This window comes from Hippopotamus amphibius, chromosome 9 (genome assembly GCF_030028045.1).
Source record: "Hippopotamus amphibius kiboko isolate mHipAmp2 chromosome 9, mHipAmp2.hap2, whole genome shotgun sequence".
Classification (NCBI taxonomy): Eukaryota; Metazoa; Chordata; class Mammalia; order Artiodactyla; family Hippopotamidae; genus Hippopotamus; species Hippopotamus amphibius.
This window is the reverse complement of record NC_080194.1, coordinates 32,308,600-32,576,744: the sequence shown is the minus strand read 5'-3', so window position 1 is coordinate 32,576,744 and position 268,145 is coordinate 32,308,600. Positions and strand designations below refer to the sequence as shown.

Below are 268,145 nucleotides of genomic sequence, written 5' to 3'. Positions count from 1 at the left end.
GCATTTATGAAGTTCAGTGGGAAAATATAGTCTGCAAAGTCTTCAGTAGAGAATGTAACAAATACATGAGAACTAGAAACTGAGAATTCTGCCTAGGGAAAAGGCTGGATTCGAAGTGTAACTAAATGTTAACTATGGATTGTCTGAGTAGTAAGACTATAAGACATTGTCATGGGCTGAATGTTTGTGTGTCCCTCCCCCCTCCCCCCTGCAAATTCATATTGAGATCGTCATGTGATGCTAGTAGGAGGTGGAGCCTTTGGGAGGTGATTAGGTCATGAGAGTGGAGCCTTTAGGCATGGGATTAGTGCCCTTATTAATGAGACCCCAGAGAGTTTTCTCACCCCTTCCTTCATGTGAGAACACAGCAAGAAGACAGACATCTATGAACCAGAAAGCCGGCTCTTACCAGACACCAAATCAGTGGATGCCTTGACCTTGGACTTTCCTGCCTCCAGAACTGCGAGAAATAAATGTTTGTTGTTTGAGTCACTCGGTTTATGATGTTTCTGTTATAGCAGCCCAGTCATATTTTTTCTGTGCTTTCTGTTTGTCTAGTTTTCAGCTTTTTATAATGAATATAAATTTTATAACAGAAAAAAGTAAACCTTATTTTTTTTAAATTGTCTTTTCAAATGGTGCCAAAATTTTAGAGACCATAGAGTATAGCGATTAAGACTCGGGCTCAGAAAGACTTGCTGACTCCCAGGGTTAACTGTTTGTTGTTTATCCCTCTGTGCCTCCATTTTCCCTTTCGGACAGTTTGGATAAAAATAATGCCTGCCTCACATTGTCATCATGAGGATTAAATGAGATACAGTATATAAAGCACCATCTCCAACACCTGGCACATAATAGGTGCGTCATAACTGTTAGCGACTTTTACCACTATCATTGATGCTACTGTTGCTAAACCCAGCACACGAGCTGGTGATCAAGAGCTGGTGACAAAGGGTCAAGAACAGCCTGGGTGGACTAGACCCCAAGGTTACTAAGTGAAGATGGCAGTGCTAGAGCAAACTTCGAGCCTTTCAGTTCCTAAAGAGCTACCGGTTGGTCTGCAGTGACAGGAAATTCCTGCATAAAGGACATTGGACAGTTAGCAGAGTCACCATTCTGCCTCACTGTGAGCTTCCTGACTCTACACCTTCTCAGGACAGAATTACACTTTCTGGTGGGTTCAACTGTAGATAAATTTTCCCAAACTAGAGGACCCCCAAGTTGTTCCCCAGACAAATGTGTTCTTTTGATTGGAACATAAATTCTTACATTATAAAGACTGTTCTTGCGGCCAAAAGCATTCACCAAAAAATGATGAGAGACTGAACAAGATAACAATAGAATTCCAAATAACAATTGAGTTTCTCTGAAAAACATCACTATTTTGTGTCCAAGAAGTTCCATTAGCTTCTTGGCATTGAGGATACGTGACTGGGAAAATAGTCATTTTTTCCAAAGTGACAGACTTCCTTAAAATAAATGAATGGATTCCCTTTATGCAGGTCCTGAAAACCCTATCTGAGCAGATTCTAGACCACCATCTCTCTGGACTGATGACTGTTCTGTTCATTTACAGACGGTCTTAGATTATTAGATGCATAGAAGGTCCTCCATGGGGGCAGACCCTCCTTGCTACTCACAGACCTTAAGTATAAAACCAGTATCCAGAATGAAGATAAAAATCAGAGGATTTATACCAATAAAGCACCTGAGCAATGCCTGTGGAGACCAATGGGACTGCAAGTTACTGTTTGCAAGATATGTTGATGACATGCTGTTGGTTTAAAATAACTATGAGTCCACAGAGCCCAGTGTTTTCTGCCATTTTTTAAGCTTAATGGTGAGAGGAGCCTCCAAACGAGCATGCCTTCCTTCAGAGGTATCCAGGACACTTTGTGCATGTGTCAATCAGTGGCGCGCCAACCCATCATTAGGCTGATCCGTCCCCGTGGGGAAACTGAGGGAGCAAAGAGAGCAAGGACCGCACATGTCACCTCCTCATCTTGTTTCCAGGTGGCGGCATCTCTGGATACATACCCTCCACTCTCTCCCCCGTTTCCAGTGCTGATGGAATAAATGTTTATGAAGAGTAGATTTCATTTTATGGAGAGCAGGTTTTAATGAATACAGCTGTGTGTTTACCCCCAATTTATCCTCTGTTTTTGGCAATAAAATTTGACTGCATCTGAAGGAGATTTTCATAGTTCTGTCAAGAAAGGCAGCTTATAACATAAAAAGCTTATAGCTTTTCAGAGAAAAAAAAGAATTCTGAAGCTTGGAGTGGTTTAAAATTTTTTTCCTACATCCCCTACAAGAAATGAACTATCGTATCCATGCCCAGGGTCTTTGAGGTCTGTAGCAGGAAATCCTCCTATTATTTGATGATACAATTTCCACCGTGACTGGCATGTTTCAGAAGCAAAGTGATTGCTTTTCTTCTAAATTTCTTTCCAGCATTATCGTTATTATTGCCATCACTGCTAGATTAGGCACTAGTTTTGCCTAAAGCAACAAATCATCAAAAATGCATAACCTTCAAGGCTCTCCCTAAGTTATCAGTATACCTATAATGGATCTTATATTATCATTGTTGCATTTTTATTTCTATCACACTAGGACTCTCCAGGGATCTGAAAAACTCCCTCCACCTTCGTGAGCAGAAAAGCATTCCAAAGCTCCATAGATTTCCGCCAGACAAATGAAAATAGTATTAGCTGGAGAATTCAGACCCCAGTGTTGGTTTTGCCTGAACTAACAAGAAGATTTCATTCTACATTGCCTTCAATCTTCCCCTCGGCGATAAGAAATTCTACCACACCGGAATGGAGACCCTAGGTGCGATGTACAATGGGCCCTCAGCAATGTGGGCCAGCCAGCAGAGGGACAAGTCATTTTGTGGGCAGTACTGTGAGCTCATGGAGGTAGGGACCCAGACTCACTTGTTTTCCATCCTCCAGAACCTACTAGAGGATCCTGTAATGCTGTTGAATCTCAGCAAGCTCAGTTAAAAGAGGCTGGTTCTGGCAATAGCAACTAGATGGTCCAAGACTCAGGGTCTGACAGGCATAGTTTGTTCTGCATTGACTTGGGCATGGCAGTGTGTGGCATGGGGGAGAGAGGACGGGGCATGATGAGTACTGAAATGGAAGAGCTTGGTATTGGGGGGATGCATACAGACAGGTGATGGCAATTCTAATGCTCCCTCCCCTCCCAGCAGGACTTCAGCCAGGAATTTGGAAGGAAGGAGATTTCAGTACCTCTCTACCATCATCCCCAGCTGAGAGGGGAGAAATGAACTGGGTGTAAGCCCCAGCTACAGAGAGTTTAAGTCAGACCCCACTCATGGAGAGAGATTATAATACAGGGCATGACAGCCAGGAGACTACATCTGATACTGAATCAGGAAGTGCAGGGACTGGTGGCCCCTCAAACAAGCAGAGCTCATCCTTGGCCCTCAAATGTCAAGTCTGGGAGTGTGACTTAACTCCAGGCCCCCCAGGGATGGATGTCAGGCTACTAATGTAAGCTGTGTCCTGGTCAGGAATGGCTAGGGATTTATGAGGTCCTGGACCTGCAAGTAGGAGGAGCTGAATGAGGCCAAGACGCAAGCAGTGAACAACTTGCTGTCCCTCCCTGACCAGTTTCTACTGAGGGTTCAAAAGCATGGTAGTTCAATTTGGCTCAAATTGAACCAAAATAAAACATTCTGGCAGAGTGATTATTAAAAGATGATCTCGGCCTGATTTATTTGCTTTGTTATTTGAAGGAAAACAGCAGGTTGTACTATCTTTTTCTAGGCAGCACGTCTAAGATCTTGATTCCTTAAGGGTCTGACACAAGGTTTAGGGAGGCTGGTGAGTAGGCTGGATGTGTCTTGCTTTGGGGAATCTTGCCCAGTGTCGGCTATGCTCCCTCAGTGTAACCGGGCAACCGGATGATTTTATCAAGACGGCAAAGACAGGAAAGCTGGTCAAGTTCCGTACACCAGTGCTCTAGGGAAAGGTATGTTGGTGGCTTCTGGGAGTAGAAGAAGAGAGGAAGGAGGAAAGAAACGACTCACAATTGACCATGGCAAGGAGAGTAGAGGAAAGAGACGACAGAGGTCATGATGGGAAGAGGAAAGGAGATTTTCTCATTGAAGATCCCAGGTGTCCAGGGATTGATGATGTACATGCCACTTGCAGCCAAGTGAAGTCAAAAAAAGGACACAGAATCTTTACCTCTCCTCCCACCATCATCCAACTCTGAGTTTTTAAAGATGATATCCTACACCCATTGTACCAGTTAGGGTTCAATCAGAAAAAGAGAGTCCTCCTGGTTTTCCAAATAGGGAAGTTTTTAACATAGGAAATTAGACACATACACAAACAGGAGCAAAGATCAGGGTAGCAGCTGCCAGAGTTCATCAAATCAAGATGCGATTGAAGCAGGGAAGTAGCTTCAGACGATCTCCGCTGTCCACAGCTCAAAGCAAGTGACACAGGAGATTGCCCAGGTGTGCTGCTAACTTCAGGAATTGCAGAGACGCCTCAATCTCAGCTACCTGCAGCAGGGAGGTCACAAGAACTCACTTGGAAGATTCTATAAATCTCTTTTTTGCCTCCTTCCCATCTGCCCATGACTGTGCCAGAGAATAATGGCTTCTCCTGCTCTGCTGCCCTCCAACTGTCACATGAATTCACAGAATCTAACCCAGAACCATTCCAGAAAGGAATTCTAGGAAATGTATTTGCAGACTTCTCTGTAATGATGATGTAATGATGAAGATAATGTAGAAGCAGACAGAGAAGAAGCAGAGTTAACAGCAGACAATCTGGCATACCCATTGAGGATGGGGGTTTTGCCAGTTTCTTTATCCTTGGCTCATAATTTGAAAATTACAAAATCTGAAATTTATTGATTCCGTTTTGAGTCTATCTCCTTCCACACTGGGTGCTTGAGAAAGTGTTAGCAGTGACTAGCTTATTTATTCACTCATTCCCTGAACATCTGCTGGACTCTTACTCTGTGCCAGGTGCTGGCCCTTCCCTCGGAGGCTTATACTCTAATTAAAGAGTATGTGACCATAATAAACACACTGAACAAGGTAATTTCTTTTCTCACAGCTCTATTGAGGTATATTTTAAATATCATAAAATCCACCCATTTTAAGTATGCAATTCAATGACTTTTAGTAGATCTACTGAGTGGTACAATAATCACCATAAATCAGTTTTAGATCATATTCATCCCCATAATAAGATCCCTCATGCCCATGTACAGTTCATCCCAGGTCCCACGCCCAGCCCCAGGCCACCGAGAATCTATCTTCTGTCTGTATAAATTTGCCTTTTCTTAACATTTCATATAAATGGAATCATACCAACCATTTCAATTTGAGATAAATATGTGATTTAAATGATCCAGAGAGGTGTGTAGAGTAGCTGGGCAGTAGAGAGGTGCAACTTCATTTTGGATGATGGAGGAAGGCCTCCTTGAGAAAATCTGAGTTGAGATATACCTTTTCAGATATACCAGGCATACACTGTCAAGAGCATGAGATAGAGACTATATTAATTGGTATAAAACACACCAAATACATTAAAATACACCAAAACACTAAAATCATAGTTCAGAGATGATGTGAGGATTACATGGTGACAATCATGCCCAAGGAGGGTGTGAAGGGCACATACTGGTAGAGAGAACTCAGGAAGAGGTTGGGCGACTCAGAAGAAAAGGGACAGAGGGCTCTATTTTCTTTATAAATGACAAAGTCCTCGGATTTCATTGACAAATGTGGCCCAGCACCTACTAGAATATTCAGACATAAAAAGAGATGGAACAGGACTCCCTGGTGGCACCGTGGTTAAGAATCCGCCCACCAATGCAGCGGACACAGGTTCGAGCCCTGTCCCAGGAAGATACCACATACCGCGGAGCAACTAAGCCTGTGTGCCACAACAATTGAGCCTGCGCTCTAGAGCCCGTGAGCCACAACTACTGAGCCCATGTGCTGCAACTACTGAAGCCCACGTGCCTAGAGCCCATGCTCCATAACAAGAGAAGCCACAGCAATGAGGAGCCCACACACCACAACGAAGAGTAGCCCCCGCTTGTGGCAATTAGAGAAAGCCCGTGTGCAGCAGCAAAGACCCAACACAGCCAATAAATTAATTAATTAATTAATTATTTTAAAAAAGAGAGATGGAATGGAACTTCCCTGGTGGCGCAGTGGTTAGGAATCCGCCTGCCAATGCAGGGGACACAGGTTTGATCCCTGGTCTAGGAAGATCCCACATGCCACAGAGCCTGTGCTCCATGAGCCACAACTACTGAGCCCATGTGCTGCAGCTACTGAGGCCTGCGCACCTAGAGCCCATGTTCCACAACAAGAGAAGCCACCGTAATGAGAAGCCCATGCACTGCAACGAAGAATAGCCCCTGCTTGATGCAACTAGAAAAAGCCCACGTAGCAACGAAGACCCAATGCAGCCAATAAATTAATTAATTAATTTTAAAAAAAGAGAGAGAGAGAGGTGGAACCAAACAACAGCATCTGCCGCAACCCCTCCCTTACCCCAAGAGCTAAGCCAGGTACAGCAAGCTTTCAGCCGTCAGAGCGGCATGGGGGAGGCAGGGATTAAGACTTTGGAACCAGAAGTTCTTCCAACCCCAGTTCCTCCACTTCCCTGCAAAGTGATCTGAGTTGTTGTCTCCTCGTCTGCAATATGGGAAATAAAAACACTTACCGTGTTGGACCTTTGTGTGATACTATCAGTAAGTGATCAGCCCAATGTCTAACACATCATAAGGCCTTAATAAATGATATGATTTATTATTTTGAAGGGAGGGGCAGTAGGCTCAAGATCCAGGTAGGTAAAAGGCAATGTGAAGTTATACACTACTTGGTAGATCAATTTTGATGCAACTACTTTAGCTATCACATGTACGTAAAAAGACAGATACTAGTGCTGCTAGCAGGCAGAACTAAGTGAAATGACTTGTCTCTCAGAAGCAGCCAGCGACAGGTGAGACTGAACACAATTCTACAAACATAGGAGCTTAGAATACAAGGTGACCATGAGACTGAGAACCCCCAGCCCACCCAGGGAATGCACTAAAATCGTGAGGAGTCTTACTGGATATCTACTGAGATGGCATGGGGGCTGGAACCAATCGTATCTTAAGGGTAAGAGACTCAACAGATGTCAGGGTGAAAGCAGTTATTATCATTATTACTATTATTATTATTATTACTTGTTATTTTCATTTCCCTCCCCCAGCTCAATTTGGCAGATGAGAAAACTAACCGACAAGAGCTAGGCAGACAAGGAGATTGAAAGTCCAGGAAGCTTCAGACTATGAAAAGCTAAGAAATGAGGCAGGGGAGGTGGTCAAAAACCAAGAGGTCCCAGAAACGGGGAAGTCTGGGGCATAGTCATCACCACATTCATCACCATCTCCCCAAATTCCCTTCTAGGACTTTTTCCAAAAACAAATATAAAAACCCTAAAAGGATTGTCCTCAGCTAGCAAAACCCAGTAACAGGATGAAAATAGTACCTACAGCTTCTGCGGTGGGTCATTGCTTGCACAGAGTCTTATCTCAGAATTCTGCTCAGCAAACAATTCAAATGAAATAAATACAAGGAAATATCCATCACTTAGCCCCAAGGCTTTCCAAAGCTGATATTAATTAGTACTGACAAAGAAAACCCAGCCACCAATTATCTTTCTCCTCCATCTTCCAAGGGGACTGTTTTCATTTCTTTTCCAAGTCTAGAGAAAAGACTTTTGAGGAGGCCTGCCATGTAAGACTGTACCAAACTGAGCCTAGCCCTAAAGGAAGACAGCACTAGCCTCCTCTAAGAGGGGAGATAATTGGAAGGTGCTCCATGAATATTAGACACAGAAGAGTGTGTTATCCACTTTCAAGAGCAAAGCCTCCACAGGCATCAGTACCAGGTGTAAATCCTGGCTCTGCCACTTAATCAAGTGACTTAATTTCTCTGTGCCTCATTTTCCTTCTCTGTAAAGTGGGACAAACAATACTTCCTAATTGGACAGCTACATGTAAAAGAATGAAACTAGAACACTTCCCAACACCATACACAAAAATAAACTCAAAATGCATTAAAGAGATAAAAGTAAGGCCAGATACTATAAAACTCATAGAGGAAAACATAGGCAGAACACTCTATGACATAAATCAAAGCAAGATCCTTTGTGACTCCTAGAATAATGGAAATAAAATAAAAAATAAACAAATGGGACCTAATGAAACTTGAAAGCTTTTGCACAGCAAAAGAAACCATAAACAAGACAATAAAACCCTCAGAATGGGAGAAAATATTTGCCAACGAAGCAACTAAGGATTAATCTCCAAAATATACAAGCAGCTCATACCAAAAAAGCTTAATACCAAAAAAGCAAATAACCCAATCCAAAAGAGGGTGGAAGACCTAAATAGACATTTCTCCAAAGAAGACATGCAGATGCTACCAAACACATGAAGAGATGCTCAATACCACTAATAATTAGAGAAATGCAAGTCAAAGCCACAATGAGGGATCACCTCACACCGGTCAGAATGGCCACCATCAAAAAATCTAGAAACAATAAATGCTGGAGAGGGTGTGGAGAAAAGGGAACCCTCCTGCACTGTTGGTAGGAATTTAAATTGGTACAGCCGCTATGGAAAACAGTATGGAGGTTCCTTAAAAAAACTAAAAATAGAACTACCGTATGACCCAGCAATCCCACTACTGGACATATACCCTGAGAAAACCATAATCCAAAAAGAAACATGTACCACAATGTTCACTGCAGCACTATTTACAATAGCCAGGACATGGAAGCAACCTAAATGTCCATCAATGGATGAATGGATAAAGAACATGTGGCACATATATACCATGGCACATATATACTCAACTATAAAAAGGAATGAAACTGAGTTATTTGTAGTGAGGTTGATGGACCTAGAGTCTGTCATACAGAGCAAAGTGAGCCAGAAAGAGAAAAACAAATACCGTATGCTAAGTCATATATATGGAATCTGAAAAAATGGTATTAATGAAACCAGTGACAGGGCAAGAATAAAGATGCAGATGTAGAGAAGGGACTTGAGGACATGGATCAGGAGGCGGGGGCGGGGGGGCGAAGGGGAAGCTGGGACGAAGTGAGAGAGTAGCATTGACACATATACACTACCAAATGTAAAATAGATAGCTAGTGGGAAGCTGCTGCATAACACAGGGAGATCAACTCAATGATGGGTGACTTAGAGGGCTGGGATAGAGAGGATGGAAGGGAGTCACGGGAGGGAGGGGATATGGGGATATATGTATACATATAGCTGATTCACTTTGTTGTACAACAAAAACTGGCACAACAATGTAAAGCAATTATATTCCAATAAAGAGTTTTAAAAAAGAGAGAGAGAGATATAATCAACAAGGCCTTACTCTACAGCAAGGGAAGTGTACCAAATCCTCCAGAATAACTTAGATGTGAAAAGTCACTGACATGGAATACACATAGGTATATGTATAACTAAACAAGATTTTGTACACCTAACAAAGATGACATTGTAAATCAAGTTTATTCCAATAAAAATTAGCATTAAATTAAAAAAATACACCAAAAAATAATAGTTCCTGCCTTATACGGTTGAAATGAGAATTAAAAGAAATAATTTACGGAGAGTTGTGGCCAAGATGGCAGAGAAGGAAGAACCTGAGCTCACCTCCTCACATGGGCACACCAAAATCACAACTATTTACAGAGCAACATATGGCTCTGGCAACCAGAGGTGAGTGTTCTGCTGGGCCCCACAGGACATCTCTTGCATAAGGCCACTTTTCCAAGATCAGGAAATGTAACAATCCTACCTAATACATAGAAATAAGCACAGAGAATTAGGCAAAATGGGGAAACAGAGGAGCATGCTCCAAATGAAGGAATAGGACAAAACCCCAGAAGAAGAGCTAAGCAAAGTGGAGATAAACAACCTACTCAATAAAGAGTTCAAGATAATGATCTAAAGATGCTCAACAAACTCAGGAGAAATATGGATGAATACAGGGACAGATGAATGTTTAACAAACACTTAGAAAATATAAAAAAGAACCAAACAGAGATAAAGAATACAATAACTGAAATAAAAATATACTTGCAGAAATCAACAGTAGATTAGATGATTCAGAGTAATGGATCAGCAAACTGGAAGGCAGAGTAGGAGAAATCACTCAAAGTGAATGGAAAAAAAGAAAAAGAAATTTTTTAGGGATACTAGAAGGAAAAGAGAGAAAGGGACAGAGAACTTATCTGAAAAAATAATAGCTGAAAACTTCTCTAACATGGGAAATGAAACTAGACATCCAGGAAGCACACAAAGTCCCAAACAAGATGAATCCAAAGAGGTTAACAACAAGACACATTATAATTAAAATGGCAAAAATTAAAAATAAGAGACTATCTTAAAAGCAACAAGAGAAAAGAAACTAGTTACGTAAAAGGAACACTCACAAGGCTATCAGCTGAATTTTCAGTGGAAACGCTGCAGGCCAGTGCGAGTGACACATTATATTTAAAGGGATAAAAGGAGAAAGCCTACAACCAAGGTTACTGTACCTGGCAAGGCTAAAGATAAGAAATTTTACAGACAAGAAAAAACTAAGAATTCAGCAGCACTAAATGAGCTTTACAAGAAATGTTAATGGGACTTCTCTAAGCAGAAAAGACCACAACTAGAAATATGAAAATTATGAAAGGAAAAATCTCATTGGTAAAGGCAAACATACAGTAAAGGTAGTAGATTGATCGCTTATAAAACTAGTAGGAAGCTTAAAAGACAAAAGTAGTAAAATCATCTACATCCACAATAAGTAGTTAAAGGACACAGAAAACAAAAAGGTGTAAAATATGATGTCAAAAATATTAAACATGAGGGAGGGGAGTAAAAATGCAATGTTGTTAGAATGCATTGGAACTTAAGAGATTATCAATTTAAAATAATTTTATATATGTAAATAATTCTATATATATAAAATAACAAATATACATATATATATATCCAAAACTATCTTGAGACAGAAGAACAAAGCTGGAGATATCATGCTCCTTAATTTCAAACTATTCTACAAAGCTACAGTAATCAAAAGTTGTATGGTACTGGCACAAAAACAGAAACATAAATCAATAGAATAGAATAGAGAGCCCCAAAATAAGTCCACACTTACAAGGTCAATTACTCTACAACAAAGAAGGCAAGAATATACAATGGGGAAAAGACAGCTTCTTCAATAAATGGTGTTGGGAAAACTAGACAGCTACATGCAAAAGAATCAAACTGGACTACTTTCTCACACCATATACAAAAGTAAACTCCAAATGGATTGAATACTTAAATGTAAGACCTGAAACCACAAAACTCCTAAAAGAAATCATAGGCGTACACTCTTTGACACTGACCTCAGCAAAACTTTTTTTGGATATGTCTCTTCAGGCAATGAAAACAAAAGCAAAAATAGACAAATGGCGCTACATAAAACTAAAAAGCTTTTGCACAGTGAAGAAAACCATCAACAAAATTAAAAGGCAGCCTACTGAATGGAAAAAGTTATTTGCAAATGAGATATTCGATAAGGGTTAACTATCCAAAATATACAAAGAGCTCATACAACTCAACATCAAAAAACAAAAAACCCAATTAAAAATGGGCAGAAAACCTGAATAGACATTTTTTCCAAAGATGTACAGATGGTCAACAAGCACATGAAAAGATGCTTAACATCACTAATCATCAGGGAAATGCAAATCAAAACCACAATGAGATATCACCTCACATCTGTCAGGAGATTATTAAAAAGACAACAAATAGCAAGCGTTGGCAAGATTGTGGAGAAAAGGAAACCCTCATGCACTACTGGTGGGAATGTAAATTTGTGCAGCCACTAGGAAAACAGTGTAGAGATTCCTCAAAAAATTAAAAGTAGAACTACCATGCAATCCAACAATCTCACTTCCGTATATCTTTCTGAAGAAAACAAAAATACTAATTCAAAAAGATATATGCATCTCTATGTTCAATGCAGCATTATTTACAATAGCCAAGATATGGAAGCAACCTAAGTGTCCATCAATAGATGAATGGATAAAGAAGATGCGATATAGATAACACTGGAATATTACTTGGCCACAAAAAAGAATGAAATCTTGCCATGTGTAACAACATGAATAAACCTAGCGGGTCCTGTGCTAAGTGAGATAAGTCAGACAGAGAAAGATAAATACCACATGATTCACTTACATGTGGAATCTAAAAATCAAAGCGAACAAACAAACATAACAAAACGGAAACAGACTCACAGATACAGAGAACAAACTGGCAGTTGCCATAGGGGAGGAGGATGGAGGGATGAGAGAAATAGGTGAGGGAGACTGAGAGACAAACTTTCAATTATAAAATAAGTAATTCATGGGAATATAACGTGCGGCATAGGGAACAGAGTCAATAACACTGTACGGTGACAGATGGTAACTAGACTTGCCATCATTCTCTAATACAGAAAATATCGAATCACCGTGTTGTACACCTGAAACTAATATAATCTTGCAAGTCAATTATACTTCCATTTTTTTTTTAAAAAGGTAATGTATGCAAAGCACTTCATAGAATGCCTGTCATATTGTAAGTGCAATAAAAATGGGTTATTCTTATTATCGTTCATGTATTCAAACATAATTGGTTGCCATGCGCTGAGCTATGAGCTAGGCTATGGGCACACCTGGTGCAGGGGAACAAAAGTGGGTTTGCGAGAATCAACACCAAATTTTAATTCTAGCTCTGCCCTTTAGTAGCTGTTCTGACTTAGTCAAACCACTTAATCTTCCCAAGCCTCAGTGTCTCATCAGAAAATGAGTCATAGTATATATCCCCAGTATTGTTACCAGAAGTAAATAGAATAATGTCTTTGGAAAGAACATTCAAGGTGCAAAAAGAGATATTGTTAGCCTTTTGTGGATTACTCAGGCATTTGGCTTCCTTTCCTGCCCTTATTTGGTCCACACATTTTGGGTCCTTTTTTTCTTTTCTTTTTTTTTTTTTTCTATTTTGGTACCAACTAGAAGGGAAGGAGGGCAAATTGACACAACCTCAGTCCATTTTATCAGGCTTCATTAATCCTATAATATTTCTGATGAGCGGAAGTTAAGGATGTGATTGATTAATACACAGATCCTGGAGAGGTAATATATTTCCACTTTCCAGGGTAAATATAAGTTTGCACACAGAGATCAGCTTTTAGCATCAGATCTGTGTTCCAAATCTTAGAAAATCCTTATTCCACTCCCTTTATACCCGTGCAACCATGGGTGAATTATTTCTCTCTCTGAGCCTCAATTTCTTCATCTATAAAATGGGGTAAACATACATAACATATAGAGTTGCTAGGTTTAAATATATAATAAGTAAAACACAGTGTCTGGACAGTGTTCAGTAAGTGGTAGTTCTTCTAAACTGAAACGTTTATTTCAAGTCTTTCAAGTTCTAACTATGGTAATGATTTTTAGCACTACTGAGATCTTTTCATGAAATACAGTAAAGTCCTAACAAGCTGACATATTCAAATGCAACTTCTTATCCCCTCCTTCCCTTCAGACCCATGCTTCTCGCCTCCTCAGACATCACTCTCCAGGACCAACGTTCTGTCAATAAAGGCGTGCTGAGTGCTACCATGTGCAAGCAAGCACTCTGCAAGAACCCTGGGATAGGTCACCATGGAATGCACAGTCCCTGGCCCCCAGAGGAGACAGACTGTCCACAACAGCAGTGCCAGAGGCCAGGGCTCTGATGGCACAGGGCCCAAAGCTCTGTGAGAACCAACACTGGACAGCCAGAGAAGATGACCTCTAGGCTCGGCCCTGGAGGGTGGGGAAGCGTTTGCGGGTGGTCAAGGGAAGGAAAGCTGTGGAGACGGGAATGGCAAGAAGTTGGGGTTGGCTGACACATGGTAAGGTAGGAAAGTGGGAGGAGAAGAGACTGGAGAAGCAGAACAGGAAAAGATCTGAACTAGAGTAGTGGTGCTGAAGGTAAGGAGGAATAAACGAAGGGAGGAGATGTTTCTGAGGTTGCATCATCAGTTCTGAGCAACCAAAACACATTGGTTAGCAATCCAAAAAAGGGATGAGGAGGAGCACCAAAGAGGGCTCTCTGTAATCAACCTGGAGGACTGAGTAGGTGGTAGTTCCATTGATGAGATGGAGTCCTAGGAGGAAGAGCAGGTGGGGGCATGAGTTTTCAGATTAATTTGGCATATGTTGAATTTGAGATACACGTGGGGACCTTCCAGGCCATAGGAGGATCCCAGACAAAGATGTGTCTAATATGTAACTCTGTTGGAGCTCTGGGGACCACGCTGGCTGAGATGTACATCCTTCTTTCTGATAAGTGACCATGTCCAGTAGCCAACAGACCTGCAGACATGTCTGGGCTAGACAGAGGGTTTGAGCAATCATCTTCAAAATGCAGTCGCTGAAGTCATAGGGTGGAAAAGGCACTCCTTGTACCCCATAGCTCCCAGCCAAGGGAAGAGCTTTGGTGAATCACAGCTACTGGGTTGACTGTCTTGGCACAGCTCTCCTCCCTACCCTCCTCATCTTTTCTATCATGTTCACATCTTTCTTCCTTTCATCTCCTCCTGCTTCTACTTTGCAGCTCCCAGTGAATATTTGATGAATCCTGGCTTAGTGAATAAGCTAAACCCTCCACTTAGAAAACAAGCCTTAGCTTTTATCTTCCTCCGTGGGTTTGGGTTTGCTAGAATCAAAGTAACATTAGCACGATTTGTTTGGATTAGCATGAAGACTTCTAATCCGCTCCTTTGCAATATTCCATATTTTAATAACTTTAATAATTACTCCTTCCTTTTTTTAATTAAGAGCTTAGAGACAGAGACTTTGGAGAGGGACCAAAACAGTGGCATTTAGTATTGTGGAGAATAGGAAGAAACGTTTGCATAGCAGAATCAATATTCAGAGCCAACTAAGAAGCATTTGGATATTATTTAATTCTGTGAGCATTACTATGGACAAAGTCCCAAATGCTAGAGATACAGATGTAGCAGGAGATTCTTTTTATCTTGTTTGGGGTCCAACTAGGATGTTCCAGGTTGTACTCTGACAACAATAGAATAAATTCCATGACCATATCCTCCTGGTAATGTTCCTAGCAGTCCTTAGAGCTTAAGAGAAGCCCTTACCACCCTGGCTAACCTCACTGTTCCTACTTCAGGGAGGGGCACTGAGCAGAAATTCCTGTTGGGGAGTTGCCTCCCACCCACAAAAGTGGCTTCAAGTCCTCAGCTCCAGTAGCAACCGTGTGTCTTAAGGTTATGTCCTTTCCACCGGAAGCTAACCTAAAAGGCCCAGCTGAACCCTCAGGATCCTCAGGCTAACCTTTTTCAGTTTCCCATTTCCCAGCTGTGCATAGGTGTGGAAGCCATAATGAAGGATAGTTTTAGCTTCTGGGCCCCCCGGAGGGTGGGGGGAGAACTTGGCAGAGGAGAACCTTCAGGGAGGTAAAGTGCTATGCCTGCTGGCATAGGGCTCTCTCTTGAATCCAGATTAGAGCTCAGAAGTGGAGGTGGGCCTTCTGCTTCTGCTCCTGCTTCAGCCTAGCACAGACACAGTCCTTATACAGCATGTCTTTCTGTTTGCAGCCCTGATCAGGAATAAGCTGCTCTGGGATTGATTCTGGGGTTGCCCACCAGAATCACTTTCCTCGCCCCTCCTGGGACCCATTTTCAAGAACAGAGCAAAAAAAAAAAAAAAAGAAGAAGAAGAAGAAGAGAGAGAGAACTGAGCAGCTTTTATTTTGAACTTTCACAAATTGTTTTGTTAGGCCATTTTCCCTCAATCATACTATACCTACTCTTTAAACAAAATCTATCTTGAGTGATTCCGGGGGGGTTGCCATTCTCAGGGAGACCCGCCATAGGATTCCACTGCCACCCTGCTAAGGAATGGTAGCCTCAGAGAGACAGAGGTGGCCTTCAGCATCCCTCCCACCGAAGGAAAAAAAAATGCACAAATTCAATCTCTAGTGAGCTATGCCCCTGGCAGGGATTCCGAACCCCAGAGATAAATTTGATGTACCTCTGCCTCAAAAAACCATGGTCTTTTGAGGAATCTGACATGGGCAATAACACATTTATAGGGTAGGATAGACTAAGTACTAAATATAGGTTCAAAAAGTCCTCATTAATTCTGACTTGTTGAATTGGGGAGAGTTTCACAGAGGAAGTATTTGACCTGGTTCTTTGAGGATAAGAAGGATTTACTAGATCTATAATAAGGGAAGTGGCATTCCAAGATGGAGTTGCAGAATGAGCCAGCCAGGGAAGCTTGAAAATACAAGCTTTACTTATGGAACAATGAAAGGTTCGGTGTTGATAAAGAGCAGGGTTCATAGCAGGTGGGACAGGACAAGAAGCTGAAGTGTATGAAGACCTACAAGGCCTTCAGTGCTGCAGGAAGAAGTTGGATCTTTATTCTGGAGGGGTTAGGAAAGCTCCATGGCAGCTTTCTCCAGAGAGGAGTGATCCAATCCTTCCTCAGATGAAGGAACTTTAGGAGGATCAAAGATCATCCATGGGAAGGATGGAGAAATTAACAACAGGCCACCACCTTGGAAGAAATTGCTACTAGCTCTGAAATGAGAGACAAAACCAGGATAAGAGCAGACACACAAAATACTGCATATCATTTGGGAAGAATTTAAAGGCTCCCTTGAAGCCCAACTAAGGTCACCAAGTTAAGACTTCTGCTATAACAAGAGCCACCTGTGTTCAACATTAAGGCCACAAAGATGAATAAGACACTTGTCCTGCCCTCAAGGGGTTTGCAATCTGGTGAGGGGGATCAGACATATATTCAGACAGTGATACCTCAGCTAGTCAGTTACAGGACCTACTGTACCATCGCTCCTACATCACATCCTCAAAAGGGCCTATGGGGCTTCCCTGGTGGCTCAGTGGTTAAGAATCTGCCTGCCAATGCATGGGACACGGGTTCGATCCCTGCTCCAGGAAGATCCCACATGCCGCAGAGCAATTAAGCCCATGAGCCACAATTATTGAGCCTGTGTGCCACAACTACTGAAGCCCACGTGCCTAGAGCTCATGCTCCGCAACAAGAGAAGCCACCGCAATAAGAAGCATGTGCACTGCAACAAACAATAGCCCCCGCTCTCTGCAACTATAGAAAGCCCACGTGCAGCAACGAAGACCCAACACAGCCAATAAATAAATAAATAATAATAATAATTAAAAAAGAACCTGCCTGCCAATGCAGGGTACATGGGTTCAATCCCTGGTCCGGGAAGATCCCACATGCCGCGGAGCAACTAAGCCAGTGTGCCACAACTACTGAGCCTGCGTTCTAGAGCCCGAGAGCCCCAACTACTGAGCATGCATGCTACAACTACTGAAGCCCGCACACCTAGAGCCTGTGCTCTGCAACAAGAGAAGCCACTGCAACGAAAAGCCCATGTACCGCACTTGCCACAACTAGAGAAAGCCTGCACAGAGCAAGAAAGACCCAAAGCAGCCAAAAATAAATAAAAATAAATAATCTTTTTTTTTAAAAAAGGCCCTGTGACACCCCCCAAAAATGATTAAAAACAACTGCTCTAGAAATGTGTCACCTATTCATCAATGTTTCTGACTCTTGGTTTCTGTTTTTATTCCTTTTCTAAGTACCAACTTTCTATTAAAAAAAAAAAAAAAAAACATGGTCAATGACATTAAATGGGTGCTGTGAACGTTATTACATTTTATTTGTAGTAAAAACCCAACATATAAATTCATCTCTGGGTCTAAGCTATGCTGAAACTCTGAAAGACATTTTCCCTGCCTATACCTGACCTCATTCTCTGGTAACACACACCATTTCAGAACTTACTCTCTAATAGCTGGTGCTTCTATGAGGATGTGAATCAATTTTAATTTGGACCTTAGCTTCTGCAGCAAGTGCCTTTGAAGAAGCACCTTCCTGAGAATGCCAGCTTGCACCTTTCAATTATGGCCAGATAATTAGGATGGAGGCTCATCTGCCGCCCATTCCATTTCTAGGTGGGTGGTCGGGGAGAGATGTGGTGTTTCTGAGCAACTGACCCTTTCACCAAACATTGAAAGGGATCACCACCTGAAACTAGTATCATGTTATATATCAATTATATCTCAATTTTTTAATAAGGGTTTATATTGTCCAAACTGTGGCTGAAGAAGATTATGCCACTTCTCCATGGAAGATATGACTTGGAGGCCAAACTGGATTTTCTATGATATCCCAGTGTTTATGGAGTCTACAAAACAGAGTATTTATAAGGTGGGATTAGCCTGGAAAATCTAGAACATGTATTTGCTAGAAGAAGAAAATAATCTCTGACCTCAAGAAAGTATGCAGTCTGGTTGGGGGGATAAAATACATACATACAAAAAAAGAACCTACTTGACGAAGGGACAAGGAAGTGTGTGCTCAAAGCAAAGTAAATTATTTAGATTAAGGGAAGGGAGGTTGTAGGAATTCTGAGAAAAGAGCTGCTGCGATGCAGGGAGGAGCATGGAAGAGGAAAGAAATAGCGTGCTACGCACCACCTACACTCACGTTTCATGTAATTTCTTTTCCTCTAACAATTAGGGTGTGTACCAGATACAAGACCAGGTCAGTTCATATATATTTTCTGTTAATCCTCACAACTGTAATTCAGCTAGGGATTATTATTCTCATTTCATGAATGAGGGGGACTGAAGCTCAGGAAAAGTAAATAACCTTCCCAGGACACACAGCTATAAAGTGGCTGAGCCAGAACTAAAGCCCAGGTCTTTCTGGCTCCAAATACAATTCTTTTCACATCACACAGTGTCCCTACAAAGCTATTAGGACAATGTAGATGAACCCCAAAATTAATTTGCTAAGTAAAAGAAGCTAGACACAAAATGTCACATATTGTATGACGCCATTGATATGAAATATCCAGAACAAGAAAATCTATTGACACAGAAACCTGGTAGTTGCCGGGTGCTGAAAAAGAAGGGAATGGGGGGTAATTGCCTAATGAGTACAAGGCTTCCTTTGGGGGTGATGAAAATGTCTTGGAACTAGATAGACATGGTGGTTGCACAGCTAGTGAATGTAGTAAGTGCCACTGAATTTTCACTTTAAATTAGGGAATCATTAATTTTATGTTATGTGAATTTTACCTCCACTTTAAAAAGCGACTGGAAAAGAGAATTCAAGGAGACAAAACTAAGGAAATGAAAATCCACTCAGCGTATTTGGGGAACAGTGAGCTGCCTGAGCCAAGTGGAACAGCATGACGGACCAACATTTTCTTCTCAATTAAAGATAAGGATTTGAATAAAGGTGTGAGTCTCTCTCCTTAGCTGAGAGTTAAGAGTTCCCAAGCACAGACATCTGTGTTTCTCAATCACAGTAGACAGAGGTGCCCAAGATGGTCCAAAATGACCCCAATAGCATTTTGGTGTTTTGAGGGGTAAAGGTCATCCCTACTGTGGGTGCCCTAAATTCAAAAGACACAATATTCTGTCGGATCATTCTCAAGTGACCGCGCAGGTCCATGAAATATGGTCATTTCTAGGTTGCTTAGGAGAAGCTGAGTCTCTATGAATCTGAAATATATGGAATAATCTCTTAGCTAACGACCTAGCCAACCACCCAACCTCCCACCTCAGCTGGGCTTCTTCCTGGCATTGAGTGTATAGAAACTCTCATGAAGAGCCTAAGGGGTCATTTTAGGTATTGGATTTGGATTTACTGCCTTTCATGTGGGAAGTGATGGGCACTAAGGCAACCCATGAAAATGGGGGCTCCAGACACATCGCTGGGCAAGGGTGGCCATCTAAGCAGCAATGAGCCTGGACACAGGACCTGTCTCACAGCTCCATTGTCCTTTCAGGCGCTTTGGGAAATGTTTGCCTTCACTTCATGTGACCCTAGGAAGTCTTTGTGCCATTGACGGTGGCTTCTGTTGATGTGGAGTTTCACACAGCAGACTGACCCTTTCAAACCCTTGCAAGCTTCCCAGGAGGGAGAAGGCAGTGGTGACTGGGAGCAGGTGCTGCAGTTCCCCTGCCCTTCCTTCCTCACCGCTATAGTCAGCTTAGGGAGCATTGGGGGAGGAGACATGTTTACCCCAGTGGGCTTGCAGCTGAGTTTCCTCCATAGGACAGGTTCTCTTCCTCAAAGGGCCACTGAGGAGGGCTGGATGCAAGAATTAAGCTCTTCAGCTGCCCACTCCTACCCACTATTAGGGTCATGAACGTGCTCAGAACGGTGCTCTTCCAAAGGATCAGCTCAGAGTTGTGCATGGTGCCAACTTGGACACTGAAGATCCCATTCTGTGTCATTCAATAGGAGTGCTATGGAGTATGCTATGTGATGGCAAACAAAGGAGTCCATCTAGAGGCTCGTGCGTCACCTAGTCAAGCACCCCACGCAGTAACTGCCCAGAGCCCAACGAGATATAATGTGCTATAGCCTGGGGAATGCCTGAGAGGACCTCAGGCATCCCAAACATAATACCTGCTCAAGGGTTCTATCCCATGCTCAGCAAAACTCCCCCTGAAATGCTCTCAGCAGTGCCCAGTGAGAGGTTCAACACAGTGCTAAGTATAACGCCTAGTGATCAGCGAGTACCCATTTCATGGCCTGCATGGTGCCCAATAAACGGCCTTCAAACCCCAGAGGAAGCCTCTCCTGCCCACAACACCCCAGGCAGCCCCCCAGGACCAACCCGCTGGCCTCCTGATAACTCCACCCCTACTGCAGCCTCTCCATAGGATCCCGGGGTCCTTAAAAAACCACAGAATATCATTTGATCAAAATAAGCAACTTGTTCCAAACCTAAAGACAGCCAAGAATATATAAAACCCCAGATACTAATGTAACAGACTTTTGTTTTCTTTTTGAGATTCTTTTTTACATAGTTTTAAAAATAGCATGCAATAAATACTCATTGTAAAACAAAACAATACAAGCACAGGGTACAGAAATCAAGTATAAAGTGAAATTCCCTGTTTCCTTTTCTCTCCCTCCCATCTCCCATCAAGCCTTTCTAGAACTAGCCACTGCTCATTTTGTTTGTGTCCTTTCAGATATGTTCCACGCATTGTTCAAACATATATACTATATGCATATAATTCTCTCTTTTTTTAACACATACTGGATAACACTGACTCATTCTTCTGAAACATGTCTTTTTTTTAATTTAATATAAAGCAGTCACCTTTCCACATCCATGCATAAGTGTTTACTTCATCATCTTTGATTAATGCCTATTATGCCACACTACAGAGGTACTGTTATTTATTAACCAGTCCTCTGTTGATGGCATTTAGAGCATCTCCACTTTTTCACTGCTACAAACAACACTGCAATGAACATCCTTTAAATGTTGACAATACCCTCCAAGAGGATTATAACAATTTACATTTGACACAATTGACAAATGCAATGCAAATCTTTCCATTGGGTCTAGAAAACCATCAGTCAACTCCCCACTTTAAAAGTTCCAGGAGGCAGGAGGGTCACGATCCAAGTTTTTCAGCTTGAGAGTTGGGGTGTCTGTTCTCATTGGGATTGGCTGTAGTTTCCATGTCTTAACATGTAAGCTGGAGTCCAGTTCTTGGCACTTTCCCTCAGCCTGGGTGCCTGACCCCTGCTAGCTGCCAGCAATGAAGACCCACCCTCAGCTCCCAGGAGGCAGGCTTGACTCACAGAGCCATCAGGGTCTGCTTCTGCTGCCCCCAGGCCTGTCTCTGGAGATCCTGTGAGTGATGGGGCCTCCTTAAGTGAACACAGAGCCAGAAGCATCTCCAGTTCCCACAAACCAGTCTCTCTGCCTAACAGGTTTCTGTCCTGGTCCCTGGCTTTCTCTTCAGTTCCCACTTGGAAAGGAACTCAACCGGCATGGATCCTCCTCTTCTCCTTGCTCCTCCCAGCCCTGCTTCCTGTCAGCCCAGCCTTAGCCCCAGCATCTTCACCACCAACCATCACACTGAGATCCTTGAGATGCCCACTCCTGTACCTGCTGTCTTGGATGGAGCAGAATTCACCTCATCTTCTAGAACTGAGGATTTGGACAACTGACTACTCTGACTTTCATCATTGCTGCCCAGGCATCCCTCTGTCCAGACATCCCTCTGTGCTCCCCTCCCTCCTGCAATGCCAGGGCCTCAACTCACATTTCATTCATTCATTAAACAAATATTTATTATGGGCCATGCACATTTTCTACCAAATTGCAAAATTCCTAAAACAACTTACATACACATCAAGCTCTATATTTCTATTGCAATATGGATAGCAGGTCATTGAAATTTTATAAATTTATTACTATAGCATGGATTTAATCAGCCTTTTGCTGGAAGAGATACACTTCTAGGCAGTACCATTATAGGACCCCATCCCATTCCATTGACATTGTATAATGATACCCAAGGTGTATTAAGTGCTCAGTGTGTGTTGGCCTAAGAGGCATGCATGTGTTAATAATCCTTACCACAACAACCCTGCCAGATAAGTACTACTGTCATCCCCATTTTATAGGTGAAGATCTGAGGCTAAATAATTTACTTCAGTTTACCCAGGTTGTAATCAACAGAGCCAGTGTCCAAACCGAGGCATTTAATACCAGAGCCTGAACTCTTAACCACTATGGCATTCTGCCCCTCTGTAGCAGTTTCCTACGTCAGATCCTTGGGCAAAAGTCCAAAAAGTTCATCAATGGCAGCTTTGGGGAAGCCTGAAAGATGAAGGGTCCAGGGCCTAAAATGAGAGCAATGGCCCTGGGCTCTGGCCAATGGAACCCCTCAGCAGTTTGGTGATCTACAGGCAGTGGGCACCAGTGTGTCTAGCATGTTCCAATGATGTGATGAGAGAGATACTCAGAGGCCGATGCTGAGGACACAGAGCTCTCTGTTCTGTCCTGCTTCCAGGGGTCCTGCTGATGAAAGGTGGCCATTCAGGTTTACTTCAAGTCTTATTATCTCCAACGTTCACTTCATGGTGGTTAAGGGCACACATAAGTTTTGAGGACAAGGACTCTGGGGTCAGAGTGTCCTGGTCCATCCAAATTCTGGCTCTATAGCTTCATAGATGTGTGATCTTTGGATAAGTTACTAAACATATCTACGCCTCAATTTCCGGTGTACAAAATGGTGGAAATAATATGCTTCTCAGACAGTTGCTGTGAGGGTTTATGTGATGGAATTTATATAAAGTACTTAAAAAGTACCAATAAATGTGAACTATTTCAATACCATCGTAAAGACTGGCTGACCACTTTGGAGCAGCTGAAGCAGTGAACGTAAAGCCACAACAGATTTGTTCTTGTATAGGTGTGATGCAAAGTGCATTCAGACTGGGGGCAGATGGCAGTAGAATGGCAATTAGAGTGAAAATAACTGCATTTGTCTGCTAGAGCTGCTTAACAAAGCACCACAGACTGGGTGGCTTAAGAGTAGAAATTTATCGGCTCTTATTTCTGGAGGCTGGAAGTCCAAGTTCAAGGCGTCAGCAGGGTTGGTTTCTCCTGAGGGCTGTGAGGGAAGGGTCAGTTCCAGGCCTCTCTCCTAGGCATAGATGTGTCTATTTCCATTATCTCTCTTCTATGTCTGTCTCTGTGTCCAAATTCTTCCTCTTCATAAGGATACCAATCATACTGGATTAGGGTCCACTTTATGGACCTCAATTTTAACTTGATTACTTCTGAAAAGACCATATCTCCAAATAAGGTCACATTCTGAAGTCCTGAGAGCTAGGATTTCAACACATGAATTTTCAGGTGATATAGTTTAACCTACAACAATGACTAGTGAAAACAGTTATCATTCATTGGGTGACTGCCATGTCACATTATAAGCTCTGACTCATTTATAACCGAAAGCAATACAAACAGTGCATGCAGCTGAATATCAAAAGAACAAATAACCCAATCGAAAAATGGGTGGAAGCTCTAAATAGACATTTCTCCAAAGAAGACCTTCAGATGGCCAAAAGGCACATGAAAATATGCTCAACATTACTAATTATTAGATAAATGTAAATCAAAATTGTAAATCAAAACTCACACCGGCCAGAATGGCCATCATCAAAAAGTCTACAAACAACAAATGCTGGAGAGGGTGTGAAGAAAAGGGAACCCTCCCACACTGTTGGTGGGAATGTAAATTGGTACAACCATTATGGAGAACAGTATGGAGGTTCCTTAAAAAACTAAATATAGATCTAACATATGATCCAGCAATCCCACTGCTGGGCATGTATCTGGAGAAAACCATAATTTGAAAAGATACATTCACCCCAATATTCATTGCAGCACTATTTACAATAGCCAAGACATGGAAGCAACCTAAATGTCCATCAACAGAGCAGTGAGTAAAGAAGACATGTTATATATGGAATGTTACTCAGCTGTTAAAAAGAATAAAATAATGCCATTTGCAGCAACATGGATGGACCTAGAAATTGTCACACTGAGTGAAGTAAGTCAGACAGAGAAAGACAAATATCATATGATATTGCTTATATGTGGAATCTAAAAAAAATGGTACAAGTGAACTTATTTACAAAATAGAAATAGAGTCACAAATGTAGAAAATAAACTTATGGCTATTGGGGGGGAAGGTGGGGGAGGGAAAAATTGGGAGATTGGGATTGACATATACACACTACTGAATATAAAATAGATAACTAATAAGGACCTTCTGTATAGCACAGGGAACTCTACTCAATACTCTGTAATGACTTATATGGGAAAAGACTCTAAAAGAGTGAATATATTTATACGTATAACTGATTCACTTTGCTGTATACATGAAACTTAACACAATATTGTAAATCAACTACACTCCAATAAAAATTATAACTAAATAAATAAAAAAATCCCACAGCAAATCTTCAGCTATCAATTAAGAAAATCAGGATTCAGATTTTGCCCATCATTAAACAACTAATCACCAGCGGAGCCAGGATTTGGATCAGAACTGTCTGACTTAAAGCCCATGCTTTCTAAATGCCACATAACAGTGTTCTTTTTTGTTGGTTCCTAACTAGCCAGTGACCTGGGATCATTCCTGTGAAGGTGTAAGGGCTTATCTAATCCCTGTGCCCACCTCTGGAGCTCCTTTGCATGGAACGGGGCTTAGTTCTGTTCCCATACAGATCCATGGGGACTCCAGAAAGTGATAGACTAGCAGAGCAGGATGTAGCCTGTGAAGTCATTCAACCCATCCCCTGCTTTATCAATGAAGAATGAGTACTTGCGCAAAGTCACACACGAAGAGGGGAACAGTATCAAATCTCTTCTCTACCCAATACTGCCTTAGCCAGAAAAAAATTCTGAACTTTGCTAGTTGATCTAATTTATTTAGCAAATTGTTTAACAGACTTAAGCCATTTATACAAAATCAGGACATTAATCTTTTTTAATCAAACACAGTCTGACACCTTACAAAATAACCAAGGGTAGGTCTGTCATGCAAACATCTTCCAGCTTTAATTACCAAATGGCTGGAATGATGGCTAGTGCCTCGCATTTATCATAAGAAATATTAAAATTCTTTGATAATGTATTTTCTATGTCAATGCTTTGAACAATAAGAAGAAAGGGAAGAGGATCAGGATGGCGGAGTAGGAGGACGTGCGCTCACTCCCTCTTGCAGGAGCACAGGAATTACAACTGACTGCTGAACAATCATTGACAGAGGGACACTGGAACTCACCAAAAAACACACCCCACATCCAGAGACAAGGGAGAAGCCGCAATGAGATGGTAGGAGGGGCACAATTGCATTAAAATCAAATGCCATAAATGCTGGGTGGGTGACTCACAAACTGGAGAACAGTTATACCACAGAAGTCCACCCACTAAAGTGAGGGTTCTGAGCCCCACATCAGGATTCCCAAGCTGGGAGTCCAGCAATGGGAGGAGGAATCCCCAGAGAATCAGACTTTGAAAGCCAGGGGGATTTGATTGCAGGACCTACACAGGACTGGGGGAACCAGAGACTCCACTCCTGGAGGGCACACAAAAAAGTGTGCTCACCAGGACCCAGGGGGAAGGAGCAGTGACCCCATAGGAGACTGAACGAGACATACCTGCTGGTGTTGGAGGGTTGCCTGCAGAGTTTCCTAAGAACATCAATTAGGCAAAATGTCAAGAGAATTGAAACAGCAATACGACTTCAAGGCTGGTAGTGGCAGATGTGATTCTAAGAAAAAAGTCAAAGATCTAGTAGTTCCAGACCCCACTCTGCCTCTTACAAACAGTACAAACTTGGGCAGATTCCTTTAGCCTTCTAAAACTCAATTTCCCCATCTTCAAAGCGGGAAAAATATTTGCCTACATGATAGGTTGTGAGGCTTAAACAAGATGACTGTTGAGAAAATGTGCAACACAGAGGCTGGCACACAGTAGGGGCTTAACTTTTTTTTTAATTGAAAGTTTATGGCATATAATTTCCTTCCCTCTAAAACTGATCTGGGGTAATCTATTCCTTCCCTTATGCATATACAAACAGGGAAGGAATTGAGACTATCATGAGCTCTAACATGGCCAATCTTTGTTCTAATGCTGCCACCTGCTGCTGGACAGCCAACATCCCATGTTACTGTTTCAAGGGCATGCCCTGAAATACATATGGGTGTCTATGGGTTGCAACTAGATAAATCCCTCCCCAGCACACTTTCCTTCATCCCCATGCTTCAGATCTGGACCAAGGGCACGCCTGACTTATCTGTCCCTGGGGTTACAGCCGAATTTCCTTGGCAGTTGGGACTTTTCAGACAGAGGATGACATTTTCCAAATAGGTCACATTTTCCAACATTGGGAACACGAGGACAGCCCTGGGCTGAGCCGCACTGAAGTCAGAAAGTAGTGTGCAGACGTGTATCACTGAAATTACATAATGTTGGCCCACACTGTGTTTCTTAAAATTCAAATTATCCACCAATGCTTAAATATCAGATTTCACCTGAAAATACGGACTTTCAAATTGTTAAAAAAATCTAAGGATATGGCAACACGTGACCCACAATTAGCTGGAGCTGAGTAGCAAATGCCCCTTTAGCCTGGAGCATTACCTCCAGATCCCTTTGGAGGGATGGCTTGGCCTGCCTCACTTAGTACAGTTACCTTGTTGACCTCTGGCCCTGGCTCTACACAAACTGTTGTCTCCCTAATCTCAACCACGAAGGCTTGTAGAGAGTAGAGTGGCTAAACAGAGCACGATTGATGTGCACTTTCAAGTAATAACAGTAATCAGTAATTACCAAGCATTTAGTCTACATCATGCACAAAGAACAGCATTTTGACCCTAACTTTTGACCTCAAAGATATTTTTATCGCATTGTGCATTTAGATCTGACTTCCTTGCTCTATGTACTTGCTTTGTTCTCTGGGCCAAGAAATATAAAATCACTGACACATCCAATTCTTAATAAATATTACTTGCAGAAATAATCTGTCCAAAACCAAAATTGCAATGGCAAAAGCTTCAATCAAGAAAATTTATCATTGATTTTTAAATGACTAAAAGAATTCCATCTTCTAGGTATTATTGAAAACAGTAAAATTTGAACTCAAAATTGTATGTGAAAAACTAGAATTTTCTTCACAAAATTTTGATCTGATAATTTGATCCAGGGAAATTGTATTTGTGAAAAGTAATGGCCTTGGAAATTCCCTGGCGGTCCAGTGTTTAGGACTCAGTGCTTTTACTGCTGGGGGCTGGGGTTCGATCCCTGGTCAGGGAACTAAGATCCCACAAGCCGCACAGCGCAGCCAAAAAAAACAAAAACAAACAAACAAACAAAGAGTAATGGCCAAAAAGAAAACTCACAGTAGCAAAAGTTATAACCAGTCACATTAGGTAGGAAAACAATGCTAATTAGTTGAGTCTTTGTTGAAAATATATATGAAAAAAATTGACCTTCATACAAATAATTTCAGTAAAATAAAAATTTTAATTGGAAAAAGAAGCAAATATATTCCATAGAAAATTGTTGATGAAATTATATTTGGTTTACTAACTGCACCCTCTACCCAATACCAGAGAAAATTCATGTCAATAACCTAGCATGAATCTGTCCATATATTTCTCCATATTTACATAATCTCATATATTCACATTCACAGTGGGGGAAGCTTTTCATTGTCTCTCTTATAAAAATTGAACCATATTATCTACACTTCCTGACATCTTGCTTTTCTCACTTAACAATAACTTACAGTCTTGCAGTATGCTTGGCGGTCCCCCGGATCTGTCTCTCGTTTCAACAGTGTTTGGCCAGAACAGACCCAGCGACACCCCTTCCTCCAGCCTCCAGCCACCCTCCAACCTTTTCTCTAGTTGCAACCTTGGGAACCAGCCACTCAGCTATCCTTGGCCTCCAGGACCAGCCAACACCATTTTTTGAGCTTACATCCTTATTACCCATTAACCATGAGCTCCCAGATTCGTCAGAATTATTCCACCGAGGTGGAGGCCGCCGTCCATGCATAGGCAGGCCTTCTACACCTACCACTCTCTGGGCTTCTATTTTGACTGCAACAATGTGGTTCTGGATGGTGTGGGCCACTTCTTCCGTGCATTGGTGAAGGAGAAGTGTGAGGATGCCGAGTGTCTCTTGAAAATGCAAAACCAGTGTGGCTGCCACACCCTTTTCCAGGATGTTCAGAAGCCATGGCAAGATGAGTGGGGTAAAACCCAGGACACTGTGGAGGTCGCCATTCTTATGGAGAAGAACCTGGACCAGGCTCTTTTGGATCTGCAGGCCTTGGGTTCTGCCCATGCAGACCCCCACCTCTGTGACTTCCTGGAGAGCGACCGCCTTAGATGAGCAGGTGAAACTCATCAAGAAGATGGGCGACCACCTGACCAACCTCCCCAGGCTGGGCTGGGCGAGTGTTTCTTCAAAAGGCTCACCCTCAAGCACGACTAGGAGCTTCCAGAGCCCAGTGGCCTTTGGGGGGCCCCTCTGGTGTCAGGGCTTCTACCTGAAGCCTCTCTTTGCAGCTTCTTGCAGCTTTTTAACCACCCCAGAACTCTCTCCCAAGCCTTGGAACAAATGGGAACAATAAAGCTTTTTGTAGAAAAAAAGAGAAAATAAAAAAAACACAGCATCTTACAGAAATCCTTTCAAATCAGAATGAGTTCATTTGTATAAGATAAAGTCTTTAAGAGGGATTGCTAGGTTGAAGAAAAGATATATTTTTATTTTTAAAAGAAGTTGCCAGATCTCCTTCCAAACAGACTGAAATCATTCATATTTCCTTTCACAAAGGACAAAATTACCTTTTTCTCTACCTCCCACCACCAGCAGTTGGCACTACTATTTCCTTCTAATAATCAGGTAGAGGTAATGAATGACTTCATTATTATTGATAACACAATCTGCATTTCTCTAACTTCTAATGAATTTGAGCACCTTTTTTGTATGTTTACTGGCAACTGAATTTGCTCTTCCACAAAATGCCTATTTATATGACGGGGCCCTTTTTAAATGTATAGTTCATCTTTTGTTTGCCATTTGTAATCAGATTTTGGTGTGTTTTCATTATAAATCTTCTACCTGACACCTGCTTTATAATTATTTTTTCCACATTCGTCATTTGTCTATTGACTTTAACCCATGATATCTTCCCCATTCAAGAGTGTGAATTTTTATATAGTTAAATATGATTAAGCTTCTGCTTAAAAGGGTCTTTCTTTCCTCATTCCCAATTCTCATAAAATCCAAGAATGTGTTTCCCAGAATATCTTGCAAGATATTATAGTTTAATTTTTTATATTTAGTTTTTACAAATATCTTTAATTTATTTTTGAATATTATTTTGAATATTACAAAATGCATCCTTTTCCCAAAGAACTAAACTTTCTCATACAGAAGATGCTTATACATTCCAGGATCTGTTTCCAGATTATTTATTCTGTTCTACTGATCTAGTTACCTATTCCTATGCCAATACAACATTTAATTTATAGTATGTTCTGATGTCTTGTAAATCCTCTCTCACTAGTCTGTCATATTTTTCTGGGACATCTTTGGGCATTTACTTTTCTATATAAATGTTAATATCACTTTATTGAATCCTCATCTATCCAAAGCCGCAGGAACCCTAATTGCATTTAAAAAGTTGCATTAAATTCATACATTAATTTTGGAAGAATTAGCCATTTTAATATCATCTTCCCATCCAAAAACATGGTATTTCTATTTGTTTACATCTTGTTTTATGTCTCTCTGTAAGACACACAACTTCTAATGAATTATTTGCTTCATATAAGTCCTATACCTTTCTTGTTAAACTTCTTTTTTATTTTATACCTTTGTTGTTATTGATTACCTTTTAACATTTCCATTTGTAGCTGTTTATTTTTAGAATAGATAAAAATTGCTGATTTTTATGTATTTATCTTGCAGCTGGACATCTAGCCAAATTATTAATTCTAGGAAGTTTTTTACTACAGCTTCCTGAATTTCCCATGTGTATAATCATATGGTCAGAAAAAGAGAGTATTCATCTCCTCTTTCCCAGTATTTTTACCGAATACTTTATTTATGTATTATATTTGTAAGAACCTCCAAGACAATGTTAAATAATAACTGGATGGGTAGGCATTCCTGTCTGGTTCTTGGTTTGAGCTGAAATGGTTTTACTATTTTACCATTTAGGATAATATTTGTTCATCTCTGGTAAACAATTTTTATTTTAGTGAGAGTTTTTGTTTGTTTTAGGAATAGTTGCTAAATTTTCAAATGTCCTTTCAATTGATAAGTTGATTTTTTTTCTTTAGTTTGTTGATTAATGGATTATGTTGATAGATTTCAAGTACTGAACTGTGCATTCTTGGAATACACTGTACTTGTTTTACTATTCAGATATGTTAATAGAATCTATTTGCTAATATTTTAGAAATTTTCATCTACATTCATATGTGATCATTGTCTATGACCTAGACTAGTTTATAAAACATTTGAACTATGTGTTCTTTACAAATGAGAAAAAAAAACTCAATTGTGAATCTGTCTGGTTCTGTTGTGTTCTGCATCATAGCTTTTTAATCACTTTTCCAACATCTCATGTTTTTCACTTCAGTTTATTCCTTTGGAGGATTTATATGTACAATTATCTTAATCTCCATCATTTGCAATTTTACATACTTTTTGCTTGCTTTTTTCTTTACTCTTAGAACCAGGGTTTGAACTCAAGTCTTTCTGTTTCCAGCCTGAATCCTCGTGCCGCAACTCCATACTATGCCCTGAGAGGTGAATTAAGGCTGAATCCATAAATGTAAATTATTTTGACTTATTTGATTAAAACAATTGTAAAAGTAAGATTTCCACAAAGTTTAAATTACTCTAATTTTTACTTAAAATAGCTATCTTGGCATAAGTTGAATTATCAATAGCATAGTCATGCTTGGCAAGATCTCAGCGAATCTGAATTGTCTTCATCTAACAAGCAGACTCATTGTCTCCTTCATCCTAAAACTAGCCTTTGACCAGCACCAATAATTTCCATAGAAGAAAGCGAAACCCAGTTTATCTGAGACTATGATTACTATTTAATTCTTGAAAATGGTGTTCAAACTAACATGAAATTGCATTCACTTTAATAAAATACTACCTAATTAGAAAGAAGCTTTACTGTTATCTCTAGGGATATATTAATATCATTAAAAAGAACATACAGTTGAGAAAGTTGCATGTACATTTATAATTTTGTTCCCTTCTGAATACGAAAGACTATTTAATTAAGATTATTACTATCTTTAAAGCTTTTTCTCAAAGGAAATGTTCTTCATTCTAAGCTACATATCTTCTTTGGGGGGAAGAAAACGGAATTTTAAAAGAAATCCTGAAATTCTCTGAGTGCATATGCTCTGGTTATATCCAAAGAAGAACCTCCTTTCTCCTTCCCTCATTATATTTTTAAAGTATAATATAAATCAGGGTCTCTTGCATGTGCTTGCTTCCTTTCTCTCTCAGTGACAATTTTTTTCATAAGCTAACTGGAGAGATAAATCAATTCTCTGTATAATACAGGCAAAAACAAAAGAAAATAGTGCAGAGCCGGGCAGGAGTATGCAGAACAGTCCACCCTCTGGACTTGGACGTGGACACATGTTATTGCTCAGACATCCGTTTTGCTTTGTCATCAGTATAAACATTTTCTCTGCCCTCATGGTCAGCCTACCTCAAATTGCCCCATGGTCTTCTGTTTCTCTTCCACCTCACAGTTCCACCTTCTGACTTTTCTCCTGCATATAACCCAGTTTCTGCTGAAGCTGTTCTTCTGAAGGCCACCTTCCCTATTGCAAGTGGAATTGTGTCCCCACAAAATTCATATGTTGCAGTTCTAACCCCCAGTACCTCAGTATGTGACCTTATTTGGAAACAGGGTTGTTGCAGATATAATTAGTTAAAATGAAGTCATACTGAAATAGGGTGGGGCCCCTAATTTAATATGACCGGTGTCCTGATGAAAAGGGGAAATTTGGACATAGACGAGCACACAGGGAGAACGCCATCTGATGGCAAAAGCAGGGATTGGGGTGTTGTATCTATAAGCCAAAGAATGGCATGATTATCAGCAAATCACCAGAAGTTAAGAGAGAGGCATGTAACAGGTTCTTTCTCACACCCTCAGGAGGAACCAACCCTGACAACACCTTGATCCTGGACTTCTAGCCTCCAGAATTGTGATTGAATACATTTCTGTTATTTAAGCCACCTAGTTTGTGGTACTGTTATAGAAGCCCTCACAAACTAATACTTTCTCCTTCCAAATTTAATGGTGTTTTCTCTATACTCATCTACATTAACTTCTCATTTCAGTGGATAACAGTGGCCACCAAGTCCTTGTGAAACTCTCTCCTTATGTCACAGAATTATAGTCCCTTGATCTTCTTCCATTGTTTCTTCCTCTCATATCTTCTCTCATTTCTCTTCCCCTACCCCCTAAAAGTGTCAGTGCCCACAAGTGTCTGTCCACAATCATTTCCATTATTAGTGGTAATAAATTTTTTGAAATAATTAGCTTTTATTAAGCATATTCCAGGCATCATTCTAAATATTTTACACATATCATCTTATTTAATCCTCACCTCTCCTCCAAGAAAAATGCTATTTTCTATCCCATTTTACAGATGCATAGACTGAGGCTTAGAGAGGGTAAGTAGCTTGCCCAAGGTCACACAAAAAGTATGTGGCAGACCTAGGGCTCAAACTCAGGTCTCTCTGACCCCAGAGTACAGAGTTACTTTCATACTGGTTCTCATTCTTTCTCCATTTCTCCTTCCTCTGAAATCTTATGGAATTCTACTGCTTTGTTTTCTTTTCAATACAGATGATCCTGTACTCTATATCTACAGAGTCATTTCCCTCCCATACTCTAAGTCTGAATTTCCACCCCAGACTCCTCTTGTCCAAAACTGAATTCCTCCCATTTCCTTCCAAATATGCTTTGCCTTCTATACCCCCTATTGGTTCCACAATCTCCTCAGCCACTCATGTTTGGAAACTTCATAGTATTTTTTTAAATATTTATTTATTTATTTGGCTGCACCAGGTCTTAGTTGCAGCATGTGGGATCTTTTAGTTGCAGGGCGCAGGCTCTTAGTTGCGGCATGCAGGATCTAATTCCCTGACCAGGGATTGAACCTGGACCCCCTGCATTGGGAGCACGGAGTCTTAACTGCTGGACCAGCAGAGAAGACCAGAGAAGTACTTTTGATTCATGTCTGTCCCTTGTTTCTTTTTATCATCAGTTGCAAAGTCGTGCTAATTCTACTCAAGACACCTGTCTAGGTTGCCCAATCCTCTCCACTCCACCAGCCTGAACTAACCTAATAATTGTGTAATGTCCTCCACATCCCATCCTTTCCATCCTCTTGTCCTACATTCTACCTCCAGCTCCTCCTAAAACACTCATCAGGTTGCACTGCTGCTGCAAAGCTCACTGCCTAAGGAGCAAGGTCCAAACTTCTTACACAGACCATAAGGACCCCTACGATCTAGTTCCCACCTATCTTTCCAATCTCTTTTGTGGACCAAAAAAACTTGTGGCAGTTCTATACACATCCAGGCTTTTCTGCCACCATTCCACCTGGCATGCCCTCCTTATCTCTAATCCTTTAAGTTTAGTGCAAATGTTTCTTGCTCTAAAATTCAGCTTCAGATCTTTCACTGGCTGTTGAATAGTTCTCCCTCCTCTGAACTCGCTTTACAGTTTATTTATATTTATCTTGAATCGCTATCACTTTCCACCCTCTATGTCAGTTATTGAGCTATAGGTCTTCTATCCCCCACGGGACTATGAGTTCCTAGAGGGCAGGGACCATCTCAGGATTCATCTTAGAATTTTCTATAGTACTTAACACAGTATTTAGCATGTGGTGGGTATCCAGTATGTAATCACCGGCTTAGTTTTTAAAGTCTCTAAGTAAATGAATGTATTAACCAAACTGACTATGAGACTGTTTGAAATTCACAGAGGTCAGAGCAGCTAAACCCTGAGAGTAGATTTCAGTCGCCGGGAGAACTGGCTCACCTGGGTCCCATTCCGACCCAGTCAAAGGCTGTCATTATGCACAACAATCCTGCTTTGTGTCCCTGTGGAACACTCCAGGCTAAACCATCTCACTGGCCCCAAAGCCCTTGTCTCACCATTCCCACCACACCCTGGAAGTTTATAACATGTCATTATCCTTCTTCATGTCTGGAATCTACAAGATACCAAGTAGATGCCTAAACCCCTTTGCAGTGATAACAAGACAGACACCTGGTGCCAAAGTGTTTTGAACTCAGCAGGACCCATTTACCCTGTTGTTAAGAGTATTCCTCTGCCAAGAGGCCACCCTGGGGAGGCTTTTGCAAGTCCCTGAAGCCTGGTTGTTTAGCATGTCCATAGGAAAGATGGGAGAAAAACTTCAAAGTCTTGATTTCCAATCCCAAGTCACGAGAAAGCTGGGCAATCTCGACTGGCCATTCACCTGGGTGTATAGCCAGGAAGAGTCCCAGGGTCTGATGAGAAGCAAGAGCTTATCTTGTCTCTGCAGATTTGAGAATCATGGGGTGGGAGTTATGTGAATGGCAAGGTTTCCAGGCAGGACAGGAAAAGCGCTAAATCAGAGATCAGAGAATCAGAGCTGGTAGTTTGAATTTTTAACCGGATCTGGTTACTTTCCCCAAGGCAAGCAGTCAAACTATCAGAAATCCCAGACTAGCTCCACAACATTATTATATAGTATTGTTGTTAATGTTAACATGGCTTATAAAAATACATACAATTTGCTGAGCACATGTTATATACCTGGCATGTACTTTATTATCTATATTTTATACCAACTGGCCCTCATGCTGCCCCTGTGAAGAATCATGATTATTAGGAAACTAAGGTTCAGAAGGATTAGGTAATGTCCCAAGGTCACACAGCTTCTAAGGGACCGACATTCCAAGGCAGAGTGGAAAGCAAGAGCAAAGACACAGAGATAAGGAAAGGCAAGCTATTCGCAGGGACCCGCAAGCAGTTGGGTGTTGCTGGAGAGTAAAGCATGAGAAGACCATGGAGAGAGGAGCTGCCCTTGTATTCTGTGTTACACAAATGACTATCTTGCAGGTAATTGGGAGACTTTGAGGCATTTCAAGCAAGAAAGTAACACATGAGACTTGTGTTTTGAAAACTGAGGTGGAGAATGGATTGGAGGGGACAGATGGAATGCAGAGAGATCAGCTGGAAAACTGTACAAGTAATCCTGCAAAGAGATGAAGACCCCTTTGTGCTTTCTCCATCTCTTTGATGATGGAGGGAAAATGGTGGAATAGAGAAATACCTGGAAGATAAGTCATTAGTCTTGGGGAAGTACTGATGAGGAAGAATTTGGAGTTCATAGCTGTATGCCTGCTCTGCTTCTGTAAAACCTGCTTGCTGCACTAGAGTGAGGACAAAATACTTTAACAATCAACTGGAACCTTAAAGATGATCAGATAAGTATGGAACGTTCTTGCCTTTGTTTGAAAACCTTTTGCATGTAACCCCTAGCAACGCCCAGCTCTGTAATCACCTGAAATCTATGGGAACTGAGCAGCCAATCAATTCATGCCAACTGTAGCTATGTGTCTTAACCTATATAAGGAGAGAACTCACCTAGAACGGGGCCCAGAATTTTGGACCATTAGCTCGTCTGGGTCCCCTGGCTCAATAAACCTGAGGTCTCCAACCCTCCAAGTGTGGTGCTTGGTTTCTCGTGGGATCAATTTCTGCAACAGTATTATATAAGATTTCAGCTGATAACATCTTCAACCTCTTCAACTGTGCCTCAGACTCACATATCCAATGTCCTGTGGGTGACTTGTGAGTATTAGGCCAAATTATGCAGGCGACACAAGAAGGAACAAAACAACGTTTCTTATCACCTTGTAATTGGGATGGATAATGCCAAAATAACAATAAAAATATCTGGTGGATAAAAGTGTTATGTAAACAATTAAAATAAGGTAATATGATTGGGTTTGGGCATCTTTAGAATGAGTGGTCAGGGAAACCTCTGTGAAGAGATGCCATTTAGGCTTGCTAAGGCCACGTGAAGATCAAGGGAAAGAACTGGCTTATTGGGTTGGAAGAATCCAAAGCAGGCCAGTGCAGCTGGAACAGAATGGGCAAAGGAGAAAAGGGAACAAAACTATATCAGAGAGGTAGACAGTGTTCAGATCACATAGGACTTTGAAAGTAAGACTAAGGAGCTAAGGAATTTAGATTTTATTTGACGTATCATGGGAAGCTGGTGGAAGGTGGACTATTCTTACCTAATTTAAGTTGTTAAGTGATTACTCTGGCTTCTTATGGAAAATATAGGCAGGGCAAATGTGAAAGCAGGGAAATTTTGTAGTTGTTCACTGAGAAATGGTGGTGGTTTGGAGAAGAGAATGGATCAAGGATCTGTTTTGATAGATTAAATGTGGAACGTAAGAAAGAAAGAATCAAAAGTGACTCAAGGATGCAGAAGACTGTGAAGGAGCAGTTTGGCAAGAAGAAATCAAGAGCTGGGTTTCTGACATGTTGAGTTTGAGATTTCTTTTAGAGATCCAAATGCTAAGTAGGCAGTTGCAAATACAAGTCTGGAATTCAGGAAAGAATCTGAGGATAGAAATGTACATTTCAGAATGATCAGCCTACAGATGGTATTTAAAGCCATAGGACTGAATGAGATGTTGTAGTGAATAAGAAAGAGCAAGGAGGCCGAAAATGAGCTTGGAGACGTTCAAACATTTAGAAGTCACACACACAAAAAAAGAGGAGGAGCAGAGGAGGGAGACTGAGATGGAGCAGCAAATAAGTGGCAAGAAGCCAAAAAAGAGTGTGGTGTTGAAACTGAGCAGGACCTGTGGGGTCCTCCCAAGTACAGATCCTTTCAGTGTCTCTATTTCTTGTTTGTAGGAAATAGGCTTCATTCAGCCTCCTTGACCTTCCAGAGTTCCAAAGGGCAGACTCAAACATGCTTATCAGGGAAGGGAGGGAACGCAGAAAGGAAAGAGAAGCAGTCAGGAAACTAGAATGCAGCCCTAGGGCAGGGGCCTGATTGCTCCTCAAGGAATATACATAACAATATGATTGAGTTCTTCTGCAGGAACTGAGGCCCCCACCCAGGTGGAGGACTGGCAACTTCAGGTGGAGCTCAAGATTCCTGGAGCATAGCACTACTATCTCACCATCAACCAATCAGAAGTCAGAAGACAGTCACACACTCTGCAGCCCTCACTCCAATTTTTGCCTATAAAAACCTCTCTGAAAACCATCTGGGAGTTCAGGTTTTTGAGCACTAGCCATCCGTTTTCCTTGTTTAGCCCTGCAGTAAACCTTTCTCAGCCAAAAAAAAAAAAAAAAAAGTGAGAGGAAGAATTACTTTCCCTGCATATCTGTTTATATGATTTGAATTTTTATCATGTGCATGCATGACTTACATTAAGTGAGATCCAAAGAAATACTCTGCTTAAAAGGCCATACAAATGGAGACCCCTGTGGCACTGCCACCTCCCCAGCACAGAGGAGCGCCCTCTCACACGGAAGGGGTCCTCTGGGCAGCCATAGTGTTACTGTGTAGCGCTAAATCAGACTCCATGTTAGATCTGTTTCTTTGACTTTAACCTTTGCTTTTTGTTGCTTTCTTTATTATAATCATACATGATGGCCTGCCTCTGGGAACACTGCCCCTCTGCCTGAATGTTGAACTAAAGTGCCTCTGTTCGGCTCACAGGCAGACAATCTGCCCTGCCCACCTGTGTGAATGGCTGAAATTAACATATCCCCTCACCCGTGCTGGCTACTCCCGGAGATCTTTCATAAGACCGATGGCCCCTTCACTTCACTTCCCCACAGCCTCTCCCTCTCGGATTCTATAAAACAAACTGGTATCCAGATCTCAATAAGATGGTTTTTTGAAGACATTAGTCTGCCATCTTCTCGGTTTGCTGGCTTTCTGAATAAAATCGTATTCCTTGCCTCAACACCTCGTCTCCGATGCACTGGCCTGTCATGCAGTGAGCAGAGCGAGCTTGGACTCGGTAACAGTAGAAGTGGGTGGTTCTCTCGTGACTTCCACATCCTTTCCCCACACCTCCCTCAACACTGCTCCTTCCCCAAACAGTCTTAGACCATCGAGGGCTGCAGCTTGTGACCTTCCCAAACCGACTGTGACATGGAGCTCAGGAGCTGCAGGATGTTCTGCCCTGAAACTTTCCTTTGACCAAACTGAATTAAAAGTAAGACCACTTCCTAGGAATCAACTTCTCTTCTCAAAGGAAAAGAAAAAGAGCAATCCCCAGGAGAAGACCTTTTTTATTCAGATACATGGTACATGCTTACACCTTTTTGGCCCCATGCTTCTCTGTGTGTTTCTGCTGTGGTTCTGTGACTATGCCGATTCAGCGGGTAATTTGTAAGGGGTGATACAGCTTTGTCAGAAGCAAAGATATCCTCCTCACCAAATGGTATTTAGCAAGCCTTTGCCGGCAAAATAAACCGGAGGGTTAGGACCTGTCGAACCCAGGGTAGGGGGCCCTTTGAGGGTGTAGCATTGCTCTTGCTTTTGATTGACGCATTGGCCAATCAACCATTCAGCACAGAAAGAGCGAGTGGGCGCCACTGTTCAGTGTTCACGGCACACGCACACATACCCGCGTACTCCCACCTAAAGTATTCTTTGCTGATTGCAGCTTTTCACTTTTCACATACACCACAGGACTCAAAGGCTATGTGGACAAGTGGAAATCCAGGCATACAGTAAGCATTTCTATCTTGGAATGACTGTAGAGGAAAAGAACAGGAATAGGAAAGACCCACAACTTTCTCTCTTTCATAAGCTTCACTTCAAATGAGGTGTAACAACTAAATCATTATCAAGTTTTTGGCAATTAGTGTTTAGCATAATCAGAGAGTTGCTTCTAAACTGTATGAAGAGTTAAAAACATCTGACAAGTAATACGTTCTACAAACTGAAAGTGCTTTAGTCGTTTTGCAGTGAGCTCACAAAAGGAACATTTGCGCACGTCTAAACTGTCTTAGTGTTTATGAATGAGAACAGAAAAATATTGTATATTATGGAAAACATAAAAACAATATTTTAAAAAATAACTTTCCGAAAACAGTTAAGACTATATGCAATGATATACCTACTCTCGCATTTGTCAACGGTAGCTGTAAAATATTGTTCATTATAACGCATGAATAATGTATATATAATATTTAAGATCCCACCTTCCCAAACAGTGAGCTTTGAATCTTTAAAGAAATATTTGGAGTAACATAAATTTTACTGCTTAAATAACAGCAAATGGACTTCCCTGGTGGCACAGTGGTTATGAATCTGCCTGACGATACAGGGGACACGGGTTTGATCCCTGGGTCAGGAAGATCCAAATGCCTTGGAGCAACTAAGCCTGTGCACCACAACTGCTGAGCCCACATGCCACAACTACTGAGCCCATTTTCCATAACAAGAGAAGCCACTACACTGAGAAGCCACTACACTGAGAAGCCTACGCACCTCAACGAAGAGTAACCCCTGCTTGCCGCAACTAGAGAAAGCCCACGCGCAACAACAAAGACCCAACTCAGCCAAATAAATAAATAAACAAATTTATTTTTTAAAAAAAGGCAAAAAAAAGTCTAGGCAATGTAATCGGCAACTTAAGCAACTGTCTATTTGTCCAAAAGTGCTCTTTTTTCTAAACTGCATAATGCTTTAGAATAAGCACAGTATTTTTTTTTTATTATTTTATTTTATTTTTTGGGGGGTACACCAGGTTCAATCAACTGTTTTTATACACATATCCCCATATTCCCTCCCTTCCTTGACGCCCCCCCCCCTCGAGTCCCCCCCACCCTCCCTGCCCCAGTCCTCTAAGGCATCTTCCATCCTCGAGTTGGACTCCCTTTGTTATACAACAACTTCCCACTGACTATTTTACAGTTGGTAGTATATATATGTCTGTGCTACTCTCTCGCTTCTTCTCAGTTTCCCCTTCACCCCCCGCCCCCTCCCATACCTCGAGTTCTCCAGTCCATTCTCTGTATCTGCTTCCTTGTTCTTGTCACTGAGTTCATCAGTACCATTTTTAGATTCCATATATGTGAGTTAGCATACAATATTTGTCCTTCTCTTTCTGACTTACTTCACTATGTATGACAGATTGTAGTTCTATCCACCTCATTACATATAGCTCCATCTCATCCCTTTTTATAGCTGAGTAATATTCCATTGTATATATATGCCACATCTTCTGTATCCATTCATTTGTTGATGGGCATTTAGGTTGCTTCCATGTCCTGGCTATTGTAAATAGTGCTGCAATAAACATTATGGTACAAGTTTCTTTTGGGATTATGGTTTTCTTTGGGTATATGCCCAGGAGTGGGATTACTGGATCATATGGTAGTTCTATTTGTAGTTTTTTAAGGAACCTCCCAATTGTTTTCCATAGTGGCTGTACCAACTTACAGTCCCACCAACAGTGCAGGAGAGTTCCCTTTTCTCCACACCCTCTCCAGCATTTGTTGTTTCCAGACTTTGTGATGATGGCCATTCTGATTGGTGTGAGGTGATACCTCATTGTGGCTTTGACTTGCATTTCTCTGATGATGAGTGATGTTGAGCATCTTTTCATGTGTTTGTTGGCCATCTGTATGTCTTCTTTGGAGAAATGTCTATTTAGGTCTTCTGCCCATTTGTGGATTGGGTTATTTGCTTTTTTGGTACGAAGCTGCATGAGCTGCTTGTATATTTTGGAGGTTAATCCTTTGTCCGTTGTTTCATAGGCAATTATTTTTTCCCATTCTGAGGGTTGCCTTTTAGTCTTGTTTATGGTTTCTTTTGCTGTGCAAAAGCTTTTAAGTTTCATGAGGTCCCATTCGTTTATTCTTGATTTTATTTCCATGATTCTAGGAGGTGGGTCAAAAAGGATGTTGCTTTGATGTATGTCAAAGAGTGTTCTGCCTATGTTTTTCTCTAGGAGTTTTATAGTGTCTGGCCTTATATGTAGGTCTTTCATCCATTTGGAGTTGGTTTTTGTGTATGGTGTTAGGAAGTGTTCTAATTTCATTCTTTTACATGTTGCTGTCCAATTTTCCCAGCACCACTTATTGAAGAGGCTGTCTTTTTTCCATTGTATACTCGTGCCTCCTTTGTCAAAGATAAGGTGCCCATATGTGTTTGGGCTTACTTCTGAGTTCTCTATTCAATTCCATTGATCTTCCTTTCTATTTTTGAAGCACAGTATTTAATTTGCTACCGAAGGATCAAACTCTAAGTTTTGTTTAAAAAACTATTTCTCATATGATAAAGAAACCTAAACCCAGGCTATCTACAAGACACCAAAACTTTTGGAAAACTTAAAATAAAATATGGTGATTTTTACAAAAACCCCTCTTTGTAAATCATCAGTGAACAATTTTTTGACTGTTCACTTAATTGTTTCCTAGAAATTGTCAGCTACAAATTGGCACTTGCCATGGGCACTTGCCATCTACCTCTACTACAAGGATTAAATCACACATGCTGCTGCAGCTGCTGACCTTCCACATCCCCTGAAGGGAATTCAGGGTGGAGACCAGGAATGAGGCACTCTGTGCTTTGGAGGATGGGCGGAACAGGTCTTCAGATAGATGTTTTCAGGAGCTGATATTATAAGCCCAACCCTTGCATCTCCTCGTATCCAGAAAAGCACTGAATCCCTTCATGGTGGCATCTGCTCCTCGTGACTAGCAGAAACCCCCTACAAAAAAATGTGTTTGATTGCATGTACTCCTCCTTTACCAAGACTACATATACACTAATCTTCCCCCGTGCCTCTTTGGAGCAGTTTCTCAGAGCTATCTGGGATGTTGTCTCCTGGGCTGCAGTCCTCATTTTGCCCCAAATAAACTCAACTCGCAACTCTCACGTTGTGCATTTTTTTTAAGTAGACAAAATAAAGTCACACCAAGGATTATTACATAAAAAAAAAAAAACAACTTTTTTTCTGGAACAGTAGACAACTAACATTACTATTTTCTATTCTTACTCAAAATGGAGTTCAGTTGACATCTCCTTATCTAGATTTCCTGAAAACAATGTTAACATCTGAGGAAATCACTGTTTCCCTATTTCGCCAATCCATTTCCTTCAAATTAAAACAACGACAAAAACCATGCTAAAATTCAAAATTATGTAAGTATGTATGTGCATGTGCTTATATCATGCTAAGAATTTTTTGTTTTTATAACACAAAATACCACAAACATAAAGCTGAAAAACTCTGCATTTTGGATTAGCTCATATTCCTGGGTAATTTCTGGATTTAAACATTTCTCTTTGTCTCTGTTTTTATTCTCACTAACGGTTCTTCAGGAATAAAAATGCTCACTTTTTAAGAAAAAAGAATGAATTTAGTTTTGTCTGAATATAGTTTATCCCATCTGTTTCTTGCAACTTGTTGCAAATGCATTTTCCCATCTGGTTATAATCACTGAGGACTTCAGTCATTATACCTGAGTCTTCATTACTGTCTTCTTTAAGGCTCGGAGTCTCCAGAACATTTTTAGGAGTCATAGGAACTCCATCGCTAGCATCTAGGATGTTACAAAATATATTCCCAGCCCCTTTTAGCCAAAACTGGCTTCTTCTAGTCAAACTCAAATCCAGAGGCTATTCATCTAAACCTACTTTCTTTCTTTCTCGAGAGCAAGGAGACAACTATGGCTGCAGAACTAAAGAAATCTTCGGTCTGACTGGCCTTCTCTTGGATGCCCACAAGGCTTTTACTTGCCTTCGAGGATCTTAGGTTCCTCTGGGTGAGGTAGCTGTAGTCTTGAACTGTTTCTCCATGTAAGAATCTCTGCCCAACTTCTGTAGGATCACAGAATGCTGACTCCCTTCCCCACTTCTGTCTCTGACATGCTCAGGAGTTGTCAAGGACAAATAGCTACATTAACTACTGGGGACAAGTCCAAAAATTTTTTTTAAGTCTTTTGAGTTGGAAAAATCTCTTGACTGTGATCAAAACTGCTGCCTATTTTTCCAGCGTTTGAGAAGCCCTCTTATCTTTCAGGATCTCCACCCAAAATTCATCTTCTGAGTTACATGTTTTCAATTCTAGCACAGATGGACTGGATGACAAAGGAAGCTCTATGGTAGGAGGACAGCTGTTTATTTCAGGGATGACAACGCCTAATACAAGGCCAACAATGATTTCCTTGTGTGCCTTTTCTGCTTTTTTGGAATCCGCTAGGATCCCATCATCAAAACAGTATGAAGCAGTTTTAAGATCTTCACTGCAATTATCTCTAGAAATACTGGCTACCAGGTGATTATTGTCTTCCCCTGGACAGGCAAACATATAAACATTTACGTAGCTCTTTTGGCCTTATCTTGATTTCACTTTTGGGGGGAGAGAGAAGGTTTCTATGGAAGCTTTTACAAGTTATGTCTGACATTGAGTCTTGGCTAAGACTTTTTTTTTTTTTTTTAGCTGTGTTGGGTTGGATCTTTGTTGCTGCACACAGGCTTTCTCTAGTTGCATCAAGCAGGAGGGCTATTGCAGTGGCTTCTCTTGTTGCGGAGCACGGGCCCTAGGCACGCAGTCTTCAGTAGTTGCAGCATGTGGGCTCAGTAGTTGTGGAGCACAGCTTAGTTGCTCCTCAGCATGTGGGATCTTCCCTGAACAGGGATCGAACCCATGTCCCCTACATTGGCAGGCAAATTCTTAACCACTGTGCCACCAGGGAAGTCCCCTTGGCTAAGACTTTTAAAATGTGTTTTCCTCTTCTTTCTTTTCCTGTCAACAATAGGTAAGAATGAAGAGGAAAGATAAAATGTTAGATTCTGGTGAATATAATCTTTGGTTGCTTTGATACTGCCTAGACCCTTTTTGGCATATTTAAAATGTTTGTTTTTAGGAGTTTTACTCTTTTTACAAGACAAGGCATTGGAAATATCAGAGATGTTTTTCAAAAAAATTCAGATTTCCTGAATAGAGCATCGTATCTTCATTTTGCTTACACAGCTGAAGCACATTTTGATGATTCATGGGAGTCTTCCATGTCTTATTTGATTTTCTAGCTGTATCTTTTCTTTAATGATGACTTGTTCTGAATTTTCCCTTATAGTCACCAGTTTTCACACTGGTGCTCATCTGCTTGCAATTGATGAGACTTAAAATAAGACAGACAGCAGTAAGCTCCATTTATCCATGTAATAGACATTTAAGTGGTCACTGTATGCACACAGACCTACACTAGGTATTATCTGTGGTCATACCTCAAGGAGGTTTGTTAGAGAAGTCCTTGAAAAGAAAAAAGGCAGCACTAAATGAACAAAACATAAGTGGTAAGACCAAAGATAGTTATACCTGAAATTATTAGTATTCTCTTAGTGATATTACACATAGTACACATTATAATAATTCCACTGCATTATAAGTAGTATTGGATATGCCTAGCAACACTGTAAGATGACTCAGCTGTAAGGGGTAGTGACTTGATGGTACTTTAGGTAGAAATGGTTACTTTCTTAAGCATGTGCTCTCCAAAGTGCAAGGAAAAGGTTTCTGTTGTCAACCTGCCAGTTTAGTGAAGTTTAAAGAAAGGAATGTTTCTGTTTGATAAAATGTATCAAAGTGGTACCTGATGTTTTGATTAAGAAAGCAAAGAATCAATGATGAAACTTCATCTGCATCTAGGAGAAAGGTCATTTTAAAACCACAGGCATATCAAGTCCCCAGAACTTAAAGGTGCCAATTTATAGTAACAGGCGGTATCCATCTGACACTACCACAAAATCAACAAAGCCATGTTCTGCTGCTAAGGTACTAGTAAGTATCTACATAAACTTCCCCTAAGAACAGCATATTATCCACAATAGTAATTTACGCTTGTATAGTGTGTTTCTGCTTTCAAAATGCTTTCACATCCCATAGCAATAAATGAGAAAGGATGTTATGCGATGTGCCAGATGCAGCTGTAGTGTAAATTGAGGGGGGAAATATCTGGACCATTAGGCAGCGGTTGCAGGCAGAATAGCTTTGTCTTTACCACATCGTATTCTGTGAAGATAAACCCCAGACTATGAAGCCAGGCTCCAATCAAAACAAAATCAAATAAGGCTGACAAAACCAACTAAAAGGCAAGGCAAGAGGAGCGTGCTGGGTATGTGAGTCAAACCTTTCCCCACTGACCTACACAATAACAGGGAAGGAATACAAACAGAACGCGAGTCTAGATTCCACCGGTTAATTTAAACTGTTCGTCATCTCATCTTTAAACCTGCCCCTCCAACTCTTGGGGTTGGCAACATGTAAATAGAGTGTGGTTTACAAAAGGACCTGATAGGAAGGAGAGAGAGAACAGACTAAGAACCAACATGCTCTCTAAGCCACCGAGGCACATCTCCATAAACAGAACTGATTCCAGAACAACATAAGCAAACAACACCCCGTGAAGTGGGCTAAGACAACCTCTTTCTTGGCCTCTTTCTCACCCTGTCTATTTCCCTCCTCTTTATAGTTCCTTAGTCTCCCCATCTGAACCCCAACTGTTCATACTCCCCAACCCCCCACCCCTATGCCTTGGAAACAGGAAAAGAGCTTCAGTGAATCAACTGAGATCAGATATTCTTAACCAGAACTTAACACATTAAGATCAGATGTCTGGAAGTCACCTTAGAAGCCTTTTTCCTCTAATTTTTCACACTCTGCATCAATTCTCCTAAATAATCCCCACACATGGACTCTGGCCTCTGAATAAACACCTCCCCTGATTGTAAATCAAGGCCTCCTGGGGCAGCTCATTCCATTTCTGGACTGTTCTAATCATTAAAAGATTCTCAGTCATGTTAGCCCAAATTGGCCCCCTACAGTTTCTTCCCACTTGGGCAATAGAAAACAAGTCCTTCTCCTCTGGGCAGCCTTTCAGTTCGTTTGAAGGCAGCTGTCACCTCCCCACTGAGTGCTATGTCCCTGCAGTTCGCATATGCCCAAGTGCTCCTCATAGGACATGATTTACAGGCTTCTAATCATTTTGCTTATCCTCTCTTGGACATGGTGCAGCTCTCAGTAAAGTCCCTCTTCAAAAGTGTTGCCCAGAATGGAACTCAATATTGCAGGAATGGCCTAAATATGGAATGAGAGCCTTTGTTATGTTAAAAGAACTACAGGCACCATATGGTTCATATGAACAGGAGAAGGGTTTCTGTTGTTATTTTCAGAGTTTGGTTTGTTTTTTTGTTTGGGGTGTTTGTTTGTTTGGAGAGAGGTGGTTGTGAGGCAGGTGAGGAAGAGTTCACCATGCTTTTTTATTCTGTGACTCTGGAATTAAATTTACAAATACAAATGAGAATCAGCTACGTGCAGGGGTCTCTGCTAGGGACTTTGGAAGAAACAATTGGGCAAGATCCAGCCCTGAAAGAGTCCACATATTATTGCCTGCCCCTCGTCCCCTTCCCTTCAGGCAAATCACAATTACACAGGGCTTTTTGATGAGGTGGGCTTGTATTAGTCATCCATGTTAGAACACCTGATTGGAGATAGGGGACCCTCAGGAAGACGTGCTTGGCCTGGCCTCAAAACAGCTGTTGCTGTCTGTTCCCTAGAACCGCAGAAGTATGTCATATGCTTGCATCCGAGTGACATCCTCACTACACCAGCCTGGCTCTTGCACACTCTGTCCCCTCTTCGTAGTCTGTGAGCCACCCCCCACTCCCCCATCCCCCCCAGGCTCCACCCCCCCACCCCCACCCCACACCCCACCCCCACCCCACCCCCCGCTTCTCAAAACACAGCCTCCTCCTTCTCCCTCTGCTCAAATCCTGGGATGCCACACATCTAGTACCCATTCCCCCTGACTCTGAGGTCAGGAGGGAAAGTGGGCTTCTCCAGTCTCTGCTGATGGGAACTCCTGAGCACAGGTTGAGTCTTGCCACAGCACCCTAAGCATCTCCAACACTCTTTGCCATAGTAACTATTTGCTGTTAAAGGAATGGAGGTTTGCAGCCATCGTGTGTGATTAAGGGTCAACAAACTGAGGCTGTTCAGCTCTACCAGACTGCCATTCATAGAACCACAGAACTGAAAAGTCTTGGAGATCGTCCATTGTACAGTTGACACAATGAGGGAAGCCCAGAAAGTTAACTGACTCATTTGAGTTAACAGAGGGACCCTAGTTATGAGTGCGTGGACACCTTGCTTCCCAGCTCAGTGCCTCTTCCAATGAAAGATGTTTTTGAAATCTAAATACTTTCTGTGTGTTTGAAGAAGTGGCCTAGGAGTGGATGTGACCCTATCTTTTCCTCTTAATATTTTAATGAAGATGTGTCCTAAAAACTAAACACCCACTGTACTTAGTACACAAGTACTGTTCTTTGCTTTGTATCAAAAAGCTGTGACAGTACGCTGGTCTCCCACATCTTCCTCAGGCAGGGGGCGAGGAATTGCGAGACTTGGTTGTCCTCGATATTCTGCTCGTCGGGGCCATCCAACGGTGAAAGGGGCAGAGGGGCAAAGTTGGGTCTGACCACCTGCGGCCACTCCCCTCTCTTGCTTACCTGGCACCTATCCAGGAAGAAAGGCGCCCACTAGCTCAGGTGGCTGAGCCAAAGCACCTGGGGCCAGAGGCCCCCTGCCACGCCCACCCCAGGCCCCGCCCCTGATCCTGAGTGCCCTGCCCTCCCCGTTCCCCTTCTCACCCTCCTGTCTTGCTCTTTCACCCATTCCTGCCCCATACTTCCTGCCCCCAACCTGCAGTACTCCCCTCTCCCAGAGCTGCCCCACATACTCCCCGGCCTCCCTTTCTGCCTCCAGACCCAACAGAAAGGTGTAGAGAGCCCCACCATTGGTACTGTACTGACAAACAGGAGGTCAAACTCTGTCCTGAAAGTTCTTGGTTTGAGACATACCACCCATGAGTAGATAACTAAATATAATAATACGAGCTAACAGAGAACTTAATAGGTACCACACTCTGTTCTAAGTTACCAGGTTGTGCCCACTTTACAAATTGGGAGACTGAGGACCAGCATGGGTTAAAAGTTTAAGATCTATGGATATAACAAAAAGTCGTAAATCCTTACAACGGAATACTACTGAGCAGTAAAAAGGGACAAACTACTGATACACTCAGTAACTGGATGAATCTCAAAAACATCATGCTAAGTGAAAGAAGCCAGACCCAAAAGAAATATATTCAATAATTCCATTTACATGAAACTCTAGAAAAGGCAAACAATAGCAACAAGGGGCAGATGAGTGGTTTTGGAGCAGGAGATGGGGCAGGAAGGAGCTTCCGGGGGTGATGGAACTGTCCTGAAACTCTATGGTGATGGTGGCTGCACAACTGTATACATTTACCCAAACTCATCAAACTGTATACTTAAAATGGGTGATTTTTGTGGTATGTTAAGTATACCTCAAAACACTGCCAAAAAAAAGAAACAAGAAAAACCAAGAGGGAAGAAGGACAGACAAAAACCCTGGACACCAAGGATGAAAAGACAGAGAGGAAACAAGGAAGAAGAGGAGTAGTCAAAAAGATGTGAAAACTAAGAAAGAAAGATGGCCCAGAAGCCAAATGGAAAGACGAGTGCCTGGTGTCTAGTAGGTGCCGCATGAATTCTTATTGAATGAAAGAACAGCAGTGTCCAGAGGGAAGAAGTGGCCAACAGGCCGCAGAGAGGTCATGAAGGATGAACTCTTTAAAGAGGCCCATGAGAGTTGAGCTGGCATTAGAGGGAGAAGCCTCAAGATGAAAAGTCCCCTGGTTTTCTCAGCTTTAGTGTTCTGAGACCTTCCAGAAAGAGCAATATAGGAGCTCGGTGTGCTATCAACAGGTAACCCGCCCTAGAGTTCAGCTCATTATAAAAGGGTTGTAAGAAAAACAATGGAATATTTGGCTCATTTGTGATTTTCCTGTTTATAAAATCAAATCGTTTTTTAAAATTTATTTATTTAATATTTATTTATTTAGGCTGCACTGGGTCTTAGTTGCGGCATGTGGGATCTTTAGTTGTGGCATGTAGTCTTCTTAGTTGCTGCATGCATGCAGGATCTAGTTCCCCAACCAGGGATTGAACCTGGGCCCCATGCATTGGGAGCACAGAGTCTTACCCACTGGACCACGAGGGAAGTCCCTATAGTTTTTAAATTATTTAAAACATTTATTTAATAGGATTCAATTATATGAAAACAGCTTGAAATGTTTTTAATACCGTTTGACAATGGCTTGAAAAGGAAGTTAACGATGATTGGTCCCATATTCTGATCTTTTGTAACACAGGCTCAAGGCCTTTGAAGAGTGACAATCGTAGAGGATGTGGCCTCTGCGGTGTGAAGTTCCTGACACTGGTTTATGTGGACAGGAGAGCAGTGTGCTGTGATATTTTCAGCAAAGCCAGCCCACAGTGTAGGCTTTCCAAACCCCATGTTCTGGCTTGTAGGACATTAGTCACAATGACTGATGGGAGAGAGTGTTGCCCGAAAGTTAAGGGCTGGTGGGCTGATTAATGGTCTCAGCATGAAGCTGTGGGCCTCTAACCCTGACAGATCATTAGCTCCCAGAAAATGTCCAGCCTCTGGAGGTCATGGTTATTATTACAAACTAATAAATACATGAAAACATAAAACAGAGCAAATGGCCTTTTTATGTGCTGGGGATATTTAAAACCTAAGCTGCATATTTCCATGCATATAGATTCCTGTTGGTAGCATAAAGCCTGTTGGTAGCTTTCACAAAGTGGGAGCAGCGACCATCAGAAAAGCCATACTTCACCGTTAATGTTGCATTAAATTTTAACCACCGTGGTCACGGTTAAGGAGATATTTTCATTATAATCTGGTATTTTCAGGACCTTACAACTTAACTTCAACATTCTCTGTTGGCAAATTGATTACATTCATATTGGTTTTTTACTCAAAGGATATGAATGTCAACTCTGATAAAATAATGTCCTTAAGGTTATTTAAATGATAAAAAAGAGATAAAATCCTCAGACACAGAGTAATATTTATAATATGGGGAAAATATTAAGCCCCTGTAGGAAGGAAACATTGTTCAGTCACTGTTTCCTTGTTATTAAGTACAATATGTTCCAGTGAAAAAATACAAACAGTACCACTATAAACTGATGGTATGTAAAAAAGGAAGCCAGTGACAGGAATCATTGTCCATTTCTTTGATTTCTTCTTTATATCTTCCTGGAAAAGAAAGATGAACTGGCTTACAAAAAGAGACAAACACAGTAATGGGGGAAATGATCAAGGAGGAAAAGGGCAGCCCGCAAGTATTCCAATAACAGGGCCACTTCTGGTATTGAGATGGGGCCAGGGATCTAGACTCCCTGGTACTAAGGCCCAGAGGGAAACTAGATAACCTGAGGAACTGTCATCAGAAACGAGAAAAGGTGGGTGGAGTCCTCCAGGAAAAAAAGCGATTACATTTGAGAAACCTGTGAAACATGAATCATATTCCCTTCTCTTTGGCCATCAAACGGTGTCTCCTTAGTGACACTTTGCTATGAACTGAACTGTGTACTCTCCCCCCACCCCCAAATTAATATTCTGAAGCCCTAAACCCCAAGGCAACTGTATCTGGGTAGAGTCTTGAAAAGGTAGTTAAGGTTAAATGATGTAATAAGGGTCTAATCCCAAAGGACTATGGCCTTATAAGAAAAGAAAGAGAGCAGTTTCCCCCCCTCTCTCTCTTCACCATGTAGGACACAGCAAGAAGGCGGCTGTCTGCACGGGAGAAGAAGAGTTCTGACCAGAACCTGACCATGCTGTTACCCTGATCTCACACTTCCAGCCTCCAGAACTATGAAAAAATACATTTCTGTTGTTTGAGCCACCCAGTGTATGATATTTTTGTTATGGCAGCCCAAGCTGACTAATACACATTTTGGCATAGCCCACGCTATCAGCCTTAAGACATGAGAACACAGTATGCAATCAGGTGTCAGGAAAACTGGGTCTGATCCTGGCTCTGTATCTCCTTCCATGACTTGTCAATGTAGAAGAGAGCAGGATCGAATTAGGTATTTTTGTCTCTCCTATAAACTACAAACTAACAATAATTGATAAATAAATTTGACTCTACCTCAATGTCATGTGGAGACTGGAGGACTTCCCTGGTGGTGCAGTGGTTAAGAATCCGCCTGCCAATGCAGGGGACACAGGTTTGATCCCAGGGCTGGGAAGATCCCACATGCCAAGGAGCAACAAAGCCCATGCGCCACAACTACTGAGACTGTACTCTAGAGCCCTCGAGCCACAACTTCTGAAGCCCTCATGCCACAACTGCTGAAGCCCAGGTGCCTAGAGCCCGTGCTCCACAACAAGAGAAGCCACTGCACTGAGAAGCCCGAGCACCGCAACGAAGAGTAGATCCCACTCTCCAAAACTAGAGAAAGCCTGCATGCAGCAGTGAAGACCCAACTCCCCCAATAAATAAATAAATAAATAAATTTGCTAAAAATATATAGGAGACTGGTGAATTAAATTATGGTGCTTTGACTGTACAACTGTGAACTCTTGTTTTAGGAAATTTTGAAAAATATTTATGATGTAATATTAATTAAAAAATTAAAATAAAAAAGACAGATTACATTTAAAAACTATAAAGATAATGTAAAAAATGAAAATAGTAATAGGTGATTGAAATATGAATCACTTTTGCCCTATTAATTTTATTTTCTGAAATGTTGCTAGATGTTCTTTTTTATCATTTACAATTTAAAATATAATTTGAAAGCACCTACGGGTACCTTCTCCGGACAACTGTCTTTTATTACCAAATTGACTGTGCCTTTTGTTAGTTATTGAAGATTCCAATTGTGATTAAAGTTTCATTTGATTGATAGGAGTACAGTTATTTTAAATACACAGTCAAAACGACTGAATATAAACAACCAAATGTTTCAGTTTTAATGAGCTCTGAAAGCTCTAATTGAGCTAAATACTTTCAAAAGACAAGGTCAAGATGAATGTTGTGGTGATTAGATTTATTCATCTCACTATAAATATCAAGACTGTCCAGTGTTTCAAGATGAAAATGAAATGGTATTCTTAGAAATAAGAAAGCATTCAACCCCCACCAAAGCTGGATTCTGTTCACTAAGCATGAGTGAATAACAAAGGCCTCTTATGATTTATTCATTCATTTAGTCAATTAACATTTACAAGGTAGTGATTTAAGGCATGGACTTCAGAGCCAGACTGCCTGGGTCTAAATCTCCATTCCATCACCTGCTAGAGTTCTGATCCTGTGTATTAGTTAAGATAAGTTAACTTTGTTATGATGTTTAAGTCTGTCTGGGCTGCTATAACAAAAATTCTGGGTGGCTTATAAACAAAAACATATCTCTCCCAGTTCTGGAGGCTGGGATGTCCAAGCTCAAGGCACTGGCAGATTCAGTGTCAGGGGGGAGCCCACCTCCCAGTTCATAGACAGCTATCTTCTTGCTGTGTCCTCTCATGGCAGAAGGGATGAGAGAGTTCCCTGGGGTCCCTTTTATAAGTGCACTAATCCTATTGATGAGGGCTTTGCCCTCATAACCTAATCACCTCCAAAAGGCCCTACCTTCAAATACCATCACATGGGGATTAAGTTTTAATACATGAATTGGGGAAGCAGAGGGGCTACCACTATCAGTCTATAGCAAATGGTAACAGATCAAAAACAAAAGCTTAGTGACTTGAATCATCAGGGTTTATTTCTCACTCATACTACATTTCCATTGTGAGGAAGAGGCAGCTGTACTCACATAACCACTCAGAGATCCGGAGTGATGGGGACTCTAGTGTCTTGTAGCTGTGTGTGCACTTCAGCTTTTTGAGCACTGGAGGGTCTCATACCAGCAAGTAAATGCTTTAGCAGAGAAGTGACCCACAGCACAGAAGTGACACATATCAATTCTATTCTTAGCTTATTGACCCTTCCTAGTCACAAGGCCATTGAACTGCAAGGGGGTGGGAAAATGATTCTCCCACGTGCTTAGAAAGACAAGAGACCAGGAAAAGTGAGCACTAAAAGCCTCTATGACATATTGGGCAAGTTACTTCAAATCTTTGTGGCTCCATCTCTTTATCCACAGAATGAAGATAATAATAGTGTCTTGCTTATAAAGTTATGAGGATTCAGATAATACACATGAAGCACATTTAACACCTAATATTCCATAACACTGTTATTATTATGTACCAGTCACTGTGCTGAGCAATAGGGACAAAAAGATGATTAGACAGCTCTCTCCATCCTGGAAGTTCACACATTAGCAGAGAATAGAGACATATACATAATAATTCTGCAGGAAATCCAATTAATATAACTCGGGAAAATTATCTTGGTTCTGATTACTCAGGAATGAAGAAAGGCAGAGCAGCATGGGAAAGTAGAACATAGGCTGTGGAATCGGGCTCTTCTTGGTTTGACTCTTGGCTTGGCCCCTTACTGGAGCTGAACTCTGAGGGGGAAGCAGAAAATAACTGGGCAAAGGACGTGTGTGGGGTGGGGGAAAGTGCAGTAGCAGAGAGCATCCCAGGGAGTTGAAACAGCATGTGCAAAGGCCCTGGGGAAGAGAAAAGCTGACTCCTCTCAGAAACCGAAAGAATGTGGCTGAAATCCAGAGATCTAGGAGCACAGTGCCCAAAAAAGGAGCTGGTGAGCAGGCAGGGGCCCGATCATGAGGAGCTTGTTGGCCACACTAAGGAGGCCGATCTTTCCTTTATGGGCTGTGGGAAGTACTGAAAGATTATAAGCAAAGAAATGAAGTGATTCTTTTTTGAGAAGATTATTCTCTCAGTTGGGTGGGAAAGGTATTGCAGGGAGGGAGCAGAATTATAAAGCTATTTCACTAGTCCTCATAGAGATGATAGCTTATGGCCATGGAAATAGAGAAAAGTGGGCTGTTTTGAGATGTATTTAGGAGGTAGAACAGACAAACAACCAAGGCCCGAAAATTCAAAGTAGTAGATATTGAAACCGAAATTGAAGTGTAAAGTTTAAAAAGGGAAAAAACAATAAATTTCAGGGAAGTCCTTATTTAGAAAGGGTGGCATGGATGACTTCAAGACAGCAACATTCATGCAGAGACTAAAGGGTGCAGTGCTAAGGTCAGATTCTATACATAGAAATTTTATTTTATATAAAATGAATTGTAGATTACACATTTATCTTATATATTTTCATAGAGATATGAATATATATTCACATTATATTTATGAAAATATGTCTATTCAAATGTGCCCTGAAGAGCAATGAGGAACTCTGAGATGTTCCGGTCATATTCCTGAAGAGCACTTGGCTACACAGAAAGGACTACTCAGCCCAGTTGGTTTGCTTGAGAAATAATGGATGAAGTTAGAGAATGCACTTATATTACATGATTAAGTTCTACCTACAGACTCAATGCTACTCTCCTTCTTCTTCATTCCTGAGAGAAGAAGGACTTACAGCCACTGGTTTCCTGGGAAGCCGGGCACAGTCACAGCAGCTGGAGAGAAAAATCTCGAGCTGTCTTCATTTCCTTCAGCCTTCTGGAATCAGAATCTTTCCTGGCTCTTGAGAAGGTATGAATAATGAAAGAGGAGTTGTGGCCATCTGGTACTTCTTGGGAAAGTGCCATCAGATCGTGAAGAAAACACTGTGCTAGGAGTTAGGAAATAAGAGTTCTAATTCCAGTTCTAGACTTGGTCCTGGAGTGCCTTGAGTAAAATTACTTGGCCACTCTGGGCCTTGATTTTTCAGCCTCGGGATTTGGACTAGTTTATGTCTGGGGTCCCCATAATACTCATTCTGTGATCTGAAGAGAGAACATGAAGCCTCTTACCTAATATTTCACAGACACAGTTTCTCTAATCATTCATTAATTCATTTAACAAATGAGAATCCACTATGTGTCAGCATTAACGCAAGCATCAGTGAACAAAAACGAACATTCTCATGGAATTTAGAGTGTAGTGCCTGTAGGGGCCTTGCACAAACCCTGGGTCATTAGCAACAGCATCTTTAATAAACAGCTCAAATAAGTTTCCTGTTTGTTTTTTAACATTAATGAAGGAAAGTCTGTTCTTTCAATACTTATCTCAGACTCCACCTCCTTCTTCCAGGAGGCCTTTTCTCTGAAGACTGAAGTGGGGCTTAATTTCTTCATCTGTAAGTCACAGCATTTGTGCTATGCGATTTATAGGTAACTCGTACATGTATTCACATATTAATAGACAAATCGTTCCTATTGAAATTCTACCTCAGTGCTGGCATCTCAATCAGGCTATAAACCTCTTGCAGCAGTGACCACTTACCTTCAGGCCCGCAGCACAGTGCTGGGCTTCTGCCGGTGCTCAGCACGCACTTGCTGGTCGGCTCTGAGCTGCGGGAATACGTAGGGGCTGATACTCGGCGGCCTCCCTGACTAGCTGAGGTAGAGTTTTCAGAGCTGGATGATGCCTCCAGCTCAGATCTGACTAGCAGGCTTTTGCCAGGTTTCCTTGCTCTGCCTGACCTTTCCCGCCACCTCAAGGCTCAGCCTTGCTCGGGTCCTGCTTGCACAGGTCAGCTCTCCACAGCACCCGGTGCATCTATTTCTGGCGGCACATGCCCCAAGCACAAGGGCCGCCAATGTGGGTGGATACATTCCTGGGAATACCCAAGAAAACGCCCTGAGGTGTGAGAAGAAAATATTAGAACACACACACACACACCTCTGCATATTTACTTTTTATCCAAAAAATAAGAAAAATTAAGATTTGCTGACTTGTTAACGTGTGGGTGACATCCGCACTGCTGCTTGGCGGGCACGTCTGATGGCCCCTCTGCGCGTACTGTACCCGGGTCACTTGCAGGGGAGGATAAGGGGAGCTTCCACAGCGAAGAGGGGATCCCTGAGGGGTCAACGAGGTATATTTACAGATTTCGTGATGTGGCTTTAACTAACCTGTCCTCACAAAAGAGAAAAGTGGCTTCAAAAGATTCCTACAAAAAACGACAGTTGGAATAGAATGCCAACCATATCACGTATTTACGTGGCATTTATTGATATTACAGACGTGGCGTTTACTACACACCCAAGTGCTTTATTAATTCATTTACTCTTCACAAAAACCCTGGGAGGAAGGGATGTTTCTTATTCCCATTTTAAGTTTGAAAAACAACAACAACAACAACACTGGGTCATAGAGAGTTTAAGTAAGTTGCTAGTCAAGTGGCAGAGCCTCAAGTCACCCCAGGCAATCTATCTTTACTCCCTGCTTTAATGTGATGCTCCTTGACAGCACGAGGAGACAAGAGGATGGCAGAGGGAACACTTTTCCTCTTCTTGGTACAACACCTCAGACATCTTAGGAAGCTAAAAGTCTGACCAGTGTGACAGTTAAAGGCACTTGAAATACAGATTTGCCCTCACTATCCTTCATGATTAACTTTGCCTTAAGTTGTTTATTAGGTGTTGGGATATTAGCCAATAATAGGATGTAAGTATATAAACAAACAAACAAATATCAACACATATTAGTACTTTATTAAATAAGCACCAGGTCAAAAAATTTGAAGATCATTGCCCTAGAGACTAACAAATAGCTAAACAACTTTCTGTGAGGGTCCAGAAGCTTACACTCCAAATTGTTTATGGTGGTTACTTTCTAGGAAATGAGATTGTATACATGAAATAGTTTTAAGATAAAATTTCTACTTATTACCTCTAGACGTAAAATAATGTTGAAATTTCCCAAACTACCATCAAACATTTTATAAGGAAAAGTTAAAGACCAAAATTTATTTCTATGTCTCTACCAACAACCCCAAAGTGCCTAACTTCTTAGCATTGCACTTGATCTTCCATGATGTTTATAACCCTTTCCTCCAGCTTAAAGTACCCCCTGTTGGTTTTGCATCCCTTCCAGGAATCTCTTTTCCCTGGTGTCTCTACTGGGCTCTCAGCACTCAGTTCCCGCTTTGGCCACTGCATTAGGCATGTGACCCAGTATGGGCCAATCATAGATAAAAGGGCTCCTTTTTCTCACTGTCACACATCCTACTAATCATCTGAGGATCAAATGCCATGGCCTGCCAGAATCTACTTCCCTACATACTCAGGACTTTACACATAATCTACTATATCTTTTTAACATACCTCTTTTAATTACGAACAGGGCTGCCACATGCAATTGTGCGGGCTGTGCAATGCACACAGAAGCCCAATTAAGGGTGAGTGGAAGCTGAAGTCTGGTCCAAGCACTGCTCACCAAGCTGCGAGCCCCAGAGAAAGCCCCCAAAAAGTAGAGAACATTCTTGTTCATCTCTCTGGCACGGCTCCTGGTCACATGCCTTGGCAGAAGACTCTCAATATCTGTTGAATTGAATTTCAGAGTGCATTTTTCAGACATCAAACTCTTACATGCCCCATCATTTTTAATCTTCCTTATTCAATTATGCAGGAAATCAGTCACTACACTGACTATACGCTCTCCTAAGCATCTACCATAATGTCAAACACCTTAGGGGTATTTAGTGGGATTAATTTATTATGGTAAATGACCCTTGCTCATTTTCCACTCTTTTCATTGTTTTTTATCTATTTTATGACCTACTTTCTAAGTTTTATTTATTATATTTTACCTACCAAAGAGCCTTGTATGATTGTAGTATTCACACACATGATAAATTTTGAAGTTTTTGTAGTTAAATCAAATGAGACATTGAGTCTGGTTAAGAATTTTTGATTCCTGATGAACAGCAGTGCCGTATGTACAGCAGAAACCCAATAAATGTTGATTATTGACAAAAACTGTGATGATTGATGTTAAAAATTTACACTCTTCCTGCAGATAAGTAAATGAGATAATTGTTGAAGTTTCTGGATTTTTTTTAAGTTAAAAAAATGGCCTAATCTGTGCATGTAGAAAATTCTATGAACAACTAACATTCCAGTATCAATTTCAATTTTTTCTACTAAGGGACTCATAAACCAATGAGAAAATATACCTTTACCCACTTGTACTGGTCTGTGAAAGTTCTCAATAGACAAATTTTGATGAAAAATCGGCTGCTCTATAAAAAGAGAGAAGAAGAGGAAAAGTAGGAAAGGAATAACAACTGCTATTTATCTTCTTTTTCCTTTTTTTTTTTTTTTGGTGAAAGCACAGGGTTCTAACCACTGGACTGCCAGGGAATTCCCTACTAATTATCTTTTTAAAGAAAAAGTTCACTTTTAGGATTTGTAGAAAGAGATTGATAATCTAACAGAAAAGAGCGACTATAAGAATTAAATAACTAAATCTTTAAAAAATGATTAGAAAGTAGAATCAGTCTAGTTAAAAATCAAATAATTGAAAGACCAGTTTGAATATTTAAAATGTGAAAGATCAAGCAGCAAAGATCATTTGCTGAAAGTTTAAAAGAAAGGCTCAGAGACTATGAATCACTCAGTTAAAAATTGAAAGTTGGTGATTCCTTGTTTTGTTCCACTAAAGGTAAATTATACTTATCACTTAACCATCAACAAAGTTAGAATATATTCCACTGAAATATTTCTATACATTAAAATATATTATATAATATCTGTAGAGGCACACAAGGCTTTACCTATGATGAAAGACTTTAGAGTCAGACTTCTGGGGTTGGAACCCTAGCTCCACCATTTATCAACCTAGTGACCTTGGCAAATTACTTAACTTCTCGAGTCATGTTTCCTTGTCTGTAAAATGGGGGTGATAATTGTACTCAGCTCAGAATGTTGTTGTGAGGAGTAATGAGATACTATGTGTAAAATAGTTCACACAAGGCCTGGACCATGGTAAATACTCAATAACATTTTGTGATTGCTATTAGAGATACAATAAAGGACCCAAAGCAGACAATAAAAGCCCAGAAAAGTTTTCAAGTATTGAGCATTTACAATATTTCAGTCACCATGTTTTTAGTCAATTTCCATACCTTATTTTTAAATTAGTTGTTTTAAAATTATATGACAAACATGCATTCCCTGGTAAAAGAATTAAAAGAACACAGTGTGATTTACTGTGAAGGTGAAAAGTAAAAGATCCCAGCTAAACTTGACATTGCCATTGACAACCTCTATTCTAGGAACTCAGAGATAACCAGCATAAACTTTCTTTTTGGTAGGGTCGGATCATATGCCACTAGAGATTTCTATGCCTATGATAGTATGTACGTATATAACCCCCATCTTATAGTACATAAATGTTGTATGTATTATCCTGCAACTTGCTTTTTTTTCCCATTTATTATATCTTTGTTTTCTTTCTATACCACTTTTTAAAAAATAAACTTTTCACTTTGGAATAATTTTGGACTTATAGGAAGTTATAATATGAGCTTACATGACGTAGGTAATATAAATCATGAAGTATGAGAATATTATATAAACCAGTTAATTTGTCAAAAATAAGAAATTAGTATTGGTACTAGACTTTATTCAGATTTCACTAGTTTTTTTGCTAATGTCCTTTTTCTATTTAGGATCCAAGCCAGCACACCATGCTGCACTTAGTCCATATTAGTTTTTAAGTTTTCCATCAATTCTCAGCCTTTTGGCTAAGATCAAGTGTGGTTTTAAGTTTTCCACCTAATTCTATTTTAACAACTATGTAGTATTGTATAGTGTGGGTGTACCATAATTTACATAATCCTACTGGCAAATTTTCATATTGTTTCTAGTTTTGAGTTATTAAAAACAATACCATAATGAACATCATTATGTGTATAACTTTGTTCATTTGTGCTGTAGGATAATCTTAGAAATAGAATTTCTGGGTCAAAAGATGTATACTTCTTATTGGGACTTCCCTGGTGGCTCACTGGTTAAGAATCCACCTGCCAATGAAAGGGACATGGGTTCGAGCCCTGGGCTGGGAAGATCCCACATGCTGCAGAGCAACTAAGCCCATGTACCACAACTACTGAGCCTGTGCTCCTAGAGCCCTCAAGCCACAACTACTGAGCCTGCATGCCACAACTACTGAAGCCCATGCACCTAGAGCCTGTGCTCCACAATAAGAGAAGCCACCACACTGAGAAGCCTGCGCACCACAATAAAGAGTAGCCCCTGCTCTCCACAACTAGAGAAAGCCTGAGTGCAGCAATGGAGACCCAACACAGCCAAAAATAAATTTTTTTTAAAGTATGCATTTTGTGTATAATTTTGATGTATGTATTGCCACATTGCCTTCAAGGAAGTTTAATTCATATTCTACAAAATTTAAATTTCTTATTTCGCTGTAAGTCTTGCTAACCTGAGAATAAAGATGGCAGTTTTTCACATTTGCAGTTCTTTAGTGATGGGTAAAGTGGGACATCTTTTCAGATGTTTCTTGGCAATTTGTAATTCTTTTTTTATAAAGTGCCAATTTATCTCCTTTAAGCATTCTTCTGTTGGGTTGCTCATCTTTCCTTTATTGATTTGTAAGAGCTCTATTCAAAAATTTTTATTTATTTATTTTATTTTTTTATTTATTGGCTGCATTGGGTTTTTGTTGCTACGCGTGGGCTTTCTGTAGTTGTGGAGAGCGGGGGCTGCTCTTCATTGCAGCGCACAGGCTTCTTATTGTGGTGACTTCTCTTGTTGCGGAGCATGGACCCTAGGCGCGCGGGCTTCAGTAGTTTGCCGGGATCAACTCGGCGACTCGAGGTGAGTGACGGGTGCCGCAAGCTTGAAGAAGACACAGACACAGACTGAAGAGAAAGATGGGACCGGGGGACTCAAGACCTCTAGGATCAAGAGCCTCGCTGATTGATCCCAAGTTGCTTTTATTGGGTTCTCGGCATAGCCTAAGGGTCTAACACTCCCAGGTTAATCCCATAAACAATCAAAGGCCTCACATGACTGGGGGCAATGATCTTTGTTTGCCTCCTGGGTCCTGATTTGAGCTGGGCGTGGAGAGCAAAGCAGCCCTGGGGGCAGGAGACCTCTCTCAAAAGGATTAAGGGTCTGTGCCCCACCCGTGTTGGCCCCTCTGCGACTGTGCCTGTCTTAGGTTGTTCCTCCCTTGAGGAATCTTACCCGTCTCTGGCTAACCAGTCATCCTCCAGGGCCAAACACGGTGATATAAGGAAGGTTCTATGCACCACCCCTGTTGGCCCCTCTGCGGCTGTGCCTGTCTTAGGTTGTTCCTCCTCTGAGGAATCTTACCCGTCTTTGGCTAACCAGCCATCCCTCAGGACCAAACAGGGTGATATTAGTCTCCACGCCCCGCACCCTCAGCTCCTCCACTGCTCAAGCAGGACATTCTGAATCCCATCGCTCGGCCCACATACTTCAACATTTTCAATGTTTCAAAAAGGTTCCAGAATGTCTTCCCACAGTAGTTGAGCTCAGTACTGTGAGCTCAGTAGTTGGGGCTCACGGGCTCTAGAGCACAGGCTCAGTAGTTGTGGTAGTTGTGGTGCACCCGCTTAGTTGCTCCACGGCATGTGGGACCTTCCCAAACCAGGGCTCGAACCTGTGTCCCCTGCACCGGTAGGCGGATTCTTAACCACTGCGCCACCAGGGAAGCCCAAGAGCTCTTTTATATTAAAGAAATTAGCTATTTGTTATATTTGCTGCAAATATTCTTCCAGATGATGTTTCATCTTTTGACTTTGTATTAATATTTTGCTATGCACAAGTTAAAAATGTTCAATGACCATCTTTTCTTTTGCACCTCTGAGTTTTGTTTTTGTTTCATGACAATGCAATGACAAAATATTCACCACAAGAAGCCCCTGAAATTCTCAAGGAATATTGAGATCTGTTTAAACACCAAATTTATAAATACTACTCTATTGCAAAGATCTTATGGAATCACTTCCAAGGATTAATGCCATGGTTTCCAGCTTTATTTTATTAGACTCCTCCTTATTCTTCAATGTTGAAATTTGAGCATTTGTAAAACTCTAGAGAAAGCTTGAATGTATCATGGTCAATTTGTCTTTGGTTGCTGTAAGCTCTCATGTTTGTGTCTCCACCTTTGATATGTTTGCCAAGGTGTTTTCTGTTGATGTGAGCCTCTTTTTATGCCATTGAACACACTGACCTCTAAACCTTTTCTTTTATGAACTTCTTCAGCTTGGAATGAGGCAAGTACTTCTGGGGCAATGATTCTTTTTTAGTTTATGTCCATGGAAAAGGCTAATTCAGGCCCTTGAACCAATCTTTCTTTAAGGTCAAAGTAGGTTGAGAGCTCCACTAACGTATTCACTCCGTTGCTTCATAAAAATATTTGTACATCTTCCTAGGTTTTTCCTGGGTTACAGTTTCTCAAATATCATGCTTCCTGCTCATGTTATCTTTACATCAAAAGTTAGTTATCTTTTCAATATTTACTACATTTCCTACTCGATGACATTTTTTTTGTTGTTGTGGCTGCATTGGGTCTTCATTGCTGCGCGCAGGCTTTCTCTAGTTGTGGTGAGCAGGGACTACTCTTCGTTTTGGTGCAGGGGTTTCTCAGTGCGGTGGCTTCTCTTGCTGCGGAGCACAGGCTCTAGATGCGTGGGCTTTGGTAGATGTAGCACCCAGGCTCAGCAGTTGTGGTGCATGGGCTTAGTTGCTCTGCGGCATGTGGGATCTTCCCAGACCAGGGCTTGAACCTATGTTCCCTGCATTGGCAGGTGGATTCTTAACCACTGCGCCACCAGGGAAGTCCATTCATGACCTTTTTCCCCCGGTTGTAGAAACAGCCACTGAAATAGTTTCCAAAATAGTTTTTTTCTTGTTTCTTTATTGATATTGTCATTTCCATCACAAATATAAGCCATTGACTAATTTTACATTCCACTCTGTAACTTAGCCAGAGAGCCTATCTTGTGGCTAAGATCCACCACTTTACTAGTTTCTTCAATCTTATTGCTAACAGCCAAATTTCTTTTCAGAGCCATTTTCAAAAAAGAAAATTTGAAAGCACTTTCGTGGAGATTCTATGTAGGTGGAGAAGAGTAGGCAACAATAAAACTACATCAAAGTATAGTTGCTGGGTGATTGACAAGATGTATTCTCTAGCTAAATGACTAGTTTATTAATTCATTTATTCAACAAATATTTAAAAGCACCTACTGTATGCCAAACATTGTTAGGGCTGCATAATCCCTCATGGAGCTCAGACTAGTGCTGGGATAATTATAGCTGGCATATACTGATTTAGTATATGCAAGGCAGTGTGTTGAGTGCTTCAAAGACTTGATACTGAAAGCAGCTCTTTTGCCCCTTTCCTGTTTACCCATCTCTGTCCCCTTCTAACCTTAAAAACCTAATTATAGAGATGAGATCACTAAGCAATTGAAACAGACTCCTAACTTATGTTTTCCTGAATGCAGTTGCTTTCCATGCTTTGCCTAACCTGTTGATTCTTTTCCTAGATAAAAAGAAGAAAGAATGAAGAATTAATTGGCTAGAGAATGATTAGCTTTCTACCCCCAACAACCCCCCTAAGCAATCCTACAGGCAGATCACTTTGCAAGATAACATCTGACGAGAAATTCAGCCAGTCTGCAGGCAATGAAGAATGATGCAGAACCCAACCTCCTGTGTCCATGATTCACTGAGATTCCCTGCCCACCACCCCCCCTCCTATTTTTCCCTTTAAAAACCGTCATGGCTGAGCAGAATCTTCAGACATGGTCTCTGGACATGAGTTCACCTTCTCCCCAGGTTGCTGGCTTTTCTGATTAAAGCACTTTTCCTTTCTGCTGACATTTGCCTCTCAAATTACTGGCTTTTGAGCGGTGAGCAACCGAACCTGAGTTTGGTAACCATATCAATTTCCTCACTTATAAGATGGGAATAATAGTAATAGTTATGCATAAAGCTGTTGAGAGAATTAAATGAAATAATGTGTGTAAAGCACCTAGAACAGGGCTGGAGGTATATATGATATATATTCAACCAATCTCAACTGTTATAATTTTGTGATTATTTTCTTTACTATTTAATACAATCTTTATAAGGATGAGCTATTATCCTCATTTTACAAATAAGAAAACTGAAGCTTGCAAATTTAAGAGATCTAGGCCGTACAGTTAATAGTAACACAGATAAGATTCAAATTCAGGCAACCGATTTTCAGCTTATTCTTTCAATTACTCAGCAATACAGTCCCCTATACTCTGGCCAGTGTATAAAATTCAAATTTCCTCTTTAGCTCAATTATAGAGTGCTATGTATCATGAGATTTTCTGGTCAAAACTGAAAATATTAAGTTGGTAAATGCCAAGAGTCTGTTACTCTCAGTTTCTAGTTGAGAACAAAGAGGTTCAGAAAGGTCTTATATGGAGAAAGCAACAGAGCTTGGATCTCAAGCCAATTTAGTCTGGCTCCAAAGTCACATTACACTGACTAAAAATCTTCTTTGTAACCCCATTAAAACATAGCCATGGTGAAATCCTCCATTCACACTTACAAAATACATTTAGCATTATTACTAATAGTTCCAGTTATAGTGGTGAACATTATCACTAGCTCTTAAATTGTGACATATGACTTTGACTGTAGGGCTTTTAAAAAATTTGTTTATTTGGCATATAATTGCTTTACAATGTGTTAATTTCTGCTGTAGAACAAACTGAATCAGCTATATGTATACATTTATCCCCTCCCTCTTGAGCTTCCCTCCCACCCCTCCCGCATCCCACCCCTCTCGGTCATCACAGAGCACCGAGATGAGCTCCCTGTGCTATACAGCAGCTTCCCACTAGCTATCTATTTTACACATGGTAGTATGTATATGTCAATGCTACTCTCTCAATTGATTATACGGCTTTTTAAAAGACGTAAAACATAGAAATGTTTCACAGGTTTCTTGAAATGTAAAGGAGGAAAGAAATACCTTAAGTGTTACCATGAACATTTCAAAATACACTTTTTATCTTGGAATAATTTTAGATTTGCAGAAAGGTTGCTAACACCAAACAGAGAGTACACATATACCCCTTTCAGCTTCCCCCATGGTTAATATCTTACATTATCATTGTACATTTGTCAAAACTAAGAAACTGACATTGGAACATTAGTAACCAAACTACAGATTTTATTTGGATTTCACCAGGTTTCCCATTAATGTTCTCTTTCTGTTCCAAGATTCCATACAGGGGACCACATTGCCTTTAGTTGTGATGTCTCCCTAGTCTCCTCTGGTCTATGGCAAGAGTCTTTCATTGTTTTTCTCGACCTTAACTGTCTTGAGGAATACTAGCCAGATATCCTGTAGAGTGTTCTCCAATCTGGTTTTTCTGACATTTTTGTCATGTTTTGACTGGGGTTATATTATGAACATTTTAAGTTAAAGGAAGAAGAAAATCCAAAAAACGTTATAAAGAAAACAGTCCTAGCACTTTCTTTTTTCCCATGAATCTCATGTAAAAAATGTCATTAGTTCAACAAAAATTTATGAAGCACCTACTATGTGCCAGGCACTGTTCCATGCACAGAAGATGCATTAAGGAAACTAGTCTAGAGTGAGTGGTCATGAAAGGCCTCTTTGAGAAACTGACATTTGGGAGGCCCAAATAACAAGATGGAACTAGATAAGAGCAAAGACTCGGGAGAAGAACATTTTAGCGAAAGGGAATTACAAGCCAAGGGCTTTGTAGCAGTAGTAAACTTGATGTATTTTAAAAGTTTCAATAAAGGCAGAGTGGCTGGGTCATTGGTGTAAGAGGAAGAGTGGCAGAAGAGATGAACAAGGCAGATAGGGCTAGATTATACTGGGTTTTACAGGCTATGGCAAAGAATATGGATTTTATGCTGAGCCAGATGGGAACTCTTTGAAAGGTTTTAACTAAGAGAAAGACATAATATGATATATTTTCAAAAGATCACTCTGGATGCTATGTGGAGTATGAATTGTTGGGGGACAGAGTAGAAACCAGGAGCCCGGAGTTAGGAGACAGACGCACTAGTCCAGGCAAGAAAAGATGGTGATTGGAGTGAGATGGGCAGCAGTAGTTATAAAGAGAAGTGGTTGGATTGGGATATATTTCAGAGGAGGAAGCAACAGCACATAGTAATGAATTAAATGTAAGACGAAGATTCTCGAGTTTTTGGCTTGATAGACTGAACTGAGGATGGTGTAATCTATTGAGGTGGGGAGAAATGACAGAGCAAATGTTGCAGGAGGTAGGTGAGGGAGACTGGGAAATCAAATGTTTTATTTAGGTAAAGTTAAATTTGAGATCTTTTGAGTTATCAAAAAGATAGATGGATGCATGAGTTTGGAGCCCATGGGAGAAGTCAGGACTGGAGACATAAACTGTATATATAAAATAAACAAACACATATACATGTAGTATCAGTAACTTTACTTACTAGAAAGAGTAGCTATACATCTCTGTTCATTTATTAATCAATTCATATAATATTCCATAAATGTTTACTGTATACCTACCAACATATCAGGTTCTAGTATACTCATGCCAATGGCATCTAAAGAGAAGAGTGTGCAACCAGAGAAGCTGGATCATGGGAAGAAAATACTAAAACTTTTGAAAATATTTATTTTTACCTAAAAACACAAAAGTTAAGTCTTTTCAAATATTTAATATATAGATCAACACTGGCATCTCACTATTAATGAGTGAAAAGTGTGAGTTAGGCAACGTGGAGAATAATTCAGAGATTTCTTCATTTTCTTCTGTTTTAATATATTGTGATTTCTTCCAGTTTATGTGTGCTGGGTTAAGTAGATTTACCAATTACATTATTATTTCATTAAATTAGCCCCCACAAAAATGAAAGTAGCTGAAAAAGATTTCTGGGAAGAAAACATGACTTGGAGATAGTAAAGCAGGCATAAGCAAAAAGATGATGACAGAAATGACATCTGCTTCTAGCCTGAGCTCTACAGAAGCCATCTTATTAAGTAGTGGGCATGACATTTTAAAATCAGAGATTTGGAAATATTTCCATTATGTGATTTTGATGTAAAATGATGTATGTGTGCTATCCAAGGCTGGGACTACAGTGCAGCAAGTGAGGCAGTCACCTCAGGCACAAAATTTAAGGGGATGCCCCAAACTCAGCAATCAAGATAAATATCTAAATGCAATATTTTAAAAAGTCAAAATTAATGCAAAAATCTATGGTAAACAAAATATCAAAATTTTAATAAAGACAAGATCAGTACTCTTAAAAAACCTTATACATGAATATACTAAAACTTGAAGACAGAATTTTCCAACCCGTTGAGAGAAATCTTCCGGGCAATGCATTTCAAAGAGTTTTGAAAATATATAAAAATGCAACATCTTCTGGCTGACATCAGGGAAGACAGAAAGTTACTAGTTGAATTTCAACAAAAACTTTTCATGGTTGGTGGATGGAAGTGATAAAAATGGATACTTTCATTAGTAAGAGCAGCCAAAGATGTACTTCTTCTATTAGGATCTACGTATTTTTGTGAGTTATCTTTTTGATCTTATGACAGCCGTTAAAACAAAGTACAGAAATAACCTGAACGTTGAATCACACATTTTAATAACTGTTTCATAAAGTATTACAGATTTTTAAAACCACTGAAACCTAGTCAATCATATTGCTTTCACTAAATATTTTTAGTGAGAATAACAAGGACATTTAAAAAGACAATATAGAAAATAACTTAGTTACTTTAAATGTGTATTTCATTTCTATCCTTTTTACGCTTTGAAAATGCTTTATGTCGTCCACAATAGGACATGTATATAACTTACATAAGTATACAGGCTTTTTTTTTTGTAATAGGGAAGTGCAATCAAAAAAAGTTTGGAGAGCACAGGTACAGGCAGTTAATGCTGTGGGCGTTAGGAAGATGGCAAGGACTATATTATCTCAGCGTGCTGTAAAATAGCTGTACCACAGAAGTCTTCATGAACACCCCACCGGGTTTCATACAGGGAGGTTTGAGGAACGAGCAGGATTTGGAAAAATAATCATTGCAAAATTTGTTGCCTATAAAACAGAGCACAATGCTTACTGCCAGAGGAGATTAAAGTGCTCTAAAAACATTTTTAAAGAGGATCGTAGGTCCAAACTGCAGCCCTGCTCTGTGAAGCTCTCAGCCCCAGACTTGAACCTGTCGGAGAAGGAAGTTCCCCGAAATGGCCCAGAGAATGCTGGTCTGATGGAGGGGGCTAGAGGGAGAGTGATACCACTTCTCCGAGCCATGGGCTGTCCCCTTCCCTGGCAGGAGACCAGCCTTGAGGTCCCTCGAGCCGGACCCTCGGGAGGGTGGGGAGGGGGGGAAAAGAAAACGCAGTCCTTTCCTTTCTGGCTGGGACCGTGTCTGAGGGCAGAGGCCGGGAGGCAGCCCGTGATGCTTTCTCTTCTAGGCAGAGGCCGGGGGTCTGTGAAGAGGGGAGTTCAGACGCTTTCTTAACGGGGAGGGAGAATAGTGTTGGTAGTAGGGCCAGAGGATCCGCGTTAGGCTCGAGTCCCTCCCTGGCCGGCAGGGAGTACGAACAGCCCAGGAAGGCACGGAGGACCATGAGGCCTGGTCCTTTCCCTGCCGGCAGAGGGAGTCCCGAGATGGACAGTCCAGAATCCCTCTCCAAAAAGCGTTTGCTTGGCCGCTCAACTAATTTTATACATCCCGAGGCTGAGTGAGAGCTGAGGTAATTAGATGCGAGCGACAGCTGTCTCGGCACCTGGGGCGCCAGGCGCCAGGCTCGGAGCCCGACAGCTCGAATTCTCGCGAGAGCGGCCGCCGCCATTTTTCCATTGATTGCAGCGGGCTGGGGGAGGGGCCGACTACGAAGGCGACGGCGGCGGTGGCGGCGGCGGCGGCGGCGGCGGAGGAGCAGCAGCAACCTTGGGTCGGTGTCTGCGCGCTGGTGTCTAAGGCCCAGGCTGAGGCCTCTACGGTAGCCGGAGCGCAGGCGGTGGAGAGGATGACTGCGGCTGCTGTTTTCTCCTGAGCTAGAGAGCCGCCGTCACCCTCCCCCTCCCCCGGCAGGGCGGAGAGGAGCGGCCGGAGTCTGAGCGATGGTGCCCGGCGAGGAGAACCAACTGGTCCCGAAGGAGGTGAGGGGCCGGCGGAGGAGGCTAGGCCCGAGGCCTGCGGCCGCTCGGGGCAGCGCAGGCGGGGGCGAGGGGCCGGCTGCGGGCCCAGCTCGTGGGCCGGCCCGCCTGTGGGGGAAGGAGGAGGTGTGTGGCGCTGGAGTGGGGGGTGGGGGTGCACGGTGGGTGCGGCGAGCAGTTGGGAGACCCGACCGGGTCTAGGGGGCCGGGGGAGCGGAGACCTCTCCCCTTGGGTTTGTGGGGCTGGGCAAATAAAGGAGCGGATGGAAGGAATCGGGTCCAGCTCTGGGGGAGAAGGTAGCTTCTGAAGTAGTTATTTAACATGTTGAGCCGAGGTAGAGAGGTAATTTCAAAGAAAAAATTCTGCAACAGTGGCTGATGGGCGCGACAGGGTGACGGTGCTGCTTCTGGTTTTGACAGTGGCAGTGTGTAGCTTTCAGGGCTTGTGAAATCTACACCCGACTCGAGCTTTGTGGGAGGGCGGTTAACTGTTAGGACTTTTTTGAACTCCTGTTTCTTACTTGGTAGTACTATGGGCCTGCCTAAATGGGGCCTACCGAAGATTGTTGAAAAGTAGTAAATGTGACTGGGACGAAAAGGTAAGAGATAGCGAAGTCTTACCATATGGAGAGCTGAACTACTTTTTGTAGTTGGGTTGTGTATGCTGGTTTGGGTGACTTCTTAAATTCTTAAAAGCAAGTGATATGAGAAGGCTTGACTTCTTGGCTTCTCTTGAATAGTAGGAGAAGATTAATGGTAGAATCCAGCACTGGCCAGTGAATTTCAATATATTAATAGTATCTCTGTTGGCTTTATAAATATCTACAGGGTATCCAAACGTGTATTTTTAACTGGTTGATCATCAGGCGAATGCTTTGGATTTTTATTTCTCATATACCTTAAATAGAGGCAAGCGTCGGTTGAAATTAGCTGTGTTGGATCTTGATATTTTTGAGTGATGTTCTTTAAAATTCTTCTCTTTTTTGGGGGGGGGGGCTACAAAGCAATTTGTTGAGCTACTTGAGCAAGCTCTGACACTGCAAGTGTTATTGGAGTTGTGTATTACGATATGAATATTTTCCCAGCTTTATCAGATGATTGTTTTGCAAGGACAGTTTTTTAAAAACTCAGTTATGTGTCAGTATTTATTCATCAAGTACCACCAACTCTGCAAAGCAGATAAACAGATGAATTAATCAGAATTCTTGCCTTGGGAGCTTTTAAGGATAACACCAGTATTCATTGAGCTCCAAGTAGGGGGTACGTACTTTTCTACAAAAGTAACACTCATGAAGGGGTGGCAGTGATAGGTGCTATGAGAGATATAAAAACAAATTTTCTTTTAGAGTTACATAGTGCTAGTTTTCATTCCTGTGAAAAGCAAAGTTAGTTTTCTTAAATTTTTGACCATTAGAAAATATAATATAGGTGGAACTTCGCTTTAAGGAAGCCCAGTATTAGGTTTATTTTCCTAATAATTTGATTTAAAAAAAACATAATATAAATATACACTTTCACAGGAACATACCTGCAATGCTACTTTTACCTTTTGGATTTTGAAGATTAAACACCTCTCCTTTAAGACTAACTCCCTTACCTGAGGCTTCAATCTCATCCTGACTTCTGATATTTTCCTCCCCTACTCTTTCTGGACCACATGCCTTTTTTTGTTTTGGACCACATGCCTTTATTTTCTGTTCCCTAGACTCATCTTCAGTCTTCTCTTTTTCCCTGACTTCTTTTATGATTCCTGGAAGCATGCACAATACTCTCCAATCTCAAGTCTGTCACTTTTTTAGCTAGCTAATTCATTCTTTTTTAATGGGCATACTCCTCTTCTTGAATTTTTCTTGCTGGCTTCTCTTCCTTGAATTTTCTTTTGCATTTGATACTTAAAAAATTTCCTTGATTTTAGCAATACTGTACTTTGGGGCCTTTTTTCCCTACCTGTTTGTCCTATCTTCCCAGTAGTTTAGTCAATGTCTTTCTCTTTTTTTGTGTCTTTAATTATCACTTTTGTCTGATCTTTGTCATCCCCTGTCTGGCCTTTTAAAGTAGGAGTAGAATTATATAGTGCTGAAGCTGAGAGAGCACTTAGTGATCATCTAGTAACTTGTACCCCTTCACTTTTACAGATGAAGACATTAGGGCCAGAAGATTGACAGTGACTTGTTCAGGATCATATAATGAGTAAATAAATGACAGAGCTAGGACTAGAACTCAAATCCCCTTGATTGTACTCTATTTTACACATCCCTCCATGTAACCTAGAGGCTCTGTAAAAATAGTTTGTAACTCTCTAAGTCCATTTACTGTGTGAAAATAAATTACAGAATTTTAAAATGTCTTGCTTCTGTCCTAATGTCTCATTATCAACAATTTGGAGGGGTTTTTTTGGGGTTTGTTTTTTGTTTTTGTTTTAGAGAACCTCTGACACTTACTAGATTTAGACATTGGTTAAGTGTGTGCATTCATGTGTGTGCAGTTGTTGAACGAATATGTTATTCTGGTCCCTGAAGCTCAAGGACAAATGTACCTTAGAGGACTGCTGAAGAAGGCAGCTTAGTGTCATGCGGGGCTTGGCAAACTACAGTCCCTGGGCCAAATTCAGCCCACAGTCTGTTTTGTTCAGCCCATGAATTAAGAATGATTTTTACGTTTTCAAATTGTTGGAAAAAAAATAAAAAAAATAAAAATAATCTGTGACACTTGGAAGTATATGAAATTTAGATTTCAGTATTCATAAATAAAGTTTTATTAGAACACAGCTATTTCCGTTTATTTACTATTGCCTGTGGCTTTAGCAGAGTTGAGTAGTTGATACAGATGCTGCATGCAGGATAAATTTGAAACTGTTTAGCTTGGTGTTCACTGCCTAGCACAGTTTGATTCTGGCTACAATCTGCCCTTTCAGCTTATCTCTTCTCTCTCAAAACAAGTTTTTAATGCAGCCAAACAGGTTTTTCTCTAACTTGCCTTTCACTTCTATTTGAGCTGCCCACCGATTCAGAACATTCATACATATCTTTCCTTCAGTACCTCATATCTCATTTATTCTAAAAAACCTTTTCTGATTGTTTAACCTTAAGGATTTCTCCTCCTTAGAAGACTTTTATATATGAATACAATTCATTTGGCAATTAATAAATAGTGCTTTGTGACATCTATTATGGTCTCAAACTGTATTTTATTATTATTCATTATGGATTTCTTGACAGCAGAGATCTTTGTGTGTGTGTGTCTCTCTCTCTTTTTTTTGTATGTATTATAGGTCTAGGACAGTGTCCTTTCTGAAGCAGATCTTCAGTAATATTCATTGATACGGTTACAGGGTTGCAAGGAAACTTCAGAGTTCTAACCAATTTCCCCTGCTTGGATATTTTCCACAACATCCTTGGCAAGCTGTTTTTCAGCCTTTGCTTGAGTACCTTCATGACATCTCTGATAATATCTTTGTCTTAGAAGAGATCTGTTGTTTTAAGTTTTTGAGTTTAGAGAAGTCTAGATCTCTGTAGCTGCCATCTTTTGATAGTTGCCTCTGGACAACAGAGAAATCTTAAATCATTTTACATAGGATGGCTTTTTCTCATTGTTGAAGATGGAGGACGGGGGCAGGAGGGCCAACCTTCTCTATTTTACAGTCTGAGCACCCTCAGTTCTTAAAGTGTTTCTCAGTTGCTCTCTTTCAGACATAATTCAGTGTTTTTAGTATTTTTCCTAATCGTTGTATCCAGAGGAGAGCAAAGTGAGTGTGTTCTGTTCCTTGTGGTTGACAGCAAAGCTTTTCACCTCACTTTTTCACTCTACTGTATGTCTTTGAATTGTTGTACATTGATGTTGGCTTTGAGATCTCTTGCTTTTAATATCATTCCAATTTTTATGTATTTGCTTTGTTATTTGGATTATCCTGTTTCCTTATAAGGATTTGTGACAATATTTGTTGAGTACTCAGTGTACATTACTATACATGTCCATATAGGGAATATTTAGAAAAAGTAGAAAAAATTATTTTTTCCTCAAGTATTTTATAGTATAATTAAGGATAAAAGGTACATATTACTAATGGTTTTAAAATAATACTTTAACTGCAATACTTAAAGGAGTATATAACTGTAGAAAAGATGGAAAAATGAAAGGAAAAGAATATGTAGTTCCATATCTCAGTGGATTTTTTTTCTGCCTCTCTTTTCCATGTAATAAACACTGCTTCTATCTGGAACTAATGCTGATAGTAATAACCAAAATTTATTGAGCGTTTATTATATGTCACATACTGTGGCATGTGCTTTGTGTGTATTAACTCATTTGTACTTCACAATGACCTCGTAGCTATATCAGGGTTGTTGATATTGAGAGTCCTCAAAACATTAAAACAACTTGTTTTTCGTTTCCATTGTCTGTTTTATAAAAAACAAATTCCTTTAATATCTATTATGGAGCATGTCAAATGAATATTCTTTTAATTTGTATGGTTTCAACCTTTGATTGTAGGTTACACATTTATATCTCCAGCCCTGACCTCTCTTCTAGTTTCAGATTTCCACCTGCATACTGGATATCTCTACTTGGTTGTACTCTAAGACCTACATATTAAATATGTGTAATATCAACCTCATTTATCTTTCCTCTCTTCTCATGTCCTCCTCCCAGCATAATTCTTTCTTTGTATTCTCTTGTTCAGCTAGTGTCATCATCATCTATTTATTGCTTAATTTAGAACATTTTTTTGACTCCCCTTTTTTTCTTTTTTTCATATATAGTCAGATCATCACTTGGGAAATATCCCTTGCATCCTTACCTTTCTCTTCGTGGCTCTGCCTCTATTTTCTCATCCAAATGTTGTCCTTTTAAATAGTCTCTGTGCTTCTAGGCTCTTTTCTTTTGTAACTGTCCTCCCCACAATAGCCATTACTTTGTAAAATACATGAGATTATGACTTACCTGTTTTAAAGTTTATAATTATTACCCTCTGATTGCAAATTGAATACTAGGTACTATTTATAAACACTGTGCCAGACACTGTGCTAAACAGTTTACACACTTATTTAATATCTATAAAGCCCTTTAAGGCAGCTCTTATCTTTCATTATGTATTTTGTAGCTAGACAGAAAGTAAGACTTAAAGAGTAAGTACCTTATTCAAAGTTGTATAGCTGTTTGTTTCTAAGTCGATGTGGCCTTAACCAGTAGGAAAGTCTTTCATAATATAGCCTCAGTTGATCTGTTTTTTAAAATTAATTTTTATCAAAGTTATACATGCACATATTTTGAAAGAGTTGAATAGCTCCACTCTGCAGATTCTCCCTCCCCTTCATTTCGAACTCTAGAGGCAACCGCTTGCAGCTCATTCTTTTGATGTTTATCTCCATTTTTCAAAATAGTATGCCTATAGTTTTCCCTAGTGATTTTTCAGTTGAACGGGTTGTCTGCTGACTTCTCACAATGGAAGATTCAGTTTACCACTATCCCCAAACACAGACACACTTCTCAATTCTGCCCAGTCCTCCCAATATTGTCATATTGCAAGTTGTTTGGATACATCACTTTTCACAGTTTATATCAATGTGACTATATTCACAGTTGAGCCACGTAGTTTATTGTGATTATTTTCCCTTCCTGTACAGCATCTTGTTTTCCATGAGTTGGTATTTTCTAAAAATCTGCTTTTGCTTTGTTTTCTGTGTACTTATCATTAATTTAACCAGGTGGTTCTCAGCTGGGGGCAACCCAGAGGGTATTGGCGATATTGGGTAGGTGAGGGAGGGCAGAAGTGTGCTACTGATATCTAGTGAGCAGAAGCCAGCTATGCTGCCAAGCATCATCCTATACTGCACTGGACAGCCTCCCACAGCAAAGAATTATGTGGTCCAGAATGTCAGTAGAGCCGCTGTTGAGAAACCCTGATTTAGTGCAGACTGTCAAGTGTATAAATCTTCTCTTTATTATATTCACACCTACCAATTTTTTGATGAATTTCCTCAAATTGCAACTGTTGTCTTAGGTTTACCTTTACAGTCATCTTAGTAGTTTCCCCCAGGTCTCTCTTGTATTAGAGCTCCTGGTTCTATATCTGATGTCTTCATCTTTGTGTTCTCATTTTGGAAGACCACTTTCAGTAATTTTCTGGATGGGCTATAACTTTTTCGAGACTTCACATGTCTGAAAATGTTTCTACCCTCTTGCTTTATACATAGTTTGGCTGGGCAGAGAATTATTGGTCAGAAATAATTTTCTCTCAGAATTTTGAAAACATTACTCCACTGCCATCTTTTTTTTCAGTGAGACGTCAGATGCCTAGAGAATTTTGAATCTCCTCTCTGGAAGCTTGGAGGCTCTTTTCCCCTAGAGTTCTGAAATTCCTGTATTATGTGTACAGGTCTGTTTTTGTCCATTTCTGCTGGGTTCAGGGTAGTCTTATTCAATTTGAAATTTGTCTCATTCTGGGACATTTCCTTAAGTAATTTCTTTGGTTTCTTCCCCTTCATTTTCTCTGTTCTCTCTCTTGAATTCCTATTGTGTAGGTAATGGGGCTACTGATTGGTTTCTCTAATTTTCTTCTATATTTACATCTATTTTCCATTTCTTTTTCCTCTGCTTTCTGGGAGATTTTTCTCAACTTTATCTTCGAAGTCTTCTACTAAGGTTTTATTTCTACTATCATGTTTACAGTATTTTCCAAGTATTTTTTTTTTTCTGAAAAGTTTAAATGATATCCTGTTGTTATTCTATGGATGCAATGTCTTCTCTCTGTTAGGAAATTATCGATACTTTTCTTCTTTGCATATTATCTCTTTTCTCCAAAGTTCCTTTTTCTGTTTGTTTGCTTTGGGCTTTGTCTTTCATATTAGATACCTATTTTAGATGCCTGGTATTCCTTGGAAGTCAATGCTTATTTAGAACAGGGGCCTTAAAAGCTGAATGGAAGCTCTGCCAGTGCGTGATTATGGTTTTCCTTGTACATTGGATATGTCTGGATAATTTCCTTGCAGGCTACCAGTGATACGTTTTTCTCTTGTGCTGAATTGATTCTCCAGAAAAGATTTCTGATCTTTTGCTTGGAGAGAACAAGCTTGGGAGCTGGGTAGGAAAGGGGGATGTGGGTTTCATCATAAAGTACATGAATACCCTCTCATTTAATTCTCCAGTTTTCAGTGTGGCAGCCCTCAAATTGTATTGCACCTGGCGTCATCTAGTTCATAGATACCTTGTTTTATGCTCTCCTGAGGTTGTTTAGTCTTTTACCAGGAAGGGTCAAAGAGTAGAAGAGAGAGGATCTGGGAGTTCTATCTGCTTCTTAAGCAGACTTTAATCTCTAATTCTAGCTTGGACTTCACTCTTGCTCCCAGAGTATCTGAAACTACTAGTTCCTGAGCCTTTTAGGTTTTTTTGCCCTTTTTTCTTTTTAATTTTTTTTGTAAAAGGCTTGAAAAAAGAATACAGAGAGTTCCCATATACCTGTCACCAAGCTTCTCCTTATGGTAATGTCTTACATAACCATAGAACATTTATCAAAAGTAAGAAATTAACCTTTGTACAATACTATTAACTATACTACAGAATTTATTCAGATTTGACTAGTTTTCCACTAATGTTTCTTTTTATTCCAAGGTCCAAGTTCAGAATCCCACATTGAACTTTGTTGTCATGTCTCCTTAGTTTCCTTTTATTTGTGACACTTTCTCAGACTTTTCTTCTCTTTCATGACCTTAACATTTTGAACAGCACTAGTCATTTTTGCAGAATGGCCCTCAGTTTGGCTTTGTCTGATATTTTCTCATGGTTAGACTGAGGTTATTAAAGAGAAGTATATCAAAGAAGTGATATGTCCTTCTCTGTGCATCATTTGGAGGGGGCGGGGGGACATGATGCTGATGTGTCCTACTGGTGATGTTAACCTTTGATCACTTGGTTCAGGTGATTCTGCTAGGTTTCTCCGCTGTAAAGTTACTGTTTTCCTCTTTAATAATTACTGACTACTTTGAGACCATGCAGATATCCTGTTTCTGCTTAAACTTCCCTCAGCTAGTTTTAGCATCCATGTACAGATCTTGTTACTGTTGCAGATCAATAGTGATTTTCTGTTTCCCTCATTATTTCTACATTTATTAAATTGGAATTCTTCTATGAAGAAGAGTTGTCCCTTCTCCCCACTTATTTACTTAATTATTTATGGCAGTATAGATGTATGGATATTTATTTTATTCTTTGGATTATAACCCCAAACTATTATTGTTTATTTTGTTTCTCAGATTTTTCCAGTCTTGGCCAGGGGGAGCTCTTTCTGGTTGGCATCTGTGCTCATCCTTGCTTTTGAGCACTTCTGTACTTTGTGGCACCCGGTAACGCTTCAGCCCATCTTATAATTCCCTGCAGTCAACCACTTCTCCAAAGAGTTTAGCGGTCTTTTGGTGTAAATGTAAATGTGGTATGTGCTATAAACCAGATGTCTTTGTTTTTCATCTAGGCCAGTGTAGGTTTCAACCTTCTCAGGTGTAATAGTCATTACCACTTGTTCTGCTTTCCAGCTTCTAAAATTGTGTTTCTGGTTTCCTATGGATTTATGCTCTCTAAAATTTTTCTTTATTCTTATTTCAGAGGTATTTTGGGAAGCTTTTGAGCTAAATGCTTGTATTCAGTCTGTCCTCTTTAACCAGAAATTCTTTGTTTTTGTTGTCTCCTGCCCCAAGCCAGTTTTGTTTTAGCCACATTCAGCTACATTAGCTGCTGTTCCTTGCTGCGCTATATGCTTTTCTGTGTCACTTACCCCGAGTGAATAATATGAAGTTTTTTTAACATCTGCTTTTTAGGGAGTTTTAAATGGGTGAACTTTGATTTTACATGAAAACTACTATTTAAGTACTTTCTTAAGTACATTTTTAGGATTTTTGCCTCTTATTTTCCATTTTTTTGGATTAGTCACATAAATGTTTTGTGTCTTAGTGCTAAATATTGTAATTTTTTTTTGCCATAATGGAAGGGAGAGCCTTAGTGCATTTCCAGAGTACTAATGTACCATCACCATTGTAGCCCAAGTTGAAAGAAAAGATTCTATTGAAAATAAGGGGTTGTATAGCACAGGGAGCTCAGCCCTATATTATGTAACAACCTAAATGGGAAAAGAATTTGAAAAAGAATAGATACATGTATATGTATAACTGAATCACTTTGCTGTACACCTGGAACTATCACAACATTGTTAATCAGCTAACTCCCATGTAAAATAAAAAGTTAAAAAATAAAATAAAAAAGTAACAAGTCATTGCCAAAAAAAGAAAAAGAAAATAGAGGTGTCAAAAACATAGCATTAAATATATATTCAAATACTTATTGCAAATTTAGGTTCCAGAAGACATCTACTTTAAAAACTGATTCACAGGTGTTAAGGACCTTATTCAGTTCAGACAACATGATAGGTGTCATAATATGCAGAGGCATATTTTATGAGGCTTTTTATACAGACTTTAAAGTATTCCGTCCAGGTATTGCTGCTTAGAATCTAAGTTTGTACAAACATTCTCTATTGTAAAAAAGTCTTTGGCAAAATAATTGTGACTAGCAGTGATGGCAAATGATAGGCAAATATGATGTGATCTTTCACATCAAGATTCTTAAAGAATGTGCATTTTTCCTGAGTCTGGTTTTCTGTTAGTATAATGGAAGAAGGGCTGGATATAGGTATAGTGTAAGTAAACAGATGTCTCCTCTCTGCTTTACCATGTACTATTTATTTATTTATTTATTTATGGCTTCGTTGGGTCTTTGTTGCTGTGTGCAGGCTTTCTCTTTGTGGAGAGCAGGGGCTACTCTTCGTTGTGGTGCATCGCTTCTCATTGCGGTGGCTTCTCTTGTTGCTGAGCATGAGCTCTAGGTGCGCGAGCTTCAGTAGTTGTGGCGTGTGGACTCAGTAGTTACGGTGCACGGGCTTAGTTGCTCTGCTGCATGTGGGATCTTCCCGGCCCAGGGCTCAAACCCGTGTCCCCTGCATTGGCAGGTGGATTCTTAACCACTGCGCCACCAAGGAAGTCCTCTACTGTGTACTTCTGTTTACTTTGTCTCAAGATGTGGGAGCAATAGTAATTGCCCTATTCTTGTGTTTAATGGAACTGAACTGAAGCAAGCATACCTAAAGTAGCTGTGGATACGAACATTTTCATTGACATAAAACTGTTGCTGCAACCCACTGTTGAGAGTGTTGAGAGATTACTGTTTTTATGAAACTTACTGAGATATATGTCTTGAATTTGTTTTTTGTTTGTTTGTTTTTGGCCACGCTGCATGGGTTGTAGGATCTTAGTTCCCCCACGAGGGATGGAAACTGGGCCCTGGCATTGAGAGCACTAAGTCCTAACCACTGGACTGCCAGGGAGTTCCCAATATGTTAACTTTCTTTCTTTCTTCCTTCCTTCCTCCCTCCCTCCCTCCCTCCCTCCCTCCCTCCCTCTCTCTCTCTCTCTCTCTCTCTCTTTCCTTCCTTCCTTCCTTCCTTCCTTCCTTCCTTCCTTCCTTCCTTCCTTCCCTCCCTCCTCCTTTCTTCCTTCCTTCCTTCCTTCCTTCCTTCCTTCCTTCCTTCCTGTTTTTTTGGCCGTGCCACGCAGCTGTCTTGAATTTTTTATGTTTTTCAAAAACAAGCTGTTAAAATCCTATCCAATCAGCAAAATCTAGCCCTTACTACTATAAGAATCCTTCCCTGATTCTCTTTTTTCAACCTGATAGCATTTTTCTAACCCTGAAATCTCATAACACTGTAGCTTTTGACATTTGAAAAGTTATGTTAATACCTTTATTATTTGTGTTAATGCCTTTATTAGAAGCTCTTCAAAGTCAGGACACAAGTCAGCGTGCCTGGATTCAAGTAGCAGTTTTGTGACCTTGGGCAAATTATTTAACCTCCCATTACCTAAGTTAAATGAGGATAATAGTAACTACCTCCTAGGGTTGTTGAGAACATTGAATGAGTTAATACATATAAAGTGTCTTCCATTTAATAAGCACTCTTATAAATGTTATCTGTCATAATAAGTGTTACCACCTTCATTACTGTTATTATCTTCATCCTTTATTCTCCCTAGGGGCCAGCATAATGTGCTGTACATTGTTGTTGTCTAATAAATATGTATTGATTAAGTAAAAATAAAGTCATATTTTAGTTATTAAATATGCTTAGTTGTTTGAAGTCATGGATCTGATATGACCTGTCAGCATAAATTCTGAATGATTCTTAGATTTGACAGGTTCTTATATAGTGTCAAGTAAGACCTGTTTTTACTACTTTTTGATAATTGAAACTTGTAACAAAGTACAAATATTAAATGAAACCTTTTAGTCTAATGAGATCCTAAGAAAAATTGGTTTAGTATATACAGATATTTGTTGAAATAACTTACTTAGATTAACAAGTTACTTGTTTATGAGATTCAGTGTGAAATGTTGTTTTAAAGCAGGATCCATGTTAAGAATAGTTTGTTTCTGGGAGAACTTTATGTGTTTGATAATTCTGATTTTTTGAAAATTCTGAAGTATAACCAGTTGACATGGTTAGAAGAACCAATTGACCTATTTTTGTCAGTTGTATTACAGATTGTGCTTTAGATTTGATGCTGTGTAATTGATTGCTATAAGACTTAGAGTCATTAAAATATTAGCAGAAATATAGTGACTTTCCAGGAGAGAAAAATTAAGGGCTAAGTGACATAATTAAGGAAAAAGCCCTGGAATTTAAATCTTTCTATATACAGTGAGTCCAGTACCTTTGATTTAGCTTTAGGAAGACATGAACCTCATTATCACCTAAGTGAAATTTTCTAATATAACCAGAGCATTGTGGTTTGACTATAAATACCTTTCTTGTTTCAAATGATATTACCTATTTTTATTTCATCATATGTATGCTTTAATTTTTCTTAATGTAGATTTCCGTAGCTCTGGATGCTGTTGAATTCATTCAGCTAAGCATTGAGTTAGTAGCTGCCAAGAACCAGAGAATCAAAGATGAATAAGGAATCTGAGCTAGTTCTAGATGCTAGTCTAGTCTGGGAGACAAAAATTCGTAAGGAGACAAATGCATAATATGGAAATAAAGTGGGACCATAAAGGAGGGCGCCGCCAACTTTATCTAGGGGAACCTGTGAGCACGTAACACTTAAATTAGGTCGCAAAGGATGACCTGCTGCCAAGTAAAGAAGGAGGTAAGAGCTCTTAGTTAGGAGAAATAGTATTTAAAACAAAAAGTCTGTAATGCATTTTGAAAGTGGCAGAAAAGTTTTGGGTAAATGCATGGAGTGCCTGGTGTTGAATGAGAGAAGATAGTTCTGGTAGATTGTGTCTTAAAATTCTGAAGGCTTTGTATACCTAAAAGAAATTTAGGTTTTTATTGTGTAGACATTAGTTGGCAGGAAGTGTTTTTTTGGGCAGAAATACTTAACAGATTTGTTTATAATTGTTGTAAACAAATTCAGTGAAACTTGTTCGCTGAAACATTGTTTACTTGCATGAATGTTTTATGTTCCTGTGTTAATATTAAACATTTATACACAAATGAAAATGGAGCAGGGCAGAATTTGCTGTAATACCTATTCTCTCATCTGCTTTTTTTTTTCTTCATTTGCAGTCTTATAATTAGGTAGTTTTTTTTTATTTTAAAAGAATAAAATGTTTCCCTTAAGTGCATCCTCCACATGAGTCATGCTGGCAGGATATCCTTTGGCATAATTGTTACATATTTGATATGGATAACACACAGGTAGGTATCTTCAAATAGTCTAACTAGATAGGCCTTATTTGCCTCCAGAAATGTGTCAGTAGCTGCACTTTGGTAGGGTAGATCTGGTTTGAAGTCCTGAACACTTGCATGTGAGAAGTTCAGTGTACTTCAGGGACAGTATGAGGCTTGTAAAAATGTGGTTTCTTCACCTTTTCAATGTAAGACATATTCTTGTGAGTGACTCTTGTAGCTGGTTGCCTTTTCAAGTGCTTTACCACTGGCTGTTTACAGGCATTGGTAGGAGCCATAGTATAGAGAACTCCCTGTTTACCTCTCTTCTTTTTGGCAGCTCAGCAGGCTAGAAGTGGCACTGGTGCTAGAGTGATGACTGGTGGCGGCTGCAGCAGCGGCAATTGAGAACACCACAAGGAATGTTTTTAATTAGAGGATTAATGAAATCTTCCCAAGGATTTTCCCAATGCCCCAAATAAAATTGACTTTAATATTTTACTGAGAGGAGCTCTTGATTACAACCCCAGTTCCAGGCTGCATTAGAAAGTAGAATTTTTTTTTGTTTGATTTATCTGGTAAGAGATAGGTATTGCTTTAGTAAATATATCAATACATAAACTATCTATGAGTTCATATACATTTATTCCATTTTATAGATATAAAACATCTACCCTTTTATGTGTTTAGGTATTTTAATTTCGTTGCCTTTAATTTTAAGTTTACACCAAGTTGTATAATTTATTACTTTATTTATAGCACTTTGTGGTAAAGAAAGGGAATTGGTGAAAAATTAGATACCTAACAATGAAGTCTCTTATTAAAAGATATCTAAGGGACTTCCCTGGCAGTCCAGTGGTTAAGACTTTGCCTTCCAATGCAGGGGGTGCAGGTTTGATCCCTGGTCAGGGAGCTAAGATCCCACATGCCTCGTGGCCAAAAAACCAAAACATAAAAAACAGAAGAAAAAAACAAATTCAATTAAGACTTTTAAAATGGTCCACATTAAAAAAAAAAGACATTTAAGAAATATTATTGCTTTAATTTTGACATCTTAAATTCATGTCTTGAAATATTTATTTACTATTACATTATTTACCATTAACATAACACAAATATGATTTTTAAACTTCTAAGAAAAACAGACAACGTTGCATAAAATATTTCTACAGTTCAGTAATATGATTTAACACTGGAAGGGAGGTAGTAGTTAGGTATTACAACTCCTTCATTTTTGAGGAAAACATGAAGGCCGTAAAAGCTCCATAACTTACTTAATGTCTCAGGTAGTGGAAGAGCTAGAATGAGACTTTTTTGAAAAAGTCAGGTTTACTAAGGTATAATTTGTATACAGTAAAATTTGCCCCTTTAAGACATACGGTTTTATAAATTTTGACAAACTTATACAGTTGTATAACCACCACCGCAATCAAGATACAGAACACCTCCATCACCTTAACAAAGTTTTCTCATGCCTCTTATAATCAACCCCATCCCCTACCTCTAGGCCCTGCAACCACTGATCTGTGTTCTGCCCTCGTGTTTTGCCTTTTCCTCATACAACTGGTAGTCAAATAGTATGTAGCATTTTGAGTCTCACTTCTTTCATCTAGCCTAAAACTAGGAGGTTTATCTATGTTATCGCTTGTATCAGTAGGCTTCCTTTTTACTGTCCAGTGCCACAATTTGTTTACCCATTTATTAACTGATGAACATTTGAGTTATTTCCAGTTTTTGGTGATTCTGAACAAGGTGCTACAAATATTTGTGTACAGCTCTTTCTTTTGGTAGTCATATGTCTTCATGTGGTGAGTGTTTAACTTCGTAAGAAACTGCCAAACTCTCTTCTGAAATGGCTGTATCATTTTGCATTCCATTCAGCAATGTATGCACTTTCTCATTGCTCTGCCTCTGTGTTGGTACTTGGCACTGTCAGTATTTGTCAGTTTAGTTTTTAACCATTCTAGTTAGTATGTAGAGATATCTCTGTGGTTTGAATTTGCGTTTCTTAATGACTAATGATGTGGAGTGTCTATTCATGTACTTGAGGTTTTTTATTAAGCCTGATTTTTTAAAAAACTCATATTTTACTTGAGTATTACGTATTTAAAATTTTGCTAGTACTGATAGGAGAGAGAAGTAAAAAGAGTACCTATTCTCAAGGAGTTGATGATTTACATAGAGAAAACTGGTAATTGTGTTAAAGAGTATGGCTATAATTTTGATATTCTCCTTGAGAAAGGGATTCATATATTAGCTGTCTGGTGGGGAGGATAATGGTTTGGGAATCAGAAAACTCATTGGTTTGACTTTGCCTTTTTAGTTGCGTATCCTTTCTGGGCCTTTCTTTTTTTCTTCTTTCTTCATCTCTGAAATGAGGGAGTTGGACCAGTTAAGGTATAAGCTTTGTCTCTAAATTATAAATCTACATAAACTTTTTGGTAGTAGATTTTTAAACTTTGTAAGAAGGCTATGTAATCAGAAAACAAAAGATCTTTGCAGATTTTTCCTGTCTGATGAAATTTGTTACCCAAAAAAGATCATCTTTTGAAATTTTAAATAATATAAATTATAAATATTATTATAGCTGATAATTATATGTTTAAGTCTATTATAAGGATGGGAACTGATAGTTCTATGATAATACATTTTGTATGATATTATTTTATTATTATAATTTATAGAGCATTTTCAAGATATTCTCTTTTGATTTTCAGAAAAACTCTTTGTGGACCATGAGAGTCAGAGATAAGTGACTTATATAGGATTACACAGCTAAAAGAAAAGTAGCCACCTTGACCTAAGGATTCTAGCCTAGATCTTTGGCTCTGTACTACATTGCTCTTTGCACTGTAGACCATTTCAGTAGGAAATAAAGTCTTTAAATTGTTTTAAATAACCTTAACATTTTTTTCAGTTGTATAATTTCATGTTCAGGATATTTATTAATAAAATTTATTATCCATACTTCTAAGTAAAAAGCATGGTAACAATATAAACAAGCTACTTTGATTTAGTAATAATGCAGTAGAACATTCAAGACTTGTAAACAAGTCAGTTGTATCACAAGGTGAGTCACTGCTTGTCAAGAACAGCCTACTCACAGAAGAAAACTTAGCTGTAATCAAAAATAAAGATAACAGGAATAATAAAGGACATATTATGTATCCTCCTGAGAGTAGTTTGTTTAGTTTCTAAGTTTAGATACCTAAACAGTGGGTTACACATTAAAAGTAGTAGAACAACTGTTAAAAGGAGCATGACAAGTGGGAATGGTGTTAGGATAGAAGTGAGAGGAAAAATACTGTTATTATGATTTTAATGACACAAATATTTCAACATTACGAAGTCATCAGAAAGCTTGTGTTTCTTAGGAGATCTGTGTTCATATGTGACCTTAGGCACGTCACTTCAGGTTTCTTAATTTGTTGTTCATCTGTAAAATAAGGAGCTTGCTCTGATGTCCAGAGGTCCATCCATCTTTAAATATGTATTTTAGTTCTGTGTCGTTTGTGGTGAGTCATCTGATTGATTGCTTCTTAACTGTCAAATATGTAGATCATAGTTAAATAGATTGTAAACTACTCTTAATTAAAGTGCTGAAACTTTACATTGTTACTTTTCTACTAATCTAATGAGTACTTGATATCTGTTACAAAGAAACTGTTACAGAGTTTTCGGAGTTTTATATATTTAGTTTTCTAATTATATTATGGAGGTTCTGGGAGCTTAATTTATGGGTATTTTAGAAGGAAATGGAGTGCAGGAATCTGAGGAACACCCTAATGCTAGAGCACAAAGGCAGGTATGAAACTATGTATTTTTACAAAATTTTAACAACAAATGTCATATGTTGACAGGCAGTTGATGTTATAACGTTCTATATTAAGTTCAGAAAATCCATTCCATGATATATGAAATAAGTATCTGTTAATATTGCAAGTTAATCACAGAATTATGTATTTAACTAAAATAGTGAAGTAGAATGTACTTAGTACTTAGAATTTTTTTATGCCTTGAACTGAGCTTTTAGAACAGGTACAGTCTTTTGGAAAATTCCTATATGAAGATTTGAATTTGAAGAAACTCAGTATATATGAAGAAAGCAGGTTAAAGAAGGAGGGATTATTATCAACTTACTTTAAATAGTAAAAGCCCTTGCAGTAAAAAAAATTTTCAGAATTTAAAATCAGTTTGTAAACTTTTCAGAGTTTCCAAAATCAAATCAAATTTTAAAAATTTACTTAGAAGTTTTAAGAGCACACTGTGCTTCCCAAAGCATCAGCTATAACATATATGAAATTATTTTCCTGAATGAATATATTTTGTTTAGAGAATTCCCTAAAGGACCTTAGACTTCTTCACTTCTGCGGTTGGTTTTTAGTAGTTAAGATTGTAAAGTACCCATTTTTATTTCTTAGCTAAGCAGAATCACACATAAAAATCTGCTTATGTTTCTTTCTACACAGTTGTGGTCTTTATTCATGTTCATGTTGTGCCTTTATGATTTTCTGAAGTATTTATGTACTCCTGACTAATCTCCTCAATTCCTTGGATGTGTTTGTTTGTTTTGAGTGTATTAAGAAGAGCTAAATTTTGTGTTTTTTTAAAAACTGGTACAGATCTTAGATATGTGAAAGAATTCCTTTTATTAGCGATTTGAGCTTAAAACTAAATATTATGAAAAGCTGTGCTTAAGAAGACTGAGCCATTTCAGGGAAGTTGTAGAGGACACTAGTGGGAATGGACTTGGAGATAAAGTGAATAGTAAGAAAGTTTTGAATTTTTGTTAGTAAAATGTCTTTTGTATCACTTTCTGATTGTAATGATTCATAGAGATGTTTTATAAATGCTTGACTGTTGTTTAGGAATGCTAAACAGAAATGGGAATGGGAAATGTGACATTTAAATGATGTACTATTAAAAGTTTCAGAATACCTATATATACATTCTTAGTCATTTGATTACTTTCCATTCTATACAATAATCTTTTTAATGTTAACTTTTAAATGGAATAAATCATCTATTTATTTTGATGTTTAAATTCCATATTTGGCCAGTGAGAACTTTTTCAACTGGTTCCTGTGTCCTCTTGACATATCCCACCATTGTTGGAGTATGTCCTTACTTTCTGGCAGTGCAGGACATTCCAAACTGTATTTTCCAGCCCTAACACTAACATCAGCCATTTCTACAAAGACCTGTGGGTCCTTTTGGTGGAGAATGGTATTCAGAAACCAAGATCTGGGCACTAGATGTGTTCATTGCTTCTATGTCATTTTCTACCTCATGGAAGGAGGTGGAAAGTATGCACAGACACACACACATATATATACATACACATACATACACACACACATACATACACACACATATATGAAATCTGTTTTTATTTCTTTATCTATTTCTCTGTAAATCTGTATACATTCAAATCATTTGAAAGTCCTTAATCCATAGGCAAAAAAAATTTTTTTTTGGTTTACAAGAAAAAAATAGAAATTTATTTCATGCTTATACATATATTTACATATATCCATAACATATTTCATGCATATTATGTGTTTGTAATACAGAACCATTGGAAACCCAATACGTAGACAGTTTTGCTCCTTTCACAAATTTTGGTCATAAGTTTTCTATTTAATTTTTTTTTTTTTTTTTTTTTTTACAGCTGAGTAATATTCCATTGTATATATGTACCACATCTTTTTTTTTTTTTTTTTTTATTTTATTTTATTTTATTTTTTTGGGGGTACACCAGGTTCAATCAACTGTTTTTATACACATATCCCCATATTCCCTCCCTTCCTTGACGCCCCCCCCCTCGATTCCCCCCCACCCTCCCTGCCCCAGTCCTCTAAGGCATCTTCCATCCTCGAGTTGGACTCCCTTTGTTATACAACAACTTCCCACTGACTATTTTACAGTTGGTAGTATATATATGTCTGTGCTACTCTCTCGCTTCTTCTCAGTTTCCCCTTCACCCCCCGCCCCCTCCCATACCTCGAGTTCTCCAGTCCATTCTCTGTATCTGCTTCCCTGTTCTTGTCACTGAGTTCATCAGTACCATTTTTAGATTCCGTATATGTGAGTTAGCATACAATATTTGTCTTTCTCTTTCTGACTTACTTCACTCTGTATGACAGATTGTAGTTCTATCCACCTCATTACATATAGCTCCATCTCATCCCTTTTTATAGCTGAGTAATATTCCATTGTATATATATGCCACATCTTCTGTATCCATTCATTTGTTGATGGGCATTTAGGTTGCTTCCATGTCCTGGCTATTGTAAAGAGTGCTGCAATAAACATTATGGTACAAGTTTCTTTTGGGATTATGGTTTTCTTTGGGTATATGCCCAGGAGTGGGATTACTGGATCATATGGTAGTTCTATTTGTAGTTTTTTAAGGAACCTCCAAATTGTTTTCCATAGTGGCTGTACCAACTTACAGTCCCACCAACAGTGCAGGAGAGTTCCCTTTTCTCCACACCCTCTCCAACATTTGTTGTTTCCAGACTTTGTGATGATGGCCATTCTGATTGGTGTGAGGTGATACCTCATTGTGGCTTTGACTTGCATTTCTCTGATGATTAGTGATGTTGAGCATCTTTTCATGTGTTTGTTGGCCATCTGTATGTCTTCTTTGGAGAAATGTCTATTTAGGTCTTCTGCCCATTTGTGGATTGGGTTATTTGCTTTTTTGGTATGAAGCTTCATGAGCTGCTTGTATATTTTGGAGGTTAATCCTTTGTCCGTTGTTTCATAGGCAATTATTTTTTCCCATTCTGAGGGTTGCCTTTTAGTCTTGTTTATGGTTTCTTTTGCTGTGCAAAAGCTTTTAAGTTTCATGAGGTCCCATTCGTTTATTCTTGATTTTATTTCCATGATTCTAGGAGGTGGGTCAAAAAGGATGTTGCTTTGATGTATGTCAAAGAGTGTTCTGCCTATGTTTTCCTCTAGGAGTTTTATAGTGTCTGGCCTTACATGTAGGTCTTTAATCCATTTGGAGTTTATTTTTGTGTATGGTGTTAGGAAGTGTTCTAATTTCATTCTTTTACATGTTGCTGTCCAATTTTCCCAGCACCACTTATTGAAGAGGCTGTCTTTTTTCCATTGTATACTCGTGCCTCCTTTGTCAAAGATAAGGTGCCCATATGTGTTTTGGGCTTACTTCTGAGTTCTCTATTCTGTTCCATTGATCTTCCTTTCTATTTTTGTGCCAGTACCATACTGTCTTGATCACTATGGCCTTGTAGTATAGTTTGAAGTCAGGAAGCCTGATTCCACCAACTCCATTTTTCCTTCCCAAGATTGCTTTGGCTATTCGGGGTCTTTTGCGTTTCCATACAAATCGTAAGATTTCTTGCTCTAGTTCTGTGAAAAATGCCATTGGTAATCTGATCGGGATTGCATTAAATCTGTAAATTGCTTTGGGTAGTACAGTCATTTTCACGATGTTGATTCTTCCAATCCAGGAACATGGTATGTCCCTCCATCTGTTTATGTCATCTTTGATTTCTTTCATCAATGTCTTAAAGTTTTCTGCATACAGATCTTTTGCCTCCTTAGGCAGGTTTATTCCTAGGTATTTTATTCTTTTGGTTGCAATGGTGAATGGGAGAGTTTCCTTAATTTCTCTTTCTGCTCTTCCGTTGTTAGTGTATAGGAATGCAAGAGATTTCTGTGCATTAATTTTGTATCCTGCTACTTTACTAAACTCATCAATGAGTGCTAGCAGTTTTCTGGTAGAGTCTTTAGGGTTTTCTATATATAGTATCATGTCATCTGCAAAGAGTGATAATTTTACTTCTTCTTTTCCAATTTGGATTCCTTTAATTTCTTTTTCTTCTCTGATTGCTGTGGCTAACACTTCCAAAACTATGTTGAATAACAGTGGTGAGAGTGGACACCCTTGTCTTGTTCCTGTTCTTAGAGGGAATTCTTCCAGTTTTTCTCCATTGAGAACAATGTTGGCTTTTGGTTTGTCATATATGGCTTTTATGATGTTGAGGTAATTTCCTTCTATGCCCATTTTCTGGAGAGCTTTTATCATAAATGGATGTTGAACTTTGTCAAAAGCTTTTTCTGCATCTATTGAAATGATCATATGGTTTTTATCCTTCAATTTGTTGATATGATGTATCACGTTGATTGATTTGCGTATATTGAAGAATCCTTGCATCCCAGGGATAAACCCCACTTGATCGTGGTGTATGATTTTTTTAATGTGCTGTTGCAGTCTGTTAGCTAGTATTTTGTTGAGGATTTTTGCATCTATATTCATCAGTGATATTGGTCTGTAGTTTTCTTTTTTTGTGACATCTTTGCCTGGTTTTGGTATCAGGGTGATGGTAGCCTCATAGAATGAGTTTGGGAGTGCTCCGCCTTCTGCAATATTTTGGAAGAGTTTGAGAAGGATAGGTGTTAACTCTTCTCGAAATGTTTGATAGAATTCGCCTGTGAATCCATCTGGTCCTGGGCTTTTGTGTGTTGGGAGATTTTTAATCACTGCCTCAATTTCTGTACTTGTGATTGCTCTGTTCATGGTTTCTATTTCTTCCTGGTTCAGTCTTGGAAGATTGTATTTTTCCAAGAATGTATCCATTTCTTCCAGGTTATCCAATTGATTGGCATAGAGTTGCTTGTAGTAGTCTCTCATGATGTTTTGTATTTCTGAGGTGTCCGTTGTGACTTCTCCTTTTTCATTTCTAATTCTGTTGATTTGCATCTTCTCCCTTTTTTTCTTGATGAGTCTGGCTAATGGTTTATCAATTTTGTTAATCTTCTCAAAGAACCAGCTTTTAGTTTTATTTATTTTTCTTATGGTTTCTTTCCTTTCTTTTTCATTTATTTCTGCTCTGATCTTTATGATTTCTTTCCTTCTGCTCACTTTGGGGTTTCTTTGTTCTTCTTTCTCTAGTTGTTTGAGGTGTAAGGTTAGGTTGTTTATTCGATCATTTTCTTGTTTCTTAAGGTAGGACTGTATTGCTATAAACTTCCCTCTTAGAACTGCTTTTGCTGCGTCCCATAGGTTTTGGGTTGTTGTGTTTTCGTTGTCATTTGTTTCTAGATACTTTTTGATTTCCTCTTTGATTTCTTTAGTGATTCCTTGGTTGTTTAATAGTGAATTGTTTAGCCTCCATGTGTTTGTATTTTTTGCAGTTTTTTTCCTGTAATTGATATCTAGTCTCATGGCGTTGTGGTCTGAGAAGATGCTTGATATGATTTCAATTTTCTTGAATTTGCTGAGGTTTGATTTGTGACCCAAGATGTGATCTATCCTGGAAAATGTTCCGTGTGCACTTGAGAAGAAAGTGTAGTCTGTCGTTTTTGGATGGAATGTCCTATAAATATCAATTAAGTCGAGATGGTCTAATGTGTCATTTAAAGCTTGTGTGTCTTTATTGATTTTCTGTTTGGATGATCTGTCCATTGATGTAAGTGGGGTGTTCAAGTCTCCCACTATTATTGTGTTACTGTCGATGTCCCCTTTTATAGCTGTTAGCATTTGCCTTATGTATTGAGGTGCTCCTATATTGGGGGCATAGATATTTACCATTGTGATATGTTCTTCTTGGATGGATCCCTTGATCATTATGTAGTGCCCTTCCTTGTCTCTTTTAATAGTCTTTACTTTCAAGTCTAATTTGTCTGATATGAGTATTGCTACTCCAGCTTTCTTTTGACTTCCATTTGCATGGAATATCTTTTTCCATCCCTTCACTTTCAGTCTATATGTATCCCTTGGTCTGAAGTGGGTTTCTTGTAGGCAGCATATAGAAGGGTCTTGTTTTTGTATCCATTCAGCCAGTCTGTGTCTTTTGGTTGGAGCATTTAATCCATTGACATTTAAAGTGATTATTGACATGTGTGTTCCAATTACCATTTTCTTAATTGTTTTGGGTTTGTATTTGTAGGTGTTTTCCTTTTCTTGTGTTTCCTACTTAGAGAAGTTCCTTTAGCACTTGTTGTAAGGCTGGTTTGGTGGTGCTGAATTCTCTTAACTTTTGCTTGTCTGGAAAGCTTTTGATTTCTCCCTCAAATCTGAATGAGATTCTTGCTGGGTAGAGTATTCTTGGCTGTAGGTTTCTCTCTTTCAGGACTTTCAGGATATCCTGCCATTCCCTTCTGGCCTGCAGAGTTTCTGTAGAAAGGTCAGCTGTTATCCTGATGGGTTTTCCCTTATATGTTGTTTGTTGCTTTTCTCTTGCTGCTTTTAATATTTTTTCTTTGTGTTGAATTGTCGTTAGTTTGATTAATATGTGTCTTGGTGTATTTCTCCTTGGGTTTATTCTGTATGGGACTCTCTGTGCTTCTTGGACTTGGTGAATTATTTCCTTTCCCATGTTGGGGAAGTTTTCCACTAGAACCTCTTCAAATATTTTCTCAGACCCTTTCTTGTTTTCTTCTTCTTCTGGGATGCCTATAATTCGAATGTTGGTACGTTTAAGGTTATCACTGAGGTCTCTGAGGCTGTCTTCTAGTCTTTTTATTTTTTTATCTTTTTCCTGCTCTGTGGCGTTTATTTCTCCCATTCTATCTTCCAACTCACTTATTCGTTCTTCTGCCTCAGTCATTCTGCTGGTTAGAGCATCTAGAGTATTTTTAATTTCAGTTATTTTGTTATCCATTGCTGTTTGTTTTTCTGAGTTCTTATGAACTGTTTCTTGTACTTTCTCTAATTTGTTATCGAGATTTTGTATCATTTTTACTAGCATTACTCTAAATTCTTTTTCAGGCATTTTTCCTATTTCCTCCTCATTTATTTGGTCTTGTGGGTTTTTTTCCTGCTCCTTTGCCTGCGTGGTGTTTCTTTGTTTCCTCATGGTTGTCCAAACTTTTGGGGTTGCTTGTCCTGGTGATAGAGGTGTTTATAGAAGACTGTCCAAGCCTCAGACTACTGTCCAAGTATTGGATTAGACGAATATTCAGTCTAGGAAACACATACATGTATAAGACACGCAATTATTGAATCCGTTAGGACATAAGGCTCTAGAAAGACCTGACAGAACCCCAGTGTGCTATCAGATATTCAGAGAGAAACCCAGCAGAAATTGACAACTGAAACAGAACAAATCAGAGACAAAAGCAAAAGCAAACAAACAACAAATAACACCCTACACATACAAACATCAATCCAGGGAGATTTTGTAAGCTAGGATCAAATATAGAAATGAGCTGGAGTACCACCAGAGAGAATGGAGATTCTCAGAATGTAATTAGACAACTGTACTAAGAACTAAGATAAAGACAAAAGCCTAATATTAATACCAAGGCAGTGCATCATCTGGAGAATAGAGCAAGGAGTCTGAGCAGACCGATAGTGTTGCTTATAAGTATGTTAAGATAAAATACACTTAAAATGGCTGGAAGAAAGGGGAACAGAAGAGCGTAATGTGGTTGGAAATATGCAAAGAAAAAGAAAGGAATAGAAGTGTATTAAAGAAAGGGATGAAAGGAAAGTATGAAAGATATTTTGTCCGTACTACCAAAAACTTAGCTAGATATAGAAGTATTTAAAAAGGCAAAAAAAAAAAAAAAAGAGTAAAAAATATCCTTAAAAAATTATGTTGTAAAACTTGTAGATCCCTTAGGGCTAAGATCGTATTTAATAAATCAAAAAAAAAAAAAAAAGAGAAAGAAAAAAAAAAAAAATCCAGAACTGATCCCCGAATGGACCAGTTCAATAGGTATTGATACTACTATTTCTGTTTCCTTAGCGTCTCAGCTGTAAGTGTCCTTCTCCTTGCCTTGGGTTTTTTTTTTGCGTTATTCTGTGACCAGCAGAGGTTCCTTTATTGTTCGTCTGTAAGCCTCGGTGTGTGGGGAGGGAGAAGGTGCAATAGTGGCTCCTTCTCCTGGGAGTGAGTGAGCAGTGTCGCACTGTTGCTTCAGTCAGGCTTGGAGGTGCCTGTTGCAGAGGGCGCTGGTGGCTCAGGTGTACACAGAAAGTCTTAGAGTTGGGCCTCTCTCGGGGTTTTTTCTTTTTGATGCTGGTTTTTTTTTTTTTTTTCTCTCGGCAGCCTCCCTGCTGCTGGCGTTGCAAGGAGTTTTAATCTAGCCCCGCCCGAGTGCCTGAGGGTGCTTGTTATCCCTGAGTGCCTTAGGTGGCCCAGCAGGGCGTCTCTCCGCTGCCTGTTGCAGAGGCACCGAAAGAGAGGGAGAGGTTATGCGCGCGGCTCTTTCCCCCCGCCCGGGAGCCTGCAGCCTCCAGCCGCCATCATGGCTGGGCAGCTCTCAGGGACCGGCACTCCTCTCCGCAGACCTCCTCCCTCCTGTCCTCTCGGTCCGTCACCCTACCGGCAACAATGTTTCTCCCCCTGAACCAGCTCTCCGGTTCCCACGCTCCCGCTCCTGGACCCTCCGTTCAGCCGCGGATCGATGTCTGGGTCCGGGAACGCTGAGCTGCGCTGTGGACCCTCCGTGTGTTTCTCACTCCCTCCCGTCTGCCGCAGCTCCGCCGCTTCACCCTCTTTGAGCCCTCGTAGATGCCTCCCTACCGGCTATGTCAGGTTCCCCGCAGTCCTTTCTGGTGTCCGAGGCCGTCTGCTGGTGTTCAGCTGGTTCTCTGTGGGAATGACCGCGTCCTTCCGTGCATTCCCAGTGCATCTGTGGAGAGGGCTGCACTCCATGTCTCTCTACTTCGCCGCCATCTTTCTCTACTCTTCTATTTAATTTTTATATTTAAAAGTTTTTGGTAAAATATACGTAACATAAAATTTACCATCAACCATTTTTAAGTGTACAATTCAGGGATGTTAAGTACGTTAGCATTGTTGTGCTACTCACCATCATCCATCCACAGAAATCTTTTCATCTTGCAAAACTGTACTCATTAACAGTAACTACCCATATCCCTACCCACTTCCCCTTCCCAGGCTCTCACAAACCACCATTCTGCTTTCTGTCTCAATTAATTTTACTATTCTAGGTACTTATGTGGAAACATATAGTATTTGTCTTTTTATGACAGTTATTTCTCTTAGCATAATTTCCTCAAGGTTTATCCATTTTGTAGCATGTCAGAATTGCCTTTTTTAAGGCTTAAGATTATTCATGTGTGTGTGTGAAATTTGTTTCCACTCATCCATCGATGGACTCTTGGGTTGCTTCCACCTTTTGGCTCTAGTGAATAATGCTGCTGTGAACATGGGTGTGCTAATATCTGTTTGAGTCCTTGCTTTCTGTTCTTTTGGTTATATATGCAGAAGTGAAATTGCCAGATCAGTAGGCAGTTTTAGCACTCATAGAGGGTCACATTTTTGGAAAACTTTTTGTGAACTGAAATGATGTAAGGTGAATTTGACTTTGCAGCATAGATAGTGGAATGACAGGAGACTTGACATCCATGATGTTTAGCTTTTTATGGAAACAAGCCAAACATCACATTGAGTCAATTCTAAATTATTGTGTAGTCTAGAGTTTTGCATGTGTGTTAAACAGGGTAATACTGTAATTACTTACATAAAATAGCATACGTTATCATAGAATGTAATATTCATATTTCATCCTAAATACAAAGTGATTTTTCTTAGTGTTCTTATCATTTTTGTTAAGAGAACTCCCTTTAGCAATTCTTCTAGGGTAGGTCTGTCAGCAACAAATCTCTTAGTTTTTCTTCATCTGAAAATGTCTTGATTTCCCCGTTATTCCTGAAGGATATTTTTGCTGGATATAGAATTCTGAGCTGACAATTGTTTTCTTTCAGCACTTGGAAAATATTGTGTCTCTGTCGTTTCTGACAAGAAATATGCTACATTTGAATTTTTTTGCCCTTATAGGTGTTGTTTCTCTCTCACTACTTTCAAGATCTTCCTCTTTGTCTTTAGTTTTCAAGGAGTTTGATTATGATATGTCTCTTTGTGAATTTCTTTGGGTTTATCCTCTTTGGGATTCACTCAGTTTCTTGAATATGTAGTTTTATGTCCTTTGCCTTTTTTTTTTTTCTGGCTGTGCTGTGCAGCTTGTAGGGTCTTAGTTTCCCTGACCAGGGATTAAACCCAGACCCCAGCAGTGAAAATGCTGAGTCTTAACCACTGGAACACCAGGGAACTCCCTCTCTTGCAGATTTGGGATGTTTTCAGCCATTACTTCTTTGAGTGCTTTTTCAGGCACACCTTCTTTCTCCTTTCCTTACAGGACTTGGGTTATACAAATATTAGATCTTTTGTTGCAGTCCTACAGAGACTGATCTTTTTTGTTTAAGTCTATATTTTTTTCTTTATTGTTCAGATAAAGATTTCTGTTGTTCTTACTTCAGGGTCACTGATTCTTTCCCCTGTCATCTTTATTCTGCTGTTAAGCCGACTTGGTGAGTTTTCCTTTTAGTTACTGTATTTTACTCTGCTGTTTCTTTGCTGAGACTTTTTGGGGGCAGGGGGAGATGAGGAGTGCCTTGTTATAGTCAGGTGAGGTTAGAAATCTGGGCTTCTTTCTTGGACTTTGATGATGGAAGTAGAGGTGGGGCAACAGCTTTTTCTGTGGTGTTTGGCTGGAGTAGTGTAGTAAGTGTCTAAAAGTTTCCTGTTTTGTGAGGCTGCTCCATTATTGATCCTTTAGCTAGATAAAGGCACTCTTTTCTTGGGCTCTTTTAGTGTGTAGCCACTTAGACCAGGAGGTATTGGCAAAAAGAAATCTGGGGAATTAACTACCATGTCCTTCGTTTCGTGGGTCCTTGTATACCTAGCCAGTCTGCTTCCTCTCCACCTTTCAGTGTCTTCTTACCTTTGTTTTATACATGTTTTTAGTTGTATTTAGCAGGAAGAGTAGGGAGAAGTACATACACTCCTTCTTGTCCCAGAAATGGAAGTATTAGATATTTTAAAGAGTAGAATATTATGTGTGACTCTAAGGCTGTAAGGGACAATTTTTTAAATTATCTAAATGAATGCTGTCTTCTTTTTAATTTCCTTTTATGAGGTTTCCACCCTTCCTTCTGCCCTGCATTTTTTCCAAATGTATATTACATGAAGTAGAGGAATCCTAGAAGTTGAAGTATTTGGGTGTTTTTTTTTTTGCCAGATCTTTGTTGGAGTATAATTGCTTTACACTGTTGTGCCAGTTTCTGCTGTACAACAAAGTGAATCAGCTGTATTTATACGTATATCCCCATATCCCCTCCCTCTTGAGCCTCCCTCCTACACTCCCTAAGTTGAAGTTTATTATCATAATCCTTCTTTATTTTAGATGTCCTTAGTTCCTTCAACTGTTTTCTTATGTCGTAGCCTCAAACTGCCCATTTTCTGTATATTAATGTCTGTTAATTTACCTGATCTTGATTGTGCTAGTTTTGTTGTCTTTTTTCTGTAGACTCATCATTCTATTTGCTGTATGCACTAGAAGTGTAGTCCTTGAGATCTTCCCAGATCTTTTTCATGTATTGTTGTCAGGAGTGTCTTGGCTATTCTTCTAAATTTGTATAGGTTTAAAAATAAACCTGTTAGTCCTCCTTCCACCCTCAACACACAGACTCACTCTCTCTCTCTTTCTCTCTCTCTCTCGGAATTTTGATTGGAATTACATTGGACCTATAGGTTAATTTGGGAGAGTTAACTTTTTTGCAATATTGGGTCTTCCAATTTATGAACATGACACACTTTTCATTATCATTTATTCAGATCTTTGTTAATTTCTTACAAAGAGATGTTATACTTTTTTTCCAGGAAAGCCTTGAAGAATTTTGGTTAGATCTATTCCTAAGTACTTTGTAAGATGCTATTGTAAATACTTTTACTGTGTTTTAAATCTGTTGTTGGTTTATTGGTTTTTTAATACATAGAAACTTTGATAAGCTGTTATTAATGGTAATAATTTATATGTAAGGTATTTTGGGTTTTCTAGGTAGACAGTCATGACATCTGTGCATAATGACTGCAGTTTCTAATCCATTTAGGTTGTTTTTCTTTTTCTTGCTCATTGAACTGTACCTTTGGTACAGTGTTTACCAGAAATAGTGACTAGTGTGCAGCCTTGTTTTGTTCTTAAAGTGAGAGCTTTTGTCATTTTGTCACTAAATATGTTTGCTGTACATTTTTGTAGTTGCACTTTATCAAGTTAAGGAAATATTCTTCCTATTTTGTTATGCATTATCATGAAAAGATGTTTATTTTCAGATGCATTTTCTGTATGGTGTATATTGTGGTTTTCTGCCTTAATCTGTTAATATGTGGCATTATGTAAATTGATATTTCCAATATTAAACGAACCTGCGTTGTGATTTATTATGCTTTAATACATTGCTAGATAGTTTCCTAATACTTTGTTTCACATTTTTTGCAGTTTTCATGAGTGGTATTGGTTTATAATTTTCCTTTCTTATATTAGTGTTTTTAGAGTTTAATATCACATACTAGCTTAATAGTATGACTTAGAGAGTGTTCTTGATTTTCTATAACTGTGTAGAAGTTCTGTAAACATCAAATTATCTTTGAGTATTCAGAAAATCTTCAGTAAAATCATCCAGGCCTGAAAGTTTTTCTTGTTGTTATTGGGAGATTTATAACCACTGACTCAGTTTGTTTAATGACTTTAGGACTATTGTGGGTTTGTTTTATTTTCCTTTGAGTTTGCTTGATAACTGTTTTTTTCTGAGTTTATCCATTCCTTATGTTTTCAAACAAGTTGGCATAAATTTGCCTCTGGCATTCTTTTATCTTTTATTGTTGTTTTTGTTGCATCTAATAGTTACATCCCCTTATTCATAATATTTTTGTGCCTTCTCTTTTTGAGGGGTTGATCCTACCAGTGGTTTGTCATTAATTAGGTTTTGTTGTTGTTCAGTAGAACCAGCTTTTGGCTTTGGTAGTTTTCTTTATAGTATTTCCATTTCATTAATTTCTGCTTTTATCTTTTTATTTCTTCTGTTCTGGTGCTTTAGTTACATGACACAGATTTTGTTGTTGTTTTTGTTTTCTGCTTTCTGGAGACTAGTAAGCAGAGAACTGACTAGTTTTTCAGCTCTAGATTTTTGTAGTTCTTCTTGGCTTTTCACTCTTCATCTCACCTCTGCCTAGTCCCACAAAGCCTCACCTATTCTGGCAGGAAAGCGCCCTGCTACTCCTCTGCACCCCCATACTCTGTACAAGTTTGGTGTGTATTTATTACCATTTGGTTTTAAATATTTTCTGTTTTCCATTATTCTTCTTTGACCCATCAAGTAGAATGTTTCTTAATTTTGTAGTTATACATGATTTTCCTAGTTACCTTTTGGTATTGGTATTTAATTCAGTTGCGTTATAGTGAAAGAAAATGTTCTATATGATACCAGTCTTTTGAAATTTGTTGAGACTTGCTTTATAATAAAGCCCAGTATTGGGTCAGTTTTTATAGTCTATCTGTGCTCTAAAAATATATATATTTGCAGCTAAGTATAGTCTTTTCATGTATCTTTTAGACTAGTCTTGTTAATTTTGATGTGTGTTTTTTCTGTATCGCTGATTTTTTTTTTTTTTGGTCTGTTAAATCTGTCAAAAATAACAGATGTGTATTAAAATCTCACACTAAGATGTTGGATTGATTTATTTTTCATTATACTGTAAGTTTTTGCATTGTATATTTCAAGCTATTTTATTTAATATATTCAGGCATTTAGAACTGTCACATCCAGGATAATCTCCCATTTCAAGATCCTTAACTTGATCATATCTGCAGTCTTTGCTATAGAAGGTAAAATTTATAAACTCTTGGGATTAGGACCTGTTATCTTTGGAGACATGATTTAACCTATTCCATTATTGTTGTTTCTTTTTCTTTTCTTTCTTGTCTTCTTTAGTTTCAAATAATTTTTGCATTTCACTTTAATTTTTCTGTTGGTTTGGACATTATATACTGTTTATATTCTTTTAGTGTAAGTGTATTTAAAATAAACTAATTTAATATGCACAGTTACCAAAGTCTAAAATTAATTATCTTTAATTTCCTCTTGAATACTGTAAGCATATTAGAATGTTTTAATTCCAATAACACCCTCACTTATATGGTATAATTGTTATATACTTTAATTCTGTCTTTTCTTTTTTAAACATAGAAGACATTGTTTTGTTTACCCACATATTTATCAATTCTTTTTTTGCTTCTTACTTTTTAAAATTGTGATAATATACACATAACATAAAATTTACCATTTTAACCATTTTTATGTGTGCAGTTCACTGGCATTAAGTACATTCATATTGTTGTGTGAACATTGCAGCCATTCATCTCCAGAACTTTTTTTATCTTCCCAAATTGAATCTTTGTATCCATTAAGCAATATCTCCCCATTTCCTCTCTCTTTCCAGTCTCTGGCAACCACAATGTTACTTTCTGTCTATAAATTTGACTTCTCTAGGTACCTTGTATAAGTAGAATCATATGATATTTGTCCTTTTGTGTCTGGTTTCTTTCTCTTACCATAATGTCTTCCAAGATCCTGCCAGGTTATAGCATATACCAGAATTTCATTCCTTTTTAAGGCTGAATGATACTCCATTATATGTTTATGCCTACATTTTGTTTATCATGTCATCGTCAGTAGGCATTTGGATTGCTGGATAGAGTATTCTTGGTTGTGGGTTTTTCCTTGTCATCACTTTAAATGTATCATGCCACTCCCTTCTGGCTTGCAGAGTTTTTGCTCTTGTATGCTATTTGTTGCTTTTCCCTTGTTGCTTTTAATGTTTTCTCTTTGTCTTTAATTTTTGTCAGTTTGGTTAATATGTGTCTTGGCATGTTCCTCCTTGGGTTTATCCTGTATGGGACTGTCTGTACTTCTTGGACTTGAGTGAGTGGTTCTTTTCCCATGGTAGGGAAGTTTTCGATTATTATCTCTTCACATATTTTCTCAGGCACTTTCTCTCTATCTTCTTCTGGGACCCCTATAATGCAAATGTTGGTGTGTTTAATGTTGTCCCAGAGGTCTCTTAGACTGTCCTCATTTCTTTTCATTCTTTATTTCTTTATTTTGTTCCACAGCAGCAATTTCCATCAATGTCTCTTTCAGGTCACTTATTCATTCTTCTGCTTCATTTATTCTGCTGTTGATTCCTTTTAGTGTATTTTTAATTTTAGTTGTTGTATTGTTCATCTTTTTTTGTTCTTTAAATCTTCTAGCTTTTTGTTAAAAATTTCTTGTTATCTTCTCTGTGTCTCCATTCTTTTTCTGAGATGTTGAACCATCTTTACTATCACTACTGTAAATTCTTTTCCATCAGATTGCCTATCTCTGTTTCACTTAGTTGTTTTTCTGGGGATTTATCTTATTTCTTCACCTGTAACATATTTCTCTGCCATCTCATTATGTCTAATTTTCTGTGTTAGTGATCTTCATTTCTCAGGCTGCAGGTTGGTAGTTCCTCTTGCTTGTGGTGTCTGCCCCTTGGTGGGTGAGGTTGGTCCAGGGGCTTGTGCAGGCTTCCTGGTGGGAGGGACTGCTGCCTGCCCACTGGTGAGTGGGGCTGGTTCTCGTCCCTCTGGTGGGCAGGGCTGTGTCAAAGGGTGTGTTTAAAGCCGGCTGTGCACTCAGGACTAACTGTAGGCAGCCTGTCTGCTGATGAGTGGGGTAGTGTTCCCACCCTGTTGGTTGTTTGGCCTGAGGTGTCCCAGCACTGGAGCCTGCAGGCTATTCCGTGTGGTCAGGTCTCAGTGCCAAAATGGTGACCTCTAGGAGAGCTCATGCCAATGTATCTTCTTTGGGGCCTCTGCCATCAGCATCCTTGCCCCCACAGTGAGCCACAGCCGACCCCCTCCTCCCCAGGAGACCCTCTAAGATCTGCAGGTAGGTCTGGCCCAGGCTCCTATGGAGTCACTTCTTTGCCCTGAGTCCCGGTGCATGTGAAGCCTTGTGTGTGCCCTCCGAGAGTGGAGTCTTTTTCCCAGTCCTGTGTAGCTCCTGCACTCAAGCCCTCTGGCCTTCAAACCCAAATGCTCTGGAGGCTACTCCTTCTGATGTCAGACCCCCAGGCTGGGGAGCCTAACATGGGGCTCAGAACTCTCACTCCTATAGGAGAACCTCTGTGATATAATTATTTTTCAGTTTGTGGATCACCCACCTGGTGGCTATGGGATTTGATTATATCGCAAAAGTGCCCCTCGTACTGTCTCGTGGCTTCTTCTTTGTCTTTGGATGTAGAATATCTTTTGTGGTAGATTCCAGTGTTGTTCAGCAGCTAGTTGTGATTTTGGTGTTTTCATGAGAGGAGGTGAGCTCAAGTCCTTCTGCTCTGCCATCTTGTCTCCTCTTGAGTTGAATCTGTAATATATCTTTCATTTATTTCCTTTACATACTTTACTGTATCTTCTTTTTTTTTTTTAATTAATTAATTTATTGGCTGTGTTGGGTCTTCATTGCTGCACATGGGCTTTCTCTAGTTGCTGCGAGCAGGGGCTACTCTTCATTGTGGTGTGCAGGCTCCTCATTGTAGTGGCTTCTCTTGTTGTGGAGCACGGGCCCTAGGTGCGTGGGCTTCAATAGTTGTGGCACACGGGCTCAATAGTTGTGGCTCACGGGCTCTAGAGCACAGGCTCAATAGTTGTGGCACACGGGCTTAGTTGCTCCGTGGTATGTGGAATCTTCCCAGAGCAGGGCTCGAACTCGTGTCCCCTGCATTGACAGGTGGTTTCTTTACCACTGCGCCACCTAGGAAATCCACTGTATCTTCTTAAAATATAGAATATAGTTACAAACTTTTTATATTCCTGACTACTAATTATGTCATCTGTATTATATTTGAGTTGATTTTCATTGATTGATTTTTCTCCTTATTATGGGTCATCATTTCCTACTTTGATGCATACCTGTTTATTTTGGATTTGGTGCCAAATACTGTGAATTTTACATTGCTGGGTGCTGGGTATTTTTTATTTCCATAGGTTTTCTTGAGCTTTGTTTTCTGACAATGCTAATTTACTTGTAAACATTTTGATCTTTTTGAGGCTTGCTTTTAAAAAATGTAAGTTTGACCCAGAATAGCCTTTAGATTAGGCCTAATTTGGTCCCACTACTAAGACAGTACTCTTCTTTGTACTCTTATCTGAGCCCTGTGTATTATGAAATTTTTCTCACTCTGGCTGGTGGGAACTGAAGTGAGCTCCAGGGTTTCTTTCCTGTGGTTCTTTCCCCTGCCTCAGGTAATTTCTTCACATGCATATGCTGATGAGTACTCAGCTGAATACTCAGGGAGGACCACTACATCTCTCTGGACCATGCTATTGGCACATCTTTCTTCTTTTCAGTATTCTGCTCTGTAAATTCTAACTGAATTAACCCACTTGAACTTCTAACTCATCTTTTCAGGTCAGGGAGATTGCTGAACTCTACCTGGGTTCTCTTTCCCTGCATTGCAGCCTGGAAGGTAGCTTACCTTGTTTGTTTCTGTTTTCACAGGAATCACTGTCCTGTGTTACCTGTTATTTAATGATATTTGAAAACTGTTGTTTCATATATTTCATCTCTTCTTTCTAGTTGTTTAAGGTGGAGGGGGTAAATCCAGTCTGGTGTTTCATCTTGGCTCATAATGGAAGTTTTTTGGAGTTAACCATAACCATAAACCATAACCATAAAATATATCAAGTGGCTTTAAGTACAGTACTATGGAGAAACCTGAAGCAAGGAAGGGAGGTGAAGAGAATTGCAATTTTAAATAGAATGGTGAGAAGAGGACCAGTCTGAAAACTTGGCTAGTTTGATTATTTTTGCTTTATAATAGCCTACCCCACACTTAATGACTTTTGCTCATGGACATGCAATTTGGGCAAAGCTGGATAGAGACAGTTTGTTCTGCTCTGCTAAGTGTCAGTTGGGGCATCTGAAAGGCTAGGGGCTGGAATCATCTTAATACTTCCTCACATGTATGGTGGTTGATGCTGGTTGCCAGATGGGATCTCAGTTGGGTTGTGGCTAGAACATCTACACATGACCTTTCCATGTGGCTGTTTGACCCCTACACAGCATAGTGGCCAGGTTTCAAGGGTGAGCATCTGAGAGAAAGCCAGAAAGAGGCTGTATTGCCTTTTCTAGCCCAGCCTTGAAAGTAATGTTATGTATAATAGGAAGTCAGTAAGGCTGGCCCATATTGAAAGGGACTGGAATTAGACTTCTAATCTTTTTGGGAGGCGTGTCAGAGAATTTGTGGACACATTTTAAAGCCACCAGAATGATATTTGAGAAAAGAAGGTAAGGATAGCTAAAGGAAGAGCATCCCAGGTACAGTGTACAGAAATGCAAAGACTCTCGGACTAGTGGATACCTGATGGTTTAGATTTGTTTATTGTTGAATTCCCCCTGTACAGTGTCAGCTCCTTGAGGGCAAGGGCTTTTGTTCACTGCTATTTTCCCAGCACCTAAAACAGTGTTTGACAGATAGTTGTAGTTTAATTTTTGCTTGTGAAAGAGAGAGCCTTTTGGCACCAGGTATCAAAAAAATCCTAAAACTGCCTACATAACCTTTAATTTAGTAATTCTTTCTTTAGGAAATAAACCAGAGAAACAAATTGTGCAAATAAGCAAAGCTGTAGTGAAAATTTGAAGGTGTCTAAATGCCCATTAATAAATTAGTTACATAAATTTTATGGTTTGCCCGTATAATGGAACACTGCAGTTTTTATTTTTTATTTTTATTCATTTTTATTTTTTTCAGATTTTTATTGGAGTATAATTGCTTTACACTGTTGTGCCAGTTTCTGCTGTACAACAAAGTGAATCAGCTATATTTATACATATATCTCTATATCCCCTCCCTCATGAGCCTCCCTCCCACCCTCCCTATCCTATCTCTCTAGGTCATCACCCATCATCGAGTTGATCTCCCTGTGTTATGCAGCAGCTTCCCACCAGCCATATATTTTATATTTGGTAGTGTATAATGTTAATGCTACTCTCTCACTTCATTCCAGCTCCCCCCACACCTGCTGCTGTGTCCTCAAGTCTGTTCTCTACATCTGCATCTTTATTCTTGCCCTGCCACTGGGTTCATCAGTACCATTTTTTCAGATTCCCTATATATATGTTAGCATACGGTACTTGTTTTTCTCATTCTGACTTACCTCACTACATATGACAGACTCTAGGTCCATCTACCTCACTACAAATAACTCAGTTTCATTCATTTTTATGGCTAATATTCCACTGTACATATGTGCCACATCCTCTTTATCCATTCATCTGTTGGTGGGTATTTAGGTTGCTTCCATGTCCTGGCTACTGTAAATAGAGCTGCAGTGAACACTGCGGTACATGTATCTTTTCAAATCATGGTTCTCTCAGGGTATATGCCCAGTAGTGGGATTGTTGGCTCATATGGTAGTTCTATTTTTAGTTTTTTAAGGAATCTCCATACTGTTTTCCATAGTGGCTGTACCAATTTATATTCCCAGCAACAGTGCAGGAGAGTTCCCTTTTCTCCACACCCTCTCCAGCATTTATGGTTTCTGTATTTTTTGATGATGGCCATTCTGACCAGTGTGAGGCAATACCTCATTGTAGCTCCAATTTGCAATTCTCTAATGATTAGTGATGTTGAGCGTCTTTTCATGTGTTTGTTAGCCATCTGTATGTCTTTGGAAAAATGTCTCTTTAGGTCTTATGTGCATTTTTGGATTGGGTTTTTTTTTTTTTTTTATATTAAGCTACATGAGCTGCTTGTATATTTTGGAGATTAATCCTTTGTCGGTTGCTTTGTTAGCAAATATTTCTCCCATTCTAAGGGTTGTCTTCTTGTCTTGTTTATGGTTTCTTTTGTTGTGCAAAAGCTTTTAAGTTTCATTAGGTCCCACTTGTTTATTTTTGTTTTTATTTCCATGATTCTAGGAGGTGGCTCAAAAAGGATCTTGCTTTGATGTATGGCATAGAGTGTTCTGCCTATATTTTCCTCCAGGAGTTTTATAGTGTCTGGCCTTACATTTAGGTCTTTAATCCATTTTGAGTTTATTTTTGTGTATGGTGTTAGGGAGTGTTCTAATTTCATTCTTTGACATGTTGCTGTCCAATTTTCCCAGCACCACTTATTGAAGAGGCTGTGTCTTCTCCATCGTATATTCTTGCCTCCTTTGTCAAAGATAAGGTGACCTTATGTGCATGGGTTTATCTCTGGGCTCTCTATTGTGTTCCATTGATCTATATTTCTCTTTTTGTGCCAGTACCATACTGTCTTGATCACTGTAGCCTTGTAGTATATTCTGAAGTCAGGGAGCCTGATTCCTCCAGCTCCATCTTTCCTTCTCAAGATTGGTTTGGCTGTTTGGGATCTGTTGCATTTCCATACAAATTGTAAAATTTCTTGTTGTAACACTGCAGTTTTTAAACTAAATGTTTTGGCCTAGAAAGATGAGTGAATGTTGAGGGAGAAGGAGCAAAATTCAAATGATTGTGTTTAGAATGATCCTTTTTGATTAATAATCTGTATGTAACATATGCATAGACTGGAGAGCGATCTAATAGGATGTGTATCAGATTGTTAATAGTTGCTATGGGGTTATTGTAGAGTTCCTTATCAAAATAATAGGTACTACTATTATAATAGAAATATATTTCTGCTGTAAAAATAAATGATGTAAAGTTTTTCAGTTGATGTGGAGTAGTATCTAAGCTACTGTGAATGATAAAAAGCACCTTTAAAAACAGTATGTTGGTTTCTTTTTATTAAAGATGGTGGAGGAAAACAAAATTTGTACAGAAAAAGTGTGGAATGTAAAACCAAGATTTTTCAAGAGATTATATCTTGATTATAGGTTATCCTTATTTCTTTTTATATATTTCTGTGTTTTCTTGATTTACTAAAAGAAGCTTGTTTTATAATAAGGAAGAGATATTTAAAAAATAGCGGTAGCGGATAATGTTAAGCAGCTTTAACACAATTTATCATGTGAAAAATCCATATTTATAAACTAGCAAAATCGAGGATCCTTTGGTTTCCTTGCAGAGTTCCTTTTATGGTCTCAAAATAGTGACTTAGAAAGAGAAAGACAAATACTGTATGCTCTAACTTATCTGTGGAATCTAAAAAAGTGAACTCTTAGCAACAGAGAAGAGATGGGTGGTTGCCAGAGTTGCGGGATGGGAGTTGTATACATAGGTGAAGGTGGTCAAAGGTACAAACTTCCAGTTACAAGGTAAATAAATTCTGAGTATAATATACAGCATGATCACTATAGTTAACAATACTGTATTGTACATTTGAAAATTGCTAAGAGAATAGAACTTAAAAGTTCTCATCACAAGGACAAAAAATTTGTAACTATATGAGATGACAGATGTTAACTAAACGTGTGGTAATTAATAATTTTGCAGTATATACGTATATCAAACCATTATGTTGTACACCTTAAAACAATTACAGAATTATGTGCTAATTATATCTTAATAAAACTAGGAAAATATGACTTAGAATATTTGATTTATACACAACTCTAAAGCTACCACTCTTTGTTAAAATGTGGTTGTTTTCCATGTCAGTATTATTTTTTATCACCATAGCATAGGTTTTCAGTAACCTTACAAGAGTAATTGAGGCCCAAGATTAAAGCTACAAATATAATTCATTAATAAAATCTTAGATGGTGTAATAATACATACATGTTTTGTTGCAAAAATGTCTTTAGGTTAATTGTTCTCATTTCACTGTCTTACCTCTTAATTTTAAAGAAATAATTTGTAATTCATTTTGTTCTTACATACCATAGGATGTGTTTTGGAGATGCAGACAAAATATCTTTGATGAAATGAAGAAGAAATTTTTACAGGTAGACTGCTGATATAATTGCTTTAGTGTGGTAATCAGCAGAGCAAGTAACAGCATGTTAGTATTTTTATTTAATAACAAGGCATGTCTTAAGTTTATGCTTGTTTGACTATTTTATTTCTACCTGATTTTAATAAGAAAATCACCTTATATGAATATATGTCTGATAGTACCTTGTCTTTAACAAGTGAATGAGGTGGAAAAATGATATTAAAAACTATAGAACCCTTTGTTTTGATTTTGGGTTGTAATAGTTGTCTGTTTTTTACAGATGTATTTATTTTCTGAAATAGTAATAGTGCTGGGATTAAGTTACTTAATAATTTACAGAGTCAAAACCCAGACATCTTATTTGAAGAATTATACAACAGTGTAAGGCAATTATATTCCAATAAAGAGCTTTAAAAAAAAAAAAAAATTAAATAGGACTGTTACCTTCCTGATAACCTGTATGTACTACAAACCTAAACATTCCTGTGGTGTAGCATCCCATTCTAACCTATGTTTAATACCTCACTTTTCTCAGACCCCTTTAGCTCTAAATTCAAGATTATTTAATTGCTTCTGTCCTTTCCAGGTGATCTATGGCAAGAGCTACTTAGAAAATTATTATGTAACATTAGAGTTTGCAGGAGGAGTTGGAGTGGAGTGGTGGGAGGATCTTAAAAATAAAATAATCTTTTTCTCGTATAAGTTAAGACTCTCAACACTACAGCAGGAACTGTTACTTGTTAAGGTAAAAATGCACAATCTGAATGAGGCTGATAAATTTACTGAACTTCAATCAGCAAAAGTATTTACACCATCAATTGTTTTTTTCAATCTGTGGCAGTATATTAGCCATGATGAATGGTGGAAACCCAGAAGGGTAATAATGCTCTAAGGCCTAATTTCTTAGCTCATAGCAGTTTCTTTATCAAGAAATAGATAAAATGGACTCTGTGTATGTGTGTATTTTTGTTTCCAACCATAATATTACCATTTGCAATAACATCAAAAGAAAGAAAGTCTTGAGAGAAAATGAGTTGCCTATTAAATTTAGAGGTAAAGAGGTCCCTTCATAATGTTTTAAAATTATTCATATTAATCTTTTTCTCAGAAAAATCTGAATCTTGATAACTTTGAATTTTGTTTGATATCAAGTTTTTTGCATGCTAATGCCATTCTAAATATATGCATTAATTATACACCTTGTTTTGTGTTTTTTAATAAATACCTAGGAAGTATATATTTTTTTTATGAAACAAAAATTATGACATTAACTTCAGAGAACTCAGATTTGAACTTAGAACTGTTCGGAATGCTGAGAATTGGAGACAAGGTGACTTGAGAGTCACACATGCCTGTAGTAGGCTCTGAGACTCCTTAGAAGAACCATCTGTGTTGACCACTTCTAGATGTTCCTACAGTGACCCTATCTTTGGAAGAAATATATGTCTTCAGTTTTTTTTTTTTATCCCAGTATGTTTTACCTTTTGTAAATAAGACTATTATTTTTGTTTGTTTGGTTTTTTTCAAGGATTCTTTTCTTCAGGCTTTGCTAGGAAATCTGGCTTTGTTTCTGCAGAGAGCACAAAGACAGAACACTCTCTTAGCATACAGTGTTAATATAACTACCGTTGACTTTCCCCTTTTTCTCACAAGTGTAGTATTGCTGTGAGTTGCCCACAAAATAAGTAGTTTTAATTTTATGCTTTGTACCTTTTTTGTAATTGGCTAGATTTTCTGTGTAGAGAACTTTGTGCCCCTCTAATAGCTCACCTAATATAGGTGAAATGTTTTCCCAAGTGGGATATACTTTAGGCTTTTTGTTTTGTTTTTTTTTTTTTTTGGCACACGGGCTTAGTTGCTCCGTGGCATGTGGGATCTTCCTGGAGCTGGGATCGAACCCGTGACCTCTGCATTGTCAGGCGGATTCTTAACCACTGCGCCACCTAGGAAGTCCTAGGCTTTTTGAAAACTTTGCATTTGTTTTTTCTCACCTGTTTTCTCCTATTCATTATTGAACTTTTACTGACTCAAAAATTGTGCTCCCTTCCCTAAATTATGAGATGTCTTCAGATGCTTTACCTTAATGTTGGGTGTAGTACTTAAATGGACACCCCCCACCACCAACCACCATCACTAACACCACCATCACCACATTCTTCCCAGCTAGCACTTGCATGTGCTTACATTTATTTAGGTGTGTTTCTGTTATCTGTTACTGTGGAACAGCCTACCCCAAAATTTAGTGGCTTAAAACAACTAGTTTATTTGCTCACAGTTCTGTGGGATGGGATTTGGGCAAAGGCTTAGCCAGTCAGTTTTTCTGCTCCACATGGCATCATTTGGGGTCATTACTTGGCTGCATTTGGCTGGTGACTGGCTTTGGATGAAATGTCCAAGAAGGCTTCTCTCACTTATCAGGCACCCCAGTGCTCCACTAAGTGGCTACTTTCTCTCTGTGTGGATCCTCAGAGTTTTAACACAGCATGGTGGTCCCAGGGTAAATGCATTTCTTTTGCCTGGCTGACTTAGAGGAACATTCCAAGAGGTGCAAAAGCAGAAGTTCCCTGCTTTAAATCACATAGTATCACTTCTGTCACATTCTGTTGTTCTTAGTTGGTCACAAGGCCAGCCCAGATTCATGGGAAGAGGAAAAAGAAAGAGAGTGGCAAAGAATTTTTAACCATCTTTAATTCACCGCAGGATGGTGGTGTTTTTTTGCTTTGGGCATAAGTAGGACCAATCAGGGGTAGAATTCCAAAGAAGTTAAGAAGAAAGAGGACACCCGTGTTTTCCCAATTCTAAGAAATACTTTTTTATGTTTAAGTATTTTGGAAATCTGTATGTTTAGTATAATATTGTAGAGGCTTTTTTTTTCCCTCTTGAAAAGCTGTAGTAAAAAGATTGATACACCTTATTGATGAAATCTTAACATTGAAAAAAAATTTTTTTCTTGTTAGTTCCCAAATCTGGAGGCAGAGGGAGGAAAGAGATTTTGCCTCAGTGTAATTAGTGCTGGCAGTGAAGATGATAAAAATTCAGATGTAATCCATGGATGATAGCCACAGAGTAGATTAAATTAGGACTGAAAAAATTGGCCAAGAGGTTGTGTATAAAGTAATAGGATTCACACGTGGCTAGCTTAGAACTTTAAAGGTCAGAGTTTTTTGTTTGTTTAAATTATCCTAGAATTGAATTCAAGAGTAATATGTGATTGGCTCAGAAATTCTTATAGGAATCTTAAGGAAACAGAAAAGTGCACAATGTTTTATATAGGTAGTCATCACAAAATTATTTCTAAAGTGTAATAAAGTCTAGCTTAAGAGTCAGGAAAATAAAGTTGATGGAACGAAGTGTTATTAATCTATGTAATAAAATATTATTCAGTAGTTAAAATGATGAATCGAAGGATGGTGGGGGGGGAGTCGAGGGAGGGAGGGAATACGGGGATATGTATATAAAAACAGATGATTGAACCTGGTGTACCCCCCAAAAAAAATAAAAAAAATAAAAAAATAAATGAAAAATAAAAAAACAAAAACAAAAAAAAACAAAAAAAAAAACAGATGATTGAACTTGGTGTACCCCCCCCAAATTAAAAATAAATAAATAAATAAAAATAAATGTAATGAGGTGGATAGACCTAGAGTCTGTCATGCAGAGTGAAGTAAGCCAGAAAGAGAAAAACAAATACCATATGCTAACTCACATATACGGAATCTAAAAAAAACATGGTACTGATGATCCCAGTGACAGGGCAAGAATAAGGATGCAGATGCAGAGAATGGACTGGAGGACACGGGGTTGGGTGGGCGGGGGGCGAAGAGGAAGCTGGGACGAAGTGAGAGAGTAGCATAGACATATATATACTACCAACTGTAAAATAGCTAGCTAGTGGGAAGTTGCTGTACAACAAAGGGACATCAGCTCGATGATGGGTGATCCCTTGGAGGGCTGGGATAGGGAGGGTGGGAGGGAGTCGCAGGAGGGAGGGGATATGGGGATATGTGTATAAAAACAGCTGATTCACTTTGGTGTACCTCATAAGCTGATACAAGAGTGTAAAGCAATTATATTCCAATAAAGAGCTAAAAAAAAAAAGGTTTGACAAGAAAAGATTACATTATATATTTATAAATAAAGATGTTTCAGAACAGCATGTGTGTTCTAACTGAATGTGTTTAAAAAGTGTGCATGTGTATGTCTGTTTGTGTATGCATAGGAAAAATATTTGGAAGAGTATAGACAAAAATGTTAATAGTTATCTCTGTGTTATGAATTACAAATGATTTCTACTTTTTCCTTTATACTTTTCCTATTTTGTTTTTGTTTTGTTTTCTGGCTGGGTGGCGCGGCTTGTGGGATCTTAGTTCCCTGACCAGGGATCGAACCCGCACCCCCCCCCCCCCCCCCCCCCCCCCCGCATTGGAAGCGGGAGTCTTAACCACTGGACTGCCAGGGAAGTCCCTATACTCTTCCTGTCTCAAAAAAAAAAGGAACAAAATTACTTACGTGCAGTGCACAGAGAAGAAAGCTATTGTCATTAAAAAGAATAAAAGGCATACATAAGATTAAATTTTGTGTTTACGATAGTACATTTAACCTTCAGATGAAATTCCATTGGGGATAATTTTAACAACACTTGGGTGTAGAAGGAAAGGAGGCTAAAGTGCCTGTACTTTGTATTCACTTATTTAGGGAAAGAACCATGAATTGCTGACGGCCACATGATGTTGCCATATCACCATTCTTATGTATACTGTTATGTCAGCACTTAATTCTTAGGTAGAGTTCTCTTCCTTGAACTGTCATCTCCAACTTATCTGAAGCTTTAAAATCTGGCAACTATAGTGCTTTTCACTTGGAAAACTTGTCTACCTCTGAAGTATTCTGTTGAAACTGTAAAAGCAGATCTTTTGTAGTTGAAATTTATTTTGAGTTTCTCGTTCGTTTATTGTAAGCCAGAGTTTAAAAAGGATCCACTTTATGTTTCTCAGTTTGAGATTAAAATGTGTAAAACCATCTGTTACATGTGTTAATATAACACATTAAGTTTATAGCTGAAGCCTTTCTTGATCTTTTTTGTCATCCTGTTTAATAAAAAATGCATTTGTTTTTAAGTGGGTTTTTGTTGGTAATTAAATGTTTTGATTTGTCTGAAATATAGTGCTAGCCAATCTTAAACATTATACTTCTTTTATAGCAACTTATTTCTGTTCTAAACTAATTGGATTAACCTTAGTTTAAGTAATCTCTTACAAACCCAAAAATTGTATGTAGCGGAAACAAATTATAATTGTATTATCCTGCCAACAAAAAAAAACCTTGTGGCTTTCCTGTCTTCAATACTAGTCAATGATAATAGCAATTGTTATTTAAAAATGGATAATATAGAAGCAACAAAAGATTGAGGTTGATATTATTGTGTTTTAAAAAAAGGTGAGAAATACATACTTGTGTATAATATCAATTTGTACAGTTTTATATTTGTTCAGAGCCTTTTATGGGAATGGTGAGAGGTCCCTCAGATAATGACTGCTGCACCAGACTTTGAGGGAAAGTAAGAGATTTACATAATCAGGTTTGCATGTTAAAATTCTATTCTGGATTGATGGAAAATAAGATCATCACATGTAGTATGTCTGGGCATGGAGTATCTAAAGCTATTGCCATGATCTTAATGCAAGATTCTGATTACGGTAGGCAGGATTAAAGAGCAAAGGAATAGTTCAAGGATATTCAGATGATAGAAATGACAGAATTTGGTGATTATGTATGGTGAAGAAGAGGGAAGAAATGAGGAAGATGCTCATCTCTCTGGTTTCAGCAGCTGGTAGATGATGCTGTCATTCATTGTGTTGGGCATTATGGGAGGAGGGAAAGAACTTCTTTCACCGAAGTGTTTGATGTAGCCTACTACCCCTGTGGAAGATAGGGAAAAAAGTCAGGTCCTTCAGTGGTTTGAAGGAAGGCATAGCCTCTTAGAGAAAGTCTCCTTTAAATTTTTTTTCTCTGATTTATGTACTAGATAAAAAAGAATGAAAAAAATTTATGACCCTAACTCTCTTCTACATTGGTAATTGAAAAGTATTTTTCCTTGCTTTTCTTTACCCCTCTGCTGGCCGATCTGTTTGGGTAAGCTTGTTAGCTTCTAACACACTGATAAATGGGGCTTTTGGAGTTTTGGCCTGTGGATATGACAGTGTCAAGGTCAGGATGCCTGATTGCTTATATTGTTTAGTTATGGATTTTGCAATCTTAGACAGTCCTCATTGCATTTCTACACAGTTCCCTTTCTGTTTCATCAGGAAACACAGAAATGCTTGATTTGACTATGCTATAGTATAAGTAGTGACACATTTTTAAGGATCAGATTTTGTTATTTTCAACTGAAAATTGCTCAAGTAAACTATCTTCATGGGCTTGTTGATCATTGATTTATAGCCTTAAAAGATGAAAGCAAATATCTACAAGAACAACGATTGATTCTTAAATATGCCCCCGTTTTTCCAAAACAAACATATATGGCGTTTTATATGTTTAACGTATCCATTAGAGTGTATTTCAGACATAAAACAGTAGTATTCACACAGAGAAAATAGTATTTCGTGGGTTTTTTTTGCATTTAATCATAGAAAACATTAATAATTATATTTTCTTTAAAGATAAATGATATATTTTTTAAAATTTCAGATAGAAAATGCTGCTGAAGAACCAAGAGTCTTATGTATAATACAAGATACTACTAATTCAAAGACAGTGAATGAACGGATCACTTTAAATTTACCAGCTTCTACTCCACTCAGAAAGCTCTTTGAAGATGTGGCCAACAAAGTAGGCTACATAAATGGAACCTTTGATTTGGTGTGGGGGAATGGAATCAATACTGCTGATATGGTAAACCTCTAAGCTGAAAGCGTCTTCTCTTAAGCTGCTAGTAATATTATAGTCAATATTATTGTTATTAATGAGTATATTAAATCCTGGAACCCTTCTTAATATTGTAAGCGTAACTATAGAGTCTGTGCAACTCGATATTTGGATCCTTCTTCATCCCTTTACCTTCATTCTAGATTCAGCATTTGATTATCTTAAAGTTTGTACAATGTCATTTCATTAGTTTTTTATTCATGTGAGATGATTATCATAATATTGTGTCATCTATGGAAAATTTTCCAACATTTACTGAATGTGATGATATTCGTTTTAAATATTTAAGTGAAAAAAACAGGATATAAAATGGTATATATTTTATAATCTAATTTTTGGAAAAGGAGAAAAAATGTATATAGAAAGAAAAAGGAATAGGAGGACTTAACACTCCAATATTAACAGAGGTTATGCACCAGATAGAGTAGTAAATACCTGATCAGGAAAGTTGGTGATCATGACTTCTGCTTCAAAGATCTTACAGTAAAGTTGTAGAGACAGGTGTATCAAAAAATAATTACACTAACATTTTAAGTATTATTAAGTATTATTTATGAGTTTACTGTAAGTGCAAAGAGGAGGCACTGATCAATTTTGTATGGAAGAGTGGCGAAGGAGACTGTTGAGCTGGATCTCATCTGTGTTTTAGAATAGTATTCTAAATAGTCTTTTTCTTTTCCTCTCAGTCCAAATTCACCCTGCATACGATTGTTAGAATTATTTTCAGTCATCTTAAATCAAAGTACTCCTGTCACCTTCCAGTTTAGAAATCTTTAACGACTGCTCACTGCCCTGACTAAAAATCATATTGCTTAGGTTAGCACTGAAGACAACTGGTCCTTTAAGTCTAATCTTAACTCACAGATATTGGACTAATTTATTTTGTTAACACAAAATTTTATACTTCATCTCGATGTTTTTGCTTATGTTACCTCTTCGTGTCCTATACCATTGCTGCTCCTAAGTTTTCCAGGAAAATACCTTTAATGACAAATGAAATTGAATGTGTATCCCTATTTGGAGGGCATAGTTTTAATTGGCCCTGTAGAAGAAAAAAAGGTGTTGGGTGTTGCTTGATTTGCCTTTAAAATTGATATTTTGCCTTCTGTTCTGTAATATATTTGTGTTTTTAAATGGGAAAAGAATCTGAAAAAGAATAGCCTTATGTACTGGGTTGGCCAAAAAGTTTGTTGGGTTTTTCCATAACACCTTCTGGAAAAACCCGAATGAACCTTCTGGCCAACCCAGTATACGTATAACCGAATCACTTTGCTGTACACCTGAAACTAACACAACATTGTAAATCAACTATACTCCAATATAAAATTAAAAAAAGTTTTAAATGTGTACTTACAAAAAAAAAAAAAACACCTAGTGTTTTAAATTAGCCAACTTTTCCCCTCTGAAATTGGTCATTAAAATTGGTAGTGCAACAAGTTATATTTATATTTAATCTGAAACTTTGAATACTTTTACATTACTGTGTAACTTGTAGTGTTGCCTCTTTTTCAATTTAAAGGATAGTTCTATACTGTCTGCCGGAGTCCTAGTTATCTGTTACTTTTAAGAAGCCTTACTTGATGTTTCCTCATGTCACTTTAAAAGTATTCTTTCTCTTTGCCCTCCTGTTGCACTTTTTCTTCTGCAGTGTCACTTACAGTCTTTTTATTATAGTTGTTATTCATTTGTGTCTTTCCACTTGATAGAATGTGTTTCGATGGCTAGGGCCTCATAGTATTAGTTTTGTATCCTCCAAAGGTACTATCCCTTAGGCACTCAAAAAGTATTTAATTAACATGTGCTGTAGCTTCAAATAGCACTATGCCAAGATTAACTATTTTTCTTTCTTCAGCTGTGACTGTTCTTACGTACTTAACTTTTGTGTTCTAATTTGCCTACCGAACATTTCTACCAGTGTGTATGCTTACCTGCTTACTGTATAATGCTGCATGTAATCTTAATTCATTTATCTATCCACCATCTCATACACACAGACATACGTTTGTTGAGGTAAAACCCCTGTGTGTTCTACCTATATCATCTGATCTTTTATGCCTGAGAGATGCTGAGAGATCTGGTTCCTGCCAGAGAATGTAAGGGACCCAAAGATACCGTTCTTCCTTTCAGGCTTCTCTTAGCTTCTCTTAGCTTCTGGTTCTCTATGTCCTATTTTTCTTATGGATTTCTAGATGTGAACCAAAGTTAAGTGAGATTATATAAGTTTATTTTATTACTTAACACTAATTTTGTGCCTACTATGTGTCTTGTATTGTTCTGATACTAGACTTTATACAAATATAACCTCATTTAATCCTTTTAACCACCCTATGAGGTAAGTGCTATCACAGCCTCATATTATAGGTGAGGAAACTGAGTCATGGGGAGGTGAAGTAACTTGCACAGAGTAACACAAATAGCAATGGCAGAGGCTCTTACAGTTAATTTTTTTGTCCTTAATACCTATGCTTTTATATAATGTTAATTTTCTAAGAAAGGCATCTCCATAAAATAAGTCCTTCTAAGGAGATAGCCCTCATGTCTTTGAAACATTAAAAACATTTCTTAATGAACAAAATAGTTTTAAAACAAAAGAGTAGGGCATTCATTCTTTCCCTCATTTTTCTCAACAGTGGACTGGAGTGTTGGGTGAGTGGGGCTTGGGGCATGCAGTGCTCTCTCTCGTCCAGCAACTAGAATGTATCAGAATGATGGCCACGGTTTAAATTGCCTACCAGATAAAAGAGTTAGGTGAAGACTAAACATGTTAGATGTTTAGTTTTCAAAGGAGTGATCACTTCTATCACCCTGGGATCCTCTAAATCCTGGCAGTGGACTTGAAATTTGTATCATAACTAGGAAAGGCTTTTCCTTCAGGGGTCTTTCTGAAGGTGCCCATTTTTTATACTACATAATTATTTGGATTGGGTTGCTTAGCGTGTTTCCTTATGTGGGAATTCTCATATTCCTCTATCAAAACATGTTTTTGCAGTTTTTAGTCATATAAAATAATCTTTAGTCAATTTTCATGACAACCCATCGAATACTATATTGCATACATTTTAGAGAACATTGAAACACAAATGTTTATAATTCTTTTTTTGTGTAGTACTTCAGTTTTTTAGGTGTTGGGAAATGTGAACAGCTGGGATACCTTTCAGTATATGCCCAGTCACTGGACTTAGCCATCCCAGTTCATGAATAGATGAGTTAATTCCAAGCCTAGATTAACAGAATTTGTCAGAATCTTCATTAAAAAAACCAAAACAAAACTGTTTAAGCCCAATAATTGTAGATATGTGTCTACTTACATATTACTTGTTTTATTTTATTATTATAATTAATATTTCTCATAATCTATTTTATTGTATGCCTGTAGGCTCCACTGGATCATACCAGTGACAAGTCTCTTCTTGATGCTAATTTTGAGCCAGGAAAGAAGAACTTTCTGCATTTGACAGATAAAGACGGTGAACAGCCTCAAATACTGCTGGTAAATTGTTTAGAAAGCCCTATATTCATAATTTTTGTGCACTGTCACCTACTACTTGGGAAGCAGTTTTCCAAAGAAAGGAGGAGAGATGTGTTTTGCAATTTATGTGTGATAAATTACTTTTTCTGTTTTCTGTTGGTTTAAGTATATATGTTAACATGGTTATATTGGGTGTCCATAGCACTGTTGTTTGTGTATATTGTCTCTTGATACACTGAGAATCACCACTACAGCAGGGATGGGAATAGGTCTAGAATCTCCTACTGCATTTCAGTGGCCTTTTCTCGGTTAAGCATTTGCTTGGTTGCTGTAAATCTTTGGCAGTTTTGTCCAGGTTTTCTGGTATTTCAGTAGAGGAACAGACCCCCAGAATTATCTACTCTGCTGTTTTTTCTCTCTCTTGCCCCGCCCCCCCCCCCCCCCCCCGTTTTTTTCAGATAACTCGTTTGTAAGTTATATGCTTTATTTCTGTTCTTTTAGTGTTTGCTGCAGTTCATACTTCAGTAGGCTTTCCTGTCTGGTTCAGCGGCTTTAGTGATCATCAAATCTAGTAACTCCCAATTTGAGAGGAATTCATTGAAAAAATCTGGTCTGATTTACCTTGCTTCTTTATAGACCAAGGAAACTAAGGCTCGCAGAGTTTACAGACTTTTTCAGAATCCTTCTTTTTAATGACACTTTCCTTAGAAAAAGTTCTATTTGATGCTTTTCATTTAGAAGTCTATTGTGAATTAGAATGCCTCTCTGGACAGTAGACAGTAATTAAACACAGGGCATCCATACTGAAGCAGTGCCAGAATATGTTCTGACCTTCCTTAACCTCATTTTTATGACATCATGAGAAGATTTTAATTGGTCTGAGTGACATTGGAACTAAATTAGCTATTAATTTGGGGATTCATGTTTTAAAATGCTTCGTAATTAGTCTTTAGCTCTGTCTTAGTTGCTTGTGGTAATTTTATATCCCTTACTCCTTTTGGACATCTTCCTCATTAATAGGAAGTTTCTTATTGGAGACAATAGGAAACTATCCATTTCATTCAATACTTATTGAGTATCCCCTCCCTTTCAGGCCTACTTAGCAAAGATGATGTAAAAATAAATGATAAACTCTGTCATCAAGGAGTTCACAATTGTACTTTTGATTCATTAGTCCCAGAAATCTCCTCTCTCATGTAAACAAAATTTGAAAAAGAATTAAAGAAGATTGAGAAAGTAAGAACTTTGGAAGGAGACGTAAGCATTTCTCCAAAGTTTTTAATATTGGGCATCTTTTGAACCTTCCTACAGGAAATAGTGAGGGAATACACTTTGAATGTTTGGTGGTACCGGTAATGCCATGTCTTTTTTCATTGCCTCAGGAATTAGTATGCCTTTTTTCATCGTGTTAGCAATATTTACCACTCAGTAAATATTGGTTATGCTGCATTTTAGGAGGATTCCAGTGCTGGGGATGACAATGTTCATGACAAATTTATAGGTCCACTTCCAAGAGAAGGTTCTGTGGGCTCTACCAGTGATTATGTCAGCCAAAGCTACGCCTATTCATCTATTTTGAATAAATCAGAAACTGGTAAGATATATTGTTGTTGTTGTTGTTATGTTTTCATAAAATCATAGGGCATTAAATCTAGAGTAATCTTAGTGATCTCAGGCTTAATATTTTCATTTTACGGATTAGAAAACTCAGACCCAGAGCAAGATCATTAGCTAGCAGAAGCAAAGTTTGAACAAGAATGTGGTTTCCCTTTCCCTCAACCCATTGTTATTTTTACTGTGTTGTTACTGCCATTATTTGATAAAAAAATATTAAATATTGGATTTTGAAGGAAGATTTTTCTCTATGATAATTTTCTGTCTTGAACTTAACTTAAAATTTTTAAAGTTGACTTCCTCTGGAAAGAAGTGTATCTCCATGTGGATTAAAATAGACTATGGTGGATACTTTCAAGTGGAAACAGATGGGCCAGGCTTATTTTATTAGAACTACAGTGTTATCTTCTAGTTTAATCTAATCGTATGTTTGAAATTAATCACGTAATTTAAAAATTCCTGTTAGCTTTTTTCTGAATGTGTTTAAACTTATATTTTTGAATTTTTTCCAATTTATTGAACTAGTAGAATGGCTTTATTTATGCATTTTTATGTTTATATATGACTGGTTAATTGCCTAGAAATGTAATCTGGATACTCTTACATATCATTTTATCTTAAAACAAACGTTTTCAATAGGTAGTATTATTCATGTTAAAAGAAATTGAAACAGTCTTAGAGAAGCCTTTGATTATACAGCTAGTTAATGGTATTTCATGCTAGGTATGGCTTCAGAGTGTTTACTTTTAGAACTTTAAAACAGAGATGATTGTAAATATTATACACAAATATCTAGTATAAAAAGAAAACTATAGAATTATAGTGTAGATTTTGTTTTCATGTGGTCTGTAATTTTCCACTTACTATATTTTGTAGTTGAAATGTAGAATAATTTCCTCATAGCTAATCATTTGTACAGGCTTAATGGTATATTTGTTCTGGAAATAGTAAAAGCTGGTCATGTTTGGTATTTAGGATCGTTTGTATCAATATAACTTTTTGCAGCAAACTACCAAGAATAAAAGAGAGTGAAAAAGTATCTTTTCTCATTATACTGTCTAGAGTATAGTGATTCTCAAATTTTTATTTCTTTAAAAATCATATTGACAGTGTAAAGCAATTATATTCCAGTAGAGAGCTTTAAAAAAAAATAATTTTGGAATACTTTTTAAAAATGTAGGTTCCAAGGCATTACTCCCCCAAATACTAATTTAGTTGCTCTGCAGTAGACTGGATAAATTTTGTTTTAAATAGATAGTCTAGATTATTATGAGATAGTTGGAATACTTTGAGAAAGTTGCAGATTTAACAAGTCGGGATTCTTGAAATTTTTGCTATGTATTCTGACAGCCAACTCAGTCCTTATGCAAGAAGTATTTACAGAATTCCTACTTTGTGCTGAGTACTGTGTGGCTCTCTGATGCCTGTAAATTCCTAGAGACTAAAGCATACTTTTAAAAAAAACTCGTTGTCCGATTGTACGAATGTAGTACATGTTCATTGTCATATTGTAAAATGAAGAAAGTGGAAATCACTGAGAGTACTATTAACAGAAACTGCTTTAATGATTTTGCTTATCTTTGTCTTATCTTTCCTTCATCTGAATGCTTTTAAGAAAATAGGGAGATTATGTTATGAGCAGACTTTTACTCTGTATTTTTTTGTGTAATACTATATGAGGAGCGTTTTTCAATTTTATTAAATAGTATTTTAATATGAATTTTAAGTGCCTGAAAAATAGTATTTCATTATATGATTTAAATAAACTATAATTATTACTGTTGTTATGATGAACATTCTTATACATAAGTTTTTATTTTCATCTGTGATTATTTCCCTAATTTCCTTTCTGGAAATTGAACTAAGTTGAAATTTATTAAAATATTTTTAAAGGACTTTGATATACATTGCCATGTAATCATAGTCTTTCATTCCCAACTATTGTTCCTCACACAGCTCTGTTCCGCTCTTTTAACTACCTGTACGTTTTCCTCCAATGTTCTGGGGTACTGCCTTTGTGAATTAAAATAGTCCATACACATCCAGAGGAGTTGGGGTTCAAAAAGTGTTTTGTTTTTTTGTTTTTTAAAAATATTTATTTATTTATTTGGCTGTGCCAGGTCTTAGTTGTGGCATGTGGGATATTCGTTGTGGCATGCGGGATCTTTTCAGTTGTGGCATGCAGGATCTAGTTCCCTGACCAGGGATCAAACTCAGGCCCTCTGCCTTGGGAGCATGGAGTCTTAACCACTCGACCACTGGGGAAGTCCCAAAAAGTGTTTTGCTGTGGCTATTGAACTTGCATTCTCCTTAAGAAATTATGTAAATGTACAAAATGCTTTCATTCAAAAATGCTCTCATGATTTCAACTCAGGGCTGTAGGATCACATTTCTCCCTAATGCAATGAGGCTGAGGACTAAACGTATTCTATCCTGTCTCCCTTGTCTACCAACTTCTTCTGGTAGCCAGCCATTGTTCATTTAGGAGATGGTTGGGGGTTGGCGAGGGCTTTAAGGAACAGGGAGTGGATTGAAGGCTGATGTGGACTCTCAGTTGATTAGAAACCACACGACTGAGGTGTTTCCTCATTTAAAACCAAGATATCTTTCCGTGGCCAGTTTCTTTAACAATTCTTTTTTCGGTTTATTTTATCTACTTTAGGAGTTGGCCAGTTTCATCGTACTTCATTTGGCCTGTTTGAGTTCTCCTTCATTTCTTGTTGGTTCTGTTCAGGATTTCTTTCTGCATTTGCCCACTACAGGATGGCACATGTTCTTATGTTCTTCTCCCTTTCTGCTTTATACAATAGTATATTTATTTACCTTTTAAGGCTACAGGTAGAGTGGTTATCCCTGACTGTTGAGGAATCAGGGAAAGGAGATGATGAAGAAGGGAAACCCTAGGCAGCCACAGCTGAGAAAGTGCAGAACAACCTGGTCTCCTTGCTTGAGTGCTGTCGTTTGTGGGAAAGAGTCTGTTTATATGACCTAAGAATGAAGGAATGCTTTTTATTATTAATAATCAGACCAAATATCTTACAGATTTGTGTTACTTGTAAGTCATATGCACTTATTCCTCGTGTGCACATGCTGCTGTGCTAAGTAGTAGGATAGAGAGAGAAATCAGATTTGACCACTCCCATCACAGTCTGATGGGGAAGATACACAAATAAATAAACAGCTTTAGAACAGTGTAGGACAGGGTGCTGTGAGAACAAGTCAGGTGGGGAGTGCTGGTTAAGAATTGAAGCAGTTTACAAGTATATAACAGTGTAGAGTAAATATATAAACATATGTACATAGTATTCTTAAAGATGAAAGACATTAGAAATCAAAGCTTGAAACTTAGTCTAGAGTGAAAGATAGGTAGCTACTTGGTCTCTTAGAATTGTACAAGTGTATATAGTGTGGGATCTATTCCTGTTTTCCACAACTGATCAAGGTTCATCGTGCATTTGTTGATCCTTTCATCACCTTCGTTAGCAATATAGTTTATCCACAGGGTTTACCATTTCTTAAGATATTTTTGTCACTTCTTGGGAAATTGAAAAAGTATCTTGAAAAGCTTCAGTGAACGACTTTAGCAGGTATTGAGAAAAGATTTAAGTTTTTTTGAGATAACCCAAGTCTTTCAGTATTAAGTGGAAGTAAATAAGTTTAATTATTAAGCAATGTGTTTACTACATTTTACTCAAATGATGAGGGTATAATAAAATGATGAGGCTGATTTGTGTGTATGTGTACCTCATAAACTGGACCTGAAGTCTACTTCAAAGGAGAAGTTCCAAAAATGTTCTCAACACTGGTAGCCCTTTTCAATTAGGTATATAAAGCTAAATATTTAAATAGTTCACTTGAATTTTGAATGCATGTAAGTTTCTCCTTTCCCTTTCCCCCTCCCTCGGTCCTCCCCTACTTCCATCTCTGAGTTCTCTTTTATTTTAATAGTCATTCTTTGCGTAGCATTCTGATCTATGGGATGTCATATTTCATGGGTGTGTTAAAATAGTGGAAGTCACTCTTGAGTTTGTATACTGTGAATTTATCTCATGTTATTAATTCTTAGTAGAAATTGGTTAATGGGGCCTGATGACAGGGTTCAGTAGTGTCTTCATATGTTGGGTATATATGATATTTAAAGTGAATATGTTTATGCTTTTCCATTTTAATATACAACTTTTAGATTTGGGGAACAAAGATTTTTTTTTGTCAAAAAAAATACTATATTAAACATAACCCTCCTAAAATTTTATTAAATGCTGTGTAATATCCATGTGTATCTCTGGACATATAAGATGTTCAGAGATCCTGACTTTTTCTGAGAAATAAGGTTTACATGGTACACATATTAGCAAAGAGGTCTTTCTTAGATGCTGTTGAAAAAAATTGAAATAATTTCCAAGTGTAACCTTAACCTCTCAATTTTTACTGTGTAGTAAATTCTTATTAAGTTTTCTTTTTGTTAATTTTTGGATGTAAATGCTGATTTATGTCTATTTGTATGTGCTTTTTTTTTTAAAGGATATGTGGGATTAGTAAACCAAGCAATGACTTGCTATTTGAATAGCCTTTTGCAAACACTTTTTATGACTCCTGAATTTAGGAATGCATTATATAAGTGAGTATTCAAAAACATTCTATAAATAAAATTGAAGAATGAAAATGTAGTTTTTAGCTTAATTGAGTCTGTTTACCTTCTTGTACTTATTTGTTAAGTTTGGGACATTTCTCACTTCTTAAAACATACCTTGAATAGTAAATAAGAAAAGGATCTTATGAGAAATGAACATATAAAAAATTCTTGGGGAGAGAGAATCAGAAGGGCATAGACGGCAAAAGGATAAAATTGATAAGATTTATGCTTAAGATAAATTATTGTATTTAAGCTTGCCTCACTTTTAGCTTTAATGCCTTTGTGAAGAAATAAGTTATCTGCTTTCGGAGATAATCTGAGTGTGTAAACCGTATTCTTTTTTGTCCTCCACCTCTTAATTTAAGAAACAGCATTGTCTTTTTAAACTTGCAAATTTTGTTTTTAATTAAAATATAATGCAACTTTCTGGTGCTGTGTGTATGTATGTGTGAGAGAATGTATTTTTAAAAGAATGTGTGTGTGGAGGGGAAGTGAGGTGTAAGATTTAAAGAGGATGCCTTAGAGATTGTGAAAAAAGAATGAAGCTTATTGCAGGTGGGGAAACAAAGCCCAAGAGCCTGATAATGTTTCATAACGTAGAACTAAGGAAGGAATGGCTGCTTTAAAAAGCTGAACCTCTCTGGACTACAGACAGGGTGGCACTAGCATGAAAGATATGGTTCTGTTTGTTTATTTTCTTCACTTGTTGTCTTAACAGCCAGAGAGAACCTACCACTGTAGGTGTGTAGGCATGAATTATGGAAATTCTCAAAATATTAAAAAATAATGAAATAATATAATGAATCCCTCTGTACCTGTCACCCAGCTTTGAATATTATCAATTTATGATAATCTTTTTTGTCTATAATCCTCCACTCTGATTATTTGGAAGCACATACCCAATCATATCATTTGTAAGTTGTATCTCAGGTCACTGCTAAGATTTCCCTGATTGCTTCATAATTTCTTTTTTAAACATTCTGTTCAAATCAGGATCTAAACAAGATCTGTACGTTGGAGTTGATTGATAAGACTCTTAACTTATTTTTAATCCCCTTTGATCTTTTATCCACATTGCAATTTATTCCTTGAAGATATATATGTATATCAAAAACTGATGGCATTTATCCTGTAGTTTTTCACAGTTTGACTTTTGATGGTTGAATGCCATACTGTCCTTTAATATTCTGTTCCCTCTATTTTTTGTGAGTTAATAATTATGGCAAGAATCTTGACCAGATTCATTTCATCACTTTCAAATGACCTTTGCCTTTTATTCATGTTGCTTTCTTATGCCTTTTCTTGTGAAAGCATACATTTCTTCTAAATTTATGAATTAGAGAAAGACTAATGTTTCATTAGATATTAATAGCTTCAGTTAATATTCAAACTCTGTAAAGCCCCCAGAGTTAATCTTACATTTGTTATGATGTTAATTTTAATTATGCTTTAAAGAATATTTTATATATAATTTTCAAACATTTCATTTCAATAGGTGGGAATTTGAAGAATCTGAAGAAGATCCAGTGACGAGTATCCCATACCAACTTCAAAGGCTTTTTGTTTTGTTACAAACCAGCAAAAAGAGAGCAATTGAAACCACAGATGTTACAAGGAGCTTTGGATGGGATAGTAGTGAGGGTACTAATTCTCTTATAATGATAAGTATTTGTAATAGTCAAAGGAATTCTGAGAGACCATATTATAAACAAATGACACATATTAACATCTTAACTTTACCTTAAACCTTGTCATTGCTTTTTGCTGGCATTTAAAAATAACTTATTTTTAAAATTTAAGCTCTGAGGCATACATTTTTGATCAATTAAAATTTTCTTGTAAAATAAGGTTGGTTATACTCTGTTTTTATGTACTTAAACTAAAATTTTCAGTGTGTTAGCTTAGATTTTTATTAACATATTTCTTAACTCTACAGTGAAAAATAACAAAAATAGCAAATATTGTAGCACCATAAAGCATATGCTGTTTATATAATGATGAGCTCTCCTGATTCATTTCCTTGTGATTGCCTTTTTATAACTATAATGTGTATTTTTGTTCTTTTCACATGTAGCATTATTTTGTGTAGACTTTTCCATATTTCTGACAATTTGCTTTTAAACAAATTGTTTCATTACACTAAGTTAATAGCTCTTTTTAATTAAAATTTATCTTAAAATAGCTTGGCAGCAGCATGATGTACAGGAACTGTGCAGAGTCATGTTTGATGCTTTGGAACAGAAATGGAAACAAACAGAACAGGTAATTTATCTCTCAACTTGACGGGAGTGTTTTTTAATAAATTATTCATTACCTTAAAGTGACTTTATTCTATTGGAATGTTTTAAAACTTGGGCATTAGTTCAGTTGTCAAAGTACTGTCAATTTCCTTGTTGGGTCCTATGATCTAGGTGGTCTCTTTTTAGCTAAGAACTATGTAATTCATACGTGTGCATGTGTTTTCAGGATGATTTTTGAACAGTATTTTCCAATATTTGCTAAGTAAATTAGATGTATTATCTGTAACACATTATAAAGTATACATCGTAAAGTATATTCATCTAGCATTACCTTCTTTTTGACCAGTGAGGTATAGTCATGCTCTTGACACTTAGGATCCTTGTTAATCTGACCCTATTCTTCTTAACCAATGGAAGGAGGAACAGGTTATAAGTAGGGGAACAGTAGATATATCATTGGGATGAGGCATAAGACTGAACTGGATGGGGCTAAGGACTCAGTACATAGGAGGGTTTATGCTAGGTGTAGTGATAGAAGATCATTAGGGATAAAAAAGGAGAAGAATCTGAAAGGTGGCCTGGAGAATCTACTATCTGATTGGAACTATTATGATGGCCTAGACTAGAGCTTTTCAAACGAGACTGCGATCCATTTGTTTCTGAAATCAATTTAGTGAATCTACACTAGCACTTTAAAAAAAAAAAAGGAATAAAATAGAAAACTATAAGAGAAGCATCACATAAGTAAGGGTAAGTATTGTTTTATGCAACTTTTGTTACAGTTATATGTACTGGGTTGCAGTGTAAATTAATTTCTTACTGTGGGTTGCTGTCAAAACTGTTTGAAAAACACTGGATCGAAACACTTAAAAATGCCCTCTCAGGTAGGAAAGACATAATCAGATATAACTGGGGCAGGTGAGTGAAGAAGGCTTTGTTAAATAAATAGTATTAGACAGTTATGGTCGATCCTAGTTTGAAGGCTTATAAATCCTATTTATTTGAAGAGGTATAAATTTAAGAAAGAGGTAAACTGTAATATGCTTTTTCCTCTTATCTGTTCTTACTTAAGAGATATTGGAAAAAATTTTAAGTTCATTTAGTGGTCTAGTTTCTCTACATAATCTATAGGATTGTATTTTCGTAACTTTATGTAGATGGTATTAGGGGGTGTTTCTTTTTTGTAGGTCTGAAGGTACCCTTCTTCCTCGTTACATCCCTGTGTGGGTCAACACTTCTATTAAGACCAGCTGGGGCATTCCTTCTGAGTTCCCAAGTTTTGGTACAAGAATCTTGAGGCAAGACATTCACATGGAGGGTCCTTACTTAGGGAGTTACCTGCCTCCTTTGGGCCAGAATAGCCCCAGTTGGCTAAGTTGGGGGAGTAAGTGAGAGATCCATTCTTTTAGGTGAGGGTGTTTTGAGGGAGATGGAGTTAAAGATTTTTTTCAGTTTCTGTACATTTAAAAAAATTACAGTATATTTTTCCTTAAAATTGTTTTGTGTGTATTACTGAAAGTTAAAAAGTTTTATTTAATCTTTGAGATATAGGATATTATTTTAGAAATCAGAATATATTATTGTGAAAGTGGTGAGATAGATATATAGCTATAAAAATAGCAAGTTATTTAGTTGTATGATTATCAATATGCCTAAATAATTGATTATGATGTATTTTCATCCTAATTGAGAAGATAATGGGCTTAGTAAAATAAGTTGATAACTGATTTCAGCAAAACATTTTAATAGTGGGATTTTTAGTGATGAGAGAATTGAAATAATTTTTGCACACTCTTAATTTTGTTTTTGTTAAGCCTTGATTTTTTTCTATAAAATTTTAGATTAGATAAATCTTAAAGCTTTCTAAAACTTCAACAGGAAGAATCAATATCCTTTTGAAAATCATTCTAAAAGGCATAAAATATTGGTAACTTATTTTTAAGGAGCCTTTTAAAAAATATAAATGTTCTTATTTTTAGGCTGATCTTATAAATGAACTGTATCAAGGCAAGCTGAAGGACTACGTGAGATGTCTGGAATGTGGTTACGAGGGCTGGAGAATCGACACATATCTTGATATTCCATTGGTCATCCGACCTTATGGGTCCAGCCAAGCATTTGCTAGTGTGGTGTGTACCTTTCAGCTGACTGCTTGTGTATCCATACACAGAATACATAATAGCACAGTGGTATAATATATCCTAAGGTAAGTATCATCCTAGATACACCTTCTTGGGTTGTTTGTCATTCCTGCATTTAAGCTAGCAAGATCTAGAAGATATTTGAACCTTCAGTGAGTCCTAATAGTGCATGTATAAGAGGGGAAGTATATGCAAATATACTGCCTCATGGCTCAACCTTTTATTCTTTTTTAGAGGTGACTAAGATTATTTCACTTTATCTTTTCTTTTTAAACCTCTAAACAATCTATTTTATAAACGCTGCTTTTTTTATTTTGGCCTAGCCATGCAGCTTGTGAGATCTTGGTTCCCCAACCAGGGATTGAACCTGGGCCCCTGGCAGTGAGAGTGTGGAGTCCTAACCACTGGACCGCCAGTGAATTCCTTATAAATGATACTTTTGTGAATTTTTTTTTTTTGAAAGTACTTTTTTGTTTTGAGGGTATTGTTTTGTTCCATATACTTTTTTTTTTTTTTTTTTTGGGCACACGGGCTTAGTTGCTCCGTGGCATGTGGGATCTTCCTGGAGCAGGGATCGAACCCACATCCTCTGCATTGGCAGGCGGATTCTTAACCACTGCGCCACCTAGGAAGCCCCTCCATATACTTTTAAAGTTGGAAGAATAAGCTCTGGTTTTTATGACAGAGGCCACATTTTTTTTTAAAAGAAGCATCCCTAGTCTAAAATTTAAAAATGACCCAGGCATTGTATAAGCACAGATAATTTGAAGAATCAAAACTATATATAATTAACTTATTTATATATTATCAAATTGGGCAGTTAAGATTTTCTCATTCCTCCTTTTGTTATCTATTTTTTAACTGCTTTTTGATAATTTTATTATTGCATTTTATCCTTATGTTTGTGCATTTAATTGCTTGTACAAAAGGAGAGTCATGGAAGGAGTTAAGTTGACATTTAAAATTAGAGTTCAGAAACATTTATTTGAACCTGTTATGAGCCAGGGGAAACTTTCAAAGCTACCTAAGATATCTGAAAAAGTAGAATTTCATCATGATGTTGCTTTGGATCTTTCTTACGCTGCCTTCAAGCCAATGGTGGCTGTAGCTAAAATCAGTGTTCTTAAAGCTTGTCCATGCTTTAGCCTCTGAAATAGTGCTACAAGTATGGTTTAGTACTCTGGCCTCTAGGACAATTGATGCACTTTGCTTTTTTTCTCCTATTTTTATATGACTATCAGGAAATAATCAGTAAGAAGTCATGGAATCAGTGGGAATCCATAGAAGAAGACCTTTCCTGGATAGTGGAAGATCAGGCCTCCTTTGCTCCACTGTTTTTCAGTCAGCTTCCTGAATAGATTTGAAAAATTTTGTTAAGTGCTTAATAGTACCCTTCATAAATTGCCATTCTAGGTATATGAGATTGGCCTTGGTTAGAGTGGCTAGTTTTATTTTTCATTTTTGTTTTGTTTTTACTTTATTTATTTTGACAGTTTAAGGTAGAAGTGACATACTGAAAAATCATTAACATATGTCTTTCAGTGACTTATCTCCCAGCTCATTTTAAAATATTGACATTTGTTTAACAAAATATACTAAGGAAATATTCAGTAGTCCCAAGTGATGTACACTATTTTTTCTGCTTTATTTATGAAAGTATTTTTTATGTAAGATTTTTCACATGTATGTTAAGTTTAGGTGTTTTTGTTTGTGTTTTGTTTTTTACATATATACTGAATGTTGAGGAAGCTAGTTTTATTTGTGTTATGTTGGAGTCTAATATTTGTGTATTCAGCAAATATAATTGTGTAGCTAAATCTTTATGTTGTTATTTATTCACCTGCTGAATTGTCACCACTCTCTTTAGTTACATTATAGACATAGCAATAGAATGATTTAGAGGATGTTTTGGGAGAAATGAAAAAAGTCACATTTCTAAATGAAGTTTTCCAAATTCTCTCCTGCACTGATACATGGATGGTGGTGGTGGTAGTGGTGGTGGTGATTATTCAGTGCAAATTGGAAGTTACGGCTATGAAGCAGTATGTGAGCAGGTTTATAACACACATGCACTAATAGGGCTTGCAGAAGGGAACCTAAAACTTCCTAGACTTTGCTGGAATCTCTTGAGGGAAATTGCAGCTGGTGAAACTACCCAAGACAGGGGTTCTAAGGAGGATACTACCTTCAGAGAATTTTGGTTAGAGGTAAGTGGTTTCCCTTTATTTTCTGAATACCTATAACTTACACTTCTTAAACTGCAGAAATCATCACACATCATCTAAATTTAGTGTTATATCACTGCTTGCCATTGTGTATTTTGTTAGTTCTGTGTGTTTTAAGAAGAATTTGGTATAAGTGTGGATTGTAAATATCTAGTTAAAAGAAGCATTATAAAATCTCATTCAAACTATTATAATATTTGGCCTTAATTTGAGTTGAACTCTTTTAAAATTTATTTTTCTGCTTTTATTAATGTTCTCTGGTGTGTTTGCCTTGTTAGCTGTTTATACATACATACACAAACATACTTGAATACATGCACACATATGTACACACATGTACTTACATACACATACAACATTGATGGTTATATGTTCTTATTCTATATTCTGTTTAGTGAACCACATTACTATAGTTATGTATGTTCAATGAGGTTGACACTTGGTGTTTACTTTCAGATAATTAAGTGTGAAATTCTGTTAAAAATGAAACTTTTTTTATTAAACTTCATCCAATTTCTGGAGTTGTTTTATCTGCATGTTCACATAAACTTGAGAATAATATTTAAGTTTAAATAAGTATGGAGTTGCCACTTAGTTAATTTATCATTATAAAATCTGTAATCAACTTTGGTGGTTATTTTTCAGCATGATTGATAGCAGACTAGTCTTTTAATAAGTGCTAGGACTCACCTATAGTTTTTTAAAAAAGCTTTTCATCCTAATATTTTCTTTATTTAATCGTTTCTTAGTTATTATAATATTTATTAAATTTCCGGTCTTCATTTTACCTGGCCAAGTAGTGAAAAGAGTTCTTGTGCCGTTCTGTCTCTCAGATTGCGTTCTGTTCAACACTAGTCTCCAATGGGATTTAATAGATATTTGAGAGAAGGCTTCTGATTAAATAAATTTGGGAAACTGTAACTGTAATTCTCTCTGGGAAGTTTACAGTGCACATTTAATTTTAAATGCCCTGAGTGTTCCTGTATTAGAGAAATTTGTTGAACTGTGTTTAACTAACCTTTTCTCTGTGGGACATGTTAGTATTTAAAGGGACACTAGGCGTCTAAGGAATATATTTTGTGAAGCTGTACATTAGATTAAGGTGATTTAAGGAAGTCTCTACTTTGTTACATTAATAACATTTATGTCCTTGGGACATGAGGGGGAGTGAGAATACTAAAATATATGTTATAATTTCCTGTTGTTCTACATAGTTTGTTATTAATCCTGAAAACTTAGTATCAGCTGAAAGATTATATTAATCTTTTAAAAAACTTGATTCTCAGTGATTTATTAGGTAATTACAACCTTTTATTTTCACTAGAGCTGTCTACATAAAACCAATCTCTCTGAATTTTATAATCAAAGAAACTGAATCTGCTCATTGCCAAGCATATTTGAGAATGTATTATTATAAGATGGTGCTTCTAAATATGTATCTAATGATACATAAAAATTGAAAGTATAATTTTTATTGGTTAATTATGAAAACATATTTCATAAATTAAATGAACATGACAGAGCCTCATATGTTTGACATTAACTCGGGAAGCTTTTTCTACTTAATAGTAAATTTTATTTTTTATTTTTTTAATAGTAAATTTTAAACACTATCTTTTTATAGATACCCTTTGTCATATATTTACTGAGTTGCTTATTCTGTGGCAGGCACTATTCTAAGGCATTTATATTAGGATAGTTTTATTCTCTTTTGGGGTAAGTACATTTAAATATTTGTTTATTATGACAAGATGTGTTCAAAAGTCTGAAATTGGATTTAGCTGTATAGTTCCATATAGTGTCTTTGGAAAGAGCAGATTATGTAAAAGACTTTTGTTCTGTAAGTAAACATAATTTAATGATCATTTAAAAGTTTTGAATAGAAATTTGTTAAATTCACAAGTATTTATGAAATTATAAGTATTCCAGGTATTTAGTATACACAAGTTTATATCATAAGTGCTACCCTGATTTAACAGGTAATTTGGAACATTCTTCTATGGCTGGCGTAGCCGCATAACTCATTTGGATGGTAGAGTAGTCCAGCTTTGTCCAAATATGTAAGCATCACATAAAGAAAACTCTCTTCCACAGACTCTACCCTCATTTTTCTAGGAATCTGTGTGGTTGGACATAGTGGGAACCCGTTTAAAAAGTGGGGACTTCTGCTTTCAGGATGATGGAGTAGATGTACATTGCCCTATTCCTCCCGCTAAAAGAACTGAAAATCTTGAACACTATATGTAAAATAAACATAAGAAGACTCTGAAAGGTGGAGAAAAGGCATAAAGACTAGGGACCTCAGGATTCAAGGATTGACATGGGGTGAGTTCCCTGGGTTTTCTTTTTGCTAATATGTCCCAAACTTGGAGCTGAAGATGATGGCAGGCTGGAAATAGCAACTAACACAGACTAATAAGCCTGCCCTCTTTAACCAAAAGAACAGGAAGGAGACAACCTGGCAAGGCAGAAAAGGTGGCCAGTAACTGCTGTGCTCTAGCCAAATACTACAGAAAGACTGTGGCCCCAACCCTAACCCATGTCACCCAAGGCTGAGTAGGGAGCCTAAACTTCCACCCTTATGAAGTTGTAACAAGGCTCTCCAACCACCTGCTGGAGTGATTTCAGAGAACATTGAGTAGGGAGCCAGGAATTTCTTCTCTGCTGGGCAGTACTGAACCTCCCCACTGCCATTCTCCCTTTCCCCTGGTTAACTGTCAGTAGAGACCATGTGGGGAGCCTGGCCTTACACTCCCACATAACAGTAAGGAGGTGCTCCTTTCCCTTCCCACTAGAGTAATGTTAGTGGAGGCCTAGGCAAGAGTCTGAACTTTCACCACTTCCCAGCCTCAAGGAGGCTACCCCTCTCCTACCTGTGGTGTCAGTGGAGGCCACAAAGGGAGCAGTAATGAGATACTGCTGCCTCTGACAGCCCAGGTGATGCCAGCAGAGGCCTACTGAGTAGCCAGAATCCCTACCCTTGTCAGCAGTAGTGAGGAGCCCCTCCCCACCTCCAGTATCAACATTGACCAAATGAAATTGGACTTCTATTCCCACCAAGCACTAAATAGGCAGAAACCTTTTCCCCAGCTGGAACAGTGTCAAAGGAAGACAGCTAAACTGGAAGATTTAAAATAGGGGTCTAGAATATCATAATACCCCATGTGTCCAAGTTTCAATTTAAAAAAAAAATCATTCTGTATTCTAAGAACCAGGAAAATTTCATTTTGAATGAAAGAAGAGAATCAATAGACATAAACACCAAAATGATAGATGTTAGAATTATCTGACAAATATTTTAAAGCAGCCATCATAGAAATACTTCAGTGAGAGTTCCTAAACCTACTTGAAACAAATGAGAAAATAGAAAGTCCTGGGAAAGAAATAGCAGATATAAAGAAAAATGAAATGGGAATTTAGAACTGAGAAATGCAAGAACCAAAATTAAAAAGTTAGTGGATAGGCTCAACAACAGAATGGAAGAGACAGTGTATAATCAGTGAACTTGAAGATAGAACAATAAAAATTGCCCAATCTAAATAATAGAGAAAATAGCCTGGGGGTCGGGAGGGGGGCGGTGATAAAGATCCTCAGGGACTCATGGGACTATAAGAAAAGGTCTAACATTTGTGTCATTGGAGTTCTGAAAGGAGAGGAAAAAGAAGGCAGGGCTAGAAAAATGAAGAAATAACAGCTGACAACTTCCCAAATTTGGCAAAAGGCATAAAGCTACAGATCCAAGAAGCTGAGCAAACCACAAACAAGATAAGCTGAAAGAACTTTACATCAACTTCAATTATAGTTAAACTTCTGAAAACTAAAGACAAAGAAAATATCTTGAAAGCAGTGAGTGAGAAGAGGTACCTTTTCTTACAGGCGAAAAGCACTCTGATTTCTCATAAGCAGATTTTTCATCAGAAACTATGGAGGCCAGAAGAAAGTGGCACATTTTTCAAGTGTTGAAAGAGAAGAGCTGTCAACTAGAGTTCTATATCCAGGGGAAATATTCAGGAATGAAGGGAAGGTCAAGACATTCTTAGATGAGGGAACACTAAGGGAATTTGTCACTAGCAGACCTACCTTAAAAAAATGGCTGAAGAAAGTTCTCTAAACAGAAAGGAAATGATAAAAGGAAGGCATACTGGAACATTAGGAATGAAGAAGGAGCATGGTAAGCAAATATTTGGGTAAATACAGTAGGCTTTCCTTCTCCTGAGTTTTCCAAATTATGTTCGATAGTTGAACCAAAATTATAACACTGTTTGATATGGTTCTAAATGTATGTAACTGTTTAAGACTACTATATTATAAATGGGAGAAGGTAAAAAGACATAGAGGTAAGGTTTTTGTACTTCACTTGAACTGGTAAAAGGATGAGACCAATAGACTGATAAGTTTTGTGTATGGTAATGTAATACCTAGAGCAACCACTGAAAAAGAGATTAACTCAAAACCACTGTAGATAAATCAAAGTAAAATTCAAAAAATCTTTTCATGTGATCCACAGGAGGGCAGAAAAAAAGAAAACAAACCAAAAAATTAAAATAGCAGACTTAGTTACATGTAAATGGTCTAACTATACCAAGTAAAAGCCAGAGAACAGCATATTAGATTCTAAAAATGTGACCCAACAGTGTGCTAGCTGCGGAAACTCCCTTCAGTGTATTGGTATAGGCAGGTTGATAGTAAAAGGATTGAAAATGATACATCATGTAGACATTAATCAAGAGAAATGAGGAACGGCTATATTAATATCAGGTAAAGTAGACTTCCAAGCAAAATTACTAGAGACAGAGATATCTAATGATAAAAGGGTCAGTCCATTAAGAAGACAGCAATCCTAAATGTGTATGTACCAAGTAACAGAGCTGCAAGATATATGAAGCAAAAGCTGTCCGAACTGAAAGGAGAAATTGACAAATCTACAATTATAGTTGGAGACTTCAGTGCCCTTCTCAATAATCGATAGGTAGAATCTCTAGACAGAAAATTAGCAAAGGTATGGAACTTAACAATGCCGTTAACCAACAAGATCTAACATACATTTATAAAGTGGTCCACTCAACAACAGCAGAGTATACATTCTTTTCAAGTGCCTGTGGACTACATACTAGGTTAGACCATATCCTGGGCTGTAATAAAAACCTCAGTTTAAAAGAATTAAAATCATAGAGTGTGTTTTTCAGCCACGCTGGAATCAAATTGGAAATCAATAACAGAAAGATACCTGGAAAATCACCAAACATTTGAAAAATAAACAACATACTGCTAAGTAATCTGTGAGTCAAAGAGGAAGTCTCAGGGGAAATGTTTTTTAGATGCTTTGAACTGAATGAAGATGAAAATACAACATCAGAAATTTTGAGACACAGCTGAAGTAATACTGCTGATAGGGAAACTTACAGCAATTAAATGCCGGCCTTTAGTAAAAATTCTTACATTAGAAAAAAGAGGAAATATTTTGAATCAATATTCTAAGCTTCCACCTAACCTGGAAAAAGAGCAAAAGAAACCTAAAGCAGCAGAAGTAAGGACATAATGAAAGAGCAGAAATCAGGGAAATTGAAGACAGAAAATCAATAAAAGGGAGCTAATTATTTGAAAAGATCAATCTGATTGACAAACCTGTAGCAAGACTGACAGAAGGGGAAAAAAGACAAAATTTTCAAGTATTAAGAATGAAAATAGTACCACTGCAAACCTTGTAAATTTCAAAAGGATGGTAAGGGACAACTCTGCACACATAAATTTGATAACTTAGATGAAATGAACCAAAGCCTCAAAGAGCACAAAGTACAACTCATCTAATATGACTTTGATCATTTGAATAGCCCTGTAACTGTTAAGATATTAAATTCATAATTTAAAATCTCTTAAAAAGAAAATCTGTAAGTTGGGATGGTTTCACTGGAGACTTGTACCAGACATTTTAGCACAGTGAACACCAATTCTACATAATCCTTTCCAAACAAACAGAAGGGAAGGAACCCTTCCCAGTGTATTTTATGAAGCTAGTCTTATCCTCATACTAATCCAGATAAAGACAGTTAAAACAACAAGAAAAAACAAAACAAAAAACTAAAAAACTATAACCAAGCCAGTATTCTTAATGCATATAAATGGGAAAATCCTTATCCAAATATTGGCAAATAGAATTAAGCAATATATAAGAGAATTATATACCATGATGAAGTAGAGTTCATTCTAGGGATTCAAGGCTGGTCAGTATTTAAAAAACCAATGACTGTAATCTACCATATTAAGAGAGAAAAGAAAATTCGCATGATCACATCATTTAACTTAGAGAAAGTACTCGGCACAGTTTAATATCCACTTATGATTAAAACAAAAATTCTCTGAAAACTACTAATAGAGGATAATTCCTCAACCTGGTAAAGAATGTATCAAAAACCTACAGATAACAAACATCATACTTCATGGTGAAAGACTGAATGTTTCCCCCCTAAAACATCAAAGTTATCTACACAAAGATGTCTGCTGTCACTCTTACTCAGCTCAGTGCTGAAAGTCACAGCCAGTATAGTAAGGCAAGAAGGGAAAATAAAAGGCCTACCAAGTAAAGGAAGAAATAAAATTGTTCCCCCTCCATTTTTTTAAATAACATAATTTTTTTGTATAGAAACCCCCAAGACATTTACCGAAACAAAACCCTAGAACTAGTGAGTTTAGAAAGTACCAGGATATAAGATAAACATACAAAAATCAATTGTATTTTGAAATAGTAGCGAAGAAACGTGGAAATTGAAATTAAAAATACAATACCATTTATAGTTGTGGAGGAAAAAACCCTTAGGTGTAAATTTAACAAAATATGGACTGGACCTATGTGCTAGAAACTATAAATTCTGAAAAGAATATTTAAGTAAATGGAGAGACATACTGTACTCATAGATTGGAAGATTCACATGGTGAAGATGTGGGTTCTCCCCCAAACTGTATAATTTTAATGAAATTCCTTTCAAAGTCAGACAAGATTTTTTAAGCTTATTCTAAAAAAAATAGCTAGAATAGCTAAAAGAATTTCGGAAATAGAATAAAGTAAGAGAAATCAGTCTACTTGATCTCAAGACTTATTATATGGCTACAGTAATAAAGGCTGTATTGGAGAAATAGACAAATAGATCAGTGGAACATAATTAGAAAACCCAGAACTAGATCCACACAAACGTGCCCAGCCGATTTTTTAGAATTTTACAGTGCAGTGCAATGCAGAAAGGATGGTCTTTTCAATAAATGATGTTAAAACAATTGGGCATTCATATATACAAAAATGAACCTCTACTTAAACCTCACAGTTTGTAAAAAATTAACTCAAAATGGATCATAGACTTAAACATAAAATGTAAAGTTACAAACTTTTAGATAAAAAGATAGGAAAAAATCCTCTAGATGTAGGGTTAAGCAATGAATTCTTAGACTTGATACCAGAAAGTACAATCCACAATGGGAAAAATTGACAAGTTGTATCTCAACAAAATTGTAAAAACATTTGCTCTTTGGGGACTACCCTGGTGGTGCAGTGGTTAAGAATCCGTCTGTCAATGCAAGGGACACGGGTTCAATCCCTGGTCCAGGAAGATCCCACGTGTTGCGGAGCAGCTAAGCCCGTGTGCCACAACTACTGAGCTCATGTGCCACAACTACTGAAGCCCATGCACTTAGAGCCCATGCTCTACAACAAGAGAAGCCACCACAATGAGAAGCCCATGCACCGCAACCAAGAGTAGCCCCTGTTGGCTGCAACTAGAGAGAAAGCCCATGCACGGCAACAAAGACCCAATGCAGCCAATAAATAAATTAATTAATTAATTAAAAAAATAATAAAAATAAAAATATTTTGCTCTTTGAAAGCCCATGTGAAAAAAAGAGGCTACAGACTGGAGAACATATTTGGAAACCACATATCTGACAGAGGACTAGTATCTAGAATACATAGAGATGCCTCAAAACACAATAGTAAAAAATGATAACAGTCCATTTAGACAATTGGCAAAAGACATAAACAACATTTCATCTAAGAGGGTATGTAGATGTCACATACAGGAAAAGATGTTCAACATCACTAGGGAAATGCAAATTCAAACCATAATGAAGATAACACTCTCTACCAACAGAATGGCTAAAATAAAAAAATAATGGCAGCACAAAAAGCTGGCAACAATGTGGAGAAACTGAATTACTCATATGTTTTTAGTGGGAATGTGAAATGTTACAGGCAGTTTCTTGTAAAACTAAACATGAAATTACCATAACCTCCAGCAATTGCACTCTTAGTTATTTATCCCAGAGAAATGAAAAGTTATATTTGTTCATATGGTCTTTATTTTTAATATTCTAAAACTGGAATCAGCCCACATGTCCTTCAACAAGTAAATGGTTTAACAAACTGTGACACATACAAACCGTAGAATACTACTTAGCAGTATAAGGAACAAACTACTGATACACACAAAAACTTGAGTGAATCTCCAGGGAATTATGCTTAGTGACAGAAATCTCTCTCAAAAGGTTACATGTGGTTCCATTTATATAACATTTTTGATACAACAAAATTTTAGAACTGGGAGACAGATTAATCATTGCCAGAGCTTATAGATTAGTTGGGGTCAGGGGAAGGATTGGTAGGTGGTTACTATAAAAGGAGAACATGGGGGATCCTTGTGGTGTAGGAACTGTTCAGTCTCTTGACTATGGTGGTAAATACATGAGCCCATAAAGGTAGTAAAATTGTGAAGAACTTACTGCACACACATGCACAGACATAAATGAGTACACTGAAACTGAGAAAACTGAAATAAAATTGGTGGGTTATAGCAATGTCAGTATCCTGACTGTGATATTATACTATAGTTTTGCAAAATGTTATCAATTGGAAGAATGGCAAAGTATACAGGAGGCTCTGTATTATTTCTTATAATTGTATGTGAATCTTCAGTTGTCTCAAAAATTTCAATTAAAAGTAGATGGCTTAAGTAAAAATAAGAGTTCTTTTCCTAGTTTAAAAGAGAAAGTGTATATATTCTGGGAAAGATAGTTGACTCTATCTGTAAGGAAGACATGTAACTATCAGTAGCACAAAATTGCTAAGTATGTCAAAATCGGTTAGAAAATAGTTATCAGTGGTGGTTCTAATTTATCTTTTGTGGTTCAGTCTGAATAATAAAGTAGCATATTTTAGCAACCATTTCTTCATTCCAAATGAAGTAGACATTAAATGACAGAGAAAGAATTTTATATATAAGAGTAAAAATAAATGAGAGGATTTATAGGCAGCACTATTCCTTGGTTCTGTTGATTGCGCTGTACCTAGATTTTCTGTATTTCTTATTCAGAGAACCAAGGATTCTCTATATTCTATTCTGAACGCTGAAAATCGGGGTCTAAAAAACTCTGCATAATTACATTTTGTATAATATATAAGGAGGTGTAAGCTCTAGAAAATAAAACTATAATCTTCACTCTGGAATGATGAAAAACAATCACAGTCAACCCAATGCTAGTTTGGAAACATGGCGCAAGAATAATTAAACATACTTAAGAGAACAGCTCATGGTAAGCAGTATAGTGTTTTGTGTGTATTAATAATGGCATAATGTTTATAATATTTTGTTCCATTTTTATGATCCATAACTTATTTTTTGATATCTGAAATATGGTTTGGCATGATTTTTAGTTATCTTGTATATCACATTAAGTGAAGATGAGTGTATATAATCACATTAGCCCATCATTTGCATAATTTATTTGTTGAATGAATGGATGAATTGAAGCTAATTTTTATGACTGACTAACTTTATAATTATTCTGGGGACAACTTTTTAAAAAATGAATAAGAAGCTGAAGAAAATTATTAATATAGCTTTAACTGGTTTCTGAATCTAAAGGTTAATGGTGGCTGCCTGAATCTGCATATCTCCACATATCCTCCCAAAACCATAGGCTAAAAGGAACACAAAGGAAACCCAACTAACCCATACCTTCTGGATTGCTAGGAGACAGAATAACACGAATTTCAAATTACCTGAAAGTAGCGAAATTATCAAGTTCCAGCGGAGCTTCCACTGCTGCTGCAAGACTGTATATGTGGAGAGCATGGAGTGGGATGCTTTAGAGACTCTGAAGCAGAAGAGGGGATTGAAAGACTTAAAATGAAGATAGAATCACCCTCAAAAAGAGAAAGTACAACAGTATGTGCCAAAATAGTGAACACAGACTGGAACTTGGTAGTTTACCTGCTACAGGGAAGGAGTTTTAGAGTGAGTAGGATTAGGAAGTGGCAGCCTTGGAGGAATTTTGCTACTAGGGAAGGAGATAAACAGAGAAGGGGTGATACCACTGAGTCATAGCAGTGAGGAGAAAACAAGAAGAAAAAGAAAAATAGTTCTATAAAACAAAAGAAGACACCAACCTCTTTTTCCCCGCTACCCATTCAAGAAATTGCACTTGTTGACAGAAGGTACTCACAAACTAAAATGTCCACAAAATGAGCAGGGGAGAAAAATCAAACTTACACAGCACCACTGTTGGAAGAAAACAGAAAATATATATCAAATCATTTCAGCTGATGAAAATTACACACACAACCTCAGGAAAATAACCACAAAGTAGCATACTGTAACGCAGTACTCTAGACCAGCGGTCCCCAACCTTTTTGGCACCAGGGGCTGGTTTTGGGGAAGACAGTTTTTCCATGGACAGGGAGGGGGAGGGCAGGGGCAGTGATGGTTCAGATGGTAATGCGAGTGATGGGGAGGGGCAGATGAAGCTTCTCTCGCTTGCCCACCACTCACCACCTGCTCTGCGTCCTGGTTCCTGACAGGTCATGGACGGCCCAGAGGTTGGGGACCCCTGCTCTAGACTAAATTAGGTATTCTCAAGCAAGCAAAGAGAACTTGGTATCCAAAACTTCAAGGAGAGAAATGGATTAAAGGGAAACAAAAACAACAACAAGAAATGCAACATGAGCTGATTAAACTCAGGAAGGAAATTGAAGAAAAGACAAAACTACATTAGAAATGAAGAAGTAATTATAAAATCCTGAAGAGAAAATAGAATGGAATGAAAATCTAAGGAAGAACAAACAATGAAAATGAGTTAAAGATGTAAAAATTAGGATCTCAGAGCAAACGATGGAAAAGAAAGACTGGCAAAGAAGATCAGCATAATTGGAATCTGCGAAGAATAAAAACATAGTAGAACACAACTTATAAACTATAATTCAGGAAAACTTCCTCGGAATAGGGGAAATTTAAGTCTACCTTTTGAAGGACCCACCACTGTACCTGGAAAAATGGACCTGGAGTGATCAACTCTGAGACATATTTTTAGTAAACTGTTAAACTTGAAGGATAAATTGGGCTGGCATCATGCGTTTGAAGAGCAGCATGCAAATCATGTCAATAGAAGAGCAAAGTCAAGACAAAGAACAGGCTAAGGATTTGCTATCCAGCCAAGTTTTCCTTCAATTATTATGGCAATAGAAAATCAATTTTTGAGTATTGAAGAACTCATTGACTATTGTATCCATAAGCCTTCTTGAAGAGTTTATTAGAGGATGAGCTCCATCCATCCAAAGGACCACTGGGGAAGCCTCAGCAAAAGGACTGGGAGCATTTAATGTATTAAATTGTAGAATTAAAGACTAAGTAAAACAAGGGTGGGGACATGGATAGAAAAAAGTGTGAAATGTTATGTGTTAAACAACGTACACAGAATATCACTCTTAAAAAAGGAAAAGAGAGCGAGAAGGGAAATTAGAATGAGATCATAGACCGTTAAATAGGTGGGAGACCAAGGATACCGTTTAAAATTGGCCGACCAGACACTAAAGCTTAAGTAAGGAAAAGGAGGGGGGAAGGATAAGGGCACTAACAAAAGTACATATAAATGTGCTAGAACAAAATTACTAACCTTCCTAAATAGTGAAAGAAAATGTAAAAAATAGCAAAGAAAAACACCATGTAGAAAAAGAAACAGTAAATATTACTTAATAGAGCAGTTAAAATATACAGTAGTGACTGAGATGAAACAAAACATCAATCATAGTAAATATGTATGGGCTTAAATTGCCTATTAAAAGATTTTCAAGTTGGCTTATAAAACAAACATTACATTGAAAAATTTGGTTTAAGCAAAAATCCAATAGTGGATACTAAACTAAGGTGGAAATTTCTTTAAGGCTTAGTATTTTTGTATGGTCTCCAAGTGTCTCCTTGCAAATTGCTTATTAGCTTCCAGTGGAAAAAAATAATAACCACATAGTGAAGAAACTGGGCAGCACCTCGAGCAGGTTATTGAAGTTAATATCACCAGTGAGGATGTTAGAGACCTCATGCCCTTTGACTGTGACACCCTTAGAACACATCCTTACTTACTTACATTAGTCTAGTAGGGAATGCATGACCTGAATCTAACCATAAGGAACATCAGACAAACCCAAATTGCAGAATGTTTTATAACATAACTGGCCTTTTTCTTCAAAAATTGTTGATGTCATGAAAGAAAGGCTTGGAACTGTTCCCAACAAAATGAATCTGACAAGGCAGACAGCCAAATACAATCTGTGTTCCTGGATTTGATTCTGTACTGGATGCAAAGAAATACTACAAAGGACATTATTGGGATAATTGACAAAATTGGAATATGGACTGACAAAAGTACTTTACCCATGTTAAATATTTCCTGAGTTTGATAACTCTTTATGTAAGAATATCCTTTTTTTTAAAAAACAGTCACATTGAAGTATTAAGAGGAAAAGCAAGTATGAACCTGCTCGCAGGTGGTTAGGAAAAACACATAATGTGTGTCTGGGTGGGAGAATGATAAAGCAAAGGTAGCAAAATGTTAAAAGTTGGTGCGTCTGAGAAAAGCGATCGAGGGAATTTTCTGTTCTTTACACTTTTCTCCGGGTTTTTAAAAAAAAAAAAAAGATAGCTCTGGCTATGAACTGTAAGTCAGAGATCAGTACATACACATAGTTTAGTAAAGTAGAATTTGAGTTACATAATTTTCTCACTTTCCCCCTTTACCACCCACCCCCCTCCTTTTTTTTAAGATACTGAGTATTTTACCAGTTCAGTTTCCATTTGGAAAGCACAAGTGATTTGCTATCCGTCTGCGTTAAGCTACAGATATGATTGCTCTTAAAGCTTTTTTCTCTCTTATGTTTGTAAAGAATTTGCCTTTTTCATGCTTAAAATATGCTTTAGAGGAAAAAAAAATCGTTTTCTAAGTGTGTCCTTTCCTATAACCTCCTGTAACATGGTCGATTATGTGGAGAAAAGCCAGCTATTTGGCCCCTTCCCCATCCCATTGGTGCTTCCTTGTGTTCTGAGGACCGAAGAGGAGATGAATGAAGTTAAAAGCGTTTTGTATATTTATTCATATTTTTTATTTCATTCCAAAATGAGCTATACCGAGCAATATGTGGATAGTAGTTTTTATATGCCTTGCTAGCTCTTTTACAGCTAAGTCTGTTTTGCCAGATCAAGCTCCCTTATCTTTTGAGGAGTCCTATATCAAAAACATTTTTGAAGGTATTTTGTCTTAATGATTCCACTTCTTTTTCTTTATATGTAATAAATATTGTCAATAGTACTACTTAGACCATGTCTGAGGAAGAGAGATGACATCAAATGAAATTGTGCAATCCAATTTTATATGTTGTATTAACTAAAATTTTTTAATTGTGAAAAATCAGTGATGAAAAATTAAAATAAAAATTTTATGCCTACTGATTCTTCAACAGTATTCATACTAGTTTCTTGCTTCTGTCTTAAAGCTGTGTGGAGAAAAGAGAACTGCATGTTTCCACTAGGTGAACAATCTAGGAGCTCTCATACATTTTCAAGTGGAGCAGTATCTGACAAGCAGTGAGAAGGTTGCAGAGTAGTTTTCAGTCTTTATAATTAGTGCAGTGGTGGATTACTGACTGACCTTAAATGTAGTGATGAAGGATAATTATTAGATTTTTTTAATGTACGAATAGTATGAGTTCTTACAGTGACACATGCAACTGCTTTTCTAAGAAGTATGGAATTATGTTTTAATCTAAAGATTGAAGGTTTCTATTAGATTATTTAGCCAAAAACCACAACGTAAAATCTATGAAAAATAGGCAGAAATGACTAACTGTAATGTGCAACACTAGGAAACACAGAGCTCATACAGAATGAAATAAAGTAATTTTTTGCTGGGTTTTTATAATGATAACATCATTTTGCTGTTGATACCTTTTTTCCCTTTTTGCATTTTGAATTCCTAATATTCTAGCTGTTCTACATGTAAGTATTTTGGCAATTGCAGTGTTTTTATATTCAGGGCTTTGTCATTAATATTGTAATATTTTACAATAATTATAAAACAGTTTTTTTTCTAACTAGGAAGAAGCATTGCATGCATTTATTCAGCCAGAGATCCTGGATGGCCCAAATCAGTATTTTTGTGAACGTTGTAAGAAGAAGTGTGATGCACGAAAGGTAAATGCCATGTAGAAATTAATATTTAATTATCTGAGATAATATTCAGTATTCAATAGATTACCCCACTTTTTTTTAGGGTCTTCGGTTTTTGCATTTCCCTTATCTGCTGACCTTACAATTAAAAAGGTTTGATTTTGATTATACAACCATGCACAGGATTAAATTGAATGATCGGATGACATTTCCCGAGGAACTAGACATGAGTACATTTATTGATGTTGAAGATGAGGTAAGTACTTATAAATTATACTTTAAATAGTCTTCTTTGATCGAAGTAACTTGTGATATTCTTTGAAAAGGCAAAAAGGATATTAAACTCTGGAATTATTTCTTTAATTTGAGTGATAATCTTACGTTTCATAATTTTCTTAGTTATTGAAATGTACCAGTCTAGAGATGGGCTGCACTTGTATTTCTGGTACATGATAAACACAGAACAAATATATTGAATGAACGAGCAAACCGGGTAGTATGGCCTTAATTTCTTGTATTGTCTTAGTGTCTTTTTTCAAGCATTAAGGTTTCTGGGTTATTCTCACTTAAGGTTTACCAGCTCTTAAATTGGCTCGGTTAGAAAGCTAGATAATAAAGGTATTTTTCTGTGTTTCTTAATTTTTTTAATTAAAACTTTTAAAATAAAAAATTTAAAACTATTTAAATATGTTTGAGAATGGGACTTTGAGGGCACAGATAATGCTCATTAATTTCTTCCACTAATTGACCTCTCCAAATTCTCTGGTTCCTCTGTCCTTATCCGGTAAAAGACTCATAATGTCCCACTCTATTCTTTTGGAAACTCTTCTGATTTAATTATTGGGAATATTTACAATCACTTAACATAGTTGTTATGGAGTGATAAATCTTTCTTATTCTCAAAGCTGCCATGAAGCATTTTTTTCTGATTGGAATTTATCACAATTGTTAAAAATGCCTTTCCCCAGAAGCTCAAAAATAATTTTAAACATTCTCAAGTTTTATTTATGCTGTTAAGTACTAAGTGGCAAATGTTTTCTGAGCTTCACTTTCCTTGTCTGTGAAGTAAGGATGATAATTGCTTTGTATAGCTTTATATAAGATAAGCTTTTATAAGATAAAGTAAGTGTTCATTGAATGGTACCTGTGACCAGGTAACATTCTTTGAAAGGTTTAATTTGAAATTATATCTCAAACAGTTGTGCTTAAGCTAGGAAATCTATCCAAAGTATACCAAACTTTCAAAGGAGATTCCTACTCAGAGATCAGTATTAGATGGGTCTTCTGTATATACCTAACGTATTTCTTGTAAAGGGAAGTCTTTTCCAGGGGAATGAAACAAAGTTTTACAAGAACTTTTAGGAAGTTCTGGGTCCATTTCTTGGGAGAAGAGAAAACGTTTTGGCTTAGTTAAAAGGAGTTTCAGGAATGATCTCTTTGGACTTTGTGTAGAGTTCTAAAGTTGATTTTCACCTCCATTTTTCCTTGAACCAAACTTTCTTGAGGGATGAAGACTGTACGTTAGATGCAGTCCTTACAACAAAGTTCTAGGCAAAGAGCTGGTACTCACTACGTATTGTTTGGTTAATTCAAGAACTTCTATGCAGTGCCTTAAACATATCAAGTGCCTACACCATAGAGAAGAATTTTCAAACTACATATTTAAAATATTAAAGGAAAAAAGAGGACAAGAGTTGTTTGAGGATTTCTAGGAAGAATTCTTTAAGTTAAATTTGTCTGAAAGATTTTTTAAAAAGGAAACCACTTCATTTTGCCATAAAAGCATGGAGGAGTATTATTTACTGTTGTTACATTTCCACCTCCTGTAACTGGAGTATAATGTTCTAGAGGATAGATACAGTGTCTTGTTTTTCTTTCTAATTGTTTGTAATACCTAGCATGGTAATAAACCGAGTTGAACTTTTTATTCAAAAAAGGAGCTATTCTTTTGAGATTGGAGAACAACAGAAGCTCATTTTGGAGCTTAAGTTCTCTGCTTTTATGATTTTTGATGAAAGAAATGGTAATTTTATATTCTTACTTTGCAGCTGTAAACGTAAATGGGGTTTAAAAGAATTCAGAATCACTAATTTGTTATATTAGAATTTTAAGGTTGTTAACAGCAATGCTTTAAAATACACTTTTTTGTTTTATTTAAGGTCTCACTTTTTAAGAGAAAATAAATTTGCTTAAAGTAGAATAAGTATTTTTATTAACAGTAGTATCTTAAATTATGTGAAAAAGTTAGCAGCATATCGATCGAAAGGTTTATATTTTCCCTTTGTTTAGCTTATAGTTGTAAGATAATGATGTTTTCTTAAGAAATCTCCTCAGACTGAAAGTTGCACTGACAGTGGAGCAGAAAATGAAGGCAGTTGTCACAGTGATCAGATGAGCAATGATTTCTCCAATGATGATGGTGTTGATGAAGGGATCTGCCTTGAAAGCAATAGTGGAACTGAAAAGATTCCAAAACCTGGGCTTGAAAAGGTACTTTTTATAATTTGTGGTTTTTAGTTGAAAGAAAGAGTAAGGTAATCTGAGCTGCTATATAATTCTCTTTAAAATAAGTTTAATTGCTATTGTTTTTATGCACATATGTGGTCATAATTCAACTTTAGGAAAAACTACTTACAGGTGGGAGCATTAATTTCTGAGAAACTGAACTGAATTATGAAGCAAGCTGAGTGGTGTGGAAAGGGTGCCTAGTAGTGAGGAAACCACTTCATTTTGCCTTTAAAGTAGCAGCAAGCCCAGATTTTTCTCATATAGCAACATGAAAGCATTAAACTAGATCTGTTAATTTAAAAAATTGTGGCTACAGAACCCTTTCTGAAACAGTAAGGGAACTGATCTTTTTTTAGGTAGAGGACTCTTCAGTTTTCCTCCCCTCCCCTATGACAGCCATTAAGGGACTTCAAACAATGATATAAATCCATGGATTATAATTTGAAAACTACAAGACCGGATAATGTCTAGGATATAATTTTTTTGTTACTAGGTCAATGATTTTTAAGATTTTTACCAAACCATTTCTTTCACATTTGTATAATTTGCTTTATTGAAGGGAGAATTACAGGTCAGATGTCTTGAGCATGGTATGAATAATGAATCACCAGTGTGAAGACTGATCACTAGCTCATGTCTTACAGAGTCATATTAAATAGAGGGTTTTTTAGGCAGTGTTTCAGAAGAGTTTCACTTGCATGAATCTGTTTTTAGACCAAGACCGTTATTCTCACTACCATTACTACTACCCTTTACCTTTTAAAATTATCTGTTTCTTTCAGGGCAAATAGATGAATGTGCATCACTATATGATGAATTATGTAGTGGGTACATTATAACTTAGTGTAAAGAACATCGCATTCAAGCAAGGGTTGGAAAACTGTGGCTCAAGAGCTAAATCCAACCCCCTACCTATTTTTCTACATAGACAATTACGTTGATCTTTTTTTTTTCTATCTTGTCTTATTCCACTGGATAGGATTTCCCATATAATGTTGAATAGGAGTGGTGAGAGAGGACACACCTTATTCCCAGTCTCAGGAGGAAAGTGTTCAGTCTCTTAACATTGTGTGATATTGGCTCTCGGTTTTTTAATATATGTTCTTTATCAGTTTGAGGAGGTTCCTCTCTTCCTAGTTTGTTGAGAGTCCTTGTCATGAATGGATTTGAATTTTTCAGTTGTTTGTTTCTGGGTTCAATTGATAAGATCATGTAATATTTCTTCTTTACCCTGGTTTACATAGGTTGATTTTCAGATGTTAAACCAGCTTTGCATACCTGAGAGATATCAAATCAATAGATCACTGTATCACAGATATTACATATGCAGTTAGAAGATGTTTGAAATCATTATATACCTTAGCTCTTTTATAAAGGAAATGGAATCTTATTTGAATTTTAAAAAATGTTATTTGGGATTTATTGATTTTGATGTGCATATCCGTAGTCTCATGTTTAGCACCTGCTTCTAGAATTTCAGACTATTTTTTTTACATAAATATGTAAATTTATATTTCATTTATGCATTGTTCTAGAGGTTAGAGCATAATTAAAATGTGAAGGAATACACTGAATGAAACTTGTGAAACTTGTGGTACATAAAATTATGTGGTGAATTACCATTTTAATGATCTTAGAGAAAAGTTGACTTGCCATAAATATGTTACTTCACTATGTTTTAGTAGAGAACAGGATTTTGTGTTTTTTTCTCTGCTCTGAGTTTACTTTTATTTTTTTCCTTAGAATTCCTTGATCTATGAGCTCTTCTCCGTTATGGTTCATTCAGGGAGTGCTGCTGGTGGTCATTATTATGCTTGTATAAAGTCATTCAATGATGAGCAGTGGTACAGCTTCAATGATCAACATGTCAGCCGGGTAAGGAGAGATTTTTTAAGATTATTATTCTGAAAGACAGGAGTAGGGATATTTCTCATCAACAGCAGGGCTTATTAAAAATGGGAGACAGTCTGTCCAGTGAAGCATACCAAATCTTTTAAGACATACCAAATTATTCTTTTGTTTTTGTCTTCAGTAAATTTCCTTTGTTTATTATTGTTATTTCTTTGTTTTGTTTTATTTTGGGCTTGATGAGTGTTTGCAGAGCTAGACTCCCAGTTTTCTTCTTGCCCTGTGCCTTCACATGGGCTACCTATTGAAGAGCACTAGAAATGATTGCCATTAGTAACCACTGATTATGGTTACATTTTGTGAACTGGTATCTGTATGTTCCATTTACGTTTGAAGTTAAAACTTGGGTTACTTGTTGACATAAAGGTAATGGTGTTATAGATCTTACCAAAAAAGTAAGTAATGTAATAACTTTTTAGATAACACAAGAGGACATTAAGAAAACACATGGTGGATCTTCAGGAAGCAGAGGATATTACTCCAGTGCTTTTGCAAGGTGAATAACTTCCTAATTTTTACTGTTTATAAATTAGAATTAATTATAGATTTTCAACAGTTTTTATCATTAAAAAGATTTAACCCAGGGGTCGACAAATTATAACCTGTAGGCCAAATTCACCCTGCTTTCAGTTTTTGGAAATAAAGTTTTATTGGAACATCACCATACTCATTTGTTTAAATATTGTGTGTTGATCTCTTCCCACCACAGCAGCAGGGTTAAGTAATTGTAGCACATACGGAATAGCCCACAAGCCTACGGCTTTTACTGTCTGGCCCTTTTCCAGAAAAAAAAATTGCTGACTCCTGACTTAACAGTAGTAATCATTCTAGGACAAAGGTTTTTTTTTGAAGATTTTACTATGTTACCAAGAGAAGATATAGGACTTTCTCATAAATAATGTCAATAGAGGTAAAGTAGTCTCCTTTTTTTTCTAGAATGTTTAAATCTGAACCTGTCCAAGAAGTTACATGATTTTCTAATTGTTTGAAACAACAAAAAAACTATTTAAAGTAAATATTTGATACTAGGAAGGAATATTTGATACTTTACAGTCTACTTTCTTGTACCCATTAATCTTTTTTATATTTTACTAGCTCCACAAATGCATATATGCTGATATATAGACTGAAGGATCCAGCAAGAAATGCAAGTATGTTGACATATAGTTACTTAATTTTAGTCGGTGTTATAAACCAGTTCTTTTGCAAGTTTTATAAACCCAGATAACTACTTTTAAATGATAGGACAATTAAATTTTTTTATGTGTGGGAGGATTAATTATAAAGACTGTTATAATACCAGCTGGTAAAGGAACTTGGAAAAAAGTTGAACTATTTTTTAATACACTAAGAGACAAAACTTACTCTGCATTGCATATATTGGATATTTATTTGTAGTAAGATTGTATTACACGTAGTTTGGTGCAGTGATGCTAGTCTCCAGATCTGTGTAGCAGTCATAACTCACCACCTGCATGTCCCAGAGCAGGTTACTTAACTTTTCTGTCTTACTTTCCACACATGTAAAATGGGAATAATTATAGTATTTTATAAGGTTGTTATAAAAAAAAATTAAATGAGATAAAATTTTCAGCATTTAGATTCATACTAGAGTTAAATATCTTTGCTTATTTGCTTAAAAAGCAAGTAGTTTTATGAGTTGAGTATGAATCCTTTATTAGATTTTAATTTTATCAAGAATCCTAAAATTAATCCTGTATATAAAGCATGTGGATTTGCCTTTCTTTTTTCCTTTCATAATTGCTACTTTAAAAAATTACAGTTCCTGTATTTTCTAGTTAACTCTGATCCTGACAGAAACAGTATTTGCAGATAGGTATATAAAGTGCGCTCATGTTTGCGTGCACGTGTGTGTGTGTGTGTGTGTGTACATACAGGTATATACACAGGTGATGTGTTTGCTCATATTCTTTACAAAATTAATATAATCATTGTCTTTAATTTCAACATATTTGTTTAGATTTACTTATAGTATGGTAATTTCTACTTTAAGCAGTCTAATGTTTTTGTTTACATTTTCGTAAACCCTCATCAGATTGTGGATTCAGTTGGTGCAAGGCTTAAGACATACTTATCTTCTCACCAATGATATAATCCAGGGTCTCTCATATAGGGGCTGTTCAATAATTTACTGTGTAATTATAGGAAAGAAAGAAGGAAATTATAACACGTCCTTTCAGAACAGAATTTCAGAGAAGTATTCATTCTTTACACATAAAGAAACTATGCCGTAAAGAGTAACTTGTCCAAGGTCATAGCTACCTGGAGGCAGAGCCAGGTTTATAGTCGTGTATTCTCTGTGGCACCCAGCATTCCAGATATTTCAGGTAGCGCAATAACTCAGCTTTCTTTAATCCACTCCCCCCAACTCTAGTTTTGTGATGAAGCACCAGGGGGCACTGTATGTATGATATGGAATATATTTAAAATTAGAGCTTATTTCTAAAAACAGTGGATTTTTACCTTCCACAGAGGCATGATTTTTTTTAAAGTATAAATTGTTCTCCCTGTTTAATGCCTGACAGTCGTTGGCTTTATTAAACAACGTCATGTTCTCACACTGTCACTTCTAATACTTTGAGTTACATATGAAGTTCTTTGATTAGAAGGCAGCTAAAAGACTGCTTTGTGAACAAAGGAAAGATAATGATATTTGTGAAAAATAATAAATGAATACCATTTGTAGTAGTAGAGCATCAACAGTATTTATCACATTTCGTTATATCCCAGGTAATAACTCTATGTGGTATGTGCTATTAATAAGCTGAAGAACCCAAGGTCTGGAGAAGTAAACGTGCCCAGAGTTACACAATTTGATGGTGATAGCACTATTTGAAATCAGAAGTGCTTTTATTTTCAAGTTTAAGGGAGGCTTTTTCATTCTAAAAATTTTAATTTACATACTAGAGTTTTCTGGAGCCAAGAGGTATATAGATAGAGATATGGCTTTTTTGAGACCTGACCATGTGTCGTTATCAACTACCTCTTCACCCTTATCTAGAAGAAGCTCATGTTCCAAGTTGAAAGCTTGATGTAATTGAGGTATATTTTGATAACTGCTGTAGTAGAAGAATATACTCTGGGAACATAGAACAAAAATAAAGGAAGCTCAATCTTAGTGGCACTGTTTTATTACCCTGTTTTTTACTATTTGATAGAATTTCTAGAAGTAGATGAATATCCAGAACACATTAAAAACTTGGTGCAGAAAGAGAGAGAATTGGAAGAACAAGAAAAGAGGCAACGAGAAATTGAGCGAAATACCTGCAAGGTTAGATTTCCTAATTTTACTTTTAATTAAAGAACGCTATTGAACTTTGCTTAACTGCAGTTCTTATCATTGACTCACTGGGTTGATTCTGTAGATAGTTATGCCGTCATGAGTATTAAACAGTGTAACCAACTGTATTACTGAGGTAAAGTGATTTTATTTTATACATAAAAAACCAGTAATGTAGTGATAATACTTAGAGCTGGTGAGGTTACAGTGAGGTGAACATTGTAACATTCTGCTACAAGTATAAATTGATAAAACCTTTCGGCCTAGAATTTGAATAGGATTTATCAAGAGCCTTAAGCAAATTCATATTCTTTTATATAATTCTCTTAAGAAGATATTACCCAGTGAGATAATTATAGATGCAGTAAAAATTTTGACCACAAGGACATTCTCCACAGTATTTTCCATATTAGGGAAAGCTTGGAAACAACTTGAATGCATATCAGTATGAGAGTGATTACATAAGTTGTGGTACATGCCTATAAAGAAACATACAATTTTTAAAATTAATGATTTTGAATTTTTTTATAACATGAGACAGTATCAATTATTAAGTGAGATAAATATACATGAGGGAGAATGATCCCAATTATGTTTTTAGAAATTATAGTATTTTGACTATTAGGAAAAAATGCTGTCTACAAAAGAAGTAAGTTTGATTCATGACCTGTGGAGTTGATGATGATATTTTACATTTACATCTTCTAGATAAAATTATTCTGTTTACATCCTGTGAAACAAGTGATGATGGAAAATAAATTGGAGGTTCATAAGGATAAGACATTAAAGGAAGCAGTAGAAATGGCTTATAAGGTATGTTTCATTGCACTGTTGGCATTTAATTATTGATATCTTACATAACAGAATTAACATTTTCCCAAGTTTTTATTATAGTCAGTAGTAATATAAGCACTTGCAGTAGCTTTGATAGCCCACTTAAATCCTGTATTTCTTAAAGAGTATGGGTTTGTACCTCTTCTTTGGAGTGTGGTCCATTGCTTTAGAGAGCTTCCTCACTCCGAAAGCCAGTTAAGCTTTCTAAAACTCACAAATAGACTTAGAAACAAAAATACCTATTTACTCTTTATATTCATTTAGCAGATATTTATTGAGTGTCTACTATATGAGGCATTAGAGAACTAGAGTGAACAAGACAACGTGGGGTGTTAGAGGTGCCAGAGTGAGTATAACAGGCTCACTGCCTTCTTGGAGTTTATAATCCCACTGGGGGAAAAAATAGACGAAAAATATTTAAACACCACACTTTGCAAATATCTTATTCTTTAAATGCTATAATGTAATTCAGTAGTATATTAAGGTCATTTAATCTGAGACTTAAACCTGTTCAAGAAGTTGGGGAAGGGCTTCCTAGGTGGCGCAGTGGTTGAGAATCCGCCTGCCAATGCAGGGGACACGGGTTCAATCCCTGCTCCAGGAAGATCCCACATGCCGCGGAGCAACTAAGCCCATGCGCCACAGCTACTGAACCTGTGCTTTAGAGCCCGTGAGCCACAACTGTTGAGCCCATGTGCTGCAACTACTGAAGCCCACGCGCCTAGAGCCTGTGCTTCGCAACGAGAAGCTACAGCAATGAAGAGCCCGCACACCACAATGAAGAGTAGCCCCAACTCACTGCAACTAAAAAAAAAAAAAAGAAAAAGAAAGCCCGTGCACAGCAAAAAAGACCGAACACAGCCAATAAAATAAAATAAATTTATAAAAAAAAAAAAAAGAAGAAGTTGGGGAAGAGTATTTTAAGTAGAGGTAACAGCACGTGTAAAAACAGGTGTGGAAGTACATGATCAAGAAGCTGAAAAGGGGGGCATTGTGTTTAGATCATCTTGAATGAGAATAGAGTCACATAAAATAAAATTAAAGGCTTTGTAAGACTAGAAGTTTGTGTTTTATTCTAAGAATAATGCAAATTTATAAGTGGGTTTTTTTTTTTTTTTTTTTTTTTATTATTTTATTTTATTTTTTTGGGGGTACACCAGGTTCAATCAACTGTTTTTATACACATATCCCCATATTCCCTCCCTTCCTTGACGCCCCCCCCTCGATTCCCCCCCACCCTCCCTGCCCCAGTCCTCTAAGGCATCTTCCATCCTCGAGTTGGACTCCCTTTGTTATTATAAGTGGGTTTTTAAAGGCAAATAGAAAAGCATTCTTTAACCAGATTATTCTAAATGTCATCTGTTACAATTGACAAAATTTTTTGCCCTTTCCTTGTAAACTTTAACATCATTTGACTAAACAGTCATTACCTAGAGAAAAAATTGCATACTACCTGATTTCATTTATAATTATATATAGAACCAATGAAAGAAGTAAAAATAATTCACAGGATAGCTGGCATTGGATCTCAAAGTGTGATCTAGCACAGCCTGCACCAGATCACATTCCTATTGAAAAACCGAGTCCTGCAAATGAATCTGAACTTATGTTTTGGCACCTGGGATTATGCATTTTAAACAAGTACCTCAAGTGGTTTTCAGACACACAGAGTTTGAGAACTTGTATTATGTACTTGGTCTTTCATAGCATTTTATCTGTGTTGAAAATTTACATTTGTGTGACTGTTTTAACTAATTAACATCCCTCACTAAACTGTAAGCACTTACAAGGGTGAAGAGTGTTTGGTTTTGCTCACAGTTGCATTTCCACTACTTTTGCCTGGTAAACAGGAGAGTCAAAATTGGATGGGTATGTAAATGAATAAATGAAAGAACAAATAATAAAATGGATAAATGGCTCTGCATTCACCTATTTAAAAATCCTTTAAACATAATGGTGGACTGCAAGCAAAACAATAGTGAAACCAAATTAGACGAATGGAGAAAATGTCTTAACTAAGCAGTTTTACACAGTAAGGTCAATCAGTGATAGCAGTAAGAGTAGTTTATATTCCATCAGTTTTTAATGTAGGAAGGAAAAATGTTGTCTTAAAAATAGGAAGTATAAGTTCACAAATGTAAAGAGTCAAATAGAAGAGAGAAGTAAATCGATCCTATGTAAGGAAAATAAAGCTCCATTTGTGGGATGTGAGGGAGGGAGTAGAGGGCAATGGGGACATATCTAGGCTTACATGCTTGCTTTAAAGTTGTAATCACAAACCTTAGATGAGTATTAAGTACTTTTAAGCAATCCTGCTATGTTTCTGTAGGAGGTTCAGTTCCCACTTAAGTGATGTTGCATCCAGAGTATGTTATCTATGAGTGACATGTACTAGAGGGAAAATTTTTGATAGAAATTCCAACGCCTGATTTGTTGGTGTTCCGGAGGCTAAGATTGAAGGGGATGGTTCAGAGAGGAGTGGGGTAGCACTTGGAGACAGAAGCTATGGCCTTTGTGGTGGCTCTACAAGGCATGCTGACCTCCTGTGCTTAGGAAGATCATTACTAGATTACATGAACTACCAGTTTTTCTCCAGATTGGATTAAGATTACAAAAGATACATGTTCTAGTTGGTTATTTTCCCCTGATGTTTCCAAGCTTAACGGTTATAGGGCAATAGCTTACAATGCATTGATTTTGAGTACATCTGAAGCTTAGAGTGTTACCTTTTTTAAAAAGAAAAACGTCTTTACAATATAATAGTGTGTAGGTTGTATAATTTGAGGGATAATGAAATATGGTTATTTTGAAATACCATTTAAGTCGTGCCTTTGAGCTTTGATGCAAATCATAAATATGTGGATTTTATTGTTTGTTAGGACCTATTGTTAGTACAGTTACACATCGGACTAAAATATCAATACTATATATATTTTTTTTTTTCCTTTTTCCTTGGGTGTTATGTTCTTTTAGATGATGGATTTAGAAGAGGTAATCCCTATGGATTGCTGTCGTCTTGTTAAATATGATGAGTTTCATGATTATCTTGAACGATCCTATGAAGGAGAAGAAGACACGCCGATGGGACTTTTGCTAGGTGGAGTCAAGTCAACATACATGTTTGATCTGCTGTTGGAGACAAGAAGACCTGATCAGGTTTTCCAGTCTTACAAACCTGGAGGTAAGGAATTTTATGGTATTTTGAGTTGTAAAAGACTTAAACTTTTCGTAAGAAAGTTTTTTGTTTGTAGATATTATTTAAAAAATTTTTACATGTTCTTCAAATGTAGAATAATTTTGATAGTTTGGGAAGTAGTCAGCAGCAAACCTGGAATTAAGTTCTAGATTACTTTCAAAAAACTATATACAAAATTTAAGAAACAAACAACAAAACTTCTGGCTATAGTCTTCAGTGGGATTTTTCTTCTCCAGTACTAGATCATCCTCCCTCCATAGCTCTGCCCCTGCCTCTACCTCTGCCTCTCTCTTTATAAAGAAGACCCTGGCCCAAAAAAGTATAGTCCCATAAAGTCTCAGAAGTAGAGTCTCTTTTTCAGGGCCCCCTTGAAGACATACTTTCATAACTTTGAAATTCTGTTATTCTGTGGATCTTATACACCTCCTTTTTATGAAGGCTCCTCTTCCCAAAGTAGATTGTGATATTCTTTCAAGGGCTCCTTCAGTCAGAACTCTATTTGTGAAGAGTCCCTTTGGAACATTTTCTTGCGGATTTTTTTTGAACTGGACTGTAAAAATTATGATAAAAGTATAATACGGGTCAGAAAAAAATCCACTTTTTAGAAAGAGAACTCGAAATGCCATTGTGGATTATAAAACATAAAATAATCTCCTTTATTCATTAATAATCAAGAGTTTAGCAGAATATTTATTCAGATTTAGATTAGCAACATAGGGGGAAATGGAGGATTGACATATACTGCATATAGGAGATTAAACCAGTTAAGCTGGAGAATAACTGTGTACCAAATCCAGTGTTTGAGGATCATTTATTTTTCTCGTGACTAAAAGTTACGTTATATATGATCTGAAAACAGGAGGGGAGAAGATGGCATTGAATTGTAACATGAAGAATTTGTCAGAAAACAAACATGTAAACCAAAAAGCTTTTCTGTCGAATTTTCTATAGGATATAGGGAATATTATTTTGAGGAGAAGTCTTTGATTATGAACAAGGTCTTGAATTGTTTAATGAAGGTTGTCAAAAGCAAGTAGGGCCGCTATGTCCCCTTTAGTATTTGTTTTGCCTTCTGCAGTTATTTATGTTTATTTAGTGTTGTGGTTTTGGTCTATATTTTGGAACTTTGAATACATATTTTTAATATGCTTGATAAATTTGACAGTGGTGTTAATGTTTTATAAGGAAACAAAGCATGTATTTTTAAAAGTCACATTTTGACTTTTATGATTTTTTAGAGATCTATAAGAACTTTTTTTATTCTCTTCATTTTTCATTTCTTTATGTTTGTAATGTGATAAATTGTGAGAGAAGTTTTAACATGTATTTTGTGTGCATACGTCTACCATCTTGATAATTAGAAACATATTATCTTTGCCATCTATTAGAAACACATTTAGAATGCATTGATCATGTGAAATACCTTTTTAAAAATAACCTCCAGTTGGGTTTTTATGTTTTTCAAATGTGACAGAAGTGATGGTGAAAGTTCACGTTGTTGATCTAAAGGCAGAATCTGTAGCTGCTCCTATCACTGTTCGAGCTTACTTAAATCAGACAGTTACAGAGTTCAAACAGCTTATTTCAAAGGTAAGTTTTAAAGTTGGCCAATGAATATTTTTAGGTGCCTGCTGTGTACAAAGCACTATGTGATAGTTTTTTTTTTCATTTTATCTATTTATTTATGTGATAGTTATAAGATGTAAGAACCAATATTTACCTCACAGAGCCAATATTTATAGCTAGGAGACAGCAGTGGTTAGGAGAGAAGGATGCTTCATGTGGAATAAGCAGATTGACGTACATGTGGAGGTGGGAAGTGTGAAGCAAGTGTACACAGCAGTGATATGTGTGTTTGGCTGGATCATTCTAAAGTACGTGCCTGGAAAACAAGTTCACTTTCTCTCAGAAGTTTGGGTTCTGTTTAATGTAAGCAGTAGGAGGTAGGTAGGTTGGTTGGTTGGTTGTTAGTTTCTGAGTACAGCAGTGGTATGATGAGAGCTCTGCTGTGGTGTGGGAATTCTGGCAACATTAGACTAGTGTTCCCACTGGACTGAGGGAGGAGTCAGGAACAGAGATGAGGAGGTTGTTGAAATAATTCAGGGGAGGGCATATGACCAGAAACGCAAAAAGTGGAGATTGTAAGAATGAATGTATAAATAGAATTGGCCGCACTTGTGATTGGTAAATATTGCAGCAAGGCGGGAGCATGGAAGACCTGAAGAGTTTTACACTTGGGTAACCAGAAAGGTAGTGGTAGATGAATAGAAATAGAAGAGGAAGGTGGTGAATCAAATATTGGCCACATTATGTGAGTTAGTGGTCAAGAGGATAGGCTCATTCGGAATTTTTGAACTAGAAAAATACGATGAAACATTCAGCTTCCCTAGGACAAAATATTCCACTCCAGAGAAATGGTTTTTGTCCTTTCAGGGGTCTTGTACTCTATAGAACGTTGAGCACACAAACATAGGCAAAAGTAACCTCAGGTTAAGATTCCCTTGGTGTGGTGGAAATGGTTCAGAAATCGCAAGTCAAGAAACTTCCAAGTTTCCAGTCATTTCCAGTCATTCGTTTTGTGGTAGTATTGTCTTTTATCTCATCTGCGGTTTTTTAATGCCTGTTTCAACAGGTTTGTTGTGAACATGAATAAAACAAAGAAATGCTCTCTTTGTGGAAAAAAATTTTAAAGTATTACATAGAAGTTAGTTTTTAATTATTATGTTTTTAAAAAATGACTTGCAGCACTTCTGCCAAAGTAATAATTGGAGGAAACAAATCATATTGTGAAGTCATAGTTTATGATTAAACTGCTCATAAAAAGACAGCATTAGTGTAACTGCTCTGTCTTACAGTTTAATCTAGAATATAAGCACTGAAGTAGAATACAAAAGAAACACATGGGTTTCCTTCCCTGAAGAAGCTGATAATTTTGTTGGGGAAAAATATGTCTGTAGAGAATAAAGACAGTCAGAAAACAGGGTGCCAAGAAATATAGTGTTTAAAGTATAACTTGAATGCCTAAGAATTAGTTATCATTATCTGTAAAACAAATCATATTTTATAAAATGTAAATTATTTTTATCTGCTCATTTCATGAGAAATCTATAAAGTGACACCAAAAATTAAGCACATGGAATTTTAGAATAACTTTAAAATTTACTAATTTAACCTCGTTTTACACAGAAGAAAATTGATTTAGTAGAAGTATTAACAGCTATTCACAGAATACAGAAGAACTCATCAAAAGTCAAGAAGTTAAACGGGTGTTGGTTTGACATCAGCTCTCAAAGTCAGTTATTCAGTTTCTTTGGAATCAAATCACCTCATTTACTTCGTGAGTTTGGGAGAAATAGAACTTTTAGTGAAAAATTGTTACTTTTAAAATAGTTTCAGAGCATATATTTATAAGTGATACCCTGTTCTCCTAATTTACATCTTAATTAATGGATGGGAGTAATAATTTTTCCCATAGATTCTTTAAAAATTTGTAAATCTCTACTAAGATTATTTTTCTCTTAATTTTCTTTCTGCTATTTTAAGAAGAACTCAGCAGTGTCTTATTTTCCCTTATTTCCAAGTCAAGCAGAATTATTCTTGAAAGAGTACTTTTTAATTAAATTGCTTTCATTATAGGCCATCCATTTACCTGCTGAAACAATGAGAATAGTGCTGGAACGCTGCTACAATGATTTGCGTCTTCTCACTGTGCCCAGTAAAACCCTGAAAGCTGAAGGGTTTTTTAGAAGTAACAAGGTATGTCTTTTATTTTTTCATTACTATTTTCTATGCTGCAGTTCACCATCTGTCTGAAATTTACTTTTTAAATTCTCACATTCTCCCAATAATAACCTTCCTTTATAGTAAGGTCAGATCATGCTTCTTTGTCTTCTGAGTCAGTCTCACTGGTTCTCCTCTTTGCCATGTTCATGTGCCGCCCCCACCTGGAGTGTTTTCCCCCTCTCCCTATTTTTTCAAGGCCCAGATTAGTCCTACGTCTTCGGTGGAGCCTTCATGACTAGTTCTGGTGACAGTGATTATGTTCTCTGAATTTTGTTCTTTCTTGAGTTTCTCCCATAAAGCAGTACTTCATGGTAAGAGTCTAAAGTATGCCTAGTATAGAGAAAATTATCATCTTGGGTTCACCCCACATTATTCCCTTTGCCTACTTATTTATTTCTATAAGAAAAGGGAAAGTTCGTGTTCATCTTTTTGTTTCATCTCTCTCTTTTTTTTTTTTTTGTTTGGGTTTTTTTTGTTTCATCTCTTAATATTCATTATGTGTTCTGTCATTTATTACTTTTCCTGTGTTTTTATTCCTAATGCCATTGGTTTACTCTGGATAAATTTTATCAAATTTTCCTCATTTGCCATCCTTTATTTATCACCATTTCCAGTCTCATTCATCTGAGGGCAGTTTGGTCTTTTATCATTTTTAGACTTTTTTTTTTTTTTTTTTTTTTTTAGTATTTTATTAATTCTGATGTGTAATTTTTATTCACCTCTAGTTTCTTCCAATACTTCTGTGTGGTGTTTGTGTGTAACATTAAAATTGCTAATCTACCTTAACACTGTTTTAGGGTAAGGAGTGGGAGGGATCTAACTTTATTTTTTTCTTTAGATGGTTAGTGATAGTCCTGATTTATAACATTTATTGAATAATAATCTTTTTATGCAAAATTCAAGATACTAATCATAATTGCCTGATTTATATGTATGCATTTCATTTAAAAAATTTTATGGAAAATTTCAAACATGCAGAAGTACAGAGAATAGTGTAATGAAGCCTTATGCACTTATCACCCAGCTTCTACAATTATGAAGTCTTGTTGATGTATAGTTAGCTAACTGCTTCCCCCAGATTATTTGAAAAACATTCCCAGCATCGTATCATTCATCTATAAGCAATAGGAATGTGTATTTCTAAAAAAAAGATGAGAACTTTTAAAAAACATAACCACAGTTACATTATTACACCTAAAAAATTAATAGAAATGCCTTAATGTCAACCAGTACCTAGTCAGTGTTCAAATTTCCTTGATTATCTTAAAAAAATTTTTTTTCAATAAGGTTTGTTCAAGTCAGGATCTAAATAAAGTCCATAATCTCTCCAGTTTATTTTAATGTAAAGATTTCCCTACATATTTGCTTCCTTGCAATTTATTTGCTCTAGAATCAAGTCATTTGCCCATGAAATTTTTTTATATAATATGGATTTTGGTGTTGCATTCCCAAGATGTTTTTATATATTACAGTAAAAAAGATATTTGGTAAGTTGTTGTATAACAACGGGAGTCCAACTCGAGAATGGAAGATGCCTTAGAGGACTGGGACGGGGAGGATGGGGGGGACTTGAGGGAGGGTGGGGGGTGAGTTGAGGGAGGGAGGGAATATGGGGATATGTGCATAAAAACAGATGATTGAACTTGGTGTACCCCCCCCCCAAAAAAAATAAAAAAAATAAAAATAACAAAGTAAATGTTGCCAATAATGGGCCAAACTAAAAAAAAAAAAAAAGATATTTGTGCACATGTTATTTATCCCATCTATCTTAGGACAGTTTTATGGCTGATTACAAAGGCATATGAACATAATATTTATTTTATTTAGTCTCCAAAAACAATGGACGTGTCCTTTGAAACATTATCATCTCAAATTTATAATTTATTGTGCAGTGTCTTATATTGATGTGATATTATTCTTATAATGAATGAGAATGTCACCAAAATTAATGATGTAATGTAACTCTTTGACTTACTGTGACTTCAGGTGTTTGTTGAAAGTTCTGAGACTTTGGATTACCAAATGGCCTTTACAGACTCTCATTTATGGAAACTCCTGGATCGGCATGCAAATACAATCAGATTATTTGTTTTATTACCTGAACAATCTCCAGGATCTTATTCCAAAAGGACAGCATACCAGAAAGCTGGGGGTGACTCTGGTAATGTGGATGATGACTGTGAAAGAGTCAAAGGACCTGCAGGGAGTCTGAAGTCAGTGGAAGCTATTCTAGAAGAAAGCACTGAAAAACTCAAAAGCTTGTCACTGCAGCAGCAGCAGGAGGGAGATAATGGGGACAGCAGCAAAAGTACTGAGACGAGTGACTTTGAAAACATCGAATCACCCCTCAATGAGAGGGACTCTTCAGCCTCAGTGGATAACAGAGAACTTGAACACCACATTCAGACTTCTGATCCTGAAAATTTTCAGTCTGAAGAGCGGTCAGATTCAGATGTGAATAATGACAGGAGTACAAGTTCAGTGGACAGTGATATTCTTAGCTCAAGTCATAGCAGTGATACTTTGTGCAATGCAGATAATGCTCAGATCCCTTTGGCTAATGGACTTGAGTCTCATAGCATAACGAGTAGTAGAAGAACTAAAGCAAATGAAGGGAAAAAGGAGACATGGGATACAGCAGAAGAAGACTCCGGAACGGATAGTGAATATGATGAGAGTGGCAAGAGTAGGGGAGAAATACAGTACATGTATTTCAAAGCAGAACCCTATGCTGCAGATGAAGGTTCTGGGGAAGGACATAAATGTATGTACTTAAAAAGAAAAAGGCTCCTTGAAACAGCCTCATTTTTTTTTATCAGTTTATTTAAATTTTTAGTTAAGAAAAGAATCAGCTAAGAGATACTTTGTCCTAAGATTACCTATAGCTTCCTGGATTATAAGATTATCCTCTCTCTCTCCTTTGCTTTCATTTTTGATGCCATTATAACGAACGGTGTCTTTAGACCTGTGCATTAGGCCTGTGACGGTAATGATGTCAGAGCTCTGGTGAGATGATTTAAGAAAAAAGAAGGAAAATTAATTTTTTTAAGGAAAGGCGTATGATAAGTTAAAAAAAGTTTAAATAGTAAATAATACACCAAAAAAAGGCCAGACACTTTAGAAAATTTTATATTCAGTGCCTAGAAGAATTTTTAATTTCTGCATTCCTTCCCTTGCCTCCATCACCTGATCCAAGCTCCACCCTTCCCACACCCCCTAAAAATTACGTAACTAACCGAGAAAGTCAGAGAAAGGAAAGGGCCTTCTTTTTTTTTTTAAGTTTCTTTGAAGGAAGCTGCAGGCAGTATATAAACTAGAAATTCTGCATTATATAATCTCAGAAGGATGGAAGAGATCTGTCAGTTTGCGCATTTGGACAAACAACAACAACAGAAACGTAACATTGTGTGAGATTTAAAGTAATAAAAGGATTCATAAAATATCAGACTAAAACTAGCCAGAGAATTAGCAGGACAACCAGGTTGACGATACAAAATCTTTCTTCAAGTATAAAAGGGAAATAGCTAAAAACCTAAATACTTTGCATTAGTCTCAAAGGCAATACCCTTTATATTTTTGTATTTTAGTTTTCAGAACACTTTTTTGTTCTCACTTGAAGCTTTTCTGAAATTAATAAAGCAAACATTGATTTCCTTATTTGATAAGAAAATTGAAACTCATAGACGGTGAATGACTTTCCCGTCATTCAGCAGCTATTAAGTAGTGGAACCATTACTAGAGGTTAAGGCTTCTAATTGAATGCAGTTGCTCCTATTACTTTTGGAATAGAGTCCCACTCTTCCTCAATCCATTTATACACCCACACAGTTATTCTTTCCTGAATACATGCTAGGTGCCAGGCCCTGTGTATTTGTCAGAAGTAGAGATGACTAAGATGCAGCCTTATGCTTCATCTCGTGGGGAGAAGGTGCACAAACAACCAGTATATTAGTTAAATGCTTGTAGTCTCAAAATTGGATATTTTAAAAGGGAGTGGTAGGAATTATGAAATCAGTAATAAAAATACATAAATTTGTGTTTTTAACTAATTAGGTCCAAATAACAATGTAATTATTTGACATCCATACTATATCTTGCGGAAACTCAAGTGGGAGAATATGGATTGGTGGGTTAAAATGGAGATAAGAGAAACTCTATTATGGTAATGCTTTATTTAAATTTCTTTGAGGTTTTTTTCTTATAACTCATTAACATGTTATCTCATTTAGTTCTCAATAGCTGTGTGAAATTGATATTATTAAGACACTTTTCACTGATGAAGAAACTGGCTCAAACAGGTTAAATAATTTGCCTGAGGTCACATACTACTAGGATCAGATATAGGTATTCTGATTGTAAGCCTAGTACTGATTCCTCCACCTCCTCACTGCTACCACTGTTACTTACTCTTCTCACATCATAGTAAAGGAAAAAGAGCCAGTATTTACTCTGCTTTCTTACCTTCCTCAACCCTTCAAGGGCAATGCAGAAATTAAAAGTAGCTTCTCTTTGGGAAAAGGTTAGAAATTTCTTTCAAGGAGTTTGTTTTTGAATGATGTGCTGAAAATTGGACTGCATGAGAGTTTCAACTATAGGAAGGATTCAGTGGGAATATTTAGAATTATAGTCTGAAGGGTCTTCTTTCCATCTTAGAATGGTTAATGAAATCTTTGTGAAGGAGATTGCTGGCCATTTTAACCTTTTTAGAAATTCATTGTAGGCTAAGTTGCTAGCATTCATTGAAATAGCATACATATGATGAAGAGAAACCAGTTTCTACAGATTATTTAGGCTTTCAGAAGCCATACGGAAGGCTTGTTTGAAAAGAAAGGTGAAGACCCTGGAAAATGCATTTTCATGTTTAAAAAACTGGCTTAGGGAAACGGGAGTGGGGACAATAGCCAGCAGCCAGGTGTTTCAGAGTCTCTAGTAAGACAGCTTCGGCACAGTTCCGCAGGGGTCTGAAAGTAGGTGCCTGGGAAATGTGGATGATGAGTAATAACACAAGTTCTTCAGAGTGATGAAATGGCAAGGTGGAATAGGTAAATAATGAATTTGATATCTGAAGAGTGGTATGCCGCGCACTGTATAGGCAGTTCATTTAGATCATAACCAAACAACACTTAAAATGTTGGTCTTTAAGCGATTCATTATAATCCAGGAATTGTTTCAGGGAGTAATTACAGAACCTTTCTCTGAAAATACTCTCCTAATGTGACCTAGTTGTAGTATAAATAGGAAGGCCAAAATAATAAAAATGGTAGTGTATTTGCACTGAAATTTCTTTGTACAGTTTTGATTACCGCCTCTTTCAAGAAATACATGAAAGAAAGGAAAGTATTTGAGGATATTTTGAAATTGCACTGTGAAGAGACTGAACTCCTCTGTATGAAGGGGTAAATAGGAAACATGATATGATGGTATTCTGTAAAACTACAAATTATAGCTCATCAATTAAGCTAACACTTTGTCAGTGCCATGTTAAGCATTTTACATGTATTGACCCAAAAACACATTATGAGATATAAATACTGTTATCTTCATTTTATAATAGAGGTAATTGAAGTACAGAGAAGTTAGGTCGAAGTCACAAATCTCATATGTGAGGAGGAACCAGGACTTCATTCTGGCCAGGCCATCTAACTCCAGAACACTTGATCCTAATCACCATATTGGACTATATCATTAACCAAGAAACATTCTTGCCTTCCTATGACACAACATTACTAAGAGTTATGAGAGAAACCAAAATGGTAGTGATAGCTTTTATTTGAGTAATGCCTTAGAATTTACTGTATTTGTCGAACAACAATCAGTGAGACTGGTGAAATAATCCCATGAGGAAACTGAGGCTCAGAGAGATTGGATGACCTACCTACAGCCATTTATCAGACTGAGGTGGCAAAACTGGAATCCAGCCATAGGCTTCTCATTTCTAATCAAGAAATTTTTTCATTACACCCTTCTTTCAAGAAGTTTAGTCCCTCTAGATAATAGTTTGCCAAAAGCTAGATTAACATTTAGGAGCATTCCTTAGAGCTTAGAAGTAGACGTTTTAAACAAATTAAAAGAAATGCTGCCTCAGAAGTGGTATGCAGTAAATAAAGTTCATCACCTTGTCTGTGTTTTCTGCTAATTTATACTTGTGACATTTTCTCTACTGAACCAGTATTTTATAACCAGGAAAATAGTAAATAGACATTATTTGAAAAATCCACTTAGAAAAATTCATCAGCTTGAATTGGGGAGACCTGAGAATGGAAACCAGGAGGGTTTTAGGGTTTCATCCTCAACCTTTCATGTAAATTTCACAGAAAACTGAGGTCTGCCCTACAGAGAGCCATGGGTCTGAGGCTGCGTGGCAGCTCTTGCATTCCCCACTGCCTTATTACAAGAGAGAGAGATAAATGAGGGAAGTTTTTGCTTTTTACTAGAATATGAAGACCAGAGTAAATAGAAATATATTCCAGAAGAATACTCATGAGTGGCTTATAAAATAAAGGACAGAAGATTAAAATAATAAGCATTAGAAAAAAATAAAACCCATCAAAGATAATCCTATTATAATGCTAGCAGAGCTTCAACTGAAGCCTTGAGGAGGTGGGAGTTTCTGATCCATTTAAATACTATTCCTTTTACAGTCCAACCAACTGCATGATAAAACAGACATCTTCACATGCCAGTCTTGACATTTTTCTCTAGTAGAAATTTCAGAACTAGATTTACTAACAATTTTTGAGGCAGTGTGTATATATATATATATATATGAAACTATTCTAAAAGCATGATAAACATAGTCCTTCACTGAGTTTACAGTGAGGTACGACGTAGGGACTGTTTTCAGCTGCATTTTTCACATGACAGAATGCAGGTACAGAGGCTGGTGGCTGGCTCTGTGTCACACAGCTAGTAAGGAAGCAGAAGAGGCAGGGGTGAGACTCAGCCAGAGCCCACACAGTTGCTGTGTAGAAGTAGAAATGTATGTATTTGAAAAGAATTCCTGGAAGTTTGGTTTTTAATTCAGCGGCCAAAATGAATAAGCAAATAAACACTTAAATATCTCAGAACATTTAAAGCTGTCAGATTATACCTTGCATATGCTCAACGTCCATGTTTTTGTCCATTCAGTGTAGTATATTAGCTAAAAGATAAATAACTGAAAAGGGGTATTTTTTCCTGCTTACAGTATAATAAAAGGTATATGATCTGCTTTATTTATACTCAAAAGAGGTTTCTTTTACATTTTTGTTTCTGTTTTTTTTTGTGTGTGTGTGTGTGCTTAGGGTTGATGGTGCATGTTGATAAAAGAATTACCCTGGCCGCTTTCAAACAACATTTAGAGCCCTTTGTTGGAGTTTTGTCCTCTCACTTCAAGGTCTTTCGCGTGTACGCCAGCAATCAAGAGTTTGAGAGCGTCCGGCTGAATGAGACACTTTCATCATTTTCAGATGACAATAAGGTTGATTAAACTAATTCTGAATAATTTGAGTGTTTTAAATGATAGATTTAAGAACATCTTGTTCTACTTCCAAGTAAGGTAAAATGGATACCCTAAAAGGATAATTTGTCTTTGATCTTTAGTGGTTATTTGGCTTTTTTGTTGTTGTTTTCTCCATTCATCTAACAAACATTTGTTAAATGTTAACTGTGTGTCAGTTACTATTCTAGGCACTGGAGAATCAGACACAAAAGACATACCTGATCTCAAACAGCCCAGAATCTAGAGAATTGGGGGGAAAATACTAAACAGTTGGGATGAAAATGGGTAGTTTATTCTGCTGAGACAGTACATCTAAAAAAAAAGTGTTTTTAATTTGTAGATCACAATTAGACTGGGGAGAGCACTTAAAAAAGGAGAATACAGAGTTAAAGTGTACCAGCTTCTAGTCAATGAACAAGAGGTAAGTAATATACTTGCAAGCAATGTAAGGTCACTTTTGGTAGTTATTAAAAACATACAGTGCACAGGTTTTTATTACTAGACATTCCTTCTTATCTCTCTAAAGCATGGGTCAGCAAACTTTTTTAAGGAAATATTTTAGTTGTGCAGGCCATACTGCCTTCGTCGCAGCTACTCAGTTCTGCCATTGTAGCACAGAAGCAGACATAGACAATACATAAGCCAGTGAGAGTGGCTATGTTCCAATAAAATTTCACTTACAAAAATAGGCACCAGATGGATGTGGCTTTCAGGCCATTTTTGTTATCTCCCTGGTGTAACATATTGCTACAAATGCTGGAGTGGCAAACATTTTCTGCTTTTAAAAGGGGATTTGTTTGTGCTTGTTTTCTGGAAATGATGGTATAATGCTACAGAAGGATGGCAGTTGATCTGTAGAGTATATACTTTTTCTGTTCAGAGAGTCATTTTGAGTATTTAACTAGCATTATATATAGTGCCTCTTTGTGCTCTAAGTGCTTACAAATATTAACTTTTAATCTTTATCAATTAACTCTATTTTAAAGGTACTATTATTCCCATTTTATAGATTAAGAAACCGAGGCACAGAGACGTTAAGTAACTTGCCTAAAGTCATATAACTTGTAAGTGGTGGATTAAGAGTCTAAACAGGCTATGTTTTTTGGGTAGTAATAAAATATCTTTGTTCCAGTGATATATGAGGCTGTGGTGAATACGCAGAAAAATAAGGCAGAGACACAATTTTTAGGACATTTATAACATCTCAATGAAGACCTAGACAAATGTGAAAAACAGCAAATAAGGGGATATTGTTTTCATAAAACGCCTTCATTTGTTGAACAAATATAAGGCATCAAGTCATATCTTTTATATGTGATCCATTATACTCATTTTGACTTACATCTTTCTTCTGAGTTCGGGGTTTGTGGATACTGTATCTCTTTTGAGACAATTAATGAATGTATTTGGAGAATTAGTATTCATTTCCCCCATTTTACTCTATATTGGTGATTCTTTTTACTTTTCAAAATTATGATCACTGTATTATAAGAAGAGAAATATGAATTTATTATCGTATTTAATCTCCACAGTGAGTCTGTGAGGAAGACCCTGGCCCCAGTTTTCAGATGAGAAAACTGAGGCACAAAAAATATTAAGTAAGCTTGCTCAAGATAGCAGAGCTAGTAGTGGAGCGAAGATAGACTCCTAAACCCAGTCCAGTAGTTGTCACACTATAAAGTGCAAATAAAATGTCTTGTTGATCCTTATTTTAATGTGTAATTTAGGGTTTAATTGTTTATGTTTATATTCCTAGCCATGCAAGTTTCTGCTAGATGCTGTGTTTGCTAAAGGAATGACTGTACGGCAATCAAAAGAGGAGTTAATTCCTCAACTCAGGGAGCAGTGTGGTTTAGAGCTCAGTATTGACAGGTAAAGTAACATTACAGTGTCATCAGCAATTTGAAGAACCATAGTGTGGTCAATTGGTATGAATTGGTATAATAATCTAAAACTAGAAGAACTTTAAATTCCTGTACCATTCAGAATTTTAGTACTGAAGATTCATCTACTAGAACTAAGCAAAAGTGTTAGAATTTGTTTGAACTTCCTCTGTAGGATACTAAATTTGATGTCTTGAGAGCATTTCTTTATATTTCCCCAAATTTTAATGAATTGTATTTGAACATAGTTCATTTTTCCTTGCTATCAGATTCATGTCATTTTTTTTAAGTTAAGAATTTCAAGGTATAGTAGTTTAAAATGTCTTATCACATTTGTAGGTTTCGTCTGAGAAAGAAAACGTGGAAGAACCCTGGCACTGTCTTTTTGGATTATCATATCTATGAAGAAGATATTAATATTTCCAGCAACTGGGAGGTTTTCCTTGAAGTTCTCGATGGTATTATCAATATTTTTGTGGAGAAATATCAGAAATTCTCTAGAAATAATAGAAGCCTATAGTTTTTTTCAAATAATGAGTTTCTTCTATCTTTTCTCTGGGCCCCATTTGCCTTTTAAATATTTCTTCTTTTCTCTAATTTTAAGACTATGAATTCCTCCTTTCAGGGAAGTTGCAATTTCAAAGTTGGATTTTTAGTACTTTTTCCAGAAAGCAAAAGTTTCTTAGCCATGTTTGTTATTTAGTCTCTTTTTTCATTATGGTATATTTTGAGAATGTGCTGTTAATAATTTCAGAGATTTTGAGAGCAATGACAATGTTAATTTTCTAGGCTGCCACAAAGTACTACAGACTGGGTGGCTTAAACAACAGAAATTTATTTTCTCACAGTTTTGGAGCATGGAAGTCTGAGCTCAAGGCGTTGTCAGGGTTGATTCCTTCTGTGGGCTGTGAGGGAGAATTTGCTCTGTGCCTCTCCCCTAGCTTCTGGTGGGTTGTTTTGGCAGTCTTGGGTGCTCCTTGGCTTGTAGAGGCATCCTCCTGATCTCTGCCTTCATGTGTTCTCCGTGTGGGCTTTCCTGTCTGTGTCCCAGTTTCCCATATTATAACATAAGGACCACAGTCATACTGGATTAGTACCCACCTTAATGACCTCCTTTTAACTTGATTCCATTGAAACGACCCTATTTCCAAATAAGGTCACATTTTGAGGTACTGAAGTTCAGGACTTCTGCATGCCTTTTGGTGGGGGACACAGTTCAACCCATAACAGTGAAACAGTGACCTAGAAGAGCAGTTGTGTTTGTCACACCTCCTGGTTTTAATTATCATTGTTGCATTTACTGTAATGATTTTTGGAAGAGTTAGTGGGGGAAAAGTTGACTTCTGGGAGATATCAGGGGAAACAACTGGTTCTGTATTCTTTCGTGACTGCTATTGCTTAGAAAGTTTTTGATTTTCCTTTTGTTTTTCCATAGAAATTAAAATATAAGTTCTGGCTATTTTTATGTAAGATTATGATAGCTTTCAGAGGGTTCAATAATACTAACACCTCACCTGTTTCAGGCTATTTCAGGTCTCATTTGGTTTAAATTTCAGTGTTTGAAATTCTGATTAATTAACAAGTTAACTGGGGAGACAAGGAACCAGGACACCACCTACCATGATTTGTAGGCAAGTGCTCCAGATTGTAATTCCTTCCCTGAGTATCTGGGGCCTTAGAGAGTAATCACTGTGTCTGGGTAGGCCAGGAAGAAAGGAAGGACCTAGAACATCACCCTTGTTAGGAAGGAGTATATATTAGCACAGATGAATTAGCCAGAAAATGTCACTGGTTGGTGGATCCTTGCATCAGTATCATTTCAGTATATATTTTAGCATCAAAATACTTGAGTAAGATATAAGTCATGTGATTAAATCTAAGAAACATTTATTGACCTATAATTTTCCAGACATTGCTGATCCCTTGTGCTACAAAAATGAATAAAGACCAGTGATTGCCCTCCAGACCCACAGTTTGTTGGAGAACCAGAGCTGCCAACCCTTAATTCCAAAATGATAGGTGCTAAGGACCCAGTACTGTTGGCTCTTATGTACATCAAAGAGAAAGGTGACAATTGAGCTGGGTTTTGAAGAATCAGTAAGTTTGGGAGTAAATGAAAAGAGAAGGATTAATGATAGCTTGAGTGAAAAAAGAAGATAAAATGAAGGCTATTTGATTATGATTTTAGATTGTGTGGGGTAGTAGCCAACAGAGGAGCAAAGATTGGAGATCCAGAGAAGAGAGTAATTGGTAGAGCAGTGTCCAACAGGAGTCACGAGGAAGTGGAATTAGGAGTAGTGGTGGAAGGAGAGCTTGTAGGGGTGAGGAATTCTGAGACTAGAGGGAAAAGAATAAATATTTTGTTCTCACAACTCCTTGGAATAATTGGTTCCTTTTATGCCCACTTTTTAAGAATAACACTTGAAGTAAATCTTTTTGTTTAGTCAGGTCGTACAAGAAAAGACAAATTATGAATCTTTAGAGTAAATAGAATGATGGCCTAATCTTGCATTTTCTTAGGGGTGGAGAAGATGAAATCCATGTCACAACTTGCAGTTTTGTCAAGACGGTGGAGGCCTTCAGAGATGAAGTTGGATCCCTTCCAGGAGGTTGTGTTGGAAAGCAGTAGTGTTGATGAGTTGAGAGAGAGGGTAAGTTCATTTTAAACAAAATGAACTAACATACGTTTTTCTCTGTGTTGCATAAGAGGAAGTGAGTGCCAGACGCTGATGTGGCAACCTCTCTTTCTTTGTCTCTGTCACACCTTGTGCCACACTATTGTTTCCTAGGGCTGCTGATGCTTTGAAAAATTACGTTGGCTTCTCAGCAAATTTATTTTTTAGATGAACTCATGTAAAATGTTTACTCTTACAGCTTTGTGAAATCAGTGGAATTCCTTTAGAAGATATTGAATTTGCCAAGGTAAGGCCCTGAGGATGTTTACATCTGGGTACCAGTGCTCAGTAAACATGGCTAACGGTGTCATTTATTCATTCATTCTTTTCTCCTTAGGGTAGAGGAACTTTTCCCTGCGATATTTCTGTCCTTGATATTCATCAGGATTTGGATTGGAATCCTAAAGTTTCTACCCTGAATGTCTGGCCTCTTTATATCTGTGATGATGGTGCAGTCATATTTTATAGGTAACATTCACAGTGTTTTGGTTGTTTCTAGAGATACCACATCTTTGTTGTGCATCTTGTTTTTCATAAATAGCTTTACAATTGTTATGACATAGAGCAGCCTTGATCAGTAAAAAAACAGTGAGAGCCATATGTTACATTTTGAAATTAATAGTAGCCACATTTTAAAAAGTGGAAAGGTGAAATTATTTGAATAAAGTATTTCTAACCCAGTACCTCCAAAATATTATCATTACAACATGTAAACAATATAAAAATCATTTTCAAGATATTTTACATTATTTTTCTTGTAGTAAGTCTTCAAAATATTGTGTGTTTATTACACTTGCTGCCCATCTCAGTTTAGATCAGACCAATCTCAATAGGCACACATGGCTAGTGGCTGCCGGATCAGACATTATAGATATAGAGGAAAAAGAGTAGTCACTGGAGCCTGGCAGATATGTGTTCAGATTTAGCTTTGTTATTTACCTAGGTCCTCATCTGTAAAATGGCAGCAATGATGTCAACCTAGCAGGATTTTATGAGAATTAGAACTATTTGCATTTAAAACAAAACTGGCCTAGTGCCTGTTATGAATAGATGTTCAATAAATGATAGCCATTATCATACTAATAGTAACATGGAAATCATTCTGTGCCATTTTTAGAAGTGAGTGCTATGTTAATGCAATAAACACATTCGAAACCTAGGACGTCTTAGTATATGAGGTTATTTAACTTCAGTGGTGACAATCAGATTTCATTTTCTCAGTGAGGAGCCTTATAGCATTTAAACATAAATTAAAAGAGGCACATGGCTATACTGCTCTCATATGTCATTAACATTTTAAACATAGGGACAAAACAGAAGAATTGATGGAGCTGACAGATGAGCAAAGAAATGAACTGATGAAAAAAGAAAGCAGTCGACTCCAGAAGACGGGGCATCGTGTAACGTACTCACCTCGCAAAGAGAAAGCACTAAAGATATATCTGGATGGAGCACCAAATAAAGATCTGACTCAAGACTGACTCTGCTAGTGTAGCATTTTCCCTGGGGGATTTTGGTTTTAATTAGATGGCTCACTGCTACTGTGTAGTGCCATTATGGCCGGACATGGTTAGGGGTAACCCAGTGACACCAGCACTGATTGGACTGCCCTTCACCAATCAGAAGCTCAGTGCCCAATGGGCCACTGTTTTGACTTGGAATCATGTTGTGCACTATAGTCAAATGTACTGTAAAGTGAAAAGGGATGTGCAAAAAAAATAAAAACGAAAAGCAAAACCTGCTCCTAGAAAAGGGGGAAGGGAAGTGAGGAAACTTTTCTTGCGGACAGATGTGCACGTAGCCGCTAGCAAAACCAGCCTCGAACAGGAGCTCATAGCTTAGTAATAAAAGCTGTGCAAAGGCCATGAATGAATGAATTTTCTGTTTATTTCACTGATACACACATTACCTCATTGACAATTCGGAAGTAAATGCAACGTGTGTTGACTCTTGAAAAGCAGCAAAAACAGGAGCTGAAGAAAGAAATTCTTAGAACCAGCCGTAACCCAGTAAAGAATCGTGAAGTTGTGTTTTCATTTTGTTTCATTTTTTGCAAAGTATTAAGAACATTATTCTGGATCATCAAAACGTTTCCCTTAGACCACTCCCAGCAGGTGGCAGCTCAAATTGCTGCAATATTGTAATTATAACTGATTGTACGTAAGTTATGGTTGTAGAGAATTCGTTTCACTCGTTCATTCAGCATGTAAATAAAATTGATCCTATTGAGTTATCATAATTGAAGTTCAGCTCTTTCCCATGATTATTCCTTTCACATATCACTCATGATGTACATTTGTGTACATTGAGAAGTATAGCAGTTTATGTAAATGTAGCCCTCAGTGAGGTTCCTCAGTGCTGGGTCCCATGCGATTGTATTTGCCCTTGTTAATGAGGTTTTTCTGTTCCGCGGCTTCAGTTTTTTTCCTCTTGTACACTTATTTTTGAAGATTTACTTCAAGTTTGAATCTTCTAAAACCCTTGTAAGTCCCACTTTAATTTTTGGAGTTGATACGTAGTTACATGTAGTTTAACTTTGGGGAAACGTCTTAACATTGTGTTGAGTAAACTTGCTGGTAAGTCAGGTCCTGGCACAGGCTAGTGCAGTCAACAGGATTTCACTGCAGAGTCTGCTAGAATCGGCAGGTGTTTGCTATACTAAATACAACTATTCAGTGAACACAATTCTACTTAAATTTTGAAAATGCCATCTAATTTATAAAAATCAGTAAAAAGGTTTTGGTAAAACTTTTTCATGCCAGATGCTGTTTACAACAATGAACATGCCAATAAAACATTTGTTCATTCTGTTGTGTTATTTTAGTCATTAAACTTTTGTGGATGAAGAACCTGGGTTCAGAAGAGATTTGTTTTCTTTAAATATAAACAATTTGTAACATATATTGAATAATGGTCTCATTTCTATGATAACGTATGTTTACAGTAAAGTTCTCATAAGAGAGATGAAAAGATGTTAATATTTAACTTTGGAAGATCCTGTCAATGTTTCAAAATCAAAATTTTTCCCTTTTTTTCCTTTTAAGAAAGAATTAGAAAATAGTATTGGCAAATGTTGGTTGCAATTGGAATATAATGGTTGAGAATTCCATAATATCTTAAAAGTCTCCACGAGAGAAAAAAAAATCTTTTCTAAGATATTTTTCTGGCTAATTTTTATTCCATATAAGCTGTAGCATTCTGCTAAATTTGATGGCAGTACTGTTCTGGGTTTGCATTAGTGGAATTGGTGGTGTTCTCAGAGGAAAACTTGAAGCATTTGTCTTTCAGATCACTTAGATTTTCTGATGTAACATGACAGCTATTTGATTCTGTTACAGGCCTGCTTACTTGGGATGTAGTGGTTAGTAAATGTGGTGTCTGCTTTCAAGGACTGACTCTGTGGAGCAGAGGAGGCCAATTTGTAAACAGAATGGGTTTGGGGTCTTATTTGGTTTGGTTTAGTGTTCCTGTAAGAGTAACTGGTAAAATCTTCATATCTGCTCCTCATTCTGTGCCTTCTGCCTGTTTTGTTTTGTTTCATGTTTGCTGCTTCTAATTGCAGGCAAATTACAAATACCAAGAGTAAAGAAAATATATATTTCATCGCACAAAAGAAAAAGTTAAAGCTTCTTGCTCTTCAGTGCCTGATAGAGAGAAAACACAATGTTGCACTTTAATAATTTCAATAAAGGGGGTGGTGATTTCAAAGTGGATTTGTGGCAATGGGAACAGTACTTTGCAGGAAAGAGGTTAATGTGTCAGCCTCCCCCAGACTCAGAATCAAGTGAGCACCTGTAAGCCAAGGGGCACGCTAACAGTGTGTTCCCAGGCCCAGAGGCAGTGGAACCTGGTGGTCACTCATCTGCTGGATCTTCTGAGACGGGCCACGTGCCGTAAAGTGTGACCCTGCTCCCTGTGGCTGATGCTAAGGTTTTGAAGAGTTTTTACTGTGGGGCAGATGAGTTTATGTCAGCCAGGCACACCCTGTGGGAACCAAGCACCTACATATCTGAGGCAGGTACTGAAGGTCGGGGGTGCATTCTGGCCAAAGAAGCAAGAGCCATGGTTTCGGGACTGCCTTGTTTATTTAGCTGGTCTGTAGAGAAGTTTGCTAGATGAAAGTCTGCTTCGCAAACTAAGCATAAGTAAGGAATAGTAGTCATGACAAGATAGGGTAAGGGAGGGGGTCCTATACTACACAGTGTTGGGCAGTTTCTTTCATAATGGAATAAAAAGTACTTTAAAATTCTGAGAAAATGGAGGTGAACTGTGCCACAGGTAGAAAACAGTCAAGTAGCCAGGCTGCACTGTTAGGAATGGTATCTAGGCTGAGAGAGAAGAGAGCTGTAACCTTCCAACATGGTCCAAGCTAGAGTACACAGCATCAGAGCACTGCAGTGTTATTACTAAATCTGGAAGTGACCTGTGAATGTATGGAATACAATAAAATCTTTTATTCTGGTTCATTTGCTAGTATTTCCTTTTCAGTTGGCTGTTGTTTTTCTTCTGAATTTTGTCCCTTTGTTCAGCGTCAAGACTCTAACCACCTGTTGCACTTGTGACTTGCAAATTGTAGTCTAGAGTATATGAAATAGATAATCTGAATTAGCAAGTCTTTTGTTTGCTAAATAAAAGTATTCCATCTAAACAATTCTGTGTAATTTTTGCAAAACATATCAATATTTTGGTCACTAGCAGTCAGAAGCCTTCCAGGGCCATAAATCCTTAAATCCAATGCAAAATTGTGTGCATGTATAGGTTTCTAGGGGTCTAGTAAATGCTTTTTTTTTTTTTTTTTTTTTAACCAGGTTTGCAAAGGAGTTCACAGCCCAAATAAAGCTCGTAGCCACCTAGACTTGGTGTACATGACATCAGAAGATACTCCTTCAGTGTCGTTCATGTGGGGAAGGGGGTGCTATGGTCAGTTGGTTAGATATAGTGTTAATTTTCAAAAGTTGGCTTTCAGAAATGATAGTTGACAAAGTCAAGAGTGCATTAAATCATGTGTGACTGTTTAGAAAAGAATACAACAGAGGCCAAGCTAGGAGGGCAAAAAAGTATTAGGGAAGGCATGCTCTGCCCCTTCCCCATGATGGCACCACCACCTGCCTCCCCTCACCAGTTAACCTGCGCGGGAGCAGCTGGTCTTGTGATTGGTCAGAGCCTGTGAATTTACCAGGCCAGGGATTATTAGTGGACCCGAGAGCCGTGCCTTAAAGGTGAGTACCACGCTCCCTTTCTGCTTCCTTTGCTCCCAACCTGCCCCTTCCCCCAGTATAGAGGGCATACTTCATGTTCAGCCTTTCATAGTGCTTAAGTAACCCACAAATGGGTTGAGATGCAAATAATGCAGTGGTTCTGTTTTTGCAGTAACTGTGCCAACTGTTTTGTCGAATACAGTTTCCCACTGGAAGCGGACTTTCAGTGCAGTCCTGTAAGTTTTAAGTCACTTTGCATTATTCAGACAGTCTGTTCTTGAAGTTTTTCAGTCCTTGGATTCAAAGCTCCTCCCCCCACCATTCGCATAGTGCCTGCTGTCTGTGCTGCTCTCTGCTTGGAGAGGGGAGGAAGCTGTGGCCAGAGCTCTCACTCCCCACTGGCTCTTTCTGCACCAGCAGTATGGATGGTGGAGGTCGGAAGAGGGAAGAGAGCAGCCTCCTGTTGGTGGTGGTGAGGTTACTGTCCCCTTTTACCTGGTTACCATGAACTCTCGTAGAAGGTAGATGCCCTACAGGACCTACCAGCCAAGGACTCAACTCCAGACAACATTGGTGGTCCCTTATGAAACATGACTATATCTTTTGCTGACTTCCTGCTGGCAAGAGACATTCTTCTGAAATGTGTACCACTTTATCCCATGCTGCCCTCGTCCCCAGCAAGTCTTCAACCCTTAATTTCATGTTTCTTCCATGGCCCTGTCTCTGGGGCTGTGGGTGCAGTACGAATCTATCTTCTTTGCATCTGCCCTCCTCTGCCTTACTGCTCCATCCAGTCACCTATCCCTGCTCTTCCTTCCATGGTATTAGTGGCAAATCAACATGTCCACCTTCTACACAACCATCCCCGCTCTGAGATGTCAATGGCTCCCATATGAATGTTATTTTTTACTTTATTTTTTATTGATGTATAGTTGATTTTACATTGTTGTGTTAATTACTGCTGTACAGCAGAGTGACTCAGTTATATGTATATATACATTCTTTTTTCCTATTTTCTATTATGCTTTATCACAGGATATTGAATTTAGTTCCCTGTGCTATAGAGTAGGACTTGGTTGTTTATCCATCCTATATGTACCAGTTTGCACCTGCTAATCCCAAACTCCCATTCCATCCTTCCCCACTTCTCCCCGTTGGCAACTACCAGTCTATTCTCTATGTCCATGAGTCTCTTTCTGTTTTGTAGATAGGTTCATTGGGTCATATTTTAGATTCTACATATAAATGATATCATATGGTGTTTGACTTTCTCTTTCTGACTTCGCTTAGTATGATAATCTCTAGCTGCATCTATGTTGCTGCAAATGGCATTGTTTCATTCTTTTTTGTGGCTGAGCAGTATTCCATTGTATATATATATATGTGCCACATCTTCTTCATCCTTTCGTCTATTGATGGACATTCATGTCTTGTGAATAGTGCTGCTATGAACATAGGGGTGCATGGTATCTTTTTGAATTATAGTTTTGTTTGCATATATGCCCAGGAGTGGGATTGCTGGATCATATAGTAATTCTATTTTTAGTTTTCTGAGAAACCTCCATACTGTTTGACACAGTGGCTGTACCAACTTACATTCCCACCAGCAGTGTAGGAGGGATCCCTTTTCTCCACACCCTCTCCAGCATTTGTTATTTGTAGACTTTTTAATGCTAGCCATTCTGACCAGCGTGAAGTGGTACCTCATTGTAGTTTTGATTTTCATTTCTCTAATAATTAGCTGTCTTGATCATCTTTTCATGTGCCTATTGGCCATCTGTATTTCTCCTTTGGAGAAATGTCTCTTCAGGTCTTCTGCCCATTTTTCAATTGGGTTGTGTGGTTTTTTGTTGTTGAGTTGTCCCATACAATTTTTTTAAGTGTTTCTCTGAAAGTTCCTCCCATAGGTTTTAGCCAAAAGAATAAGTCTAATTTCCCCTGCCTCATAGGAGGTCAGAGAGGGAAATAACCTGTTTTCCAAACGCTGCAATCTCCCAAAAGGGGATTTCTCACTGCCTCTTGTCGTCTTTACATAGGGCTGCTGCAGGGGTACCTCTCACCAAAGCCCTGCGAGGAGGGGCCTAGCTCCACAGCGGTCAGCTCTCTGACTTTAGAAACCCAGTCTGGCTATCCAAACATCATCTCTTAGATGCATTTCTTGACTCTCTGGAGGGGATGCGAAGACCACAGGAGTAGGTACTGCCTTTTATCCCACTCTTCCCTCGCAGCACAGCAGGCCCCTCGCTTCTCTCTTCAGCTCTCATGCTTCTGCCCTGCACCCCTTTCTCCTGATTGTGTCACAAGCCCAAAGAACCAGGCCAGGGAGGCTGGAGAAGGCAGACCCTGGGAGGCGTAAAGAGAGGGAGCAGGAGCAGAACACCAAGAGGGGAAGCTGGGAAGAGCCAGCAGCAGTCATTTTTGTTCCTTCACACTCCTCTTCCGGTTCAGTCTAAGGCCACGTGGGTGGACAAGCCAGACCCTCATCTGTGCAGAATGTGGGGTTCAGGCTCCGAGCCCGTACCACACACCCAGCACTTCACTTTCTAATCTTGCTTTCCCATTGAGGGTGGAAAAGCGGGTGGGTTGGGATTCGTGAAGCTGCACTTTGTCCCCCTTCTGGTTGTTTCTGGTTGCAAACAACAAAGACTAACAGCAACTTTATGTGTCATACTGGTGGTTTACTTTAGAAGGAGTCCAGAAATAGTTGACAGCAGGACTGCTTTCCTCTTCAGTGTCATCAAGGACTCAGACGTCTTTCCTTCTGTGATAAGTAGAATAAGGGCCCCCAAAAGATGTCTATATCGCAAACCCCAGACTCTGTGAATATTTACCTTACATGGCAAAGGGACAGCAGATGTGTTAGAGATTAAGGACTTCGCCATGGGAAGATTATTCTGGTTTATATGTGAGCCGTGGAAAGTGAAAAACCTTTCCCAGCTGCAGAGGCAGCACCAAAAGACCCAACTTGCTACTGCTGGCTTTGAAGATTAAGGGGGCCATAAGCCATGGGATGAGAGCAACCTCTAGAGGCTAAAAAGGGCAAGGACATGGTGTCTTCCCCAGAGCTTCCAAGAAGGCAGCCCTGCTGATGGCCTTGATCTTGGTCACATGACCCCAAGATGGCAGCTGCAGCTCCAAATGTCACATTCTAAACACCTGGGCTCAAAGGCAGGCAACCAGGGAAGGGGGCGGGGGATAGGGACATACTGCCTGTATGCCTCTTTCCTTTTGTCACTCAGGTAAAAAACCCTTCCCAGAAACTCTCCGGCAGTCTTCCCCTTACATTTCCTGGGCCAGAACTGGGGCATGTGGCCATCTCCAGCTTCAAGGGTGGGGCTGGGAAAGCAAGTGTCCAGCTTTTCCAGTCTCTGTGATGGTGGGAGAAGGGCAAGGAAAAGGGGCTGAGATTAACTATCGGGCAGTTGAAATCACAGCATGGCTTCCTTGGCAGGAATTCCGGATCCCAGCAAGGGCAGGCAGGAAGATGCAAGTACCAAACTCCACCTAACCTTTAGCACATTCCACTTAGAATCGTGAGCAGAGGAGATACACCAGCGACTCTATATGTGAATTTCAGCCAAGAACTTTGCCAAGCCTCTAATGTTCTTACATTTTTGTGGCTATGATGACAAAGTGGAACAAGATAATACACCTGCACATGAGCTCCATGACAAAGGACCTAGTTTTATGTCAGGTACCAGTCTCCCTGACACCTAACATAGGGCCTGACATTTAGTAGGTGCTCAAAAAAATTTTGGGGTGAAATAATTTTCAGCCTCATCTCCCCAAATGCTCAAACTTGCCTTCCAGCCACTGTGGATTGCTTGCAGTTTCCCCTATATACCATCCCTCCTCCTTGCCTGCCTCCCTCTGCTGGGGGCCCAGAATGCCCTTTCCTGTTCCTTCTGCCCTCCTGATAAACGATCATCTTCGAAAGCCAGTTCCCAGGCCAGCTCTCCCAAGCCACGTGCTCCTTTGAGGCTCCCGTAACACTCTGTTCAGATATTGGGTCGACTGCTTTCATTTTGTCAGTGCCGCGTCTAGTGTATCTCCCTCATTAGGCTGTGATGCCTTCAGGATAGGGACCCTATCTGGATCAACTTGGTACCTCTAGTGCCCATCACAGCACCTGGTTCTGAGTATGTGTTGAGTAATAAGGATGTAGCGTGGTCCTGATGGTTTTTGACATTGCAGAGAGAACAGCTCTATATTCCATCTTAAAATTATCAGTATATTCTGGGCATACTGTACTAGATATTGTTTTTGTTTGACTTCTAGCTCTATCACTTAATCTTTTTGAGTCTCCCTTTATCTGTTAAACGAACAAAATACTCATGAGTTCAATGAAAACTGAGTTAATATCGGTGGACTGTCTAACCTGGTGTCTATCACCCAGCTGACCTCCATATACAGTAGCTTTATTATTATGGCCCCTGAAGATCTTACATTTCCCCAAAACCGACTGTGCTTAGCCCACAGCTGCATTTGATTAAAGAAAGCCTCCCCAGAAAAGGGGCCTACACATTCTGTTTACTCTTTCAGGGACAGTGAAGCACTGACACTCATAAGGACTAATTTCCATCCAAAAATGGTTAACATTTTTAAAATATTTTGACGCTAAAAGAGGTGTGCTTCAGTTGTCTGGAAGATTTGCTTTATGGAAGAGTTTTTTTTTTTTTTCTTTCTGGACAATGCAGGTCATTTCTGTTTTATTTTTTCTGGCTGAAAGGGCTTTATATTTATTCAAAGTCAAAAGGAAAAAAGAAGTCCAAGAGCTACAAGAGAGTAGTTTAAGTGATTTATGCTTGATTTCTAAATGCAACATATGTGTTTATACATAATTTAAAACTCAAAGAAAGCATGCTTATACAATTGTGTGTGACTTTAACATTTAATAACTCTGAATACATGATGGAAACAGTCCATGATACCTGAAAATATCATTTATGGGACAGCATACAATTCAGTGCTCTCAGCTTGGATATTACAACCATATTTCATAGAGCCTTGCTTGGTTTGATTTTCTCCATGTGGTTGATAATGGTCTTCAGTTGCTGGTAAGTGATTTTGCAAATTTCATTTATAATCCTGGCCCTACAATTACCTAAGTACTCTTTCTGGCAAGTTAACTTCTGTACTATGCTCCAGTCATGTGTACCTTCAAAGTTACTGATGTACCCAACTGCCACAGGGGACAGTGTCAATACCTGCTGTCTCCACTAGCATGACAGCCAACCCCACACCGGGGAGAATGCTGTATTTCTAACAGTAGACGTTTAATCGTACAGGGATATGTGAACTAGTTTGACCGTAGTTCCAGATATGCTTCAAAAAAAAGAAAAATCTCATCCTTCTTCCTCATAGGGGGTACTTTTGGTTGCACTGAGGCTGGTGGGGAGCACTGGGCTTGGAATCACAGCCAGGTGACATCCTGCTCTGGTCTTCACTAGCTGTGTGACTGGAGCTAGTAACTTGACATCTCTGAGCCTCCGAGATCCTGACAGATGGTGAGACCAACGCCCCCTGCACCAGGCTGTGGAGAGAGGATGTGAAACTGCTGCCCGGGCGCAGAGGCAGGAGCTGAGTAACACTGCCGAGAGGATGAAAGCAGGCAACGCGGAGTGAGCAGAGCACTTCACCTGCAGCAGCGGAGGGCAGTGCTCGCCTGTGCCCACAGGGAGGACGGCAGGAAAAATTCACTTGTTGCATTTTCGCAGGTTTACGTTTGCAAAGCAGGGCATTCTTCTCCACGTGTTCGAGGGTCAGCATTTCCCCAAAACCCACTGTAGGGTAATTCTGCATTCCTCTCCATCCCCTCCTCTCCAACAGCTCTCAAGGCAATGTCGTACAAAATAAACGTGCCACGTGTCAACCAGCAGAGGCAAAGCAGCCAATACTTTGGACCAGTCTGGCAGCCCTGTTCTGCCTTCAGCCTCCCACACCCTGGTCTTCCCCAGGCACCAGAAGTGTGATGCATGGTGGGGGCAGGGTGGTGCTGGCAAGGGTGCAGCCCCTCATGTTGTTTCAAGCCAGAGGAAAGAGGTACTGGGAAGAGGCCACAGAGAAAAGCCTGGTGAGCCCACACCTAGGGACACAGCTGGGGAAATAAATTAGCTACTTCTATTGCACATCTACCCACAGAACAGGCCTGAGTCTAAATCTCCTCTCCCTCTAGCAGCTCAGAGGCGGCCCCGGGCTCCCCAAGAGCCATTTCCACTGACAGGCTCCTCTCCAGGTTCTCCAGCTCCCGGCGCACCTCCTCCATGAAGCCGCCGTCTTCGTAGTCGTTGGGGGCCTCTCTGGGCACCAGGCTCTCTCCATCCTCATCGCGCACCCCGACGAAGGTGGGCTTGCACACGTACACCAGGCTGTGGCTGTGGAGGGAGGGACGAGGGGCGAGGCCCAGGCCCCAAACTAAGGCCCCGCCCACTGTGCAACCCCAACTCACCTTCACAGCACCTCCTCCAACATCCTGCCTTTGAAGGCATCCTGCTTTTTAAGGCAGATGCTGAGGGAGGGTCACCTTTGGAGAATGTGCTCCAAGGGCAGCTCCCCCAAGTCTAGCCGCAGGTCTGTCCTGCTGTGACTGACCCTCTGTGGCAGCCCTGAGGACTCTGGGGTCTGAGAGTTTACAGCCCCTACCCACCCAGGCCCCGGCAGAAGCAGCCCCTGCTGCACCCATGGGGAGCCCTGGGCCTCGGGGGCAGGGGCCAGGGTTCTGTCTGTCTGCCCAGCCACCCTGGATTCTGCTGGGAGAGAAGGCGGAGCAGCGGCTGCTGAGTGAGATGTGCACTGAGAAATTAGCCTCCAAGCAGGCCCGACGCTTCACATCTCTCCGTGGCCTCTACTCTGCTGGCCGCTCTCCTGGATTCCCTCCTACATCCCTGATTGCACCTTCTCAGTCTCCTCTGCCTTCTTCTCCTCTGCTCCTTCATTGTAATGGGCCTGAGCTCCCTCCACACCCAATCTTTTTTAGGGTCATTTACTCAGGAGGCTTCAACCCCCACACAGATGAGCCCACCTCCTGAGCCCTAGTCCTACAGATCCACCCTCCATCTGGAAGATCCAAGGACGCCTCAGACTAAACCTATCTGAAATTAAATCCCCATCTCCCCCACCTCCCATTCCTGGGTCCCCACTGGGTGGCACCTCATCTGCTCTCGGCCCCTGACAGGAAGGGCAGGTGGACCTCACCTATGAGGCTGGCAAAGGAGGCCACTGGCACATGGGCATCGGTCCAAGGCTCCATCAGGCTCTAGCTCCCAGGTGATGAGGTCCAGAAGCCGGCTGGCGGGGTCATGGCAGAGCTCACCCTCAACAGGCAGGGGTGTGCACACAGGAAACAGTAGACCTGAAACCAGCCAAGAGTTACCCCCGCACCTGGCAGGCAGGCACCAAGGGAAGGAGCAGAGAAGTGGAGTGCAGACCCCCACCTGCCACCCCGAGTCCCAAAGTGGAGGTTAGGATGGAAGAGATAGAATGGTAGGAAACAAGGATGGCAGCACGGGCTCAGAAGGGAACAAGCTAGGAGGGCTGGAGCAATTAGGGGGGACTTCCTGGAAGAGGCAGGCTTGTGCTGGGTTTTGAGGCTAGAGGTCTGGAGAAATTAAGAGTGGAAAAAGGCACTGACGTTTTCTTGGAGGGGCAAGAATTACTGTAACATTTATGTGTTCAAAGAAAAAAAATCTGGAAGGATATAGATAAAAGCTTTGCTTATCTGTATCTTCTAATTTTCCTACATTGAAAATGTATTATTTGTAGAATTAAAAAATAAAAAGTAACTATTTATACACACACACATATACAGAAAAATAGAAAAAAAAAAAAAGGCTGGGGCACAAAACCAACAAAGGCCTGAGGTTGGGCTGGTGAGAAGGGCTGGGGCAGTAAGATTCCCAGACGGGCCGAGGAACGGAGAGAAAAGGAGGACAGGTAAGCTGTACCCAGCCTAAGCCTTGGAAGGCCGACTAAGGGGTCTAATTGAAGTGACAGGACAGGAGCAACCACAGCTCCCAGAGGAATGATACCCACAGCACCATGTCCTTGAGGAGAACTGCTGGGGCAGCAGGTACCAGGTGGACTAGGGGCTGAGGGGGTGCTAAGGGAGGGTTTCGGAAACACCCCCGGATGCGGAGAGCACCTGAGTGGACCTCACCTGCGAGGAGCAGTGAGAACGGGAGATGGGCGTAGAAGGGGGCCATTCGCACAAAAGCGGACTCAGCTACCCTGAGGCCTGGGAAATCCTAGAGTGGGCTGCCCTCCTCCCACGCATCAGGGGGTGTTCCTCCCTCCTGGGGCTCAGGGATCTGGAAGGAATTTAATTTCTAGGCATCACAGGGCAAAAAAAAAAAGAGAGAGAGAGAGACAGAGAGGGCGGGTCTTCAATCCCAGGCAGAGGTTGGGGGGCTGGGACACATACCAGTGAGCATCAGGGACCCTGCCCAGGAAGGGGTCCCTGAAAAGGTGTGGTTGGCATGAACGGGGCCCCAGGAGGCCCAGTATGGTGGCGCTTGGGACAGGGCTTATCCTGCCCCCGGAGGGAGCCCACCCACCTCTCTGGAAGGCACAGCACAGCCCCGGCTGGCAGTCCCTCTGGTTGTCACAGATGGTTCCGTTGCCGCCTTTGGTGGCCGTTTTGGTGCAGTGACCCCAGACGCACAGCTGGTCTCCACAGCACTCGCTGTCCCGGGTGCAGAGCTGCAGAGGGGAGGGAAAACCCACAAGCCAGCGTCTCAGGGACATGAGGAAGCCCAGCCTGTCCCTGTCCCTGTCCCCAACCAGGAAGCCTGGAGATAGCGCAGCATGGCTGGCCCACATCCTCTCACTGTAGACAGGCGGAAACCCAGCTCCTAGATCTGGGAGCCTTTAAGGGAAGTCAAGGGGGTGGAGATGGGAGCTGGGCAGGTGAGATGGAAACATGACACCTGGGGGAGTCCTACACCGCTTGAGATTTTATAAAGAAGGGTCGCATCCTTTCAGTTCCCCCATAGACTTGGGCCTTGCCTCCTTCTTATCAGGTCCCTAATTAACGGTCAGGAAGGAAGACGGCTTATGGCCTGCAAATGCAGGCAGCAGCGCGACTCTGATCAGTTGATTACATTAATGCACAAGCCTGGGTAGCCATGTGGGTGGGAAAGCACCGGGTGCCTCAGACCTGGGGTCGCACACGGGGAGTGGTGGCCCCGGGCAGGCCAGGAGCTGCCTAACCACAGAGGGGACCGGGTGGGGCAGCAGGAAGCCCTCTATTTTCCAAGCTTGTTATCGTGCTGTTACTGCCTTAATAACGAAAAGGACGAGAAAAGTCTTCGTCCAAAACATCTGTTGGGCGGAGGGAGAATCCCTCTTCCCGGCTTCCTGCTTCTCTGCAGAACCTCCACCTGGAACATGTCCTGGCTTCCTCCTGGGCCTCCTTCTGGCCTCTCGGAGTAGACTAGGAGGAAGATCTCGGGGGTGGGTTGCCCCTTCCCTGCCCAAGGGCTGCCACGGTGTTGCTGGCTGTAGACACCGGGATGGGTCTTCCCTGGGGAAGGGATAGGGTGGGACCCCCTCCTCCGTCCTCCCTCCCCATCTCTGGTATCTGTGAGGCAGGCAATGGGGCCAGAGGGCGCTGGGCGGGGGGGGGGGGGGGGGTGGCAGCACGTCTGCAGATAGCTTCCTGGTCACCCTAGGAGCCCACCCCCGTGGGTACCATGGACTGGCTCTTCTAAGTGTGGACGTGGTGGGGCCCCATAGGAGACGTCCAGCCGAGAACCATGGGCCCCCAGCCTTCTGCCCCAGGCCCCCTCTTCTGGGCCCCCGGCCTTCTGCCCCAGGCCCCCTCTTCTGGGCCCCCGGCCTTCTGCTCCAGGTCCCCTCTTCTGGGCCCCCATGGCCCTGGTGCTGCAGCCCCAGAGGCCTCTGGGCTCACTCACTGTCTGCTGGTCCCGGCACTGCTGGCAGGAGTACTCGAAGCTGGCAAATTGGCAGTACCTGCCGGGCCCGCAGTCCTCATCAATGATGCACTCCTGGGAGGGGAGGGGAGGGGAAGGCAGGGGAGGGGAGGAGGGAGCACCTTTCTCAGTGAAAGTCGGAGCAGCTGACCTGCAGTGCCGCGGGAGGGCTGAGCCCCACTTCATCCCACCGTCTCAGCCCACAGGAACAGCCTTCAGACCCCCTCACCCCCCAGCCCGCCGGCTGTCTCACTTCAGTATCCACTCGCTCCAGGCTGGCGGGGCCCTCCCCCGCCCAGCACGCCCAGGCTCCTGTCCTGCAGGAGGCCACACCCCGCGCACACGGGCGAGTCTGTGTGCAGCCCTCTGCCGCACACACCCAGGCTGCGAGCACAGAGACTCAGGGCCAGTCTTCAACGGGGAACAGATGGATTTAATAAGAAGAGCTAATGAGTTCCAGGCCCAGGCGGCTGCACAGACCCAGCAGGGCCCTGCTGACAGTGAAGGAAAGCGCTGCAGAGGCTGTGCAGCTGGGTGGCGGCAGGGGGTCTCCTGGGGTCCCGGGTCTGGGGTCCAGGGCTGCCCGGTAAAGGCAGCTGCCAGCTCTGAAATCAGAGGAGGGCGCGCCTGGCACTTGGCCCTCCAGCCCAGGTGCCTTCTCACGGCTGCCAGCCCTGCTCTGCTGGAGTAATGGGGGAGAGAGGGAGAGAAGGGATCTGTCCACCCCAAGGCCCGAGGCCACGGGAGAGGCCACTGCAGCCTGGCTACAGCCATGCTTTAGCTCCAGCCGTGCTGTCAGACTGGGGACTGGCAGCTTCAGGGGGAGAGGAGGGCAGGAGAGGTGAGAGGCATAAGATCAGCCACCGACCACCGGCATGGCGCCAGCCCCAGCAGGCTCCGTGTCCCTGATCTGCCTCGTGGCTCCCGAGCAGGCAGCAGGCAGCAGGCAGCAGGGAGGGATTGCTTTCCCCGTGCTGCCAACCTGGAAGCTGAGGCTCAGAGAGGCCAAAGGGCCCCCCAAGATAGTACAGCTATTCAGGGTAGGAGGACTCTCTCCACCACCGGGACTTGGCTGAGGGGGCTGAGGGCTTCAGATGTGGCCGTCGGAGAAACTCTCCTGAGGCAGGTGTTCTGGGGCCCCAGCAAACGTTATGGAAGGGTCTGGGGTAGGAAGGGACCTGCCTCTTCCCGTGACCTCGGCATGCTCTACGCTGAGGGCGCGTGCGGAGCTGGACCCAGAAAGGTCTGGGTGGGCAGGCCCTGGTCTACGTGGCCTGGGGGTCAACAGGGATGCTCTAGCCAGGCAGCCTCAGGAACGAAGCTTTGTCCCTGGGACGTGACAGGTGTCCCCTGGCCAGCACTGCAGGCCTAAGAAGATGGGCATTTGGCTCAGGGCAGCTGCAGGCTTGGCCCCTGCACTGGAGCTGCTACCCTAGCCCGGCACTGAGCCCCAGCCTCGCCCACCTCAGAGCATGGGTCACGCTGTGTTCACCAAACAAGGCTCGCCTGGCCAGGAAGACCATCCGTCCCACTGGGCAACCGTCTTCCCACAGCCCCTCTGAGGGATGACGGGGAAGAGGCCAACCTGGAGACGTGCTACAAGTCACCACCATGTGCCAGGCTCTGTGCTCACCAGGGGCTCCAGAAGGGACCAGGGCTAACACCCAGAATAAGTGAAAGGTAATTTAAACCTCCACTGTAACTTCTCAGAAAGTGTCCACGTGTAACTGAGCAGGGCGGTATGGGGCCTTGTCCCATGTCCCCTGCCTGCCTCTTATTTATAGAAAAACTTTAAGGTCCTAGGCCTTCTCTGAGTTCCAGAGAACAAATGTAATCAGAGAAGTGAGAAAATGCAGAATCAAAGGAAAACAGTCAAGCAAGACAAAATAATAATACTTTAGCCATTCAACATAGTCAAGGAACTTTAGCTCCTCCCCCAGGATTATAGCTAATATTCTGAGCCATATCCTTGAGCTGTTTTGCAGACACTGAGACCCCTACTAGGTGGAAGAAGTTAACTGTGCGCCAGCCACAAGCACATACAGCCCAGACAGTCGAAACCGGAAGGTTGACGATGTTGACTCCCATTACCTCCCCGCCAATCAGAAGAACGTCCCCAGGCTCATTGTGCAGGTGCGCAATTCTCTCCCTCAACCTGTCTTTAAAAGCCCCTCCCCGAAAGCCACTGGGGAGTTGGGATCTTTTGAGCTTTACTCCTTGCTTGGCTTTGCAACAAACGCTGAACTTTCCTTCACCACAGCCCAGTGTCAGTTGATTGGCTTTACTGTGAGCAGGCAAGCGGACCCAAGTTTGATTCAGGAACAAAAGGAAAACACACACTGCCCAACATCCTGCAAAATAACCTAACGTTGCTCTTCTCTGTCTCTCCCCAGAGTCCCACTCATCCCCCCAGCCCCCTCCGCGGCTCTGCCCGCAGCTTCCCTTACCATGGCGAGTGTAGCCGCCCAGCAGGCAGGGTCCGCCCTTTCAAAAGGAGTCAATCTTGTCCCTGTTTCCCACCCAACAACCCTGAAAGGCCGGCCGTTTTTACTGGCGAGAAAACTGAGTCTCAGAGCAGGTGGAAGTGCCGCCCAAATCAGGGGCTGAGCCCGGGGGCGAGGCATTCAGTCTGCTTGACCCCAGAGTCCCTAATGGCCTGAGAAGCCAACAGGGCTGTAAGTAGAGCACTCAGCCACCACGCCTTCCTCGACACACACTCAACACAGCCGCTTCAGCCAGAAGCATCCTGACGTTTCTTCCAAAACAGAATAGCAAGGGCACAGAGTGAGCGGGAAGGAGGCATGGAGGGGTAGAGGGCCCACAGGCATGAAGACCCTTCTCTGAACCTGGCCACATCCTGAAGCATTGGGATGCAAACGTAAATATGAGAAGGCCCTTTCTCTCAAAGAATTTGTCATTAAATTCTAAATTAAAAAAAAAAAAAAAAAGGCAACCCAGCAGAAAAGGAGAGAAGGCCATGAACAGACATCTTACAGCCAGTGGAACTGGTTTGTCTCTTCACGCAGAAAAGATGTCTGACCTCTCCAATAGTCAAGAAAAAGCAACTTGAGGCTTCCTAGGTGGCGCAGTGGTTAAGAATCCGCCTGCCAATGCAGGGGATATGGGCTTGATCCCTGCTCCGGGAAGATCCCACATGTCACAGAGCAACTAAGCCTGTGCACCACAACTACTGAGCCTGCATGCCGCAGCTACTGAAGCCCACGTGCCTAGAGCCTGTGCCCTGCAACAAGAGTAGCCTCTGAAATGAGGAGCCTGTGCACCACAATGAAGAGCAGCCCCCATTCGCCACAACTAGAGAAGGCCCACGCACAGCAATGAAGACCCAACACAGCCAACAAATAAATAAATTTATTTTTTTTTAAAAAGTAAAAGGAAATTAAAAAATAAAGAAAGCGCAACTTAAAAGAGCAGGATACCATGTTTTTGCTTAGAACAGAAACAAGAACTTTGATACTATCTGCGGTAGGCAGAATACCGGCCCCCCAAAATGTTCACACCCTTCTCCCCCTGTGGACATGTCATGTTACATGGCAAGGGGACATTTAAAGTCACGGGTGGAATTAAGGGTGCTGATCAGCTGACCTAAGGAAAGAAGCCCGGATTCTCCAGGGGCAGCAGTGTAACAGTGAGGGGCTTTGCACGTGGCAAGGAGCCCCAGAGTCAGTGTCAGAGTGATGCCACGTGTAAAGACCCCGCTCCCCAGTCATCCAGACCTAACTGGCTTTGAATATGGAAGGGTCATGGGCCAAGGATCAGTATCTCTCCTAGACCTTCCAGAAGGCACAGCCCTGCCAATACTTTGATTTCAGTCCAGTGAGACCCCGTTGGACTTTTGACATACAGAACTGTAAGATAATAAATGCCTGTTATTCTTTAAACCACCAAATATATGGTAAGCTGTTACAGCAGCAAACGGAAACTAACATATTGCATAATATCCAGTGCTTGTAGGGAGTTGAGAAATGGAGCATTGCCAGAAGGTAATTTGGGGGGATTTAAAATTGAAGTAGATGTTCTTTTCAGGCAATTCATCAAAAATGTGAATGCATACACCCTTTGACCCAGTAATTCCCCTTCCAGGTGGCTATCCTTAGAAACACCTCCATATGTGCAAATATCCAAGTGTAGGGATGTTTAAGGCTACATCAGTACAATAACACTTGTAATCCAGAAATAACGGAAATGTCCAATAAGAGGGGACTGATTAAATTATTGTACAATCATTTCAGGGGAAAATGGCACCAGGCAGACATGCAAAAGAATGAGGTAGCTCTTTGTGCTGTGATGTTTACACTCTATCAGTAAGTAAAACAAGCAAGTGGAAGAAGCATGTAATCCCACTTCTGTAAAGCAGAATAACACGTATGACACGTGCCTGGCCCGCGGGGGCACCCCATGGATCTGTGTTGCGTGGATGAAACCACGTGTCTGTTACTGGGGCAAACAGGCTAACAAAACGCTAACTGTTAGCACTGATGTGGGAACCAAAGCAAGAAAACATGCACATTCCATTAATTTGGCTTCTCATTCCCCGAGAATCCTGTAGACTTGGAATTTTCACTACATGCTTCTTCTAGATCTTTAATTAAAAAGACATGAGCTGGGAATTCTCTGGCGGTCCAGTGGTTAGGACGCGGCAGTTTCACTGCCGGGGGCCCAGGTTCAATCCCTGGTCGGGCGGGGAACTAAGATTCTGCAAGCCGCACGGCGTGGCCAGAAAGGGGAAAAAAAAAAGAAAAAGGTTTATGAGCTGAGACCTCCCCTCGCTGTTCACAATTCTCCATCAAGGAAAGAACAGCCTCATCCTCAGGACATCTCCCTTTCCCTAAACGGACTCCCACACAGAACAAAGCATCCCTGCAAAATCACAGGGCAGCAATTATTTTTCTAGGTATGGAAAAATTTTCTGCATGGAACCTTGCCAAACACTTTTGAAAAATCCAAATACACTAAAATGATGATTTCCTTTGCCAACATGCTTCCGCTACCTACAGGGCTCTGGCAGGTTAGCTCAGCATGTCTGCCCCCCAAGAAAGCTCAGTCCTTCGATGTTAATGTCTGCCAGCCCGCTTGTTGTGGACGTGTGTTGCCAGCAGCCCCTAGAAATGCTCTTTGAGAATTATGACCATACCAGAAACCTCGGAACTTCAAAGTGTAAAGAACCCCTAAAGGCCAAAAGAGCAGAAACTGAATCCTGGTTTTGCCGCTTCATAGCTGTGACCTAGCTTGTGGGGCTGTGGTGCTGAGTTCATGCTCTGTGAATGGTGGCCACAGCAACAGAAGTGCCTGATTTTCCCAGGGAGCCCCCTTGCCAGGGGACCCACTGTCAGCAGAAAGGCAGGTCGAAGCAACAGGGGCTGATGTCTCCACCAACAGCTCTCCATCTCTACCCCTGCCAGCACTTGGGGATTTCACATCTAGTCCTGACCTGTCTCTATCTAGAGAGTTGCTAATAGCAGGCAGCTGCCTGGACACCCACAAGAGTGAAGTTTCTGGGGCAGAGTGGCCTCTTGTATGAAGACTGGGCTCTCCATATAGTAAGGCTGTAAGTTTGGGGTCTCTCCTGTGGACCCCTTAGTAGTAGGGGGCAGGGTCCCACCTTCCTTGGTGTTAGAGGAACAGATCAGATCCTCCCACCTTAAACAGAACTCAATTGGTGGGAGGGGAGGACATGGGTTGGTGCCTCCCAAGCCAGGTCTGGAGTTGAGAAATCCAGAATTTTATTCTTTTCAATAATTCTAGCTTCTCTTACCTGTGCTCAATGGGTATGTTCACATTTGGGCAGAGGTTTTAAAGGGGTCTCAGCACCCAGCTGGACACAGGATGGCTGAGGAGGTGAGCTCTGAAATGAGAGGCCTGTGAGGGGGTAGAGAGGCTCAGCTGCGACCCTGTCTAAAGGGCTGTGGCTGTTCTGGGTTCGGGGTACCTCTCAGGTCACTGGGTCTAGAAGAGACGCTCCATGCTACACCCACGAGGCGAAATTAAAGATGCAGAATGAAGGGGTCAGGAATTCCCTGCTGGTCCAGTGATTAAGACTCAGGGCTTTCACTGCAGGGGCCTGGGTTCAATCCCTGGTCAGGGAACTAAGATCCCACAAGCCACACGACACAGCCAAAAAAGAAACATAAGAAAAGCATGAAGGGGTCATTGGAGCACCGCAGAGCAGGTGGAACGAGGTGTTGAGGAGCCTACAGCAGTCGCCCACGGCATCCTGGCACCAGGCCCGAGCACAGCAGGGCCACTGCTGCCACCGCTCAGCACTGGTTCTCCTGAATCCCCCCAGTACTTAGTATCCACATGTCCCACATGTGGGACCTGGGATTTAAAGTGAAGGATCTGCCCAGACTCACCCAGCCTCGACATGGCGTTGCGAGTCCAAGCCCGTTGGGTCTGACCCTAAAGACAGGATCCTTCTGTCTCCCCTGGGAGGATCACCATTTTTCTTCCCCTTCCATGCTAACCAGTCTCCTGTCCCTCAGTACCAACTTAGCAGAGCCCTCCTGGGACAGGGCCCTGGGCCCCACACATCCTCCCATACATCCCCGGAGACTCAGGGCCAAGGCGGCCCGTGGGCATCTGGGCTGCAAACGGCACTTAGAACCAGCTTCTTCAGAAGCTCCTCCAGTCCTGGCCGCTCCCTGTCTGTCCCGGCTCCTCCCCCCCATCCTGGTGGGGAAGGCTGACACACAGCCCAGAGGCCTGCCGTCCGGCCGAAGCCATTCAGAAGCTATTCAGAAGCCGTGCAGAGGATCAGGTCCTTGTTCTGAGGACAGAGCTATCTTTAGAAGGCTCAGATGCCGGCAGGGAGGTGGGGCTGGTGGGGAACATGCTGGAGATTTGGCAGGATGCTGGGCCTGGAAATGGCCCCGGTGTGTCGACACTATGATGAAATAGTGGAAAATGGCAAAGGAGCTATTCTGCGTCTTTGATTTTCCATTGCAGAGTTTATCAGGGGAGGCAAAGGAAGGGGGAGAAGACAGCACAGGAACCTTGTGGCTTCTGTGTGGCAGGAGGGGGGTGGCGCTTGGCTTCTCTGTGGGTCCTCTGCTCCCACACTTCACTTCTCACACTGGCCAGGGCATGTTGCCCACGGTCCCCGGGATTCCAGACATTCTTGTATCGTGAGGCCCAAAGGAGAAGGCCGGCAAGGGGGACCCTGCCGGGGCCGGGGCCGTCCACAGCCTCCTCTCAAGCCCATCTTCAGGGCAACAAGCCAGGACACATGAATTGAAGGCCGAGGGGACCTCCACCAGCAGGAACTCGCAGGCCCACGGAGCTTCGCCTGCTGCAGCAGGGAAGGTTCAGAGAGCACCTGCTGCGTTCCAGCACCTGCTCGAGCTTCCATGGCTCTCTCCATCCTCGCAGCCCCTAAGGTCACTTCATATCCCCCAGCACGTGCCTGGAGCAGAGCTGCCATTCAGTTAAGAATACACAGATGGGGGCGTCCCTGGAGATGCAGTGGTTAAGAATCCGCCTGCCAATGCAGGAGATACAAGTTCAGTCCCTGGGCCGGGAAGATGCCACATGCCGTGGGGCAGCTAAGCCCGTGCATGACAGCCACTGAGCCTGCGCTCTGGAGCCCACTACCGAGCCCACATGCCGCAACTACTGAAGGCTGCGTACCTAGAGCCTGTGCTCTGCAACAAGGGAAGCCACCTCAATGAGAAGCCCGCACACTGCAACGAAGAGTGGCCCCCGCTCTCCACAACTAGAGAAAGCCCGCGTGCAGCAACGAAGACCCAACACAGCCAATAATAAAATAAATAAATAATAAAATGTCTTTAAAAAAAAAAAGGAAAGAATACACAGATGAACTGAATACCGATCTCCACTTTGCAGATAAGGAAACTGGGGCTCAGAGCCTCAGGTCATCAATGGAGTTGGAAATGCTAAGATGTAAAACCCAAGGCCATCAGACCCCCAAGCCAAGGCGCGCTCCTTCCACCGCACCCTACTGCCTCCAAATGCCCAGGTACGAGTTGAATTATGCTCCCCCCCAAATTCATACATTGCAGCCTTGATCCCTGGTACCTGTGAATGAAACGTTGCCTGCCATACCAATAAATGAAGGACACTGCAGCCATCAAGCCATCACATTACAGCTGCCCCGAACAGGGAGCCCCGAGGGAACTCAGGATGGAGACACACCAAAAGGGCTGCCACTGCCAAGCCCGCAGCCCCTGCAGTCACCCCCAGCTGTGCACCCTGAGGGGATTCCGCATGGAGAAAAGCAGGACACTGGCCCAGATAGCTGAGGTGCACATCGAAGGAATGGTTTCAGTGAGATCTGATTCTTGCATCTTCCCATACATAGAAAAGCACTAAATTCCTTACCTTGAGATATCTGGTTTTCTTGAATAGGAATCTTGTGATGTTCTGACTACCTGGTCTTTGTTACAGAAACTCCTATACATCCTGGTTCCCTCTCCAGCCCCAACCCTTGCTTCTTCAGAACAGTCCCTCAGAGAGACCTGACAGCCCCTTCTCCCAGCCTTGAAGTCCCAGAATGTCTGCCGAATAAAACATAACTCTCAGCTTTCAGGTTGTGCTTTTTTTTTCTTCAGTCGACATACCTCAGCACGTGACTGTATTTAGAAACAGGGTCCTTGCAGATATAATTACTTAAGATGGGGTGATTAGGGCAGGCCCTAGTCCAATATACCTGGTGTTTTTGTGAAAAGGGTAAATTTGGACACAGAGACAGACACTGCTGGAAGAAAGATGCTATGAAGAACAGAGAGAAGATCTACAAGCCGTGCCCTCAGAGGACCCGCCTCGGCCAACACCTCAGCCTCAGACCTCCAGCCTCCAGAGCCACGAGACAGCGCACTTCTGTTGAGTCACCTTGCGGTTCTTTATTCTGGCGGCGCCAGGAACGTGACGCCTGCTGCCCCCAACAAGCCTGTGGCCGAATCTCCTCTGTTTCGGACCTTCCACACACATCCAGCCTGTATTCCTGATCTTTGAATCTCCCCGGGGGTAGCCGACAGAGGGGATGGGCTTGGGGGGAGGCAGTACACATCCTGAAGGATTTTGACCCTAGAGACCAGAACAAGGTTTCCTGGCTGAGCTCCCATCACCAGAACGTTCTGGGCCCCAGGCCCTGGTTACACGAGGCTTGGATGGATGGTCTTCTCCTGTGGGGTGGTGATGCCGGGCCCTGGGATGTGAGGATGGTACAGTCTGAGATAAATGAACGTCCCTCCCAGACATGGGGCTGCTCTCTGACCCCCGGCCCTCCTGAGCAGAGAAGCTCCCACAGAGAAGAGCAGACGGTGGGCACCAGCTGTCCTGATTTGCCCAAGACCGGGGGGCTTCCCAGGATGCAGGCCGCGCAGTGCCAACTCTGGGAGAGTCCTGGGCACACGGGGTGGCACCCCCACACCTCCATCTCCAGGCTATGTGGCTACACTCACCACACTGCTCCATGGACTCCGTGTCCTCCAGCCCCTCAAGGCCACGTGGCACCTGTGTACTTGGGCGGCATGAGGGTGAGGAGCAGGCTTTGGGGCCCAAGCCTAGATTTGAGTACGAGTTCACTTACAAGCTGGGTGATCTTGGGCAAATTACTGTGCCTGGGTTTCCTTGTCTATAAAATGAGAAACCCCAAGAGGCTATGGGACAGATGAAGAGAGATGAACTGTGCGTGCCCTGGGGAGAGCGCCGCGGCCCTGGGACTCAACCCCCAGGGCACACCTCCATCTGCGCTGCTTAACTCACTGCAGGAGCTCGACAGGTGACCACGCGAAGCCTGAGGAAGCTTCTGAGCTTCAGTTCAGGCCACTGGATCTTCTATAGTGAATGCCTTTCCTACTGAAAAGACCCAGAATGGCAGGTCCAGCCAGGGGTCTCCATCTGTCACCACAAGACAACCTGCTGCTTCACCCTGGAGCCCTCCGCGGCGGGGGAGACAGGAGGGAGGAGGACAGGTGCACAGAACCACAAAGGGGCCCAGGGATCCCCAACTACAAGCGGGCATGCAAGCGGCCAGGAGATACACGTGTCCATCCCCCTGGTTGAGGCATCTGGCATCCCTCTTCTCAGCTTATCCTCATCTTTCAAAGTGAGCAAGAGAAGCCCAATTTTACAGACAAACCAAGGCAGTGAGGTCACTTGCCCAGGTCATGGGTAAGAAGTGGTAGGGCAGGGCACTCAAGCCCAGGAGTTCCACCTGACCCTAACCCAGTGCTCTAGGGAGATAAGGGCAGACCCCAGGGCGCAGGCAGGCTGGGGGCCCAGGCAGGCTGGGGGCCCAGGCCGGGAAGCAGGAAGGAGAAGGATGGGGCAGGAGGTGCCGGGGGAGGCCGGGAGCTGCCAGCTCTGCCTCCAAGGGAGGGCAGGGTCCCCAAGGCTGGGCCCCTGGGGCAGGTGCCTGGAGGACTAGGAGCACTGCTGAGAGCGCATGACAGGCAGCCCCCCCTTCATTCTGCGGGATCTCCAAGTCAGATTTCCCCGCTCCTCAGAGGGCTTTTTTTTTACCTTAAGACCGGGCCAACTGCAGGAGCCTGTAAGACGCATGCACATATGTCTCAAACACAGCAGGGTGCCCCCAGCCTCTCTTGGATGCCGCCCTGGAAACTTTCAGCCAGCTCAGGGCAGGCAGGGGCCGCAAACCTCACCCACGGTTCTGGCCTGACCCACAATGCAGAGATCGCCCAATGGAAAAACCCAGGCTGGAGCCAGGAGCCGACGCCAGCTATCATTATCCTAAAGTCCCAACATCTGCAAAGGCCTGGGCCTCCTCCCGCCAATCACACAGCCCGAGAAAGAGGAAAACGCGGCCCCACCTGGGCTCAGCATGCCAGGTGTGGAGAACTACACTCCCAAGCCCTCCGCGCCAACATCACTTGCGACATGGTCCTGGAGTTCTCCTCTTCTCCTGCCCTCTCAGCCCAGACCCTGGGCCCTCTGGGGAGACCTTCCCACCCACAGGTCTTTGGGGATGGAGAGGGGGTGTTCCAGACTAAAGCCTGCCCCGCTGACAGGCCACAGACACAGCCAGCCACACACTCACAGAACCTCCCAACACATTCTTTCAGCCTGAGCCATGTTTCCTCGGGAGAACTTATACCCATATTTAATTCCAGAGGAAACTTCTTATTCACGTGCCTGAGTTGTGTCTAACCAATGAGTGTTGTCAGCTGCCTGGGTTAGAAGCAGTGGAGCGAGCCCTCCACCCTCTCCCCATCCACGTTTCTGAGGCTGAGTGGGCACGCCCCTGCTTCCCATTCCAAAGGCAGGCTCTGAAGGTCTCACCTTCACCAAATGCGCATGGGACACAGTTAGGGCAGAAGATACCTGCCACCCAAGCCGTCAGGAGCCTAATCCTAATTGTTCTGAAAGCTGCCCCAGCACAGGGGCCCTGGAGGAGGCTGAGGTTGGACTAATTCAATCATTGCCAAATCGGAAGAGACAGGCAGCCCTCCAGGCCCGGGGAACGGCCAGACTGCATCTGTGATAGCGGCATAATAACAAAGTGTGACAAGGGGAGAGGTGAACAAAAAACAGGTGTGTCCCCCCGTGACCTAAGAGATGGGGGCCTGGGGTTCTGTCATGGGGAGCTCTCTGCTCTGCCTGCACCAGACAGCACCTGGAACCGTGAACTGCCCCCTTGGCTGGAATTCTCACTCACCCAGCGACCCTCAGACAACCAACCTGGCTCCCCAAGACCCTGACACCAGGTAAGGGGTGTCCTGGATGAGGTCCCAACATTCCTGCCACTGGAAAGAGATGCTCTTCACCTCCACAAACGAATAACCTACACATCAGTGAGGACTGAGTTCAGTTCGCGTGAGGGCCAAGGATGTCTAGTGTCTGGATCTGCAGGGCTCAAGGGTCCTGGACTCTAGATGAATCATCCAGGTTGTGCGTCCCCATGAGACCTTCACCCTGAGGACACTCCACCTTGTAACTCACTGTCTTTCCACCTTCCCTGCCAGCCATGACCTGAGTCCAACCTCTGCCCGGCACACAGAGCCCTTCCTGGTCAGTTCCCAACCTGCTTTCCAGTCCAATTTCCTGACCTCCCCAAGACCCAATTCTGGTCCCTGCTTCTAGAATGCCCTCACCTCCCTGCGCTGCCAATTCATCTTTAAGGTGCACCACAACGTGTCCGCCTCAGAGACATCCCTGACTCTCCCCAGTGGGCAGCGAGGGCTTGTCTTCTGGGGGCCCCAGGCCCTAAGTATCCGCCCCAGTGGAAGCTGTGTTAAGAAAGGAAGAGGTTTGTGTTCCAAAGACCAATAAGCATTTATAAGACATGCCAAGTCTGCCGCTGGGAAAGCCAAGATTCAAGCTGGGGGGCTTCGCGTGTCTGTAATTGGCTTTTCTCTCTGGGGGGGTACCCCATCCAGCAGCAGCCAAGGTCACCAGTGGCTGGTTGGTCACTGGGGTCTCTTAGCAACACAAGGCAGGACATGCCTCAGTTCCCAAAGCTCTCCGAGACCTTCACATGAGTCACTGGCCTCGTCTAACCAGAGCACTTACGGCATCTTTGGACTGTTTCTTGAAACAGGTAGTTGGGGGGACTGAAAGGGCCGGCCCTCAACCATCCCATCCACCCTAGGAGAGCACCTAGGCTCACTTTTAATGAATCTGATGCAGTGATGATGCATGACTTTCAAGGCTAGGTCACAAGAGGCTACACAGCTTCTGCTTGGCTCTTTCCCTCTTCAGATGCTTGCCCTCTGAACCAAGGCTCCGTACTGGGAGGAAGCCCAAGCTACACGGAGAGGCCGCAGCACCAGCTAATGTCCTAGGCAACAACCAGAAGCAGGAGTGTGAAGAGCTTCTAGATGATTCCAGCCTTAGCCACTGAGTCACCCTGGCTTCAAATTGCAGCTCTCAGGCTCTGGAGCAGAGATGAACCATCTCACTGCACCTTGTCCAAATGCCTAGCCCCTCATCCACGAGCATAACAAATAACTGTTTTACACCATGGAGGTTGGGATAGCAGATAACCTGAGAATAGCACATCCCAAACTTGCCCTGTGCCCTGCCAGTCTTCCCGCCTGGCACACGGGTGATGATCTCGTGTCTTAACGGGTACGGCTGGTGTCTCGATGGGGCTCACTCCCCTGCTGGTAGGCAGACAGGAAGCAGGCTGGGCTGTGTCCTCAGCAGTCCCAGGCAGTCATTTGGAGCAAGGAGGCCAACTCCATAACCCTCTGCTTGGTCGCCTGCTCAGTGGCTGAGTTCACGAACGCTTTCGTCTCCACTCTCTCTCTCTGGCCTCGGCCAGGCTGTGACCTCCTTGGTCTTCTTGGCTGCTCTCCAGGCCAAACAGGCTTGATGTCCTTTTCCTTGGCTGGACATCTCCCTTCATGTTCCAGAGTCCGGCAGAGCTAGGAGTCCTAAGAATCCAAGTGACTTTTCATAAAATACCAGCCCTTCGGATGGTGGGTCCCCAGAGCTTCTGGCGATGCTCCCTGTGGTAGAGGCCCCCCGCCCCCCAACCCCAGCCCGGGCCCCACGGTGCTGGCAGGGAAGTCCACGGCGTGGGGCTTATACCTTCCCTCTTTTAACATAAACATCCTGAGCAATGAATGAGGCCACCAGAAGCACCATCAGGGGTGTGATGGTGGGTCCTCCAGGACTGTGCTATGTTTGAGGAGACAGGAGTGCTCCTGGACGCCGCTGCGCCAGGAGCCTCGAAGGAGACACAGGAGGAGATGCCTTCGGGGAACTGGGACCAGCCTTTCTGGGGGCAGAGGACGGGCACTCCCAGGGAGAGGGATCTGGGTGTCACGGAAGGTCTCCCAGGGGTCAGGTCCAGGGCGTCCTGACAGGAGTGTGTGTGGGAAGGCATGTCTCAGTTCTTGTTTCCACCACCTTCTTGACACTGGTCCACAGGGCTGCCTGTGCTGTCCCCTCAGCCACACGCTCAGCCACCTGGGGCAAATCTCCATCTCCTTCCTCCTCCTCCTTTCCTGGTTCAGGGCTGAAATAGCTGTGTGCCTCACGTCCTCGTGCACCTTCTGCATCCCCTCGCCTCCAGTCCTGCTGGGCCTTGGCCACTTTTTGCGACACTTGCGACCAGAATAAGAGGTCCCCTCAGTGCTGGCATCTGCCCCAGACTAATCATGTTCAGCCGTGGAGGGCAGCGAGCCGTTGCCACGGCACAGGTGTTATGGGCCTTTATGTGTCTGTGACTAGGGGAGGCCACGGCCAGTGCCAGTCACAGGCAGGGAGGATGCTCCCGTGTGGCTGCGGTGGGCAGGGCCCCGTCAGGGCCTGTGGGGGACACAGATCTGTGTCCTCCCCCACACAACTCCTCACACAGACCCTAGTGAAATCCCCTCACTTTCAAACGAAGCAATTACTAGGATGAAACTTAAATGACATTCACATTTACCTGCACGCGGCTAAGCCTGGTATGGCTCACACGATCAGTTGTGTGATTCCTTCCTTCATTCACAGGAAAGAATAACGCAGGAGATGAAGTAGAATAGAGCAGGTTTCAGGGATAGGATGCGAGCGTCTGTTTAGGCTTTCCAGTAAGGAAGCTAAGTAAGTTCTGAGAGTGTGTTACATTTGGATTCTATTTAAGAGCCTCCCTCCATCACTGGGGATGGATGGAGTTTCTCCATATTTACTCAGTTGGTTTCTTTTTACTCTTTTCACATGAGTCAGTGAGCTGACTTGGCCTAACTCAACCCTTTCAAATAGTTTTCCCTTTGCCTTGGGAAGAAAGTCACGAATGTGTCATGTCCCAACACACTCTTAGCCCTACGTAAGATCCAGCTTCTCAGCGCAGAGCATTCTGAGGCTCAGTCCCAGGGCATGTGTGCTAGAGAGAACTGGGGGTGGTGAAGGCAAGCTCCTCTTCCTTCTCCTCTCTGCACCCCAACAGCTTGGGGCTGAGTCTGCAGTGCAGCGGATCAAGTCTTCTCCGAGGAAGAACAGACTCTGGGGGAGAAGGGGATCCCTCCCAATACATCAAAAGTCTCCAGTGGGATGTTCTGTCTGTGTCCTCAAGCTGAGCCGCTGGTGAAACGGGCCTTAGAGGGAGGCGGAGGTCAGGAGATGCGTCAGGAGGTGGCCCAGGCCACCAAGCCCCAGCCAGGGCGTCGGGCCTTCCCAGAGGAAGACTCGCCTCTGCTGGAGCCCTGAGCAGCCCTAAGTCTGCAGGCTTCCCATCTGGGCCACCTGGTCTCAAACGGCAGATCTGGGACCACCTGCACATTCCTACCCTGAGGTGGACCCGAACCCTGAATTTTCAAGAGCCCCTGCAAAGCAGGTGATCAGAATTTTTTCAAAGTTCAGTTTCCTGCGAACGAGTCTGCACAGTCCTTAGCTTCAAAGCACCTGAATGCAAGCTGCTGGCATCACTGGGGTCCAGGGGTCACGCTCTGTTTACAGTGGGGGGATCCCACTCCAGGGAAGGCCACAGACAGATCCCTTCAACAACCCCCCCCCCCAACACCAGGAAGGCCACGTCTAAATCCGAATGACTAAGAGGCCCCAGTGTGGGCACTGGCTACTGGCCTTTTTGAAAACAGGGGGTTTTAACATTTTCCATGCCGTGAACTCCTATGGCAGCTTAAAGCCCACAGATCCCTTCTCAGAATAATGCATTAGGTGAATAAAGGAAAACACACAAGATTACAAAGGAAAATTGTTGCACTGAAATAGAGTTATCAAAATACTTTGAGATACAGTGTTTTATGGGCTTCTTTACCAACACCCTGAGCAGTGAGATCTACTGGCTGGTCTGACAACAACCTTAATTTCTAAGTAGTGATAAGGGTAAATGCTGTTTCAAGTCACCTGCAACAGTGGCGAGAAAGCACAAAAATATGCCTGACTGCTACTGGTTACTAGGGTACTGCTAAGGATACTGTGGTTTGTTGCCTACTTTCAAGACTGAAGGAGGTGCCACTTTAATTTACAAGTTGGTGAAAATCAAAGTGTGCTTCCTTTCCAAGAGTTCTATCCAGGTTAAGAAGGTGGTTCTAATGCATATCCAAGGGTTAGAACTACTGCTTTAGTGCCTCTCATCTAGCAGCCTCTTTTAAAAATACATTTCAAAGGATTCCTTCACCTTCCTTTAAAAAAAAAAGATGAAGAAAATTGTAAAGTAACAGAAAACAAAAACAAAATTGTTTCTCCCCATGCAGGAAAAGTCACTTCTCCAGCCACTGCCAGGCTGCTGGGTGGGGAAGCAGCCTGGTATCCCCCCTGGGCCTCGAATGGGTTTCCAACCCCCTGGTCCTGGCTTCTTTGCTGCTGTCAGCAAGTACGCTTTCCCTCCCCTAACACTCCCCACAAAGCTCACCGCAGCGAGGACTTTAAAAGGGGCTTGTGGAATTGTAAAACCTTCCAAGTCGAACCATTTGTGCTAATGAGCTTGGAAAAAGCCTTAATATGTTTCCGTCATGGAAAAACATATGCTCTGGCCTCGTTCTGCTCACAAGTGGCCACATCTTATTTTGCTTCATCTTCATGCAATGGCAGGGGACACAGAAAGCTACAGCTCCAAGGGGGAGGCCGTGGCTGTGGTCCAAGGAGACGGGTCCGGGCACGCCTAGGTTTTCTGCCCCACACGCCCTGGAGCCACCCATCATCATCATGACCCCAGTGCTGCCCCCCAAGGTGCCAGCATCGAGGAATACACCCCCATCCCTGGGTCTGCTCCAGCCCTCCAAGCCAAGACCCCAGCCACAGGCTATAAAAAAAAGGGCCCACTACCCCCACAGTGAGCCCCCAGGCCCGCTTCCTTCTCAGTTCTCCTTGCTGGGTAAATCATTTAACCTCATCACTGGGCTGCAGTTTCCTCATCTGTAACATGGGAATGATAAAACCAAACCAATTATGTTGCTACGAAGATGAAGGGTGATAAGTGTGTCCACATATCATGGCCTGGGCCAGACTTTCAGTTACTATTAGGGACCGTCTCATCTGCCCCTTTTGTGAAGTAGTGCATGGTAGAAGGCGGCTAGGCTTGGAAGACAGACAGACCTATTTCCAGGTCCTAACTCGGTCACTTACTAGCTATACAACCTTGGCAAGTCACTCTGTGCTTCCTTATCTTTAAAGCTGGGCTGGTACCCCCTGTTTTAGGTGGGTTTGCTAAGAGTTAAAGAAAATCGCTCCTATGAAACAGTCCTCAGTACCTGGCACATAGTAGGTGCTCAATGAATATTAGTTCTCTTCCCTTTCTCTCACCCTCCAAATCCGAGCAAAGCTGTCAGGGGAGGGGAACAGCTCTGCAAAGGCCAGCACCAAGCATGACTGCTGGCCTTTGATTTAACCTTTCTGCGGCAAGGTGTGAATTCTCCCTGGGAAAGGAGGTCCCTGCAGACATCATGAGGAAAAAATAGGACCCCAAAGCAATGGGAAAAGCAAAAGGCTGCTGGGAGGTGAGGGGCTGCCCCTAAGGCCTGCTGCTTGCAAGGCCTGAGAGGGATGGAGTCTGTTGGCTCCTGCCCACCTCAAGCCACCAGGAACCCACTGGCCTGGAGAGCGGGCCTCCTTCACCTGTGGGCCAAGACGTTTTTCCATCCTGACCGCTACTCACCAGGCAGTGGGCTCTCTCTGCCTTTTGTACCTGCTTCCTCTTCTGGGAGGCCACGAATTATGAGACTATGGAAAATTCAGACTGCGGCTGTATTTTCCACATCACATCATTGAAATGTGTCAGTGGCCAAACTTCAGATACGAGTGCCTGCCACCCACTTAAAATGCTCCTCCGCAGTGGTTCAGAATGTTCCTCTTCAGGGGCACGGGCCTCATACCCAACCAGTGGCGAGAGCAGAAGAAAGTGGGTGAGAGATTCCACAGTTTCCTAACCCCGATAGCCTCCCCTGGTGACCCCAAGGGGTTCTGCCATCCCTGGGAGGGAAAGACCCCTGTGTTTATTGCCACGCAGTGGTCCTTCTGTGATTCTGGTTTTTCATTTTGAACATTTTTGGCGGGGAGGGGTGTTCAATGACGCGACATAAATGACAGGAATGGAACCAGGTGGCGGAAGGGTCATGATCACCTCTTCGAAACCACCCCAAATAATGGTTGCAAACTTCCCTGACTTGTTCTATCAGAAATATATCTTTTTATTGAAAAGGCCAACGTTTACATCTGGTTTTGGAGGAATGGGAACCCATTCTACCATTCAACCAACTACCATGACTTTGGGAATTTAACTTCTCTAAACTCCAGTGTCCTCATCTGTAAAATAATATCTACTTCCCAGTATCATAGAGATTAGAAAATAAAAGATGTAAAAAACCTGGTATACAGCCAGCAAACAGTGGGTGCTCAATAATGTAGATGAACGAATGAAGGCAGGAAAAACAGAAAGTACCATTTTTTCAAGCAAATAAAACTCATCTGCATATTTGTAGCTCTTGCTGAATCCTCTCTTCCAGGACTGCTGTTTCTGTTTATAGTCCCCAGCTGACTCCTTGGTCATAGAGCTTTCGTCCGTTAAATTTGTTTATTCAACTACTAAGCGCTGACCCCGTGTGAATACAGAGGTAAACACAACAGACAAAGCCCCTGCCCTCCCAGGGCTCCCAGTCTTCTAGATACTCTCCTGGCCACCACTTCGTCAACTTCTGATGCTCCCTGGACCTGAGGAGACCCTTTCCCATTGGTCATCACCATCTTGTCAGCATTAGGCAGACCATCTTCCCTGTTACTAATCTTTTTTTTTTTTAAGATTATTTTATTTATTTTTGGCTGTGTCGGATCTTAGTTGGAGCACATGGGATCTTAATGGAGGCATGTGGGCTCTTCGTTGTGGTGCGCGGGCATATCTCTAGTTGTGGCATGTGGGTTTTTCTCTTCTCTAGTTGTGGCACGGGCACCAGGGCATGTGGGCTCTGTAATTGTGGCATGCAGGTTCCAGAGCGCGGGGGCTCTGTAGTTTGCGGCATGCAGGCTCTCTAGTTGTGGCATGTGGGCTCAGTAGTTATGGCATGTGGGCTTAGTTGCCCCACAGCATGTGGGATCTTAGTTCCTTGACCAGGGATTGAACCTGCATCCCCTGCATTGGAAGGTGGATTCTTTACCACTGGACCACCAGGGAAGTCCCCCTGTTACTAATCTCATCAGATGTCACAAAAACAGGGACACCAAGGCCCTGCTTCCTGAACAGGAAACTCCAGGTCCACAGTGTATTAAAAAACCAACTGAACTGGATATGAGGTCCCAACTCCAACAGCTGCATGACTTGGAGAAAATTATGTGTCCCACCCCCTGCTGGCCCCCGTCCCTGTTTTCCCATCTGTACAATGAGAGGTTTGGTCCTGAGCAGGAATGGGAAGTGCTTTTCCAGTTGATTCTCAATGGCTGCTTCAAGTGCTGTATTATCTCAAGCTCTACCTGAAGCTCTGAAGCTCTATCTGGGCTCGTGAGGAAGTAACTACAATGGATGAGCGCTGTCTGCCGTGGGTGTGGCAGTGGGGAGAATGGCAGTGTATGTGCCCCATGTTTTCAACCCTGGTCTACAGGAGCTCAAAGGACCCTGTGAATCCTGCCATTTATAACTGTGACTCAGTGAAATCCTGCTTTACTTTATCTTTGGCACGATTCCTGTCTTCACACACAACAGCTTTTTCATCTGTTTGGCCCAGCACCTTAGCCAATATCACCTGAGAAAGTTTCTCAGTCACTGGCTTTTCAAGAAACAGCAACTTTACAACAAAATAAACACTTGTACTAATTTATCACCCTCATATTCAGTAAGTCACTGCTTCCTGCTCCCAGAGGCCCAGGACATTAGGTCAGAAAGGAGAATCTACATTTATTGAGCATCTGTTAAGTGCCAGATACTCTCCATACATTGCCTCTTCCTTCTAAAACACCCTTGGGGCAGTCACTAACTCCTCCTTTCACGCAGCAGGAACCAGTGCTCAGAGCAGTGGGGGAAGTTGCCCAGGGAGTAGGGATTCCAACCCGTGGCACTTCAGACTCCAAATCCCACTGCTCTGTGCTCCCATAAAATGTACCCAAATGTCTTGTTTATTCTTTCTCTTTCAGGAGATGGAGGTGAAAAATGGAACTGACAGTGGGTCTAGACAGAGCAATGAGATCTGAGCAAACATTTAGATGACTCAGTCCTCATCCATCATTTTCCTACAGTCTGCTGGGGATGGGACCAAGAGAAGACATTCCTGCCCGATTTGGAAGACCAGCTCAGCTCATCAGGTTTGGGGCATGACTGTGAATTCCCTGACTGCATTAAACACATACCTCTGCATCCCAAACCTTCACTGACCAGTTCCCTTCCACTGGCTCTACCTGTGACCCCAGAGGCCCTGTCTTCTGGCCCTCCACCCAGGAAGCCCTCCCAACCACCAGTGGGAATTTAAAAAACTGCTGCCACCACCACAAAACCCTCTCCCTGGAGGCCTGAGCCCCCAGGAGTCTGCAGTGCCCTGACAGGAAAGTGGGACTTCCCCAAAGCCTCCGGGATTCTTTTAGGAGACAGGGTAGGGGATCTCACAAAGGAGGGTGTGGAGAGGGTGGAGATATCAGGAAAACCACACCTTTGGTTCCTAGAGATGAATTTCCAAGGATGCACCCTAAGCCTGCCTACACCCAGCTGAGGGCAGGGGGCAGTTTTCAGCATACTGGCTAGAGGCTGGGGCATGAGTTAGTGTCTAGCTACACCTCTGGTTAGTGGTGTCAGGTACACCTCAAAGACACCCCCTGAGACTATGGCTGCCATACTGCAGAGGCTGCCAGTGGGACCAGTGTTGGAAAGGCACTGCTTTGACCTAGGGCAGCAGAGCCCTGGGATTTTTGTACAGCCCTACAGCTCACATTGGGCCCTTGAGCTCCCTAGTGCCTACAGTCATGGAAACCAACAGGTAACAAAACATCCCATCTCATGCTCCACTGGTGGGAAGGTACAATGGTGTAGCTGCTGTGGAAAAGAGTATGGTAGTGCCTCAAAAAATTAAAAATAGAATTACACTATGATCCAGCAATTCCACTCTGGGTATATACCCAAAAGAATTGAAATCAGGGACTCAAAGAGAGATTTGTACACCCACGTTCATCACAGTATGATTCATAATACCCAAGAGATGGAAGCAACCCAAGTGTCCACTGACAGACGAATGAAAATATACACACAACAGAATATTGTTCCGCCTTAAAAAGGAAGGAAATTCTGACACATGCTACAATATGAATGAACCTTGAGGACATAATGCTCAGTGAAATAAGCCAATCACAAGAAGACAAATACAGTATGATTCCATTCACATGAAGTATCTAGAATAGTCAGATTCATAGAGACAGAAAATAGAAGGGTGGTTGCCTGGGGGAGGGAGGGATGGGGAGTTATTGTTTAATGGGTACAGGGTTTTAGTTCCGCAAGATGAAAAGAGTTCTGGAGATTGGTTGCACAACAATGTGGATGTACTTACTACCGACCTACATACTTAAAAAGGGTTGGGTTGGTAAATTTTGTGTTATTTATATTTCACCACAGTTTTTTAAAGAACATTAAGAACATGGGTTTTAGAGGTTTGGCAACGGAGAAGACCTAAGTAATTTGTTTTGTTTTCTTTCAGTCCTGGCTCTCCACCTCGCCCTGCCGTTTAACGTCTCTGAGCCTCAGTCACTTCATCCATAAAATGGGATCAAGAGTGCATGTGCCTGGCACGGTTGTTGTATGGATTATGTGAAGGGCAGCTGGTCAGATCCCAGGCACAGTGCCTGGCTCACAGCAAGGGGCCCATAAACGGCAGCTCTTATGTTCATCACCGCCTATTACTACTATTGCCATTATGGTCATTAATTACTTCTGAGCACTCAATCACATCACAGCACTGATGAGCTGGTCTGATCTGCTACCAGGATTTGCCCTGAAAAGGAGAAATAGGTGGCTTCAGAGAGAGGATGGTTAATCTGGTCACTTTCTGAGTCATAGTGACCAAACAAGGGAACGTTGTGGTCCTTGATGTTATTTTTAAAATAAAACAAACTGGACTCACGAGCTCCGTGAGTTTTTCAGAACTATGCCAAAGATCAAGGAAGGGCAGAGCCACAGATCTTACAGCCAGGCTGCAAAGGCGCTGGACTGGCCTGGAAGGATCCCCAGGCCCTAACAGCCGTGGACAGCCACCCACCTGCACAGGGAACTCTTTAGCCCCTGACACGCTCGGGCTACTCAGAAGCCACAGAACATCAGCTTGTTCTGCAGCCGTCAGCCTAATGAGATTTCAAGTTCAATCACTGTCATGTATTTGGCCTGCCTACTGGCACCACGCAAAAGCAGTGTGTTCCATTTCTAAGTAAAAGTTTCCAGATTCCAAGCCCTGAAGCCAAGCTTTTTGCAGGGCCCAGACACCACAGCCTCGAGTTTCAGCAGGATTAAGCAAAATCCTGTCCCCACCACCGTCTCTGCCATCCAAACCACGTCTTCCTGGCTCTTTCCTCTGGGGATGGTGCGGAGCCTCCACATGCTATACAGGCGCAGGGTATGTTCCCGATTCAGCATGTATTTCCAGCTCCTTGGCTGGGCTCTCGAAGCCCTTCCTGATCTAATTCCTGCCTCTCCCCAGCCTCATCTGCTGCAGTCCCAAGCACACCTCCAGCTCTGACATTCTAAACTATGTAGCGTTCCTCAGACATGTTCTATTTCTGCACGCCTCCTTGACTGTGAACAAAGAATGGTTCTGCAAGGAATGCCCTTCCTCCCCACAAATGAGAATTCCTAGACACCGTTCAAAGTACAGCTCAACGGCCACCTCTTCCAGGAAGTCTCCCAAGATGTGTGAAGGGTCTGAGACTTTACTTGCAAGGTGACAAGTGAGGCTTCCACAGTTTCATGGATGCTAACAGAGATGTGAGACTCCAGGGTCAGAGACAAAGGGCTTTAATGCCGATCGCACAGAAGCAGCATGAACTTCACGTCTGTGACTTTTCCCCTCACCCCCAAGTCCCACAAGGCAGCAATGTGGAGGGGCCCGGGTGGATCCAGCATGTGCAGTGGGTGTGCATCACAGCTGAGGAATGTCAAGCTGAGAGCACCCAAATGTTATATAACGGACTGCAAGCAAACCTGCGCTCGGCCAAGGAGGGAAAGCTGTCTCTGTCTTCCAAGGCTGTTTGCTGTACAAACATCCTTGAAAAGATAGTCTGAAACCAGAGCACAATTCGTGCCTCTGCTTATAAAATGTGCAGAAACTCCAGAGACCAAGAAGGAGTGTTTCCTGACAAAATCTTGCTTGGCTACCTCATCCGACACTCACACAAGTCTCCCACCATGCTCTGTCCACCTCTGCCTTAGGAAATATGTATGAATCCATGTTGTAATGACCTGTTTACTTTTTTGTTCCACCATTAGCCTGGGTCTTCTCTGCTGTCAGTGCCGGTCTTCTGCATTTATCTGCCAGACACACATTAAGTGCTCAGTGAATATGCAAATAAATGGATGAGTTGAATAATTAATACTGGGAATTTTGACAGCCATGGTTTGGGGGTAATCAAATAACAATAACAACAAAGACCTGATATTTACTGGCTGCTTATTCTCGTGTTCTAGGCACTGTATGGTATTTTTTTTTTTACCTGTACTGTTTTGTTTTGTCCTCATGAAACGCTATATGGAAGGTACTTTGATGAACCCACTTTACATACGGGGAAACTAAGGCCTAGAACAGCTAAGGGATTTCACCAGTCACACAGCTAATAGAAACAGAGCTGCAGTCTGAGCTGGCTCTCCCTGCGCCCAAGCCTTACCCATCCCACTGAAGTGCTTCTCTTCTCAGAGGGCATCTAAGCTTTGGGGTGTTTGCAAAAGTGGCCAAAGAAGGAAGGAGGGAGTGCCTACCATTCTGTGTTTACAGGGGTGGTGGCAGTAGCCTGCATGTCACCATCACCTACTCCCTGGTGTGACTCACAGCCCCTCAGCCACCACCACGGGCACAGAACACACAGACAGTGCCTGCTGGAACCTCACACCTTCCTAATCTGTCCCACACTGGGCCAGATGCTGTTTGGCCTTGGGAAGAGCCTGGAATGCATAACTGACGCTTCTCCCTGAAGAAGAGAGGAAGGGATGAGATTAATTTGTGGAGCACTCTCTGTTTTCTACAACTTACAATTCTCAAACAGCCATTGCACTTGACCTTACTAATAATCAAAGAAATAGAAACAAAAAGAAGATAAAGTTGGTCACCCACTGTAACAACCACTGTAGGTGAGAGAGGGTTAGTGAAATTATCTCAGAAATTGCTGCTAAGAGCAATAATAGTACAACCTTAAGGAGGAAAATTTGGCAATATCTCTCAAAATCTTAGATATGCACACCCATTGACATACCAATTTAATTTCCAGGTTTTACACAAAGAAAAACTTGCAATGTTGTTCAAAAATATAGATAGATATCTACAGCAAATCTGTAAATAGTTCAAACCCTCTTTGTAAAACACTCAAAACATACAGAGTTCTACAAAGGAAAAGTCTCTGCAAAGTTCAATTCTTCCAGAGATATCTACTAGTAATGATTTTGTGTACATTTTCCTAAGCTTTTTAAGGCATACTTTTTCTAAAAATGAGATATTTCATAAACTGTATGTATAAAGTATACCTTAAATATATAGTAAATATACTGCTTTACAACTGCCTTTTCCTCACTTAACATTTTACTGAAGACGTCCTTTTATACCAACTTACATGAAACATTTACCAACTTCGCAGTATTTTGATTTTGCATGTGGAATCACGAGTTCCTTCTTGAAGGATATTTAGGTTGAGGAGAGTGCAAGTTAATATAGCCAGGTTATAGCTCAAAAAGAAATGGCTACTCCTTAAAAAGTGCTCACCCACATCAACTTTATTTATTTGGGGTTTGCTTCTCCACTTCTCAGAATGTTCCAGAGCTCTTTGATTTTCCCTATAATTTTTTCCTACTGGATTAAGACATGAGGGCCTTATACTTGACCATAAAATACAAAGTCAATGTAAAATATAAATCTAGAAACACAAATGGACCAAGTGTCGGGTTATAAGACTGTGGAACTGCACATTTGCTCGAGACTCTGCCATCACTCTTAGAACCACAAGCGTGTTATTTTCTATAGAAACCAGCATACGTCCTGCCAACCTGCCCCAACCTGGAACTTGTCAGCACTTGACCATCAGCTGTGCTTCTTACCAATCACTAGGTCCATCCTTCCTTTATTTGTATCCCCAACACCCAAACCAGACACTTATGACTCGTGAGGACAAGAAGTGCAGCATGAGTCAGGCTCGAGGCGGGGAGCACAGAGTTTCTAGCAAAATGCATTACTCAGAGGGTGAGGCAGAGCTCTAGAGAACTTAGCCCAAGGCCACAAACATCAGTGGCAAGAGGCCGTGAGCTCCTGAAACACATCCCCAGCTTCCGGGGAAATTCCACTCCTTTTTTGCAGTAGGTTGCTGGGAACCAGGGGAGAAGCCAGTTAGAACCCAATGTTAATTACTTTTCAATAATAATGAGCTTTATACAAAGCTCATTATTATTATACAAAGAGCTTTTATGAGCCTCGCCTTACAAGACTCTCACCCAATTTTGTGAACGAGGGATTATTAGCTTCATTGGATAAAGAAAGAAACCAAATCACACAGGACAGAGCTTGTGAGGGTCAGGATAGGTTTGAACCCAGGTGGGCCTCACACCTTGTTCAAACTTCATTCTGCCCCTAGACTGACTGATAGGAAAGGGATGCATTTTCTGGGACTTGGCCACACAGCCCCGCCCCCCAACACAGACCCAGCAGGACACTTCAGGAGGCTGGGCCTTTGGGAACTGACTGAAGTTCTCTGAGGAACCCATGCCCTCCGCCAATACATTTCTGTTAAAATAAACCCCAATGAGTCCTCAGCATGGTGCCCTCTGCAATTCCATGAAATCGACAAGGGCGACTCCAGCCTCAGAAATCAGGGTAGCCGGAGCAGACAAAGCTGACACCCACCTGCATTTACTCTGTGATGAATGAAGAAGTTGGGGGCAAAGAAGAACCCAAGGCCTAATGGGAAAAGGGGCCATTCAACACGCTTTCTCCACCCACACTCTTGCCAGGCCTTTCTGGGCTTTGAAATAACAGGACATTTACTGTTCAGTGGGAAACAAACAAATAAATCTTGGAGAAATTCAGCCATAGCTTACCATCCCCCTTCCCCCAGACCTGAACACAAATAACAGACAAAGCATCCGTGCAGCAGAGAAGACCTTGAGTTCACACTGGTGGAGAATTCCATTGTCATTGTTCACAGTCCGCTGTCTGCCCTGACCATTCTCTCGGACAAGGAAATTGCAGGGTTACTCAAACCGTGACTATCTGGGTGATTTTTTGGTAGTGGAATTTGTTTACCTAAGCCCTCAGAAGTCTTGAGCAATATCTTGGAGTTGGTTTTACGTGATTGAGCCCGTAGGTTCAAATAAAGTATGTTGAAGGTAGGTCTTCAGCTGGAGAAACAAACAGACCTGCTCTTTTATATCATATTCTACTGTAAAAACAGAAAAGATGACAAATGCACCACATGCTAAGCTCTGCTGCTCTGAGCTGTATTTTAATGAGAGGACGTGTCCCTTCAAAATGGTGCCGTGGCTAATTGGGCCAGATGCTTCGTATTTGGGGCCTGGTTATAAACAAAAGCCTTGCGTGTATGCATAACGGCTTGTCTGCTCTCTAGCTCCCAACACACCACTTTCCTCCTAACCCCTTGCACGAAAGTAGCACAGCACAGGCCAGCCCACCCGGTGGCCCATGAAGGGAGACAGGCGGAGGGCTCCATACAAAAGCCTCACAGAAAGATGTCAGACCGCATTACCATCGCCAGTGCACTCAGGTGAAAAAACAAGCCACCACGTTCTTTTCCCCTTTTGCAAGTGAAAGCAAAAACAGACCCATGCCTTGCCCGTACTGTGCTAGGTTTTCTAGACGGGCATATAGTGTTACCATCTGTGACTTTCCGTGGGCCTCCTCAGGTTACCATACGTATGACTACATGTCCCAGCATTTGAAGAAAAGAAAATATGGCGTGCTTGGTGATTATTTTTAATTGGACTCATCTGGGAGTTTTTCAATTCTGAAAATTTAGCTCCTATTTATAGTAGTTGAAGGTTTGAACAGCATATAATTTTTGTCCTCTTGAGTGGCAAGCCTCCCTTTTCCATTTACGAGAATGCTTCATTGGCACATAACGCATTTTCCAGAGCCAACTGTAAAAATCATTAAATTGCCAAGCTGTGGAATGGGACAGTGGGGACGATGTCCAGACGTTCTTATGCCTCTGAAGGCAATCTAGTCTTTACAGCCTACCACTCGGAAGAAGGAGATCCATGTCTCTGCTTGAATCCCAGCTCAGCTGTATGGGGACAAGGGTAACCCAGGAACCAAAGAGGATTCTAATGGAAGGATTCCGTGGGCATCTGAAACCAGACCTTGCTCCCCTGACTCCTGGCAAGGCTCTCAACAACGAGCGAGGCTCTGTAGTGAGGTAATACACCACCATTCCTGCCACGTGACCTCCCTTTCACAGGTGCCTTGCAAAGTCTCCAGGCTGTTCTCTAAAGACCCAAGGGAGGGACTTCCCTGGTGGCACATTGGTTAAGAATCCTTGATCCCACATGCCATGGAGCAACTAAGCCCATGCGCCACAACTACTAAGCCTGCGCTCTAGAGCCCGTGAGCCACAACTACTGAAGCCCATGCGCCTAGAGCCCATGCTCTGCAATCAAAGAAGCCATTGCAATGAAAAGCCCACGCACTGCAAGGAGAAAAAGCCCGTGTGCAGCAACGAAGACCCAACACAGCCAAAAATAAAATAAATTCATTTATTTAAAAAAAAAAAAAAAAAAAAAAGACCCACGGGATTCACCAGGCACTGGCTGGTCAGACATCAGATGCCCCAGGTCACCCTTCTAGCCAATCAAATTGGAGTTTGTTGTCATAGAGAAACATGCTGAGTTAAGATCCCAAGGGCCTGAGCAGGAATCTGGAAAATCTGGTGAGTCTCTACCTTCTGGGTTTCTTGGATGTGTCTTTCCCTGTCACCCTCCCTCATCCTCAGGACCATCGTACACAGGGTTTCAGATTATGCACTGCACAGAGGTGCCACACGTATGTCCTCCATCTCATGATCAACGTATGACGCTGCATTGGCAGCATGGGGATTCTGGGCCTCCCGACTGAGCCTGGAACATGGACACATAAGCTGTGCAGACTCAGGAAAACTGGCACAAACTCAGAGGCTGCAGCACACAAGTGCAGGCAGCTGCTCCCTGACCCACACATGTTCTTGGCATCTTTGAGATCTTGTCTCTCACCCACCCGCCACTCTCAGAGCCTTGGTTCCCCACTCATGGGGCTCCAAGTCTGACACAGTTGCCTCACTTGGAGGCCAGAGCGGGGAGCATGGGATGTGTACCTGGGCCCCCACAGAGGTACTCACAGCAGCACTGCTGCTCTCTGGCGTCTGGCAGGCTCCCCAGAGTAAAACCATACTATTGTGCAATCATACACCTTTTTTTTTTCTTGAACACAAAATCTTTTTTTTGTAATCCACAGCCCCGAGAATTGTGTTTCCCTGCCCTTTCACAAAGACTTAAATCTGAAATACTTTAAAGCTTTTCCCTCTTGGTACCATCTGTTTGTCTGCTGTTTTTTGTTTTTTTCTATTTTTCTTTTTTTTTTCTTCTCTCTGTCTCTTTCCACTTTCAACAGCTGGCCTCTCCTCCCCCCTGACCTTAGTAAATCCCAACTTTGTTTCATAGGCTTCTGCACTTTCAGAGTTGGAAGAGATGGTGAAAATCACTGCCTCATTTAAAGATGGGGGAAATGAGGTGACCTAGCTTGTAAGTGACAAATTCATGCTTCCAGCCTCTGCCACTAGGTCTCCTTTCATTTCACCACACAGCTTGCCCCCCACCAGCTTCCAGGTCCCTTGAATGCGGGGTCACCACCACCACACAAAGCCGACTGGACTCCCCCAGCCTGCAGTAAATGTCTGAGCACTGTGCCAAAAACAAGCAAAATGAACCCATCAAGTGAGCAGATGGAAGGAAATAATAAAGACCAGAGAGGAAATAAACTAAATAGAGATTAAAAAAACAATAGAAAAAGTCAATAAAACCAAGAGCTGGTTCTTTGAAAGGGTAAACAAAATCGGCAAACCTCTGGCCAGGCTCACTAAGAAGAAAAAAGAGAGGACCCAAATAAACAAAATAAGACATAAAAGAGGAGAAATAACAACCAATGCTGCAGAAATACAAAAAAAATAAGAGAATACTATGAACAATTATATGCCAACAATTTCCACAACCTAGAAGAAATGCACAAGTTTCTAGAAACGTAGAGCCCATCAAAACTGAATCAAGAAGAAACAGATAATTTGAACAGACCAATCACTAGCGATGAAATAGAATCTGTATTTTAAAAACTCCCTACAAACAAAAGTTCAGGACCATATGGCATCACAGGTGAATTCTACCAAAGAACCTCTATCAATCCTTCTCAAACTCTTCCAAAAAATTAAAGAGAAGGGAACACTCCTGAAGACATTCTATGAAGCCATCATCACCCTGATACCAAAACTAGATAAAGATACCACCAAAAAAGAAAATTAGAGGCCAATATCTTTGATGAATATAGATGCAAAAATTCTCAACAAAATATTTGCAAACTGAATTGAACAACACGTAAAAAAGATCATAGACCATGACCAAGTGGATTCATCCCAAGTTCACAAGGATGGTTTAGTATATGCAAATCAATCAATGTGATACACCACGTCAACAAAAGAAAAGATAAAATCACATGCTAATCTCAATAGAAGCAAGAAAAGCATTTAACAAAATTGTATGTCCATTCATAATAAAAATTCTCACCAAAGTGGATATAGAGAGAACATATCTCAACATTATAAATGCTATTTATGACAAACCTACAGCCAATATAATACTCAATGTGAAAAGCTGAAAGCCTTCCTGCTAAAATCTGGAACAAGACTAGGATGCCCACTCTTACCTCTTCTATTGAACATAGTATTGGAAATCCTAGCCAGCCACAGCAATCAGACAAGAAAAAGAAATAAAAGGTATCCAAATTGGAATACAAGAGATAAAATTGTCATTATATGAAGATGACATGATTCTATATATAGAAAACCCTAAAGACCCACACAAAAACTACTAGAACTGATAAATGAATTCAGTAAGATAGCAGGATACAAGATTAACATACAGAAATCGGTTGCATTTCTTTACAGTAACAATGAAATATCAGAAAGGGAAAGTAAGCAAACAAACAAACAAAAGTCCCTTTTAAAACTGCATCAAAAAAAGTAAAATACTTAGGAATAAACCTGACCAAGGAGATGAAAGACATATGCTGAGAACTATAAGACACTGATAAAGGAAATTAAAGATGGTTCAAAGAAATGGAAAGCTATCCCATGCTCCTGGATTAGAAGAATTAATATTGTTAAAATGGCCATACTACCCAAAGCAATCTATAAATTTAATGCAATCCCTATCAAATTACCCATGACATTTTTCACAGAACTAGAACAAATAATCCTAAAATTTATATGGAACCATAAAAAATGCAGAATTGCCATAGCAATCCTGAGGAAAAAGAACAAAGCTGGAGGCATACCCCTCTCAGACTTCAGACAATACTACAAAGCTACAGTAATCAAAACAGCATGGTATTAACCCTCAGTATGGGGGGAAATATTTGCAAATGAATCAACAGACAAAGGATTAATCTCCAAAATATATAAACAGTTCATCCACCTCAATATCAAAAAAACAAACAACCCAATCCAAAAATGGGCAGAAGGCCTAAACAGGCATTTCTCTAAAGAAGACATATGGATGGCCAAGAGGCACATGAAAATCTGCTCAACATCACTAATTCTTAGAGAAATGCAAATCAAAACTACAATGAGGTATCACCTCACACCAGTTAGAATGGGCATCATCAGAAAATCGACAAACAGTAAATGCTGGAGAGGGTGTGGAGAAAAGGGAACGCTCTTGCACTGTTGATGGGAATGTAAATTGATACAACCACTATGCACAACAGTATGGAGGTTCCTTGCAAAACTAAAAATAGAACTACCATATGACCCAGCAATCCCAATGCTGGGCATATACCCAGAGAACACCACAATTCAAAAAGACACATGCACTACAATGTTCATTGCAGCACTATTTACAATAGCCAGGACATGGAAGCAACCTAAATGCCCATCAACAGATGAATGGATAAAAAAGATGTGGTAGGTATATACAATGGAATATTACTCAGCTGCAGAAAGCAATGAAACTGGGACATTTGTAGAGACATGGATGGACCTAGAGAATGTCATACAGCGTGAAGTGGGTCAGAAAGAGAAAAACAAATATCGTATATTAACACATATATGCGGAATATAGATAAAGGGTACACATCAACCGGTTTGCAAGAGAGAACTAAAGACACAGATGTAGAGAACAAACATATGGACACCAAGGGGTGAAAGTAGGGAGCGTTGGGGGGGAATGAATTGGGAGATTGGGATACCAAATAGTACACTCTAAATATATGCAGTTTATTGTATGTTAACTGTATCTCAATAAAAGTTCTTAACAACAGTAACAAAAAAAACAGCATGGTATTGGCACAAAAACAGATAAATGGATCAATGGAACGGAACAGAGAGCCCAAAAATAAACCCATGCACCTACGGTCAATTAATCTTCAGCAAAAGAGGCGTGAATATACAATGGGAAAAAGATAGTCTCTTCATCAAGTGGTGTTTGGAAAGTTGGACAGCCACATGTAAATCAGTGAAGTTAGAACACACCCTCACACCATGCACAAAAATAAACTCTAAATGACTTAAATATAAGACATGACATCAGGAAACATAGGCAAAACATTCTCTGATGTAAATCGTACCAATGTTTTCTTACGTCAGTCTTCCAAGGCAACAGAAATAAAAGCATAAATAAACACATGGGACCTAATCAAACTCATAAGCTTTTGCACAGCAAAGGAAACCATACATAAAATGAAAAGACAGCCTATAGACTGGGAGAAAATATTTGCAAAAGATGCAGCCAACGAGGGCTTAATTTCTAAAATATACAAAGAGCTCATATGACTCAATAACAAAAAAACCCAAACAGCCCAATTTAAAAATGGGCAGGACTTCCCTGGTGGTGCAGTGGTTAAGAATCCACCTGCCAATGCAGGGGACATGGGTTTGATCCCTGGTCTGGGAAGATCCCACATGCTGTGGAGCAACTAGGCCCATGAGTCACAACTACTGAGCCCATGTGCCACAACTACTGAAGTCCATGTGCCTAGAGCCCACGCTCCACAACAAGAGAAGCCACTGCAATGAAGCCTGTGCACCACAACGAAGAGTAGTTCCAGCTTGCCGCAACTAGAGAAAGCCCGCACACAGTAACAAAGACCCAATGCAGAAAATAAACAAATAAATAAATAGAAAAAAAATCTTTTTTAAATGGCGGAAGACCTGAATAGACATTTCTTCAAAGAAGACATACAGATGGCCAATAGGCACACGAAAAGATGCTCAACATCGTTATTAGAGAAATGCAAATCAAAACTACAATGAGGTACCACCTCATACCAGTCAGGATGCATCATCAAAAAGTCTACAAATAACAGAGAAACTGGTAGATGCTGAGGGAAGATATGCTCTGCCATAAAAGATTTTTTCTGAGATATGCTTACTATATGAACACACAAAGCTCTGACAATAAAGAGAGATCCTGCATAGCTGAAAAAAAAAAAAAGTCTACAAATAACAAACCCTGGAGAAGATGGGGAGAAAAGGGGACCTTCTTACACTATTGGTGGGAATGTAAACTGGTGCAGTCACTATGGAGAACAGTATGGAGGTTCCTCAAAAAACTGGAGTTGCCACACAATCCAGCAATCCCATTCCTGGGCATATATCTGGAGAAAATTATAATTCAAAAAGAAGAATGCACCCCAGTGTTCACAGCCAGTGTACAATAGCCAAGACATGGAAGCAACCTAAATGTCCATCAACAGATGAATGGATAAAGAAGATGTGGTATATTTACACAACAGAATGCTACTCAGCCATAAAAAAGAATTAAATAATGCCATTTGCAGCAACATAGATGAAACTGGAGATTATCATACTAAGTGATATAAGTCAGAAAGAGAAAGACAAACACTGTATGATATTACTTATATGTGGAATATATAAACTATGACACAAATGAACCTGTTTACAAAACAGAAACAGACTGACAGACATAGAAAGCAAACTTATGGTCACCAAGGGGGGAAGGGGGTAGGAGAGGAATAAATTAGGAGTTTAGGGTTAGCAGACACAAACTATTATATATAAAATACATAAACAGCAAGACCCTGCTGCATAGCACAGGGAACTACATTCAGTATCCTATAATAAATCATAATGGAAAAAAATATGAAAGAGAATATATATATATGTATGTGTATATGTATAACTGAATCACTTAGCTGTACACCAGAAACTAACACAACACTGTAAATCAACCATACTTCAGTGAAAATAAATAAGTAAATATTAAAAAAAAAAGGACCCATCAACTACCAAGCACAGCAACACCACCTCCCTAACAATGACGAGTACACTGCTTCTCTTCCTGTGTTAAGGCCACAGGGGGTGAGAGAATATCCTTGATCCCCTCGGGAGGCTGGGGATGCATTCTGCACCTCAGAGGAAAGAACCTGCTGTCGGAAGTTTGCATAAGGTGCCTGGGCACCGAGAGGTTGGCCTTTGCAAGCCGTATAGAGGCACTTTTTACGATGGACTGTGTCAATTGGCAGTCGCCTTGTCCGCTCCTCACCAGGCCTCCGCATTTGAAACCAGCCACCTCTTTTCAAAGATAAGATGCAGGGGAGTCACCTCCGGTCTGGGAGTCTGGACACCGGTGACCCAGACTCAGTCATCCCCCGACCCACGCCAGGTCTTCCTTCTGTGAAATGACGCCCTTCTCAATGTGCTGAATCTACAATTCTCTAAAAAGCAGCCCGCCTCTGGACTGAGCAACAGGCCAGCAAGTGGCAGGTGTGATCGTGATGGGCCCAAGCATGAAGCCTGCAGCAGGAGGACACCTTTCCCTTGGGCCACTGGGTGCCACTTAAGGTTTTCTTGCTCTCAAACTGCTGGACCAGGGCTGGGATCTTAAATGACATGAGCCAGGCCAGATGCACCAGGACTTGTTACCAGGGACCCTGACCAATGCAACCTGATACTTCAGTGTTTCCCTTTCAAGGCCGAGATGCAGCCGTGCAAATGACACCTGAATTGAATGTGTCCTGCCATTTGTGAGGCAAAGTGCAGGCGGACAGAGTCTGTTATCAGACTGCGGCTGTCTGGCCAGAAATGTAGGAATTGAGGAATCTTAGCAGAAGCAAGGCAGGAGAGGTGCATGGGAGTGAGCTCCCTCCTGCCCACCGTCTGAAGTCTGAGCCAGCTGTGGCGAGCCAAGCAAAGGAGTGTGTGCCCTGGGGTGCGAGCAAGGGGACGATGACAACTCACGTGGCTCCTTTTGCCTTCTTCATCTCCCATCGACGTAATGACTGTCTCTGAAAAGACCATCTGTCCAGTCTGGTTGTTGGTGATCTATAGGAGAACAAGCACAGTGAATGTGCAATAGAAGGAATTTTGGACAAATCCCACAAGTTGTTTTGTTTTGTTTTGTTGTTTTCTATTTTCTGAAGCAGAAGCACCTGTCACAGTAGACAGAATGCCCACTCCCCTTTTCTTTCTGAGCTCCACCAGCAGCATTAGATGGTGCAGCAATAAGAGCCCCCCTATGGCATGGGGCTGCTAGGAGGAGGGCTGAGGCGGTCTGTGTAAAGCATATGGCACACAGCCTGTCACCTTGCAAATACTCAGCGCTATTTTTATCATTCTTAGGACTCATTCATTTGAAATTCAATGTCAAGTTTCTTTTCAGCAGCTATAGGTCTGGGTATTGAAGGAAGCAGGTTTTAGCTACAGCTGCCCCTTCCTGATTCTGGTGAAGTGTTTTGTTTCATCAAGAAAGTGCTTAAGTACAGTGGGAGGCCTGGCCCCATATTCCTCTGTTGTCTGCCTTCTGTAACCTCAAAGCTGAGCCTTAGAAACCTGACATGGAACCCAGGCCATTTCCACCCCATCCAAGGCCATGTCTAACCTCTGTGTTGGTGATAAAAGAACAGAAAGAAGCCCAGGAGCTAGGTGACCTGTGTTCTTTGAGCCCTGGCTCAGACACCAACAACCATCTAGTATGTAACCTGGAACAAATCATTTCTGTTCTCTGATTCACAGTTTTCTCATTTCTAGGTCATCTTTAAAGTTCCTGCCAGCTCTAATATCACAGGCGCCTGCAGCAACAACAAAGTGGAAACTCTTAGCCTAATGTGCAACAGTGGATCAAATTCCAGTTCTAATTCCAGTTCTGAGGAGATAAAGATCATGTCTTTATCAACATACTTTAAAATGTTTATATAAATAATTCCTCCCTCCAGCAAAGAGGTGATGTCTTCTTCCTTTATGCCAGATTTTTACAGGATTAACCAATGTTATATATTTTTTAAATTGTACAATCCTGTGTGTATTAGGTTGCAGGACTTCTCAGAGCCTTTATTATACCAAGGTGTATTTCTGTATCTCTAGGAAGAGAAATATGTACAATGTATTCCAAACATGTTTCACCACTGAACCCCGCTTTTATAAAGCATCACACAGGGCAGGAGCTCCATGAAACCCACTCGAGAACGACTACACGGTGCAGATACCGTAACTTCACCATAAGAACAACAATAAGAAGAACACTTTGCTGCTGCATAGCACTTTATAGTTTAAAAGGACTCACACATACTTTGAGGTATTTGACCCCCATGATACCGTAATGTAGGTGTTGATACCCTTATTTCATAAATGTGGTCAGTGAGGGTCATGAAATTGAAGTAATTTTTTCAAAATCACACTAGTTACTGGTAGGACTCACACTTGGGTACTGTGATACCTACAAGGAGCAAATTTAAGAAGAAGCTGAACCTATTGGCTAATTACTGTCAGAAAGGATGACTTACTATGGGTTTTGACAAGAATAAAACAATCACTTTTGGAAACATTCTCCAGTCTTCAGACGAGCAATGCTAAAGGATTCTGCCTGGCAGGTGGCTCATTCATTTACATGGGGGTCCACTCTGGAGTTTAGCCCATCAGTATACAGCAGGAGAAGAGCCACACAAAGGCTACTTTATAGCCAAGGCAATGGCCCAGGAAAATTGACCCCTTTATCCTCTTTGGCACAGAAATGCTATTGTTTCAACCTAGTCATTACCTGGGCACTTGAACAAAAAGCAGGGCTGTTTTGTGAGAGCCGTCATGGCCTTGCATGTAGGCACTGAGATGAGATCAAAGGTCAAGCTCCTTGATGTTCACAACAGAAGGTCAACTCTACAGCCTCTAACAATGACCCTGAACATCTGCACACCAGACTCTCTCCAAGAGAACACAGGCCACATGGTTTGTTCTCAAAGTCCTGCCAAAGTCATACTGGAGACATCTCACACCAGGGGCTAGCTAATGCCACGTTCCTCTAGGTTTGCAACATTTTCTTCCTCAAGTCAGATTGAGAACAAATCTGCTTGTTCCTCACACAAGATATTGGACCAAGAGACACTTAGATGTATGGTAGGTTAGGAAACACTCCACTGTAGAATTCTGAATACCACTGCTGGGTAACCAGCAAATGGATGAATGTTTCATTTTGTGGCAATAGAGATTTTCCCTTCTGAAGACTGAGTATATCACATTTGAGTTCCTCTTAGGGAAATGGTAAAGATCTGTTCACCACAATTTGAACTCTGTTTTGACTCTTTATTGAAACACAGATAAAAACCTGTGAAATAAATTCCTCAAATTCAATACTAGGAAAATATCTCTCTAAACACTTGGTTGCTTCCTTTTTTCAAATGATAAAAATCCCTGAACATTCCTTTGCAATTGGCCTGGTGGGAAGACTAGAGTTAAATTTATTGTTTAAATGCAAAAGCAATTTATGTTTTTGATACCTGTCTTTCCCCTTTGATCTTTAACCTGTATTTTACCACCCTCATTTGTATTTTTGGCTTGTGTATCAAATATGTAAACAAGACCTTAGTCCTCTGATGGGACTGGGCGCTGAGGAAAGGAGGAAGTACTGGCCACAACCACCCTTACCTTGTGAATTTCTCGATGGACGTGGATGGTGTTATTTCCAATCTTGGTTTCCGTGTTGGTCTCATTGTGATAGCTGGGAGGTAAGTGTGCCAGGTTCATTTCTGATGACGTTTTAGCAGCAGCCTCTTCTGCCTCCATCTGATTCAATCAATGAATTTAATAAGCAATATTGTTTTCTCTTGATACAAATCCGAGTTCCTTAGAAAAAAAGAACCCCTTCTCTTTCTCTCTTCTGCAGTAACAATGGTGCTGAAGATAGGCACCAGTAATTGAGTACCCAGTAGAACAAGATATCGTTGTAAATGTTTACGTATATTATTGCCTTACATCTCACAACTTCCCTATGAGGCGGGTATTAACGTCCCCACTTTACAGATGGGACAACTGAGGTTCAGGAAGACTAGATAACGTCCCAAGGCTCTCAGTGAAGGGCAGAGTCAGGATCTGAGAATGCCTCCACTGAACGGTCCTGACCCCTGTATAGATGCTCTTGGTGCCACAGCCACCTCCCTGTGGCCTAATCAGCAGGTCACCCGCACTCAGTTCCCTTACATACCAACAACCAACTCTGTCTCTCGTTGAGAGCGTTCTCTGGCTGCAGGCATGTGCTCAGCCTGCACAGGCCCCACGTGTTAGGAAGTGAGCACCTCAGGGACAACCCTCAACCAGTGAAGGGCATGCTGTGAGGGTAAGTACCCCAGTGCCTTCTCCCCTCAGTGAGGTGGGCTCTCTCTGGGGACCCCAGGGGGACTGAGCCCTAGCTGCCCCTAGCAATAACCTGGTCTTCAGCACAGCCTTTATTGCCTTTCTTCTTCTCCATCTCACTTTCCCATTTCCTCCCAGTATTGCTGGGATCACATCACAAATCATTTGCTCCCAAATCCTTGCTGCAGGGCCAGATGGGGGTGGGGGTGGGGACCCAACTAGGACAGCCCCTTCCCCACTGCAGGTGGGGCCACAGCTATGTCTCCTCCCCCCCGCCCCCCACCGAGTACAAGAGGGACCTCTGTAGCGGGTCAGATGACTCATTCCTAGGGTGCACCCTCCTTCTGGCTTTTCTTGCACAAGTGTCCTTTTCTGATGCCAGGTTTCTGAGGCCACTGTCCTCAAATCATGAGCCTCCATGACATTATCCCAGACATGTCAGTCAACTTGAATCTGTACCCAATTCCAGCCCCAGTCTGCTGAGTGGGCAGGTGACAATGTGACCAGTCACAGCTGATTGGACTCAAACAGAGGCCATGTCATGGACTAATTGAGCCAACCAGACACTCTCTCTAGGAAGTTAAAATGAGAGACACAAAGAAAAGTTGTAGCTGGTGCTTGGCAATCTTCCAACAGTACAATCTTTGATTCTGGGCTATTTTTATTCCTTTAAATGAATCCTCAAAAAAGATTTTCCTATTTTAAAAAAATCACTGTCCTCTATTCCCTTACATAGTATGTGAGGCCCCCTCTTTTCCTGTCTCTCCCAACCAGATTTGCTGAGCTGAGTGTACATGGGGAAAGAATTCCCAGGTCTCAATGCAGCACAGAGATACTGCACTAGAAGTGTGAAGAATGTCTGGTCAGCATAAAGGCCCAGATAACCAAACAAGGACTTGGTCAGCAACCACTGAGTTTGACCCTGAGACAACTCCTGACATGTCTGAAACCTGATCACTGGCTCCATCATCACCATCACTGCCTCCATGTTTGGGCATCAACTATGTCTGAGCCTTTGCACCAGTTCCATCCATACATCCTTATAACATTCACAGCAACCCTAAGAGGAAGTGTTTTTACCCTCATTTTGCAGATGAAGCAAATGAGGTTCACAAAAGTCAAGGAATCTGCCTAAGGTCATCACATTCATAGTAAGTGGCAAAACTCAGAACTCAGGTCAGTCTGACTCCAAATTATGTGCCTTTCCTAGTATATGATTCTGCTTATGCTTTTACTGGGGTGATAGGAGAGCCCCACCCAAGACATTTTTGAGGATGATTATGACAGTCTCTAGAAGCCAGCCAGGGGTTCAAAGAAGAGAGAAAAAAGGCTTCCAGGTGGAGGAGGAGGCATGATTGGGCGGGTCTCAAAGGACAGATATGATTTGGACAGAGAGGAGTGTAGAGGAGGCAAAACTGTGGCAGCCTGGATGAGAAGGGTGTGTCATGGGCTAGGGCAGAGTGTCCGATGCGGACCCTAAATGGATACAATGATGGATAATGAAGTAGAGATGAACTGACAGGTGGATCCAGGGGCAGTTCTAAAGCAGATGGTGTTGGCCTGGTTCTCAACCAGGAGGTACCCCAGATGATGCCCAAAATTTAAAAAAAAATATATACATATCTGGATCCCTTCCAGACCTGCTGAATTAGAATTTCTGGAGGGGGGACCCCACATACCAATGCATTTCCCAGATGATTCTGAGATATTCCCTCCCCTCTACTCACCCCCAGGTGAGAACCTTTGCACAAGCAGTCAGGAGCTGCAGCAAGTTCTGAAGACTAGTTGGCAGATAACACAGAGTCCAGAGAAAAAAAAAGAACAGAGTCAGGGGACTAGCTAGAAGCAGGCTGGGAGTCAGAAGTTATATTTGGGGACCGGCCTTCTAGGCAGTAAAGGTTCCAAATAAATCTGGAAGGACCAGGCCACTGAGAGCTGGCCACTAGATTAGGCAAGAGTTTCCCCCGGCATCATCAGAAGGCAGCACAGGAGAAAGTGCCCAGGCTCTGGAGTCACTGAACATGGGGCCCAGTCCCAGCTGGGCCACAAAGCACCCACATGACCTTGGGCAAGACACCAAATATCTCTAAGCTTCAGCTTTCTTGTTTGCAAAATGGGGATGATTCTACTTTGTTGAGCAGATATAAGAGTTAAGGATCATGAAATCCTAGTGCTTGGTACAGTATCTGTCACCTTGTAATGTAATACTGTCACAACGTAGTCCTTTAAGAAAGCAGTTTTAGAAGAAGCTAGTTTGCCAAGGATGCCTGGGTAGGAGTAGAAAGATCAGATAGTAGATAACATGTGTTCCAAGGTTTGCTAAGAAAATGGAGAAGAAATGGATGAAGCTAAGATAGGAGACTTAAGACTAAGAAAAAGGCTTTTTAAATTTGTTTTAAGTGAGAGATCCTGGGATGATGGAAAAGATAGAGCTGGGAAAGAATAGGAGCCTGGAGATGCTAAAGGGACTAAATCCAGAAGGAGAATGGGATGTTTTAATGCTTTTAAAATTCCTATAGGAATCATAATCCTGCAGCTTGGCTTGCAAATATTTGACAAGTTACCAAATTTAGAATTTGCTGCGGGCTGAACAGATAATACAAACCCGTCTCCCCATCAACCAGTGGTTATTTCAACAGAATGAGCTAAGGCTCTTTCATGGTACCACAAACTAAAAGTACAGCTTACAATGGAAATTTCAACCACAACTATCACCATCACTAGCAAGAGAAACTTAAGTCTGAAGCAACAGGATTGGTTTCATAGAGGAGGAACGTGAATATTATTAAAAATGGCACCTACAATCGGTGGAATCTGTGTCTGTTAAAGGAGCAGAGTAAGAAAAATTGGAGAGAGAAATTCAGGCTTGGTAGTGGGGTGCTTCCTAGGAATAGGTGAGGTGATAAGAACTTTCTAAAATATGCCAGTTACAAATGTGGCAATGCAGGGGTGGGGAATATATATATTCTATATATATGTATCTCATATAGAATAATAAAACAGGAAAATAGGAACAGCCCAGACTGAACCTTTTGAAGATTTGCTTCCCCTCAGTAATGATCCTACAAGCAGAGTTAACCTTTTTCCCTTAAGAGAAATCAGCATCTTGAGTCAGCTGGAATATTTTGAATGTCAGGAAGTTACTTGAAAGCAGATTCATGATGCAACTATGTAAACAATTAATGCAACTCATATTGCACCAATGTTACTTAACTCCATTTTATTTTATTTTTTGGCTGCCCTGTGAGGCTTACAGGATCTTAGTTCCCCCGCCAGGGACTGAACCCGGGGCCACGGCAGTGAAAGCTTTAAGTCCTAACTGCTGGACCACCAGGCAAGTCCCCCATTTTAGACAACCAGGCAACTTGCTTTACTTACATCCTCTTATTTAATTCTCCCCTTTACCCCAGGGATGGGCATTTCTTCCATTTCAGAGCCTGGATCCCATCACTTGTAAGTGGCAGAGCTGGGATGAGAGAAGGAAGGTTGATTCCCACTGAGTGGGGTCAAGGTGGCAGCCATGTCTCCCCTGGAGGCAAACTGCAGAAGTCAGGCAGAGCCACGCCTGGAGGAGGAAGGCTGGGGCCCAGGCAGAGGCAACGTGGCCAGCTCCTGCAAAATGAGCACCACCACAATATCCTGCTGGCCACAAACAGCTCTGATCAAAGACTGAAGAGGCCCTGCCGCTCCCTCATCCCCCTCACCAGGGGCTGTGGACAGAGGACCACGCTGCACGGGTAATTTCACTCTGAATGAAAACGTGGAGGTGACCTGGTCAGCCTCAATGGAAATTCATGAGCAGGAGGGAAAGCCTAGAACCCAGAAACGGGAAGCAGATGACCTGCGCTGGAACCAGAAGGCTCACAAGCTCAGTTCAATTTGAAGGCGCAGAGTTAAGAGACATTAAGGCCTACCTGACACTCCCGCCCCTTTCCTTGTTCCATGTCATGACTCTTTTGCTTTCACAGGAAACGGTTAAGTCCACAGGTTTTGGAATCTGGTCTGCTCAGTGGATGTTCAGGTACAGCTGCCCATGCAACCACCTCCCAATCCAGTGTCCCCTTCACCAGTGTCCAGGGTCCACCAGGTTGACTGCTGTGGGAAGGAAGGGGAACTGCCCTCAAACTACACAGGGGTTGTGGGAGAAAGCCTGGTAGACCAGAGCCAGCTCTGGAGGCTTGGCCCAAATACAGTGTGGAGAAGCAGGGATGTGGAGGCACCTGACCTACCAGCCTAGACGTCCAATCTCTCACTGCCTCCTTCACGGGGATGGCTGGCTTCTCTCCAAAGACAGGTTGCAGCCAGAGCCGGCCCCAGCAGGGGCCATGCCTGCCCACCCCAGGCAGTAGGACCACATGCCTGGGAGAGCTGGGTCAGCTGCACCTCCTATCCAGGCAACCCTGGCAATGCTTGCGTGCCCACCACAGAGGATGTATTTGGACCCTGGAGGCAACGGAAGCAAGAAGCCAGGCAAAGCTTTCCCAAGGTTATCTGGTATCTGATAACTACCAGCTGCTGTATATGGTGCGTTTATTATGCGCCAAGTGCCACACATATCATGGATTTCATTCTCATGGGAAACAAGGGATCTGCCCAATGCCACCCTCCTAGTGAATGGCAAAGGAGGACCTTGAGCCTAGGACTGACTCCAAAGCACTCCTGGGGTGAGGATGGGGGGCAATGCCTTTCACATTGCTCTTCCTCCTCTCACCCACCACCCTCTGACGATTGACACTGCTGGTTAATTAAGATCCCCAGTTTCCTACTCTGCCCCACATGGCATCTGGAGAAGCCCAGACAGATTACCAGAAAAGCTCGGGGCTCTTTGTCCCCACCTGGCACCCTAACTGTTTCCTGGGAAGATGGCACAAGCTCAAAGCCCAATAGACAAGCTAGGACTTGGGATGCCTGGAGCTTCCTCTGCAAAACCACAGCGCTGGGATACCAGGGGCCTGTGCGAGCAGCGAGCATCCGCTTAGAACAGGATGAGGCCAGCTGCACACCTGAAGATAATTGTAGGGTGATGGCCGGCAGCCTGCAGGCAGTGGTGACCCCAACCACCCATAGGTGGGTGCAGCCGGAGTCTCTGTGTGGACAGACACAGATTCAGAGCTTTTGGCAGGATGGCAGAACGAGGTGGGAGTTGGGATCACCCCGTGCTGCCTCCAGATAACTCGGAATCTGCGGCCGGCCCTACCCAGCCCCGTAGCGGACCCGATGACCCTGGCCAGCGCTCTTGGCACTGCCTCCCCAGAGCGTGGGCCCTTCGGGCGCACCCACCTCCTCCACCGCGCTGCGCAGTTTGTGCTGCGTGTCCTCCATCAGTTCCTCCACCTCGCGGAACATCTCGTTGAGGGTGGCCTCCTCCTGCGGGTAGCTGAGAGCCGGGCCGGGCTCGAACGCAGCCGAGGTCACTGTCGGAGCCGGCGCGGGGGCCGTGGGGACCGCCGCCGCCAGCAGCAGGCACAGCAGGGTGCCCCCGAGCAGCCGCATCTCCGCTCTGCGCCCGCCGCCGCCGCCGCCGCCTGCGCGTCCCAGAATGCGGTCAGAGGCGCGCCGACCACCCTCGCGCCCGCGCCCGCGCCGCCGCCCCGCCCCGCCCCGCAGCTCCGGCTCTCCGAGCCCGGCCCGCCCCCGGCGCCCCGCTTCCCCGCGCCCACCCCCAGATGGGACGAAACCGAGTCCCCTCCGGATGCAGCTACCCGGGACAGGGAAGCCCCGCACCCGCTCTAGCCCGGCGCCCGAATCCCCTCAGTACCCCCACCCCCATCCTCCGGCACAGGCTGTGCTCTGCCCCCGCCCCCAGGGATAGCAGCCTCCCGCGAGCGAAAGAACCCGGGCGCCCCCACGCTTACAACCCCCTCCCCCTACCGCCCTCTCCACCATCCCTCCCTCCCCTCTCCACCCTCCCCCCCCCCCCCCCCCACACACACCCCGGTCCCGGGTTTGAGCCCTGTTTTCTCCTCGACCAGGTTAGAGCGCAGTTCTGGAGCCGCGACCCTACTCCCACCCCATCCCTACCCAAGCCCCCATGTTGGGTGGTCAGAGAGCAAGAGAGCAGCTCAGCACCCCCACCCCCACCCCCAGGATCGGAACCAAGTCCAGCGCCGGGTCCCTCACCCACCCAAGAGAGACAAAGCTGAGCCAACCCCCTTCTCCGCCGCCGCCCTTCACCCACCTCGACTGGACCGAGCTGTGCTCCGGGCTGGACCTCTCAGGCCTCGCCAGGGGCTGCCTCCGGGCCGCTGAGCGGGAGCCGCGCGGTGGGCGGACAGCGGGTGCGGGGAGCTCGGCGGGGATGCGGCAGCGTTGGTACCCGGGCGAGCCCGCAGCGCTCGCCCCGCCCGCCCCAGCCCCCGCCCCGCGGGAGGGGCCACGGCCCAGCCCGCAGCCAATGGCCGGCCGGGCGCCTGCGACCTCCCGCCCCAGGCTGGCCTCCTCTGCCGCCGCGCCCGGCTCTACAGGAAGCTGTCTCCTTCTTTGCATCCCGTTTCCCCGCAGCATCCCAGTCCATTGTCATCTCTGGCCCAGATTCTGGTCACAATTTACAGGAGGCGAGAGGAAGGTGTTCTTTCTGTGTCCCACCTTGCCCTTTCCAAGCCATCCTCTACCCAGCAGGCAAGATAAAATCCAAGCCCCTTAGCCTGGCATTCAAGGCCCATCACAAGCTGGCTTTAATCTGTCTGCCATGGTTGTCTCAGTACTCCAGCCAAGAAAATCCGCTTGTAGCTCCCGCAGTAAGTCCAGAGAATGTCAGCAAGCTCCTTAAGGGTGGCATAGCAGAGTGGTTAAGACCAGACACTGCAGCCAGACTGCCTGGTGTCAATCCCAGCTCTGCTCCTTAGGACTTTACCAATATGGCCAAGTTATCAGATTTGTCTGCTCTCCAGTTAGCCCCAATGTAAAATGGAGATTATAGCAGGACAGCTAAAAAACGTTGCTTGCCACCTGTTCCTGTAAGAATGAAGTCACTAGCCACTGCAATCGCCGACCTTCAACCCACCCTGAAAGGAATTCAGGGCAGAGATCAGGAATGAGGCACTCTGTGCTCTGGGAAAATTGGCAGAACAGGCCTTCATATAGTTACATATTTTCAGGAGAAAGTTTTATGAACCCAAACTCTTGCATCATCCCATACTTAGAAAAGCAGTAAAACCGTTAATCAATACATCTGTGCCTTGTGACCAGCAGCAATTTTCTATTGTGATGTGGGCTAGGTTGCAGGCACCCGCTTTGCCAGAATCACAGATATACTGACCTCCCCACCCTTAGCACTTTGGAGCAGTTCCACAGAGTTTTCTGAGAGGGTGTCTCACTGACTATAGTCCTCAGTCAGTCCCCAAGAAAAACTGAAGCTTACAGCTCTCATGTTGTCCATTTCAAATTCAGTTGACAAGTAGTAAGTGTACCTCACAGGTAACAAACAGGGCACACAGGGACATGTGGGGCAGGCGATAAGTGGGTTATAGATGTCAGCTGTCGTAATGAGAGCGGAACTTTGTCTACTCACAGCAGTGTCCCTAGTACCTAGAACAGGGAGCACTCACATAATTTTTGAATAAACCTATGTTTTATTTGTCAAACCTCCTCCTATTTTTTCCTGTTACTCTTTTTGCCTGGACGGCCCTCTCTCCTCCCCTTGGCCAGGCTAACTCCACCCCATCTTTCAAGACTCAGTGTCTCTTGTTACCTGTCTCCACTCCATCCCATTTCTCCTCTAGGACCCCCCCCCCAGCATCATGTGCTTCCCCATGGCAGCCCTGACTTGCCATAATCTGTATGGTCACTGGTTGATTAACAGTTTTAGTGCTTTTATAAGGATGCAATGATGCAAGAGTTTGGGTTCATAAAACTTTCTCACTGGCCCATTTCCCTCCACAGACCTGGAACTCCTAGGAGGCAGGGATTGACTTGCTCACCTTTGTGTCACCAGGGCCTCAATTATAATATACACTTGGTCCCCAAGAAATGGTTGGGCTGGTCATTATATCAATTGCTAGTTATATATCAATATAGCAGTAACATTACTAAGAACTCATTATGTGTCAGGAACAGGTATGAACTCATTTAATTCTCAAATAACCTCTGAGGTTGGTACTACTACTTTTATTCCCATCTCACAAATAAGGAAACTTTCCTAAGGCCACATAGCTCATAAGTGGTTGAACTAGGATTTGAACCCAGGAATCTGACTCCAGAGCCTTCACCCTTCACTGCCAAACTCCTCTGCTATAAACCTGGCCAGGAAGTATGAAATGATTTGGGAGTATCAGATGAGCAACTTCTGCAGGTGACCACTTTGAAAACATGTGTTCGGGGGAGGGGGTTCAGGACATGCCATCCCACAATATGCCACTTTGGCATATTGATTATTTTGAACTGAAAGCACATGAGAAACAGCAGATGTAGGAAGAGCTCTCTGACCTGTCTTTTTTCTACCCAAAGACAGGCCATAAAAATAAAATCAAAACTAAACAAAGGGACCTAATGAAACTTGAAAGCTTTTGCACAGCAAAAGAAACCATAAACATGACAAAAAGACAACTCTCAGAATAGAAGAAAATATTTGTAAATGAGGCAACTGACAAAGGATTAATCTCCAAAATACACGAGTAACTCATGCAGCTCAATATCAAAAAAACAAACAACCCAATCCAAAAATGGGCAGAATATGAGCCACAACTACTGAGCCCACACACCACAACTACTGAAGCCTGCGCTCCACAACAAGAGAAGCCACTGCACTGAGAAGCCTGTGCACCACAACGAAGAATAACCCCTGCTCGCCGCAACTAGAGAAAGCCCATGCACAGCAACAGAGACCCAATGCAGCCAATAAATAAAAATAAATAAATTAATTTTTTTAAATGGGCAGAAGACCTAAATAAACATTTTTCCAAGGAAGACATACAGATTACCAACAAACGCATGAAAAGATGCTCAACATCACTAATCATTAGAGAAATGCAAGTCAAAGCCACAGTGAGGTATCACCTCACACCAGTCAGAATGGCCATCATCAAAACATCTAGAAACAATAAATGTTGGAGAGGGTGGGGAGAAAAGGGAACAGTATGGAGGTTCCTTAAAAAACTAAAAATAGAACTACCATTTGACCCAGCAATCCCACTACTGACATATACCTTGAGAAAACCATAATTTAAAAAGATACGTGTACCATAACATTCATTGCAACACTATTTATGAAAGCCAGGACATGGAAGCAACCTGAATGCCCATCAACAGATGAATGCATAAAGAAGATGTGGCACATATATACAATGGGATATTACTCAGCCGTAAAAAGGAATGAAATTGAGTTATTTGTAGTGAGGTGGATGGACCTAGAGACTGTCATACAGAGTGAAGTAAGCCAGAAAGAGAAAAACAAATACTGTATGTTAGCGCATATATATGGAATCTAAAAAAATGGTGCTGATGAACCTAGTGGCAGGGCAGGAATAGAGAGGCAGACATAGAGAATTGACCTGAGGATACAGTGGGGGAAAGCGAGACTGGGATGTAGTGAAGAGTAGCATTGACATGCACACACTACCAAATGTAAAATAGATAGCTAGTGGGAAGCTGCTGCATAGCACAGGGAGATCAGCTTGATAGTTTGTGAAGATCTAAAGGGGTGGGATAGGGAGGGTGGGAGGGAGGCTCTAGAGGGAGGAGATTTGGGAATATATGTATACATATACCTGATTCACTTTGCTGTACAGAAGAAACTAACACAATATTGTAAAGCAATTGTAATCCAATATAGAAAAAAAGACCATAAAATTTCCCATGAGAGAGGTGCCTTCCCTGTACCAGGAAGAGAACATCCTTGTCACCAGAGAGGAAGTCAATGCCAACACGGATCTGTAAAGACACACTTACAAAAATAACCCTTATCTTAGTTTTTTCACCATATCACTCCCAGTCACTTCCCCACAATTCACTGTTCCTAGCCCAACCCCCTTTGCCTTGTCATTTCTTCACAAATCTTTCATTTCTTTGTCTAAAAGGTATATAAACTTTCTACTCTGGGTACCTCCCCAAGTCTTCATTTTGCTGTGGATCCTCCCATGTATAAGTAAAATTTTAATAAAAATGTGGATGTTTTTCTCCTGTTACTGTTTTATGTCAGTTTCACTCTTAGGCCCAGCAGGGGACCCTAAGAGGATTGGGGAGACATTTTCCCTCCCCTACAGGAACCATGGCCTCTTTGTCATGTGCATCCACCTGAGTCCACAGCAGAGTGTCAGTTGGGAAGAACACGTTTTGGGGGCCTTCTTGGCATCGGGCCCTGTGCACACCCCAGAACTATAGTGAGCTGCCTGGAGACTCAGAGAAGTTAGACCTTCTGCCCAGACAGCAAGTGAACGGTTGGTCTGGAACTCAACTCCATATGTGGCTGACTCTAAAACCAGTGCTCTTAGCTTTCCTTCTCATGACTGCCTTTCTTTGCAGACATCTTTCAATCACCATTTATCACCAAGATGTGGCTTCTAGCCGTGTTCTCTTAAATATCTGGGCCTCTGGGTTAAGCCCTCCTAAACATCCAGGGGAAGCTCCCTGAGCCACAGCATCCCCTGCTCTGCAGCCCTTTCTCAGCTACTCAATAGCTTTCTGGGGGTGGCTGATCCTGTGCAAAGGGCCTGGAACTGAATCTCCAGATTTCCCACCAGGCACACACACTAGGAAGAAATTAAAGCAGATTGGAGGCTGCAACCAGAGGGCATTCTGGGCCAAGACAAGAGCTGCAGTGGTGCAGATTTTCAGAGCAAACCGTGGTCTTCCATTCCTCCACCTTGCTGGATTAAGAGACTGGGAATTTCCTTGAATAAGACTTGTCTTCTACCTTATATCTTTTACCCTGAAGTCTGGAGTTCTTGACTTTCAGAATGAATTTTAAAAGGGAAGAAAAATTTGAGCTGTCCCCAAGTTACAGGTGAAGGGTTGTGTGTTTTCTCCTACAGGGTCTAAATTTTGTACTCTGAAATACGTAGGAATGTATCAACAGTGCCATTATTAAGTGAAACTAGCAAAAAAGATGTAGGAAAAAAAAAAGAAAGTTAAGAAAATCTACAGTCCTCAAATATAAGTGCTCTTCCTGCCCAGCTTCGTAAAACCCTATCACCAGCCTGAGGCAGGAAAAGCACTGGGGCAGTTGCAGAGATGGGCCCCAACCAGACCACACATGTTCTGGGCTCCAAGAAGCTTAGGGGCAGGAGTGGGGGGAGCCCTGTGGGTTCGGGGCCTGACTTGGGAAAGGGTCACAGTCTGAATGTTCATTGTGAGTGACCGGGCCCAGGCGCGTGCAGATCCGGCACAGGTGTCCGGAGCTGTCCCGATTGATCATCTTTAAGGTAAGGAACTTTCTGCAGCACCACAATTTCCATTTTATCACTGGTCTAAGCTCTATATCCATCAGGGATATTGTTTTTTCTTTTAGAATATTGGAAACACTTCTTGGAATTACCATCCAAAAATTCGAAGTCCTCATATTTTCTCTGTTGGGGTCTTATTTCATGGTTGAGGAAGTGGCAGCAGAGAAAATTAGCTGCTGGAAATTACCTACAAAGTTAGGGCCTATACAGCAATTTCAGGTCTAGCTGTCCACCCCACAGACGCTCACGGCCATGTGCTTGAAAACACTTTTTAGTGTCTTTAGCGGAAGGATAGATGAATAGTGTTCTGCAAATAACAGAATACTCTACAACAGGTAAGGGAATGGACCAATACTTGTAGGCAACAATCTGGATAAATTTCAAAAGACAAATGTGGCGATTTGCAAAATGAGAGGCAAAGAATGCTATTTGTGCTTATTTTCAAAACACAAAACAACTATCTATTGTTTATGAATGCTACAAATATAGTAAAAAATACAGAAATGGGCAGGCTGCCTCTGAGGTGGAAGGTGGGGGAAGAGATGGGGACCATTTTCAGTTACATTTGTAACATTTTATTTCTTTAAGAAAGAGAATCTAGCAGCATGGAGGAGGTCTGAAGCAAAAGTGTCCAAAGGTTAATCACTATAGTTGATTAACTACACATGGGTATATGAATGTGTCTGTTGTATTATTTTCTGTATATTTGAAATAGTTTGTGAATAAACTGAAACAAACAAACAAGAAAGCAAAAGGCAAGCCTCCCACCCCTAGCATGAACCTCCCAAAAAACAAAACAAAACAAAACCCCTCTGAGAGCCAAAAAGACTTTTCTTAGATCTGTTCTTGGCAGAAATGCTCTCTTCCCCAGCAGTGGCCCCCATTGCTATGAGGTGAGAGGAAGGAGTGGAGGGTCTACACCAGGCCCAATTGGAAGGGCACGTCTCTTCATAAAAGGCCCTTCTGTGTGTTCTAATAGTTGGAAGCTTTCCTCCTGGGGTGGGTGGAAGGGTCAGGGAGCTGGAGTCAGGTAATGACCCTGGGCGGTGGATGGGGCTTATCTGTCAACCCTTCCCCCAACTCACCACCATCACCACCACCACCAGGATAGGGAACAGTCTGTAAACAATGAAATGTCAGACATCCACAGCTTAGAGTCATGCAGTCTGGATAGGTGACTATTGCCTACCGATTTTTAAATTAGACCAAGGAAGGATTTATTACACATTTCTCTTTTTTCTTTCCCTTCCATCTTAGGTAGGCTACACTGAACATAATCTGGAAACAAATGTGAAGCGTTGGCTCAGAGATCATGTATCTGCATGGCTATTTCGAATCTATTTAGTATGTAGTAGCTGTTCTCTGATTCTTTTCAGAACGTCCATAGTGGGAGAGAGGTGCCCATCACTGGTCCAATCATCTCTGTGGGAGTGGGAGATGCTATGGTGTTCGCATGGATGACCCACCTCTAGCACCTCTTTGATTGGACCAGGATGGACACCTGTCTGAAGCTTGACCCGTCAGATTCTTTCCTGGATTTTGAGGCTGGAGACACCATTGTTCAGCTGATTGAGGACAAAAGCCAACATAGAGAAAGTCAGAGAGAGGGAGAGATTGGGAGAGAGATGTATTTAGAGAAATGAGATCCTATGAACCTGAAAGAGAGGGTGATGGGAAGAGAGGATCCGCCTCATCCCATGATGTCATTCTGGTTCTTGGTTCTGGTCTTTCATGAGTCTGAGACCCACCCCGTCTGCCCTTAAACGCTGTGAGATGTTTGGGGGTTCTTCTCATACACTTCCGTTTTTGTTCTGGCTACATTTCATAACTTTCTGTTACTGGCTACCAAGCTGCCTTAAATGTCTGGGGTGGGGCTGCCTATATTTTAACAAGGCACTCTTCATCAAGGAAGGTTGCATTAGAGGAGACCCACAAATTAGAAATAGAGGGCCACCAGGTCCGACAGGGCAGGGAAATGTCAGCCAGGGGCCTGCTCCCCTCTGCTAGCTGCTCTGACCTACCGTGCCAGCCACCAATTTCGTCAAGGCTTCCCAGCTCCTGCCTGTAAGTTGTGATTGTTCTGAAGCAATTGGTGCCAAGATTTTTCTGAATGGAAACTCCATCTGGCCTTGGAAAGGGTGTTCACGTGGATTCAGGGTTTCCATGAGTAACAGCCACTGAATATCCAAAACATACATTTAATTTGCCAAGTTTCTGTGAGTGGGTGAACAAAAGAGACCCAGAGGACCATATGTCTGGCCATCACCCTTGGAATGCAGCACCAGAGGGACGAGCCCCGAGCCTGGCTGTCTTGCTTCACTGTTTAGCAGGTGGATTCATGTGCTCTGTATATTCTCGCATGGGTATCTGAGGTCGGTGATGACTAAGGAGCAAGAGAATTTTGGTGGAGCCAGCGCCCAAAGAGGAAGAGCGAAGAACGGACGTTATTAGGTAACCATGGGGTAAGACTGTCTAGAAACGTGTTTCTACCCAATTCTCTCCACTGCTTGGGGTCAAAATGGTGTGTTTATTTCTTCCCTGGAGCAATTTTAAATGCTGGCTTCATAATAGAATCACCTTGGAAGTTTGCTAAACAATACAAATGCCTGGGTGCCCTTTGGAGATGCTGATTCAGGACATAAGAGAGAGGGCTCTTCAGGGTACATTCTGGAACGGTCCTTGCTGAGGATTCACTGATCATTAAACCTCACCAAAAAGCTCTCCTCTCATGCCATCTTCTTCTCCCCTGACATGTGCAGTAGCCAGTAGCACTTGCTTCTCCTGGATGTGGTTGGAAGCTGCTGGAGAGTAGAAAGAAGGCTGCACTTGGAGCTGGATAGTCCTGAGTTTGGGTCTGGCTCTGACACTCACCACCATGATATGAATATCCCAGGATTCTCTAGCTTATGGGCACATTAGTGCCCAAACCACAGGGCTCTTAGCCCACACCTGCTGTCATAAGATCACCTGGGAAGTCCCAAAGAGATGTGATTGTGCATCTGTGATTCAGTTGTAGCTTCCAGTCACCTCCACGACCACCATCTCCAAAATAGTTGCGCCATCTTGAAGATAGTGAGTCCAAACTTAATAGGTAAAGATCTCAATGGTGTAGCAGGGTGTTTCTAGTGGGGTGGCTGCTGCTGGGTGTTGCTATGTTAGTATATTTGCTGGTCAGCAGTAAAAATCAATAAACTACTTATACAAACAACAACACAAATGCATCTTGAATACATTATGCTAAGTGAAAGAAGCCAGACTCAAAAGGCTATACACAGATTCCATGTATATGATGTTCTAGAAAAAGCAGAACTATAGGGATTACAAACAGATCACTGGTTGCCAGAGGCTGGGATGGAGGGAGGCATTGACCGTAAAGGGGCACAGGGACCTTTGGGGGATTCTATACCTTGAATGTGGTGGTAGACATACAACATTGGTATACATTTGTCAAAACTCATAGAATTGTCCACTAAAAGCTCTGAACTTAATGTATGCAAATTATACCAAAATTAAAGGAAACTGGGGGAAAAAAAGAGGTAAAGTAACTTGCCCAAGGTCCAAGCCAGGGATTCAAGCATGTATGCGGAACTCCTGGATCCAGACTTTGAACTGCTCTGCAGTGTGTGTTCAGGAACCTCGGGCAGCTTACCTGAGAGGGGGCACCTCTCAGGAAACACTCTGTCCTTGGTCAGGAATATCAGACAAAGAAGCCCAAGGTGAGGGCATCATGGTGTGAGGAAAAGAACTGTATTCTACTCACGGTTTTGTTACCTTCTAGATTTATAATCTTGCATAAGCTAATTTCTCTCTCTACATCCTAGCTTTCTCATCTTTAAAGTACTTTCTCCTTTGCTAGAGGCATTGCTGTGTCATCATAAATGACAGGGGTTCAGGAGTGACCCCAGCTCTGCGTTACTCTCCAGCCAGGTGACTGAGACAAGTCTCTCCATGTCTCCAAGCCCCACTTTCCTCATCTACAAAAGGAGAACAGGAACTGCATCTACCTCATGGGACTGATGTGAGCCTTACAAGGAATAGCTTCTTAAGGCACTCAGCAAAGTGCCTGGCACTTAGCAAGCATCAGTGAGTGTGAGCTATTATAATATGATCACTTCCACATCGTTGCCACGTCCAGCCAACAAAGCTCTTGCAAAGCAAGCAGGGAACAGAGCTCCCTTTGTGTGCGCTCAGCTGGGGCTCTAGGGAAGGTTGGGTGGGGGGAGGGTCCACGGCAATTTTGCTCAGACCACGAAGGGTTACAGAGGGTCTTGTGCAGACAGCTCTTCCCTGTTTATGCAGGCAAACCTTCTGTCTGCCTCAGCCACAGTGCCGCCAGCATGGCTGGGTCAGAAGAAGTTCACATAATAAACATGCTCAGTACCCAGAACACGCTCCTATCCACACTTAGGTCCTGCAGTTGAGGCTCTTACATTTTAAACTCTTTTTCTTTTCTCTCTCACGGTCTGCACATCCCTTCCTGCAGTATGATTTCCATTCAGCCCCATGATGATATGTGAGCAAGTGTCAAATGCAGGAACTCCTTCAAAGTCCCACCGTTAACAAGGGAAAGACTTCCTACATTTGGAGCAATTTGGATAGATACTGCTAAAATTGTGTCTTCTCACTTTCATCCCTCTGTCACTCTCTGTCTGCTCCTTCTTGATCTAAAGCAGACACTTGGAGTGGGTCTATTTGCTTAATATCTCTGCAAGACAATAGCCCCTTGCCAGTTTAATTGTGCTTTTTTGGAAATTCACCCCGCTGGCCCTGAGGCTGATTGAGCCTGCCAGGCAGCACACGCCAGCACCCATTATCTTTTTGGCTGGTGTTCTTAAACTTTAGCGAGCATCAGAATTGCCTGGGGGCAGGGGGAGTGGGTCTTAAACACAGACTCCTGGATGGGGCCCTGGATTCTGCATCTCTAACAATTTCCGAGGTGATCCTATTACTATCTGCCCAGGGATCAAACCTTTAGAATGTCTATTCATCACTGTTGAGGGAGATACTAAGCCTCACTTTGTATCAGAGAGATCAGAAGATGGTGGCAGCATTGCTGGTAGCACCCCAGCCCAAGTAAAAGAGACAGCATGACTACAGATAAAATCAAAAGGAAAATTGAAGTGTTTTCCAAGTTTTTTATTCTACTTTCTGCCAGCAGCTATCACTAAACATTCTTGATGGGGTTCAAATGAAGAACCAAGAGAGGAGGAATTGGTGAAAGAGCTGCTCAAAAAAATGGACCCAGAAATGCAGAGGGACAAAGAGAGATGTTTGCAGAACATAACTGATAGTCAGAGGGCCGAGCTGAGAGGAACAGTGCTGAGTGTCAGAGCCAAGGTAAGGTGAGGTCAGAAACAAGGAGACAAAAAAAGTGAGCAGATTAGAAACAAGTTAGGGCAAGCAGTGCAGGCTCAAGTCTATAAAGGGTACCTGGAGGCTAGAGAGCAGCTTGCTTTCAGGAGCTGATGGCTACATCAATCCTAGAGTAGACAGCTGATGGCTTAAGGGACCAGACAGGACTGAACAATTCTCTTAAAATTTACGTGTTAGATGAACAGAGACGTTATGTTTTAAGAATCACATTTGGTAAAACTACAATGAGATACTGTTTTTACCTTTCAAAAGAATGAGGCAAATTTATCTACTCTCATTCATCCATTCATCTGTTTATTCAACAAATATTTGTTGGTGCTTCCACATGCTCTGTTCTAGGAGCTGGGAATAGAGATGAATGGAGCAGCAAAGCATCTGTTTTTATAGTGTTTACATTCCAGAGGATAGAGAGAGACCTTCAGACCTACACACACACACACACAACACATACATACACACATACACACACACACACGGAGGGATAATAGCTTATATTTTAGGAGGTGATAAATGCTATCAAGAAAAGAAAGCCAAGGACTGAGAAGAATGAGGAGAGTTGCTATTTTAGATGTGCTGTGCAGAGACCTCTGATAAAGTGACATTTGAGCAGACACAAAGAAAGTGAAGGATGGTGTGTGATAAGGGTCTGGCATCTAGACTAGCTAAAGAACTCTTAAAACTCAAAAGCAATAAGACAACCCCAGTTTTTAATGGGCAAAGGACTGAATAGACATTTCTCCAAAGAAGATAAACAGCCAAAAAACACATGAAAAGACACTCAAGAGCTTACACCTTACACCTGCATCATTAGTCACCGGAGAAATGCAAATCAAAATGACTTCACATCCATCAGAATGGCTATAATAAAAGAAAGGGAAATAAGTATTGGTGAGGAAGTAGAGAGGTCAGAACCCTCATGTTAGAACCCTCATTGCTGGTAGGAATGTAAAATGGTTCAGCCACTGTGGAAAACAGTTTGGCAGTTTCACAAAAAGTTAAATATAGAATTATCATATGACCCAGCAACTCCAACCTTAGAATTGAAAACAGGGTTTCACACAAGTACATGTGCATGTATATTCATAGTAGGAAGGTAGAAGCAGTCCAAAGTCATCAGTGGATGAATGGATAAACAAATTGTGGTATGTTTACACAACGGAATATTAGTCTGGAAAAGGAACGAAATATTGATGCATACTGCAACACAGGTGAACCTTCAAAACATTAAGCTAAGTGAAAGAAGCTAAACACCAAAGCTCACATATTGTATGATTCTGCTTATATTAATATCCAGAATAGATAAATCCATCAGGACAGAATGCAGACCGTGCTTACCAGGAGCTGGAAGGGAGGTGAATGGGCAGAAACAGCTTGATGGGTAATGGGTTTAACTTTGGAGTGATGGAAAATCTTTGGAACTACATAGAGGTTGTGGTTGCATAACATTGTAAATGTACTAAATGCCACAGAATTGTTCACTTTAAAACGGTTGACTTATGTTCTGTGAATTGCACCTCAATAAATTATCAAGGGGAGAAAAGTACAGAATAGCATGATCTCCAAGATAAACTGCTAAGTCAAAGCAGGAAAGTGGTCCGTGACGATGATGGAGGAGGAGGGCGCCGAGGAGCAGCAGCGATTCTCTCACTGCCAGATGTGCAAAAAGAAGTACAATTAACACTGAACATGTGACGCTCTTAGCCAGGAGGAGTAATTCACTGCTAAAATAAATCACAGAGAAAAATGAAGACATCGCTCAGTTTAACCTGGAACGAAAAGCGAAGAAGAAAAAGAAGTTAGAGGATGAAAACAAAAATTCAGTGGATCCAGCAGAGGCTGGTGTAGTGGAAAGTGAGAATTAAATTCTGGCCATTTCAAAAAAGCAGGCTTCAGCAGGTAGAGCCACTAAAAACAAGTATTGCCAACAAAGGGTTTTGAAAGGATAAGTGGAGATTTAAAAAAAATAAAAAGGCTTGGGGGCTTTTTGTATTGTATTCTGCAAGTCATTGACTGCAAAAGCTGGTTTAAAAGAATACTGGAGGGCTTCCCTGATGGCGCAGTGGTTAAGAATCTGCCTGCCAATCCAGGGAACACAGGTTCAAGGCCTGGTCCGGGAAGATCCCACATGCTGCGGAGCAACTAAGCCCATGCACCACAACTACTGAGGCTGTGCTCTACAGCCCATGTGCCACAACTACTGAAGCCCGCATGCCTAGAGTTCGTGTTCTGCAAAGAGAGAAGTCACTGCAATAAGAAACCTGCGCACTGCAATGAAGAGTAGCCCCCGCTCACCGCAACTAGAGAAAGCCCACGTGCAGCAACGAAGACACAATGCAGCCAATAAATAAATAAATAAAATTAAATTTAAAAAAAGAGAGAGAGAGAACTGGAAACTTTATTTTTATAAATTTATTTATTTATTTATTTATTTTATTGGCTGTGTTGGGTCTTCTTTGCTATGCATGGGCTTTCTTTTTAGTTGCGGTAAGTGGGGGCTACTCTTCGTTGTGGTGCATGGGCTCCTCATTGCCGTGGCTTCTCTTGTTGCAGAGCATGGGCTCTAGGCTCATGGGCTTCAGTAGTTGCAGCACATGGGCTCAATAGTTGTGGCTCACAGGCTGTAAAGCGCAGGCTCAATAGTTATGGCACATGGGCTTAGTTGCTCCGCAGCATGTGGGATCTTCCTGGAGCAGGGCTCGAAACCGTGTCCCCTGCGTTAGCAGGCGGATTCTCAACCACTGCACCACCTAGGAAGCCCCAAGAACTGGAAACTCTTAAGCAAAATATCCCCATATCTTCCTGAAGCACATGAAAAAGGTGTGTTTGAATGGTATACATTGGAAATTGTATCTATTGCAGTTAATAACATTGTGTTAGCAATTAGAAAAAAAAAGGAAAGTATAAAACAGTGTGTGGGACTTCCCTGGTGGTGCAGTGCTTAAGAATCTGCCTGCCAATGCAGGCGACACAGGTTCCATCCATGGTCAGGGAAGATCCCACATGCCACGGAGCAACTAAGCCCATGCACCACAACTACTGAGCCCACATGCTGCAACTACTGAAGCCTGCGCACCTAGAGCCCATGCTCCGAAACAAGAGAAGCCACTGCACTGAGAAGCCTGAGCACTGCAACAAAGAGTGGTCCCCCTCTTCACAACTAGAGAAATCCCATGTGCAGCAACGAAGACTCAGCAACAAAGACCCAACACAGCCAATAATAATAACAATAATAATAAATAAATAAAAATAAAATTAAAAGGAAAAACAGAGTGTGTACATTCCTGTGTATCTAGCAGCATGGAGTACCCCCTATTCACCTTTCTGTACCTGATGAAATTTGTAAAGTGTATGTGTATTATCTACACAAAAAATTATAAGTAATCAAATGAACTATTTTTAAACACAGTGCTGACTTCCGAGTCAGACTGGGTTTGAAGTCCCAGCTTTGACAGGCATCAGCTGTCAGCTTGTGTTACTCTCAGCCCCAGGTTTCGTATCTGTAATGTGGGCACAGTAACTGTACCTACTGCCCAGGGTTGTCAGGTACACTAATGAGATCACGCAGGTAAAGGGCCCAGTGCGTGGGATACTGTGAGTGTTGAATAAACGGGGGAGTGGTTCCTACTCAAAACACTCCTGACAGCAAATGTGTCACACAACCCCCAGTTCTGCAGCACCCTGGATGCTGACTGGGTGTCTTACAGCTCAGTTCAGTTCTGACGTTATTCACCCAAGGTTAGCGCAGACCCTCAGGTTAAGGGCTCAGTCCCACAAGACGGTCCCCACTTCTTTTTCTTTTTGGCCGCACCATGTGGTTTGCAGGATCTTAGTTCCCCCACTGGGAATTGAACCCTGGGCCCATGGCAGTGAAAGCTTGAAGTCTCAATCACTGGACCGCCAGAGAATTCCCTGTCCCCACTTCTGATGCCAGTCACAAGTCCCAGGGCGTCACCCATGCTTCTGACCAGCCAGCTCTAAACTGGGGGTTCACGTGACCCCCTCCCTCAGGTTTGATAACCTGCCAGAACAGCTCACATAGAAAAGAGCTTTCCTTGCTCTTATTGGTTTATTATACAGGATACAACAGAGAAACAGCCAAATGGAAGAGATGCATATCGCAAGGTATGTAGGAAGGGGCGTGAAGCATCTTTGCCTTCTCTGGGCATGCCACCCTCCCAGCACCTTGAGGTGCTCACCAACCTGGAAGCTCTCCAAACTTTGTCTTTTAAGGATTTTAAAGGAAGTTGCATTACAGAGGCACGACTGATTGAATCAATGGTCACTGGTGATTAACTCGATCCAAGCGTCTCCCCTCCCTGAAGGTCAGGGGTTGGGATTGAAAGTTCCAACCCTCTAATCAATCTGTGGTCTTTCTGGTGACCTGCTCTCCTCCTGAAGCTCTCTAGGGTCCCCAGCCACCAGTCATCTCAGTAGCATACAAAAGACACTCTCATCACTCCAGAGATCCCAAAAGTTTTTGGAGCTGTGCGTCTGGAACTGGGGGTAAAGACCAAATACATTTCTTCCATGGTATCACAGGTTATTAAGCAGATCCTTACAGAAGAAAGAAAATGAGCAAGAAAAACACGATTTCAACTCTGCTCCCCAAATCTAAGCATGTTTTCTCACTTTTGCTAGGTGAGCTGGTAGAAGAGCCCAAGAGGTTTTTACAGGCCGTGAAGGGATGGGGGGTGGGGATGGGGGTGGGTCTCACGTCAGAGACACTGCTGTGATGCATTCTTTTTTTTTTTTTTTTTAGAACTAAAAAAGGAATTTGTTTATTGAGGGCAAGGATATGCAAGCAATATAAAAATCAGAAGCTTATCTGGCTTTAATTGACTACTCTTTTTCTGCTTCTCAAGGTGGGGTTGGATTTTATTTGTACATTTTCTAAGGGTCCCAATCTGCTCAGGAAATCCTTATATGGGGGGAAGCCGTGGGGCAGATTCCTTAAGCAACCCTGTATGAGAATTCTTATCAAGGTGGGAGCAATTGCTCAATGCTGCCTATTTCTTTCCCTTCTGCTTCATGTGTACTACAAAATAGTCATTGCAAGCGATGGTGAGCCCAGCGATTAGTGAAAAGAAGCTCTGGAAGCCCACTTTGCCATCTCGGCACTGGTCCAGGTCCTTCATTATTTTGTCCACAGCCAGAGGGTCTTTTTGATTTTCCAAAAATCCAGAGAATTCCTTTTCCATGAGTACTCTCAGGTCTTCCTTTGTCATGTAGCCTTTAACCCCAGCAAATTTGTGAAATGTGAACATCATGGTTTCCATGGCGTGTTCCATTTGAGAGGGCATTTTGGTGAGGTCTGTTGAAACCTTGGCAGGAGGCGCGGCAGAGACGCTCAGCTGGCAGGGACGCGCAGTCCTGCTATGATGCATTCTTAAGCTGGGCGAGGTCACCACAGCTGGCATTCTGAGCCACAGGGGCACACTGGGGTAAAACCAAACCGTGCCCAGGTGGACATGGAGTTACTTTAAAAAGGGACTGAGAAAGCCAGCTGACATTGCTCTAAAATCAGCTTGAGTTTATGGGGCGTGCCCTTCTTTGTTGCCCCGTCTGGCTGTACTCCTGAAGCCATAGGTGGGGGCACAGGACCAGCCTCGTGCTGCAGCGAGAGATTCTTGCAGCTGCAGCTGCTGAACGCAGCCCCATCCACTTCTTCCCACCCGCCCAGCAGCCTGGGATCCAGAATGAGATGCTTCCCCAGCCACCTGGACTTTCTGCTGTGCTGCTACATCAGTTTCCCGGGAGTCACCTGAAAGAGAGATGTGCTTACTCAGCAGCTCATGAAAGGAGTGGAGAGGATTAGAAAGAATGCACTGAATGCAGCCTTGGGTGACTCAGGTGGCTCCCGAGAGAGCAGGTCTGTAGCTCCTGCTTGGCCACTAGTGTGTCAGGCTGTTACTTCAAGCACATATGGCCCTTCCTTTTTCAATTTCTATTGCAAGGCTTGGCTTTCGTCCCTTGGTTTGAAACTTTATCATCCTTACTGGACCACAAGCTTCTTGGGGGCAGGTGCCTCATCTTATCATCATTCAGTCCGTTGTGCAGGAGGGCAAGGCTTCCCTACGGTCATCGGTGTCATCCCTGAGGGGCAAGAATTGGTTCTTGGGAGAGAAAAATATTCTTATGTTTATATATAAAGCACAGATGTACATATAGTTAGAGGAGAGATTAAAAAAAAAAAAAAAAAGCCTGAGAAACCCTGGAGAAGATAAAGAAGTCAGAATCCCCATCTCTCAAGATGGAGATCTTAATTCCTTTCCCTGTCCTGTTGTGAGGGCTAAATGAGATAATAGGAGGTGTGGCACACACCAGACACGCAACAAATGTAAGATCTATTCACTTTGGTGGCCATCTGAGAGTGCCACTCTTCCAGAACCTGGTCTTTCCCAGTCTCTTTGGCTGCTCTGTCAGCTGCCTCCCTGTGCCCTTGCCCATTGGATGCTACAGGCACAGGTAAAGATGCTTGTCATTTGGGTTTAGCAGGCCTCTGTAATTCACAGGTGAGGCAGGGCCATATCCAGCTAGGAGATGTAGCCCTCGGCCCCCCTCAGCCACTGACCACATAAACACAAAACAGTCCCTTTCCAGGGCCACCTCTCTCCCTACTGGCTGGCCGTCTCTCCTCTGCATCCAGCCGCATAGAAGACAGGAGGGAAACTCTCTGACCAGAGCACTCTCAAAGGTCTCCTGTGATCAAAAAGACAGATAATAAGTGTTGGGGAGGATGGGGAGAGATTGGAATCCTCACGCACTGCTGAGAGGAATGTAATGTGGTGCAGGCGCTTTGGAAAATTGTCTCAGTCCCTCAAGTGGTTCAACATAGTGTAAGCATATGGTCCTGCAAATCCAGTGCTAAGTATATAAACACCCAAGAGGAATGAAAACATGTGTCCCCACAAAAACCTGTACACAAATGTTGATAGTAGTATTACACATAATAATCCAAAATGTAGAAACAACCCTAATGTCCATCAACTGATGAATGGATAAACAAAACATAGTCTATCCATACAATGGAATGCTATTTGGCAATAAAAAGAAATGAAGTCTTGATACATGTTACAACAGGGGTAAACATGATACTAAGTAGTTATTTACGTGCTTGTCTTGTCCCATCTATGGGAAGAGCTCCAAAGACTTGCCTTCCTCATCCCTGTTTCTCCACTTACCCAGTACTTGTTCTGGGGCGTGTTAGAGTTTAGAAAATTTTTGCTGGATTAAATTGCTAATTATCACTTCCCCTGTTCCCACCTATACTGAGTCAGCACTTGTTCGAGATCACACAGCTAGCTCCCTTTAAATGTTCTCATTCTAAATCTAAGTCTTGATATACTATTAAGTATGCTGTCCGACTTGTCTGTTTCATACGCCTCAGGACCTAGTGCGCAGTGATCCTTAGCAGGTGGGTAGAAGATATTAGCTGAATGGATGATTTAAACAATAAAAATGCTGCAGGAGCCCTGCACTATTTGAAGCCTGCCTTAGCCCAGAGGATTACTGTTCAGAGTGACAGGAGAGAAAGACCAACAAATCCTTGTGTTCCGTGAGCTTTCCTCCTCTCAAGATATCTGCCCAGGTTTCTGTCTATGTGGATCTGGGAAATGATATTAACATTTGCAGAACCTTAATTGCTTGTCTCAGGAACGAAGCAGGTCTATTTATATGTCTATGTTATATTTATTCATTCAATGAATAGCTAGAGGCTTACCAGCTATGATCCCTGGCTCTGAATATATAAAAATGAAGTCAAGGTCCTATTCTTAAGGAACAGACTTGCTTTTACTTTTTCTTTTCGTTAGCTTGAGAACCAATACCTAATAACTTCTTCCTTTATTTTTTTAATGTTTCCCACCAAGCCTAGAATAAACTCAGCTCTAGACTATTGCATAGAATTGTCATAGGAGTTCTGGGTGCCAGTCTTTTACTTTATTTTTTCTAATTGACCCTCGCTCACTGTGTGCTCAACAGCAAGTCAGGTGGCCTCTCTGTGCCTTGGTTTGTCCTCAGATCCATGGGGTATCCTCTTACCTTCCCTGGCTCTCAGGGACAGTGTGAGGGTTGTGCAGGACCGTGGATATTGAAGGGGCTTGCAGTGAACAAAGCTGGGTGGATGTGTCATGCATAACTGTCATTCCGCCCTGGGCTGTCATCACAATTTGAAGAGAATCTGGACCGAAGTCAGAGAAAAGAGAAAGCATTCTTATTTCTCACTCAAAACACCGGTCTTTTGGGACACAGGTTTAAATGAAAACATTTAAAAGCAGTTGTGTGATCTTAAACAAGTCATTGCTCCTTCCTGAGTCTAAGCTTCCTCATCTGTGAAATAAGGCCGTGGGACTAGATTGACGGGTTTCAAACTATGCTCCAGAAAAATCCTCACTGGGAAGAGACTCTTCTATCCCTACATCTGCAGCTGCAGGCATAATTTTTTTTTTAAATTTCTCCCTCATTTTACATAGTTGGCTTCATGTAGGTTTTCGTTCTTTTCTTTCTATTTTTTTTTTTTAATAAAAAAATCCTGGAGCTAAAACAAAAGGGAAAATACACCCTACTGCTAAATAATCTGTAACAAATATCCTCTGGCTCTGGCCACGCTGCTCACACACATGTGGACCCATGTACTACTGCTTAGTGGGTGTGCATTCCTCCTGTGTGTGTTACGTGTGCAGGAGGGCCTCTGGGTACTGAATTCCTTTGTAGAGGAGAATTGGCGTTGATCTGCAGCCTGCACTGCACTCAGAGATGACCATTTTTCATAGCAGCATTCCTGAGTCTGAATAACCTTTGGCAGCTGGAGTCCGGGAAAGAATTTCAACAACCGGTCCAGGGAGAACCTCTTCTTCCAAATGCTGGAATATATTTTAGTTATAGGTGACGGGTTGCTGCGGAGCAGAGGGTTGTGGGCACAGCGCCACCTTGTGGTTCCTGTGGTCACTTTCCGGAACAAGACCTGGCTGGTCTCTGTGCTAAAGGCTGGCTCCTGGAGGGATGGGCTCCTGCAACCAGGGATTCTGAATTTGCTGGGAAGGAGCTTCCTGAGACTACAGCCTGAGTCGAGCCCAGGTCTCTTCCAGGCAGGAGACCCAGCTGCCTGACTCTGGAGCCCTTCTCTGGAAGCCACCACCCTGCTGAGGCCTGTGAAGGCTACGGGGTAGATGTGTGGTTGCTGGGGAAAGTATGCTGTTGCTGGGAGGAAAGTGTCTGGATCTGGACGATGAGTGCAAAGCCTGAGAGGCGATGAGATGACTTTCACAACTGACTCGGCTGAGGCCAGGTTGGGAAGATGGGCCACCAGGAGCTACATAGAGGGTGGGTAAGAGTTGGCATCTCCCTGTCCAGAAAGAAACTGAGGACTCATGCAAGGAGGAGAGGACTGTATCTAACACCCTGACCTCACTCTGACCCCAACCTGTGGCCTGAATGAACCCTCTTGCCCTGCCCCTCTCTCCCTGCTGGGAAGATAAAACAAACGAGACGTAAGAGTCTAGCCCAGTGCTTGGCACGTGGAAATTCCTCAAAGGCTCCCTTGCCTGTTCCTACCCTCACCCAGTCTGTGGACTAGACCTTGGGGTGACAGCCATGAATCCAGCACAGCCAGTGTGGGAACTCACAGCCTGGTGCAGCACCGTCTGGTACGAATATAACATGAGCCACAGATGCCAACTGCTTCTTTATCTACAATTTTCTTGTAGCTACACTGAAAGAAAGGAAAACAGGTGAAATTATTGACACTTTTTAATAATATATTTTATTTAACCCAATATCTTGTCATGTCAACATGTAATTAATTAAAATAAAGTCAGCAATGAGACATTTCATAGCCTTGAAATTCTGTGTGTATTTCCCACTTGCAGCACGCCTCTCTCTGCCCCTCAGTATTAAGAGGTTGCTGGAACCTTCAGGGCCCACCCCTGAGGAGCTTCTTTTCTGCTACTCGGTTACGCATGTGTCCTCTGGCCCAGCGCACGTCACTCCCTCACGTGGGACTTGATGTCCTTTTCTATGAAATACGGGGCTGGACTGCTGCCTTCCAACAGTCCCTGAGGGAAGCATTGCCACTATGAAATGAGGCCTCACGCTGACCCTGCCCTGCCTCCCTCAGATAAGAGGGACGTCAGTTATTCGTGCCTGTTGACTGGCGGCCCTGCCTCCCCATCCCAGCTTCCTGAGGATTGCCAGAGACGTCCTGACTCCACCCAAAGTCTCCAGCACTGAAGACGCTGCTGCCTCTCTAGCTCCCAAAGAAGGAGTCCCCAGTGCTCCTCCGGGGGCTTCTTACCTCTTTCCTGGGCTCAGGAATCTCCTGGGAAGAAACCTGCGGTGGGCTCCTCAGACTTTTGGAGCTAGACAGAGTCCCGGGCTTCCCCAGCACCCTTTGTAGAGGTTGTGGAGAAACTGTGTGAGGCTGAATTCTGAACAAGAGACCCCACCTCTATAAGCCTCTGAGGCTCAGCCAGGTGCCTGACCCTCCACGAGGGCCCGTTCCCGCAGCTTCCTCACTGTGGGGGCTCAGGACTCGGTCGGCTGAAGAAGCCCCGCTCAGCGTCTGCACACACCCGGAGTCTGGCTGCACGGCCCCACCCACCCCACAGCCCTCCTGAGCAGGGGACATTTCCCAGAGCACAGCTGTCTCCATGCCTCACTCCCTTCCTGTACTTTGGGACTCAAACTGGCTAAGCCACAGGTGATGGAGACCATCGGTCCACGCCTTTCTGATGAGGAAACTGCAGCCCAGAGAGGAGGCATGTTGTCAGGTCCCAGGGCTGGTCAGCCGCAGAGTTTCCTGTCTCCCAGCATGGGGCTCTCCCCTCCCCTGCCTCCATCCTTCCCATCTCCAAACCATGCAGCCCATCTGCCCCATTTGCCAGCTGCTCTGGATCTGTCATGGGTAGCCGTGGATAAAACCACTCGCGCTCAGAAGACCCTGGGTGGGCTGGACCCTGCAGCCCCCTCAGCATCACCCCAGCTCTTCAGGTACAGCCCCCTTCCTCACACACGGTCTCCATTTTCTGGCCCACCCCGAGCCACGTCACTTCCCCAGAGGGCATCGCTCCTTCTTGCCTCCAGGCCTGTCCCCCAGGCAGCTCGCTCTGCTGCAAACTCATTCCCTTTCCCCTCTCTGTGTGCAGCCAGCACTTCTCATTCTCAGAGACAGGCCCAGACATCACACCGTTCACCCTGCTTTCCGCAGTCATCTGGCTTCCCCAGCCGAGCTTGTGTCTGGTTTCTCCCAGTGTATCTGGGGCCTGATACAGTTTAATGGTGGATGTGTGAACAAGGTCCTGGATTTTGAAATGTTCCTGTTCCCCCTCCCCCAACCCTGCTGGTCTCACCCTCCCTTGCATCCCAAGGTGTCGTTTCCCTGCAGGAAGGGAGCTGACCTGTGGCCAGCCCATGGCCAGGTGGGGCCTGGGTGGTCTCTGGTAGCCTGGATGGTCAGCAGAGCCCTGTTCTTGCTTCCTCCTGGAGAGCTTGTACCCACTGGCACTCTGCAAGCTGCCCAGGAGGTGGCGCCAAAGTGCTGCCAGTGACCACCTGATGGGCGCCTGGAGCCAGTCCCCTCCGCAGGGCCAGAGTCTATACTGGGCTCTGCTCCCTGACAACCAGGGGGCCGCAGGCTCCTTGACCGTGAGGGTCAGGAAGGCTCCGTTCATCACTGCAGCCCCGTGCTCAGCGAGGCTGGGCTCTGAGTCACCCTTTGTACCGCTGCTCTGCCCAGGGCCTGGCACCGACTCTGCGGAATGGAAGGGACTGACAAGGTCCTGTGCACGTCCTATGCTAGGTTTCTCATCATCACAATGCCTTCATTGTCCTAGTTTTGGAGGCTGGAGCTGACAGGGACCTCCGCCATCGTTAAGAACCCGTGTGCCTGGAATGGGTTACGTAGGCGTTTATTGGGACATTGACCCTCAGGGTCATAACCCTTGGGGCGGCTGGGGTGGGCCAGGAGGGTAGGACTCCTTGAGCCAGTTGTCCCCGGTAACAAGCAGCCTCATTCACTGTACAACTATTATTAATTTTTTGCATTTGCTCGGTGTGAACATGGTTGGGAAGTAGTGCTCTAGAGCTACACTGTCCAATACGGTAGCCACTAGCCACAGATGACTACATTTCAATGAGTTAAAATTAAATAACATTTAAAGTCCAGTTCCTCAGTCACATTCGCCACAGTTCAGGTCCTCAGTAGCCACACGTGGCTGGTGGCTACCCTACCGGACAGCATAGAAACGAACATTTCCATCACTGTAGAAAGTTCTACTGGACAGCTCTAGCCTAGTGCTTGCTCTAGACTCTTTTCTGGATAAGGTGTACCTTAGAAGCTCAGAAAGTTCTCTGCTCTCTAGCACACTGCCTTCCACTGCTATGGTTGTTGCAAGGCAACAGAGACATGGAGTCAGACAGACCTAGGATTGAATCCTGACTGCCACTTGCTTGTGTTGTGGCCTTGGAGAAGGCATGTAGCCTCCCTCGGCCTCTGTTTTCTCGTCTGTGAGATGGGGATAATATAATGCAGCTCCCACGGTTATTGGGAGGATTAAATGAGGTAGGGCAGGTGAGTCACCGGACTCAGTGCCTGGCACTCAGTTTTATGGCCTGACCACCCCCCACCCCGACTTCATCTACTTGTATCCACTCACCCACAAGCCCTTATCACTGGTCTATACTGCGTCCAGACCTGTGTCAGGTTCCACAGCTTATTCACAGGGAGCACAGGGCTTGATTCTAGAAGGAGACTGTAACCTAGTGGGAGGGCAAGATAAGTGCCGTGAAGCAACCTGAAAACAATTCTTAGGCAATCATGGGCACTGTGTCATCCAGTGATACAGGGCCTGATGGGAAAGGCACCCTGGGGGCCGGGAGGTTTATCTGAGAAGGACTCATGGGGGAGGGGTGGGAGTCCAGCTGGTCTGGAAGGCGGCGCAGGGCGTGGGCGGGCAGAGCCGATGGTAGAGAAGCGGCAGAAGAAAGGTGTTGTGGCAGAGGAAGGGCAGGAGCATAGACAGGCTCAGAGGTGGGTCAGGGAGGGCCTGAGCTGACGCCCAGGGAGGAGCCCCGCCGAGGCTGTCCTGGAGAAACCAGGAGGGTTTGCTGAGAAAATCACTCATCTCCCAGAAGCCCGGCTGAGTTGCTTGAGTTTGATGAAGCTGGTGCTTCCCAGGCAGGTGGGGCCTTGAGCTGCGATATGGGCAGAACTTGGGGAAGATTGTGCTGAAAGTGCCAGTAAGAGGGTCTATGCGGGAGATCCTGAAGGGGGTGACTGGCAGTGAGGTGTGACACCAGAGGCTTTCCTGGGGCAGCACGAGGCACCGTTTACCAAGCGTTGTTAACACGCTGTGACCTCACATTGCTGGGTCCCATAATGGCCAGCAGAAACGGCACTTGGTAGCCCTGTGCAGGAAGTCCACATCTAACCGGGAGTGGCAGGGGGTGGACACCCAGAGGAAACAGGATGGAGGAAATGCGTTTATAGCATAACAGAATCTGAGCCCCAGCTCCTCATTCAGGTGAGAAAAAGCACAGGATAGGGGCTGGAGGTAGCAGTAAGGAGAGAGGAACGTGTCTACAGAGAGGCCTGGTTATCGGGGCACAAAAGCATCAGGCAGGAGCACACACGTGCACATGCCTGTATACACACACACACACACGTCCGCGTGCATAACTCCGCAGTTTACACCTGCATGCTAATCACACCCAAAGACCCTTAAAGAAACATGCCTACGCACATCTGTGCAAGAGCACGTGCGTGCATGTGTACGGGCACACATTGACACACGTGTGTATATCCCCGTGTTCTCCTCCATCCTGGCCTATCCTTCCAGGGCTGGAGCTGGTGCTGGTGTTGGGTTTATAGCAACCAAGCCAGGAAGCATCTGTCCTCCTGGGCACTGAGTGTATTTCTGATGGAGCCTTCTCCAGGCTTTGCTTGTAAACACTATTTATTTTGGAAAGCCACTTCTCTGTTTGCAAATAAAAAGTTGGGACATGCGGTATTGGATTTCCCTGATCTGACATTAACCTAGAAAAATGTGCTGGCAGGAACAGAAAATGCAATGCCCCACTCTGCTGGCAGGCACAAGTGAGCTTCACTCCTCTTGGCTTTGATCACAAAGGTTAAGATGCAAGTGAGGGGGGCAGGGCTGCCTCCCCGCCCCAGTGGCTCTCCTGTTGCAGAGCTGAGGGGAGTGGAGACAGTGCCTGGGGGCTTCCCGCAGGCCCCTGTGCTCATGGCCTTGAGGAGCAGGCTGGCAGGGGACTCAGAGCAGCTGGGGAGGGGGCTCTGGAGAGGCAGCCTATCAGAGGGGCCCGTGACATGGGCCAGCATGCAGACAGGGAGCAGCTCCGGCACTTGCGAAACATGGATGGGGCCTGGCTCCGGGGGTCCCCAGAATAGTCATCAAGGAAACAGGCAATGCAGCTTCAGCTCTGGGTGCAGTTTGAAGTGGGTTCCTGTGGTTGGAGAAGGACAGATTTCTAGGAGACCGAGCTGGCAGGCCCAGCTGCAGGTGAAGGTCATGGTCTGCTACAGACCTGAGGGTGAGCCTGGGTACTGGTTGCATAGAGTGGAAGCAGAACCTGAAAGAAAGGTCCATCACAGTGGGAACATGAGCCCCCAGGGTCTCCTTGGGGGCACTGGCTCCTTGTCTGATTGGCATCAAAGTACACCCAAGAAGCAAGATGCAATCCATTGCCCCAGCCAAGACAGAATCTCTCTGAATCCCTCAGCGGAGGCGGTGACTTAATTCTGGGCCTGTTGAGACCAGGGTTCACATTCTGCCCACCTTCTCTGTGGCCACTCATGAGGATGAAGTGACATCAGAAGTGTCACGGGCCCAGCCTGGGCCAGCGACAAAATAAGTGCTTAATAAATTGGACATCACATCCCAGGTTCACCACTCACTAGCTGTGTCGCCTGGGACAGGCTACTCATCTGTGCCTTAATTTCTTCATCTGCAGAATGCAGACGATAATAAAACGTACCTCACAGAGCTGCTGGGGATTAAATGAGTTAATACACGTAAATCAGTTTTGAACAGTGCCTGACCCTTAACAAGCACAGTTACTGTTCACGATGATATTAAATATTATTCTTAATAATTTATTCATGAATTCATACACTCATTCATTCAATGAGTGTCAGATACTGTTCAGGCCCTGGGAATACAGCAGTGAAAAAGAGACCATAAACACTGGTGGCGAGAAGGAGGGCCCCCCAAAGACGTCCATGTCCTAATCCCCCAAACCGGTAAGCGTGATATGGTACACGGCTAGGGGAATGACGTTTGATAATCAGCTGACCAGAAGATAGGGAGAGATCCTGGATCACCTGAGGGGCCCTATATAATCATGACAGTCCCTGAAGATAGAAGAGGGAGACAGGGGTGGCAGAGGCAGAGGGGACGTGATGAAATAGAGGTTGGAGTGAGGGATTGTGGGCTTTGAAGATGGAGGAGAGCCACGTGCCAAGGAGCGTGGGCCGCCTCTGAAAGCTGGAAAAGGCAAGGAAACAGATTCTGCCCTGGAGCCTCCAGTAAAGTAGGAAGCTCTGCCCTTGATTGTAGCCCAGTGAGACTTCTGACCTCTAGACCTATAGGATAATAAATCTGTGTTGTTTTAAGTCTCTACGTTTGTGGGAATTTTGTAGCAATATGATTACTAACACACACCCTCCGTCGGGGGCTTACATTCTCATAGGGGAGATAGACAATGGGAAGTAAATTAATAAACACATGGTGTGGGGGGTGGGCGTTTCCTCTCGTTCCCATGGGGCGGTGAGCCAGGCTGCTGAGCACAGACGCAGCAGAGGGAGCAGGGGGCAAGACCGGCTGGACGGGGCTTGTCAGCCTACGGTGCCCCGAGCCAGGGGTGCCCACTGCTCCTCCTTGTGCACCCGGCGGAGAGGCCTGAAGGGGGTGCTGCTCTGTCCCAGCGTGTCTAGGCTCTGGTCTGCCGCACAGCCGGGGCTGGGCTCCTGGGCTGGGGCGGGGCTTGCGCGCCGTGTCGGGTTCAGGAGTGGGTGGGGCCGACCGCCAGAGGCCGGGAGCCATTAGCTTGTCCTGCTGGTTGGGGAGATGAGGACTGCGATTTGTCAAAGTGAGTCAGGAGTGAAAGCCAAGGCCAGGTGGCCGACTGGGTAAGAATCTCTTGGGTTTCTGTAATCACCAGCTCTTGACAGAGCACAATAGGGAGCTCCCCGAGTCCTCCCATTAGGAGGCCTTAAAACACCACTCGGGCTTGGCTTTCATCTCTCCTGGCTGCTTACCGAAGCCTTCCTCTTTCATCTTCAAGGCCTTTAATTAGCAGCCTGAGCCCAGACAACGACCTCAGGAGATGACTGAGGCCTGGGTTGGATTCTGCCTCCCTGGCCCCTCCCTACTCAAGTCCCTCAAGTTTCTGCTGCATCCTGGAGCTTACGCTGAGCAGGGCCAGGAGGTCTTGAGGAGTCCAGCCCGCTACCAGGTGGGGTACGGCTCACAGACCTTGAACGGGTGGAGACTTGCGGCCTCTGTTCTGGAATTCAGGTTGTACACTGCATCTAAGGGGCATTGTCCACATGATAGATGCACACAAATTTATGTGGGAGCACACTGATGGCACAGAGACCCTGGGCCTCCAGATAGGTAGCAGGGGAGAAGCACCTTTGACCTGAATTCACAGTGGCACTTGGGCCTGTGCAGAAACTCAGCACAGACTTGTGTGTCCTGTCCCACCTGCACTGCAACTGCCTTGTGCAGTCTTACCGCCTGATGCCGTTTCATGCCTGATTCCCAGGCTCCTGAGCCTTTGAACCTGACATTGTTGCCTCACCTGGTGGGGGTGGGGGAGGAAGGGGTGGAAGAGTGTGTGTGCTGCTGGCCACAAGTGTGCCCCGTGGTGCGTGTGTACGTGGAGCCAGGGGTGCTACCCACCAGGCAGAGCCATTCAGGTTATGCAGAAATATACTAATTTGATCTTTCATTTTTATCCTGAAAAAGGGACACCTTTTCCCACTTTGCACTAGGGTGCCACATGGGCCCGCCAGGTCCTTCCCTGGCTCATGCGGACACAGCCTTTACCGCCACCACCCACGTGGCGAGGACTCACCCTCCACGTCCCTGGGTAAAGTGTCAGCTCTCTAGTAGCTACAGCTCTGCTCCCAGGATCAGCCTTGATCCGAACCCCGACTCTTACTCACCTTAGTCTCTTAACCCTGGGGCTGGACCCAGATCTGTGGCCCTGCCTGGTGTCCTCTGTGTCCGAGCCCCCTGCCTGCAGCCCGCAGCCTACCTGCCTTTCAGGGTGCTCAGCCGGGGGCAAAGGCAGCATCTGCCTGGGCAGAGCAAGCAGAGAAGTGAGTTGAGAACACACTTCTGAAACCAGACCTAGCGAAGAGGTGGAGTAGAACTGGAGAGCAATGTGCAATATGGCATCCTTTGACACCGTGACAGCGGTCCCACTCCAGGAAATTTGTGCTGAAGACAAAATCAAGGATGTGTGCACAGATTTTAGTTGAAGCATTGTTTGTTCTAGCAATAGTTGAAAATAAACCAAACGTCCATCAAGAAAAGGAGTGACTGATCACAGGCAGCCCTCTGCTGTCATACACAGTGAGTGTTCCCAGAAATTTATCCAAATGTCAAATGTTTGAAAGTTGGACACCTGCTTATTTTTAAAAGCTAACAATGGCTCTTGAAGTTAGTTATGAGAGATGTTTATATTCCCCACTGGCCCCCAAATTAAAAACATTATCAAATCACTAAACACGCCTAACCTTTTAGACACAATCTTTAATCATATGTGTCTTAGTTTGGGTTTCTCCAAAAGTAACACCCGAGACAAAAAGTTGAATGCAGGCAGTTTATTTGGGAAGTGACCCCTGGAAATGCTGATCTGAGGGTGGGGTAGGGAAATGAAAAAGGGAAGGAGAGGAAGCCGAGAAAGGCGATTTTCCCAGCACGTTACCACTGTGGGCAACTGGAACTTACCTGAACTGGAGGCTCCGGGAAATCGTGCAGAACACTCCTCTCCCGAGGGGCGGGGGGAGCTGGGGTGTTTATCCGTCACCCCCCATCAGTCATTGGCTGCAGCTGCTCCTGAGGGCATGGGCTTCCCAGCACCGGCCAGAGAAAGCCCTGCCGCAGAATCTCAGGGGCTGGGGCGGGCAGCCAGGCTGGAGTGCACAGAAATGGGGAAGGCTGAGGGGAGTCTGTTACAGTATGTGTCTAGAATCTCTGCGTTTCTTTAATCTGTTCTGTAACAATTCAACCTACAGGTGGCAAAGAAATCCAGAGGATGTTCATTCGAGAGTGAAGATTTCCTGCCTGACTTCCCATCTTTGTCACAATTTAATAATCACGAGCATTGACATTTCGACATTTCTATTTCTCACTGGTTTTTATAAAATAGTAAGTACCAAATGCAACCTCCAATTAAGGGCACAAAGAATCACAATAACGGCCAACACGTGTAAACACAGGCTGTGGGCTAGGTTTGCTTCACCCTTGTAGCAGTGCTATGGGGAAGATATTATTACTGTTATTGTTGTTTTACAGATAAAGAAATGGGGACTCAGGGAGGTTAAGTACTTTGCTCAAGGACATTACGGGGCAAAGCCTGGCCATCTTGCTCCAGAAGGCATGCTCTGTCCATGTGGCTGCTAGAAATGGTTCCCCGGCTGACTGATGCAAGCCTGAGCGTGGCACAGGACAGGGAAGTAAGGAGTGTCAGTATTAATGTACATAAATGTAGATTTTTCAAACTTGGTTATATCAACACCATGGGGGCACAAAATAGTTTATGACTGCAGTGGGTGCAAATTTAAATGTTAACTCAGTTGGGCTAGAAACATTGTTTCATCATTCCCACTGCCTGAAGTGAGTTTTCTTTTAAGACATTTCACCAAATGAGGGAAATTCATCTCAGTCAGCTGGTGGGGGGGGGGGGGGGGCTGCCTTGACCCTTTCCCAAGGGACTGGGTGGTGTTTAGTGTCACCTCCTTTGGGGGGTTGGGTGGGAGGTTGCGTTGCCATTTGTTAGTGGGTCCCTGTGCACACCATCTCCCTGCATCCCGCCCCAGAGTCCTCTTGGCAGGGCTGGCTCTGGAGAAGTACTTCCATGCCCCTCAGAATCAGGAGCATCCCTACAATGTTCTGGCCACGTTTGAAGACCTAGTTTCCCTCTACCTTCTGAGATTAATGCCTGCATCTCTGTGAGACCACTGTCATGCCCTCCCCCCACCTCTACATGTAGGGACTCTGCCTGGGAGAGGGAGGGGAGAGAGGGGGGACTAGAGCGGTAGCCCTTCCTCAGGAAACCAGCAGCAGTTCAGCTCTTGTCCTGGCCCCTTTATTTCTCCTGTTCTCCTTCAAGGAAAGCTTTTTTTCTTTCTTTCTTTTCTTTCTCTTTTTCTTCCTCCCTCCCTTCCTCCCTCCCTTCCTTCCTTTCCTCCTTTCCCTTTTTTCTTTTGAGACTGAGATCAACAGCTTTGCCAAGCGACTGTCTACCTCCAAATCCAGTGTATTAGACAAGAGAAAGATTCCTTTCTCATCCTACTGCTCTGGTTATCTATTGCTGCATGACGAACCACTTCCAAAACAGCCGTATAAAGCATACATTTTCTCTTGGTCTAGGATTGCCAGATAAAGTACTACAGATATTTTAACTGTAAATACTGTTCCTATTTACCTTTAAAGTTAAAAACATTAAAATTTATCTTTAAGTATATATGGATAAAAATTTAACCCTGGTTAAATTTGAATTTTAGATTAGCAATATATAATTTTTTAGTCAGTCCCATGCATATTTGAGACATACTTGTTTGTCTCAAATTTGAGACATACATTTGAGACTAAAAAAACTGCTCATTGTTGATCTGAAATTCAAATTTAATGGAACATCTTGGTTTTTTTTGTTTTTTTGTTTTTGTTTTTGAAATCTTGCAACCTGCTCCATGGCCTCACACTCTCCCCTCAGGTGAAGTCTCACCCTCCAGGGGTTTTCCATGCAGTTAAGGACTCTCACAGAGTAGTAAGGTAGTCAGGCTTCCTACCCGGAGGCTCCCCGGAGGCTCTGAGACCTGGCTCTGAGAACAGGAAGTGGAAGCTGCCAGTCTCTTAAACCTTGGGCCTGTCAACTGGTGCATATCACTTCCACCTTATTCTATTGGTCAAGCAGTCACAAAACCCACCTGGCCTCCACAGGAGGAGACATAGACCCCACCTCTTAAGGGGAGCAGTGGCAAAGAATTTGCAGTCATCTTTAATCTGTTGCACCCACTGAGAAGGAATAGATTTTCGGCCACCCCAAAGCTTGAATATCGTGTGTATTTCTCCCTTCCAGCATCCCTTTCCTAAGGCAATGACAACAGCTCATTTCAGCTTCTTTCTGGTTGGGAGAAGGGTCCCGGGAAAAGAGGATTTCAGAAGGGTAGGGGAATTGTGGTTAGTGTTTCATATATGATTTCTCCATGCAACAAAAAATGGATAGAGTTGAAGAATATATAATAATTCAGAAAGATATTAATAAAATGTTAAGTTTAAAAATCAGGTGACAAAAATGTATTTACAGTATAAAGTTTTTAAAAAAATGTTACTATATAAATGTTGGATAGCTATATGCAAAAATATTATCAGTGGTTTATCTGTAAAAGGTGTGATTCTGGCACATTTTAATCTTTATGCTTATATATGTTTTTGATATTTTATAAAATGAATAGGTATCACTTCTTAGAAAAAAGAGGTTATCATAAAATAAAACAAAAAGCAATCCACTGTCCTCCTAATTATTAACCATTTTGTTCTTTGTACAAATTCTGTTGAGCATCTAGCAGGTACCAGTTGCTGTTCTACACACTGGAGATTCTGCCATGAACAAGCCAGCTAAGATCTCCTCCAGAGCCTCTGGACAGAGCATGGCCCTGCCAATGCTTTTATTTTGGACTCCTGGCCTCCAGAACTTGAGAAGATTTTCTGGGTTTTTGTTGTTGTTGTTGTTGTTGTTGTTGTTTTGTCACCCAGGTTGTGGTAATTTGTTGCAGCAGCCATGGGGAACTAATACAAGCCCTTTATTCCTTGCATCTTATTAACCAAGGATGTAGATTCCATTTTGGAAGTAGGCAATCTAATTGCCCCCACTTTACAGATGGGGAAACTGAGATTCTGCAAAAATCAGTAGTTTGCCCCAGAACCCACAGAGCGTGTCTTCCACAGCAGGGCCAGGACTCAAACCTTGGTTTCTCTGTCCCTAATGTTTGGCCTGTCTCCATGATGCCACAGCTTGTAGACATGGGTTTCTAGCAGTTTCTATTAAGTATCATACAATTGTTTCTAGGGTCATCAGTCCCTGTCCTGCCTATCATCCTGCAGTGACAAAGAAACCAGCCCTGAGGGCCTCTCCATGTCAGGAGCTCCCCCTCCTCTTGGTTAATGAGGAGGAAAGGGTTCTTGCATCGGGCCCTGCCTTCTTTCTTTGTCTCTAACCGGCTGTAAGTCCATGCTGGGATGAATGGGATTCAGACAGGTGTTTCCAAGTGTGCTGCTGGTAAGCCCTCTACCTCATTTCGTTGAGGCCAGGGTGAAGCCAGACCTCTCTCAAGAAACCTCAGCCTCTCCTCTGACCAGGCAAGCAGTGAATGCCATTGCTTTCCTTTCTTTACAAATTTTTTTTTCCAGATTTTAAAATGAATACATGCTTTTTGGGGAAAAATAAAAATGATAAAAACAAAATAATGAAGGACAAAGAAGAAAATAGAAATGACTTATAGGCACCAGCAGTTTCCTATTTATAAATGTACAGAAGGAAAAAAAAAACTATACTCAGATATGCATCTAGTTATGCTGCATATATAGATACATACATTCACAGAACAAATTCAACTGTTTAAAAATGAACACTTTTACATAGACTCTTTTTCCTTTTGGAGACATCTGGCCCGAAGAACAATTTTTGCACTCTAAGCATTTCCCGAGGTTGTTAAAAATTCTTTGTAAATACGATTTTTTAATGGCCGCATACTATTCTATCAAGTGGATCACCACTTCCTAATCATTTATTATCTATTACTAAGCACTCAGATTTTTTTCTAGCTTCTCAACTTAAAAAACACTGTTATGAGCATACTTGACATAAGACTTTGTGTCCCTTTCTTTTTATGCTCTTGGCATGAAATTATTGGGTTCAAAGCTATAAACATAATATTTTACAGCTTTATTGAGGTATAATTTACAAAACATAAAACTCACCTATTGTGAGTAATTCAATGATTTTTAATAAATTTTTAGTCATGCAATCACCTCCACAATCCAGCTTTAGAACACACTTGTCACCACATTTCCTCAAGTTCTTTTAGTGTCAAACTCACTCCCACTCCAGCCCCAAACAGCCACTGATCTACTTTATGTATAGATTTGCCCTTTCTGGACATTTCGTATAAACAGAATCATACAGTATGTATTCTTTTTCTACATGGTTGCTTTTTCTTAGCATACTGTTTTTGTGATCCAGTGATGTAGCTAGAAGTAAGACTTTGTTCCTTATTTTTTTTTGCTGAGTAGTATCTCATTGTAGGCATATGCCACATTTTGTTCATCTATTCACCTGTTGGTGGAAATCTGAATTGTTTCCAGTTTGGGCCTATTAAGAATGATTTAGCTATGAATATTTGAGACATGCTTTTGCCCATTTCTCCTAGGTGGATACCTAGGAGTGGGTCATATGGTAAGTTTATGTTAAACTTTTTTAAAAAATCACCAAATTATTTTCCAAAGTGGCTACATCATTTTACCTTCTCACTAGCAATGTATCAAGGTTACACTTGTTTCACATCCTTACCAACACTGTCATTTTGACTATCACCATTCTAATAGGTATGCATTAGTATCTCTTTATGGCTTGAATTCACATTTTCTTAATGCCTAATGATGTTGAACATCTTTTCATGTGCTTCTTAGCCATTTGTGTATCTTCTTTGGAGAAATGTCTATTCAAATCTTTTGCTCACTTTTTAATTGAGTTTATTGTTCTTTATACATTCTGGAAATAAATCCTTTATCAGATATATGATTTACAAATCATTTCTCCCAATCTTTGGCATGTCTTTCATGTTTTAAATGATGTTTGTTGAAGAGCAAAAGTTTTTAATTTTGATAAAGTCCAATTTTTTTTTTGATTACCTTTTTTTGGTGACTTGTCTAAGAAAGCTTTGCCTTACACAAAGTCACAAAGATTTTTTTCTCTGATGTTTCCCTCTAGAAGTTCTTTTGAAAATAATTTGAAAATGATTTTTTGTTTTTTCATTTTGAATATAATCCATGGTAATTTTTAAAAGTTAGAAAATATAGATGAACAAAAGGAAAAAAAATACAGATCACTCATAATCGAACTACCAGAGATAAGCCACCATGAGTGTTTTTTTGCATATGTGTGTATTGGTTACCTGTTGCTGTGTAACAAATTATTCCCAAGAATTAACAGCTTAAAACAACACACATTTATTATCTCAAAGTTTCTGTGGACTGGGAATCTGAGAGCACTTTTCTGGGTACCTTTGTCTCAGGATCATTCACAAGGCTGCAATCAAGGTGTCAGTGGGACAGCAGTCATTTCAAGGCTCGATGGGGAGAGAATGCGTTTCTGAGCTCAGTCGTGTGGCTGTTGGCAGCCCTCAGGTCCTCGCTGGCTGACGGTTGGGGACATCAGCTCCTTGCCACATGGGTCTCCCTGTACAGCAAACCACAGCATGGCAGCTGGCTTCCCTGAGAGGAAGAGAAAGAGGGAGGGCGCCCATATGGAAGCCATAGTCCCTTTGTAACCTTGTCTTGGAAGTGACATTCCGTCATTTTGCTCCTTGTTCTATTCATAGAGGTGAGTCACTAGGTCCAGCCCACTCCCAAGGGGTACGGATCACACAAGGATACGAGCCCTAGGAGGCGGGGATCACTGGGGACCGTTTTAGAAGGCTGCCACAATGTCCTCGTTCATTTTCTGTTTTTCTTAAGAGTTAGATGGTGAATGTTTACCTGTGAAACATACAGATGCAGGGGCCCCTTTCCAGATCCTAGATTCTACGGGGTCAGAATCTCCATGGGAACTGCCTCTCTCTGTAAGCTTACCTTTTAAAAACTCCACAGGTCACTCTAACAGGAGGCAGGGTTGAGAGCCACTGGCAAATATAAGATAAGTGGATGTTTCCCCACGTGGATGACAACGGTGTATAGTGCTGAGATGTGTGTTTCTCCCCTCAAATAGGCTTAAAGACAAATGCGCCTCAGTTCCCGGTGTGGGGCTGCCAGGCCTGTCCCTCTGCTTCCTGGGAGCCGTGTCCGAGGAGCCGTGCCTGGCAGTCATGACCTTCCCTTCTAGGGGCTTCAGGGGAGCTAAGCGGGTGGCGGGGGCTGCTTTCCTCAGTGTTTGGCCCCAGGGCAGCTCTGACATCAATTCATCCGTCCAGAGGACACTTTTAGATGCAAGCCTGCTGGTGTGAGGACTTTATGAGAACAGGAATCCCTGGCTGTGAAATTGCTGGCATTTCATGATGTGAGAGAAGATTTACAGCCTCCATGCTGTGCTGGGCTGTAAAACCAAGCCCAGCAGTTATGCAATCAAGCCTCTGAGGCAGACAAAACGCAAGGAAGTGGCAAGTGGAAATAAGGGAAGCCATAACCCCACTGTGCCTGAGACCCCCTGGCCCCAACCATGAACCCACAGTGGGGTTCAGGTCAAGGTTCCTTCAGCCGCATCCGCCTTCTGGGGAGGCTCATGCAGTAGTCGTTAAGGAACAAATGGGCAAGTAGTATTATGTGAGATCATGGACTCAGAATGGAAGGGGTTTCAAAGGTCCCTACCTGATGTAACACCTCCCTTGCTAAGAGGCCATTCTGCTTTTGCTTGATATTCACCCTACGATCCAAACCAAAGGAGGTACCCAGAATGTACTCTCCCATAACCATATTTAAATTTTTTGTATAATTTAAAAATATATTTTTTGTCCTCCCCACTAAAATGTAAGCTCCCTGATAGCAGGAACCTTGCCTGTCTTGCACTCAAAGTAATGCTGGACCACAAATAGGTTGACAGGGGAATT

The 268,145-nt window shown here is 41.3% G+C and overlaps 3 protein-coding genes, 1 long non-coding RNA gene and 1 pseudogene across 4 annotated transcripts; 3 read left to right on the top strand and 2 right to left on the bottom strand.

Moving 5' to 3' along the window:
* Positions 1–28,511: 28,511 nt before the first annotated feature.
* On the top strand, positions 28,512–29,010 carry LOC130859956 (ferritin light chain-like; annotated as a pseudogene).
* A 40,286-nt stretch (positions 29,011–69,296) lies between these two features.
* On the top strand, positions 69,297–175,148 carry USP47 (ubiquitin specific peptidase 47). The gene is made up of 28 exons (XM_057747659.1): positions 69,297–69,569; positions 114,675–114,878; positions 118,288–118,401; positions 119,836–119,974; positions 124,516–124,612; positions 126,123–126,268; positions 126,810–126,889; positions 128,847–128,996; positions 145,636–145,731; positions 145,811–145,963; positions 148,030–148,197; positions 149,959–150,090; positions 150,543–150,619; positions 151,219–151,274; positions 153,303–153,415; positions 154,133–154,237; positions 157,232–157,439; positions 158,929–159,044; positions 161,091–161,210; positions 163,224–164,001; positions 168,521–168,696; positions 169,058–169,138; positions 170,474–170,589; positions 170,940–171,058; positions 173,121–173,251; positions 173,475–173,522; positions 173,613–173,743; positions 174,582–175,148. The coding sequence occupies exons 1-28, from the start codon at positions 69,531–69,533 to the stop codon at positions 174,754–174,756; spliced, it is 4,068 nt and encodes a 1,355-aa protein (XP_057603642.1). The 5' UTR covers positions 69,297–69,530; the 3' UTR covers positions 174,757–175,148.
* An 8,110-nt stretch (positions 175,149–183,258) lies between these two features.
* On the bottom strand, positions 183,259–232,642 carry DKK3 (dickkopf WNT signaling pathway inhibitor 3). Its single transcript, XM_057695203.1, has 8 exons — positions 232,504–232,642; positions 231,606–231,850; positions 225,621–225,758; positions 222,945–223,028; positions 188,385–188,477; positions 187,026–187,170; positions 185,668–185,824; positions 183,259–184,847 (listed from the first exon to the last, which is right to left on the bottom strand). The coding sequence occupies exons 2-8, from the start codon at positions 231,816–231,818 to the stop codon at positions 184,628–184,630; spliced, it is 1,050 nt and encodes a 349-aa protein (XP_057551186.1). The 5' UTR covers positions 231,819–231,850; positions 232,504–232,642; the 3' UTR covers positions 183,259–184,627.
* A 15,440-nt stretch (positions 232,643–248,082) lies between these two features.
* On the bottom strand, positions 248,083–248,409 carry LOC130829479 (protein S100-A10-like). The gene has a single exon (XM_057696032.1). It carries the CDS (start codon positions 248,374–248,376, stop codon positions 248,083–248,085), a length of 294 nt encoding a protein of 97 aa, XP_057552015.1. The 5' UTR covers positions 248,377–248,409.
* A 10,708-nt stretch (positions 248,410–259,117) lies between these two features.
* Positions 259,118–266,102, top strand: LOC130859892 (uncharacterized). Its single transcript, XR_009055342.1, has 4 exons — positions 259,118–259,220; positions 260,597–260,673; positions 261,339–261,471; positions 261,619–266,102. It is a non-coding gene; the product is annotated as an uncharacterized LOC130859892 (long non-coding RNA).
* The last annotated feature ends 2,043 nt before the right edge of the window (positions 266,103–268,145 follow it).

Excerpts from the sequence above, each read along its gene's own strand:
- LOC130829479 (XM_057696032.1), bottom strand. The coding sequence starts at position 248,376 with ATGCCCTCTCAAATGGAACACGCCATGGAAACCATGATGTTCACATTT.
- USP47 (XM_057747659.1), top strand. The coding sequence starts at position 69,531 with ATGGTGCCCGGCGAGGAGAACCAACTGGTCCCGAAGGAG. Across the intron at positions 124,613-126,122 it reads TTTAGGAATGCATTATATAA|GTGGGAATTTGAAGAATCTG; the intron begins GTGAGTATTCAA and ends TCATTTCAATAG. Across the intron at positions 173,744-174,581 it reads GGTGCAGTCATATTTTATAG|GGACAAAACAGAAGAATTGA; the intron begins GTAACATTCACA and ends TTTTAAACATAG.
- DKK3 (XM_057695203.1), bottom strand. The coding sequence starts at position 231,818 with ATGCGGCTGCTCGGGGGCACCCTGCTGTGCCTGCTGCTGGCGGCGGCG. Across the intron at positions 187,171-188,384 it reads AGTGCCGGGACCAGCAGACA|CTCTGCACCCGGGACAGCGA; the intron begins GTGAGTGAGCCC and ends TCCCCTCTGCAG. Across the intron at positions 184,848-185,667 it reads CTCCTTTGCCAGCCTCATAG|CCACAGCCTGGTGTACGTGT; the intron begins GTGAGGTCCACC and ends CTCCCTCCACAG.